The following is a 255,933-nucleotide window of genomic DNA, read 5'->3' on the forward strand; positions in this document are numbered from 1 at the left end:
GCAATTTAATCAGCGTTGATGCATGCAATACTGCATGGCCCCATGTTGCACTAGTGAGTTTAGATCTCATCAGCAAAGTACGAGCAATTATTTGGATGCGTTTAATCAAAGATTCCGCCAGTCCATTTTGAGTGTGAACGTATGCTACTGGGTGCTCGACATTTATTCCTAGTGCTTCACAGTACTCATCAAAACTTTTTGATGTAAATTCTCCGGCATTATCCATCCTTATATTTTTTATGGGATAATCAGGGAATTGTGCTCGAAGTTTAATAATTTGTGCAAGCAAACGCGCAAATGCAACATTTCGCGTAGATAATAAGCACACGTGAGACCATCTACAAGATGCGTCTACCAAAATCATAAAATATCTAAATGGTCCACTTGCAGGGTGTATTGGTCCACAAATATCACCATGAATGCGTTGTAAAAATGATGGTGATTCATAACCGACCTTTTCAATGGAAGGTTTTATAATGAGCTTTCCTTGTGAATATGATTCCCAAAGATATTCATTGGACATCAAGATTTTTGTATCTTTTAATGGATGTCCTTTAGTGTGTTGTGCAATCCTACGCATCATAATCATTCCTGGGTGACCCAGTCGATCATGCCATAACCCGTGTATATCTGGATTAACAAGTTTCCATGGCATAGTGGTGTAGGATTCGAAAGCTCTAATTTGAACACAATACAGTCCAGAAGTTGTGGCTTCAAACTTCTCATGAATAATTCTTTTGTCCATGACATATGATGTGACGCATAAACACTCCACGGTATTTTCAACTAGTGTCTCTAAATGACATCCATTGCGTCTCACATGCTTTAAACTCAGTAGATTCTTGTTTGATCTACCGGATATCAGTGCATTTTCAATATGCAAAGTGGCCGGTACCATTACGCAACACAATTGTTGCGTTCCCGGAGCCATCTATTATCTCCGCGGAACTTGCTATGGCCTTAACTTGTGCCTTGCACAAAGTCACACTCGAGAAATAGATTTTATTATTGAATATTGAGTGTGTAGTTGCACTATCGAATAGTCATATTTGTCCATGTTTTTCATGTACGCGTGATCAAAATTCAGCTCAACATCAGGTATTTATCCTCCAAGGGAGATATGTACATGTTGGTTTATTCAAAACAACTCGATCTTGGGAATCACACTATCCAAGAGAGATTATACATGGATACACTCAAAATTGCTCAATCTCGGGAATCACATCGTCCGAGAGAGATATATATACAGTGGGTACAAAATAACCCAAAAACCCCTTTAGTTTGGGCTTACTGTTTATAGCCTCTAAATTGGCTCTTGACGGGTTTTACCACGTCTTGTAACTCTACGAGCTTTAGGCTCGGAGTTATTTTCAGATATTTGGCCTTTAAATCGCCTTTTGACGGATATTACCACGTCTTGACTCAACGAGCTTCAAGCTCGGAGTTATATTTATGATTTATCTAAATCAGCTTTCTTGTCTCAACAAGTTTAGACTCGGAGTTATATTAACGATTTAGCCTATAAATCGGCTTTCTTGTCTCAATGAGTTTAGGCTCAGACCTATATTTCATTTACATGCAAATATAAATTCCAGCAGCAATTCAGCTAGTATATGAGCTATATATGTATATAGACGAATCCATCATATCCTTTGAGAAATGATAGCGTATAAAATACCGAAGTATTCGCTCATCATTCTCGTTTGTCTTTTCGACAATAGTATTGATGATCTGGATTTTCATAAAATAAAATAAAAAGGAAAATACGAAAATAGCAAATCCTTATCGAGCAAAATCTCGTGTTATAGAATAATTATTATGTTAACCTATAAGATAATATATGGATATATAGAATATAATGCTATATATACTATGAGTATGCAAAAGTAAAATATCAATGCAGAATATAAACGTAAATGAGAGAGAGTGTTTTGCTAATGAAAGCTGTGAGAAAATTAATGTATCTATTCACATTACTAGAGGGGCTATTCGGTCATACAAGAAATTATACATGCATTGTAATGCATTATTACATGGAGAGAAGGACACTCATCACCAATTGAATTTGTCATGCTTAGTCCAATTCTTAGTCAGTAAGTAATGAGAATGCTATGCTAAGTCCACATAGGCTGTCTTATCTTCATAATAAAATATATAGTTTTTCTTGTGTTTGAATAAGAGATACGACAAGAGAAAAGTAGTTTGTTGGTGCCCACTTTGCACCTAAAATCTATTCTAGACGGCATTTGCGAAAGTTTATTCAAAAACAAAAATTAGTGAATGAGTATTAAATGCTTATTTCTATAAGTTGAGGGTGAAAAATTAAGTTAAATAGAAAACGGCAAGTTTATGAGTACTTTTAAAAAATAACTTAAAACAACTTAATTTTAAGAGAAGTAAAAGTAAAAATTGATTTTACAAACACTTAAAAACAGATTATGGGCTAAAAAAACTATTTTTAAAAGCTATTTTTAAAAAACTATTTTTAAAAACTATTTTTACAATTGCTCGGGAATCAAATAACACTTCCGATTTCAAAAGTCCGATAAAAATCAAAATTGGAACAATTTTTGAAATTTGAACTTAAAATAAAAAATAAAAAATTTAATTAATATAGTTTTGCGTCAAGTAAATAAATATTATTTCTAGGTTTATTTTAGGAAGAGAGAAAAAAATTCTATTTATTTTATGGGATAATTAGCAAGAACCCCCTCATCTAGGAAAATGAGTTAAGGAAACACCCCCTTCAAAAAATAATTGGAGAAAACCCCCTTAGCTAATATCTCACCCAAATGTTATTTTAATAATTCACAAACCACCCTTATTAATATTAAATCTCATTTTCACGTTTCAAAACACTAACCCATTTCATTTGCCGTTCTTTCTTCTCCTTTTCTCATTTTCTCATCTTCTCTCTTCTCTCTTCTCTTCTCTTCTCGACTGAAATTCGGAGGAAAAGCAAAACATCGACCGGCGGTGGTGGTGGTGGTGGAAGAGTGTTTGTCGCCGCCTCCCGCCGCCGCATGAAGGGTGGTTTACTGCATTAGTTTTTGGCCTGTTCCTCTTAGGCTTTTGATATTGTTTATTAAATCGACACAGTTAACATAATTGTTAATTGTTTACTGCTGCGGTAATTAACTAACAAGCTTCAACAGATCGATCATTTTCTCCGGTTGGTAGATGACTGTAAGTTGGAGGCTCTATATCATAAAACAGGAGCATACGATGCTGTCAACGTTTATGGATCAAAATAAGACGATGAAGATGCATTAAACTCCTAAGGGTGGTGACGGATCTGTAGTTGGCAGCGGTGGTTTCCACCGAGACGTTGAAGCTGATGACTGGTGCTCGTCGTCGAGGACGCAGTGGGTTGTCAATACCTTGAATCGTTTCTGTTTTTTTTTTTTTTTTTTTTGACATTGAAATGCTAATTTGTGTTTTTTTGTATGAATTATTTATTTTATTCTTGTTAGAGATTGGTTGTGGCGGCGGTGTGGTGACGATGGGGAGGCAGATTTAGGGTTTTTTGGTGGATCGGGCGGAGGAAGGCGCGTGTAGAGAAATTCGCGCAGGCTGGAATCTTAATCGACTATGTACATGTTCAATAGTCGATTAAGGTAATCGACTATGCTCTGGTAGTCGATTAAGGTTGATCAACTCCGTTTTTTTTTTTTTTTTTTTGGATTTTTTGTTTATTGATTCCAATTGTATAAATCAATTATAATGTTGGTATATTTTTTGTTTTTGAAAAATGTAGTTGATTTTGCATTTTTTTTGCAGTTGTGATTTGTTATTTTTATTAGCAGATTCTTAATCGACTATGCTTTGGTAGTCGATTAAGGTTGATCTACACCAATTTTTTATTTTTTTTTTGGATTTTTTGTTTATTGATTCCAATTGTATAAATCAATTATAATGTTCTTATATTTTTTGTTTTTGTAAAATATAGTTGATTTTGCATTTTTTTTCAGTTTTGATTTGATATTTTTAGTAGCAGGCTCTTAATCGACTATATTTCATCATAGTCGATTAATATACCTGATATAGAAAAACAATTAAAAAACTAGGGCTGGGCATTTGGGATCGGGATTCGGGATCCCGTCCCGTCCCGATCGAAATATTACTATTTGGGACTAAAACTTCGGGAATTCGGGATTACGGGATTCGGGATTGGGATTAGGAACAAATGCGGGAGCGGTATTAGGGAATTGGTTCAATCCCGATCGGGATATTTTAATCCCGAATTAGGAAAAAAAGAAAAAAAAACTAATAAAAATACACACACACACACACATATATATATATATATATATATATATATATATATATATATATATATATATATATATATATATATATAGTTTCAACTTATTTTTACATTTTTAAAATTTTATTTGTTCCAAGTTTTGTGGTAAAAATAAATAAGGCAAGAACATTAGTATGTATATAATATATTCAAGTTAGTTTAGTGTATAAAATAATACTAAAGGAAAAATGATGCAATATTTCTTAGTTTTTAGGAAAAATATGGGATTTCCCGATCCCAATCCCGATTCCCGAAATATTTAGGGATACCGATATAACCGGGATTTAATAGTATGGGACGGGATTGGGATTTAAAATTTTCATCCCGAATTCCGAAATCCCGTCCCGAACTCACCCCTATAAAAAACAAAAAAAGTTAAAAAAAAAATTAAAAAACAAAAAAAGTTAATTTTTTTTTTTTAAAATTAAAGAATTTCCTTAATCGACTATGCTTCATAGTCGATTTACCTTAATTGATTATGCTTCATATTGATTAATAAAACTGATACAGGAAAAAAAAACGGAAAAAAAAAAAAAAAAAAAAAAAAAAAATCGTGATGACCAGCGCGTGACGTGGTGATGATGTGGCGGATGGGGACAAAACCTGGAAAAATTAATAGCTGGAAATAGATGTGGGCTTTTCTCAAATGGAGAGAAATATTTTGGACATAGGTTTCCTCAAAGAGTCCCTTATTTTATATATTTTTCCAACTCCAATAAAAAAAATTGGAAAACTAAAAACCGGAACAACAATTATTGGTCCAAATTAAAGTTGGATTATTTCAGATCATAACTAGCGAAAATTGGAAATTCCGCTCCAACTTTCACCCCTCAGTTTCATACATATATTATTTGAAATATTAAAAATTTGTTACTCTTTCATAGTTTCATTGTAACAATAATAATTTATTAATGACAATATTATACAGATACAATATGATAATACATATGTTACAGTGATCAAAATAATTACTTGGAAAGATTGGACTTAATTTCATCAACAACAGTTTTATTCACCTGAAAAGCTTTCATCAAAACCTCATCAGGAACAACATTAACACCATTATTACCCGAAGGTTTCGAAGCGAAGAGACTCTTCGAGATCTGTACCGTACCGGGAAAATGGCTATTAAACGCAGTAAAAACTAGCACGTTTCCCCGGCCAACGTTCATCTGAAAATGCACCAAACCCCTCGGAATAACGAAAACCTGGCTGGCACTCAAATTCTTGGAATAAACGACGTTGTTCGCACTCGTAATAAGGCCGACAAGCATTTTTCCCTTAACCACGACCCCGCACTCGGTAGCCCTAGGGTGGGTGTGGGGGTGGGTGACCCCTCCAACGGCTATATCGAGTCGGTTCATCGACATGCCGAGCGTGTTGAGGCCTGGAAACGCCAACACGTGTCCATGCGTGACGAAGCTCTTCATGGGGCTGTTTGTTGTGTTTCCTTCTTTGCTTAGACCGTCGAAGAAGAAATCGTCTGAGGTCACGTTTACGGTGGGCTTGCATGGGTAGCCGTTGATCGACGGCGGGGATTTTAGATCGGCGATGCAGAAGTCTTGTAGCGGATCGGGATCGGATGAATGTGAAGGCTTAATAATTGGCAGCAAAATTATCAAGAATATTATGGATTGGATTTGGATATTATTAGCCTTCATTTTTTCTGCTGCCTTGGTTTGTTTAGGTAAAGCAAATGAGAAAATTTAATGCTTGAATGATATAATTTCAAGAGAGCTGGTAGATATGTTATTTTATTAAGGGTAAATTACGGCCACCTCCCCGAACTAAGGTTAAATTACGAAAACCCCCTCACGATCATACTTTAGTAATTTCAACCAACCCTCTCAACTATGAATCTTCTTACATGTCCATCCTTATGGTGTCTAATTCAACGTAATCTTCTAGATTCCGTGGAATCTTCTCTAGTTTGTACTCGTATTGTGCAAAAAAATTTGATGCACTGCAATCTGATATTTACAAGCCACGAGACACATCTTATGATCAACTGGTTTTAAAATGTGGAGCTCGAATGGAGTAAATAAAACGGGTACAAACTGAAGAATATTCCACTAAATTTGACACCGCAAAAGTGAACGCATAAGAAGATTCATAATTGAAGGAATAATTGTAATTACCCAAAACATATAGGGTTTTTTGGTAATTTGACATTATCTCGGGTGTGACCGTAATTTACCTTATTATTTATTCTCCATAACTCAAGTTGACAATTAGTACATTAACTTGAAAAGGTTTAACTTAGGAAGGTGTGGTTCTTTATTATTATTATTATTATTTTTTTTTTTTTTTTTTTGTGGGAAAAGTCTGATCAAATATGTAGGTGAAAGAGAATTCAGAGGCAGTATTTTCAAACGTTTGAATGATTTATGGGTAGCAAGTGAACATTTTTTGTTATTTTAATTTAGGATTTGTTGAAAACCTAATTTAGTAATTAATTAGGACTGACAGAAAAAAAAACATTCATGATAATCAAGTAGAGGTTGAAATTAAGAAAGCAATCAAGAAACTAATTAAATATGAAGAACCGAATGACTTTTTCAAGAACAAACCTAATTACACTGATAAACAATGTCCATCCAACGTCAGCCAAACATAAATTACAGTAATTTTTTAGATTTATGAACTAATTGTTTTAATGACTTTTATATATTTTATTACAAGAAGGATATTGTTTTTTTTTTTTTTTTTTTTTTGGTTGAGGATTTTGTTTTCTGATTCTTGAGCAAAATAAGAAGCTTGATGAGTTGAGCTAATTAAAACTGTTAAATGCTAACTCATGTACATGCCCAAGTCAACTTAAGAGTTCAGCCGCGAGTCAATCCTTTTGATTTTGACCGTCCAGATTATTTCATTTAATCGTAGACGCCTATTCGCTCAGACTTAACTCTATTCTCTCAACCCTACTCTCAGTTTTTGAATGCAACACTTCTCTATATTCCTTTCCCCCTCTCTCTTTGAACAGTACTTACGTCAATTGTTTATAGAATATGTCTTACATGGTTGACTTTGACTTGAGAGCAATTTTGCTGTCTCCTACCGTTACTTTTGTGCGTATTTATATTGCCCTTAGAGAGATGGACAAATGTAACACTTATCTATCCGCATCTCTCAGTTTTATACTTTTAATCTCCTTCTTCTGTAAGTGATTGAGTCTTTGAGTGAGAGAAAACTGGGATTTACCGTGTAGAGTGTTTCTTTTGACTGGTTAACAGCGCATGTGTTGGTGAGTCAATTCAATGTGATTATCGGGGTAGAACTAGGGTCTCAAGTTTAAGTGGTTGGCTTGGTGCTGGTCTCCGATTGAAGTCGCAACCTTCTTGAATTCAAAGACTGAGCACTGGGCAATAGGGGATTGAGACGATCTGGAAACAATAACAGTTCCATGTGTTGTAACCATATCTGTTTGTATATCTCTTTCCCTCTATTTTTTAATGTCTTGGTATATGTATACATATGTATGAGTACCCAATATTAACTACTCGAGATTGATATGAGAACAACATTTGAATTAGATTGTTATTCTTAAAACACATTTTTGAATTGATTAGAAAATTTGAACTATAAATCAATAGAATTAGAAAATACAATTACAAAAATGAGTAAAAAGTCAACAAACAATAATAATTGAGCTCGATTTTGTGATCCGCTTGATTAAAACTCGTCCGAACTCAATTATAACGATAATAACCCTATCAAGTACAAACACTAATTTTAAGTCAAAACTCGAATCAAAAAATAATAAAAGAAAAAAAAAGTATGAACAAACTTGGATACAAACAACTCCATTTAAGAAATCCCAGGCATAAACTACTTGTATTAAATTTTCCACCAAAAAAAAGTTGTACAAATGGAAATAGATCGTTGTTTTGTTACAACTCTTAAAATTTGAAAATAATATTCGTCAAGAAAATTCAATTACCGTGTGTAACTATCTATATAGGTGCCCTCAAATAATCTCATTGGCCGCTGGAGTAATGGGAATGACACCAGAGGATAAAACGAGAGCATCGATGGGTACATCATTTGGAGTCATGGGTACAATACCATCTTCGAGTATTTGCGTTGAATACGAAAGAGCAACTACACATAGGAATCACAAAATAAATGCGTTGATGATATATATATTTTACAACAATTTTCCAAGTGTATAAAATTAAATAATATTTATCAAACAAAAAATGAATAGAATAAATATACCGAATAAAGGCTTCTTCCATTTACGATCGTTGGCAAGTTCTTGATATTTTGCGAGGAATGTGTCGTAATAACTTCAATTGGTTTATTGCAGCATCCCAAAGACGAAGACAAATAACAATCATTATGTATTTGTAAAAAAAAAAGAGGGAATATAAACGACTAACGAGCAATCGTAACGAACACTAAGAAAGAAAATATAATGCTCACAATTTATTATACATACATACATACAAACACGGAAAGATATCATTAGAGAATATAGAGTATAAGAAATTAAGTGCCTAATACAAGTTGAAACATGTATCCTTCAATTCGTTCCCTAAAGATATAACTAATAAAACCGAGTCTTCATAGAGGAATTCAACGAGCAAAAAGAAAAAAAACCCGAGTACCAACACTAGGGTGTTTGGCTAAGCTTATAAGATGTTAAAAGGAGCTTATAAGATGTTTTAGAGCTTATAAGTTCTTCCAAAGTGTTTGGTAAATTTAAAATAATATTATTTTTTTAAAATAAGCTGTTGGAGAGCAAATAAGATCTTTTTAAAAAAGTACCCCACCTTTTTATTTAAGATCTTATAATGAGTAAAAATATGAAATAAGCTCATTATTCAAATACTCGAAAAATTAATCATAAAAATAAGATGCAACAACTTATCAACTCTTAAAACATCTTATCAGACGTAAGAGACGTAATAGTTTATCAGCTGTTTAAAATAAGCTTAGCCAAACACCATCTAAACATCAAGACACATACACTGGACTTGTATGCATCATTTTCACGAATCCAAACAAACTTAAAACAAGAATCTTTTTACGTACCCTCCACCACGGCCCAATCGCCTACCGGATTTGTCAAATGCAAGCCCTGAAATAATAAACGAAGATATAATGCAATGTGACTGAAAAGGGCTTTCATTTCAATACGAGAAAAGTCGGACCGGCCATGGATAGCGCGAAGGTCTTACCGGGTAAAATGAACAAGTCAACGGGTTCGTTTGCAAACATAACTGCGAAAAAATAATTAAGGCTTAATTAGATTTCGGGTTTAATACAAAAAAAAAAAAAAAAAAGGGGAAGCTTAAATACGAAAAGTATTACCGTTTTCACGTTCGTTTCCGTCAGCATCGAAAGGGGAAGGTTCCAATATGTCCATCGAGTTTGCAATCAAATCGTCCATTCGAGAAATGTTTAGCATCCGCATGTAACTGTTCTTGTCTTCAACCCTAGGTACGTATAGCTTCTTTCTCACCTGTGCATCGTCGTCTTATTGAACAAAGTATAATCTCGTTACGGAATTTTTTTTTCACTATTCGTTAAACTATACAAAAGAATCGTATAGACAATTTCAATACATTGTTTCCAACCCCAAAATCGATCTTGTGAAAATATTCTTGCCATTATTTTTTAAGGTAGAACAGCTAATTGTTAAGAAATTTTCGAAAAACGAAATGCAATAAATTCAAGAAGCCATTCAGATCAATTCAACGCCATCTTATCGAACAAAGTATAATCTCGTTACGGAATTATTTCTTTTCACGATTCGTTAAACAATACAAAAGAATGGTATCGACAATTTCAATACATTGTTTTCAACCCCAAAATCGATCTTCTGAAAATATTCTTGCCATTTTTTTTAAAGGTAGAATAGAACAGCTAATTGCTAAGAAATTTCCGAAAAACGTAATGTAATAAATTCAAGAAGCCATTCAGATCAATTCAACGTCATCTTATCGAACAAAGTATAATCTCGTTACGGAATTATTTCTTTTCACGATTCGTTAAACAATACAAAAGAATGGTATCGACAATTTCAATACATTGTTTTCAACCCCAAAATCGATCTTCTGAAAATATTCTTGCCATTTTTTTTAAAGGTAGAATAGAACAGCTAATTGCTAAGAAATTTCCGAAAAACGTAATGTAATAAATTCAAGAAGCCATTCAGATCAATTCAACGTCATCTTATCGAACAAAGTATAATCTCGTTACGGAATTATTTCTTTTCACGATTCGTTAAACAATACAAAAGAATGGTATCGACAATTTCAATACATTGTTTTCAACCCCAAAATCGATCTTCTGAAAAGGTAGAACAGCTAATTGCTAAGAAATTTCGGAAAAACGAAATGTAGTAAATTCGAGAAGCCATTCGGATCAATTCAACCGAAAACAACGATTCTTGTATCGAAATCAGATCTATTTGAAGATTCTAGTATAACACACACACACACACACAAACACACACACACACACACACACACACACAAACACACACACAAAAGTACCTTGGCCTGAGTTACTCAAAATTGCTGACAGAATTTTAGAAGTATCAACTTCTCTTAGGGCAGGGCAGCTAATATAAGCACACAATCTCTTACAGGATTTGAACCATGGTGAATCCAATACTATTTTCTGTATCGCATCATCTGAACAAACAAACAAAAAAAACCACGTGTTCAAATTCAAGGATTAATCCAAAATTCGATGTAAAAAAAAAGATGGGTGATTTGAAGGATTCAAATTTGCCTTGTTGAGATCTGAGATTGGGGTCCATTGATCTGAGTTGCTTCTTCACTTTGGCGCGGAGGGATTTTTTCTCCTTGAAAATGAGGTCCAGAGGGGTGACGGGAGTGTTGGTGGCGCTCATGGTGGCGGCGGCAGAGGAACGTAGATTGCGGCGGAGAGAGTGTATGAAGCTGGGTAACGGTGGCGATGCGGCTGTTGGTGTAATGAAAGCAGGGGCTATCCGTACTGCCAATCTTTGTAGGAGACCCATTTTGGTCATTTCGCCCTTGGAAACATTACTATGTAATTATTTATTTTATTTTTATATGTGAAAATTGAAAAATAAAAATAAAAATAAAAATAAAAATAGGAAGTAATATGTGTTTGCATTTTAGAGGATAGTGAAATTAGGTTCTAATAATATTTGGACTAAGGAGTGAAAGAATCTGCAGCCAACGAGATACGTAAATTATACTATGGTGACTATGTGGACAAAGACAAGACAAACTCAACCTATCGATCGTCGGGATTTGAATCTGCGTCAATTGACGTATGCTCACTTATTCTAACCGTTTTTGATACTTGATAGTATTGATTTTAGTGTAGAATTCTTTTAATGCAACAGTCAAAATAGGCTCGAATTTATATTTCATTTTGGAATAGTAGAATTCACTATTCGGAGAATAATTTGAATTGTAAAACTAAGGGTGAAAATCGGAACGATCAAATTTTTAAATTCCGATAATTTTGATTCGATTTTTTGATTTTGAACAAGTTCTCCCAATACCGACTTTCTTTGGATCAAAATTGAAATACATATAAGATTTTGATTTTCAATACCATTTTAATTTTTAAAACCTCTATTTATTTTAATATTAAAGAAATTGAATTTTCGATTTCCCGCTGATTTCGTTCCGAAAAACTCCGATTTTGGAACAACCTTTCTCAATTCCAATTGCAATTCGTTTTTTATTTCCGATTTTTTTTAGTTTCGATCAGATTCGTTCGATTTCCACCGCTGCGTAAAACAACACAAGTCTTACTTCTCTTCATTTTCCAAATCAATGTGTGTGTGTGTATATATATATATATATATATATATATATATATATATATATAGTAGTAATATGAAAGCAACAACAAACTTCTCAGAAGAAGAATTAGCAATTCTACAACTGCAAGAACTCAAGAAATCACTTGTCACATACAAAAAAAAAAGAAAAAAAGAAGTGTCTTAACTCTTACATTATCAGCAACAATCAGTTGCCACGTGTGAATTTTTTTTTTTTTCCCATGTTCTATGAAAAAGAAAGAACAAGAAGAAAAAAAAATAATACAGAAGGATTACAATCTGTCCCTTGATCACTTGAAAAAGAAAACACATTCAAAACCCCTAATAAGAATAGTATTTTATCAAGGAATTTTTTTTTTAATCTTCCTATGGTATATGTACATCCTCGTACGGTAAGAGATGAATCGTAAACGACACTGCGAACACGAAAAAAAAAACAACAATTGATTATAAATATTTATACAAGCAAACTAAATATGCCGCAAGTTTCGTAAAAAAATGTTATTATTATTACCACGCACGCCTCTTCATTCGGTGTCGTCCGAGTGTACGGAGGAGGGGCGAAGCTTACGTAAATGTTGAGCGATTTCCGACAATAGCTTAGTCCCTTCGCCTCCTTTTTGAAGTGTCATTGCAGCATGTTTTAAGAAGCCACTATCGGCTTCAATAGCCCTCAATCTCTCTCTAAACATCGATACTTCTCTCGTCAGAATCGCCTTATTTTCGTTCTCTATTTTAACTGCAAAAACGGCATATTCAACTTCAAGAAACAAAAAACATAAATAAAATCAAGCAATCTTAAAAGACATTTTCGTTTAACGGTTGCGCACACGTATGAAGAAACTCAACAAACGTGGCTTGATTTTAGGGAAGGGTAAAATCGGAAATTGTATAATTAATGCAGCATTGAAATTCTAAAGCTGAAGCAGAAGACAGATTATTACGGAACAAAGGGAGTATCGAATTACCTATGCCTTCATTTTCATTCTCCTCGACAACAAGAAACTCAGGAGGCGAATTGATCTTCTCCTCGAGGTTCCTCAAAAGCCCTAGAAGAAACGATCTCTCCCCGTCGAAATCCAGAGACGAAGATTCCTCCGGAACATTCGCTCGATCCTCGGGAGTATTCTCGCTCCGATCCGACCCGCCGCAGTCCGATCTCTCACTAACCAACGACAACGCCTGCGACCTCATATCCTGATAATCCTCGTCGGCGTCCATCTCGCAAACCTCGCTCCCGATTTTCTTGATGTGCCCGTACTTCTCTCTATAACTCTCGAGCTCCGATTCCAACGCCTTCACATCCTCCTCCCTCTTAAAAAGCAAGTCCTTCATCACTTGAAGCGCCTCTTGGTCGTACTCCGCTTGTTCGTCCATCATTCTCTGATACTGCAAAGCCTCCATTTGTACGGCCGCCTTTTCGGCCTGCAAACGAGTAATCATTGCCATTGCGTTATTCGCGGCGACCGCGGAAGCGCTTCTCTCTTCGTCCAATTCCATGTACAGAGCCATGAGGGACCTTCGGTCGAGGCGGACTTGTCTCCTTAGACGAGTCACGATATCGCCGTCCACCTCATCGGTTGCGGGGTCCGCACTGGCCAAGTCTAGTTTGTCGACCGTGATTTTCCTCGTGCCCCTGTGGGCCCACCTAGGGCTCGCCTGACCGGAATCGGACAACGAGATCCCGAAGAATCTGTTCCCCCTCGTGAAACAAGGTGTTCTTGTAGCGTCCTCGTTTATATCCTCGGCGTCCGGTAATAACGGGACCGCAGCAGCTTTCGCATCCTCTCTAATACCTGATTTATATATCATATCAAATTAAACTCAAACTATGAAAAACAAATGTTCATCATATCTTTTGTTTATTACATTTAGCAACCTTTTGTTTACTCTAATTGCTAAAAAAACTCTTAAGTACTATAATTATTAGCAAAAAATCCCTCTTATGATTCAATTTTATTAGCAAACTACCCAAATGAAGGCCACATTTAAGGGGCCTTGTGCTAAAACAAATACATCATAAGGGTTTTTTTGATAATATTTATAACACGATGAGTTTTTTAACAGTTCGGTATAACATGGGAGTATTGCATTTAACACCCCTGTGTTTACTCTAATTGTCAAAAAAACTCTGCGTGCTATATATATTAGAAAAATCCCCCCTACGATTCAATTTTTTTAGCAACCTACCCCTTAGAAACGCACCATTTACGGATTGTGGGCTAAACCGAAAAGTGTATCGTAAGAGTTTTGTTTCTTTCTTTTTTTTTGCTAATATTTATAACACGAGAATATTTTTTGGCAATTTATAGTTATTAAATGCAAATAACTTAAATTATAAGCATACATATATATAACTCTACCATTTGTAACATCTTCATCCTCGTGAAGCTCCGAATCGGTATCGGACATCAACTTGAGCTCGGTGTACCTAATATGTGGCAAATCCATGTTCCCGGTTTCCTCGTTCCGGCCCGGGAAATACGGGGCCCGTGGAGAAGGGGCGGGGGCGCTCATGGACAAACTCCTATTGAATTTCAAAGCCGATCTCGATTTCAAAGGCTCCCCGCAACAAGAACAACACATTAGCACCCGACTCCTCTCGTCGAGCGCAATGTCCATTTCGTCCTTTCTGAACGATTTCATGAGAAACTTCCTCTCCTCCTCCACGAAGCAATTCGCGTCCTTGTGGAGAATCCCGACGAGTGATTTGTACTTGTCGAAATCGGAGTCCTTTTCCGTGGCGAAAGAGAGGAGGCAGTTCTGGCACATGGTGCGGATATCGGAGAGCTTCTTGTGCACGTTGCAATACGCTAGGGACGAAATGTCCCGCTTGTGGGCCTCGCATATCGAATCGTTGTAGTAGAAATTGGAGTCCCGGTGGATTAGGATGTGATCTAACCTCGTACACAACAAACACGGGATTCTTAGTTCGAAGAAACGGGCTATTTCGTTGGAGACGAAAGCCAAGAAACCGTCGACGAAGAGTAGTATGATCACGAGCCATTCGAAGATTGCGTATATTAGGAAATGCGGGAATGTTCCGAGCTTTTCCTCCACGAAGGTCCGGAATGATTCTATCGGCATATCCATACCGAAAAATATAATCCCGAAAACGAAAAAAATAAAAGAAAAAAGAAAAAATCCAATTGGAAGATGAAAGATTGAGAGGGGGATTTCAAGTGTAGAGAAAATCAAGAATGTATTTGGGGATAGATCATGATCGTAGTGGGACCCAAGATCATGATCTCTCTCGATCTCTCTCGATCTCTCTCTCTCTCTATCTCTCTGTCTCTCTCTCACTTTGTTTTTTTTTTGTTTGTTTCTCTCTCTTGTTTATCTTTGTCTGAATATGGGAAAAGAGTGTCTGAAACAACAAAAAACAGATTGTTGGATTCAAAGGTTTGCCAAAAATTAGGAAGGTGGCATTTGTTTGGCCTATGTATGGTTTCTTCACAGTTTTTACCTGAATTAACGGTCTGCCACTTTCACAAACATATGAAAGGGGATGAAACGGCGCCGTTTCTTGAGTTGAAATTACCTAATTAACCTCCTCAATGATATATATATTTCAGGTAAAAAAACACTAATATTTCTGGATTTATTGATGTCATTTATAAAAGGGTAAATTACAACCACCCTTGAGGTATGGTTAAATTACGAAAATCCCCTCATGATTGGATAATTACATATACTCCTCAACTATGAATCTTCTTATTTATTGTGTCAAATTCAACATAATCATTTAGATTCCGTAGAATGTGATCTAATTTGTACTCGTTTTGTGTAAAAATGCAGTTTCTGATGCACCACAATCTGATATATACAAGCAAAAAAACACATCGTATCATCCTGCTTCAAAATGTGGAGCTCGAATGGGATAAAACGGGTACAAAGGTGATAATATTTTATATAATCTAGAAGATTCCACTGAATTTGAAACCGCAAGGATGAACATGTAAAAGATTTATAGTTGATGGGTGGTTATAATTACCCAAATAGGAGGGGATTTTCGTAATTTAACCATACCTCAGGGGTGGTTGTAATTTATCCTTTATAAAATGTATTTTTCTTTATTAAATTATTTTAGTAATATCTAGTTTAAGTGATTATGTTTTATCACATTATACATTACATTAGTTACAAATAGCTATTCTAATCAAACAATTAAAATAATAATAATTATATAATAAAAGGCTAAAATATATATAACAAGTCATTGCGTGCGAGTAGGTAATTTTGCAGGTTTGAAACTTAGGTGTTCATCTCTATATAACATCGACTCCTACAAAAATCACCTACTCGCACGCAATCACTTACCTCGTGTCCTCATTTAATATAACCCACGTGGATGATACCATATCAATGGCGAACTTGTAAAACACTAATTATTTACAATCCGACAATTTAGTTGTGAATATCAAATGTGAAACTCAAAAATTGATTGAAATTTGGAAATTAAACTTTTGAATATGTTAAGAAAATGTGGTAGTAAATTTCTGAAAATTCATTAAAAGTTAAAAAAAAAAAAAACTTATAAGTTATTTAGAAGTATTAATAAGCTTAAAATGCAGTAGTGATGATTGATGGAATCGGCTGCTTAGATTTTCACCCAATATTCACTTAATTTTCTCGCATCTTAATTAGTAATTCACTTAATTTCACTTTGCACGGTCGAAATAAATTAATAGCACTTTATACCTTCAAAAACACAATAAATCATGCATAATGCACTGCAAATGAATTTTGAAAGCTAATATATAAAAGTAATTTAATATTTTTATTAGTATTTTTTTAGGAAGTCAAATGTCAAATCAATATTTTTAATCCATCAATAATTTTGTAACTATAAAGTGTAAAAATAAAAATACATCTCATCAATATATTTAAAAATTATATTTTTTACCACAAAAAAAAATATTATCACGGGAAAAATATCCTTCAGCTATTTCGTCATCAAAATATCTAAAAATCATATTTTCTTGCAAATATCTCTACCACCAATTACAGCTAAAAGATCCATTAATCGAATAATATAAAAAATTATTTCATTTTATTTTGTAAGAAACTATAGTTTTTTTTTGTCTTCCAATAATCCAGTGTGCTTTTTATTTTTCCTCGAAATTAGGTTCGATGTTGCAGAAAGTAACAATTTAATTTGTTAGTTTTCACCTCGGAAAAAAAAAACCAATAAAAAAGTAAAACTACCTTCATTATTCAATATACGGTGCATTTTGAATGATTCATTGTGTTTTGAGGTTTTGAGTGTTATTATTATTTTTGAAGGGTGTAAAGTGCAATCATTGTTTTTTAAGGGTGTAAAGTGGGATTAAGAAATTTATGGCAATGTAACAGAAATCCAGAACACCTTCTTCCTCCCATCCCTCATCTCTCTCTCTCTCTTCTTTCTCTCTCACACACACAGACACACACAGAGAGAAATCTCTCGCAAAAATGTAACCCATGTAAAATTCTCAGCCCGCCCACTCTGGCTGGCTTCTTCTACACCCAATTCCCATACTCTCTCTCTCACACAAACACACACACAGAGAGAGAGATTGAATTCGTGTAAAATTGGATTTCTCCATCACCATGAACGAAAACAATACTCTCTCTTCTTCTTCTGCTGCTCCGTTTCAGAAGAAGGCTTTCCATTCGATACTAGCATCGCGGCTCACCCACCTCCAAATCCCTTCCTCCGCCGCCGCCGCCGAGGATCCCTCCCAAGATTTCGAATTCTCCGACTTCTTCGGCCCCTCCGCCGCCGCCTCCTCCTCCCCATCCTCCTCCTCCTCGCTCTTCCTGAGGGACCCACCAGTTATACACAATCGCTCCCATTCATTTGTGGGCCCCTCCCCTCGTGTAACCCTCTCCAGATCCCTCCCGCCCTTCGAGCCAGATGAGCTCTACTATTCTTCCTCCGACGACGCCGCTAATAGAGACTCGAACCACGAATCCGGTGAAAAGGGCGGCGGCGGAATTGCTTGTGGTGGCGGCGGAGATTCGATTGTTGAGGAGGTGAAGAAGGTGGGCCCGGGTGATTTTGAGATTATGAGGATGATTGGTAAGGGCGCGTTTGGGAAGGTGTTTCAGGTGAGGATGAAGGCCGAGAGTGGCGGCGGCGGTGGTGGTGGTGGTGGAGATGGCGATGGGATATTTGCGATGAAAGTGATGAGGAAGGATACGATAATCAAGAACAAGCATGTTGATTACATGAGGGCCGAGAGAGATATTCTCACTAAAGTGGTGCACCCTTTCATCGTGCAGCTCCGCTACTCGTTTCAGGTAACTCCCTCTCTCTCTCTCTCTCTCTCTCTCTCTCTCTCTCTCTCTCTCTCTCTCTCTCTCTCTCTCTCTCTCGATTAGTGTGTTTTGATTTTCTGCTTAGTTTGAATTATGGTATGGATGAGAGGCGAATTCGATCGTTTAGATGATGGATATGGTGTTTAGTAGTGTTAGCACTAGTGTTAGAAAATGAATAAAAAAAACGTAAAAGTCGCCATGTAGACTAGAAAAAGCAAGTAGACGTATCGAGAGACCGAGATAAACTTTTCTCGAGCTAATAGGAACTTACAAAGAAACGTCGACCATGGCAACAAGAATCCCCCTATTGAACCTCCCAAGAGTATTTAGGCAAATTTTGATTCTTTGACAAATTATGTTGCTAAAAGTGATTATTCGCCATCCGCCTTAACTATTCCACGATTTCCGTGCACAAAGATCGATTTTTTAAGCCATAGACGAGTGTGTTTTACAGCGTAGTTATTTAGTTGTGAGCATATAATATACTTGGGCCTCGTTTGGTTGGGGAGATTAGCAACGATTAACTAAATAATAGGACTTTCTTTGATGTTTGGTATCCCCAATAACTTTCCGGGTCGACCCGCAAATATTATGTCATCATGACTTATCTAGCCTTCCAGGCATGTTTTTTTATCGGATAATCGAAATTCCAATGATATAATTGAGTTTCATTTAGATTATTTTAATCTTATTTTGACTAATCTTATCTTGGCAACCAAACGAGGTCTTGGAGACTATCATTGGTTCCTAACTAGTTTACTCTCTGTAACCCTACAGACAAAGTCGAAGCTGTATTTGATTCTCGATTTTATAAACGGGGGCCATCTGTTTTATCATCTCTACAGGCAAGGGATTTTCAGGTACCGTCTTTTTCTTCATTTTCTTTAACACCAAATACGATTTTGTTTCATCTAATTAATTCCGGGTTTTTTTTTTCGGTTATGTGTGTTTGGGTAGTGAGGAGCAGGCGAGGGTTTATACGTCGGAGATTGTATCAGCTGTTTCGCATCTCCATGAACGTGGGATTGTGCATCGAGATCTAAAACCGGAGAATATTCTCATGGATGCCGATGGTCATGTATAATTCTTTAATCCTCCTACACAAAGAGTAATTTAATTTGCTTATTTACTAATCGAAGTAGTTTTTTTTTTTTTTTCAGGTTATGCTAACTGATTTTGGACTGGCTAAGGAGATCGATGAATCGAGCAGATCGAATTCTCTGTGTGGGACGACGGAATATATGGCTCCGGAAATATTGCTGTCGAAAGGGCATAATAAAAATGCTGATTGGTGGAGTGTTGGTATTCTTTTGTATGAAATGCTCAGCGGCAAGGTAATTTTCTTGAAATTCAATAACAAATAAATTAAAAATAAAATTAAATAAAAGGAAAAAGCTTTTGCATTTTCGTACTGATGTTGGAAGCTCGCCTTTTTTTTTTGTCAAGGAGACGCATTTTTTTTGGGTGAAGTGATCTTGCAATGTGAACATGAATATTTTCGATCTTGGAACGATACTTTTTATTTCAAATTCCGAAAGTTCCGATTTTTTCGGTTATTTTTTGGAACCAAATTGGAATTGATATTCGATTCGGATTTTAATTTCCAAAAATATTTCCGGAAGTTCAATTTTTTTTTTTCTTTCTGAAAATTATACTTATAATATCAATATTATTCTATTATATAGGTGACTAAAAAAATGAAAATTTTGAATTCTGCCTATTCCGATAAAAAAATTACGAGTTTGGAACAAGTTTTTTCATTTCAATTTCCAAAATTCGGATTTCCAATTTTGTTTTAAACAGAATTGGAATTGGTTTTTTCACTTAATTTTTTCTTTCCGAAAGTGCTAATTCCAATATGATATGTCCGTTTTCCACCCCTCTAGTGCTTGCATTAAGAAGGTATTATAGTTATCGTAATTTGAAAATCTGATTTTAATTTATATATTTTTCAGCCACCATACACAAATGCAAACAGAAAGAAGCTCCAGGAGAAAATCATCAACGAAAATTTCAAGCTCCCACCTCGATTAACAAACGAGGCTCACTCTTTGCTCAAAGGAGTACGATTCGATTCCCACATTTTTCATCTGTGTGAATTTACACACTTCAAAAGGTGTAATGCTAATCTCTTTTTTTTTTTTTTTTTTTTTAATTATTTCCGTAGCTGCTGCAAAAGGACCCGTTGAAAAGGCTGGGAAGTGGGCCCAAAGGAGCAGACGAAATAAAATCGCATAAATGGTTTAAGACGGTTAATTGGAAGAGATTAGAGACAAGAGAAGCATGTCCGAAATTCAGACCAGACGTGACTGGGAAAGATTGCACGGCTAATTTCGATAAATGTTGGACGACAATGCCCCTAGACGACTCCCCTGCTTCTACGCCTACTACGGCTGAGGAACACTTCCATGGCTATACTTACGTTGCGCCTAATCCTTGGCTCTCGTCGAAATAAAAATTTGTGTTAGCCTTACAAGATTATTAAAAGTTTTTGATGTAGTAATTGAGTGTGTTGAGAATAGGGTTTTTTTTTTTTTTTTTTTTTTTATGTAATCTTGATTTCTAGCTAACTTATTAGCTATTTATTCTGGTGAATTTGAACCCAGAGACAATGAGTTGTACACAAGAAAGAAAAAGAAAATAAATTCGCAAAATGTAATTAATTGTTTGCATGCTTTTAATTAGTAACACAATTATATGATATAAATGTTTCTATTTATGATATAGACAAGTTATATTAGTCAAATGGTATAGATTATAATTAGCATTTATTGACTTCTAGCAAATAAAATCAAGAAACAATAGTATGGTGTTCCGAAGGGGATGCGTGAATTGGTCCGGGTTTGAATTCCCTTGATTAACTGTTGATGGGTCGATTTTGTCAGCTTTGTGCGGTTATGTTTCTCGTATTGTACGAGGATGTACGTCTAACCAGTGCACCTATGTAATTAACTCCGAGTTCATTTATTATAAAAAAATAAAAACAAACAATAGTATGGTTTATTAGTACTCCCACTAGTGGCAAATCAAAATCAATAGCCAATAATATGACTTTGGTCACCTGGCAAGAAAGTGATAATAAAATCTCATAATTGATTTATTTCCCAATATTAGAAAAACATTATCATAGGAGACTCTTTTGTTTAGATGTGCAAATTAAGTGGCTTGGATTAGGATTATTAGATTTTTTTTTTGAAAATTTAGAAATTGAAATGAAAAAATGCGTTAAAAAAAAATCTTTAGATCAAAATCGACGCAAAATTTTATTTTCTTTTCCATCTAGAATATAAACATACATTGTAATATTCGATATTACAATCGCCGTCTTCGAAAAGAATACTGAATTTTGGGAGTTATTTTTGAAAATTAAAATTGAATTAAAAATTAAAATCTCGTATATATATTCCAAATTCGATAAAAATCAATTTCCACTCCTACTTTTTCGGTCTAGGCTACTCGAATAATGTGAATACAAATAATTGTTTAATATGTGGATATTATATTAGATTACACCTGACATTAAAATGCTCAACGTGATGATGAATACTTGTACAACATCGCGCCACGCTACTCAGTACTCACATCAATATATATATATTATTCCCCATATTTTTAATTATATATTTATAATTAAAAAATATATTATTGAAATATGCATATATTTCAAGAATATTTAGGAATATGGCAATGAGTATTTCACCGTAAAATTTTAGGGTAAATTAGGGCCACAACTCTAATCAATTTATGAAAATTCCATTTTTTTAATAATTATAATTACAATCCTCAACTTATATTGCTTATAAAAAAACTACTCATTCAGTGGGTGGTATATATAACAACACCGTAAAAATTGATATATACAAAACATAGATGAAAAAGATAATCGTAATTATCCCAAAAAATTGGATTTTTGGTAATTTAATTTTTACCTCAGGAGAGCAGTCGTAATTTACCCTAAAATTCATTTTATCAAGGAGTATCTTGTATAAGCACATGGAATATTATGAGAATAAAATGCAAATTATATTTGTTTTCGAATAGTTAGAACATAGAAAATCCAAAAATCTCAACATAGATGTCGACACCATATATGCAAATGCACCATAAAAAATAATAAAAATAAAATAAAAAATAAATAAATAAAATAAATATTATCTGAAGATAATGCTAGATATTAATATCTACCACCCAAAGGGAACTAAAAGGCCCTACCACAACTCACCCACTACAATCAAATACTAAGAGATTAGACCTAATTTTCCATCCACATTTATATATAATATATAATATAACAACAATATAATATTTCTTCAACATTACTACATTTATTTATTTATATATAAAAATAAAATCCCACTTAAAATTGCTTAGAGTATGAATTGTTGGCTACTAGACCATGTCTTGATCATATTAATAGGTAGTCTATTTTGCCTTGCAATTGAATTTCTAGGTTTGATCCACTTTCATTTTATGAAATGATAAATACCGGACGATTTTTAGTAAATGCATATCAGTTTTTTTAATTATTAATCCCATTTCACCTATTTGTCGTCTCTTTAATTTTATTGTTGTTCTAAATAAAATTCTCACATTTCACTCCTATTTCTAAATTTATTACATTTAGTGTTGAATTTCTTTTAACCTAGGTTTTTAACTTTTAGAATAAAATTGGAGAAAAACACTAAACTCAAAACTTGTCATTGAAAAAATAGAGATTTCTACTTAGAGAGAAGAGTTTTTGGGTGATTTTTGTGCATTAAAAACAAAATAGATGGTGGGAAATTTTGACCTTGAAAAGCTTTATAAATCTGGAAAACGAGCGTCTACGTCTGCAGTAGACACTAGTCCGAGTTATGCTAAAATTTGATAAACTCATGTTTTGATGGAAAAAACGCAATATTCTGGTAACATAAAAGTTAAAAAAAAAATGGGATTGATGCTAGATTTTAATTCATTGAATAAAATGTCCTACGTTTACTAAAATCCCGATTGTTTGAAAAATAAAATAAAATTAATTAATTGCTCTACATTATGCTCAACCACACAAAAAAATAAAATAAAAAAGACAAATGTAATAAGCAAGAATCTAAAATATCAAAGCATCAAAGCAAAAGTACAAACAAACAACACCATGATATTTCTCTGGTTTTGTACAATGACAAAAGATTGAATTTCTAGCCAACTAATTTTGCCTAATCTCTATTTCTTGACATTCAATCCCTCTAATTTGATATTTTCGGTACCTTTTTTTTTACCAATTTTATTTTGTCAATACCAAGAAACCGATATCGAAACCTCAAGCAACACTTAAAACACTATCTCCACTGTTTAACATGTGGAAAGGTGAACCCATCCTTGATGGCTGATCTTGCCCTGATGAGAGTGATAGCCTCAGAGATAAAGAAGACGCCTCGTTTTTCACGTGTTGATTCGAGAACAAAACAGGGCCGAGCGAGAATCCATTCACATTCGAAGTTACAGGCAGCGGCATAGCCACCGTCGGCGGCGGCCGCGGCACCATCTGGACTGGGGTGTTGTCTTGATGGTTCTTGCTCTCTTCAGTTGCCATTGCAGTTACCTAATCAAACAAACACCATTGTTTCGATAAGAAAACACGAATCAAGAACATGGAAAATAGAGAAATTCTTCTTACTTTCGGGGTCGAAATTTTAAGAGTACTACATAACAATAAAATCGAAATAGAATCTTTAAAAATATCCACATTGGATGGCACTCAAGAAAGTTCTCTTTTTTCCTTTTTTTTCACTTTTGACCTATAAACGAAAAGTAAAGAGAAATAGTGCTCTCCACACCCATCTTAGAGAATGATTACATGTTGTATTTACTTTAGCAATCAAAATAAAACAGCCAAACAACAAAGGGGGGTTTCATATAAGATTCACCGGAGTAGATATAACTTTTATATAGGTTGTTATTACCGAATCGGTGGTGATGTCGAAGAGGCTAGAGCGGCGGCGGCGGCGGTTGAGGTTATTCCGGCGAAGGAAGTATTTTTGGGCGTGGCTAGCGACTTGCGTTGGTGTTCGGGTTTTGACGTAATTTCTGGAAATTCCTCTCCAATCACCTCTTCCAATTTTCTCCAATCCAATTAGGAATAGCTTGTGTTCTTCTTCTGTCCATGGAACTCCTGCAAACAAATCAAAATCAAAGAAATTGGATCAAATTGATTTCATAAAAACCTAGAAATCATGAAAATGAATTGATTAATGCCTTCTTCTTTATTTTAACCCAAAACCAACAAATTCAGATTTTTAATCAGGATTTTTGAGATTTTTTGTATATGAAAGTCAACATAGTTTATATCAGATGAATCCTTAAGAAATTGGATTTTCACCCCCAAAAATTGTTAATGTTAGGTTTTATTCAACCAAAAACTGGCAATAGATTTGTAAATCATAAAAAAAAAAAAAAAAAACAAAAAAAAAAAAAAAAAAAAAAACAAATTTCATCAATTAACGAAAAAATTGAAAAAAAAAATCATGATCAAAACGGTCAAAAATCATTTACAGAAATCTCAGATTCAAAAATAACAGCAGTAAATTGAAAAGTATATATATATATATATATATATATATATATATATATATATATATATATATATATATATATATAAAAGAGGTGAATCGGAGATCTGACCTCGCTTACGCTCAGGACCACCGGTGGAAGCCCGGGGCAGGGCATCGTCGGCGGAGGCGTAGGCGGCGGCGCCGCCATCCTCCGCCGCAACCTTCGGCGCTTCAGTAGTGTTGTTGACGTCGTTCGGATTGCTACAGTTGACAACAGGCTCGTATTCAGAGAGATTATTCATACTGACGCTCTTCCTCATCGGATCAACCCTGACTCTCACACCAAACAACATAATCTCGCCACCACCGGCGGCGGCGGACGGCGTCTCGCTGCACAGTGACATTATTCTCGGTAAGGATTCGAAATTTTTATTTTTTCTAAAAAAAAGAAAAAAATAAAAAAAACGGAATTTGGATTTTGACTGAAAATGAATGAATGGGAAAAGTGAGAGAGTGGGAGCGCAATTTATACGAGAGAGAGAGTAGAAAAAGCTTTGTGAAACAACGTGAGGTCCGTACAATGTAATGCTGGATATTTTAATTAATAATTAATAATTAATAAAACCCACAAATAATATTATACATACATGATGTATATAACTATATATATGTATATATAAGAGATAAGGGATAACCGGATAAGGAGTTGTTTGGTAGGAAATAATTCTTGATATAAGAAAATTTCATCGCTTGTTTGTCTAAAGTCTCCTATAGGTTTACACAAGATGATATATGTACTGCAATTTTTTATTTGTATTACAAACTATAAGATATATATGTTAACAATGGCGGAGTCAGCATAGTTTCAGAGGGGGCCGATGGCCCCCAATAATTATCGAATCCTTAATTTTTTATGTACTTTAGAAGAAAAAAAGTCATATATAATGAAATATTATCAGTCTCTCCTTATAAAAGTTTTAATGCATTTGATATGCCGGACTTAAAATCCTAGCTTCACTTGTGTATATGAACATACAATATGTAAAATATATTAATTTATAGGAAATTATGACTTGGTGAAGTCTATCGAGTGCATAATTAAACTTAAATTTAATTGTATGTATATTTTATGTTATGACTATCGTTTTTTGGTTTATTAACCAAATTAGACCTTGTTTGGTTGTATGTGCCAAATTAGTTTGGATTGATATAGCCTATTAATTTTATATGCACTAATAAATTATTCAGTTAGTAAGACATTCGATTCCTAAAACTATTATATAAAATTATTATGTTTGTATTTGGTATTTTGAATAATTTCTCAAAATCCATAATAGCACTAATTGAATCATATAATTTGTACTTTAGGGGTTATAATTGTTGTTTTTTTTTTAGCTATTCCTTACATATTTATTTTATAATGAAGGAGATCACTGCCAATCCTAAAAATATATAAGTGTACTGAGTAAACCTACACTCTCGTGTAATAGCTTGCAGACCATACGAAAGACGTAAACTATACTAGGCTGACAATTTGTGACAAACTCCACCTAGCGACAGTTGACAAAGGGGATTTGAATCTGGATAAACGAACTTTAAACACTTTGAATTTCGGCAATTAAATATGTCATTAGTCCATACTATTTACTCCACCTAATTTAATAGTATCATTTGAAAAAAGCTATAGTATATAAGTTGATTAACTATATGATAAAAATAAAATAAAATTAATTTGAAGAATTAAGGAATAGTATGTGTTTTAATTTGTTCGAAGGTCAAAGATAATTTCCCAAAGTGGAAAACGAGAAAAAAGAAAATATTTAAGATGTTGTATGGGGGTATAAGTGGAAACGGACGGCTAATGGAATTTTCGAATATCCACTTTGAGTGTTCCAACTCTTTTCACTTAATCAAAAAAAAAAATAAAAAAAAATAATAATAATAATAATAATAATCTAATTGTAATATTAGCATATTAAAGCAACAGTAGGCTAAATTTAGTCAATGTAGGCTTTCCTAATTTTTGTAAGCTTTTGGGACATCTATGAATGAATCAAATAAATTTAGTTACTTGTACAGTTGTACTCAATAAATCAATAAATAATAATAAAAAATAAACAATAAATAAAAAAAAATAGTTACTAATTATTTATGTCTATAGTTTGACAATCGACAAAATGATAAGGCCACGAGTCTTGTCATGCTAAAGAAACGGAACAAAACACTAAAGTCTCAAGCTTCATTATTATTATTATTATTATTATTATTATTATTATTATTATTATTATTATTATTATTATTATTTTTCTTAATGTTGATCAAGAAAAATATATTAGATATTTTTTTAGTTTACAAGAAGCTATTGGACTTAAATAATTGTACCTAGGTCTTCATTGATGGAAATTGTGTCGGCATTGTTTTGGTAATATAATATTCAATTATCTTAAATTTAATCAGGGGCGTAATCAGAAATTTTTTGCTTGGTGAGGCTGAGAATGTTCTAGATTTCGTAGAATGTTCTCTCGTTTGTAATTTCTGATGCGCCACAATCTGATATTAATAAGTCAAGAGACACATCTTATGATCATCTTATTACCAATTGACAAATTGCGAAGCTCGAATATGGTAAAATGTGGTACAAACTGGAAAATATTCCACATAATCTAGAATATTCCAATATATTCCAATAAATCATGTGGGTTTGTACTTGCCGAGACCTGTGTTCAGTCACGGACAACTCTATGTCGCACTCTCGAGAGTTAAGAGTCGAAGTGGCATAAATTTTTTGATTAACTTGGAATCTGGTGATACGACCAACGTTTCAAATAATATTGTATATAAGAAAGTTTTTCTACGTATATGAAGGTAATTCTATATACATAAAATTACAATATTCATTGACGATCTTTATTATCTATTATTTATATGTTTTGTTATGGACTTGCTATGGACTCCGCTCGCTATATTTCATGAATGTAATTTATTTACAATGATGTTATGCCATAAAACAGTTATATCGGTATTGTTTTGGTAACAATTTACATAGTTCGTATGTCCATTGTACAACATATGCAGGTTAGTTGCATTATTGGATTTGTTGCATGTGTTTAGGCGATTGGTATCAAACAATTCAAGTTTTCAACGCTCATGTCATTATAGTTGTACAAGTTTGGAATCAACTATATATTCGCTCTTTTGTATGCGGAAATTAAAACCTTCGATATTTAGTTTTTTCAATTATCTCGGCTTATTTCATCACTTACACCATACAAATTAATTTTCTTTGAATATTTTCTACTTCTTTCTTTTACTTATTAACAATTAATATTACTATTTCGAGAACTTTTTTTATTACTCAATATTTGTTTTACGATGAATACCCCGTGCATCGCACGGATGTAGTACTAGTTCCAATAAATTTGATACCACAAGGGTGGACGTGTAAAAAGATTCATAATTGAAGAAGTGATTTTAATTATCTAAACATGAGGGGTTTCTTTTGTAATTTGATGTTATCTCAGGGCTCAACAGTTATTTACCCTACTTTAAAAGAAAAACATAATTAGCCAATTAGGTATTATTAATATAAGATTAGTGGAAGCTAATAACATGTCTACATGAATTGATTCCAAGCACGGCAGCCAATACGGTACGATGATCCTAAAATAATTACTCTGATTAATTGCAAGTTGATATATATATATAAAAAAAATAAAAATTAAATGGTAATTATCTGAATAATTAACTGACAATTTTGTCTAAAACACCATATGGAGGATCTGTTTGGTCTCCAAGATTATTAATCAAATCATCTTCAATACTTTAAACATGATTAGCGGTGGTCCCTCCTCACTAATTAATATTTTTTAATACATGAAATATAATCTTTTAATTATTTCATAAAAATAAAAAAAATTTAAAGATTAGATTTATCTATCCTATAGCCTACAAGTTTTTTTTTTTTTTTTTTTTTTTTATAAGTTTGTAAGCAATAAGCTAGCAAATCTTAATCAACAGCTAAAGTCTAACTGCAATGCTTCGTATAATTAATACGATATCCTCTTAGGCTTCGTTTGGTTGGCGAGATTAACTATTATTATATAAATTATTGGACTTTGTTTGATGTTTGGTATCCTCAATAACTTATTCGCTCGACCCGAAAATATTATGTTATCATGATTTATCTTGTCTTTTAGGTAGTTTCTTTTTTGAATGTATCGGGATCCAATAAAACAATTTGGATTTTCATTAGATTTTCTGATCTTATCTTGATTAATTTTATTATGTCAACCAAACGAAGTCGTCTTAATTAGTTAATTCGGTAGATAATTAGAGGACGCTAGAGTATTAATAACAAGGGGCTTGACAATTTGACTAATTAAGAAGTTGGATATAATTGAATAAACACCCCAATTATTGCATAGGATATCGGTTATCTTTATTATTCAAATATATATATTTTTTTTATTTTAAATGTAACTTATAATATTTAAGAAAAGAAAAGATGTTATGCTTCTGTCAAGATTTGAAGCAAGACGTGTTTGGTGAATCTAAAAAATATTAAAATATTTAAAAGATTTTTAAGAGATTATTATTAAGGTGGTGTTTGTAAAAACTTTTTGAATTAAGAGTTTTTTTTTCATAATTTGTTTTTAGATGTTTGTAAAATTAATTTTTGTTTTTGCTCCTCTTAAAATAATCTGGGTTAAGTTATTTTTCAAAAGCAGCCCCAACCCTGCTTTTTCTATTTAAGTTCATTTTTTGGAATATTTGCAAACACCCTCTACTTTTAGAAATAATCACTTAAAACTGACTTAACTTGCAAACACTAACTTCTATTTTTAAATAATCATTTGCAAACACACCTAAGTATCATATTATTTAGTAAATAGTTTTGCACAAAATCTTAATTAATAGAAAATACTAGTGGTGAGCAAAGAAAACAAAAAAACCTAGAAACCCGAACCAAAAACCTAAAAATCGAGCCATTTCGAATTATTCGAATAGCAAATTATGGAAACATTTTTTTATGTTTGAAAAATCAAATTGGTTCATATATTATGCAAAGGGTCAATAAAACGAACCAAACCGAAGCCAAATTTCACTAGAATTATAGATAATATGGAGTAATAGACACATATTATTTATTACACACGCATACCAAATGCTTATTAATTGTTGTAACTTGTAAATCATACTCGATAATAATAATAAAATTCAATTTTTATTAATATTCGAAAAGTTTAAGCACTGTTTTTTCGACCATAAATTGCCGTATCACAACAATAATACTTACCAAAATTGACTTAGAAAGTTTAATCAACAACACCTTTGTTTTTTTCTTAGCATGCCATCTTTTACTTTGCTAGGTTTTACGTATGATAAATGAGATGGATTAAAACGTTTTCTTTGTGTCGAAGGAAATGTCGTAAGGAAAAAGTTACGGCGCACGATAAATTAATATATATTTGAGATATTAATATTAAATAATATAATTTACGAACAACTTAAACTTTTAATTAAGATATAAATACCAAACTAGCTAAACCTAATATCAATTATAGTTCATCATCTTTGGTAAAAATAAAATAAAATATATAACTTCAAAAAAAATGAAAATCCCAAAAAAGCCCACCAATACCATCTTTTTATATGTAACTTTTTGACTTTTGATTCCAATCAAATGAAGAAAGCAATATTTTTTTAATGAAAGTTAAGATTTTAGGGATTGAGTGACATTTTAAAAAAGTCTCTCTCTCTCTCTCTCTCTCTCTCTCTCATGGTGTTGCGTAAAGAGAATTATAATATTGTAATGATCCCCACGAAGGATGATAAGTATATTTAGGTCTCGTTTGATCAGGAAGTTTATACATTATTAATTAAATAATTGGACTTTATTCGATATTTGTTATCCTAATAAATTATCAGATCGACTCGTAAAAATTATGTTATTGTAATTTATCTTATCTTTTTAGGAAACATTTTCACTGAGAGTCTTGGTATCCGATAAAATAATTGAATTTTGTTAAATTATTTAATCTTATCTTGACTAATATTATTATTTTAATGAGCAAACATGGTCTTAGGATATAAAGATAAAGATAAAGATAAACCGTAGTTTATAACTTTATACAGAAGATGCAATCCACAAAATATTACACCATATTTGTCTGCCACGATGATTTTGTGTGCAAATTGCATTAGTTTTACATCTTTTTGACCATAATATATAAAATATATTTCCTTTGAACTCAACCACTGAAAAGGCAGCAAATTAACCATTATTTTATTGTCTTAAGAAATTCCAATTTGCAATAAATAATAATTAATAATAGCGTTGTAATAAATAGAATAAAGTTTGTACATAGTGGCAGATGGATGATGTGTTTTTACTTCAATATTGAGATTTTTTTTTTCTCTTTAGCTAATAGCAAGTTTCTGATCCTAGACAATAGCTGTCAATATCACATGGTTGTTGTGCTATCAATTTTAATGAAATTAAAAATTAAATTAAATTAAATTAAATTAAAATCCACATATACATTAGAAAAAAAATATATATATATACATACGAGTCTGCATGATTACGTGCAGATCATCGGTTAATTATCATCCGATGTATTTCATCGAATGTAACATCAAATAAACCTGGAATGATCAAATCAAAATACATGCATACTTTAGAAAAAAAAAAACGATCTTTTTCTGAAGTAAAAAAATTAATTCAAATTTTAATTCCGAACATTTCAGAAATTAAACATTTATTTCAATTTCAAAAAAAAACATTAGAATTTTTGGAAATCGTCCTACTTCTACATATATTTTGGGGCAAAAATGCAGTTCTGATGCACGACAACTGATATTTACAAGTCAAAAGACACATCTTTTGATCTTCTTAGCTTGTTTAAAAAATGTGGAGCTCGAATGAGGTAAAACAGGTACAAACTGGATAATATTCCACATAATGTAGAAAATTCCACTAAATTTAAATCACAATGACGTATAAGAAAATTCATGATTAAAAAGTGTGATTGCAATTACTCAAACGTGAAGGGTATTCTCATAATTTAACCTTACTTCGTGTGGGGGGCCGTAATTTACCTAACCACAAAAAAGAAAAAAAGAAAAAAAAACCCAGTATGAAACAATCATTCATTCGTCACATTCCATTTCATTATTGTTCGATCTAAGCTAGTTCCATAACTTACACAAAATATCGGTTAAGATACATACATGCATGTATGCACGTGTTTCCCACGTGCTTGTCTTTTAAGTGTTTTTTCTCTTTTTTTTCCTGCCACTACTAAACTAGACAACATAAGTGGGAAGCAAGGAGCACAAAACCTGTCCTATATCAAATGTCTGCTGCATCAGCATTATATAAGTCTCGAGCATGTAGAGACCTTCTTCCGTATCTATCTCCGATAACATAGAGTTGTGTCTTGAGATCCAACGAGCAAAAAGATTTTGTTTTCGATATTTCATACTCCGCTCGTCATAAGTTCCGTATTCGCCCTAAAACTTTTTTCCTTCGCATCAGAACTGCTGTTTTGCTTCACTTCTCTCGGGGGCGTTCTTGTCCCGGAAAAAGGAAACGGAGAATTACTCAAACCGACTGTGTTTTCGATATCGGCGTCTTTCGAAAATATCCGCTTAAGTTGAGACTTGTGACAGATAATTCGCCCCTTATTCCAACCAGGGAAACAGAATGACGACGACACGTCTTTCAGCAAAGAATAGACGGCTTTCGAAACCGGAAAATCACGTGTTATCGAGCTCCTTTCCATTTGCCCTCTTCTGCAAATAAATCCATAATCGAGATTGACTTTAGGTCAACTTTTTCGACGTCGAATATAAATACAACTTCAAGAAGGGAAAAAAAAAATCACTTACACCACAACAGCAGTTGCTAGTTGAGGAAGCTCCCCTCCGTTAATTAAGAGCTCTTGCATATCGTTCAGCCACACTGATGTTGCAGTGCACGCACCCCCAGGCCACATTCTGATTGGTCCAAAATAAATGATGTTACACATAAATAAGAAAAAAGAATATAAAGAAGCACCATAATAAATACTGAAATGTCAAATGTCGTCTCAATTTTACTAATACTGTTTTGACTTTGAATGTGAATTCGACCCTTTTCTAGTTTGATTTTGGCAAAGTTCGAATCACAGAAAACGTAGTCCTTTGAGATAGCTTTCTAATCCAAATTGAATCAGCTAGATTGGATGTCGGGTACAAAGTTATGCATGAATGAATTACGTTTTGAATTTTAGATAACTCAAAACATTAAAGTTGTGGGACGTGTTCATTGATTCATGCATATCTTTCTCACCCGACATCCAATCTTGGTGATTCGAGTTGGATTAGAAAGCTAACTCAAAGAACTACAAATTCCGTGTTCTGAGTTTTGCCAAATGCAGCCTCGAAAATGGTCAAAAATCATGATTGAAGTCGAAACGGTATTAGTAAAATTGAAACGACATCTATCACATCGACACATCCCAATAAATAACATAAAGACGGAGAGAAATGGAGAGATCATAACATACCTATGAACATCTACGGACCATATGAGTTTGTTCTTACGATATAGTTCTGGATATAGGCCTCTTTTAGTTGCTTCGGAAAGCACTTTTGCAGCTCTTTTTTTCTGGCCTAAACACCAAAGTGCTTCTAGAATTGTGTTGTAAAACCTGATTCCCAAACCACAACCCTCGGAGTTGAGTTTGTCGAATACGTACTCTACCATTTGCCAATTACCGGCATCGTCGAAATCTCCTTTAATCATCTGCCCTATGACTTGGTGAATATTGGATGTCCTGTTTGTTTGCATCTCGTTTATTAATTCATTGGCCATGTCCCACCTGAAAATAACAACATTAAATGAGTCTCGAAACATAAAATATGGATAATTTATGTTTTTCTTTACATTTTACTGTCATAAATAGTTAAATAACACATGACATTCCAGTTTTCCTACATGAAATGCATGCAAGTGTAAGAACACAGTCCGGACAAATTCCAGTTCGCAGTTTCCCATTTCCGAACTCTTAAGTTGTTGTAACGTTTAGCATGCAATCTTCTGTTCCTGTCAGCTGAGTTATCTCTTCATTCTACGATTCATAGATTTTTTCAGTAACTAGGGTTGTTTAGACAAAATAAAAACCCCCATACTCTTGATGCTTTCATTCTTTAAGATCACCTTCATTTATTCCTAGGGTAAATTACGGCCACCCCCTGAGGTAAGGTCAAATTACGAAAAAAATACGAAAAAAACCCTCAACTATGAATCTCCTTCCACGTCCACCTTTATGGTGTCAAATTCAACATAATCTTCTGGATTCCGTGGAATGTTCTCTAGTTTGTACTCGTTTTGTGTAAAAATGCAGTTTCTGATGCACCAGATATTTACATGTCGAGAGACACATCTTGTGACAATCTTGTTTCAAAATGTGGAGCTCGCATGGGGTAAAAGCATGGGGTAAAAGAGGTACAAACTGGAGAATATTCTACGTAATCTAGAAGATCCCACTAAATTTGACACCACAAGAGTGGACGTGTAAGAAAATTCATAGTTGAGGGGTGGTTGTAATTACCCAAACAGGAGGGATTTTTCGTAATTTGACTTTACCTCAAGAGGATGGCCGTAATTTACCTTTCATTCCTAAGGCCCTTACAGGCCTTCATTCTAAACCAAAATCAACAAAAAACGTACAATTCAAGACACTGATACATCGAAAATAAAAGATGCACTAGAAAACGAGATATCAGGAGAGGGAGAAATTCGTTTATTTTCATCTCGGTCCTCCCTTAAGGCCTCATTTGCTTCAGAAAATACGATGTGACAGACAAAGATCAAAATAGAAGCTTTTAACACAATAACTTGGCTTCGGTCACATTGAAATTTCAATCGTTTCTCTTGTTATTTAATCAAGTAGATCATTCTCTTTAAAAAAAAATACGTTCAGTGCTATAGTTGACGTAGTTCTACAGTTTTAACGGAGTAATAACGACAAAACATCCATATAGAAGTGAATAAATGAACAAAATAGTATACGGTTCTGACCTGTCTGCTTTTGCATATACCGCCAGCATCATACAATAGCACATGACACTCGGTTGTATACCCAACTCCTTAATCTGTCGAAACTGCTCCTCGCTCTCATCGACAAGTCCGACAAAGCAATAGACACTCAAAACCGCCTCGAGAGTATATTCATCGGGGTCACACCTCACCTTCTCCATGTTGACATAAGCCTTTATCGCCTCCTCGAATTGCCCCCCCTGCCTATACGCTTCGATGACACCATTCAACGAATCTCTATTTCGTGGAACGCCCAACTCACTCATCCTCGACAAAATAGCTTCACTCTCCTTGTAAAGCCCACCTTTTGCAAAGCTATGAATCAGAGAATTATATGTCTCGATCGTCGGCATACTTCCCACTTCGTTCATCGTGTTGAAGGCAACAAGAGCCTCTTCGTACAGAGCTGCCTGACCATACGATTCGATCACGCCCGTGTACGCTTTGCAGCTCGGCACCAAACCTTTCTCACTCATATGAAGCAAAATCCTCTTTGCATCTTCGTGGAGCCCGCCTTTCCCACAAGAGTAAATCAACCCCTCGTAAGTCTCCATATTCGGCTCCACGTTCTCCTCCACCATATCGTGGAACAACGTCACCACCTCCTTAAAATAGCCTCCTTCACCGAAAACCTCGATAAGTATATTGTACGTATCTGCATCCGGCTCCGTGTTGCTCACTTTCATTTCAAGAAAAAGCTCCCTCACTTCATCGTATCTCCCGTTTTTGCCGAACAAGCTAAGCAGAATACTGTAAGTCCCGGCATTCGGAATGCACCCCGCACCCTGCATTTGTCTGAAAACTACCATAGACTCCTTTATCTTCCCCGAATGAGCATACGCATCCAATAACACGTTGTAACTCATTATCTCGGGCAAATTACCCTCTGCCTCCATCTCCCCTAGTAGCTCCGAAACCTTCTCCAACTTTTCCAATTTCCCAAACGTATCGACTAAATAACTATACGTGGTAATATCAGGCAAAACCCCACTCTCGTTCATCGTCCTAAACACCATCTCCGCCTCATCCCCCAAACCCCTATTCGAGCAAGCGCTCAACAATGTATTATACGTAACCAAATCCGGCTGAACGCCCTCGTGTCGCATTTCCCCAAACAAACTCAACAAACCCTCCCAAGAATACCCTCCCCTCGCACAAGCATTAATAACTGTATTGTAAGTTAAGATATTCGGCAAAATTCTATCTACCTTCATCCGCTCCAGCAACTCCATCGCAACCTCGTACTGGCCGTTCCGGCCGTAGGCGTTGATAATCGCGGTGTAGGAGAGCACGGTCCTCGCGACGGAGTGCGCGGCCATCTCGTCGAAGATCTCGGCGGACTTATCGAGAAGGCCCTCGCGGCCGAGGATGCCGATGATGAGGGAGTAGATGTGCTCGTTGGGCTTGCACCAAATCTGGCGCTGCATGTACTTGAAGAGGCGGAGGGAGCGCTGCCAGTCGCCGCGGAGGGCGAATTCCTTGAATACGAGGGAGAAATCGGAGAGGGAGAGCTTGTTCTTGAATGCGTCGAGGCACCGTGCGATGCTGCCGCGCGGCGGGAGGCTGGAGAGCTTGTTGATTAGGGTTTCGACGTCGTAGCTGTACTTGCCCTTCTCGACGGTGACGCTGGGATTCCCGAGGATTAGCTCCTTCGTCTTGGCCTTCGCGGCCACGGAGAGGCTGCGGCGGAGGATTGGGAGGTGGTGGTGGTGGCGGCGGCGGTGGAGGAATTCGGAGTGGAAGGGGAGGTGGGAGTGGGTGGTGGAGGTTGGGGTGAGGATGTGGAAGAGGGTGTGGTGGTAGGATAGGGCCAATTTCGTCATTTTCTATCTTCACATGTGAAGTGAAGTGAAGCTCTGAGTGTTGAAGCGGTAATGGAGTTTTTTGGGGGTTTAAGCCTTGGGGGTAGAAGGAAGAAGATATAACACGTGGAGTTTTGGTATTTGAAGATAAACTCAAAATTAGTTATATATATATATATATATATATATATATATATATATATATATATATATATATATATATATATATAGAGTAGTATAAACTAGAAGGGGTGAAACTGTAATTACGTGTAACTACCTAGCCTACAGTAGAACCTCGATAAATTAATAACCTTGCTTAAATAATAGTTTCTTTCAGTCCCGATTCGGTAAAAATCTACTAAATAATTAGTTCGATGATTCAATATTTCGCTAAATTAATGGAATTTTGCTAGTCCAGACTGTATTAATTTATAGAGGTTTAAACTGTACTAAGCACATATACACATGAGTGTGTGTGATTATGTGTAGATTTATAGTTCAAATTCAGTCAGTGTAATTAATCAGGTGTAGCATCTAATTTCCCGTAATTTTTGTAATTAACAAGTTCCGTAATATATAAATAAGATCCTAATTAAAATCAACACAAATCGAGCTCGGACTTTTTTTTTTAATCTTTAAATATAAGTTTCATATTTTATCGAACATAAATATAGATGTTTAAAATTAGTTAATTATGTTGATGAATCGGTTTCAAACGAGCTTTTGAAAATCAATCTGAAATCGAATAATTTTATTTACTTTGTGACCTGAAATTTTTATTTACTAATTTTGACATATGCCATGTTGTTAGTTTGCTTTAGTATTAGTTCAGAAATTTACAGATTTTCGACTTTTAAACAAGTTTAAAAGAAACGAGTAATAAAAATAAATTGTGAAGATTTACCTTAAAACCCTCAATGATGGGTAGGGGTGAAAGTCAGATGGATCGGATCGGAATTAGCCTTTTCGAAATATTTCAAAAAAAAAATCGAAAGTACAAAATCAGTTCCAGTTCCAATCCCAAAATTTTCGGAATCTAAAAATTCATTTCAATTCCAAAAGGCCCGGAAATTTTGGAATTTGGAAAAAAATCGAAAATGATGTAAGCTTTAAGATTTCAAAACTTAGCGGAAATTTTCTAAAATATTCATAATATTCCCAAAATAAGAACATCCACGTCCATAAAAGTAAAACTAATAACTTATAAATTTCAGTTCAAAAAAATAAATAAAAATAAACACAACATATTATCTAATAAAACTTCTAACAACAATTTATTATATTCAAATACTAAAAAAACGTATAGGTGTATTTTTCGGAAAAGGGGTATTATATAATATATATTATTTATAGGTGTATTTTTCGGAAAAAATTGGAATTTTTCAGAATTAATTTTGTAAATTAAATTAGATCGAAAATCGAAAATTTCAAATTTATTTTATATAATTCCAATCCAAAAAATGGAAAAATTTGAAAATCGGAATTTCGGAACTCGAAATGAAAAAAGTTATTCCAATATCGAAAATTTTCGGATCGGAACCGACGAAAATTGGAATTTCCGTTCTAACTAGCACCCTTACCAATGACTCCCTTAATTAGGAGGTAAAGTGTATCGAGAAAGATTATTGTTTAACTAATTTTATATTAAAATGGACTAGCTTTGATTAATTCACGATACCAATGTCGTAAGAATCCAACTCTAACCAAATAAGTCCATGGCCGTCCATCGGCTCATCCATCCTACCTTTTGCTGCTATGCTACGTAAGGTACCTAAGCTTGATAACATACCCGGTGTCTACACATAGTGAGGTTGGTCCGACGAGCCTTCTAACTAGTTCTACACTAAGTAAGATGTTTGGTTACTTATATTAGATTTAGCATTAAAATTATTTAAAATTAGGAGTATAATATGTAAATATAACTTCTCAATAACATCACTAATTTAACAGTAAGAATATCCTAATTAGTAATATTTATGCACAAAATTGTGTTTATTCCTATTTAGTGGCTACTAAATTTTCTAGTCCACAACAAACAATCCCTTAACTAGTTAATAGAAAAGGAAAATAGAGTGAAACACTTTACGAATTGACCATACTCCATCTTTCTCATATTATTTGTGGTTTTAAGGACTTTTTCTTTTCCCAAATTATTTGTCGAATTTTAATTTAATTGAAACATTAATTGCACTTTTTTCAATTTATCCCTTATCACCTTTAATTAACTAAAAGATCGCTAATTAACAAGTAAATAATGAATGTATATTTTGTGTTCCAAATTATTGTGTTTCAAATTATTTATAGCCTTATAATTTCAATGAAGCATTAATTGTATATTTTTTCAATTCGCCCCTTATCACTCTTAATTATATTTATGCAGTGCTATTCGTCGAAGATATTTTACTGAATTTATATGTCTTTTGCTATAATTTATGCAAATTTATTGATTTTATTAATCTGAGCTCAACAACCCAAAACAACAATTAAAATGAAAAGTCGGAAATAATTCATAACCACAATTATTCACTTCAAACTAAAATTTCTCAATCATCTACCCAACCAACCTTCTTGAATGATTAGTCATTCATATACATTCGAAAATACAATTCAAAAGAGAATTCATTTGAAATAAAAGGTTCCAAACTGTGAACCATCGATTTCAAATTGTGCATACGAGAACTAATAGAAGATATTCCATCAAGTATAAAAACCATCTAAAACAACTGTAAGAACTTGAAAAAAATAAAGAAAACAAGAAAATGATTATATTATGAACCGGCAAAAAGTAGGAAATGGACTACATGCAGCGAAGATAGCAAAATAATGTTCCGAAAATTCTCCGATGTCTTATACTGAAGTGAGAGAAAAATGAAGAATCATAACTTGAAAGCATCGAGGAAAAATAAAAACAATCATATTAGACAATGTGAAAGTCTCTCTTGATGGTAGTAATTATGGTGTGGTGTGATGATAGTAATTAAAAAGTCATTAAACATTAAACATGTAATAAGATCTTAACCAAAATCAACACAAATTGAGCTCCATTGTATTTATATATATTTCCTATAGATGTGCAAAATTAATTTATTATGTTAATGAATCAATCTAAAAAAAAATCTTTAGACGTGGTTCATGATAAGCCACGTCGTAGCATGCGAACCATCCGACCTAACCGGCGCTACTTGGACTAGTTAGGATCGTGGCTTATGGGTCTCTATAATAGCTTCCTTATTAATAGCTTCTTTATTATTATAATTCCTAGTTATTATATTTTTATAGTATTTTAGTTAAGTTAGTCTTCTTTAATTATTAGGATTAGAATTATTCCTTGATTAGTTTACGTAGCTTTAGGATTGTCTTTCTTTTCTTTTCTATATATTTCAACCAACGTGATAAACTGAAGCACGTTGAATAAATAAAGTTTTCTCTAGTTTTTCTTGCAATTCTTGCGTAGAAAATCTGTCGGTACCAAAGCGATCGCATCAATTGGTATCAGAGCGAGGTTGCGATAACATCAACGCTCCGCTACGGTCATGGCAACAAATAAGGAAAGATTTGATAGATTGGAAGGCTCCGTTGATAGATTGGAAGGCTCCGTGCAAGAGATCCAGACTTCTATGCAACAGATGCAAAGGATGCTTGAACGAGGGCAAGATCGACAAAACCCATGGGGGAGAAGAAACGAGTCGTCGCCGCCACCATCGGACGACTCGTCGGGCAGCGACAGCCAAGATAGCCGCATGTCGAACAATTCGATTAGGAGTCGAGCTTCGAACAACGGCAAACATGGAAGGCGACACCACCAGGTTAGAATGGATTTTACAAAATTTGATGGTGAAGAGCCGAGGGTATGGCTCAATCGGGCGAAGCAATTTTTCTTGGCTAATGACTTACATGGCCATCGTAAAGTAGTGCTGGCTTCGTATCATCTAGAAGGAGATGCCAATCAATGGTGGCAGTGGTTCGAAAGGGCGAATCAAGGTCGTAAAATATCGTGGAGGCAATTCGAGAAAGGGATACTATTGCGTTTTGGCCACGGCAATTACGAGGACCCCAATGAGTCCATGTGTCGTTTAAGACAGAAGGGAGGATTCAAAGAATTCTTAGGAGAGTTCGAGAAGCTCATGAATTGTCTACCAGATTGGCCCGAAGAGGCACTTATGGGAGCTTTCATGGCAGGTCTCCGTGAAGATATTGCGGGGGACGTTCGTCTGTTCAAACCTAAGGATCTACAGACTGCTATGGAGCTAGCAAAACGCAAGGACGAGCAGCTGCAATTCGGGAAAAGAAGTGCAGGCCAAACAAGGACCACGAATTCCACAAACTCCAAATTCGTGAACCCGAACCCGGCAACCAACACTCGTCAATTGGTCGCTGATGGAGCAAAGCGTCTGACCTGGGAAGAATTGCAACGTCGTAGGGAACAAAACCTATGTTATCATTGTGATGAGAAGTTTGTAAGAGGGCACCAGTGTAAAAAAGCACAAGCTTTAATAATCGAAGCGGAAGATCAGGGCGACGATGAAGCAGTTGACTTTGATGAGCCGCAACAAATTTCGTTGCATGCGATTGGAGGAGAGTCGGGAAAGAAAGCCATGAGAGTAAGTGGAAAGCTTGAGAATTCACCGGTCGAAATGTTGGTGGATAACGGGTCCAGTCTCAACTTCATCAACCCGGAATTAGCTCAACGACTACGATTGGAGGTTAAACCGATTAAGCCTTTTCTGGTGCGGATGGCGAATGGTCAAAAATTGGAATGTTCGGCAAGGTGTGAAATCGTCCCAATGCATGTACAGGGATATGATTTTCGAGCCAATTTATATCCTTTGCCGATCGACGGACTAGATGTAGTACTGGGTTTACCATGGCTCGAGGACCTGAGTCCCGTGCTAACAGATTATCGAAAAAAATCAATGAAATTTAAAGTCCAAGGCCGTGAATATCACATTCAGGGACGGGAAGAGAAGGACATCGAAATTAGCGAGCTCCATGCGCTGATCGGGGACTGGAAAGCTGGAGGCGAGCTATTCGGAGTAGCGGCATCGTTCGATAGGGAGGAAACAAGCGAAGTAGTTGGTACCGGCAATGTGGAAATAAAAAAATTATTGACTGAATTTCTTGATATCCAGGCAGAGCCCGAAACCTTACCACCACAACGAGAGTTTGACCACCGTATACGTTTACACGATGAAGCAACCGTCGTCAACGTGCGACCCTACCGATACGCACACTTCCAGAAAAACGAGATCGAAAAACAAGTAGCCGCATTGCTTAAGTCGGGACTGATTCGGCCAAGTACAAGTCCTTTTTCATCGCCGGTTCTTCTCGTAAAAAAGAAGGATGGTTCGTGGCGTTTCTGCACAGATTATAGGGGATTGAATGACGTAACTATTAAAGATCGATTTCCTATACCAACCGTGGACGACATGCTTGATGAGCTACACGGGGCTAAGTATTACAGCAAGCTCGATCTACGTGCGGGCTATCATCAAATCCGGGTACATCCTGATGACATTCACAAAACTGCCTTTCGAGTTCATAATGGCCACTACGAGTATCTAGTAATGCCGTTCGGATTGTGTAATGCACCATCGACTTTCCAAGCTGCTATGAATGAGATCTTTCGGCCACACTTGCGGAAATTCATATTGGTTTTTTTTGATGATATATTAGTTTATAGTAAATCGTGGGAAGATCACCTACAACAGTTGCGGACCACTTTGCAAATATTGAGGGATGCACATTTTTTTCTAAAACCCAGTAAATGTTGTTTTGGCCAAAAGCAAGTGGAATACTTGGGCCATTGGATTTCACACGAAGGGGTAAGAGTTGATCAAGAAAAAATTAAAGCTATGGTATCATGGCCTTCTCCTAAAACTGTGCGCGCATTACGTGGATTCTTAGGGTTAACCGGTTATTATCGAAAATTTGTACACAACTATGGGAGTATAGCTCGACCACTGACAAACTTACTCAAAAAAGGAGGCTTCAAGTGGGGGGAAGAGGCACAATTAGCATTTGAAAAATTAAAAGAAGCAATGACGAAGACCCCTGTTCTAGCCTTACCAAACTTTGAGGAGGAATTTACCATTGAGACGGACGCTTCCGGTGAAGGCATAGGGGCTGTGTTGAGTCAAGGGGGAAGACCTATTGCTTTTATTAGCAAGGGGATCAGCGCAACAAAGAGGGCTTGGTCCACTTACGAAAAAGAGATGCTAGCGATTTTAGAAGCGGTTCGATGTTGGCGACCGTATCTCTTAGGGCGTAAATTCAAAATATGCACTGATCACCGAAGTCTCCGCTATCTTCTTGAGCAGCGTATTACTACGCCTGAACAACAAAAGTGGATAGCTAAGTTATTGGGATTTGATTACGAGATCATTTATAAGCCGGGAAAACAAAATAGCGCGGCTGATGCCTTATCCCGCCGCGAACATGCAAATCCGAAAATCGACGAGGGTATGGTCAGCGAGTCGGAGTTATCTGCTATTACCATACCGACTTGGGCCGTGTGGGACGAGATCGCCGCTGCCACTGCAGAGGATCCAAAGTTGAACGAGCTGAAAAAAAAAGGGGAAAATACTTCAAGTGAAGACGGGATTTCAGTCAAAAATGGGTGCGTATGGGTGAAAGGACGTGTAATGGTTCCCGAGGCGGGTCCTCTACGACAAAAGATCCTTACAGAATTTCACTCTTCACCAATTGCGGGACATTCAGGAGAGCTTCGCACATTCAAACGCATTTCACAGTTGTTTTCATGGCAAGGACTACGATCAGCGGTGCGGCAATTTGTGCGCGAGTGTGACACGTGCCAAAGAAATAAAGCTGATCATCGTCGGCCGGCGGGGCTGCTCGAACCATTGCAAATACCAGTTGTCATATGGGCCGATATAAGTATGGACTTTATTGAGGGATTGCCGAGATCGCAAGGGAAAGATACGATCTTCGTGGTAGTCGATCGATTATCAAAATATGCCCACTTTATGACATTAACCCACCCATACACGGCTAAAGATGTGGCAGCTACATTTGTGAGAGGAGTGGTCAAATTACATGGCCTTCCCACGTCAATTGTGTCTGATCGAGACAAAGTTTTTATGAGTAATTTTTGGCGGGAGCTATTTCGCTTGCAGGGGACTGCCTTGTGCACTAGTTCGGCTTACCATCCCGAATCCGACGGCCAAACCGAAGTAGTAAATCGGTGTCTTGAGCAATATTTAAGGTGCTTCGTTTACCTCAAACCAAGACAATGGGAAGAATACCTAGCATGGGCTGAATTCTGGTACAATACATCGTTCCATCAATCCATTGGAATGACACCATTTGAAGCAGTTTATGGGCGACCTCCACCACCATTGGTGCAATACATGGCTGGAACTGCTAATGTACCAGAGGTTGATCGAACCTTGAGGGCACGAGATGAGATTATTAAGGAATTGAAAATTCACTTGGCAGCCGCTCAGAATCGAATGAAGCAAGCGGCTGATAAACATCGACGTGAGGAGCAGTTTGAGATTGGCGACTGGGTGTATTTAAAACTTCAACCATATCGACAACGGTCTGTTTTCAAGAGGATTTTCCATAAGTTGGCTAGCCGTTTTTACGGTCCATTTCGCATTGTCGAGAGAATTGGCCGTGTGGCGTATAAGTTGGACCTTCCTAGCGAGTCTCGCGTACACCCGGTGTTTCACGTTTCATTGCTTCGGCGTAAGCTTGGGGATCAACAGTCTGCAGTAGCTACTTTACCACCTTACACCGTGGACGGAGAACCCGTTCTTGAGCCCACACAAGTTCTGGAGTCTAGGGTTGTTGCTGGAAATGGTGGCCGCGTGCGAGAGGTGTTGGTTAAATGGAATTCCTTGCCAGTAGAAGACGCCACTTGGGAAGCTTTGGAGGTGCTTGTCGAAAAGTTTCCCCACCTTAACCTTGAGGACAAGGTTGTATTTGAAGAGGGAGGGAATGATAAGCCACGTCGTAGCATGCGAACCATCCGACCTAACCGGCGCTACTTGGACTAGTTAGGATCGTGGCTTATGGGTCTCTATAATAGCTTCCTTATTAATAGCTTCTTTATTATTATAATTCCTAGTTATTATATTTTTATAGTATTTTAGTTAAGTTAGTCTTCTTTAATTATTAGGATTAGAATTATTCCTTGATTAGTTTACGTAGCTTTAGGATTGTCTTTCTTTTCTTTTCTATATATTTCAACCAACGTGATAAACTGAAGCACGTTGAATAAATAAAGTTTTCTCTAGTTTTTCTTGCAATTCTTGCGTAGAAAATCTGTCGGTACCAAAGCGATCGCATCAGTTCATCACTAAAATTATCTCATATAAGAATACTTTAATTTTCTAAAGATCCTTGATGAAATGGAAAAAAAAAAGGCATACCATTGTTCATATTTTTTGTATACCAAAAACCGATTATTAAAGTCTACGGGAAGAGTTAATTAGACTCTCGAATTGAATTTACATGAGAATAATTAACGGGAAATTGTAGACGCTACTTTATACATTTATTCTAATAGTGTGTGGAGTCACACCAGTTCGGCAGTGTGGAGTATATACTGAATCGACCATATTTGACAACCGGTATAGAGCGTGCAATTATCTCATCTCAGGTCTCTCAGGTCTCATTTGCTCGTTCCTATCAACTCAACACAACTGTTGCAACTCAACCAGACAACCACATTGGCTTCATAGACAACCACTGTTCAGAAGACTGAAATTGAAAAGATAGTAGAAGAGTTACTGCAATCAGAGGTAATCAGACCTAGCTCCAGCCCTTTATCTTCCCTTGTGGTGTTGGTAAAGAAGAAGGATCACACTTGGAGGATGTGTGTGGATTACAGGGAGTTGAATAAACATACTATCAAGGACAAATTTCCTATTCCAGTGATTGAGGAACTTTTGGATGAACTACGTGGAGCCAGTGTCTTCTCTGAGCTAGACTTAAGATCTGGGTACCATCAAATTAGAATGCAAAAAGAAGATGTGATGAGAACTGCCTTTAGAACACACCATGGCCATTTTGAATTCCTAGTGATGCCATTTGGGTTAACTAATGCACCATCAACTTTTCAAAGCCTGATGAACACTATTTTTCAACACTAATTGAGGAAATTTATATTAGTGTTTGTTGATGAAATTCTAGTCTACAGCAAGGATTAGAATTCCCATTTGAAATAGTTGAGAGAAACCTTGGAAATCTTGCACAGAAATCAACTATTTTTAAAGAAGAGTAAATGCTCATTTGGTACTACTTCTATTGAATATATGGGACATATCATAACACCTACTGGAGTAGCAGCAGATCCAGCCAAAACACAAGCTATGGTGGAATGGCCAGTACCAAGAACTTTGAAGGAGTTAAGGGGGTTTCTTGGTCTGACAGGTTACTACAGAAGATTTGTGAGGAATTATGGAAGGATAGCCCAACCATTGACTGCTATTTTGAGGAAAGATAACTTCAAGTGGAATGAAGCAGCTCAGCTAGCTTTCCAAGAGCTGAAGCAAGCCATGACACAAACCCCAGTTCTAGCACTGCCAGATTTTTCCAAAGAGTTTGTGGTAGAGACAGATGCTTCTGGTAGGAGCAGTACTCATGCAACAAAGAAGACCTATTTCATTTATGATTAAGGCTCTAACTATCTAGCAAGGTGGACTATCTTTACTTATGAAAATGAGCTCTTGGCATTGGTAACTGCTATCCAAAAGTGGAGACCTTATCTTATAGGCAGCCACTTTGTGGTTAGAACTGACCATCAAAGTTTGAAATACCTCATGGATCAAAGAGTATCTCTCCAGCCCAGCAAAAATGGCTAGTGAAACTGATGGGGTATGATTTTACCATTATGTACAAAAAGGGAAAGGAGAATAAAGTGGCTGATGGTCTATCTAGAGTGAAAACAGATCCTACATTGCTCACCTTAACTTTGCACCAGTGCCCATTTATAGAAGAGATTAAGGTTGTCTATAGAGTGGATCCCACACTGGAGAAAATAATCACTGCTATACAGAATGGGACCAATTAGAGGACCTCTTATACTTGGGATAACAACCTGTTATTCAGAAAAGGAAATCTCATGGTAGGAAATCAAGAGAGTTTGAAACAGCTCATCATCCACCACCACCATGCTTCCTCAATTGGGGGGCATTCTGGCATTCATATCACCTTGCATAGACTCAAACAATTATTGTATTGGAAGGGCCTCAAATCTGATGTTTATAAATTTATTCAGCACGGTGATGTCTGTCAAAGGAATAAGGGAGAGACAGTGGCTTCCCCAGGGTTGTTACAACCTTTGCCTATCCCAAACAGAATTTGGGAAGAGATCTCTATGGATTTCATCAGTGGATTACCCAGCTCAGGTGGGAAGGACTCCATTTTGGTGGTGGTAGACTGATTAAGTAAGGGAGCACATTTTATAGCACTCAAACATCCATACACAGCCAGTTTAGTGGCCCAAGTTTTTATGGATCATGTGTACAAATTACATGGAATCCCTAAGGTGATTGTAAGTGACAGAGATCCCATTTTCATGAGCAATTTCTGGCAAGAATTTTTCAAAAAGCAAAGAACTCAACTGCACACTTCTACCGCTTACCACCTTCAGACATATGGTCAAACAGAAGTAGTGAACAAGTGTCTAGAGACTTACCTTCGGTGCATGACTAGAGATAGGCCTAAGGAATGGATCAATTGGCTATCATTGACAGAGTGGTGGTATTATACCACCTACCATTCAGCTATTCACACCACACCCTATGAAGTCATGTTTGGGCAAAAACCTCCTCTACACCTACCTTATTTGCCCATGGAATCACTCAATGACATGGTGGACAGGAGCTTACAAAACAGAGAAGCTACACTTCGCATCATCAAGGATCACTTATTGAAGGCACAAAATCGAATGAAAGTGTAGGCAGAGAAGAAGAGGAGTGAGAGGTCTTTTGCAGTAGGAGATTGGGTTTTTGTGAAATTACAGCCGTATAGACAATAGTCAGTAAGGGGTCACACGTATCATAAATTGTCAGCAAGATATTTTGGTCCTTATGAGGTGATTCACACAAGGTTGGAGAGGTGGCATATACACTGGAATTGCCAGAAGGCTCTAAGATTCATCCGACATAATGTCTCTCAATTGAAGAAGAAATTAGGCACACATACCAATCAAAAACACCTCCCCACTTCAATCACTGCACACGGACACATTATACTTGAACCACAGTTTGTTATTGCTCGCATGATGGTTAAGCGCAACAACCGAACATCTACTCAACTCTTGATTAAATGGTTCAACATGGCAGAAGAGGACTCCACTAGGGAAGATTATGAAGATTTTCAGAAGCGTTATCCATCGTTTTGTCCTTGAGGCCAAAGACAGTTTGAGAAGAGGGAATTGTTACGTGCAAGAAAAACGGCATCCGGATTAAGGAAGAAGAGAGCTCAGCCATGCACTTTAATGGTGTTGATAAATGCAGAATTATAATTACTTTTGTAGGGTTAAGTCGTATTCAACTAAAACGCATTTCATGAACGCGTTTCTTTTAGTATTAGTAGTAGCGTCTATTATATTTCTTATGTCAGAAACGGCGAATGAGAGACCGACACGCGGCAACCTAGGAGCTAACTTCCAGCTCACACTCAACAACTTGGAGTCATGTTTTCATTTCACGTTTTCTATTTTTATTCAGCACTTTCTATTATTAGGGTTATATATATAGTAAGAGTGAGTATGGAGAAGGCAACTGATTTTGTGTGTCTATCTTCGTCTTCTCCGAGAGTCTGATTGTTTGCTTAACCTTCGAAGCTCTTTTTGTGTTAAGGCTTCCCGGATGGTTCTTGTATCCGTTAGTTCTTATCTATATAATTCTATCACTTTCGCAAATGTTCATTGTTACTGTCGTTATTTCCATAATTATTTTTGAGACGTTGCAGACAAAGCAACTTATTGTAATGATCCTAACTATGCACATATAAATATAAACTCTAAATTGATTAATAATTTTATAACTAATGTTTAATAAATTATTAATTTTCATATTCACGATTATTAATAACAAATGCATATATATATATATATATATATATATATATATATATATATATATATATATATATATATATATATATATATATATATATATATATATATATATATATATATATATATATATATATATATATATATATATATATATATATATATATATATATATATATATATATATATATATATATATATATATAATTTTGAAAAACATAAAAAACTACGGTCGGTTCAAACCCGTATAATTTGAAAGAAATAATGACTTTTGCATTTGTTTTAATTTTTAAATTTTGAAAAATCTCTCAATTATTATTTTCACTTAGAAATACCCCTAATCCAATATTCACCAGTTCATTTTCACAACCTTCATTTTATTTAGTTTATTTCTCAAGGTCTTAATCATTTCAATATTTCTAAAATTGTTTAGTGTTTGAATTCAACTTTTTTTTTTTGAATTTAAAGTTAATCTCATTTTTATTCAAGTTTCAATTTACTTTTTGTTTTCTTTCTTGTAATTCTCTGGAAAATAAAAAAAAATTACAAAAATATTATACCGACTTGGACCCCGACCGGATGAACCCAGGTGGTCCCTCTCCGGACCCGGATCCACCTCCCCATGGGTTGGTTTCAGATCCCCTAAAAGTTGGACCCAGATGAACTCGGGTGGACCCACTCCGGACCCGGATCCACCTCTCCATAGGTCGGTTTCAGATCCCCTAAAAGTTGGACCCGTACCTAGGCTCAACCCGACCCATGGTCATGTCTAACTATGACCATGGCCATTTGTATGTTATGTCTACATATAAGAAGACCTTTCAATATCGCTTCAGTTGACCAACGTTGACCCGTAGTTTGCGATTCAAATTTATTTGTTTTTCTTAAATTCATTTTTCATGTTTATATCTTAAAGAAGTGAATTTAAACTTTCTTTTTTGCATTTTATCTTGTGTTTATTTTAAGTCAAAGTATAGGTCTAAAAATATGAAGTTTTATAATTGTGGTGATCCTCGTCATTATGCTCATGCGTTTACAAAAGCTCAAAAGGATCAAAATATTTATCTAGTTAATCAAATTGCTGAAAATATGGATGATATCTATATGATTGCTGAAACTGAACTTGCTGCTGTGAATTTTGTGCTTGCATGCTTAAATGAAAATGAGTGCCTATTTGATTCTGCATGTTCAAATCACATGACTCCTTATAAATACATGTTTTCTTTATATGTGGATCTTAAACAAGATTATGTGACTCTTGCTGATAGTAGTGAAAGGTATGTTCTAGGAATTGAAACTGTTTGTCTTACTTTTGAAACTGGTTATGTGATAGTAGGAAAAGATGTGACTCTTGCTGATAGTAGTAAAAGGTATGTTCTAGGAATTGAAACTGTTTGTCTTACTTTTGGAACTGGTTACGTGATGGTAGGAAAAGACATGTGATAGGCATGTGAGCGAAAAATTGAGGTTTACTGAGTGTAAGAGTGTAGGAAAAGACATGTGATAGGCATGTGTTGATAAGTCAACTTAGTGTGAGTATTGGGGTAAATCTAGAATTTTCTGGGATTGTTTGGCTATGGTGCTAGTTTCTGATTGGAGTCGCCACCTTATTAGATTTCTAGACTGAACACTGGGCAATAGGAGATTGAGCCGTTCTTCAAACAATAACAGTTCCATGTGTTGGAGCTATATATTTGTGTATCTCTTTCCCTCTATTTTTAATGTCTTTTGCATATGTATACTTCGTTACGAGAACCCAATAGAAGGACTTATAGTCTTATTCTTTTCGCCGAAGTCGAGAAAACACGTACCACATGATACGGTGTTTGATAATATGTTACAAGTATTTCGGCAGGGTTTCTCGAAAGATTATTATGTTACCACATCTAATCCCCGAAACTCGAAGTCAAAAAAAAAAGTGTTCATAGTTTACATCTCTGCACATAAGTGTAATAAGTACAATACCAAAGATCATTCATTCCCTATATAGTAAATTATTCGACCTCTCTACAAATCAGTCGAATACACATTGCTAAACATATACATACATAAACATCTCTCATGGCCAAATTAAATATACATACCCAAAAAAAAAAAAAATCTCTTTTGGGGCTACTAGAAAAAATAACAAGTATCCACATAAATTTGATTCGGCTCGAATTATTGACAACCTGTTTTTTCTTTAATCAGCGGAATAAATCGGGGAAGGACCACATTATGAACCTGGCAAAGATGTCAGTCTCGAGGAACTCGATATGTGCAGCCCTTCCAATTATGGTGTTGAGGTTTTTACCTTGCAATGAAATGTCGAAATTGACGTCGCATCGCATGAAAACTCTGTGCTCAAAGGACCGTGCTCGTATTTGGTCCAAGCACTCGTTAAGCATCTCTAAGAATACTTTGCCCTTTTTCGAGTTGTCTCCTGAAGATGCTGGACACATCTCTATTCTAGCAGAATGATATGGAACATACCCGTCCTGAAAAAAAAAAAGGATAAATGCGTTGAAACTAACGAAAATTTTTAACTGCTGAAATGCAAGATTATTTGTCCTTAGGTCTTGATTGCGAATTATGATTCCCTAGAACTTGAAAAAAATAAAGAAAACAAGAAAACGATTATATTATGGAGCTGCAAAAGTAGGAGATGAACTACCTGCGGTGAAGATAGCAAAATAATGTTCCGAAAATTCTCCAATGTCTTATGCTGAAGTAAGAAGAGAAAACGGAAGTATCAGAACACGAAAGCATCGAGGAAAAATAAAAACAATCATATTTTTCAATCCTTCCGATCAAGCAAGACCACCATAAGCTCTCTCTCTCTCTCTCTCTCTCTCTCTCTCTCTCTCTCTCTCTCTCTCTCTCTCTCTCTCTCTCTCTCTCTCTCTCTCTCTCTCTCACTCACACACACACACACACACAAAACAAGAATAAGAGGAACAGATGAGTACCTTGGATAGTTTGTACAAGAATGTATTTTGGAGATCAGGGTCATCGGTAAAAGTGAGCTGATGAAGACATTGAGTGCCCTTGAGCTTCTTCAATACCCACAAACCCCCGTTAAATATAGAGTTCGAACTGTAAAGATAACCGAGATGTGGACCAGAAACCGATAGATACGTATGCAGGTATTTCATGTACGGTTCCATAATGCTATCTGCAAGATTAGACAATGAACGGTAATAATTTTTGCAAAAAATTTAACCAGGCCGCACGTAATTAAATTATAAGCTTTTAAAGAGTAAAACCTGTTAGTGCGGTTCTCAAAATTAAGTTTCCAATTGAATGTCCGACAAAGTTGAGTCTAATTGTTCTCAAGACACCAGATCTAGACACCTTATCCATTTTCTTCTTCACGAACGACACGACTTCTTGCGCAAGGCGGTGACCCATTTCTCGAAAATCTGCGGATGTTTTGTCTTCGTTGGCTTCGGACATAAGAAATTCTACCTTTGGGTCTATCAAAAGCCATTGGTTACGGATGAGACGCAAGTCCAGATGATGGCCCTGCACTTATTTAATGATGTATGAAGTTATCTTTTTCAAAGAAAAACAACCCAACTACTTCCTATTTAATTCTCATACAGGAATAAAGAAACAAACCTGGAATCCATGAACAAAGACTACGATCTTCAGGACATGACCATTGGGATGAGTGTTGACTTCAGACAACGCTTTGGTGGTGTCAGAACCCAATTCATCAAACAAACTGTTCGTGCCTTTCAGCTGGTCCAATTGGTTGAAGTAAGAATTCCCGCTGACTGAACGTAAAGGCGCATTAACAACTTGTTCTACAAGTACAACGGGAATGCGTGAAGGATCTCCGAATATATGCATGTCTTGAATAAACCGGTTGTTCATCTGCACTGAACCAATGCTTGCTCAATCTCCAACGAGTAAAAGGAGACTTACGCACCACTCTTTTTTTTTAAAGACTTACCATCATTTGTGCAATACTTCGCCTATGAAGCCCTGCTCGCATAGCAGCAGTTTGCGCAGGCTGCACAGAAAAGAAAATATAATCAAAAGAAGAAAAAAAAAAGTTATTGTAGGTAATAAAAGAAGTTATCACCCAATGGAGTAAAAGATGGCGGCACAATTACATCACCAGTTAACTTCCGCATAACGGGAGATCTACCGTGCAATCCTTGGTAAGAAGAACCGTCCACCAAACTGCTTATGTATTGGTGAGGCATCTCAACCTTTGTGTAAACCATCCAAATTGACCATTCGGATTTTCGATCTACCGCCCATTGGTTGCGGAGGAATTCAAGAATCTTCGTTATGTTAGCCCTGAAAGGCAGAGAGAATCAGTTTCTGACATTAAAAAGATACCCCTCGCAGAAATTTTTATTTCATATACTTGTTTATATGAAATTGGGAAAACCCAGAAAACAAAACTGAGAACTGCATTTATCTTGCAACAAATAGAATCAGAAAGAAATATAACTGCTCAACATAGTATAATGGCAACACAAACCTGTGAAAATTCAAGAATATACTCCACAAGTAAAACATTTGATTGCCAATCAAATCGATTAACTTGAGTAGTTTATCCTCAGATAGCATATTGAGAAAATCATTGTTACGGAAATCAACTTCACCAATTGGATTCTGTTCAAGGAATAGAAAAACTGGTTATGAAGGTTCTAAAAGCGAACACAACGATAAAATACTTTAAGAGGGACAAAGGAGAATCACAATAGGGAATTTCTTAGCCTCAAGTCATCAAAGAACCTCAGAAACATTGGGGAGTTCGTTCGAAATTTCAGCACTGACAACTTCCGGATCTGATCTTAGGGCGGCACCAAAGAGCTCGTTTGAAGTAATCTCTTTGATATCAATCGGTTGGTTGATAGCCTGGCTGAGCATTAGTAGCTCTTCCTTAAGAATGTCACTAGCACTTGATAATGCATGCACAAGCATAACCTGCTCGAAACATAGTACAAAGATTAACAGACTCTTCACTTATGATAATGTAATGGAGGAGCACGACATTGGTACAGAGTACAGACACTACAGAATATGTTGTACGTTGACGGGAAATACAAATGCATTGCCACGTGAAAATAGGTTAGTGATTGTTCTGTAATAAGAGGGTTAAAGACATACTTGCTTTGATTTGTCATGCTCACCACCAACATCATATCCACTAGCTGTAGGATCACTGGAAGAAGACGTTTACATGTATTAATTCAACAGAATATTTTATAACTATAGAGGGCCGATCCAAAAAGGGGACATGCCTTCTCTAATTTATAAAACATACATGCAAAGCAAAACATAGTGCAAAAGCAAGATTTAAACATATATATACTACAACTGTCGGAGAGTCGGGGACTATTTATCTGGTACCCGATTCTTTCCGAGAAATCTATAAACCCTTGAAAGTGCAAAAATGAAAAAATCATAATAAGTAACAACGCAAACAAAAACATTCTTTTTACTGCACGTGTTTATAGATATATAGAGACGTGGGTGCCTGACACAAATTCAATCATACAAACAAGCATTGGTAGTGAAAACCGTGATTTTGAAACTATTAGAAGCGAGATATATATCATATTTGAGAAAATCGATGTTGGAACAAACCTGGGTACCTTCACTGAGAAACTGTAAGCCGCACTCTTTAGCAGGCTGACATGTACTGTTATATCAACTAACACTGAATGGTACGAGTCAAAGTGAACCGGACAATAGGCATGCAAACCCAGCAGGGATTTAGGGGGAAGCCGAAATTCATGGACTGAAGCAGTGTTATTCAGAGAATCCTGAATATTAGACCTATAATAAACATACACTAAAAGTACTAAATCCCAAGCTTCGGTGGAATTCAATAAAATTAGAGTAGATGCCTAACGTTTCACAACAAAAAACACCACAAACATATATATTTTATCAGCCAACCTGTTATCCAACACAGGAGTGTACAGCAGCTCGAACTTCAGAATGACAGCAGATGCGGATGGAACCTGGTTATGCAAACACCAACTTAGTAACACTACATTTTAAACATATATATATATATATATATATATATATATATATATATATATATATATATATGTGTGTGTGTGTGTGTGTGTGTGTGTGTGTGTGTGTGTGTACTCAAACAATTTGAATCGATGCAAATATAACTGCTTTTCAGTTTTCACAAGTACAATTCGATCTATATCAGAGAGGAGACATATCTGAACACGACATATTTGATACTCAATTGAGTGTGCAAACACGACATAGCATATCCGGCAGGCCCATGCCCAAAGAAAAGATGAAAATAATACCTGCAAGCTACTAGGTGATAAGTTGAACGAGACCATCATTGACAAAAGAATATCCTGCTTCGCATATCTGATTCGAAAAGGTTGCGTTGAAAAGCTGTGGTCTGTGTCATCAATTCTCCAGATTCCATACACATCATCAGAACCCAAATCAGGAGCTGTTCGCATAAAGAAAACTACATCACATCACTCTCTGTGGCTCTTAAATCGGCCAAAGATAAGTCGGCAACTTAGGAATTACTACGAACAATTCTAAAATAGAAATGACATAAAACATATGCCATCTACTGGGGGAGCAATCTAAAGATATGTTTGCAAAACAGTATATCGCAGCGCAGGATAACCGAACGGCTAACAGATAAGAGATCAACCACCAACACGCACTAGGGTACTTACCCGCATATTGAGCAACTCTTGCTGGAGTACCCATAGAACCACAATCTTCATCCTCCCATTTCATCTTAATCTTAATTTGATACCATCTAAATAAACACAAAAAACTAAAACAATTAGAAAGGAGATGCAAGTGCTTGACCAACTTAGCCAACAAAATAGGGAAGAAGACAAATTTTTCTTTTTAAATGTAAGTCAAAAAATATTACACTCACCCTTGCTTAAACAAGTCAAGATTGTGAAACCGATGAATATAAATGCCAATCTCATGTACAGCTTCCAACATTGGCCGTTAAAAGATATGCTGCAAAGTTTAGGCGGGGCAAAGGCTTCGCATCGGGACTGTACGAAGTCCAAACTTAGAGTTCACTAATGCTGATTTATTAAACCGGAGACTATGACTTAAGATGCTGAAGTAAAGCTGGTATTTACGATGACATTTTCGACTGGAAATTTGCATCCTCCAATTCTTTGGCCTTTGGGCTTTCGAGGAAAAGATGTCGCAGCGTTTCAAAACAGATCAGCTCCAGGATTAATTCGGGAAATATGTGATCTGCTTCCTTGTAGGAGTAGACCCCGTTCTGAAAAGAGCACTTTTACCAGAGAGGATCTACACAATGAGATAGCTTCATCACAATCGTAATCATAGTTTTGAAAAATTAGATGAAACAAAACTAATGTTCGTTGTAAACAGTATCAAGCAGCCTACATCACTGGAAATAGATTCGCTGGATCGCTATAATTTATAATATTTACACGTTGAAATAAATTCGCTGGATTTCTTCTGTGAAAGCGAACATATGTTATGGAATGCAGTATGTGTAATGATATTATAGAATGAAATATGATATCTGATACAAGAGTGATAAATTAGGGATTCTAACCTTTTATTTATGTCACATTAATCAAATAGTGTCGGAATTTAATATCTGATTCTTTATATTTACATCCCATTAGTTTCATTGCATGTATGAGAAATCATCATTTAAATTATATTTGGCCATATTCTTAGGATATAACAAGAAATTATTTTTGAAAAACGTCTAAGCGTTGGTTCCATTTTGTGACAAAAATAGGTATATTAATCTTGAAACTGACTGCTATATATGCATTGAAAATGGAAACCCAAAAACAAAGCTCTGGATTTTTTAAGTTAATCACTAAGAAAAAAAATCCCAAAATTACCTTGTTTTCTTGACATTCATAATAATGCCTCTTAAGAAAACCCAAAGAACACATCTTGAGAAAATCAAATAAAATTACAAAATGGAATTTAATAAACCTCAATAAACATATCGAATTCACAGAAAAAAATCATGGATATCATATGATTAAACACCGCAATGAATAATTCCGCGTATATTACTCGAAATTCGAACAAAGTAAAACAATGCAGCACAATCTGAAAAAGGAATCGCTCTCCATTGTGATAAAGTATAAACCTAAATTGATTGTATTTATATTCGGCGATCGTAGCTATTGGGATTTTCATGATCAGTTAAAAAATTAAACCTGGAAACGTTGGTTTATTCCACCCCATTGTAAGCGGCGAATCAGTAGCGCAGGACGTAACGGGCGGAAATGGTCTGGTATTGGCGGCGCGTGAAGGAGGAAACGCCGGTTAGCGGCGAGAGAGAGAGAGAGAGAGAGGGAAATGACTCGGTTTAAGAATTAAAATCGTTTTTGGTATTTGAATGTAATTTCTAACATTTGAATCTTGTCAAATTGAATACTCCAAGATTTAATTCCATTAGCAATAATTAGAGACGAAATTCGGATGTAATGGATCGGAAACCGGTCTTAATTTCATTTTTATCTCAAGTACAAAATTACTTCCAATTTCAATTTCAAATTTTCGAAACTCAAAAATCAATTATTATTCCAAAAAAATTGGAAATCACGTAAGTTTTGATTCTGCAATATGGCCCATAAATTAAATATAGAGCAAATTACGGCCAACCCCCGAGGTATGACCAAATTACGGAAAAAAACCTTATTTTTTGGATAATAACAGTCACCCGTTTTTTAAAATATTTTTACATAAAAAATTATGTAATTCGGTTATTTACCGAACCTAATCGTATATTTAGTTCGGTAAACGGTCTGAAGTGTTGGCGTACCGAAATTTCTATTCGGTTTGACTGAATTAACATCTCTAAATTTACCTCTGGAGGTGTCTGAAGGAGTCTTTTCGTAAGGTAGTACATAGTTAAGGAGGGGGTTTCGTAATTTAACCATAACTCGGGTGGTCGTAATTTGCCCATGAATATATAATTAAGGATTTAATTAGTTTTGAAATAGGTAAAATAAATATTTTTTAAAGGTGTTATTTTGAAAAAAAAAAACATTATATGAAATTGAATTACTCTATAAATTAAAATCGACCGAAAATCGAAAATTTCAATTGTTTTGTATATACTTCCAATTCCTATAAGAAAGAGTCGGAAAAGTCAAGAATCCAACGAAAAAAATTATTACTAAGAACTTTTGGGATCGAACCCAATGGAAATTAAAATTATCATTCCAATTTTCACCCATAGCAATAATAATAATAATAATAATAATAATAATAATAACATTTTTCGTTAAAAAAAACATTATTTATGTGCCTTTTTTTTTTATAAAAACACCCTCATTTTTTTATTAAATGAAAGTTCATGTGAAAAATGTGGGATGAGTCTTGCGAACAACGCAAGGCGCAATTCATGAATAACGAAGACAAGCCAAATAAAACCAACTCATAATCTATTTTCAAAAGCTATCGCAAAAACCACTTTGAAAATAAAATTTTTGTTTATCATAAAAAACAAATAAGAGAGTTTTTGTTAATTTTTTTGCTATAATTATATAATAAAAAAAGTCAAAAATCACTAAACAAAGTTATATCCTAATTTTGTATGCTATTAATTGTTATTCACTTTTTATATATTATATAAATATCCAAAAAAAAGTTAGTGAAATATTAATCCTGCCATAAATACACTATTATCCCTTTTGCCCTTTTCCCTCCAAAAAGGCATCCTACATGCATCAAGCCACGTATTTATATACTATTATAAACCGCCACGTCACCTCTGGTGGGGTCCACTTTAATGGCGCGCGCCCATAGAACCCCAAACTCGACCCGACCCAATACCCAGCGCCCGGGTCTTCCCGTAATTAAACCCTTTCTCCAAGGGGCAATTCCGTACTTTCAAGTAGCAGAAGATTCAGTTCATAACAGACAGCTCTGCCGAGGAAACAAGAGTTTAATGTAAAACTCCTCAAAACCTCAAAAAAGCAAACAAAACAAAAACACACACACACACAGCTCTCTCTCTCTCTAGAATTGCTTTTGACGCATCGGAGAAAAAATGGACGCCGAAGAGGTAAATTCCTCCGCCGCCCTAAGATCGCCGCACCCACGGCGGCGCAGCCCATTTTTTTTTTAACACAGCACACCAACTACCTTGTTGAATTAATCAAACCGCTTCTTTATCCCTTTTTGTTTTTTCTATTTTATTTCATCCTGCATTTGTTTTTGTTTTTTTTGTTTTTTGTTCGTAATCGGAACTAGTTCGACTTGAATAAGTTTGTGCTTGATTTTGCCTTGTCTGAAAATAATTCAAAAAACTCTAAATCTAAATTCTCGAAAAAAAAAATGGGGGTAAAAACTTAATCTTGAAATCATTTACCATCATCGTCTGTGATTTATTTTATTTTATTTATTTTTGCGTTGTGTATGTGAAAAAAGAAAAACAAGAATTTAATTTTGGGGGAATTCTTTGATGTGCAGAAAATGTTGGGTTTGAAGAAGGCGTATGCCGATGTGTTATTCAACATATCGAAGGAGGCTGCCGCTAGGGTTATGTCGTCGGAGAAGAAGGCGGCGCAGTACCAGAACGAGCTTAAGACGTCGAAAGACGAGGCTTTGCGAATGCTGATGCGCCTCAAGCAAATGATGGATTCGAAGGTTTGAATTAACTCGAGTTTTTTAATTTTTCATTAATATGTTTCTGTTTTTCTTGATTTTGTTTCTTCGATTTGTTTGGTTCAAAAGTTTGAAACTTTACACCATGTTGAGATATCTTATGTGGGTAGGGTTTGCGATTATTTTGTGTAGCTTAGTTAGGTTTTTGTTTCGATTCTGTGTATGTTTAATGTGGTGTTCCTTTTATCTGCTGTTGTTATTCGACGAGTCTTTAGAACTCGATTTTTCGTTTCCTTCAAAGATTGTCCGAAAATGGCGGAATTGTTGATCGAAATATTACACTTCCTTTTCCGGACAATAGTTTTTAGTTCGTTTGCTTCCTTGATAAGGTTAATGATTATCTTGTAATGAGGATCATGATTTGTGTTGTTCCACGTGTGTTCGTTTCTTTTGTTTATTTATTGTCGTTGGCTGAACTAAAGTGATCCATCTCGCACGTATATCAAATAGTTTGATACGAAATTAATGTCCAAATGGGATTACATTCTAAAGTTGCCGCGTGTTTTTCGTATTTTTTTCTTTCTGTTTTTACTTTTGGCGGTTACCCAAAAATACCGACACGTTTCTCACGAGATTATGCCGATTCTCGTGTGGCTATACTGTAATAGTACCGCCACGTGTTCCTCCCATGAATCGTATTTGCTGCCACATTGAAACAAAAATCACTGCATTTGTTGTTTTGCAATTATTTATCTACGTTGTCCGATCTCGAGTTTCTTGTAACTTACGCAAACTTATTGTCCAGAATTTAATTTTAACTTGGCAAACTTTACAGACTAGTGAAGCGGAAGCTGCATCGCTGAGTCAGCAGAGCAAGATCGACGAACTCGAAGCTCAACTTCAAGAAGCTGAAGATATCGTAAAAGATCTGAGAGAAGAGCTGGAAGAAGCCCATTCTCAACTCGAGAGGGCTAAAAGGGGAAATTCGCATCATCATGCAAACGAGCCCAAAAATCTCTCGTTAAGAGAACCCGGTGCTAGAATATATGAAGCTGCGATAGCTTCATATATATCGAACCCCGATTTGCTTCCTTCAATCATATCGAGACCCAAAGATCCAGGACTGTACAGAAACGGTTGCACGCAGAGGATCCGTGCGTGTGAGAGAAATTCTGTGGAAACCGATAAAGTAATGGACAAAGATAATAATAGTAATAAAAATAACAAACGAGAGAGCGAAGAAGATGAAGAAAAAGTGCCGTCGACCAAGACTAAAACTCTGAGTGAACTCGAGGAGAAGCTAATGGCGGATAGTAACTGCCGATCGTTTCTTCAGAAAAAGAAGAGAGCGAATAGGCTAAGAAAAGTCGTGAAAATATCGAGTGTGAACGTAGATGTTTCTGTTTCAGACAAGGATGGTGGTGGTGGGGCCGGTCAATCTAGGACAGCTCGCACGATGTCCGAAGATTCTTTAGGAGACGAAAGAAAAGCCGTCAAAGCTTTTGGTGGTGGTGGTAGTACTGTACTGCAGAAAGACGAAGGTTTGAAGAGAAAAACGGTGGATGTTGAGAAAGTTGACGTGTCGGGGGCGAATTCGTCTTATACAACTGTAGGTGAAAGAGTCATCAAGTACACGTTTCAAAGGAAGCGTAAGAGAGAGGCTTTGAGTGGAGGTGAAGTGAAAACCTCTGTTGAGGCAGAAAAGGAAACGGAAGTGAAGAAAACGGGCGATCAGAAAATGGGCGATCAGGAAACGAGCGATCAGAAAACGGAGCAGTCGAAATCGAGCTTATTGTCGATGGAGTCTTCACGAGAGAGTAGGCGATTGGCGCAAGTTGCGCGTCAGGTTAGTGTTTGAATGAAAAAATCGTAAAAACTTTCATTTGATGATGCATGGATTATATTTGTGTGTCTAATAACAGAATATATGTAATTTGTGTTGCATCTTCGTTTTTTGAGTGAGAAAACACGGTAGTGTATTGTGTATAAGCACTCACCACTCATGTGCATTTATTTAATTCATCGAGCGCCATACATCTTCTACATAAACATGTCTGATGCAGTATTTTTTTCGAACGATAAATCTCGTTGACTTGGTATTGCTTGTTTTTCGATTTTGGCAGCTTATATCTTTGTCCGAGAAGAAGTGGTGGCATTGAAGGTGGCTTTTTTTCCGTATTATGAATACTTACAAAGATGAAAAGCCGAACTCGAGACGAAAATGTGCATGGAGATCTGACTTAGCAAAAGGTACTGAAGAAGAGATACAGACAGACATTCACCAGCAATATATTCAAGCAGAAAGTTATATATATATATATATATATATATATATATATATATATATATATATATATATATATATATATATATATATATATATATATATATATATATATATATATATATCTGAGAGAGTGACATTTTTAATGAATTTATTATAAATTATTAGATCATTTTCTTTTTCTAATTTATAACTCTTATAGGTAACCTTGATCCATGCATTGCAGGAATTTCTATAACATTCGAATCTATAAATTTAAATCCCGAATTCTTGAAATTACTGAGTTGAGTTTCTGGTTACCAGTTAGCTCGACTTTGAATCATCGTTCGTTGATTCCTTTGAGTTTCTGGTTACTAGCTAATTTTATTATGTATTTTACTATTATTATATACTTCATATTGTATTTGGGGGCGAAATTGAAATTATTTTTGGAGTTCCGAAAAAAAAAGATTCGTTTTTTTCCCAGAGAGAACTAATTTCGATTTGATACGTCTGATTTCCGCTACCGATAGTACATACAATTTTTCGAGTACATGTCGACTCAACGAAAAAACGAAAAGAGAATCTTTAATACACAAAAAAAGGAAAATAGAAGAAAAGCCACTCTTAGTATATATGCATCTATTCTTTAGTACTCTTCCAAGAAGAATCCAGCCAACAACAAACACAAGTACAAGCTCTTTGTATTTAGTAGTTTCACCGGGCGATATATTTCGGGTTAGTTGACTTTAAAACAGCAATGTACTAAGCAACCCCACTCGAGGAAACTTCCGGAAGAATCCGGGAGCTTCTAGAGATTTCGGCCAACGGGTTCATTACGAGGCCATGAGCACCACGAAAACGGTATCTCCTGTTATGCAACGGGAATATTCCTTCACCATCTCCACTCCTGCCGGCGATGCTTCTCACCCCAGCAGCTGATGCTTCCGTTTTTCTCCAGAGCTTCGAGCTCAAGAAATCGGTACCAGGTAACTTGCAACACAAGGCATCCTTTTGCGACATCCTTCCGTTAGAGACGGCTAAATCGAACGAGATTTCATCGAGAGCGAGTTCTAAACCGTGAACACGTGCCTCGAGAGAATGAATACCGTTTTGCGAGCTCCCAATAAATCTCTGTGATTTCAACACAATGTTACAAGTGAATGTTAGTACCCGAATAATGTTTTGTAATAAAACGAATCTACTCAGATACGTAAATGAATATTCACCTGGAGAATCTCCAACAAACTGGACTGCTGGTTTTCGATCTGAACCAGTTGATTTCGGATCAAAGATAGGTCTTGGCAGTTTCTCTGGTTCCTACATACATCTCCAGTGTCATTATTATTATATACAATACTCGCCTCGCCGCCTGGACCAACCGGAGAATCACTTCTAACCACACGGTGCTTCTGCTTATCATAGTCCTCATTGAACAGGGCCCGTTTGATTTCGGGCTTTCCGATTCTAGAAATTTTTTCATCACCATCAAAAGGTTCATCATTTTCTATATATGTGGTGCCATGAGCAGCAGTTTCGAGTTTCGAGATGTTGCGCTTTTTGGTGTCCAATTTACGAAACATTGCTGGGCTCGTTCGGTTTTCGTTACTACCAACAGAACTTCTTCTTCTAGCTGATGTGTCTTGGTTGTCAATAGGGCTAATTTTCTTTACTTGAGAAGCTGTGGCGCCAACAAAGGCTTTTCGTTCAGGGGAGTAACGCCCATCACTAGCATTTTCTGTACCCATTGGAAAAAAAAAAACGGGTATTAACAATTTGAAAATAGGAGCAGGTTTACGAAAGTGTTGGCAGAAATATCCGGGAAAATGCCAAACAGACGACTCTAATTCAAGAATTGAAATTCATACATGAAGTCAAATAGATAAAATGTGGGGAAATATTAGAGCTAGAAACAATATAAACAACTAATGATATAGAACAAATCAACAATCGATAGTCTCGTACACACCCCTTGAAATGTGGAGTCGATAGACTAAACGAGAAAAAAAATTCATAGTCCAAAATCAGAGATTGGAAGTACAATAGAATATAGTTTCCCGAGGAAGGGGGAAGAACACAACAGACAGATAAAGACACACCGACGTAACAGATTTTAGAGTTTGGGCTAAATAAAATCGAAATCATAGTCCAGAACAAGAAATTGCAAGTAAGAACGCAGATAATTTACTTAGCAATGGAGAATAAACGAAAACAAACCGATCAAATAGATTTGGCGTTTGAAGGACTTAACCACTAGAGTAAAGTAAAATCGGAATCAACCGATTCTCATTGATCCATTTATGTTCTTTTGAAGATATATGGCAAGTCTGGAAATAATTTTTCGATAGCGACTACTAACGCTTTAAACTCGAACAATCGATAAGTAGAACAACCACAGAATTAAACCACAAAGTAATGTATAAGTTAAGAAAATGTTGTATGTATCTCATATATATATATATATATATATATATATATATATATATATATATATATATATATATATATATATATATATATATACCTTTAGAAGATGGCTGTGATTCAGGTGGTGGTGGAACCTCATCAGATTCAGGTGGATCTGGAATCTGTTTCCAAGCTTCTATCATCTGATTCATCATCTCCCTCGCACCTTTCACCTGATCAAATCAATCTACATTACACCCAAAGTATAAACTACGAATTCGAAAGATTAAATTTCACCCAAATACGGATAATAATCGAACCTTGTCGAATCGCTTAGCTTCGAAGGTCTTCAGGCACGACGATTTGTATTCCGACAAAGACTCCTTTTCTACCGCCGCGATCTTCGTCAGTGCCTCGGCGGAGGCCTTTCTGGCGGCCCAATCTTCACTGCTCAGGAAATCCGTCAAGCACACGATCGAATTTTTAATCGAATTCTTCCCGCCGCTGCTCAAAACCCCCTTCACACCGACGACGCTTCCGATCAGAGCCAGCAGCGCCGGCTTCGCCTTGAAGCTGTCGCATTTCGACAGCTTTTCGAGCTTCGGCAGCATTTTTCTCAGGCTGCCGACGTCCGGATTCGCCGATCCGTCGATTATCGCCGCCAGGCACGAAGCGGCGCCGTTTTGCGTGTTGGAATCCTGCTCGATGAAGAGAGATTCGAGGAAGGGTTTGGTGATGGAGGTGAATTGAGGGGAGGTGAGCTGCGAGGAGAGGGAGAGGGAGGCGGCGACGCAGGCGGAGCGGACGGAGGAGTCCGGGTCGCGGAGGCGGCGGACGACGGCGGAGAGGACCTTGGAGAGGTGTGGGGAGAGCGCATTTTTGTGGTGCTCGGAGAGAACGGAGATGAGACGGACACACTGTCGCCGGACGGGTGATTTGTCGGAGGAGTCGGTGGCGGAGATGGACGAGAGGAACGAAGGTAGTGCGTCGGCCGACAAAGTTTTAGCTATGGATTCGAGCTCCGACGCGGCGGCGGTGTGGGTGTCCCTATCGGAGAGCTTGTGGAGGCACGTGAGCACCCGGTGCTTCAGGTCACGTGCCTGAGCCTGCTTAGTGGAGTTGGACGCCGACATTTTTTTGTTTTCGAGATTGCAAATCAACGCAACACCGCGTGGATAGACTAACTGCTGGATTGAAGAGGTGGCGCTGCCGCGATCTCCGCCAGCATTGCGGTGGTTCGGCGGTGGTGGGGAAGTGGGTTTGTCAGAGAAGCTTTGAGTATCTTTATATACAGAAATTGCGATAGGGATACTTTGGTAAAAAAGTAAATCGACGAGATCGTATTTGGATATGGTTGCAATACGGCGTCGTATTGTGGTTTATTTCTACTTAATACTTTTCTAGTTTCACTTATTTCTTTATTTTTTCATTCTTTAATTTTTACATTTAGGCCTCGGTTGCTTACCTATATTGAATTAGAGCGAATTAAATTACATTTGATTAATTTTCTACTGGTTAACTAACTAATTAGTTGATAATATGTTTCGTTCTTTAGATTACATTTTGAATCAAATTCGTTAGATTATGTTATTATATGTAAATTGTCTATAAAGTCTTTTATTTAACAAAATTAAATTATTGTTTTAAGAATAAAATTATAATTTTCTTTTTTTAGTCACCCCTATAAAATTAATCGCAGAGGAATGGATGTTACTAATTTCATGAAATAGTAGCACTTAATTGCGGGCTTCAACTTAAGTAGCGGACTTGAGTAATGTCGAATCCTATCAACCAAACATTTTACTAACTCGTATTATTTAGTCAATTTAACCTAATATAGTAACAAGCAAACGAGGCATTAGAATCATTTTGTGGAAAGAATTCACCCCTTATTGTTTGATTTGCGAGATGCAAATATTATGTTATCGTGATTTATTTTACTTTATTTTTCCTTTTAAGAATTTGTTTTTATTGGACATCTCGAGATCCGATAAAATAATATGATTTTCATGAGATTATTTAATTTTATCTTAGCAACTATTATTCTGGTCCGTTACTGGTTCACGTGGATCTAATTATGGGATATTTTTGTTTTACTCGATAATGGGGAATTAATTAAGAAATTAGAATTAATTAGCTGGACATTCTTAGTGGCAAAGTTTTGTTTAATCATATATTAATGCACAGTACATCATGTAATTATTGTAATAACCCACACTTGTGGTGAGTACTGAATACTCAATTTGGTGTACGTAAAAACGGATGATTGACAATACACGTGTATGGTGAGATCATCACATGAAACGACGAACTACGACGAAATTCACCGTATTATACATATAGGTTGGAAATAAACTGTCAAAACTTTTGGTTTTGATTCGATAATTATCGAAATACCAAGACAACAAAAATTAAGATTATTGTCAAAAATAAAAAAATACTTCTAAAACTAAATACAACATATATAAATCAATAAAAATGAATTTTGCTTATTCGGTATTACCAATCATGATAAATTAGATTTTAAGACGGTCACAAGTAATAAATGAATGAATAAATGATTTTAATTAGTTATAAATGGGGCGGTTAAAGTCGTTAAATAATAGGCTGATAGGTAGTATAATGACAATTTATTAATATTAATAATAGCGATAGTAGTTATGTTTTTTTTATTTCCTTGTATTAATTGCCTCTCTATGATTATGTCGTTAATTGGTTACGATAATGCGCAATTTGAATATTGGTTCGAATGAAAATAGTTGCGATTTGGGTGGACTAGCAAAAAAAAATTCGATGGTAAATGTATTGCTTGGTTCTTTTCTTGCTGTAATCAACGTCTAGATCCAGTTACAGCAGAGGCAATGGAACACTCAACACCCATGGAGTTCGCTCGCAACCCACGATATGCATCTGAGTTGTTTTAGAAGTCGATTTCAGCACTATCCAAAGTGAAGGTAGAGGCGTAAATGAGTCGAGCTTGCCAGATTTTTCGAGTTCGAGTTCGAGCTCGAGTCAAATTTGGTGAGCTCGAGCTCACCGAGCTTCCATTTGATGAGATCGAACCGAGCTCGAGCTCAACTCATTTTTTTTTGTTTACATGATATTAATATTAATTTTAATTATAAATTATTTATATGAAAAATTAAAAGTTATAGAATAAACATAAATCTGTAATTCTTTAAATATATATAAAAGCTCGCGAGCCGGCTCATGAAGAACAACTAGAGATGAGTTCCAGCTCGAGTTTTTTCGAGCCACCTCATGGTGAAGGACAATACGTATTTTTTCTTCTTTGGTCACCTCATCGACGATACCAAAAGACTCTCATGCGTGTCTGAAGACTTCAAAGTTTGCCACGTCAAAAGGAAAAATAACCGTGTTGCCCACGAAATCGCAAAATTGTCCCTTAGCTAGGTCGACTTTTACGGCTAATGTTCTCCCACACTCCATATAGTCGATAAACTTGTAAGCAAATTAAATAGTGGATAAACTTGTATTGCATAATAATAATTGTTTCAGTATCTTCAAATCTCTACCAATTAATATATATCAATTAGTAAAAGTTTGCTTTCAAAAAAAAAAAAAAAATTAGTAAAAGTTTTGACAATTGTAAATATAGACTTATAGTTAATTACAATAATGCATAGAAAAAACCAATAAAAACTATAAGTCCACATACTTAACTACAAGTTCTTCCTTCATAAAAAAAGATATGAGTGAAGTTTTCATTTTTTTTCTCTTTTTTTTGGTGTGAATAATACTTTGAAGTAACAAATATATACCAATAAGATGAACCATCTCACTCCATATCTCATCTATCTCAACCTCTTTTACCAATTTTCACTCATTGTATTGTATGCCCCAATATATTTTGGAGAATATTTTGCCCCTCAAATTTAATACATACTCCTAAAAATCAGAACACACATCCCAAAATATATTATTATTTTTAAATGTGTATATCTCTGAATTTATTGTGGCAAAATTAAAAAATTAGTATGCACACACAAAAAAAAAAAAAAAAAATAAAGAAAAAATAAAGAAAAACCTAATTCAAGTATAGAATGGGGGGAGGCAAATATTTGAGGTAGTTGGTTAGTTAGGTTGGAGGATCTAAATTTGGTTGGCGATTCACTAGAGGTGAAAATCGAATGCAATTAGAAAATCTCAATTTATTTCAGAAGTATAAAACTAATTTCAATTTGACTTTAATTTTTTTTTTTGGGGACAAATTGGAAATTTGAATGAAAAAACTTGTTTCAATAAACTAGATTTTTTCAGATCAAAATTGGAAAAATCATGCTATTTTTTTCATCCACTACAAGATAAATACATGATAGTATTGATATTGTAAGTTTTATTTTATGTAAAAATAAATGTATTTGTTGCGGAAATTAAAATCGAATTGAAAAACAAAATGTCATATATTCCAATTTTTGGATCCAAATTAATAAATTCAGATTAAAAAAAAAAACTGATATTCACCTCCCTACAGTGATAATTATTTATGTCCAAGAAAACAAAGTCACTAAACGTGTCCCATGCATGAATATATGGAAATGGTCAATGGTATACATGATCTAACATTTTGGTACTTGGTACATAGACATAATTCATCAAATAATTATATTTAGGGTAAATTACACCTACACCCCTGAGTTATACTAAAATAACTTTAAGGTCCCTATGGTATTTCTAATTACAGCCACACCTCTGAAAAACAATTACCGGAGCTAAGATTTCATGTCTTGAGGACTGATATACTCTATATTTGTTTATGGGGCCATTAATACTAACATAGATGCAGATTTATGAATTTTATATAAAATAATAAGAATTTAAGAAATGTTAGGAGATCAATGTCGTCTCTGTAACTTTATGTTGTCTCTACCATAGCCTGAAACTAATCGTTCGTTATAACCCTAACGGAATAACTTATTCAATGCATTATTCCGTTATGGTTTCTAACAATGTTTCAAGGGGGTGATTGCAATTACTGATACTACAGGGACCTTAAAATTAATTTAACATATCTCAGGGGTGTAGGTATAATTTACCCGAATATTTAGTATACGTGTCCACTTGATGTTATAATATATAGTCTCAATGTATATATATATATATATATATATATATATATATATATATATATATATATATATATATATATATATATATATATATATATATATATATATTACAAGTTACATGTGGGCATACTCCAAGATTCGAACACAAGCCATGTGCAATTTTCTTGCATGTAGCCAAACAAAGAACATGGAGAGGAAGAACAAATTCTTGAACCAAACTAAATAAAGCAGTTTTTGAAGACGACAAAATATCTTAGGATTAGGGTTTCAGCTATAGCTATAGGGCTACTTGTGATTCTTATCCTCTATATTATATTACATACATACAGACATTCTTTGTGTGGGCACAATATACATACACATGCATATATATGCATGCATGTGGTCCTAAATAAATAGTTTTGAGTCTGAATATTAGTCCTCTATTCTTTTTCCATGATCTTGTCTTGCATGCCTATTATATCTCTATCTTATGAATGTATGTGAACCATTGCCTCTCGGTTCGAAACAGTCGGTTTCGGTTTCGGTTTCGGTTTCAGGCCGTCGACTGTTCACGATTTTGATAATTAACCATCGACTTAATCTTTTCTCTTTGTTTGAATTTTCGGACAGTCAACTCAAACCGCCGGCTAACAATGGTCACTATATATATATCCCTAAAACGGCCATTAAGAAAATGACGGTTTAATTTCGACCTAGTTGATCACAATTTAATGACGGTAACTTTTCGAATATACAAATTTCTTACGTGTAATTATACAAATATTTCGTATAAGCAACGTGAATTTCAACTCCAAAACTAATTCAAGTCGCCGATTCGCCATAAGAGCTAATTAAGGATTTAAAAATTATTGTAAAATAAATTTCAATGAATTTATTAGTTAATTAGTATATATGATTTAATTTGAGAAATCATTCAAAATACTACTAATTAATCGAAGTAAACTAGTGTGATTTTCGTAGAGTTTATTATGACAAAAGACATGTGCAAAGTTGGAAAATAAATACTTAATTGATTGTATAAATATATGTTCATGCATTATTATGTGACACAATTCCAACATTACACATTTTATAAGATGCAATAATCCAAAACCACACTAAATTAGTTGTAAGAAAAGACACCCACATGGATTCACTATATATGTATAGTGATTAATTAGATTATATATATATTTTTTCCATGTTCTATCTTTGACTCCTAATAAATTGGAATTATGACTAGATCTAGATGTTTTCCGAAGGGAATTATTGAATAATAATAAAGGTAAATTACGGCCAACCCCTGAGGCAAGGTTAAATTACGAAAAACACCCTTATGTTTGGATAATTACAACCATCAATCAATTATAAATTTGCTTACACGTTCACCCTTATGGTGTCAAATTTAGTGGAATCTTCTAGATTATGTGGAATATTCTCAAATTTGTACCCGTTTTATCGCATTTCAGCTCCACATTTTGAATCAAGATGATCATAAGATGTGTCTCTAGACTTGTAAATATCAGATTTTTGATGCATCATGAACTGCATTTTTGCACTAAACGAGTACAAACTAGAGAACATGCACGGAATCTAGAAGTTCATGTTTAATTTGACCATAAGAGTGGACTTTTAAGAAGATTCATAGTTGAGTAGTGATTTGTAATTACCTAAATATGAGTATTTTTGTAATTTGACCTTACATCATGTAGTGAACATAATTTACCCTAATAAATCAAATTAAAAAAAAAAAAAAAAAAAAACTAACTATCGGTGCTCTTTTTTCTTTCACAAAATTTATTGATAGCAAATAATATGAGACAGGTGGCTGATACCTCATTATCACTGAACAGTGAAATAATGACTACAGCTACCGATTTCACTAAATTGAATTTTTTTTTTAATCAGCAATAATAAATTGTATTAGTTGAATTTATTGATATATAAAATAGTATAAAATATGATGATTAGATATCGTCCTTGTACCAAATAAATATTTAATGGTTAACTAATTAATTAATTAATTAATTATTTATTTATAAATTTTGTGCCTAGGGCTTGACGGCCATGTTCAAGAACCGACAGTTCCTTTAATTTTCTTTTACTTTTCTTTTAATTCCGGGATTTTATTTATTTATTTATTTATTTATTTATTTTATTTATTTTTTGTATCGGTGATTAATTGAAAGGATGAATCACATGTTCACGAGTCAATAACTTAACTCGGTTAACCAATGCGTTGATTACGGGTGGGTTACGACTTACGAGTTACTCAAATATTCTATCAAACATACGGTACATATTATGTTTGGGGTGGAAATCAGATGGAGTGGATCGGAAATGATTTTTCGAAAAATTTCCAATTTTTTTCGGAATTAAAAAATGGGTTCCAATTATCATTCAAAAAGAAATGGAATCCGAAAATTCATTCCGATTTTAGAATATCTCGGAATATCGAAAATTACATTTTTCTATATTTTTTGAATTTTTGCAGGAAAATGTAAGAAAATCTAAAAGAGAGTTCGACAAAATGCAATAAATACAAATAAATGTAGGAACAACAAATTGAAACATAGATTTTCTTATAAGGAAAAAATGCAACACAAAATTTATAATACCAATTAATCTTTTCTAAGGTTTTAATTAATTACTTGACCCTTCGGTATTTATATTTTTCATATAAAACATAACATAAGTTACTGTTATATTGTGCAATTACAAAATATATCATAAAATTATACTACATATTTTGAAAAAACATAGACATATTCAGAATTAAAATCGGATCGGAAATCAGAATTTTCGATAATTTTACATGTTATTCCAATTCCGTTCCAAATAAATTCGGAAGAATCGGATTTCGTAATGAAAAATAGAATTCCAAATTCGGATATTTTCGAATCGGAATTGACGGAATTCAGAAATTTCATTCCGATTTTACACCCCTAGTTATGTTGCATGCTTTCAATTTTATTTAATTTTTATCTATCTAAATGTTTTTGGTGTTATTATAGACAATGACATAAAAGGGCTGATTTCGCTATGTACAATATGTATACTATAAAGATTAAATTTGGCAAAGAAATAGGACACCGCCACCTGCTCAGCAAATCTATTACCTTAGATATAATATTTATTTAAATTGGACTGAAAATAATGGAACAACGCTCACGAAAGGGACAATTTACAAGACCAAAAAACAAATATAATTACAATTTAGGCAACCGATACTAGATTTATTATATGAATCATTCTTCATTACACAAGATCACTTAATTATTAAGTAATTTAATTACTTGTGATTTGTCATATTAAGGGTGGAATATGACGGAATGGATCAGAAATGGATTTTTTTTTTTGAAAAAAAATCAATTTTATTTTTCCGAAATAGAAAATGGGTTCCAATTTCAGATTCAAAGAAATTGGAATGCAAAGATTTCATTCCGATATAAATGGGATTTTCCACCATAAATCCAAAATAGAGTTCGACAAAAAGTAATAAATAAAACCACATATAGCTAGGAACAACATATTAAAATATAGATTTTCTGATCAGGAAAAATGCAACAAATAGTTTCTTATACCAAGTTAATTTTTTCTAAGATTTTCGTATAAAATATATCATAAGTTATATTTTGGAATTACAAATATATCATAAAATTATATTATATATTTCAAAAAACAGTCAAAAAATTCGGAAATAAAATCGGATCAGGAATCGGAATTTCCGATAATTTCATATACAATTCCGATTCCATTTCAAATAAATTCGGAAAAATCGAAAATCAGAACTTTGAAAATCGAAATGGAAAATACGGTTGCAAATTCGGATATTTTCGAATTGGAATTGACGGAATTTGAAAATTCCATTCCGATTTCTACTCACGGTCATACGTAAAGTGCGTCATAGGTGATATTTAAAGTGCGCGTGTGTAGCAACAAAATCTTATCTGCGATTTAGACAAACAAGAAAAACTTGCACAAAAATAATTTTATTGAATTAAAAATAAATATTGCGGGTTACAAACTCTAATTTAATCCTCTGATTCTTCTCTCAAGAACAATATATGTTGACTTTGAATTTCGGAGTCGGGTCGTTGACTTGATCTTCTCCGGATTTGATTTTGAACTTGAATAACGTTTTCCGAGGGTCTTGCGACTTGAATCTCGGATCGAACTGGGTTTTGACTTGAAGATCTTGGAGTTCTGACTTGAAGATCTTGGAGTTCTTGATGGATTTGGCCCTTCAATCTTCATTCGATCTTGATTTGTTGAAGAACGCCCTCAATTTGATGAAGATCTTGATGGATTTGGCCCTTCAATCTTCCTTCGATCTTGATTTGGCCCCTTCAATCTTCCTTCGATCTTGATTTGTTGAAGAACGCCCTCAATTTGATGAAGATCTTGATGGATTTGGCCTCCTTCGATCTTGATTTGTTGAAGAACGCCCTCGATTTGATGAAGAACGCCTTGAATTTGATGAAGATGACTTGAATGTTGTAGAGAGAATTTTCTCCTACGATTTTTATTCTTCTTGAGTTGTGTCTTGAATTGTGTAGAGAGGGTCCCTATTTATAGTGGTAGAATAAGAGTCTTACTTAAAGTCTACTTGATGACGTGGCGCGATTTGATTGGCTCTCTTTAAATTGATATTTATCTCTTATAACTTGGAAGAGAAGAAATAATCCTATTGGCCAATAATTAATTGATAATTATCTCCATAACTTATTTTGTAGGATAAATTATAATTTAATTTAGACACAATTTAATTGGCTAATTTAATTAACCAATTAATTAATTTTATGCGTCTACAGCGTGTTGTAACGATCATTTATAAGATTGATTTGTTCGTACAATTCGCACATACCCATTATCCCTTTTAGTATCTGCAACAAAACAAGTTGAATTAAGTTATTTATTTTAATACAACGACGCTAATAACGTGTTTGAATTTTGTTCGAGTTCGAATTTAGTTTAATATTTTAAAATATTTTCCGTATCATTTATGTTTTAATCGACTCAATATCAGACTACAATATTAATTCGTTTTGCTAACAAATTGAATTCAACAAAATTCTAAATTGCAAAAAATTGGATCGATGAGTGAATATGAGAAGGTTATCAATAACTCCGAACAAATAATTTGCAAACCAAGACCTAAAAATTTAAAATTTATTATAAAAATAAAATTTGAACAAATTTAATAAATTTGGTTTTACGAATATGAACTCTCGAGTTCAAGTCCTTCTCGTTATATATATATTATATATATATAGGCGCCACCTCATTCCAATAGGCGTTTGTGCTTACACCACGCAATGGCAGACACGTACAAGAAAATGCAGCCAGCGGTGCCTCCAGCGACCGTCCAAAGAAAATCGGGCATCCCAGCTTTGTTGGGGTCGAACAATTCGATTGTGATGTTCATACCGAAAACTCCGGTTAAGGCAATAAAAGCACTAAGCACAACCGTTGCGGTAGTTAGCATAACTCCCATTTGGAGAAGATGGTTCTGTTTATCGTCCAGCATTATGTTGATGTAATCTTCTGTGTCGTCTACGTACTCCCTCAGCTTCGATTCCCACCAGCAAACAAAAAAAGAGAAAAAGAAAATCAGTTCTAAAAAGATTGGTATACTAATACTGCATAATCTCTAGTTTCGTCGAGTTTTATTTTAGGGCAAATTACGGCCACTCCCTTTTCGGTAATTACAACAACCCTGTATTATCTTACACGTCCACCCTTACAATGTCCAATTTACCTAGAACGTACACCCTTACAATGTCCAATTTACCTAGAAGGAGGGTTTTTTCCGTAAGATAATACATAGTTGAGGGGAATGGTTGTAATTATTTAAAGATGAGGGATTTTTTCGTAATTTGGGTTTAACTCAGTGGGATGCCCACAATTTTTCCTTTATTTTATGTCATGTACATGATTTTTTTTTTTTTTTTTTTTGCATCCAATGGCTATGTTCTAATTGTTAAAGAACTCATCGCGTTATTAATAATAGCAAACAACCCCCTATGATTCAAGTTTTGTAGCGAATTACCCCTAAGAAATTATTAGGGGGTTGTATGCTAAAAAAAAGCATCATAGTGTTCTTATTTTGCTAATATAAATAAACACGGCTAGTTTTTAGCAATTCGATATAGCACAGGGGTACTAAATGAAATAAACTCTTATTCAAAATTATAGTCCACAAATATTTACTATTATCTTGAATACCCCTAAAACAAACACCCTCTTAGTGAGTGTTCAATTTTTCAGAACTTACGATAATGCGAAAATTCTCTAGTGGTCTCCCGATTATCGCTAAAAGTGTATGCATTTAAAAAAGAAATATAAAAAAACGGCAGGAAAAGCGAAAAATCGACGAGTTATAGTGAGAGGACATACAGTGGACAGTTTGTTCAACGTGCCATCGATCTGCACGAAATAAGCTTCTAGAATCATCTCAAGCTCCTCTACATCGAGATTCTTGTTAGTAACACTCTGCACACTCGTATGTGTCCTGCGACTGTCTCGCCTAAGACCACTCGATTCGCCTATAATATTGTCCCGGATATCGTTATCGGAAATATTATCACGTCCAGTAGTAGCGATTTCATCGGGGGTCCTGATATATATATAACGAGAATACAGTTATAATAAAAAAACTTATAAATTAAAAAAAATGGCCTAGTATTATCAAGTTTTTATAATAGTGATATTGAATACCTATTCTCCGAATCGGGCATAACGGCTTCTTCGTCTATGGCATCTAGCTCGTGTTCGGAAGAAACAGAGGAATTGTCGAGCTGCTGCTCAAATTTGTCGGTTAAATACATTTCTGCCATATCTTCATCGTCGTCAAGTAGATGCTCTAATTCATCCCTCACCTGATAAAAGTATGTCGGGTTTTCAAGCCCGTGATTTAGAAACGGGGCCAGAATTTAATCAAGCGAATGAATGATATTTAATCCACACGGAAAACGTATGATTACACAATCCTACGACGGATACAGTGATTGTATTATAAATCACAAGCATAAGTTAATCCTATCCATTGCAATCAACTTATCAGTATTCCCAAACGAGGCCTAAATGTACGCATACTCCACCTCTGGTACGATACGTACAGATGAATACAGTAATCAAAGCTTCTAAAAAACTGTAATGAATTTCCAAATTGGATAATTCACCTAGAAGTTAATCGGGCTTCGGCCACTAGACGAATTAAAAGCTAATCTCGAACATATTCAGCATAGAAAAATCTTGCATATTCAGAAAGCATTATTGAAGGGACGAAAAACAAACAAAAGAGAAAACTACCTTTTGCACACGCCCCGTTATTGCAACCAATCGACTTTTAATTTGTCGGACACGCTCCAAATTGAGAGTGCTGATCTTCGAAGTAAGCTTATCCAATGCCGGATGAGCTTCTTGCTCTAATCTTCTCGCCTATTTCAAAAATCAACGGACGTTTGAGACTAATTATTAGTTCAAGAAAAGCAAAAATATCGAGTTCAAGAAAAAAGAAAGAAAAAGTAGTACTTCATTGTCCAAGCTACTACAAGCGGCCTCGAGACACGCCTCGAGTGCAACAAATTCAAACGGCAGAAGCTTCAAACCATGTCCATTTTCTGCATTTTCCTCGTCTTTCTTGTCGGGAAATCCTCCGGTCGTATATCGTTGATGAAGACTAATAGCCGTTGATTCTTGATCTTCCAAATTGTACATATTTGCCCACTCAGCATTGTTGCCACCCAATCCAGCACCCTTTAAAATTCCATTACACAGAAATTCATTAAGGCCCCGTTTGGTTGCCAAAATAAGATTAGCCAGGATAACATAATTTGTTTTTTGAATTTATAAGATAATAAATTAATCAAAATTCGAAAGACAAATGAGCCAATTAACAAATAAATCGCAATTTAAGAAAATCACCATGCAAAAATCCCCAATTTTAATCCACTAACAAAATCAATTTAGAAAATTCATCATAACCCTAATCTCACAAAAATCATACAAGCGAATAATTCCCAGCATCCAAACAAACCCTACAAAAATTCGATTCAGCATTTACGCATGTTAATCATGAGAGAGAGAGAGAGAGAGAGAGAGAGAGAGGCACCTGCGGCGAATTGACGGATTGACGGTGGCGGAAGATTTGTTGAAGCTTCTGAACAAAAGGGGTAACCAATGGGTCCGTCGAATTCAGAAACAGCACTTCCTGCGCCGTGATTATCGCTTTTATGTGCTCCAAATTCACCACGATTGCCCGCTCCCGCCCCAAAACGGTCGAAGGGTACGACAGAACCGGGTCGAGTATCCGTAGATCTCGGGCCGGGAGCCCGGTCCGCCGCATGATGGCGTGTTTTCCGGCTTCCACCACCTGCGCTTGCCCCGCCGAGTCCACCACCAGCCATGCCCGAATCCACACGCCCTTCTTCCGTGGACCGCCGCCGCCGCCTTGCACGCCAGTTGCCGGACGAAGGAGGGGATCTCCGACGCCGCCTTCCCCTGCCTCCAGCGGCGGCGGCGCTCCGTGTTTTAGCGGCGGAGGTGGGACGCCTCTCATTCTTCTCTCTCTCTCTCTCGTTTGATTTGTTACGTAATATACGCCGTATGGAATTGGAATTATTTCCTTAACTACGCTATCTATTATATCTTTAATTTTATTTTATCGTAATATTATTATTACGATATATTCATAATTTTTTGCATGCCCGAAAAAGGTGATATTTTCCCTTTACGAAAAAGGTGATAATATTCTCAAAAAATAAATAGGGGCGGAACCAGATTTTTTCGATCGGAGAGGACGAGAATCTAAGAGAGGGTGAATAAAAATTTATCGGGGTGCCCCTGTTTATTTTAGGAATATCTATGAAAAAGACAACACAAATAAATAAATATTCAAAGACATTGATTATATAAAAATATATAAATATAATATGTTATGTGTAAAATATGATCGTTAGGTTGCCTGAAAATAAGAGATTTGCGATTAATGTAAGCGAATTAGTTGAATGAGTATTTGTATTTATAAAATACACAAGTATTTATAAAATAAAAATAAGAAAATGCGAGTATTTTCAATTAATGCAAAAAGAAAATTTGCTGGGGGGCCAAGGCCCTTCCTAGCCCGCATTTGGTTCCGCCAAAGCATATATGTATCCCTTATTTTGTAACATCAATAGGATTATTAAGTTCAATTGAACTGATTATAAATACAATAGAAGTTAGCGTGGAAATCGGACGGAATGGATTGGAAATGTCTTTTTGGAAAAAAATTCAATTATTTTTGGAAGTTAAAAATAGGTTCCAATACCTTTCCAAAAAATCGGAATTTCAAAATCTATTCCAATTTCGAATACTTCGGAATCGGCGGAATTTCGGAATTTTCGGAAATTGCATTAATTCTTATTTTGTTCCAAAATCGGAAATAATGATAATTTTTAGCATTTTTTCTTCTAATATTTTCGTAATTTTCTGGTAAAAGGCAAATATATATATACATATATATATGTATATATACATTAATTTATATTTCGGGAATAAGTCGGAAATTGGAATTTTCAACAATTTTATTTGTAATTCCAATTCCATTCCAAAAATAATCGGAAAAATCGGAAATTGGAATGAAAAAAAGTGTTCCAAATTCGGATATTTTCGGAACGGAATTGGCGGAATTCGGAAATTCCGTTCCAATTTCCACCCTTAAATAGAACCTTAATAAATTAATATCCCAACTCGAGTCGAGGACAACGTATTAAAAATTATTTCGCAAATTTAATAAAATATGGTATATCTATATTAATTTATAGAGGTTTAACCGTATATTGTTTATTCATAATAATATGCAAGAGACTATAATGTGTTGGGCATGTTGCAATATTTATGGAAATTTTGCGTTCCAATTAATGTTTTTCTTCTTAGGATTTATATTAATTTTATAATTTATGTGAAGGAATTTTCATCTTCCACCTATCTACCATTTTCTTATTTTTGTAAATCTTATTTTTTCCTACTAAATGTAGAGGTGAGAATATGTGTAATTACCACCATTTTATTAGTTAGTATATAAAATGATGAGTTTAACAAATTGCACGTGAGGACATACTTATTAGCATATTTATTGTAAATGCATTAATGTAATTTATAATTTTAAAATATAAATGCATTTTTTATTATTAATAAAAATATTAATTCTAACAAATGTAAGGGAAAATTGCACATCGCCCCCTTTAAATTTTTAAATTTGCACTTTAACCCCTCAAAATTAAAAAAAAGTGAATATCCCCTTAAAAATGTTATTCTTATTGCACATTGACGGGATAGTAAAATTTCAATCGATTTTTATGCATATTGCCCCTTTAAAATATTATATTTTGTGCACGATGCCCACCGAAATTTGGCTTCAAGGCAAAGTGCAACCAAAACAATATTTCGAAGGGGTAGTCACCTTTTTGAATTTTTAGGGAGGAAAGTGCAAAAATAGGAAATTTATAGGGGTGGAGTGCATTTTTTCCTAAATATAAATATGATTATCTTTAATTAGTTTTAAATATTTTTTTAGTATCGATGTTGATTAATTTATTTCTTATTTAACTAATACGCTAAATGATATTAATAAAATATAATAAGCAATAATAGAATGGTTAACGAAACACATTTTAATTGATGAATTACATGACATGACCATTAAATTGAAATGCACCGCTTATAAAACAACAAACAATGTAGCTTCGTTTCTCTTTGCTCTCTCTCTGGAAAGCTTTCTTTTTGGACTTTTCCTATTCTGAATATTGGTATTCATCTCCCTTGCCCTTCTCTTTTCTTCTCTATCCCCCCATCTTTCCCATGGATCAATCATCTGCAATAAATGGTCTCATTTCCCACACAGTTAACCTTCAATGCTCTGATACTACCCAAACCACTGGAAATCCCGACACATTAAACACACATTTCAAAGAAGAACACCCACCGATTGCCAAAATCCTTACACAAAAAAACATCAACTTAAATGCTTTCAAAGGGATTATGCTGAAAGCATGGAACCCTCAAGGCAGAACACTCACAAACTCGCTTAGATTTATCCAAAATCCAAAATCTGTCATGGACTTTTCGTGTTTGGTCACCGGATAAAGCCCTTACTGACCTTGATCTCTCTAAAACTCCTTTTTGGATTCAAGCTCAAAACCTCCCAGTCTGCCTCATGAACATCAACACTGCAAAACTTATTGGCAACACCATTGGAGAGTTTATCAAAATCGACACCATTACCACTAGTCACAAATGGAAGAAGGCCTTACGTATCAACATCCTTCTGGATATCACAAACCCCTGCTTGACTCTGTTGTCATTCCAAGGCCGGGAGGAGCTGATCTTCGGACATATATAAGGTATGATAGATTGGCAGAGTTCTGTTATTTTGTGGATTATTAGGGCATAAGATGGTTAATTGTTCTTCACACTTGTTGGCTGATAATAAGGAAAAATCTCAATGCATGTTTGGTCCATGGCTTAAACCAGAATACCCCCACGTTTACAAGCCTTCTTTTAACCCTCCATCAGAAAACCTTTTTTCGCCGGAAATATTCTTAGGCGGAGGAAACGCTAGCTTCCCGTCCAACCCAAAAGACCTTCCTACCCTCTCAAACCAGTCCTTTGATAGCCACGTGACTAGCTCTGAGTCGCCAATAGCCAAAACTGATACTCTGACAAAAGTTACTACGGTCACATCCCTAAAAACCATCCATTTTGTTGCAAATCCTAACCCAACATTAATGGGAGTGGACATTTCTGAGGATATAGACTACCCTATGTGTCCTATAATTATTATAAAAAAAGGCCTCAGTTTGACCTCTATTTTCAGGTCTGACCCACCTACTCTCTCTCTAAAGAAACCACCCAACGTGTCTTCACTTGGGGAATTGAGATTATACCCTAAGGGCCCTTTTGGTTCGCATGATTAGGGGTGATATACAATATAATCACCCCTAATCATGCGTTTGGTACATAAGACAAAAGTCCGGCACAGATTGAAAGCCCTGTACCCAATCACGAAAACGAGTGATAAATTGTCAGACCTGAATAGGTGAGATTGTATTATCAGTCCAAAGGTGAAAAGTGAAATGACCAAAAGGCCAGATATATAATTATTTATTATATATAAATGAAGACGGTGCACAAGCCGTCTTTCACCATCAAAATGTTGCTACTGCTCCTCTTTTGTAGCAACAACTCCCCCACCAACCCCCAAAATCTTCATCTTCACCGGTCGGCATGTGACGAGTCCTGGGCGACACAAAATTTTAGGTTAATATATTTTTTTCTTTTTTTCAATTCTTCTTTTCAGTGAGAATTATGAAAATGTTGATTGGGATGATTTGCCGAGGTTTAAAAATTCAAATTAAGTTCTCGACATATTCAAATTAATTTCTGAATATTGTTCCAATTAGATGTGTATTTGATGATGTATTAATTTATTGTGAGAAGTGCGATTGATTCTTATTTTAGAAAATGGTGATTTGATTTGATTTTTTTTTTTACATTTGTGTGGCTAAAAATTAATTCCTTACCCTTTCATTTATTATTTCATACATTTTTTGTTATTAATTTATTAGTGGGATATGAAAGAGTATTTTTTTTTTACTTTGTAATCTTGTTTCAAATTAGCATATATTTTTAAGTCTCGTTATTTTCTATTGTTTTCTTTTCATGAAGCTTAATTTTCCTAAACGACTCTTGCCCCGTCGCTTTTCCACCACTGTAAACTCGTTCAACACAATATCGTACTCCACAATTTTCATAAATAAATTTGCCATCACCATATCAATGTCTGTTTCTTTACATTTGGCTTTTAGAAGGGATATAGTTTGAGGAGGCTGGAAAGACAGTGAACTCTCGGCATCAGAATCAATAACTCCTCCAGTGGTGCATCGACTGTGGCGGTATTGGTGGTGGTTCTTGGAGATGTAGTTGTTGTACAGTTCGTTGAGTAATGATCAGAGCAGCTGAGGGTGCTCGTGGTAGTAGGAATTGGCTCATGCAGCGAAATTGTCGGCACTGCTCTGTTTAGGTATTCTTTTGTCGTCAACATTTTCATTCTCGCGTCCCAATTTGTTGAAATCGGAATATAGAACGGCATTAAATGACGTATTTGGCCTTTTCAGAAATGTGGCTATTGAGATTTGAAACTCAGAAACAGTTTCTTTGGCCCATATACAAAGATCTCATTTTGAAATTCAAATAGGATTGAGATAAGTTTTGCTGTGAACCTATCAATAATGTTATGCATTATGTGCATTCTCTGAATTTTTGTAGTTTATTTCAATTGAATATGTGAAGTACCACAATATCTCTTATTTGAGCCTTATGTATGCGCAAATGGATGCAATATAACGAAATTATTTGCAATTGAGTTGCTATAGTGAGATTAAGTTGATTTAAGGCTAATTTTCACAAATTTTGAAGTACATATAGTTTTCCCTGTTTCAATTTTGACATGGGTTTATGAAGAAAAAACATACACTGATACACATATGACAAGGGTGATTATGTCCTTTCAGGCCTTATCTATCATAATCATGCAAACAAACATCATATTTTAATTATCCTTACCAGTTAATCCTACAAACCAAATTCAAATTTTTTAGTACTATATAATTATGAACAGTATAATATTATATAATCCCTCAAATCTTATCTATCCCATACATCAAACCAAAAGATGCCTAAACATATTCATAAGAACCCATGGGCTTTTCTGGGAAGGAATTCAAATCAAACAAATGGGTCTCTCTACTCACCCAAAAAAAGAAAATCGGATTCTCCCCCCAGCCCATCTACAAAAAAGAAAAAAATTGAAACAAGCCAATTGGGAAATCAATCAGGAAACTCACAAATTAGTCCCGATGAACTAAATTCCCAAATTAACTCTACAAACTGTTTCTCTCACCTTCACCTAGAAAACCAATTGACCCAACATACCTCTAAAACCCTTGTCCCTCCTCGCTATTTGGAAGATCTTAAGTGTCCCCATCTCTTTCTATCCTTGGAAATCTCCTTATATTTCAACCAGTTCATAACTTTTCCTGCTCTAAACCTATACATGCTTCGTTAGAACCATCAACAAAGGACATCATAATAAACCCCCATACTAAAACACTAATCAATACTCAAAACGACCAAATTAGAAACACCCATCAACAAATAACAATCACTCAATTTTCAAAACAACCAAATTCTAAGTACCCATACAACATTTCGACCAAAATTAAATCTAAGAAAACCAAAAAAACCCTTATTTGAACTCGTCGATAACGGAGTCTGACAATGGTGATGATGACGGTGGTGGAGCGGTCTTAAACTCCGGCGGTGGCGTGGATGTGGCGGCGGCTAGGGTTTCGCATGATCGGTTGGTGGGGGGGGGGGGGGGGGGGGGGGGGATTGGTTGGGTTAGTGGGGACCCCTTAAGATTAAATTGTTGTACGTATAACACATAATTAAAACACGTAAATTATCAATAAAAACAATTATATATATATATATATATATATATATATATATATATATATATATATATATATATATATATATATATATATATATATATATATATATATATATATATATATATATATATATATATATATATATATATACTGCGGCTATATGCAAAACTAATTTTACTTGTGCAAAACCAAATTAAATTATTAAATAAGATGCATGCATGAATATCGATTATCGTATTTTAAATATATTAGTTTATTAGTTTATTTTATTTTATTAATTTATTTTTTTAAATTCACTAAAAGGGATTATTTAAGTTTGGTATTTAACATGTAAGGTAGGTGTGGGGCCTATCATAGAATGACCTGAAGGTGGCCAAGCATGCGTTACATATAGCCACTGGATGTGTTGACGGAAAAATACGGATATGGAATATTCTGTAGGGGGTTTGTGAAAATACATTGAGTGGACATTGTGGTGCAATTCAGTCGATTAAAAGAACTTGCGACGGAGATTTCTAGTTTCCGTTTCGGTTGATGGAATCGCTCGGGTTTTTGAGATTGCACCATTCAAATAAAGGTCTCGCGTTTTCGACTAAGGTCTCGAGTTTTTGTACAACGACTTAATTTTGTAGAGAATTAAATAGGCCTCTTACGACCAATTAAAAGAAAGGTCATAAAAAACACCATCAAATGATTAATATACGAGTCACTTAAATTTTTTTTTTCTTTTTCAAAACCAAAAAACAAGGTTTAAAATTATGGTTTGAAGATTGATGGTGCTCGAATTCCGCACCCTCAAGACCTTCTCCGAAACCCTACTTTGAGGGTTGCCGGAGAATCCACCACTAGCCGGATCGGACCGCGGTGGCTAGATGTATCAAGAATAAAATAAAGTTTGTAGAGAAAAAGTAAAGAGAGATGTTATTGATGTCTTAAAAACGTAACCCTAATGAGGGGTTTTACATGTGTTTATATAGATGAGTTAATAGAGGCGTAAAATCAGCCAATTATCTCTAAATTGCACGTTTCCTTCTTAACTTATTCAATATTATCGCCTTTCCTTGTATAAAATATCTCCTTTGCTTCTTCTTCGAGTCTTCCCATACAGTTCGCGCCTTGTTCTACGAGTTAAGGCCTAATTTGGGCCACAAATTCGTACAAACTCCTCCGGCCCAGCTTGTGTTTCCTCCGCTGGCCAATTTCCTTGGGCCCAACCCAAGCTTGCCAAAATGGGCCCCATCAAAGATATTTATACGGATTATTTTTTAGAGAGCAAAGATTCTTGAAAATATAGGATATACACATACAGAGATTTCGGATTATTTCCTCATACTATCGAACAAAGACTATTAATTAAGATAGGTGAGTTACATCGAGATTTTTAAAATTTTTGAGATTTTTTTCAAAAAAACATTACCAAACACTTTATAAGAGTTTAAAAGCTCTTAAATATTGTATAAGCTACTTTTAATAAATTATAAGCTTAGTCAAACACCATTTAAATTTGTTAAAAACAGTTGATCCTAAGTTCTTGTGAATGTAGATAACAATTTTGAAATGTTTATAAATAATTCAAAAATTAAAGAAAGTTAATTGCTTGACGAATAAATTGAATTTATACTTCTACTATAAAGTTTGACTTCATTTACTTTCTTTTGAATTTTATAAAGGTTATAAGTGTCTTTTCTCTACTCCTTTCGATAAGTAAAGTTTCAGTTAATTGATTATATAAAGGGGTGCAATTTTAATGTAACCTCAAATATAACTCAACATGGTCACCTTAAAATAAAATAAAAATGTTGTAGAAATAGTACTTTACATAAAGTCATACATACATGCGATTAATAGTTTATAAATGCATAAATGCGATTAATCATATATTTTTTGATTTTTTCACACAAAAAATATTTTACAAAAAATAAAATAAAAAAACAAAAAATATCCTTCACCTATTTAAGTATCAAGTTTGAAGTTACTTGCAAAATAATATTTTCTTCCAACGATTTCTACCAAATATTTTAACCAATTACAATAAAAAAATCATCTATCAAATAATTTATTTAGAAATATTTTTTTAAGAAAATATAGTTTTTTCAGTCATTAATTAGGTGTGATTTTTGTTTTCTCACATTTTGTAAGCTCGAAATTATGTTGGGTAAGAAAATTGTATTTAATTTGTTATTTTGCACCATGGAAATAAAAAAAATCAATAAAAACTAAAAATTTCCCTCATTAAATTTTAGATACTCAATTCAGGGTGCTTTATTATGAACAATTTATTGAGTTTCGAGAGAGCAAAATGCGAAAAAACCATATTTCAAGAGTGCAAAGTGAGATTAATCTTATTATATTCCTCCGAATGTTGAATAATTTACATAAATAAGAAATTACAATTTAAGTCCCCTCAATTTCAAGAAAGCCAAAAAAAATTGAAATCACATCTTTTAATCAAATCAATAAATAAAATAGAATTTGAATTAAAAAATAAAAATAAAAAAATTAAACGAATAAATTGTGGTAGGACCACAAATATTCTTTTTCCATCATAAACAAAAATACAAGTAATGAACTGTACTCCCAAATAAAATGCTACTAACAATAGCATGAAATCAATGCATCATCTTTCACAAGTCTACATATAAAACACCTAAAAAAATTGACTGAAGCTTTCTTTTGATCAAATACACACACACACACACACACACACACAGCTGGAAGCAAATAATTTTGAGCAACAAATAATTAGCTAATATAATTATTGTTTTCAGAAAAAAAAAGCAAAGATAAATTATTATTTTTAATCCTCCACCTTCTCCTTCTCCGCCCAGCTTCGCCGCCATTGTTGCTAAGTTGTAAGTCTTCGTCTTCTTCTTCACGTTTATATTTTATTTAACTGTATAAATTTTTTGCATGGCGTAGTGTTTTAATTGGGTAGAGGTTCAGTAACTGTAGCAATGGCAGTAAAAACAAAATAGTTCGATTAAATTATTTTCTGTAACTCGAATTCACGGCGGTAATAACTTGAAAAAAAATAGTTTAGATATGATTTGGCATGGGTAATATAAAATAATGACTTCCATTCCATGTTTATAATATTTAATTAATTAATTAATATATAACAGTCATTTTTATTTGTTTAATTATTAATTAATTAGTATAAATAGACTTGGTGGGATTACTTTATCAATTATACAATTTTGTTTTTTTTTTTTTAATTATTATTAGGGCCAATAGAATAAACCAGAGGCAACCCAATAGTTACTGATAATATTACGGAGTTTCTTCCCCCATTTTTTTTTTTTTTTTGAAATTTTAGGTTTTGAGCTGCGTAATTCTTCCCCCGAATTAAACTATTTGAAATTTTAGGTTTTGAGTTAATCGGATATGGAGTATTTGTATTTCCCCCAATTTTTTTGAAATATTAGGTTTTGAGTTGCGTAATTCTTCCCCCAAATTAAACTATTTGAAATTTTAGGTTTTGAGTTCATCGGATATGGAGTATTTGTATTTCCCCCAAATTATTGAAATTTTAGGGTTTGAGTTTATTGGATATGGAGTATTTGTATTTGTATTTCCCCCACACCATAGAAATTTTAGGTTTGAATGGAGTTCTAGGTATAGATTAAAGAGGGTGGGTTTTCAGTTATTTCCTTCCTAAATTTGATCAATTGAGCTGTTTGAAGTTCAGATTATGTCTTCACCTAGGCCAAGGTAATTTTTTATTTATTTAATATATTTTCTTTTTTGTTTAAACTGATAAATTCCTCTAAAATGGTGTAATGGAGGAAAAAAATCTCATTAATAGGAAGAAAGAAAAACAAAAAAAAAATGTTATTGCAGTTAGGGGTGTTTCTGAATATATATATACACACACACTTGTACCGTAAGCTCCGATCTTTTTCGTGGCAATGCCTTTAAAGAAAAGCTTACGATACTTTCCTCTCTTTACAGTCTCGGTTTCGGTTACTACCTGTGCGATAGGATATCGATCGAGATGCCAAAAGTCCCTTTAAACGTCAACGTCGAAGGAACTGCTACCTAGCCTAGCCGTTGGTTTCGGAAAGTCAACAGGTTGGGACGGTTGAATTCGAATTTTTTAAATCGTATTTTCTCAGTTTCGCTTCAATTTGAATATTCACTTTCCAGGGGATGATTTTGTGTTAGTTTTTTTTTTTTTTTTTTTTTTTTTCTTTTTTTTTTTCCATTCTACCTACTGTTCGTTGGACTTCTCGGAATGAAATTATAGTGATTTAAATGCCGTGTAAATTTCATTTCTATGTTCACTGAAGTGGCATTCAGAATCAATGAGAATGAGGTTGGACACATCATTTTACGCATGTGCGCTGACCATAGCAGTTTTTTTCGTCACGTTGTTCTCTCAACAGAAAACTCTACTTTCTCAGCATTCAAGAAACGGGATCGGGTATTCTCAAGCACACTGTTCTTACTTCAGGTAATTACGTCTGCCCTTGACTTTCAAAATGATGATGCTTTTTATTAGGTCTATCACTCCTTGGTATTTTTTGTTGAACTTTGAACTCATAACGAGTAAAACTTCGTATAAATTGATTTATATCATTTTCACATAAGTGGCATTTAGAACCAATGTTACAAGACTAGTTATTGTGGCTAAAGAGGGATAGTTACACTTTTGGTCCCTATATTATACACGAAAATCCATTTGAGTTCCTATATATTTTTTTGCCTCGATCATTGGCCACCTTTTTTTCAATTTCGATCTGCCATTTGATTTGGGTGTTAGTTTGGACAGAAAAATCACGTGTTTTTTCACGTGAGGATGCTGAAGGACCCCCCTGCTTACCTTCATTTTCCATTTAGCCCCAACTTTACTTTATTCCTCAATTTCATCCTAAAAAAACTTTAACCAAACCGCAACAATTCTTCGCTCGAAAACTATGCACCTCGTAGGAATATCGATGAGACCTATACCCTATCTCCCAATCCTCGATCACGTTTTCTTCTTCTTCCTCCATTTTCCTTCTCCACCAAAACAGATACAGTAAAAACAGGGCTGAGTTTTAGTTTGTAACTCTTTGCTATTCTTCATAAAGAAATCAAGCAAAATTATAGGCATTAAAAGCCGAGATGAAGAAATGGGGATTTTATTTGGGATTTATATTTTTTAGGATAAAATTGTAGGACTAAATCGAAAATAGAGGGAAAAGGAGGGTCGAGGGGGTTATTTCAGCATGCTCACGTGCTCCACACGTGACTTATTCCGTCCGAATTAACACCGATAGCAAACGGTGGACTAAAATTGTAAAAACGGTGGTTAGTTTGAGCACTAAAATTGTGGCCAAACAAATATAAGGACTGAAATCGATTTTTGTGTATAATATTGGGTCCAAAAGTGTAATTATCTTTAACTTTATACACTATGTCAACACGCGCTTGGTTCTCTCCACTGCTCAAGGCTTATTATTATGCTGTTTTGATTTATTCAAACTCTCTCACCTCCGTGAAAATTTAATTTTATCGATTACAAAATTTATAGCCATGATAGTAAATGACAATTTCGTTAATTTTAATAATTTGAACTTTTATTCTTACTCGTCAAATGTAATTTGCCATGATTTCTTTTTTTATTTGCATTTTAATATCTCAGTTTCGTCAGTTTTGCATTATGATATGCTACTGTTCATCGGACTTCTCTGAATGAAATTATAGTATTGTGTAGATTTCATTTCTATGTTCATTAAAATTGCATTTAGAATCAACGAGATTGAAGTCACACACACCATTTTACGCATGTGCACTCACCATAGCAATTTCTCTTAACATAAAACTCTATTTTCTCAGATTCAAGAAACGGGATCCTCAAGTAGACCGTTCTTCATTCAGGGATAAAACAAAAAGATTTGTTTGGGAAACGGGTCAAACACAAATCCACCATTTCCGGTAATTACTTGTGCACATCATTACCTCTTTTTTTTTTTTTTTATTTATTTATTTTTTTAGTTAATTTTTTCTTGATTTTTCCCTTTTTAAGTTTTGCTATGTCTGTTATGTGGAAAGTTTTAATGTCTTTAAAATTTAAATGTGCACCATTCGGTAGCTACGTTTGGCCTTGATTTTTTTTTTGCTGCATGATATAAGCTTCCATTTGGTATTGTTTTCTTGAACTTCAAAAAATGACAACGAGTAATTAAAATGTCGTGTAAATTGATTTATATCAATTGACAGAAATAATGTTACAAGACTAATTATTGCGGCAAACGACCAATTATTAGTTGAACTTAAAACAATTTATGATTTATTATTAAAATATATGGAACTAAAAATGTTAGGCATGTAGTCGTTTCATGCTAAGGAGTAACATGTGAACTTAATTAGTACTCATACATAATCATTTCTATTTATATGCTGATATATTGCTACTACTTGCAGATATTGTTTTCCAATCATCTGAATTGAGTTGTTGCAACCGGGGCATTCATTATTCCAGTATCTATTTATTTTACTCTCAAGGTCCGATTTCTAGTTTATTAAATTATTTCTTAGTTGAGAATTGGAGTTATACACTTAATTTTCGAGCATTTCCTTGTGTTTGTTGATTTAATCTGTACGATGTGGAATCAAATGGTTATACTCACGGTATGTAAAGTCACACCAGTGTTTTTCACATCCCCAAATTTTAGGAAACATAGCTTGCACTAATTATTACAGTATCCGTAAAGTGAAATTGGGTGTAGAAATGGTTTTTATTTCCTAGGAAGGCAATTACGGTGGGCTATATTGGCATTATGACATGCTTTAGTAATTAGATAGGGAAAATTACGGCCATCCCCCTGAGTTATGGTCAAATTACGAAAACCCCACTCCTGTTTGGGTAATTACAGCCATCCCCTCAACTATTTATTATCTTACGAAAATACCCCTCCAGAGGTAAATTTAGGGATTAAAAACGATAAAACTGAACAGAAATTTCGGTACTCCAACATTTCATGCAGTTTACCGAACTGAATATACGATTTGGTTCGGTAAATAATCGAATTACATAAATTTTATGTAAAAATATTTAAAAGGAGGGGAGTGGCTGTAATTACCCAAACAAGAGGTGTTTTTTCGTAATTTGGCCATACCTCAGGGGGTGGCTGTAATTTTCCCAATTAGATATTATAAACCCGGACCATTTAGCTTAAGTGGTTGTGAAGGTACTTTTAGCTGCCCTTTTTCTGAACTTGGAGTATTAGAATAATGATTCCTTGATGCTTTGTTTATGATAATGACTTGTTCATCAGTTGTTTTGATTGTATTCCATTTTCTTTCATTTCAGAACTTTGTGTTTAAATTGTGTGGCCAAACAAATATAAGGACTAGAGTGATTTTCGTGTATAATGTTGGGGTCAAAAGTGTAATTATCTTTACCTTTATACACTATGATCAACACGTGCTTGGTTCTCTCCACTGCTCGAGGCTTATTATTATGATGTTTTGATTTATTCAAACTCACTCATCTCCGTGAAAATTTAATTTTATCGATTACAGAATTTCTAGCCATGATAGTAAATGACAATCACGTTAAGTTTAATAATTTGAACTTTCTTACTCGTCAAATGTAATCTGCTGCCATGATTTGTTTTTGCATTATAATTTCTCAGTTTCGTCAGTAGCAATAGCTTCCATTTTGAATATTCACATTCCAGGGGATGAGGTTTTCTTTTTTTTTTTTTTAAATAGTTTTTTCTCTCCTTGGACTAATCTGCATGAAATGTCGTGTAAATTTCATTTATATGTTCACTGAAGTGGCATTCAGAATCAATGAGATTGAAGTTGCAAACACCATTTTATGCATGTGCACTGACCATAGCAGTTTTTTTCGTTTTTTTCGTCAGGTTGTTCTCTCAACAGAAAACTCTACTTTCTTAGCGTTCAAGAAACGTGATCGGGAATTCTCAAGCACAGTGTTGTTAGTTCAGGTTATTACATATGTCCTTGACTTTCAAAGGGATGATGCTTTTAATTAGGTCTATCACTCCTTAGTATTATTTGTTGAACTTCGAACTCATAACGAGTAAAATGTCGTGCAAATTGATTTGTATTATTTTGACAGAAGTGGCATTTAGAATGTTATAACAAGATCAGTTATTGTGGCCAACGACCAATTATTCGTTGATCTTGAAACAATTTGTAATTTATTAATGAAAATATCGGATTATACATTAACTTTCAACCAGACACACTTTACTCTTATACGGGAAATTAATATGCCAGGGAATTGTTACCTTAAATGTAATTTCACAAATTCAATGCGTTCTGTACAGGATGTTTTCTTGGCTATTAGCTAATGTTACTGCATAACGTTTCGATAGCTAGTGTTTATATGGATAAGACCTTAGGGTTTAGCTGTCTTTTGCCGTGTGACATATTGTACATATTTTTCTTCGTTTCATTTCAGATGTAATAAGATGATAAGACTTGTTTCTTGGTCTAATCATAACATTCTTTTCATTTCAGATGGACGACAGTGCTTTCCATGTTTCACCATCGTCGTCGTCGCCTGCAGCTGATCCGTCGGATGTCGAGTACCTAGATATTCAAGCTGCATCAGAATCCTCCGGAAACAATTCTGGATCACAGGGTAGTGTTGATTCGCTAGAAGTTGGAATGGGGTCCCCGATGTCAGTGGGCTCTATTCCCTCTTACCATGGGACCCCAGATCATATTCATGATGGCCCAAACTTCCCTCCAGCGAACCCGGTTGAAGCCGATGGGTTCAATTGGACGCGTTTTCTGAAGCTGATAGGCGCCATCGTTGTAGTTTGCGCATTTGTTCTTCTGATCGCATTGATCTTCACAAAGACCAGAAAGAAGGAAGATTTAATGCCAAGAACCGATGAAGATTGCATGATCAGGATATCCGTTTCGAAGAACGGGAAGTCCGACTATCGGACGATTTCTGAAGCGGTGGACGCATCCCCGAGCCACAGTCCGTTCAGGATTTGCATACTCATTGCGGCGGGCGAGTACGACGAGAAGGTGGTCGTCGGACGATTCAAGAGCAATTTGACCTTAATTGGAGAAGGAAGTCAAAAGACCACAATCACCTCAAATTCAACGCTGCCGTTGAAGGTTATTGGCGTCACCGCAACTTTATGTAAGTATTTTTTTTTATGTTAATCTGTTTGTTGTTCGTATCTTGTTTTATTTTCTGATTTTGACGCTTTTCAAAAATTTGTAGCGATCTCCGGGACAGCGTTTATGGCTCGAGACTTGACCGTGTTGAATAGCGCACAACACGGTGTTGCTGTCGAGAGTTGGAGCGACTACTCGGTCTTCTTCAGGGTCATATTGAAGGGAGTTAACACGACATTGATTGCGGGGGGAGGGAACCAGTTTTACCGCAGTTGTCTGTTTTACGGTAAAAGCTATCTAGTAGTAGGAAATGCGGATTCTTTTTTTCAGAAATGCGACTTTTATAGCGAGATATCACATTCCGACGAAACCGCTGTTTTCTTGGGCCAATCTCGCAACTCCTTGAATTTCCAAACTGGTTTTTTGATCCACCAATGTGGATTCTACGCCCCCGGTGTCCCCACAGATCACTCGAAGGTGTTTTTAGGTAGTGCTTTGGGAGATTATGCACTCATTGTAGTGATGCAGTCGTACTTAGATGCACCAGTAGCGAGGTACTTCGAAAACACGCCTCCGTTGATTGATAGTTCCTTTGTCACTTTCGGCAATAGTGGACGTGGTTCGACCATCGAAAGGGAATCATCAGTCGTACATCCACTAGGTCTCGAGGCAGCCGAGGCTAGATATTCTCTTAGAACTTTCATAGGCGGAATTGATTGGATACCAGATGATGTAGATCATGATATGGATTTGGCTCGGTGATGTAGTTCCTTTGTCACAAAGCAAGGTAATCTTTCGCTCGGTTCTAATTCGGATGAATTATTTCGATCAATTTCTTGCACTGTTGCTATCTTGTGTTATCATCGACTAGATTTTGGTCCGTTCTGTTGCTATCTTGGTTTTCCAGAAAAAAACTTATACTGGTTTTCTCTTTTTTTTTTTTTTTTTCCCGAAGGATAACTTATAATAAGGGCTCTGATTTTTGATCAAGATAGAGGAAATTAATTTAGAGTTGAGAACCTTGGATTGTTACCATTTTTCGTTGCGAAGCATCTTCGACATATGCTAGTGAACGATTTATTGATTCGAACTGTAGTGTTTGCTAAAGATTAGCCAATAATTTGCTAAAAGAGGGACAGCTGGCGGCTTTGCTCTCTTGTTTGACGAGCTGATGAAGTCGAATACCAGCTCCACCTTCTAGAATAATTCCCAATGCATCCTCAGGTGTTTGGATTTTCTGATTCTTTAATGGACTACACACGCCCACCGTAAGTATTTCCCCTAATATACAGATTTAAATTCAATAATCGTGTTCTTTGTTGAGTAGTTTCGTTGATTTGCAGATACGTGATGAATTGGTGGAGCGGCAAAAAGTGGATTCCCAGTGAATAAATTTTGAAGTTTCATAAATTCGAATATCAGCTCTCTTTGGATTCAAAAGATGGCTATCTAATTCTCAATTCTCTACTTTTCTTCCCCCGTTAAATTTCAATGGCTGCCGCAGATGTTGAATCCCCCTCGAGCAGGACGTTTCTTCAAAATTCTGATCGAGCTACTAAGAAATTCGAGACAAAAATCGAGGGCGAAAGTAGTATATTAAAAATGGGATTTTGTCTCGAGGTAACTTAATTTTGTTTCGTTTCTTTGTTTAACATTAGTTTGGCCAAATTTAAAAAAATAATAAAAAATAATAAAAAAAATTGTCTGAGTTGTTTTTGTGTCTATGTGTAGAAGGTGTGGTTTTGGGCTATTGATGTGTAAAAGATCTGGATGCTAGTAATTTGTATGCGTTCCCGGCAAAAAGATTTTGAAATTTAATTTTGTACCATATGTACCTTGTTGTAAATACTGGCAAAGTTAGAAACTGAATGTGTATATAAACTTTGATGCTGGTTGCTAAAATGTTTCTGACAATTCCAAATGAACACATCACAAAGGCCGTAAAAACAGAGGTATGTAGCCTTTTGTAGTTCTCTTTGACTTTTTTCTTGTTATTTTCGGGTGAACAATCAAGTTGGTGTCAAAGCTGAATTGGTCGAACGAAAACGGGAATTTAATTTAGATAGATTACTGACTATAAAATGTGATTGCCAACAAGTTGAAGAGGAATAATACGATTTTGTGCTCAGTACGCATTTTATCTGTATCTATATCTTTTATTCTACTCTTAAAAGTCGCAATCTTAGTGGGTACAAAAATACCTTTTTACGTAGGTAAATTTTGAATTATCAAATAATACAATTGTTCTATTTCTTCACTTCCCTACGTAATTAATGTGCATTTCTCGAACGATTATTAGGAGATGGTGCAGGTAGTGAGTACTGCAATGTTAGATTTCCTCCGGCTAGAAAGGCACGGCGCTAATCTCAACGATCCTCTTTGGAGCGCCTCAAGCAACGAGAAATACTTGTTGCAGCAATCTGTTGGTAGTTATGGTGCTTACCTAGCTGATGGTTCGGAATACAGTGGTGATTATGGAGATGCTATGGATTTGGAGTTCTTGAAGAATTTTCATCGTATAGCCTTTGAAACGGTATCCAACGAGCTCGAAGCTCAGGTATTTGATACGCTTCTCGAGGAAGAAGAAATTAATATTCCTTCATGGATGTCTTTTAATTCTAAGGATGGAATTAATGTGGTTAGCTAGCGGTGATTCTTTGTCCGAATGTGTTGCGATTGCTGAATCATTCGACAAAATCGTTGCGGTTGGGATCAATTGTACCCCACCGAGATTTATCAGTGATCTGATTTTATCCATCAAGAAGGCACACTCGTTTTACCCAAATAGTGGTGAAAGTTACGATGCCGATCGGAAGGAGTGGGTGCAAAATATAGGGGTTTCGGAAAGGGACTTTGTTTCGTATGTAAACAAATGGTGTGAAGTTGGATCATCTCTCGTTGGAGTTTGCTGCAGAACAACTCCCCACAAGATCGTTGGAGCATTTGATTCGATCTTGTATCACATTCATGATCGACGATGATTTCCGCCAGCTGGCAATACTGTATGCAGTATGCAATGTTGATATTCGATTACAATTTTTTTCAGGTACAAAATGTATGAGTTTTGTTATTGTAAATGTTGTGAGTAGCCACCATTTGAAACTACGTCATCTGGTTTTGTTCCAACCTTATTTCGGTGAATGAAAATCAACCTTAATAATTTTATTAATTAAATTTAAAAACTACTTATATTCGGATTTTGTTTAGCACCCTAGAAATAACATTGATTGGTGACTCAGCACCCTGAAATTCTAAATTTGGTAAGTTACACCCTCATTTCTATTTCTCGCCAGATTTTCATTTGAATAAAGGACATAATTGTCTTAAAAATCTAATATTTATCTTTCTTCATCCAGCTTATATTTTAAAGCTTCTATTCTATTTTCACTTGCTACCACTTGCAACAAAATTCTAACTTTCATCCTTTTTTTTTTTAATTACAAGAATGTTCAGAAACTATTTTATTAATACTACATATATATTAATAAGTCAATTTATTAGTAGGCAATATAAGAGGTTTAATTATATCAATATTACATGTAATGTAGAAAATAACGAAAGCATACATAGAAATTACTAGATCCCGCACATAATAAAATTTCTTTCTCTCTCTAAAATCTCAAATGTCGGTCTTATTCTCTCCCCCAAACAAGTTCTTTTCCCCTCATGTTTGCACAAAAACATCATAAAAACAGTATTATAATTCGAGATTCGAACTTGAAGAAAACCTTCTGAAATTTATTTTACAATCAAGGTAATCCTTCTATCTCAAATTAATTCTACTAATTAACAGTACAATAAATTTTTCTTCTCTCTCTCTCTCTCTCTTAAAAAAAAAAATTCAATTCAATTTTATTACTTGTCAATATATATATGGTGGTTGGTAGAGGGTGATGAAAGGCCTGCCATGAAATACGTCCATGGTAGATGTGGGATTTTGGGGGGGAGGGGGGGTGGGGTGCCTGCCATGAAATTCACGTCATGGCAGGTGTGGGGTTTTGCGAGGCGCGGCTAGGTTGAAAGCGAAGGGCTGATGCTTTCTTTCATAATTTTTTTTTTTTTTTTTTTTTAATTCATATCAATTCAATTATTTATTATTTTTTTAATAAATATTTAATGATTAATAAAATTTTAATACTTTATAAATACTGAATAAATGTTAAAAATATTTTAGAATTAAATAATTAGAAATTTAAAATATTGAATACATGATCAATAAATATTTAATAATTAAAAATTATTTAATAAATATTGAATAAATATTTAGACTTGTTTAATAAATATTAAATAACTATCAAATATTTAATAAATGCTTAATGTATGTTAAATGTTTTTTTTAAAATGTTTAATAAATATGTTTCGTAATTGTTTTTTTTACAGATGCCTCGTCGATGAGTATGACACACGGGAACAACTTCAGCATATTAGGAATTCGAGGATCAACAAACACCAAGTCAATAACCTCATTCGTCATTGAATCGGCGCGGTGTCGTTGTATATACTTGCTCTAATCAATACCCTGCATCAAATGTTGAATAACTGTCTTTCTGCCCATTAATTTAGTTTTGATTTTGAGTCTTGCATTATAAATGTATTTCAACGAAGTGGTAATATTTGAATCTTCACGTCAAAGATAGTTTCAAATCTTCTTAGGCTTCACGTGACTTCTCGTCAACATCTCGGTAACTTCATACTACTTATGCGAGAGTTGTTTATAAAGACCATGCTTCGAAGTCGGAGGATGATTATGCTTCCCGTAAACTATAGATAATTCTCATTTATCCTCTGCTTGTAGAGCCCCCTTCAGCTGGAAATCACAATTACATTTTTTCGTGTCAGTACATTTTGTACTTTCTACACCTCTATTCTTCCGTTTCACATATTTTTTTCCATACCGATCACAGGTGACGTATACTCTATCACAAAAAGTATGACCTATACTTAGCTTAATGCCATGGCTTTCAGCTGTGTCTCTCGCCCACTGTATTAAATCGGCTCTACAATTAAACAATTGTAGTCCTAAAAAATATTCAGAATAATCAACTTCCCTATTATCCTGGAAAAAAAATATAAAAAAAAAAAAAAACACAACATCGGATCGCATTTAAAGTAGAAGCGGACGCATCAAAGACAGCGCCCACCTTGGACACGAATACAGTGTACTGCGCGCCCAACATGTGCGCGCTATTTGTTTCGTCTTCCAGGTTGTCTGCCCCTGCGTATGACGATTTTTTAGCAAAAAAAATTAAAATCTTACATCAGGTTTAAGTGGATTGTCGTTAGAAGGTATTGAACTCATTAGTTGATGATAATTACGTAACAAAAAACGACTTTTGATGACTTCTTAGTATTTTGAAAACCCTAGAAAAAAGTTGGAGAGAAGTCGAAAAAATAGAGCATAAAGAGATTTTTTTTTTTTTTTGTGTAGAGAATTCTTTTTTATGTGCGGGATTTAGTAACTTTTTGTGTGGAAACCCTAAAAAAAGTTAGAGAGAAGTGAGAAAATATTTAGTAGAGAGAGAATATTTTTGGTAGAGAGAGAATATTTTTTATTTATGTGCGGAATTAAGTAACTCTTAGTGTAGGATTTAGCACCCCTCATAAGCTTTATTAAATATATATATATATATATATATATATATATATATATATATATATATATATATATATATATATATATATATATATATATATATATATATATATGGCGAATGACAAAAAGGCTCATCACATGGAACTTAAATTCATTTTGGTCCACACAAAAAACAGTCTATCAATTAAACCCATCCCCATGTCTTTAGTCTAAAATACCCTCCATAATATAATTTTTATCAATTCTACCCATTATGCTCTAACTTCTTTAATATTACACATTTACTCCGAATTTAAACAAATATATCACATTAACCCCCAAAACTTTTTTTTTCAGAAAATAATTTTTTTTTTCCGGCCAGATTCCAGCGTTGATTTTTTTTTAATCAACTCGATATCAAACTATATTAATTCGTTTTGCTAGCAAATTGAATTCAACAAAATTGTAAATTGCAAGAATTTGGATCGATGAGTGAATACGAGAAGGATATCAATAACTTCGAACAAACAATTTGCAAATTAAGACCTAACAATTTAAAATTTATTATGAAAATAAAATTTGATCAAATTCAATAAATTTGGTTTCATGAATATGAACTCTCCAGCTCAAGTCCTTCCCGAGTTGAACCTTGGAAGCTCAGCTAGGCTGGATTTGTGCAAAAATTCTCTTCAATTTCTTGAGTTTTGAAATTTAGGGTTTCAGATGGGAGTTTTTGGGGAAGACGAAAAGAGGAATATAGGGTTTCATATAACGACGTCGTTTTGAAGGCTGATATGGGTTCATTGGAAAGTGCTTTAGGAGTTGTTGGGCCTGACTTCAATATTAAATTAAAGGGGATGATCTCTAGGCTAATCTTATGAGTAAACTGCAAAATGTACTCCTGTGTAATATCTAAATAGCAAAAACCCCCATGTGATAAATAAACTAGCAAAAACCCTCCTGGTTGACTTGTGTGTGGCTCATTCGCGGGTTGCGCGACTGGGAGTTGGTTTTTGGACGTAAAATGACGAAATTGACCCTTAAAATACATTTTTATGTATATATATTATATGTATATATATTTTCTTTTTAATTTGATTGTTTTAAAATTAAAATATTGTTAAAAGTTAGTAAATAATTAAATTGAAAAATTATTAAAAATTTGTTAATCAAATTAAGTATATATTTTTTTAAATACATAATAATGAAATTTAAGTTTTCTTTTGAGGTAGGGATAATTTAAAATATATACAAAAATTATGTGATAATAAAAATAGAAATAAATTAAAGACCCCAATTGTACCTTTATAATTAGGATATAACAAAAATAAAATAATTAAAATATTTAAAAATATAAGAATTTATTAATTGAAAAATCCCGGGGGTATTTGGGTCTTTTTACATGAAGTCAACCCTCAAATGAGTAATGAGCCGAGTGTGCTATTTAAATAATTTCATAGGGGGGTTTTCTGCTAGTTTATTTATCATAGGGGGGTTTTCGCTATTTAGAGATTACACAAGGGTACATTTTGCAGTTTACTCTTATTAGCACGTATAGAACGTTTTGTGTAATCTCTAATTGTTGAAAAAAACCATATATTAAAAAAATAGCAGTAATTCTCCTAAGTTATGTTTTGCAAAGCACACGACTCCTCACATTAAAATTGGTTTTTCTTTAAATGAAATGACAAAATTACCCCTAATAATTTTTTTAAAAAATATTTCAATTTAATAAACAAAATGATTTTTTTTATATTAAATATAAAAGAAAATTATGAAACTTTTATTTTGGGTCATTCAAAAATTATCGGGTGAATTTATAATTTTCTAAATTTATGTTTGAAAGGGTATTTCAGTCTTTTCAGGTCAAAAACATACCCCGAGTCGTGAAATCCGCGTGTGCAACACACATTCAGCTCGTAGGGACCTGATTGGCTTTTGACTAATTTTTATAGGGAGGTTTTTGCTAATAATTTTAACACAAGGACTTTTTCAACAATTATAAATTACAAATGGGTGATTCTTGCAAAAAAAAAAAAAAAAACCCTAATCTTATATATGTTAAATACCAAACTTTAAATAATCCCCTTCTAGTGAATCGAAAGAAATAAACAAATAAAATAAAACAAAGTGATAAAGTCATATATTTAAAATACGATCATGATATTCGTGCATGCATGATGATGCATCTTGTTTAATAATTAATATATTTCATGGTTAAATATATAGGAAACTATTAATATATTTGGGTTTTCACCATTATTAATTTATCATTGATTTTTTCTCTCCTTAATTTAAATATAGGAAGTATAGAATTGAAGAAAGAGAGAATTATGAAACTAGAAATTAAAAGATTTACATACCAAGATTACAAGATATATTTATAATAATAATATAATAAATAATAATAACAATATAGAAACAATATACGCTAATACTAAATATGTTTGGAACGTGTGATTGACACAATAAAAAATTTCCATGATATTGAATAAAGATTTAAGGGAATTGCATGTATTATAGTAGTAGGCTATGTGCATCAATTATATATATAATACACACACAAACACAAACACAAACACAAACACACTAGCATCAAAATTCAAAACAAACGTAGAAAAATATTCATAACAATGTCAATTTCATATACTACTACTCTCTTATTGAGTTTGGTGTTGATTTGTGGTTGTTATTGTTGTTGTTTCGTAAGTGCCGCAGTCGTTGAAGATTTATGTAGCAAGACTCGCGATCCAAATTTTTGCAAGACCGTTCTCGGGAGAGATGCTCGTACTAAAGCTGCTGGCATGTTTGATCTTGCTTTGGTCGCGATAGACATGGCTTCCACGGCTGCATCGGATACGAAAGCCAAGATTCACACACTTCATTTGTCCGAGACCAATAGTAAACTGAAATATTATTACCAGTCATGCGAATCGTACTACGAAAATTCTTTGAACGGTCTTAGTATTGCAAGAGACCATCTGAAGAAACAAGATTACGTGGGCGTTAACGAAGCTGCATCCGAAGTCGAGAACGATGCGTCCTATTGTGAAGATGCTTTGAACAGTCCGCCATTCAAGTCCGCGTTCACTAAAGAGAATTCCGACCTACAACTGCTTGCCGATATCGTTATAAACGCAGCAAATTTGCTTTGAACCTCCGCTACAACTGTGACTATAGTTTAATATTTTTTTTTCATATTATCTATCACTTTAGAGTTCCATATTTTTTTGTTTTTTTTTTTTTTTTTCTTCTTGAGGTTTTACCCTTTTTAATTCAACTTTAAGTATTAATTTTCTCTTACCACATTATTAAACAATAAAGATTATTTTGGTCTTTTTTTATATGTTTATATATATATATATATATATATATATATATATATATATATATATATATATATATATATATATATATATATATTTGTTAGTTCGCGCTGTGTAGGGTGCATGTGCATGCACTGATGCACATACGGTTCACTACGGATGTTCTAGACCAAAACAAAATACGTACTGATACCGATCCAAAAATTTTGCCAAGCTCCCTATTTTTTTTAAAGATTATTAAAAAATAAATAAAGTTACTAGTAGCGAAATGTATATTTCATTAGCAGATTTTGAATTTTTGAAGGGTGCAAATTTAGACCGGATGACATGTTTTAATAGGAAAATCGGATGCCATAGAATGATTGACACATGGATAGTTTAATTAAAAATATAATTATGATTCTAATAATTGAAAAAAAAAAAAAAAAAAAAAAACCGTAGCATAACCCGTAAGTCGTAACCCCTCTATCGTAACCCCTCTCCAACCCTAATTTCGTAACCCCTTTAGCGTAACCCCTCTCTAACCCTAATTATAATCAACGTGATTTATTAAGATTTAAGAGTGTTACATGCCGATAAATTAGTGGAATCCGATTTATATTAAATATCGGCGGAATCCAATTTATATTAAATATCGGCTCATCCGCTCAGAATTTAATCTCATTTTTGAAATATAAAAACATGTCCACATAACTGGAATTTAGAAAACAATTGAAACAACACACACACACACACACACACACACACACACACACACACACACACACACACACACACACACACACACACACACACACACACACACATTATATGGGGTTATATGCCAAACACCCTTCATTGGGATTTTAATTCTTGATAAATCATTTATTTATAAATGATATTTCAGATAAATCCAATAGGCCTGGAAAACCATATATGCCCCCACTAATTATTACTTAGTATAATTATTTAATTAAAAAAAAAATTATACCCATAATCTACACCCAAATCTTCTCGAAAAATTATTCCCCACATCATGCCAATTCAGTTTTTTTCCCTTTTCTTTTTTTTTATTTTGTTTAATGGTTTTCTTTTATTTTGATTTAAAAGAAAATTTTGTAATTATTTTTTTCGGTTTTTTATTTTAAATTATTTTTTTCTTATTTATATTTTTCATATTTTTTATTTTAATTTAAAAAAATAGTTTTATTTTTATTTTCGTTTTGTCTTGGTTTTTCTTTTTTCTCAATTTCGATATTTTTTAAAATGGTATTTTTTTTTATTTTCTTTCTAGTTTTTTAAAATAAAAACCACTCTATATAAATATGAAAACCACTCTTTATAAACAACTATAAAAATATGAAAATCACTTTGTATAACAACTATATATAACATAAAAACCACTAAGTATAACAAGTATATAAACTTGAAAACCACTCTATATATATAACAACTACGTCAACATAAAAACCACTCTCTGTACATAGAGTTAGATAAAAATATGTACAAAATTATTGAAAACCACTAAAATTTTTGTACAGATTTTTATAGTGGTTTATGTAAAATATTGAAAACAACTATAAAAATATGTACATAATTATTGAAAACCACTATGTATACACAACTATATAAACATAAAACCACTATATAATTAAAGTACTTCATTGCAAACATATCAAAATTCACTATGTAAATAACGTAACCCACAAAGAAAATCCAATACAAACTATCAAAACGATAAATTCTAATAAAACCGACTCTGAAAAATACCATCTTCTCTCTTGTGAACGAGCATACTCGATGTAAGCATCTTCTTCTTATTATTACATTTCTCAATGATCACCCACCTAGTCATCTCTTCCACAATCACTCCCCCTGTTCAAGAAACAAAAAATAATATTCAAGAATTAATCACTAGATAAACCACTTTTAACTTATAAAAGATGATATGTTTGGGGTGTCATCATTTCATTGAACAATTATTTACAACGTGCAATACATTAAAAAAATCAAAATAAATTAAAAAAAAAAATAAACTGATGAATAACATGAAGAATATAAGAATGATTATATTAATTCACAAACAAAAAAGTCTAAAATCCATACACATACATAATTTAAAACGTTCAAAAATAAAAATAAAAACAACACATAATTACAAACGCAACACATGAAAGGGGAGGAATACTATACATTACTTCTCTTAGAACCCCCAAATCTTGCCCCCGTTTCTAATTACACATAAGATATTTTCCGTTTTATTCATGTAATTTATTTTTTTCATTTCAAAATGAAATAAATTTGATAATTTAACAGCATTAAATTGACATTTGCTATGCGCGTATCTGTCGTGGGTGATAGATATACTGCATTAGAAAGCTTAGTGAGGGTTGTCGTTGGATTTGGGGGGGTGGGGAGGGGGGGGGGGAGGGGGGTTGGAGGGGGGGGGTTGGAGAGAGGTGACGTGATAAATAATGGATAAAAGTCTGTAGAAATTTATGGTTAAACATAGATTACTATAAGGTTATAATAGTAAGATTTAATTAATTTTTATTAGTTAAAAATATTTTGGATCTTAAAATATAATTTTTTTTTTTGACTCATTGTAACTATACATGTGTAACTAGGGAGTTTTGGCAAATAATCAACATACATACATATATATATATATATATATATATATATATATATATATATATATATATATATATATTGGGGGGGTGGGGGGGGGGGGGGGGGGGGGGGGGGGGGGGGGGGGGGGGGGGGGGGTTGGAGAGAGGTGACGTGATAAATAATGGATAAAAGTCTGTAGAAATTTATGGTTAAACATAGATTACTATAAGATTATAATAGTAAGATTTAATTAATTTTTATTAGTTAAAAATATTTTGGATCTTAAAATATAATTTTTTATTTTGGACTCATTGTAACTGTACATGTGTAACTAGGGAGTTTTGGCAAATAATCAACATACATATATATATATATATATATATATATATATATATATATATATATATATATATATATATATATATATATATATATATATATATATATATATATATATATATATATGTATATATATATATATGGTTTGTGCATAAGTCCTTGACCAACCATCTTTACTATTTTATGGGCTAGCCTCATCCCTTTAATACGTATTATAAATATTGGAAAAATTAATGTATATCACAGATGGCAAAATTACACACAAGTCTTAATTGTAACCCCAATTTAATCAATTTTGACAACAAAAATCTAATTTTAACTTAAATTAAATGATGAAATGGGAGCATATAAAATGTGAGGGGCTATTTTGGTCTTTTACAAACCTCTGAACCGTATATATGGTTCTTGTTTTCTTTTAGTTTTAAGAGTAACGATATTCTCAACTTATATATACCCACAAATAAATAAATTACAATTCCTTTTACTTAACTAATTAAACGCAATGAAAACATAAAATAAACTTATACGAATATACGACTTAATTCACAAAATTTAGATAAATATTAAATATTGTACTCTATTTTTCACTTTCATCAACCACATAATTAATAACATGAGTTCAAATAAAGATTTAGTTACTCTATGATTCAAATACCAATACCGCAATTTTGTGAACAAAAATTGGTGCTTAGAATTAGAATAATTGTTGAAAGATAAAAGCTGACAATTGGGGTAAAATAGTGTGTGTGTGTGTGTATGTGTGTTATAGGTTTCGGTATGCACCATTGATTTGCTATAAAATCCTTAGTAGAGCCTTGCACATCTAAAATATATATCTTTAATAAATAATGACTTAATTGCACTTTTCACCTTAAAATAAAGTATTTTTACACTTTGGACCTCCAAAATAAGTTGATTAGATTTTACAACGTCGAAACATAATAAATCATCATGGTGTTGACTATGGATCAATAGAGGATTTTGCATCTCTAAGACCATCATCAGTACAAGCAAAAACACATTTTACTATATGCAATGCACCTTGTAATAAAGAGACAAGGTACTACAACCACAAGTCGTTGAATCCAATGTTTGTTAAATCCATCGGAGTTACACCGAGTAAGTAAACCTTCGATCTCGTGTTTGTATAATTTCCTATAATTTGTTTTTGGCAAGTAGCTTTAAGAAGTACTCATAAGTTTTTGGGTGATTCTTTAATTCTTCTGTGCTTGCTTTAAAAGTTTGTAGTTTATATATATATATATATATATATATATATATATATATATATATATATATATATATATATATATATATATAATTTTGTATTTAATTAATGTTATTAATATAAACTAGGGTAAATTATAACCACCATGAGTTATGGTCAAATTACAAAAAGAATCTTCATGTTTGGATAATTACATCTAACCCTCTCAAGTATGAATCTTCTAATATCTTCACCTTATGGTGTCAAATTCAACATAATCATCTAGATTTCCTAAAATGTTCTCTAATTTGTACTCATTTTGTGCAGAAATACAGTTTCTAATGCACCACAATCTGATACATACAAGCCAAAAGACACATCTTATGATCATCTTGCTTCAAAATGTGGAGCTCGAATGAGATAAAACGGGTACAAATTTGAGAATATTCCTATAATATAATCTCGAAGATTCCACTAAATTTGAAACCGTAAGGGTGGACGTGTAAGAAGATTTATAGCTGGTGGTGGTGGTTGTAATTACCCAAACATAAAGGTTTTTTCGTAATTTGACATTTACCTTAGGGGTGGCCGTAATTTACCCTATAAAATATTATATAAATAATATAAAAACAAATAAATATTAAAAATATATATATAATTACACTTTATTGATTATTTTGAATTTGTTTTATTATAATTTAAATATTTTTTATTAATTAAAAAAAACTCAAAATAATTTTGGCCTCGAGCTCGACAAAATCGACTCGAGCTTAAGCTCAAGTCAAAAAAATAAACTCGACGAGCTCATGCTCAAGCCTGCCAAAACAGGCGAGCTCGGCTCGTTCACGCTCCTAATTTAAATCAAATTTTTTTTTTTTTAAAAGTCCTATCATTTTGGTGCGAACATTGAAATTGCACGTGGTATGTGACCAAAATGAAACTGGTCAACTACTCTACTATTGAAAATGCAGCATTCATTCTTTCATAAAATTACATATCTTTTGATTTCGACCTATACATACAATTAGCGGTTATTAGTGGGAAGCTCAACTCATTTGGGTATATAAGGGTGCAGGGCCGGTCCCAGGGTTACGGAGGCCTGAGGCGAAAATCGAAAACGAGGCCCTTTTAATTACCAACCTTGTTATAATTTATCAACTCATTCCTCAACTACAAATCCATAACTTCATTTTCATCATAGTTTTTGCAAGATTTTGTTTGTTATGCATAGAGCTCTTTTTTGTGATTAATTCTATAATGCTAAAGAGCCAAATTATTAAATTCAAATATAAAGACCATAAAAAAAATCTAGGAATAAAAATGAAACATGAGAATTTTGTGTTGAAAAACTCGGTTATTTGCTTACCATTTTGGGCCCTTTTAGTTTGGCATTATGTTTTTGTATTCATGTTTTGGGCTTTATTACATAGGCCCATATAAATGAAAAAAAGAAATATGTTTTCTTATTTATGTTTTGAGCTTTATTAGATTGAGCTCGAGCCGAAAAGAAGGAACTCGACGATCTCGACAAAATAGACTTGAGCTAGAGCTTGAGCCTGCCAAAAGAGGCAAGCTCTACTAATCTCTTCTAAGGTTTTAATTTACGTTGAACCTTTGATATTTATATTTTTCATATAAAATGTAACATAAGTTATATTATCGAATTACAAAATATATCATAAAAAAATTATTATATATTTCGAAAAACCGTAGAAATATTCGGAACTAAAATCGGATCGAAAAATCGGAATATCCGGTAATTTTATATACCATTCCAATTCCGTTCCAAATAAATTCGGAAGAATCGGAAAATCGAATGAAAAATATGGTTTCAAATTCGAATATTTTCGAATCGGAATTGGTGGGATTCAGAAATTCCATTCCGATTTGGACCCCTACTTTATAGTCTTTGCAACAAAACGAATCGAGTTAGTTTATATTTTTCAATACAATGATGCTAATAAAGTGTTTGGAGTTTGTTCGAGTTCGAATAGTTTAATATTTTTATATATTTTCCTTATCATTTATGTTTTAATCAACTCGATATCAGACTATATCAATTCGTTTTGCTAGCAAATTGAATTCAACAAAATTGTAAATTGCAAAAATTTGGATCGATGAGTGAATACGAGAAGGATATCAATAACTTCGAACAAACAATTTGCAAATTAAGACCTAACAATTTAAAATTTATTATGAAAATAAAATTTGAACAAATTCAATAAATTTGGTTTCATGAATATGAACTCTCCACCTCAAGTCCTTCCCGAGTTGAACCTTGGAAGCTCAGCTAGGCAAAAATTCTCTTCAATTTCTTGAGTTTTGAAATTTAGGGTTTCAGATGGGAGTTTTGAAATTTAGGGTTTCATATAACGACGTCGTTTTTTAAGGCTGATATGGGTTCATTGGAAAGTGCTTTAGGAGTTGTTGGGCCTGACTTCAATATTAAATTAAAGGGGATGATCTCTAGGCTAATCTTATGAGTAAACTGCAAAATGTACTCCTGTGTAATATCTAAATAGCAAAAACCCCCATGTGATAAATAAACTAGCAAAAACCCTCCTGGTTGACTTGTGTGTGGCTCATTCGCGGGTTGCGCGACTGGGAGTTGGTTTTTGGACGTAAAATGACGAAATTGACCCTTAAAATACATTTTTATGTATATATATTATATGTATATATATTTTCTTTTTAATTTGATTGTTTTAAAATTAAAATATTGTTAAAAGTTAGTAAATAATAAAATTGAAAAATTATTAAAAATTTGTTAATCAAATTAAGTATACATAATAATGAAATTTAAGTTTTCTTTTGAGGTAGGGATAATTTAAAATATATACAAAAATTATGTGATAATAAAAATAGAAATAAATTAAAGACCCCAATTGTACCTTTATAATTAGGATATAACAAAACTAAAATAATTAAAATATTTAAAAATATAAGAATTTATGAATTGCAAAATCCCGGGGGTATTTGGGTCTTTTTACATGAAGTCAACCCTCAAATGAGTAATGGGCCGAGTGTGCTATTTAAATAACATAGGGGGGTTTTTGCTAGTTTATTTATCATAGGGGGGTTTTCGCTATTTAAAGATTACACAGGGGTACATTTTGCATTTTACTCTTATTAGCACATATAGAACGTTTTGTGTAATCTCTAATTGTTGAAAAAAACCATATATTTAAAAAATTAGCAGTAATTCTCCTAAGTTATGTTTTGCAAAGCACACGACTCCTCACATTCAAATTGGTTTTTCTTTAAATGAAATGACAAAATTACCCCTAATATTTTTTTTAAAAAATATTTCAATTTAATAAACAAAATGAATTTTTTTTATATTAAATATAAAAGAAAATTATGAAACTTTTATTTTGGGTCATTCAAAAATTATAGGGTGAATTTATAATCTTCTAAATTTATGTTTGAAAGGGTATTTTGGTCTTTTCAGGTAAAAAACATACCCCGAGTCGTGAAATCCGCGTGTGCAACACACATTCAGCTCGTAGGGACCTGATTGGCTTTTGACTAATTTTTATAGGGAGATTTTTGCTAATAATTTTAACACAAGGACTTTTTCAACAATTATAAATTACAAATGGGTGATTCTTGAAAAAAAAAAAAAACCCTAATCTTATATATGTTAAATACCAAACTTTAAATAATCCCCTTCTAGTGAATCGAAAGAAATAAACAAATAAAATAAAACAAAGTGATAAAGTCATATATTTAAAATACGATCATGATATTCGTGCATGCATGATGATGCATCTTGTTTAATAATTAATATATTTAGGGCTCGTTCGGTTACTGCTATAAGGTGCTACTGACTAAATAGTAGGGGCTAATAACACGTTCGGTTGACAAGATTCACACTTTTTTAAACCCGCTACTAAAATCAAAGCCCGCTATTAGATGCTACTATTACATTAAATTAGTAGCACCCCTCCCCCAGAGATTAATTTAATAGGGGGTGATTAGAAAGGAAAAAGACAATTTTATCCTTAAAATCATATCGTATTATTTTAAACTAAGTGGTTTTATAGACAATTCATATATAGTAACTAAATTTAACAAATTTAATAGAAGATCTAATCTAAGAAACCGAACATGCTATTGACTAAATAATTAATTAGTCAGTAGGGGGTTAATCCAATCTAATCCAATATAGGTAACCGAACGAGCCCTTAATGGTTAAATATATAGGAAACTATTAATATATTTGAATTTTCACCATTATTAATTTATCATCGATTTTTTCTCTCCTTAATTTAAATATAGGAAATATAGAATTGGAAAAAGAAAGAATTGTGAAACTAGAAACTAAAAGATATACATACCAAGATTACAAGATATATTTATAATAATAATATAATAAATAATAATAACAATATAGAAAACAATAAACGCTAATACTAAATATGTTTGGAACGTGTGATTGACACAATAAAAAATTTCCATGATATTGAATAAAGATTTAAGGGAATTGCATGTATTAGTAGTAGGCTATGTGCCAATCTATATATATGTATATATGTACACACACACAAACGCAAACGCACTAGTCATCAAAATCAAAAAGTCACTTAGAAGAATATTCATAACAATGTCAATTTCATATACTACTACTCTCTTACTGAGTTTGGTGATTTGTGGTTGTTGTTGTTGTTGTTTCGTAAGTGCCGCAGTCGTTGAAGATTTATGTAGCAAGACTCGCGATCCAAATTTTTGCAAGACCGTTCTCGGGAGAGATGCTCGTACTAAAGCTGCTGGCATGTTTGATCTTGCTTTGGTCGCGATAGACATGGCTTCCACGGCTGCATCGGATACGAAAGCCAAGATTCACACACTTCATTTGTCCGAGACCAATAGTAAACTGAAATATTATTACCAGTCATGCGAATCGTACTACGAAAATTCTTTGAACGGTCTTAGTATTGCAAGAGACCATCTGAAGAAACAAGATTACGTGGGCGTTAACGAAGCTGCATCCGAAGTCGAGGACGATGCGTCCTATTGTGAAGATGGTTTGAACAGTCCGCCATTCAAGTCCGCGTTCACTAAAGAGAATTCCGACCTACAACTGCTTGCCGATATCGTTATTAACGCAGCAAATTTGCTTTGAACCTCCACAACAACAGTGACTATAGTTTAATTTTTTTTTTCATATTATCTATCACTTTAGAGTTCCATGTTTATTTGTTTGATTTTTTTTTTTTTCTTCTTCAGGTTTTATCTTTTTTAATTCAACTTTAAGTATTAATTCTCTCTTACCACATTATTGAACGATAAAGATTATTTTGGTATTTTTTTATGTGTTTATATATATATATATATATATATATATATATATATATATATATATATATATATATATATATATATATATATATATATATATATATTCGCGCTTTGTAGGGTACATGTGCATGCACTGATGCACATACGGTTCACTACGGCTGTTCTAGACCAAAACAAAATACGTACTGATACCGATCCAAAAATTTTGCCAAGCTCCCTATTTTTTTTTTAAAGATTAAATAGAATTAAAGTTACTAATAGCGAAATGAGCAGATTTTGAATTTTTGAAATATAAAATCATGTCCACATAATTGGAATTTAAAACAATTGAAACAATATATATAGGGATTATTTGACAAACACCCCTCGTTAGACTCCTCCCATTACAATGAGTCCAATTTTTTTTACCATTTTTAAGATAAATCCAAAACCCTTTTAATTAATAAAAATTAATATAATTTCACAATTATACCCTTCTTCCTATTTGGCATAATTCTATTATTTAATATTAATTTATTATAATCTCCATCCAAACTCCCAAACCCTACTCTCAAACTATTTGCTCTCTCACGTATTTTTTCCAAGCCGCCATCATCCTCACCCAACTTTTCTCTCTCACATATTTTTTCCAAGCCGGCTTCAGAATATATTTCTCTTCATCGTTACAAACTTTTTGATTCTCTACTGCAATCATGGTAATCTCTCTCTCTCTCTCTCTCTCTCTCTCTCTCTCTCTCTCTCTCTCTCTCTCTCTCTCTCTCTCTCTCTCTCTCTCTCTCTCTCTCTCTCTCTCTCTCTCTTATAAGTACTCTGTTGAATTCGTTATATTGAGTTCGATTTACGGTATGAATGAATGTTCATCGTCTGTTAATTTCATAATCCAAAATGGGTAGTAATCATTCTTATATTCTTCATGTTTTTCACCAGTTTATATTTTTTAATTTATTTTGATTTTTTATGTATTGCACGTCGTAAATAATTGTTCAATAAAATGATGACACCCCAAACATATTATCTTTTTATAAATTAAAAGTGGTTTATTTAGTGATTAATTCTTGAATATTATTTTTTGTTTCTTGAACAGGGGGGGTGATTGTGGAAGGGATGACTAGGTGAGTGATCCTTGAGAAATGTAATAATAAGAAGAACATGCTAACATCTATGCTCGTTCACAAGAGAGAAGATGGTGTTTTTCAAAGTCGGTTTTATTAGAATTTATCGTTTTGATAGTTTGTATTGTTTGATATGTTTGCAATGAAGTACTTTAATTATATAGTAGTTTTCATGTTTATCTATCTGTGTATACAGAGTAGTTTTCAATAATTATACATATTTTTTATAGTGGTTTTCAATATTTTACATAAACCACTATAAAAATTTGTACAAAAATTAGTGGTTTTCAATAATTTTTGTACAGATTTGTATATAACTCTATACATATAGTGGTTTTTTTGTTGACATAGTTGTTATATAAAGTGGTTTTCAAGTTTATATAGTTGTTATGCATAGTGGTTTTCATGTTATATAGTTGTTATATATAGTGGTTTTCATGTTTATGTAGCTGTTTATAAACAGTGGTTTTCATGTTTATATAGAGTGGTTTTTACTTAAAAAAACTGGAAAAAAAAAATCATTTAAAACAAATTGAAATTAAGAAAAAAAAACCTTGAAAAAACAAAAATAAAAATAAAACCATTTTTTAAAATTAAAATAAAAAACATGAAAACTATAAATAAGAAAAATAATAATTTAAAACAAAAAACCGAAAAAAAAATAATAAATAATTACAAAATATTCTTTTAAATCGAAATAAAAGAAAACCAGTAAACAAAAAAAAAATAAAGAAAAAAAAAACTGAATTTGCGTGATGAAGGGAATAAATTTTGGAGAAGATTTGGTGTAGATTATGGAATAATTTAAAACAAAAAACCAAAAAAACAAAAAAAAAATAAAAATAACCGTGCTGTGGGGCATTGATGAGGGGCGGAGTGGTTTTTTACCGTGAATTGGGGGACGGCAATCTGATTTTGGAATTGATTAGGGTTTTGATTTATTTTTGGGAGGGATTTGGTATTAATTAATGTAATATTTAGTTTAATAATTATACTAATGAGTGAGGGTATATATGGGTTTTCAAGTACAATGGATTTATCTCAAATACCATTAATTAATTATGGATTTATCAAGAATAAAAAACCGAATGGAGGGTGTTTGGCATATTCCCCCATATATATATATGATTTTTGTTCATAAGTCAATGACCAACCATCTTTATATTCTAGGTTTAGGGGCTAGCCTCGTCCCTTTAATACGTATTATAAATACTATTTTTGTCTTTACAAACCTCTGGACAATGTGTGGATTTTTTTGTAAAAAAGTTTTTTATCTGGACCCTTTCATGAATAAGTATCAATTGATGAGTTTATTTTTAAAGTCATATATATATATATATATATATATATATATATATATATATATATATATATATATATATATATATATATATATATATATATATATATATATATATATATATATATTGCAAATATCAAAACAAAATATATGTTTCATTAGGAGATTTTGATTTTTTCTAATGTTCTCATAATTTCCATAAATTCACGCATTTTTTCAAAGGCAAAAAACGACGCCAATACCTATGGTACATGTGCATGCATGTATGGTTCGCGACAGACGGTCTATACCAAAAGCGAACACATATTGATACAACCGGTTTCTACAAAATATAAACCATTTCTTTGTTTTATTATTGGTTCGATTCATGCGGTTTCATACGGTTCTTGTTTTCTTTTCGTTTTAAGGGTAACGATATTCTCAACTTATATATACCCACAAATAAATAAATTACAATTCCTTTTACTTAACTAATTAAACGCAATGAAAACATAAAATAAACTTATTAGAATATACGACTTAATTCACAAAATTTAGATAAACATTAAATATTGTACTCTATTTTTCACTTTCATCAACCACATAACTAATAAGGTGAGTTCAAATAAAGATTTAGTTACTCTATGATTCAAATACCAATACCGCAATTTTGTGAACAAAAATTGGTGCTTAGAATTAGAATAATTGTTGAAAGATAAAAGCTGACAATTGGGGTAAAATAGTGTGTGTGTGTGTGTATGTGTGTTATAGGTTTCGGTATGCACCATTGATTTGCTATAAATTCCTTAGTAGAGCCTTGTACATCTAAAATATATATCTAATAAATAATGACTTAATTGCACTTTTCACCTTAAAATAAAGTATTTTTGCACTTTGGACCTCCAAAATAAAGTATCTTCTGTATTTGCTTTAAAAGTTTGTAGTTTAAATTAGGGGTGGCAAACGAGTTGAGCCGTTCATGATCTCGATGAGCCGGTTCGAAAAAAGTTCAAACTTGAACTCAAGTTTTTCGAGCTTGAACTCGATGTTTTTTAGTTGTTCGTGAGCTCACGCGAGCCTTGTGTGTGTGTGCGTGTGTGTGTGTATTTAATTTTTTATTTAAATAATGTTATTAATATAAAATAGGGTACATTACAATCACCCTCAGTTATGGTCTAATTACGAAAAAAATTCTCATGTTTGGATAATTACATCTAACCCCCTTGGTATGATTTTTTTAACACCTCCACCCTTATGGTGTCAAATTCAACATAATCATCTAAATTTCCAGGAATGTTCTCTAATTTGTACTAATTTTGTGCAGAAATACAGTTTAATTCTGATGCACCACAATCTGATATATACAAGCCAAAGAACACATCTTATGATCATCTTGCTTCAAAATGTGGAGCTCGAATGAGATAAAACGGGTACAAAATTGTGAATATTCCATATAATAATATAATCTAAAAGATTCCACTAAATTTGAAACCGTAACGTGTAAGAAGATTTATAGTTGAAGGGGGTGGTTGTAATTACCCAAACATGAAGATTTTTTCGTAATTTGACCTTACCTCAAGGGTGGCAGTAATTTACCCTATAAAATATTATATAAATGATATAAAAACAAATAAATATTAAAAATATAAATATAATTACACTTTATTGATTATTTTGAATTTGTTTTATTATAATTTAATTATTTTTTATTAATAAAAAAAAAACTCAAAAAAAACTTGGCCTCGAGCTCGACAAAATCCATAAATCCATAACTTGTTTCCTCAACCACAAATTCATAACTTCATTTTCATCATAGTTTTTGCAAGAATTTGTTTTTATGCATATTAGTTCTATAATACTAAAGAGCCAAATTATTAAATTCAAATATAAAGACCCAAAAAAAAATCTAGAAGTAAAAATGAAACATGAGAATTTTGTGTTGAAAAACTCAGTTATCTGTTTGTTTTACAAGGGGTTCGAACAAACAACCTCCGCCGCCCTATACAAATTCATTAGCCATCTAAGCTGAAGACAATTTTTAATACAAATGTACATTTGTTTTTATATATCGTTTACAAATATTTGAGGCCCTAATATTTTCGATTTTTTTGGAGGCCCACGGCGATGGCCTTGCTCGCCTCGGGTTGGGCCAGCCCTGTAAGGGTGGATCCATTCATTCTTGTGTTATTAATGAAACCCCTTTAGCTGTTTAATTAAATAACTATTTTACATAATTATGTAAAATATTTATTTAACTATTAAACATAATTATAAAAAAAAAAAAAACAATTTTTATAGTTGTTTTCAATAGTATGTACTAATTTGTCAATTTGGTAATTCAGCAGCAAAATAAAACCGAGAAAAAATGAAATTAAAAATTGTAGTTGATTTTGGGAATATTAATTTTTTCTTTTTTGATGATTGAAAAAAAAAATTAAAAATAAATAAAACTAAAATTTGAAAAAAAAATAAAAAAGGGATCAAGCAATGGGCAATGTGAAGTAAATAATAGTAGGGCTGTGCGTTGGTTGGTTTGGTTAAAAACCAGTCATAAAACCAACCCAACCCATCCAACTAACTTTGGTAAATATTGGAAACCATTATCGACCCAACTTACATGGGTTGGATGATGGTTGATAACCAATTTAATGGGTTGGTTGGTGGTTTGGTTGATGGGTCATCCATCTAAATATTTTTTATTTTTTTACTAATATTTTATTACTTGTTACAACGCTATATCTTTTATAAATCAAATGCGACTAGTTCAATAATATTCAAATAAAAAATTCAAAACATTACGGGCATATATATTGCAATTAAACATAAATAGTTCAACAAATAATAATCGTCCAAATATTTAGACTATATGTCTTAAAATTAAAATATTTCAAATTAGGTAATTATGTTAGATTTATTGATTTTAGGATTTTGGTAAATATTAAACAATTTAATAGATGTGATATAAAATAGAAATTTGAAATTAAAAATATTAAATATTTTAATTAAAATTAATAAATAATAAATTAATGAATAAAGTTGGTTGGCCGATATTAACCGACTAACCAACTTTTTAGCATATTAGAAACCATTATCGACCCAACTATACGTGGGTTGGTTGACATTATCGACCCAACTTAAATGGGTCGGTTGATGGTTGATTAACCATCACAAATTATGGGTCGAAAATGGGTTGGTTGGTGGTTAAAACCGATCCATGCACAACCCTAAATAATAGGGGGCAAGTAAAGTAATTTTTCCTTTTTTACCAAGCTTTACTACGGCAGGAAAAAAAACATCACAATATTGATAAGTGATAACTAATCTTGTTTACAACTCCTAATGAATGTTGAAAGAGAGCCAACTGATTTTAATCCATGCAAAAAAAATTTAAAAAATCACTGTTCTTGGATGAGCATAAGGTGTTCGACAAAATGACAAACTCGGAATTTGAAGGGTTCGCGATTGAGCGAAAGACATAATTTGGTTGATGAACCTCTGGTTGGTTAGGAAGATCTATTCGTCGGTGAAGATCGACTCGACTGATTGAAGAAGAAGAAAATTTAAGCAATGTTATAGAAAAGAAAGTTGAATCAGATACTGCCAACTATGCAGAATAATAGGTATAAAATTTTCACAACCTGCAAAACTGTATTTGCTTACTCTGCAGGATAAAGAGCAACAGATGGGAAAAAAAATAGGATGGTCTTCGAATTTTACGTAGAAAAATAATCAAATGCCAAACATAATACAAATACACGTAATACGGCAACGAACAGACATCGACTAACACAACTATTTCTCCCATTGGTGAACCAAGAACTCTAATCAACAACAGAAGCAACAAGTCTATTTATTACACATGACTGCATTGGAAGTCTACAAATTTTCTACCAACTCACCCAAAACAAACATTCAGAACAAATCCGATCGAGTTTCGGTTACGCATCAATTCTCATCCCCCAAGCATTTAGAAAAAGTCAATACGCTTCAAATCAAAGGCAAACTTACGCAAATTCATTTCTTCATCAAAATGCAACAACAAATGTATCTTCCTCAGCATTCAAGGCCATTTTATAAACCCAAGCAAAATGCAGCATTTCATAAGCCCGTGTTTTACAGTCCAAACAAACTACCGAATTCAGATTCATGTAATAAATACACCAAACAACAACCAAAATGCAGCATTACACACTTAAACATGTACATATAGCGAGCAAATTACCAGAGATCAAATAATAACAAACAGATCCGGACAGGGGATGTGTTTCCCTTTCTTCGAGTATCTAATCGCTTGATCCCCTTTCTTCAAACAGGTTACCTCTATCGGAAGCATAGTTTTTGAAGACCCCCCAACAAAATGAACGAAACCTGCGAAAAGAGCAAATAAAATTCAAAAAAAGGCCTAATAACTTTCTTGAATCTGCAAAAATAAAAAATAAAAAATAAAATAAAAAAATAAATAAAAAATAAAAAAAATAAGAAATGAGTGAAAGATTACCTTGACTTTTGTGAGTTATTCTGAACGATCATCTAGCCAAATCCAAATCACGATCCACCTCATCGGGTATCCAAGTCGTACTACCGAGAAAACTTCTAAGTGAAAATCTAGAATCTGCTTCTGTACGACTCAGTGCATCAACGACCGATGATGGTGCACTTGGAAGAGACAAACTACCTCCACTATTCCCGAAAATAGCAAAATAACTGCCATTGAAATGAGGACTGTCTACGAAGTATCCAGCTATATGTGCATCCAAATAGGACTGCATCACGACAAAAAATGCATAGTTCCCTATTGCATTGCCTAAATACACTTCATAGTTGTTTGTGGAGATATTGGTGTAGAATGCACACTGGTGAAATATGAACCCAGTCTTGTGATCTACAAAATTACGAGACTGACCAAAGAAAACGATTTTTTCATCCGACCTCTCGCTAAAAAACTCGGATTTTTGGAAAAAGGAATGATCACTTCCTAATACTAGGTGACTTCTACCGTAAAATTGACAACTACGGTAAAACTGTTTGAGCCCTAGTGCATGCAACGTCATATTCACTCCTCTAAGTGTGCACCTGAAAAAGACCGTATGATCTCCAGAAGTCTCGACAGCAACACCGTCTTTTGCGGTATTTGATATAGTCAGATCTTGAGCAAGAAAATCATGCCCTCCAACCCCTACAAATTATCGTATACGATCAGAAAATTCAGTAAAAAAATATAATAAAACACATGCAAACTCAATGAAAATAAAAATATAACATATACTTATATCGTATACAAGCAGAAAATTCAGTAAAAAATATAATAAAACACATGCAAACTCGATGAAAATAAAAATATAACATATACTTACATAAAGTTGCTGCGTAATGACCCATCAAAGATATTGGCAAACTCGCATTCGAAATGATCAGGGTCTTCTCGACCCCTTCGCCTAATAGTGTTATGTTGATCTTGTCGGGAGCAATTCTCACCTTCTCGTTGTACTCCCCAGCTCCAATGCGTATGCACACTCTAAACGAGCTATAACTAGGGGATGCTTCGACCGCTTCTGAAATGGTACGGTACTCAGACTTCCCGTCCCCTGAAACCGAGATCGATATTTTGCAGTGATCTTCTTTCTTTTTGGTCCTTCCTGTGATGACCAAGGCAATTAATAGAGCGAGTGCACAAACAAATACGATAGCTCCTATCACCTTGAAAGACCGCATCCAGTTGAAACCACCAACTTGAACCGGGTTTGGTGGAAGGGGGTCTGGACCATCTCGAAGGGGGTCTGGACCATCTCGAAGGGGGTCAGGACCATCTCGAAGGGGGTCAGGGGTCCTAGGGTTCGAAGGCACTGAGCCTACAGACATTGGGGAGCCCGCTCCAACTGCGAGTGAGTCTACACTTCGACCGGAACCGTGCGAACTAGAATTGTATCCGGACGACTCTGAAGCAGCTGGAGCCTCAAGATACTCGATATCTGATGGCTCAACTGCAAATGACGGTCGTGATGATGAAACATGAGAAGCTATGCTCACTTCGTCCATCTGAAATGAAGAGTAATAACCTTAGTTTAGACCAAGAACAAGGTTTATCACCTTATTAGAACTGTCTAGATCAGCCAAACGAAGAAAAATACGAACAATTTCATCGATTATAAATGCCACTTCAACAAACATATAAATGAAATTTACACGAAATTTAACTCTTTATAGTTTCATTCAGAGAAGTCCAACGAAGAGTAGCAATGAGTGGAAAAAGGTAACACAAAAAACTCATCCCTCGGAAAGTGATATTCAAAATGGAAGCTATTGCTACTAGCGATGCTGAGAAATTATCATGCAAAACCAAATCATGGCAGATTACATTTGACTTAACTCAAAATTATCATGCAAAACCAAATCATGGCAGATTACATTTTCATTCTCTTTGGAGAAGAATTTGAAAAGTTATTCTTCTGGAATGTGAACATTCAAATTTTCACATTATCAAGCAAGCCTGATTGATGTGACTGATTGATTTTTTTCGTCCCCCCCCCCAAAAAAAATATAAACAAACGTTACTTTCATTCTCAAATTCTACCCCCGAAACATATTTCCCAAAACCGAAGTGAAAATAAGCCCCAAAACGCTTCAAACATAACTAGAACAGCTTTCTAAACATCGCCTAAAAAAGATGACCGCACCGCAAAATGAGTAGTAGAACAAAAAACGGAGTCGCTTTGTGTAACGTAAAATATTATGGATTTTATATGAAGCTAAATTAGTCGTTTTCAACAAGTACAAAACGTCAGACAAGTAACAAATTAACCATATAAATAAACAAATGCAAACCACAATGAATTACCTGGCCTCGAGTACTCTCTTCAAACTTGTCAAAATCCTTTTGGTTTTCCCGCCTAAGATAATATGGTTTGAACACAAAGTTCTGAAATGAAAGAAAATTGAACATAATCAACAATCACTATAAGATATCATGTTACAGAAATACAATCAAAACAACTGATGAAACGAGTCAATCCAAGTTCATTATGATAAACGAAGCAGCTAAAAGCATCAAGAAATCATTATTTTAATACCAAAGCATGTCCTAATGCCAAATATAGCACACTGTAATTGCCTTTCTAGGAAATAAAATCCATTTCTACACCCAATTTCTGCATGTCACCCGTTTGCTATCGGTGTTAATTCGGACAGAATAAGTCACGTGTGGAGCATGTGAGCATGCTGAAATAACTGCCTCGACCCTCCTTTTCCTCTATTTTCGATTTAGCCACAATTTCGATTTGGTCCCACAATTTTATCCTAAAAAATATAAATCCCAACAAATATTAATCCCAATAAAATCCCAACAAATATTAATCCCAATAATCCCCATTTCTTCATCTCGGCTATTAATCCCTTTAATTTTGCTTGATTTATTTATGAAGAATAACAAAGAGTTACAAACTAAAACTCAGCCCTGTTTTCACTGTATAGGTTTTGGTGGAGAAGGTAAATGGTGGAGGAAGAAAAAGACATGATCGAGGATTGGGAGATAGGGTATAGGTCTCATCGATTACGAGGTGCATAGTTTTCGAGCGAAGAATTGTTGGGGTTTGGCGGATTCGGTGAGTCTTACTAAATAACAAATACATTAAAGTTTATTTTTTGGATGAAATTGAGGAATAAAAGTAAAGTTGGGGCTACTTCAGCATCCTCACATGCAAAACACGTGACTTTTCTGTCCAAACTAACACCAAAATCAACGGCAGACCAAAATCGGAAAAAAAGAAGTGGTTAATTCGAGGACTAAAATCGTGGCCAAAAAAAATAGGGACTCAAATCGATTTTCTGTCCTCTTTACCCACAATAATTAGTCTTGCAACGTTGGTTCTAAATGTCACGTACGTCAAAACGATGTAAAGGAATTTACACGATATTTAATTACTCGTCATGAATTCATGCAGATTTACAACAAAGTGACGAACAATAACAAGGACTAACAAAAAGCATAATAATCCCATGGAAAGTCAATAGTACTCAATTAATGGAATGTTAATGGAACCATATGAAGGAAAATAATAATAATCGAGGCCAGAGGCAGACATAGAAAAACTCGAACAGAAGTTCTGGAAAAAAGTAATTACCTGAAATGGTAAGGTTGCGGTTTAGAACACGAGGGTGGCACTCTGTGAAGGTGACATCTTTAACACTTTAATTATCCGCCCATTTCTTGAATCCTGAAAAGATAAGAATTTTCATCATCTAGGTTCTGTTTGGTTCATGGAAAATGATAAGTAAAAAGGTGAAAATATTAGGTAAATCACTTTTCATGTTTGGCTACAAGGTAAAATACTAAATAAAGTAATTTGAAGTAAAAAGTGGGAAAAAACTTGCACTAAAACTAGGAAAATGCATTTCCCTCAAAAAAATTGAGGAAAACTCCAGGTAAAATTTCTACAGTGATCTCGTATCTTTTTTTGCTGACTTATCTCTCCCTCTTCTCTCTCTTACCAGTCATTCTCTCTCCCCTCTCTCTCTTCTCCTTCCTTCTCTCTCTCCCTCTGTCCTCTCTCTCTCTCTTCTATCTCTCTCCTTTCTACAACTCTCTTTCTTGTTTTTCTTTCCTGCTGACATCTCTCTTACTCTCTCCCTCTTATCTCTTATATATCATTCCTTCTCTCTCTCTTCTCCTTTTCTTCTTCTCTCTCCCTCCTCTCTCCCCTCTCCGTCTCTTCTCTCTCCTCTCTCCACTCTGCTTTCTTATCTTGTAATTTTCACTCACTTTTTTTCCAACTACCATACAAAAGTAAGGAAATTGATTTCTAAAAAATCATTTCCATCGCCATTTTCCTAAGCAACCAAACATAATACAGAATTACAGATTCTCAAATTCCTTAATTTTCATTTGCTTTTGCATTTTCATTTTTCTCATTTCAAAACCCATGAACCAAACAAAGCCCTAGTTTCTTTATTCATCAGAAATCCGCATAGTACGTAATTCTAAATGATATTTTATGGACATGTAAAATATTAGTTACAGATTTCCAATTACCGAAAAAAAATTCCGATTAACAAAAAAAAAGGTATGATGTAATTTGAACTTTATAAAAGCTGCACGGCTATCATAAACATTGAAATTATTATTTTTAATAATGTATTTGGATTTAGAATCACGAAAGCAAACAACTCTTAGTTTATTTAATAGCAAATTGAACAATGAAGATGATGTATTATTTTCGTTATACGTGATTCAAATTATATTACAACATTTTCATTAATAATGTTAAATTTATATTTAATACTTCATCTGTTTATCTGTTTAGTAAAATGTAATCTGAAATATACACATTAGAAAAAACCTTGTCTGCAAAATAGTGACTTTTTCCTTAATGAATTTTCATTAAATTACGCGCTATTTTGTTTTTTTTTAATGTAAGAACTAATCTAAAGAAATTTTGTTATCATTTCTATAGTGTGAGGATGTCATGAACGAAAGACTAATGTATGCATGCAACCATTTCCGAGACATTTTTCATTTCGTTTTAGAGAATGAATTTTTTGGGAGAAGAATTTTGAAGAAGTGATGTGACTGATTGATTTTTTTCGTCTCCCCTCAAAATATAAACAAACGTTACTTTCATTCTCAAATTCTACCCCCGAAACATATTTCCCAAAACTGAAATGAAAATAAGCCCCAAAACGCTTCAAAAATAACTAGAACAGCTTTCTAAACATCGCCTAAAAAAGATAATCGCACCGCAAAATGAGTAGTAGAACAAAAAACGGAGTCGCTTTGTGTAACGCAAAATATTATGGATTTTATATGAAGCTAAATTAATCGTTTTCAACATGTACAAAACGTCAGACAAGTAACAAACCATATAAATAAACAAATGCAAACCACAATAAATTACCTGGCCTCGAGTCTTTTCAAACTTGTCCAAATCCTTTTGCTTTTCCCGCCTAAGATAATATGGTTTAAACACAAAGTTCTGAAATGAAAGAAAATGGAATACGATCAAAACAACTGATGAACATGTCATAATGCCAATATATCACACCGTAATTGCCTTCCTAGGATAAAATCCATTTCTACACCCAATTTCACTTTACGGATACTGTAATAACTAATGCAAGCTATGTTTCCTAAAATTTGGGGATGTGAAAAACACTGGTGTGACTTTATATACCGTGAGTATAACCATTGGATTCCACATCGTACAGATTAAATTAACAAACACTAATTAAGTTCCATATATTTTAATCATAAATCATGAATTGTTTTAAGTTCAACGAATAGTTGGTCGTTGGCCGCAATAATTAGTCTTGTAACATTAATTCTAAATGCCACTTCTGTCAAACGATATAGATCAATTTACACGACATTTTAAATACTCGTTGTCATTTTTTGAAGTTCAAGAAAACAATAATAGGCATAACAAAAAGCGTCATCCCTTTGAAAGTCAATATTCAAATGGAAGCTTATATCATGCAGCAAAAAAAAAATTCAAGGCCAAACGTAGCTGCACATTTAAAAAAATTAAACTTTCCACATAACAGACATAGCAAAACTTGAAAAGGGAAAAATAAAGAAAACAGTAAATTATATATATATATACATATATATATATATATATATATATATATATATATATATATATATATATATATATATATATATATATATATATATATATATATATATATAATTTTCATTCAGAGAAGTCCGATGAACAGTAGCATATCATAATGCAAAACTGACAAAACTGAGATATTATAATGCAAAAACAAATCATGGCAAATTACATTTGACGAGTAAGAGTACAAGTTCAAATTATTAAACTTAACGGGTTGTCATTTACTATCATGGCTAGAAATTCTGTAAATGATAAAATTAAATTTTCACGGAGGTGAGAGAGTTTGAATAAATCAAAACATCATAATAATAAGCCTTGAGCAGGGGAGAGTACCAAGCATGTGTTGATCATAGTGTATAAAGTTAAAGATAATTACACTTTTGGCCCCAATATTATACACGAATATCGATTTCAGTCCTTATATTTGTTTGGCCACGATTTTAGTCCTCAAACTAACCACATTTTTACAATTTTAGTCCGCTGTTTGCTATCGGTGTTAATTCGGACGGAAAAAGTCACACGTGGAGCAGGTGAGCATGCTGAAATAACCGCCTCGACCCCTCCTTTTTCCTCTACTTTCGATTTAGCCACAATTTCACTTTAGTCCTACAATTTTATCCTTAAAAATATAAATCCCAACAATTATTAATCCCAAAATAAAATCCCCATTTCTTCATCTCGGCTATTAATGCCTTTAATTTTGCTTCATTTCTTTATGAAGAATAGCAAAGAGTTACAAACTAAAACTCAGCCCTGTTTTTACTTTATAGGTTTTGGTGGAGAAGGAAAAGACGTGATCGAGGATTGGGAGATAGGGTATAGGTCTCATCGATATTCCTACGAGGTACATAGTTTTCGAGCGAAGATTTGTTGGGGATTGGCGGATTCGGTGAGTGTTACTAAATAGTAATAAATAAATTAAAGTTTTTTTAGGATGAAATTGAGGAATGAAGTAAAGTTGGGCTAAATGGAAAATGAAGGTAAGAAGGGGGTACTTCAGCATCCTCACGTGAAAAAACACGTGATTTTTCTGTCCAAACTAACACCCAAATCAAACCGCAGATCGAAATTGAATAAAAGGTGGTCAACTCGAGGACTAAAATCGAGGCAAAAAAATATAGTGACTCAAATGGATTTTCATGTATAATACAGGGACCAAAAGTGTAATTATCCCTCTTTAGCCACAATAATTAATCTTGTAACATTGGTTCTAAATGCCACTTATGTCAAAATGATATAAATCAATTTACACGACATTTTACTCGTTACAAGTTCGAAGTTCAACAAATAATATTAAGGAGTGATAAACCTAACAAAAAGCATCATCCCTTTGAAAGTCAAGGGCAGACGTAATTACCTGAAGTAAGAACAGTGTGCTTGAGAATACCCGATCCCGTTTCTTGAATGCTGAGAAAGTAGAGTTTTCTGTTGAGAGAACAACCTGACGAAAAAAACTGCTATGGTCAGCGCGCACATGCGTAAAATGGTGTGTCCAACTTCAAACTCATTGATTCTAAATGCCACTTCGGTGAGCATATAAATGAAATTTACACGACACTATAATTTCATTCATAGAAGTCCGACGAACAGTAGCTAGAGTGAAAAGAACTAACAAAAATCCTGGCATATATAAATTTGACTAGTAAGAATACAAGTTCCCAAAATTAAAATTAACTCGATCTAAATACAGATTTAGTGCTTTGTACCACCAATCCATCTCCTAAAATATTACCAAGTCTTTCATGTTTAATTTAGTGCTAATTCAGTTTTGTTATGTACTGGAACAAGATTTAAACGTATTAGTTTGGCACTCTTCCTAATTATGTATTATGTATATATATTATACGTTCTTGTGCACCATCTCCTGCTTCATTTGTAGGTCGAAGCATGTATTTTCTATGCTACAAGTTCACTGTCAAAAAGGACTCGTCTTTATAATTAAGAGCAAATGTGTTGCACGGAGAATATAAAATCCCATGCGAAATTTTATGGAAATATGTTCGGTTATAGCCTATAACCGAATTCAACCGTCCCAACCTGTTGATGCGGATTACGTCTTACCTTCTTATAGAGAAGGGAGAACAGGGCTGACTTTCCGAAACCAACGGCTACGCTAGGTAGCAGTTCCTTCGAGCTCCTCGTAGCAGAAGGAGGAGATATTCCCACGACTTTAAGAGGGACTTTTGGCACCTCGATCGATATCCTATCGCACAGGTAATAAACGAAACCGAGACTGCAAAGAGAGGAAAGAATTATAAGCTTTTCTTTAAAGGCATTGCCACAAAAAAGATCGGTACTTACGGTACAAGTCTGTATATATTCAGAAACACCCCTAACTGCATTAAAAAAAAATTATTTTTTGTTTCTTTCTTCCTATTAATGAGATTTTTTCCTTCATTACACCATTTTAGATAACAAAAAAGAAATAGGAAAGACAGAAATAATATTAAATAAATAAAAAATTACCTTGGCCTAGGTGAAGACATAATCTGAACTTCAAACCCACCCTATTTAATCTATACCTAGAACTCCATTCAAACCTAAAATTTCTATGGTGTGGGGGAAATACAAATACAAATACTCCATATCCAATAAACTTAAACCCTAAAATTTCAATAATTTGGGGGAAATGCAAATACTCCATATCCGATGAACTCAAAACCTAAAATTCCAACTTGTTTTTTTTTGGGGGAAGAATTACGCAGCTCAAAACCTAAAATTTCAATAATTTGGGGGAAATACAAATACTCCATATCCGATGAACTCAAAACCTAAAATTTCAAATAGTTTAATCTGGGGGGAGAATTACGCAGCTCAAAACCTAAGATTTCAAAAAAATTGGGGGAAGAAACTCCGTAATATAATAATCTAATGGTCGGAGCTTATGGTACAAGTGTGTATATAAAAATTTCAAAACCAAGTCTATTTATACTAATTAAATTAATTAAACAGTAAAAATGACTGTTATATATATATATATATTAATTAATTAATTAATTAAATATTATAAACATGGAATGGAAGTCATTATTTCATATTTACCCATTCCAAATCATTTATTCAAACTACTTTTTTCTTCAAGTTATTACCGCCGTGAATTGGAGTTACAGAAAATAATTTAATTGAATTATTTTATTTTATTCTACCATTGCTACAGTTACTGAAGCTTCTAAAAATCACCTCTACCCAATTAAAACACTACGCCATGCAAAAAATTTTATACAGTTAAATAAAATATAAACGTGAAGAAGACGACGAAGACTTACAACTTAGCAACAATGGCGGCGAAGCTGGCCGGAGAAGGAGGAGGTGGAGGATAATTTTTATTTGCTTTTTTTTTTTTTTTTTGAAAACTATATTTATTTGTTGTTCAAAATTATTTGCTTCCAGCTGTGTGTGTATGTGTGTGTGTGTGTGTGTATTTGACCAAAAGAAAGCTTCAGTCAAAATTTTCAGGTGTTTTATGTGTAGAATTGTGAAAGATGATGCATTGATGTTCATGCTATTGTTAGTAGCATTTTATTTGCAAGTACAGTTCATTACTTGTATTTTTCGTTTATGATGGAATAAGAATATTTGTGGTCCTACCACAATTTATTCGTTTAATTTTTTTATTTTTTATTTTTTTAATTCAAATTCTATTTTATTTAGTGGTCTGATTTCAATTTTTTTGGGTTTCATGAAATTGAGGTGACTTAAATTGTAATTTCTTACTTATGTAAATTAATGTAATATTCAACATTCAAATGAATAAGATAAGATTAATGATTAATCTCACTTTGCCTTTTGGCATTTTGCACCGTCAAAACCCAATTAACTTATTCATAATAATGCACCCTGAATTTAATATATAAAATTTAACGAGGGAAAATTTAGTTTTTATTGATTTTTTTTTTCCATGGTGCAAAATAACAAATTAAATACTATTTTCTTACCCAACATAATTTCGAGTATACAAAATCCGAGAAAACAAAAATCACAACGAATTACTAAAAACACTATATTTTCTTTAAAAAAATTCTAAATAAATTATTCGATAGATGATTTTTTTATTGTAACTGATGAAAATATTTGGTAGAAATTATTAGAAGAAAATATTATTTTGCAAGTACCTTGATACCTAAAATATTTTGTAAAATATTTTTTGTGTGAAAAAATCAAAAAATATATGATTAATCGCATGTATGTATGACTTTATGTAAAGTACTATTTCTACTGCAACATTTTTATTTTATTTTAAGGTGACATTGTTGAATTTGAGGTTACTTTAAAATTGCACCCCTTTATGTAACAAATTAACTGAAACTTTACACATAGAAAGGAATAGAGAAAAGACACTTATATAACATTTATAAAATTCAAAAAGAAAGTAAATGAAGTCAAACTTTATAAGAAGTATAAAGTCGATTTATTTGTCAAACAATTAACTAGATTACGGTTGGAGCGGTTCAATCGATTTCAACTTTTTTTTTTCTTTTTTCTTTTTCGAATTACTTATAAACATTTCAAAATTGTTATCTAAATTCACAAGAACTTAGAATCAACTGTTTTTAACAAATTTAGAGGGTGTTTGACTAAGCTTATAAATTATTAAAAAAGGTTAATACGTTATTTAAGAGAGCTTATAAGCTTATAAAGTGTTTGATAATGTTTTTTTTTTCTTTTTAAATTCAAAAAATCTCGATGGAACTCACCTATCTTAATTAGGTTCCTTCGATGCTACACCCGGTGAAAAACACCGGGTGGGTCTTCTGCTGCCACGTGTTCTTTTTTTATTTTTCTAAAACCCCTAAAGGTAAACCCTAGCGGGGAATCTATTATAAAATACAAAAAAAGAGACACGTGGCAGCAGAAGACCCACCCGGTGTTTTTCACCGGGTGTAGCATCGAACAAATCTCTTAATTAATATTCTTTGTTCGATAGTATGAGGAATAAATACGAAATCTCTGTATGTGTATATCCTATATTTTCAAGAATCTTTGCTCTCAAAAATATAATCCGTGTGAATCTCTTCAAACCATAATTTTAAACCTTGTTCTTTGGTCTTGAAAAAAGATAAAAATTAAGTGACTGGTATATTAATCATTTGATGGTGTTTTTTATGACCTTTCTTTTAATTGGTCATAAGAGGCCTATTTAATTCGACTATAAGAGGGCCTATTTAATTATCTACAAAATTAAGCCGTTGTACAAAAACTCGAGACCCTAGTCGAAAACGCGACACCTTATTTGAATTGTGCAATCTCAAAAACCCGAGCGGACATTGTGGTGCAATTCAGTTTCCATCAACCGAAACGCTCCGTCGCAAGTTCTTTTAATCGACTGAATTGCACTACAATGTCCACTCAATGTATTTTCACAAACCCCCGACGGAATATTCCATATCCGTATTTTTCCGTCAACACATCCAGTGGCTATATGTAACGCATGCTCTTTATATGTTAAATGCCAAACTTAAATAATCCCCTTTTAGTGAATTTAAAAAAATAAATCAATAAAAATAAAATAAAGTAATAAACTAATATATTTAAAATACGATAATCGATATTCATGCATGCATCTTATTTAATAATTAACTAGCATTTTTTTCCCCGTGCGATGCACGGGATATTATTTCAAGAGTAAAAAAAAATCAATTTAATACATAATAAGAAAATATAGTACACGCACATAGTAAAATTTAATAATGTAATATTTTTCATATTTTACATAACATTAGTTTGTTTAAATTTTACATATTAAAATTTATAATCCAAATATATAGATTTGTGTAGCAAGACTCGCGATCCAAATTTTTGCAAGACCGTTCTCGGGAGAGATACTCGTACTAAAGCCGCCGGCATGTTTGATCTTACTTTGGTCGCGATAGACTTGGCTTCCACGTCTGCATCGGGTACGTAAGCCAAGATTCACACGCTCCGTTTATCCGAGACCAATAGTAGACTGAAATATTATTACGAGGCATGCGAATCGTACTACGAAAATTCTTTGGATGGTCTTAGTATTGCAAGAGACCATCTGAAGAAACAAGTATATATATATATATATATATATATATATATATATATATATATATATATTAAATTGTTTTTATTGATAATTTTTGTTTTTTAATTATGTGTTATATGTACAATAATTTAATCTTAAGGGGTCCCTACTAACCCAACCAATACATCCCCCAACAATTTAATCGGGAGTCTGAACACCGTCTTTGTCAATTCTCCAAATGTCTTGAGATTCAAGACAATGCTTCATTAGATTACTCCACGAATTTTTCTCCATTGAAACGAGGTATAAGTGAAGCAATGTTGGTGGACATTTTTTTAAGATGGATCTGATGCCAATTTGTTGGCACCAGGATGAGATAAAATGATTAATCCCCAATTTGGATTTTAGTGATTTTGTGAATACTTGAAAAAATAATATTTTTTAGTAGAGAAAGTAAAAGACTAGTGTTTTGTAGATAGAAAAATTACTTCTCTTTTTTTTTTTTTTTTTTTTGTTTTGTTTTTTTTTTTTTTGCCTTGCTTACAATTATCTCTAGCACTCCATATTTATAGTGAGAAGTACATTAATCTTCTAATAAAATACAAGATGACTCTTAGACTAACAATTCTACTAATTCTAATTTAATACATAGGAAAATCAAAAGAATCGTCTAGATACATCTAGACAATAGTGCTTCAAATTCACATTTTTTCTAACATTCAATCCCCCACTTATTCCAACATGAATGCCTACTTCTTCCAATATTGAATTGCCATTAATTCCAATAGTGAATTCACATTAAGTCCATTTATTCCAACAACTATATGACCACTGAACTCTGCACTTGTCCAAGTAGAATCATTAAACTCTTCTTTCAGAACACATATCTCTACAATTTCACTGGCTTCGATTCCGACATCTACTATGATCCTATAATTCATCTACAATGGTTCGATTTGAGAATACATTTTTTTTCTCCTCTAATGTCCCTATGCGCGAAGATTTTTGTACAGGATAAGATTATTTGATGAATCAGGTTTTTGAACTGCAACCTCATTCTTTATTGAGAAAAGGGCACATTTCCATCTTCTATAAACCTAGAAAAAAAGAAGGTTACTCCCATGTGAATATTTAATTCAATGTATTGAACAATTCCTATTTACATCATATTTTATTTTATAAATACAATTTTACTAAAAAAATATTTATTTAATACAACAAAAAACTTACAAGTGAGTTAGATATTTACTTCATATTTTATTTGATGAATCTAATATTTTTATATATATACACACACTTGTCAACATATTTTTACACTCTCTTCTTTCTCTTATTAAAATAAAAGGTTCACGAGAATATAAGAGTTGAAAAAAATAGGACAGTATGATAACTTTACCTCAACTAAATTCACGTGCAAATCGCGTGGAAATCAAGTTGTCGCATTACATCTCGTGCATATTAAGTGGTTATACGTGCAAATTCACACTTATTTTTCCAAGCTAACATTTTCAAGAATAAGTAATGATTCAACAATAAAAGGAATATAATATTGTTTAATATTAATTCATTTATGTTATGTATATAGATAAAAGTGAAATATCTAGTATGAGCAGAATATAACATACAAAAATATTGGCGTTTTTTAAGTAATAAATATGTTGGAATATTGCATGAGATGTCATTTCTCATTGTTTAAAGTTTAAACAGTGGAATTTAATACATAATTAAGGTTATTTTTGTTTTCATTTTTCAAACATGAGTCACTTTAGATATTTTCAACCGAATATCTTATTAGCCGATGTAACTAAATTCACTATGGATAAAAAAAACCCTATATTCACTCTACATCAACAGGACCTCTTTCTCCTATACATATCTATATGTATCATGATCTAAACATATATACTTACACACCCACACACGTGCAATATAAACATCAAAATATGAATTACTCCATGCTTCTTATTTTCCTTTCGATACTCATAACTTTCGTGTCATCGTTCAACAGCAACATCACTAGCGCATCAACCTCTGTCAAGAAAAACTCTCAACAAAACCCTCTATTCGAATTCCTCCATGGACGTTCTTCGGTCCAATCCTAGGTCTCAAAACACAAACGCGTTCGATGTCGCCATATTAGCCGTTGATTTGGCATCGGCCAATGCAACAACAACGATAGCCAAGCTCTACTCTCTCCACCAATATATAAGAGGTCAATATCAGTTTGACATACTACTTTGAGGCATGTGAAGCATATTATGAAGAAAAGTTGGTTGTTCATGAAGGTGCAAGAGAATATCTTAACCAAGGGTACTACGATGGGCTAATGAAACTGCAAGTGATAATGTCGAAAACTGCGAAGATGCGTTGAACACTCCATCATTCAAATCCCCACTGACAAAAGAGAATGTCAAATTATAGATGGTTGCTCAAATCATTGTAGATGATGCAAATATGATGCCAATTAGTTCAAGACGTGTTACTAATGTCGCTTTGAAGATGTTTGATCCATTCGATGGTCATTTCCGTGTTTTAGGAGCTCATGTAATTGCATTGTTGTTGATTGTAATTTTAATTACCTAAATCTCTCGTATTGTAGAATCCATGTACGTAGTGTAACACAACTTTAGTACTTTCCGAAGTTGGTCGTTTATCTTAAATAAAGTTTGATGTTAATTGACTACGTATAATCAGTAATATTGTCTTCAATTAATTGCTATTCATGTTGCCTGATAAAGTTCATATGTTTTAGTAGATTGACTAATATAGAATAAGCTTAAGTAATCTAATTTATCACAAATCAAAACAAAATGAGTCACGTAATAGTAAATCAAATTTTGACTATAATCTTATTAATAAAAGTAAGGTTGCTCGTGGTAAATCCTAAGAAAAATATTTCGCTCATTTGATATTTATAATTGTAATTTATTTATTTAATTTTTATTGGTTTATTTCATTTAATATGATCAAGTTTAATAAATCCGTCAAGTATCCAGATTTTTTGGCCCCAAATCTACATATCTTTTTCCACTAAAATTGTCATTTTACTTAATATTATTTTTTTGGGAATATTCTTTAATAATTTAGAAAACATTTGGTACACATATATCTTTAAACAAGCTTAGATTTTTTTAAATTTTGGCTGATACATACCACCATCCTTCAAATCAACAAACTTTTAATTTAAATCATCCAAAACTTTTGAAAATGTTGGCTGATTTCATTGTCCTTAATATCGGTCAGAAATCATGGTAACAAATTCATATTTTATATCTATCTTATGTATAAAAAAAATGGTGTATTTTAGGGGTTAAAATATCATATGACACATTAGGTATGGTATTCTTCCCTTCAAAAATTTTGCAAGACCGTTCTCGGGAGAGATACTCGTATTAAAACCGCTGGCATGTTTGATCTTACTTTGGTTGCAATAGACTTAGTGTCCACGGCTGCATCGGGTACAAAAGCCAAGATTCACACGTTCCGTTTGTTCGAGACCAATAATAAACTGAAATATTATTACGAGGGATGCGAGTCGTACTACGAAAATTCTTTGGATGGTCTAGTATTGCAAGAGACCATCTGAAGAAACAAGATTACGTGGGCGTTAACGAAGTTGCATCCGAAGTCGACGACGATGCATCCTATTGTGAAGATGCTTTGAACAGTCAGCCATTCAAGTCCGCGTTCACTAAAGATAATTCCGACCTACAACTGCTTGCCGATATCATTATAAACGCAGCGAATTTGCTCTGAACCTCCACAACAACTGCGACTTTAGTTAAATATTTTTGTTTCATATTATCTATATATCACTTTAGAGTTCAATACATTTTTTTCCTTTAAATTTTTCCCTTTTAATTCAACTTTAAGTATTAATTCTCTCTTACCACTTTATTGAACGATTAAGATTATTTAGTACTTGATCAAAGGTAAAAACTACACACACGCATAAAAGTTAAATTAATAAATATGGCAAAATAGATGGCGGATTATGATCAATACATATAGCAAAACATCAAAATAAAATAAAACTTTCATGTTGTCGTTTAAATTGAACTTTACTTTGCTTTAGTTTTATTCCAGTCCCGTGCATCGCACGGACCAAATATTTAGTTAATATAATAATAGGAAATAATATATATATATATATATATATATATATATATATATATATATATATATATATATATATATATATATATATATATATATATATATATATATATATTCTCGAACTTCATGTGGAATTTTTAATTAACTCTTCTTTCTGGGTGCATTTGGATGGAGGGATTTCAAATCCATAATAAGAAATTCCTTGGACTTGTTTGGATTGAAGGATTAGGGGATGAATTTCAAATCCACACCCCTCCTTTTTAGTTGTTTCTTGAGCAATTGAGGTGGATTTCAAATGACTCCAAATTGGAGTTATTTCAAATCTATTCCCCAAATCAAATCCCTCCATCCAAACGCACTCTATGACCTTTCAACTCTTTTTAATTTTACTGAACCATGATTTCAAATATAAAAATAAATTGCACATTATAAATTTAACAATTAGAGGGCCCATAAAAATTAAGAAAATTCTATAAACAAGTAATTATATATCGGTGATTTTCTGTTCATTTAAGAATTAGAATTCCCAATAATAATATATTATAAATTCAATTAAATAAATACTAAAAATATAATGGTCACTTTAATTATAGCAACTCTAATGGGGGAATCAAATGGAGTATTAAATGATAAAACCTCCATTTTGATTCCCAAAACTCAAAATTTCTTCTCCAACAGAAGCACCTAAGAGGTAGTTTTTTTGATACTTCGTCTCCCATAGATGCAAAAATGCACCCAAAAAAACCAGATATCAAATATTCCTAGAAATTAGGAACTGCAATTTCAACGTAAAAAGAATAATTTTTTTAATAAATTCCTATGGAATAGGGACCAAATATATCTATTAATTAATGTTTAATACATTTTTAAAATTAAAATAATTTATTTGATTCCTACGGGTTGGAGCATATGCGTTTTTTCAAAGTACCAAAGTATTATTTCAAACATCAATTAAGGGTTTAGACGTCTCATTTTAATGTTTAAGATACCAAATCCACCAATTCAAACAGAAAATAAATTAATCCACACACAAAAATCCACGTAAACGTAAGCGTTGAGTTTTATTTCTACACTCCACCGTATCATTTTTTCTAGTTTTTTTGCTGTTGTTTGTTGATGCGTATTAAAGTCTTAGTATTGTAGTTCGTGTTTTTAAGATCGTTGTTGCGAATGCACTTTTGCGCGTGTTTTTTTACATTTACGTTTGTGCATGTCCATTTGAGCGAGTGTGCTTGTCCATGTTTGTTGATTTGTATTAATGTCCTAGGATTGTAGTTTGTGTTTTCATGATCCCTTTTGCGAATGCACTTTTGCGTGAGTACTTTTGTGCATGCTTTTGTACACTTACTTATGTGCGTATCTTTCTAGCGAGAGCTTTTGTGCACGTTTCTTGATGCGCATTCATGTCCTCGAACTGTAGTACGTATTTTCATGATCGCTTTTGGAATCCAATTTTGACCATGTTCGAGTCCGAATTTGGATTTTTCACGTTAGACAGGAATTGTAGCCAGCTGAAATATCTTTCTAATGCCGCTGGAACCAGTTGATTTGGAGTTCAGATGAGAAATTTGTGCTCGACTTTGTGGACGTACACTACCAAAGATGTTGAGGGATTCTCTCTTCTTATTTGATTTTACTTTTCTAATTGCAACTCGTTTCTTTCTCTTTGATCATTTTTGCTTCCTGGACACCTAATTTTCGATTTGTACCTATAAGATACCAAATCCACCAATTCAAACAGAAAATTAATTAATCCACACAAAAAAATCCACGTTAACGTAAACGTTGAGTTTTATTTCTACACTCCACTGTATCATTTTTTCTAGTGTTTTTGCTGTTGTTTGTTGATGCGTATGAAAGTCCTAGTATTGTAGTTCGTGTTTTTAAGATCGTTGTTGCGAGTGCACTTTTGCGCATGTTTTTTTACATGTACATTTGTGCATGTCCATTTGAGCGAGTGTGCTCTTAGAATTGGCTTTTTCCATAAAGCATCATTAAGATTTTAGAATAACAAAATTTATGATGAATAAAAAAAATGATGTCAAATATAAGCTTATGTGATTCAATTGAGCTATTATTCCACCTATTGCAGCTATAGTTATTATAAATAACTGTAATGTTGGTCGCACAGTCATTGTTTTACAGATAAATACTTAGGCCCCGTTTGGTTGGCAAGATAAGATTAAATAATTTAATGAAACCCAATTATTTTATTGGAGTTCGCGACGTCCAACAAAAAAACTCACTAAAAGGCCACATACGCCAAGATAAGGCAAGATAAACCATGACTATATAATTTTGACAGGTCGACCCGGCTATTTATTGGGAATACCAAACATCAAATTAAATTCAATTATTTAGTTAATAATGGTTTATCTTGGCCACCAAGCGTGGCCTTAAATGATAAAATTTGCTATCTGAGATATATTAAGCTACTGTACGAACATAGTCGAAAACTCGAGACCTTATTTGAATTGTGCAATCTCAAATACCCGGGCGGTTCCATCAACTGAAACGGAGACTAGAAAATCTCCGTCGCAAGTTCTTTTAATCGACTGAATTGCACCACATTGTCCACTCAATGTTTTTTCACAAGCCCCCGAAAGAATATTCCATATCCGTATTTTTCCGTCAACACATCCAGTAGCTATATGTCTCGAAAGCCACACCAAACACGTCACACCTTCCTGCAATAAAACTGTCGAAATATTTAGGCCTACTCGTCATTCAAATGAAATTAATAAACAAGGCAGATCTTAATCATATATTTACCATAACTAATACTTCAAAGTAATTAAAAAAAAATGATTATTGACAAAAGGTAGTAATCGAGCGTACCATATATTTCGAATTTTCTGGAATTAATTATGAATTGTTTAAAACTTTCTTAAAAGAAGCAAAAACATCGTTTTGAGGGCCTAAAAGACCCCAAAACGTCTAAACTCAATCCCGCTCGACGTTTTGGTATGGAAAAACTTGGCTCCGGACAGTTCTGCCTCCGTCTCCTCTTTATCATTCTATTTGGACTAGACCATAACAAAATATATTTTCTACATAATAAAATCCTAACACAATATGACTATTTAAAAATAAGAAACACCATAGAATCCTTAATTTAATAAGAAAAGACGAAAACCTACATTAATTAAATGGAGTACTAACTATTCCTACCCCCTAAACACACGTCAACATAAAAACTAACCCTAAACTATTCTAATTAATCATAAATTAATAAACCAAATAGTAATATATCTTAACATTTTGTTATTTTGGAAATAGTGGATGAGTGTTAACTATTAAAAGTATACCACCATGGTACATATGATGCACGGGAACATCTTCTATTTTTCATATTGCAATAGATTGTATGTGTTTGACTTAACTTGCTAAAAATAATTCAAATTTTAAATAGATAAATTATTATTGTATAAATCTACCTTATATTGAAGTAAGCATGCATCAAACCCCCTTGTCTCAAAACTTGCATGAAATTCTCTCAATAATTAGTGGTGTTAATGGTTAACATAATAGGGGATTTCATTCAAGATAAAATAAAATACATAGGGGTTGTACGCAATAAAATTAAAACATGGGGGTTTGGTGCAGGTTTTTAATAACACGGTTTTTTTGTTTTTTGTTTTTTGTTTTTTTTTTTTTTTGCAATATATATGTATATAGGGTAAATTACAAACACCCCCCTGAGGTATGGTCAATTTACGAAAAAACCCGTCTTGTTTGGATAATTACATCTACCCCTCAACTATGATTTTTTCTTACACCTCCACCCTTATGATGTTTAATTCAACATAATCATCTAGATTTCGTGGAATATGCTCTAGTTTGTTGTAGCCATTTTGTGTAAAAATTACAGTTTCTGATGCACCACAATCTGATATATACAAGCCAAAAAAACACATATTATGATCATCTTGCTTCAAAATGTAAAGTTCGAACAGGATAAAATGGGTACAAAAATGATAATATTTCATATAATCTCGAAGATTCCACTAAATTTGAGGAATTGAGGGGGTGGTTGTAATTATCCAAACAAGAGGGGGTTTCGTAATTTGACCATACCTCAGTGATGGTTGTAATTTACCGTGTATATATATATATACATATTCAGGCAAATTTAAAGCAACAAAGTCTGTACATATTGGGGGAGTTGTCGTTGTTGCTTGTCAACATGCAATAATGTTTTTTAGATATATATGATGTCAATGTTGGTTTCTATTATCATGACAAAAACTAAGTATTATATAAACGTATTGCATTCCCTTAATAACTTAGGAGAGAGAGAGAGAGTCATGCTACTAAATTCACTATAGATCAACAAGACATATTTCTCCTATATATATATCTGCATCATGATCTAAACATATATACTTGTACATCCACACAAATGCAAGATATGAATTACTCAATGCTTCTTATTTTCCTTTGGATACTCACAACTTTCGTGTCATTATCGTTCAACGTCAACACCATTAGCGCGTCAACCTCCGTCGTCGAAAAACTCTGCAACAAAACCCTCGATCCGAGTTTCTGCACGGCCGTTCTTCGGTCCAATCATACGTCCCAAAACGCAAGCGCGTTCGATCTCGCCATACTAGCTGTTGATTTGGCATCGGCCAATGCAACGGCTACGATAGCCAAGATCCACTCTCTTTACCGATCGGAGGCCAATGCCAGTTTGAAGTACTACTTTGCGGCATGTGAAGCATATTATGAAGAATCTTTGGTTTTTCTTGAAGTTGCAAGAGAACATCTCCAGCAAGGCGATTACGACGGGGCTAATGAATCTGCAAGTGCAGCCTGTGATACCGACTACTGCGAAGATGCGTTGAAGACTCCACCATTCAAATCCACACTGACAAAGGAGAATGCAAACTTACAGATGCTTGCTCAAATCATTGTAGATGCTGCAAATATGATGCCAATTAGTTCAAGGCGTGTTACTAATGCCGCTTTGAAGAAGTTTGATCCATTCGGTGGTGGTTTCCGTGTTTTAGGAGCTCGTGTGATTGCATTCTTGTTGATTGTAATTTTTATTACATAACACAACTTTGGTACTTTCCGAAGTTGGTCGTGTATCTAAAATAAAGTTTCATGTTAATATTTTGCTTTCGGTTCTCTTCAAATAAGTTGTTTTAAGTTATATATTTTTTTTTAAAAAACCCTTTAATTTTACCTATTTTAAGTTATAATTTCCAGTTAATTTACAAATACCCTCGACTTTAAGAAATAAACACTTAATCCCAACTTAACTTACAATCATTAACTTTTGCTTTTAAATAAGCTTTTGCAAACACAACCTCAATAAGGTAAATTCTCAAACGAAAACTTTAGTGGGGATTTATCAAAAATCAAAATTCTCTTGTGACTTGGCTTTAATTATGTAAGCTGGTGAGGGGCGTTATCAACTTGCCCCCCCTAACTATTTTAATTAAGCTGCCAAATAAGCAAAATTCACTCAAAATTTCAAGGGAATAGGGAAAGGACATTAAAAGTACATTTATATTAATGACGTCATAAAAATAAAAATAAAGCACATAGTTGAGGAATTTGTTGTTTGTTGCTTGTTATCATGCAAGAAAGAATTTTGTTTCTGAATATATATATATAGGAAAGTTCTAAGAACAAGCTAGTAACATTAATATATCGGTGATGGTGATTTTATGTTCATTTAAGAATTAGGGTTTTCCAATAATTATATGTTATAAATTCAATTAAATAAATATTAATGTCTAATGAGCGTTTAAAAAAAAAAATTGAGCCCTAATTGTTTCGAAAAAAACGGAGTTCTAGAAAACCGTCTCCTTCGCCTACACTAAGATTCGGTTTTGTCCATAAAACATCATTTAGAATAACATATTACATATTATTAATCCAGCTATAGTTATTATATATAACATAGTATATAACTTAGATATATTAAGATGTTGTACGGACATAGTCGAAAACTCGAGACCTTATTTGAATTGTGCAATCTCACATACCTGAGCGGTTCCATCAACCGAAACGGAGACTAGAAAATCTCCTTTGCAAGTTCTTTTAATCGACTGAATTGCACCACAGTGTCCACTCAATGTATTTTCACAAACCCCCGACAGTATCCGTATTTTTCCGTCAACACATCCGGTGGCTATATGTATATGTAACGCATGCTCGTGTTCGGCGGCTGGCCGACGGTAACCTTCAGGTCATTCTATGAATAGGCCACACCTACCTTATATGTTAAATACCAAACTTAAATAATCCCCTTTTAGTGAATTTAAAACAAAAAAATTAATAAAATAAAATAAAGTAATAAAAGTAATATATTTAAAATATGATAATCGATATTCATGCATGCATCTTATTTAATAATTAACTAGTATTTTTTCCCCGTGGATATTATTTTAAAAGTGAAAAAAAATAATCAATTTAATACAAAATAAGAAAATATAGTACACTAATATGGTAAAATTTAATAATGTAGTATTTTTCATATTTTATATAACATTAGTTTTTTAAAATTTTACATATTGAGATTTATAATTCAAATATATAGATTAAGATTTAAACGTTAGGGTATGATTCTTCATGATTTAGTTTCAATTTGATAATTGTTAAAAATTAGTAGAGAAAAAATATTAAAAATAAATATTTACAGAAATACCATTAGGGTTTTGTTAGGGTTGCCCAGCGTTTCTTTCTTTTATATATAAGATATATTTAATGGTTAAATATATAGGAAACTATCTGTACATAAGGAATCATAATTTCCTATTTATCATCGATTTTCCTCTCCTTAATCTAAATATGTTTGGAATGTGTGATTGACAAAATAAAAAAATTCCTTGATATTGAATAAAGATTTTAAGGGAATAAGAAAATTCCTCGATATTCATGATGCATGCATCTTATTTAATAATTAATATATTTAATGGTTAAATATATAGGAAACTATCTATACTTAAGGAATCATAATTTCCACAAGTTTTGAACATTGTTAATTTATCGTCGATTTTTACTCTCCATAATCTAAATATGTTTGGAACGTGTGATTGACACAATAAAAAATTTCCATGATATTGAATAAAGATTTAAGGGAATTGCATGCATTAGTAGTAGGCTATGTGCATCAATTATATATATAATACACACACAAACACAAACACAAACACAAACACAAACACACTAGCATCAAAATTCAAAACAAACGTAGAAAAATATTCATAACAATGTCAATTTCATATACTACTACTCTCTTATTGAGTTTGGTGTTGATTTGTGGTTGTTATTGTTGTTGTTTCGTAAGTGCCGCAGTCGTTGAAGATTTATGTAGCAAGACTCGCGATCCAAATTTTTGCAAGACCGTTCTCGGGAGAGATGCTCGTACTAAAGCTGCTGGCATGTTTGATCTTGCTTTGGTCGCGATAGACATGGCTTCCACGGCTGCATCGGATACGAAAGCCAAGATTCACACACTTCATTTGTCCGAGACCAATAGTAAACTGAAATATTATTACCAGGCATGCGAATCGTACTACGAAAATTCTTTGAATGGTCTTAGTATTGCAAGAGACCATCTGAAGAAACAAGATTACGTGGGCGTTAACGAAGCTGCATCCGAAGTCGAGAACGATGTGTCCTATTGTGAAGATGCTTTGAACAGTCCGCCATTCAAGTCCGCGATCACTAAAGAAAATTCCGACCTACAACTGCTTGCCGATATAGTTATAAACGCAGCAAATTTGCTTTGAACCTCCACAACAACTGCGATTTTTAGTTAAATATTTTTGTTTCATATTATCTATCACTTTAGAATTCCATGTTTTTTTCCTTTATATTTTTCCCTTTTTAATTCAACTTTAAGTATTAATTCTATGATACTACATAATTGGACGACATATGTTATTTTGGTCTTCTTTTTCATGTGTTTATGAAAACTGCACACACACACACACACACATATATATATATATATATATATATATATATATATCGCCACTACGTCGACGAGCAACAACCTTCATAAATTAAATTTATAACTATTTGTTTTCGTGTAAAGCCGTAGTTCAATTTTTTTTTTAACAATGGAACTTACATTAGCTATTATTTTTTTCTTTTTCCACTAATCTTTTTTTTCTTTTTTTAAACTTAAACCTTGTTCTTTGGTCTTGCAAAAAAAGAAAAAGGAAATTAAGTGATGGGTATATTAGTCATTTGACGATGTTTTTTTTATGGTATTTCTTTTAATTGGTCTTACACTTAATGGAACAAGTATTACGAGTAGCCGAGAACCATTTTAATTTTTAACACATAAACATCCCTCACCATTTCTAACAAAAACTTGCAAAATCTATATCCCAAAACAATGAAATAAATTTTCAAAACCGAATTCGACTCTAAGAGGGCTATTTAATTCTCTACACAATCAAGCCGTTGCACAAAAACTCGAGACCTCAGTCGAAAACACGACACCTTATTTGAATTGTGCAATCTCAAATACCCGAGCGGTTCCATCAACCGAAACGGAAACTAGAAAATCTCCGTCGCAAGTTCTTTTAATCGACTGAATTGCACCACAATGTCCACTCAATGTTTTTTCACAAACCCCGGACAGAATATTCCATATCCGTATTTTTCCGTCAACACATCCAGTGGCTATATGTCTCGAAAGCCACACCAAACACGTCACACCTTCCTGCAATAAAACTGTCGAATATTAGGTCTACTCGTCATTCAAATTAAATTAATAAACGGGGCAGATTTAATCATATAATTACCATAACTAATACTTCAAAAAAAAAAATTTATTGACAAAAGGTAGTAATCGAATGCACCGTATGATGACATGTCCAACGGGGCGATAAATCCTGATCCCAGATTATAAGCTTCTTATCCAGGCCTCCGGTTGCAGCTCTCCAACTAGTGCTTCGAGAGCTACAAATATATTCGTATAATATTAAATAATTTCTTCGGATATAATTGTTTTTTTGGGTAAGAAACGTGGCAGTTATAAACCTTGGTTGAAAAGCAGCAAACTCGACCGATCCCGAATGTTTACATTCACTCGACGAACCGAGAACCTGCAATTTCAGACATCATTAAATTAATATCATTAATTACACATTCAAGAGAAGCTGCATTTTCGAAAAAATAAATAATAATAATAATAATAAAAATCCCACCTTTCCAGTTGATATATTAACGACACGAACAAAACCATCGACCGAGCCAGTCAGCGCAAGACTAGAGTCGGAGCTAATAGTCAAGCACGTAAGTCCTTCTCGATGATAAAAATGACCTTGCAATAAATATATCGAGTATATATTTTATTTTATTTTATTAGAAAAAAAATTAAAAATAAATACAAAAAGAAAAATCGAAAGCATACCGGCAACAACGTTAACTTTCGAAGTTTCCAGATCCCAAATCCTCAGAGTTGCATCGTCAGAACCGGTACAAATTCTTCGACCTTCGTAAAGTGAAAATCACTAACATATAACAAAATTCCACAAAAACCGCAAATTTATCGTAGAATTGTGATACAAAAGTAAGTACCGTCGGGGGTAAAATCGCCACAAGTTACACTACTCGCGTGACCTGAGAAAACATGCATGTAAGAAGCCATGTCGGGATTCCACATGCAAACTGAAGAATTGTCCTCCGAACCAGCCAAGACAAAACCTCCGTTCGGATGCCACCTCACCCACTGAACAATTTACCGTTTAGTAAATATATAGCGTAAAACTAAAACGATAAACTAATCACCAAGTTTAATAAATTCTGATCAAATATTTACCGCAATGCCACCGTTTGGATATTCGAGAGTACATTTTAATTCTCCGTTAGCTATATCCCATACTTTAACTGTTCCATCCAAACTACCCGATGCAAGAAACTTTCCGTTCGGGCTAAAGGAAAGACTAGATACAGAGTCTTCGTGACCTGTATATATACATATATATATATATATATACATACACGGTATAAATTGATATAAATTACGCAACTTTTGGGAAATAATAAGTTCTTCTAATATAAAAAAAAAACATTTTACGGCATACGAAACTACAGGGTACCCCCAAAAGATTCTAAACACGGAAGACGATGAAATGCTCTGATCTTGTGAGCAAAAAATCGGGATCGAGAGTTAGAAATTTTAGTTATTTTTTTTCCCGTTTAAGAAACTACGAACAAAAGGGCCGATTTCAATACCGTGCAACTCAAAAGGCGAATCTCCGTTATTAATCTTCCATATGAATCCTTTATCGTCTCCACCACCAGTTGCCACTAATGCAGCATCTGTTGGACTACAGGCAGCAGTGTATACTTCGCCTACATGCAATAAAGCAACTTTTTAAACATATTACGTAAAATTACGTAAAATTTAATTCCAAAAATGCAAGTTAATGAAACTGGCAAAAACCGATGCCATAGGAGTAAAAACACGTCAATTCAACCAGTGCTATTCTCTCCGTTCGTTTCACAATAAAGCATTAAAATATTCAACTTTATTTTGATTTTCGGGTTTTCCGTTTTCGGGGGTTTTAGGTTTCGAGATTTTTCGGGGTTTTCGGGTTTCGGGGTTTTTCGGGTTTCGGGATTTTTCGGGGTTTCGGTTAATTGAATAAAGCTAGAACACTGGAATAAAATGGCTAACCTGTATGACCGGTAAAGATATGTATCGAATCATCAACTTCATCTGCAACCATCGAAAGATAACATGGTAAGACGAATAACTGAATAATTGTATTATACGAAGTGAAATTTCACACATTATACGACGTATCATCAAGAAAACAAAACTTGACGTCAACAACACAATTCACAATGGTACGGTAACCATTATATATTCATCCTGAAAAAAAATCGAATATTCGAAGTAGCTTTATCACCATTTCGAACATCGTGTAGGAATTTCCTAAATAAAAAAGATCGATATCGAAACAACTGATGAATATCGTGTTATCTTATTTATACTTATACACACGGACGAAATTACTAGTTATAAATACTATGTCCGAGTACGACTCGTAAACGAAAACGTATAATTCAGATGAACGCACCGGAATCATCTTCTCCATCAGAACCACCTTCTTCGTCTGCGTCTGGTAATTCTGAAGCCACAATCGGGTAAATGAATAAACAGAGCAAATACATTCTGAATATGTATTATTGCAGCAAAATAGTGCTTAAATTACAAATCAGATTGCATATAACATATGCAATATCAATAACAAGCAGACAGCAGCATAATTCTAACTAAATAAATTAACATACGATCGGTTCGTAACAACCGATATTTGCGGAATCATCAGAATAAACCAATCTTAAATAGCCAGAGTTAATAACGCTAAAAAAATAATAAATTGGAATATATGTAGCATAAACTTATTTTTACTGCATACATACGTACCTTCTGCATCGACATCGTACTCGTTAATTATATCGCTTTCGTCGAGAAAAACATCTTCGTCGTTTTCTTCATAATTATTCGAAGACAGAGCACTCATTTCTGGAACAACAATAACTTCAGTTAAGAAAATCTAGCAAGTGTGTCTTCCAAAATCCCATGTAAAAAATTAAAATAAAAATCCCAATTTTCAAAACAATCGAATAAAACTTGCCTATTTCAAAATTAGGGTTTGTAAGATGTGACTGTATGGATAGATTTTCCATGTTTTGGGATTTCACAGTCCAATTTTCATGTTTTAGGTTAAGGAAATACGGTGTAGAGTTTAAACACAAAATTAAATCAAAATACATAAACAATTCTTTAATGTCGAAAAGTAAAAATCTAAATTTTGATTTTGAAAGCAAATTTTGTTTTCAATTGAGAAATTAATTTGCTTACTGGTGAGTAGTGCCTCGGCAGTTTGATGGCGGCGAAAAGCAGTGAAAGGCGGCGGATGGCGGCTGTTCTTCTGCAGCGTTTTTCTTTAGTTCTGCATGGACGGGAGATCTTTATGCAAATAAAAAATAAAAAAATTAAATTAAATAAGGATTGAAATTCGATATATATTTAAATTTCAATTCCAATCCAAACAATTGTAAAAATTGGAAATTGCAATTTTTAAATTCTAAAATTTTCGGATCAAAATCAACGCGATTCAAATGAAATATTTTATATATTATTATTATTATTATTATTATTATTATTATTATTATTCTTCTTTTTTTTTTGGAAGTATAAATCTCAATTTTAAATGGTAGAACTTAGAAGACAATAAAATGTCAAATATTTCATCATCAATTTTTCTTTTTTCATTCACTTCTTTTAACTACCAACAAAACAAAGAAAGTGTTATTCCTTAAGCTTCCATTTCATCATATATTTTTTTATTAAGAATTAAAGTACTTAAAACTCTTAACTTCTTCCATTTCATATTTCTTTGTATTTTCATTTTCATCATTTAAAAATTAGTTACCTAATCGAAGCATTTTAAGCTAGTGAACATTGCTACAAGATAGATTTCCATACCATATTCTAGACATTTCAATTTCCAACGGAACAGCCGATGCAGCAAAGATCAAGTCGATGTTAAATCCCGAATAGGACCCTGACGAAATCCGATCACGTCTCACCGTGTGCGATGACGAAAGCTATGAAGCTATTGTCTTCTTATTGAAACGATGTGTCGACTCGTTCAAGCGAAATCTATACTGAAATTAACATGTCGGGTGGGGAAGTTGCCATTCGTGCCCACACGTGTGTGAGGATGAGTTCACTAAATCGCCGCTCCGGAAATCGCAGCTCTCGGATGAGAATTATCAATTATCTCATGGACCGGTTCTTTGATATTATCGTTGTTATTTCGTTTCACTTAAGATAAAATATATCTCAATCATCGACTACTAACTATCATTGCAATGAATTGTGGCATGAATCATTCTCTTAAGACAATGTCTTATGGCACGAATCCTATTCAGGCCAGCCGTTCTAATGCTTATACATTTACCTTTAACTATTGTGTAGTATCTACATTATTATTTTATTTTAATATATTGTATGTTTTGAATTGTTTAATATAAACTGTGTTTTCTAGAATATTCACAACACAGCCATCTTTTGAAAACTCAGTTGGAGGACAAAATTTTAAAAATACAATCACATTTAGTACTTCATTGAAGTTGCTCTTTATGTATCGTTTTTTGTTGTTGTGCATATATTAAAAAAAAATCAATAATTGTGTATAAATTATAGCAAAATATATAGGAAATCATTAAAACATCCTTGTAATTAATTGTTTTTGAGTTAATTACTTAAGAGTGATAAATGGTAAAATTGAAAATAATTCAATTATTAGAATTGTAAAGTGGCAAATAATTTGGCACATATGAAGTATATACTAAAAGTTTTAATTATCATTTCTTGGGGAAGCATTTTAACAGTTTATCCACGTAAATATAATTTTTTTCTAATTCCAACCCAAATAATTTGGAAATAAATCCGAAATCCTAATGAAAACAATTGTTCCAAAATCGATTTTTTTATGATCAGAACCGGCGGAAATTGAAAATATAAAAAAAGAATATTTTGATTATATATATTAAATATATCAAGCAAAGGAAAAAAATATAAAAACAATTATTTATTTAAATTTAATTATGATGTAACATTCCTATTTAATTTAATTTTGATTTTACACAGACCCTCGAAAATATCTTCAGTTTGTTGCGAATTCTGCCTTACATTTGTGTGTGGCCAAAGTAATCTATTTCAAGAATATTAGTATATGACGACTTTACCCTCCCAATTTCGTGTTGTTCTAACATGATATCGGATTTTACAAACGTACCCCTCAAAACCTCCGTCAAATAGGAGGAAAGGAGAGGGCAAAAATGTCACTTACATCCTATATAATGCACATGTTCAGTTGCTGCTGCCTCACTTTTTCTGAAAAGCGGAAAATAAAGATCCGAGCGAAGCAGAGGAGCCCCTCGTCTATCCACAATCTCTCCCTCTCTCTGTAACAAATCGTTTTCTCTCTCTACAAATCGAATTTAGGGTTTTTCCTGCCCGTGACCGAGTCGACTCAGCCATGATTTCCGATTCGATCCCTAACGCCTCTATCGCCATGGCCTCATCTAACCCCAAAGATTTGGCGAAGAAGAAAAAGGTATCGCCTTTTAAGCTCGTTAATTTACCCTTGATTAATAATTGCGTGCATTGTTCTGCATGTGTTTCTGTAATCGCCTTCGTTTTTTGTTTCAGTTAATTTTATTTTTTTTACAATTTAATTCAGGGAGAAATCATGTTTCGTTGAACGAATTTTGTGATTTTTCTCTGATAATGTATGTACCGGGCTTTAATTTTGATTGTTAATTTTTTTCTTTTTCTCTTACTTGAGTTACGTTTTCTAATTAGAATTTTGAATTGTTTTTTTGAAATTTAGGGTAACCGTTCGGCGAAATTGAAGCAGAGCAAGCTTGATGCTCGCCGGGAACAGTGGCTTTCTCAAGGTTTTTCCAAAGATCTATGTTTGCATATGTGTTTTAATAATATTTATTAAAAAAAAAAATTGTTGTTGGTTTTAATTTTTTCTCAGTTTTGTATTGAATATTACCTTTCTCATGACTTGTTTACTTTTAACAAAAATTAAACCCTTGTTTATCTAACTGGAGAAAGTCGTTTACACGGTTTTTTTGTTACCATTGGTTAATTGTTTATATTAATTGATGCTATGTTAATTCCTCCAGCGAAAAGTAAGGGTGGGTGTGAAGAGGAAGTGAACTGTGGAGGGGGTACGCGAGGAACGCACTCGGATAACAAGAGAGGCATGCCTATCGAGAAGCTGGAGATAAAGCCGAAAGTCGGAAATAAGATATACAAAGATGTATCATCCGTAATGCATCTGTACAGCGATTCCGATTCATCTCCCTCAAACAGTCCCACGAGCCAAAGGAGTATTAGCAATTATTCCGGTCTCAGTTTCACCGATAGTAGCAGAGGGAGTAGCAGTAGCGGCCGAAGCAGTAGCAGCAGTAGAAGCAATGGGTTCTTCTCAATTGCTACAAATGATAATAGCAACGACAGTTGCTTCGATGATTGGGAAGCCATGGCCGATGCCATGGATGCCATTGAACGCAAGAATGAAGAACGCAGTCGTAACTTGCAGAATGTTAACTCAAAGGCAGAGTTGATGGAGAAATCTCCGGTTAATTGTGGGGCTTGGAGAGTGGATGATGCTTTTAGGCCTCGGAGCTTGCCCGATTTGTCGAAGCAGTATGGTTTTCCGTTGAATACGGAGCTCCGTTTTGGGTGGGCGTGTAAGAATGTGGGGCCCGTTCCGACGTCTTGCCCCATATGCTGTGAGGATTTGGATTGTACAGACACGAGCTTTCTACCCTGTTTGTGTGGATTTATGTTGTGCCTTTTCTGTCATAAGAGGATTCTTGAGGAAGATGGAAGATGCCCTGGCTGTAGAAAACAGTACGATGAGGTAACTGTGGACGAGGGCAATTTTGGTATTTCGATTGGCTCGTTTTCGTAGAATGATTGTCTATGTTTCTCGGGTCTCTCGTTTGTGTAGGTATGTGCTGCGTTTGTGTGTGTGTTTTTACTGTTGGAATGTGTTTTTTTTTACGGCATTAGATATATTAGTATAGACGTTTTGATTTTGGACCAATGGGGAATAAATAAATCAGTTCTCTTATGGTGATATGTTTTATATGATGAGGAGACCCTTTTCTTTTATGTGAATAAATAAGATGATAAAGCAATGGTGAATACATATATAAACTCTTCTTTGATGATTTATCTTTTTTATGTTCAAGTTTTCTCTTTGGCTTCTCGTGTATTGTATTTCGTAGGCCTTCGTTTGATGAAGCTAGTTTTCGATTTGGTAGCTTAGTTTGAAAGCTCGATATTGCGGAGGGGTTCGTCTATTTTTCCAACGTTTTGGTTGACAGTGGATCTGCTTCAATATCTATATTCTGCATGATTAGTGATTTACATCTCTTCTATCAAATGACTCGTTTTAACTTGCAGATGCTTGTAGTCATGCTCGACTGCTGTGAGGATTTGGAACATTTATATTTGTGTATCGAGAAATATTTGAGGGACCCCTAAACATCACATTAAAAACAAATAAATTCGAAATCAGCATCATAGGCGTCTTTATTTATCTTTCAAATTAAACATCTCGACCATTGGTGATCGAGGATCAAGAAATCGTGACCGTATAAAAGAATAATTTAATTCGGTTAGGCCGTCATTTCGACCAAAATTTTATTTTGAAAATTGAATGAAGTGCTAGATTTTTTTACCAATAGATTCTCAAGTAGACTTTTGAGGTATATTATGTACCGGAAATGCTATTTGCGGTCACAAAATTGCTATTCGCGGTTTCTAACAAAATCCCCCAAAACTTTTAAAAATATCAAAAAACCCCCCAAAACTGCAAATAGCAAAAAAAAAAAAAAAATCGAAAATTCGAAATCAAACTTGAAGAAGGGTTGGGCTTCGATTTTTTGATGTAATTTCGACTCTTTTATGTGTAATATGCATTGGGTAGGTCGATTACGGAACCAATTTCATGTTAAAAAGCCCTACAAATCGATTTGTGGGCCTTTTTTTTTTCGCAAATAAATGTTCGAACGCCCAAGATGGGCGCCCAAGGCGTGGGCGTTCGTACACACCTTGGGCGCCCATCTTGGGCGTTCGAACATTTAAAAAAAAAAAAAAATTTTTTGCACTGGACGCCCAACTCGGGCGCCCAAATGCAGCTTGCACGCCCAACTTGGGCGTGCACTGCATAAATGGACGCCCAAGTTGGGCTTTTACGCGTTTTGGGGGGGGGGGGGGTTGGATTTTTTTAGAAAATTTCGGGGTTTTAGTGAAATAAAATATTTTTTTGGGGGGTTTTGTTAGAAACCACAAATAGCAATTTTCAAACCGCAAAAAACAATTCCCTGATATTTTCAAAACTTTGATTAATTCATAAACTAACTATATATATATATATATATATATATATATATATATATATATATATATATATATATATATATATATATATATATATATATATATATATATATATATATATAGAGAGAGAGAGAGAGAGAGAGAGAGAGAGAGAGAGAGATTAAATAGGTTGGAGATAATTTATTGTGTACATATAGTTCATAGAAAATTGGTGAAAAATTAGATCCAAGCCAATTGATACCAAAAGGGGTAGAAACAGTCGTTGAGATGCTACATCCGGTGAAATATATCGGATGATTTTTTACCATTGATTTAGTGTAAAATAACTTCCCATTAAACACACATATACATGAGTTTGTGTACGATGATGTGCACATAAGCAGTTAATAATCACTCAGTGTATTTCATCGGGTATGACATCAAATAAACCGGGTAGAAACAATGAGAAGAGAAATCATTCAACTTGGTTTGATCCAACGGTCAAGTAATCTTAGCCCTAAAGAAAAGACCCGTCCGACCCGACCCGTTGGTGAAAATAACCATTGCACATGGTCAACAAAATCCTGTCCCTTGATTTCAAAGTCACATGATCTCCAGTATCAATTTCTTTTCAGGAAAAAAAAAATAATAAATAAAATAAATAGTAAATCCCGCCAGGTTTAACCGTGAGTTCATAGTTTAGAAAAAAAAACATTGACGGCCCGATTCATTGGTCATTGACTACGGGCCGGTTCCGAGTCCGACCCGGATCCGTAACATTTTACCCAATTCAGTCGTGCAGAAGCTGAACGCGAAATTATAGAGCAGACCTCGCCCTAATAAACCCATCTATCTCCTCTCTCTCAGATTTTACTTCGAATCCTCGATGGTTCTGAAACGATTTCAAAAACCCGCAACAGGTAAATCTTTAATCTCTCTAAATTTATTCGATCCCCTTTCTATTGGTTGTTGTTATCGGAGTATGTATTTGAGATTCTTGAGAAATTTTATTGCCTGCAAACTGTTCGACAAAATGCCCCACAGAGATCAACATTTGATAAATAGTTTCTTTAGCATATTTTACCTGTGGCTACTTCGACATCATCTCTCAGTTGTGCTGTTAGCTAAAGTAATCGCCTTTATTCAATTTCAAGATTCATCACTCATCACTGTCTCCCACATTATGTGCAATGGGAAAGTTCGTAGCGCAAACGATAGCGTAAATTAACTCGAAAAGATTTCCCGTTTTCAGGGCTGGCAGCTTTGAAGGCATTCGATGCGGATAAATACCTGAAGAAAGTCGGGCTAGGCAAAGAGGACCACCATTTCTGGAAGCAAGTGGGCAAAGCCCTGCTATGCACATACACCCTATTCGGTGCAGCGTGGTTGTACAACGAGACTTCACCGCTCGGTTGGTGGACGTTGAAGCCGAGGCCTAAGGAAGAGAAAGAGCTGGCCCACCTTTACGAGCACCGCAAATTTCCATACCCGGGCGATGCTGAGGCTATGGAGGACTTCATTATTAAGGGTGGTATGATCGGTACCACCATCGGGCCGAAAGGAATTATCGAAACCGAGGGAGATACTTACAATTTTCAGAAAGAGTTGCAGGACAAGAAGTTTGACCAAGAGGCGATGAAGCTGTGGATGAGGATGCGGAATGAGGTAATATCCGAGCTTCAAGAGAAAGGGTTTGATATTGAATAGGTGTTCGACTGTTCGTCTCGTAAGTACACTGTGGAATTCGATCTTGCATCGAACCTTTTCTTTTACGGGATTTTAAATATATTGTGTGTTTTGGGGTGTGTGTAATAAATCGATACGTAATGTTTTTTTGGAGTTTCGGTTGTATCTGGTGTAGATTGACGCCTTCGTTGAACCTTTCAGCGCAGAGAAATAAGTTTCCTTTTCTGGCTTTCTTGGTTAATTTTTTTTTTCCGGGGAAGTAACTATTGTCAAGGGATGTCGATTTTTCTCGAACTTTTTTGCCTGGAGATGGTTAATCGGTGTTTTCGATTTTTCTTAGATTGGATCATCTCCGGAGTCTGGATAATGAGGAAAACATTTCATATCTTACACATACTAATATCTGGTTTATTCCATATTAAAGTTCATCTGCCGACCCATTCAATACTCAGATTCGAGATCCTTCGTTAAAAGAGTTTTTGAGCTCGGTATGTTAAGCATAACGAACTAAATTATACACATATTTTGCGTCCAATAAGCTATGAAACTCAACTCTAGCTCGATTAGAAACAAAGGATAATATGTAGTACAAAAAATCAAGCTACTCAAGTTTTATACATAATTCACAAAATTAATTTAACGGTAAATAGCACTTGACCCCCTGTGGTTATTGAGCTTGATTGAATGATCCCCTTGTGCTCGTAATATCTAGTACATAACTCCCATGAAATTTGACACATGAAGCTAAGTTTAACAAAAAAAGGGGTCATGTGCTGATATTACGAGCATAAGGGGTCATCTGCAAGAACTTGATTTTGATTGGTTTAAGAGCTACCCTTTAATTTAAATTTAACCCCTTTTCAAAGTGTCCATACAAGAAGAAGTTTCCAAGATACTTCTTGATAGACTTCCATTTTCTTACACTACCAGCCAAGTCAACCAAGACTCTTTTAAGTCAACGACAACTATTCACCCACTGAAAAACAAAACACAAAAGGTTGGAAGAATGTCCATCATTCTTATATCTATATAATTCTATATATATATATATATATATATATACATACACACACACACATACTCCACAAAGCTCAAAAAAATCAAGAAAGAAAACTATATATATAAATAAATAAATAAATAAAAAGGGGGAAGAGAAGAGAAGAAGATGATGGGAGGAAGGGTGGGGGAAAACATAGGAGTGGGAGAAGAGACAATTGAAAAAGCGTGTAAGGTGTCGATGAAAGCGCATAGTAAGCCAAATTATTATTATATCCATGACAAGAATCGTGTCACGTTTTTTGCGTTTCCTGGATCTTGGTCTGCAAATGATTGGTGCAGCAGAAAACCCTTTGGGGAAATTAAGGTTGACGTGTCCATGTTTCCTTCCATCAAGAGTATTGGCAATGAAGAAATTGGTTTGGTTAATCAAGCTTTCTTCACCAGATTTCAACATCTCTTGACCAGATCTTCATTTGTAAATGAGGTACTGTATTTTATATAACTTTTTTAATGTTTAATAATTTTTAAATCTTGCTCAATTTTAGTTTTTGGATTATATTTTATTTTTATTTTTTTTCTTCATGTAATTAATATAAATAAAGAGTTTAAGATTTTCTTTTTCCCATTTAATTAAGAGTTAAAATCTTCTTCTATTTGTATTTTTCACTCTCATCTTGCATATGTACAACAAATTGAAACAAAATACGTCTATAAATTAATACAGTCGAGACTATCAAGATTCTACTAATTTAATACGTTTTCACGAGTCTGGGACCGGGAAAAAAATATTATTTAAATGAGGTTATTAATTTATTGAGGTTCCACTGTATTATTATTTGATTAGTAGTTAAATTAAAATAGATGATCAAGAGGAAAAAGCTTCCTTTTAGACATTTGACTAGGGGTGAAAAACAGGGGAATTGGATTAGAATTAGTACTTTCGAGAAAATTAATTTTTCGTTTAGGGATTTTGTTTTTGTGTAAGTCGGATATTGAAATTGAAAAAAAAAGTCTTTCGAAATCGAATATTTTCTAACGAGATCGGCAAAATTTGAATATCGTTTCGATTTTCACCATTGAGGTAGTAAAGTAAATTTTAGTCGAATATAGATTCATTAACAAAACTGACATTATGAGTTTATTTTTGTAAAATAAAAAAGTTAGAATTTTCGGAATTAGTTTCGGAAACTAAAATTCGATCGAAAATCGGAATTTCATATGTAATGTTAATCAAGGTCCCCATCCAACTTTAAAAAAAAAATCGGGTAATCCAAATGATTTTTCCTCCAGAGTTGGAAATTTTCGAATCGAAATCAACGGAATCTGTGTATACACATAACACTAAACTCGATTTTCAGGTTGAGAAAGCTATCTCAGACAGGAAGCAAATAGTCTTCACAGGGCACTCCTCTGGTGGTCCGACAGCCATTCTTGCAACAATTTGGTTCTTCGAGAAATACACAAGACACAATTACTACAATACCCCTCCTTTCTGTCTCACTTTCGGATCCCCTCTTATTGGTAACCACATTTTCTCGCATGCTCTCAGACGGGAAAATTGGGCCCGTTATTTCATCCATTTCGTAATGAAACACGACATCGTACCTCGTATTACGCTAACCCCGTTTACACAAATCGAACAAGAGCTCCAACAAGTACTCGAGTTTCTCGATCCGAAATCCACACATAATCTGCAGGGTTCTTCCATTTTATCGAGTTTCTTGTTTTCTGTAATGAGAAATGCCCTGTCTGTTTCGAGTTATGCTGCGTCTTATCTAAAGGGGAATACGAATTTGTTGCTGGAAACTGTGGCGAGTATCGTGGAGCTTAGTCCTTATCGCCCTTTTGGGATCTTTGTTTTCTGCACGGGGAGGGGTAAAATCGTCGTTCTTGATAATCCGGACGCGGTGCTTCAGCTGATGTTTTTTTGTCTTCAGTTGAGCCCCGAGGAAGAAAACTCGGAGTTTGTTCATGGGATGTTTAAGGAACATTTGTCGTATGAAAGTGAGTTGCACGAGAGCTTAAATTACATGCAAGATGTTACGTATTTGGTGAATCTTGTGGATGTTCCCTTGTCTGCTCATTCCACCTCCACTTATGCAGCAGCCCTCAATGATCTTGGCTTGGTATCTCTCTCTCTCTCTCTCTCTCTCTCTCTCTCTCTCTCTCTCTCTCTCTCTCACACACACACACACACACACGCACAAATAGTTTGTATCAGAAGACAGTTTGCTTAAAAAAAATTGAATCATAAGAGATGTTTGATAGTACTAATAACACGAGAGTTTTTCAACGATTAGAGTAAACGCAGTAGTATCGAATGCCATAAACCCCGATTTTTTCATATATTTTGTCATCAAGATTTAAATAACTAACACTACAAAGTATTTGTCCGATTCTCAGAGCACAACAGCCCGATTGTGTCTTCGAGCAGCTGGCGAGTTGGAAAAGCAGAAGCTCGAGAACCAAAAGAGAATAGACTCCAACAAAGAAACCATCAAGGAAGCAATAACGAAAATACAAGAATACAAAACGAGCTGCGAAATCCGCAGAATCGGCTACTACGACACGTTCAAAATACAGAAAGACCAATCCGACTTCAACGCCAATATCAAGCGCCTCGAGCTCGCAGGCATATGGGACGAAATTGTCGAGATGATCAAACGCTACGAATTGCCCGATGGATTCGAGGGGAGAAAAGAGTGGATCGAATTAGGGACTTTGTTCCGGAGGCTTCTAGAACCTTTGGACATTGCGAATTATTACCGGCACTTGAAGAACGAGGACACGGGTCCTTATATGGTGAAGGCTCGACCAAAACGGTACAAATTCACGCAGAAGTGGCGCGAGCATGCGGAGAAAATGATGGTCGGTTTTAGCTCGGAGACGACTTTTTGGGCAGAGGTTGAGGAGTTGAGATTGAAGCCTTACGTTCAAGTTAAGGACAAGGTTTCGAGGTTGGAGGAACGAGCGCTGACGTGGATTAACGAAGGGTGGTTGGGGAAAGATGTTTTCTTGGGTGAGTCTACTTTTAGTAAGTGGTGGAAGACACTCCCATTTGAGCATAGGTTAGGTTCTTGTGTTGCAGGCTTCATAAGCACTTGAATTTAATTAAATAAATCAAAAATAATAATAAAATTTCAATAAATGAATAAATATTCTTGTTTTCTTGTTACATGCTACTGGGGTGGAAATTGCAACGGAATTTCCGAATTCCGCCAATTCCAATCCAAAAATATCCGAATTTGGAATCTTTTTTTTTTCATTCCGATTTCCGATTATTTTTGGAAAGGAATTAGAATTACACATAAAATTATTGGAAATTCCGATTTCTGATCTGATTTTATTTTCGATATATATATATATATATATATATATATATATATATATATATATATATATATATATATATATATATATATATATATATATATATATATATAAATGTTCGCATTGAAAAACTGATTATGTAGTTTTTACAAAGTATTTACATTACACCTTATTGACCTTTGTTTTGGATTCTTGCATTTTGCCGGATAATTATCAAAATATTTGAAACAAAATTCTAAAAATTACCATTATTTTCGATTTTGGAACAAAAAATTAAGAATTAATGCAATTTCCGAAATTCTGCGGATTACGAGGTTTTTCGAAATTGGAATGGATTTTGAAATTCCGATTTTTTTTTGGAACGGAAATTGAAACTTATTTTTAACTTCCGAAAAAAATTGGAAAATTTCCGAAAAAGGCATTTTCGATCCATTCCACCCCGATTTCCATCCCTACATGCTACTTAGTCAGGCAGTAAACAAAAGAAGCCAACAAAAGATATACTAGAATGCAAAACAGAGTCGAGGCGATGATGATTTGATCGTAACGAAAACTGCCCGTAAAATATAACGAGAGAAGAAAAAAAAATGACCGAGATCTGTCTAAATTATGAAAATGCCCCTCTTGATTTTAAATTATTTTCCCGCTGAAACGATCTAACGGGTCACAAATTTCTAACAGAAAACCACGAAATATCTAGTATCCGGCTGGAAGGCCGCCTTTTCTTTGGTCAGTAACAGCAATAAGCTGACCGGAATCCGGACCCTCTAAATTTTGAACGACGAACGAGCATATAGCCGAAGCGGTATTCTTTTTCAATACATGGCCCTTCTTTTTCAACTCTCTAAGCATCTTCGAACGATATGAGAACTGATGACCGTTTTGAGATTTGTAGTCCTCGTGGTAGAGCACATTCGGATATAGCTGCACCATAAACGGAACTTTGTTAAACATGGTGGCGATATACATACATATATATTTATGTATATATATTTGATCTCACCGTGTGATATAATCTTGGAACGGTAACAGCAACGAGTGGATTCATTTTCGAATTTAAGTGATTTATTAAGACTTGAGCCACCGCATCGGGTATTAGCAATCCTCCGGCTGCGCCTATAACTGCCTTTATTCGTCCGTCCTGAAAATTAACAAGAATTTGGAAGATCAAAACAAAGATAATATAATTAAAAATATTTAGGGTAAATTACAACCAACCTGAGATATGGTCAAATTACGAAAAAACCCATAATGTTTTGGTAATTACAACCACCCCTCAACTATAAATCTTCTTACACGTCCACCCTTGCAGTTTCAAATTTAGTAGAATCTTCTAGATTATATGGAATATTCTCAAATTTGTACCCGTTTTATCCTATTCGAGCTCCATATTTTGAAGCAAGATAATCATAAGATGTCTTTTTTGGCTTGTATACATCAGATTGTGGTGCATCAGAAACTGTATTTTTGCACAAAACGAGTACAAACTAGAGAACATTCGACAAAATCTAGATGATTATGTTGAATTTGACACCATAAGGGTGGAGATGAAGAAAATTCATAGTTGAGGAGGTATCTGTAATTATCCAAACATGAGGGGTTTTTCGTAATTTGACCATATCTCAGGGGTGGTTGTAATTTATCCAAATATTTAATGAAATTTATGGAGAAGTATATATGGGAGCTTCGAATAAAATTGCTTTACCTTAACGACAATGGTAGGTGTCATCGACGACAAAGGCCTCTTGAACGGTTGAATAAAATTTGCAGGTGATGGTGGTGGCGTGCTTGACGCGGGGATCGAGAAATCGTACATTTGACTGTTTAGAAGTATCCCGGTACTTGCTGACATCACTCGTGATCCGAGGAAATGATTCAGACTTACGGTCATCGAAACAGCATTCCGTTGACTGTCTACGGTGCACAGATGAGTCGTGCCGTGATCGTACGACTGACTCCATCTGCGTTAGTAAAACTCGCATGTCGTGAAAATAAATTAAACTCGATCATTCGAATCGAAATTCATTAAATATGGACAACTAATTGTACGAATGAAAACAAAATACGGAAGAAACGAACAAAAGCTCAAAAAAAAGCAAAGCATACTTGCTACCGTAATGCGCAGGATCGTATGTTTTCGTATCGTTTATCCGACTCTTCAACACTTTTGCGTAGCTTGTCGAGATCATGTTTTCCAAGATGTTAGTGACGTTTGCAAATTGGGGATCTCCAAGACTCGTCTTCATTGCAAGCGCGTATTTCAAAGCCTCAACAAAACGGTGCAACTCGAGCGAGTTGAACTCACCGGTTGCTTTATAGTTAGAAAGAATCTTCAGAATCTGTTGTAGCAGACGAAGCGAAAATTCCTAAACATGAAAACCCTTTCTCCGGATCCTACTATACTATCGAGAAAGACTGTATACGAATATATATATATATATATATATATATATATATATATATATATACATATATATATGTATATATATATGTATATACATATATATATGTATATATATATGTATATACATATATATGTATATATATATGTATATATACATATATCCCCTATAAATTTTCCATTTTTGTATTTTCCCCCTTAAAAATTCAAAAACTAGATAATCTCCATTCAAAATATTATTTTGGTTGCACTCTGCCCCATAAGCCAATTTTTGGTGGGCATTGTGCAACAAAAATAACCCTTTAAAGGGGCAATGTGCAAAAAGATAATGTTTTTAAGGGGTAACATGCAACAAAATAACATATAAAGGGGCAATGTGCAACAAAAATATTCAAATACCGATGAATAAACCATCGAAATTTTACTATGGGGCAATTTGCAACAAGAATAACATTTTGAAGGGGGAACATTCACGTTTTAAAATTTTGAGGGGGTAAAGTGTGAAAATTAGAAATTTTTAGGGGGTGATGTGCAATTTGTCCATATATATATAGTTGAACCTCTATAAATTAATACAGTCCGGACTAGGGAAATTCTATTAATGTAGCGAATTATTAAATTATCGAATTAATAATTTAATATATTTTTACTGAGTCCGGACCGAGAGAAACTATTATTTAAGCGAGGTTATTAATTTATCGAGGTTTTAATATATATATATATATATATATATATATATATATATATATATATATATATATATATATATATATATATATATATATATATATATATATATATATATATATATATATATATATATTATACTTACAAGAATTAACATGGCACCACCTGAAGCAGGAGGTGGTGCGGTAACTATTTCATATCCGAAAACATTCGCGAACAAAGGTTTCCTCGTAATAGCTCGATATTTCTGAAAGTCTTCCTTTTTTATTATCCCACCCGCCTTTTGAATGTCGTTGCTTAAGCTCTGCGCGATCGATCCATTATAAAAGTCGTTCATGCCGTGTTTCGATACGGACGCTAGCGTGTCGGCCAACTTTTTGAAATAAATGGTCTTCCCTTTAGACACGAGCCTTCCTTTGGGCGCAAACACGCTTCGTAGCTCCTTATTCGACATGATAGTTGACTTCACACTTGCCAGTGTCTTCGACAGAAACGACGAAACGATGAAGCCGTTACGGGCGAGATTTTCGGCCGGTTTGACGAGTGATTCCCATGGAATCTTCCCGTATTCTTTGTGGGCCGTGTAGAGACCTGCGAGTTCTCCGGGGACTGCTATTGACAGAGGACTATCTTTCTTCTTAGAAGACTCTTTATCAAACATACCCTAGGAAATTCCGAAACCATGGTGATGCTAAAATCGGACAAAATATATATATAAATAGGCATGTGTAACATAGAAATTCACCCGGTGTAACTTTCACTGGGTGTAACATAGAAATGTACATAAAATTACAGCCAACCTCCTCTTTTTAAATATTTTTACATAAAATTTATGTAATTCGGTTATTTACCGAACCAAATCGAATATTCAGTTTAATAAACAGTATGAAATGTTGGCGTACCGAAATTTCGGTACGGTTTTACCATTATAACCGTAATGGTAAAAAAGAATTACCTGATGTATAGTACTGAAAAAAAAATTGGACTAGGGTAGGGTCATCGCTTGGAATACAATGTTTACCATTCATATGCATACAAACACACCGAAATTGGTGTTTTATAGATCAGGAGTAAAATTTCACCCAGAGTGTAATCTTCAACGGTGAAGCTATTGATCAATAAAATGTACCTTGGTAGCTCGGCCAGGTGCCATTTCTCTCATGTCAAACACTTTCGAATCGCCGGTCGATGATCTGACGAGCATAAATCCTCCGCCGCCAAGACCGCTGTAAAACGGGCTAACAACTCCCAAGCAAAGCGCAGCAGCTACCGCTGCATCGACAGCGTGACCTCCTCGTTTAAGTACGTCCCTTCCAATTATAGAGCATTCCGTTTCATCAGTCGCTACGACACCATTCCGTGCTACAACTCTCTCCTGATCTCCGGCGGCATCGGTATTTGAAGCCGAAAGCAGAAGCAAGAAGACAACGGCAAAACTAAGTAGAGATGTCCGACAAACTGCAATGATGAAATCCAAAGTTCGTTAAAGCTGTGTTTGGATCAAAATATTTCCGAGCATATATCAAATTTACGTACCGTGGAGAAACATTGTGGGATGAAAAAAAAAATGCTTCACCAAATACTTACTAATAGATTAGGTGTTATTTAACTAAAGAACATAGCAATTAATCTTCACTTATCCCCCTCTTCTTATCAATAGTGTGTGGCATTAATTATTTTTGTCTCTTCATTTAGAAATGGAAAAACTAAGAAGGCATTGATTAGTAATCAACTTCTTCAATGAGAAAAACAAAAGCAAAATGTTGTGTTCAAAAGTCAAGCCATTTTCATTAGGTTACAAAAATCATTAATGATAATGCTCTAGGAACAATAAATGGAGTTTCATCAATAGAGTAAGCAATTTTCCCATGATAAATCTACATTTAATTCTAGGGAAAATTACGGCCAACTACCTGAGGTAAGCGCAAATTACGAAAAACACCTCTCATGTTTGATAATTACAACGACCCCCTCAACTCTGTGTTGTCTTACTAAAAAACACCTCTTTCAGTATGTTTGACACCATGAGGGTGGACGCGTAAGAAAATACATAAGGGGTTCCGTTGAAAATATTATACACGAAATAACTGTTTAAATAGAGATATAAGTTTTTATTAAGTAAAAATATGCAAAATAACCATATCCCGTTTATATTATTTCTAGCACATCTTCACTTGCAAGCCAAGCTTAGCAACAAAACAAGATGAAGATTGCATATAAAAGAACAAAGAGTAATTCAAAGAACAACTAGTTTCGAGAAAAAAAAATAAGGCGGGATATCAGTATCCGGCAGGAAATCCGCCTTTTCGTTGGTCGCTCACAGCAATAAGTTGACCGGAATCCGGACCCTCTAACTTCTGAACTACAAACTGGCATATAGTCCAACCATAACCCTTTTTCAATACATGGCCTTTTCTTTGCCATTGCCTCAACATGTAATCGGGAAAATAATACTCGCTACCGTTTTGAGACCTGTATTTCTCATGGTAAAGCACATTCGGATACAGCTGCATAAACAGAAGTTTTTTAAGTTACCACAACAAAGTCTAAAAATAAAAACGGGAAAATTACAACCACCCCTGAGGTATGGTTAAATTACAAAAAACCCCCTCTTGTTTGGGTAATTACAAAACCCCCCTCAACTAAGCATTTTTTTTTGTTGTCATTGATTCCCCAAAACAAAATTGTATTTATTAAACTTTTCAAATTATTTTCTCAAAACAATTTCAAAAGTTTCTCTCTCCTTTAGACATGATGTGACTGCTACACTAAAATGATTTGACTACTACAGTAAAATATGTCTTCACTAAAAAACAAATAAACATCACTTCTTCTTTCAATTTTTTTCTTCTAAAATATTTTCTTCTAACACCTTTAAACATGATTTGACTCCTACAGTGTATTTTGTCCCCTTCCAAAATATAAACAAACATTACTTTTATTCTCAAATTCTTCCCCCAAAACATATTTCCTCAAAATGAAATTAAAATGAGTTCCAAAACGAACAATGCCTAAATCTTCTTACACGTCCACCCTTGCGGTTTCAAATTAGGTGGAATCTTTGAGATTATATGGAATATTATCACTTTTGTACCCCCTTTATCCCATTCGAACTCCACATTTTAGAGCAAAATGATCATAATATGTGTTTTTTGGCTTGTATATATCAGATTGTGATGCATCAGAAACTGTATTTTTACACGAAACGAGTACAAACTAGAGCACATTTCACGAAATCTAGATGATTATGTTGAATTTAACACCATAAGGGTGGAGATGTAAGAAAAAATCATAGTTGAGGGGTAGATGTAATTATCCAAACAAGAGAATTTTTTTTTGTAAATTGACCATACCTCAGGGGGTGGTTGTAATTTACCCAAATAAAAACTAAGTAAATATTGTATAATATAGGGCAAATTGCATATCATCCCCTGTAAATTTTTTATTCTCGCACTTTATCCCCTAGAAAAATTTAAAAGTGAATGTCCCCCTTCAAAATATTATTCTTGTTGCACATTGCGCGCCCCAGTAGCAAAACTCCGATGGACTATTCATCGGAATTGAGTATTTTTCACGTTACCCCTTTAAATGTTATTTTTGTTACACATTGCCCTTTAAAAACACTAATTTTTTACACGTTGCCCCTTTAAAATGTTATTTTTGTTGCACAATGCCCTCCAAAATTGGTTTCTGGGGCAAAGTGCTAGCAAAATAATATTTCGAAGGGTAAAATATACCTTTTTCGAATTTTTAGGGGGAAGTGCAAAAATGAGAAATTTATAGGGGGTGAAGTGCATTTTATCCTTGTATATATATATGGGTCTCACCGTGTGATATAATCTTGGAACATTAACTGCAACAAGTGGATCCATATTGATGTTCAAGTGATTTATTAAGACTTGAGCGACCGCATCAGGTATTAGCAATCCTCCAGCTGCACCTATAACTGCCTTTACTCGTCCGTCCTAAAAGCAAGAGTTAAGGAAAATGAAATGGCGAGAAAAAGAACTAAAATCAGGACAAGTTACGGCCATCCCCGAGGTAAGGTCAAATTACGAAAAAACCCCTCTTGTTTGCATAATTACAACCACCACTCAACTGTGTATTATCTTATAGTCCACTCTTATGATGCCAAATTCACCTAGCGGTGTCCATCCGGTCGGTAAACCGATTGAATCAAACTGAACGAAAATTTGGTGTGATATATATATATATATATATATATATATATATATATATATATATATATATATATATATTAGTATTTAAACTAAAATTAATTTAAAAAATAAAAAAATTAAAAATCAACTTTCTTTTAAAAATTAATAAAATTTGGTAATTCGGTTATTTATCGAACCAAACGCTAAACGGTATGAAATTTTGGCGTACCGAAATTTCGGTACAATTTATGGAATGAACGCCCCTAAATTTACCAAGTTGAGGAATTTTTTCGTAAGATAATACATAGTTGAGGGGGTGTCTGTAATTATGCAAACATGAGGGTTTTTTTCGTCATTTGACCTTACCTCGGGGGTGGCCGTAATTTGCCCCTAAAATTAACCGAGTTCCAAATTTTGAATCGAATTTCTCACCTTAACAAAAATGGTAGGTGCCATTGAGGACAAAGGCCTCTTGAATGGTTGAATAAAATTCGCAGGAGATGGCGGTGGGTTGCTCGATCTGGGGATCGAGAAATCGTACATTTGATTGTTTAGAAATATCCCCGTACTTGTTGACATCATTTTCGATCCAAAGTACGAATTCAAACTCATAGTCATCGTAACAACGTTCCGTTGACTATCTACAACGCAGAGATGTGTCGTGCCGTGATCATATATCTGACTCCATCTGCACTAGTGAAATCTCACGAATCCGTTAAAATTAATTTAATTTAATAATAATTAATCACGAAAAATCGAAGAAACACGTCGCGAAGCAACAAAACAACTCCATTTATGGTGGATATTCTTTCCACAAGGAGTTAAGAGCCGTTTGACAATGAATGAAAATAAATAACATATCGAATCACTAGAAACGGTGATCGACTTACTTGCTACCGTAATGAGCAGGATCGTATGTTTTCTTGTCGTTTATCCGTTTCTTTAAGCCTCTCGCATATCTTGTTGAGATCATTTTTTTCAAGATATTTGTGACGTTTACGAATCCGGGATCTCCAAGACCTATCCTCGTTGCAAGCGCGTATTTCAATGCCTCAACAAAACGATGTCTCTCCAATGAGTTCGAAATGCCGGTTTTTTTATAGTTAGAAAGAATCTTAAGAATCTGTTACAAAGAAAGTCGAATCCTAAACACGAACCCTTCCAAATCTTACCATATAAATGAAAAAGGGTAAATTACACCCACACCCCTGGGGTATGCTAAAATAATTTTGAGGTCCCTATGGTATCGATAATTACACTCATCCCCTGAAACATAGTTAGAAACTCTAATGGGATTAATACATTTGATACATTATTCCGATAGAGTTCTAACGGACTATTAGTTTCAGGAAGCGTGGAGACAACAAAGAGTTATCGGTGATTTAAGAAATGTTGCAGGAGCCATGTCACCCCCTAACTCTATATTGTCTCCACCACTAGCTAAAAGTAATAGTCAGTTAAAACCCTAACGGAATAACGTATCCAATGCATTATCCCATTAGAGTTTCTAACTATGTTTCAGGGGTGAATGTAATTATCGATATCACAGGGACCTTAAAGTTATTTTAGTATACCTCAGGGGTGTGGGTGTAATTTACCTAGAAAAGAAAAAGAAAAATTGCTTACAAGAATTAACATGGCGCCACCCGTAGCGGGAGGAGGTGTAGTAATTATTTCATATCCGAAAACATGAGCAACCAAAGGTTTCCTCACAATAGCTCGATATTTCTGAAAGTCTTCTTTTTTTATTATTCCACCCGCCTTTCGGATGTCTTCGGTTATGTTTTCCGCTATCGGTCCGTTATAAAAAATGTCCGTGCCGTTTTTCGATATAGCTGCCAACGTATCCGCCAACTTTTTGAGATGAATGGTATTGCCTTTCGATAAGAGCTTTCCGTCGGGAGCAAATATGCTCCGAAGCTCCTTATCGGACATGATACTTGACTTTGTATATCTCATTGTCTTGAAAAGAGACGGTGAAATTTTGAAGCCTTTACGGGCGAGATTCTCGGCTGGTTTTACGAGAGATTCCCATGGAATCTTCCCGTATTGTTTGTGAGCTGTGTAGAGACCTGCTAGTTGTCCTGGAACAGCTATAGCTAGAGGACCGTCTTTCCACTCGCAAATATCCCGATCGAACATATCCTAAATTTCGGACAACGTTTAGTTGGTACAAAATCCGGGTCGATCGTCGATGTCTAAATATTAAAATTATAGGGGTACATTTATAAATTTGTAAAGATGCTATGCATAAAGTATAAACATATATAAGATTTATTTATATATAAAAGAATTTATATATTTTCATACAAATATATTCATAATAAACATATTATCAACTATCAATTTGCAATTGATCATTAAATTATGTAAATAATTAGGGAATCAACAAAAATATCTGGAAATGTGCTATTCAAACATGTTTCCAACTTTTCAGAAATTACAAAATGGCCCGTAAAGTGTCTAGCAAGTGTGCTCGAGAGTCGAACATGTTAAGAAGTAGAAGTGTCCGTGATACATTGTGTCTAAGGCATGTCGATGAACTAGTCTGGAATTAACCGTACACAATATATAGATGGGCAAATTACGGCCACCCCTGAGGTATGACCAAATTATAAAAAAATCCCCTTTTATTTGGGTAATTACAGCCACCCCCTCCTTTTAAATATGTTTACATAAAATTTATGTAATTCAGTTATTTACCAAACCGAATCGTATATTCAGTTCGGTAAACGGTATGAAATGTCGGCGTACCGAAATTTCTGTTCGGTTTTACCAATGTATTTTTTTGTAATATAATACATAGTTGAGAGGTGGCTGTAATTACCCAAACAGGAGGGCGGTTTTCATAATTTGACCACAAGTCAGGGGGTGACCGTAATTTTCCCTATAGAGATAGCAAACCGCAAGGATTACAAGCCAAACTATTTCAAGAAACTCTAAAATTTCTTTCCATAGACTTCAAGAAAATGTGAAATTTTAGGGGGAAAAAATTGGTACCTTGGAGGCTTGGCCGGGCGCCATTTCTCTCATGTCGAATACTTGTGAACTGCCGTTAGACGATCTGACGAGCATAAATCCTCCGCCGCCGAGACCACTGTAAGATGGGCCGACGACTCCCAAGCAAAGTGCAGCAGCCACCGCTGCATCAACAGCGTGCCCTCCTCGTTTAAGTACGTCCCTTCCGATTACAGAGCACTCTGTTTCATCGGTAACTACAACACCATTGCGCGCTACAACTCTCTCTTGTCCAACCGCATTGGAATTCGATGCCAAAAATATAATCAAGAAGACAACGACAAAACTAAGTAGAGGCGTCTGACAAACTGCAATGAAAACAAAATTCAAAGTTCGTTATAGCTCCATCTAGAAGTTACGGATTTCGAGTCCATAATAAAAAAATCTTGAATTTGTTTGGATGAATTTGATCGATCTACGAGACTAGAACAAACCCTTAATCTAAAAATCAAATTAAAAAGCTAAAAGATTCATCACATGAAATTAAAATTATCAAATGATCCGAAATAGTATGCCAACGACACATTCTCTTATTACGTTTCTTATTATCAACATAATTATTACGTTTCTAAAATTAAAATCCAATACATACATCAATGTACGTACCGCGGAAAAACATTGTGGGACGAAAAAGTAAGGAACTTCACTAAGATCAATAAAAGACTTAACTCGAAAATATATCATTTATCTTCAGTAATCCCTCTTCTTGATATGATAATAGCAACGCGATTAACCAAATTACCTTTCTCCTTATCGATAGTGGTTTCATTAAATTTTTTATCTATCCCTTCAGCAATGGAAAAACTAACATGTAATCTCAACTTCTTAAATCGGTGGAAAAAACAAGGAGGAAAGTGTTGTGTTCAAAAGTCGAGCCATTCTCGATAAGATCCAAAAATCATTAATGATTTTGGTCTATGAACAATAAATGGAGTTTCATCAATGGATTAAGTAATTTGCCAATAAAAAATCATCATTAAATTCTACGATTCATCAAACGATGAATGAGAATAATGGGGCCGAGTTTCTTGAAAAAATAATTATAAGTACCTCATAAATTGTTACGATTATAAGCGTAACTCCTCGCTTGAATCCAATAAAAGCTTTGGACATACATCATATCATATTATACAATTGATCTTAATTTGGAAATATTTGATAACGTTGTTAAGGCATCAACCATTTCATTTTGTCGGCCGAATCCCAAAAGTTAACTATAACAAAATAAAGATATCGTCAACGGGCATTAAGTTATGTCACCTTGCTTGTTCAATAATTTTTCTTAGCAATAATGCATATATGACAGGTAAAATTTACAATATATGCTACAGTATAGAGATTATTTACATTCAACTTATACGTGGATGTGGGTGTTTTCGTAAAAAGACAAAACTTGCCCTCCGGCTTGTCAAATAATGGTATTTTCGAGTTTCGTTGTTTTGACATAATAATCTTTGAGATTTGTGTGTATTTACAAATTAATTTCTTACATAAGTCTAACATGTGAATTGACTAGTTTGGAATTATATTATAGGACAAAAAGCACTTCACCCCCTACAAATTTCCATTTTTCGCGCTTTCCCCCTAAAAATTCAAAAAAGGAATAATCCCCTTCAAAATATTATTTTGGTTGAACTTTGCTCCGGAAGTCAATTTTTGGTGTGCATTGTGCAACAAAAATAACATTTTAAAGGGGCAATGTGCAAAAATATAATGTTTTTAAGGGGTAACGTGCAACAAAAATAATGGGCAATATGCAACAAAAATACTCAAATGCTGATGAATAATCCATCGGAATTTTGTTGCCGGAGCAATGTGCAACAAGAATAACATTTTGAAGGGGGACATTCACTTTTTTTTTTTTTTAAATTTTGAGGGGGTAAAGTGCAAAAATTAGAATTTTTTATGGGGTGATATGCAATTTTCCCTATATTATATTGTACATAATTTTGTGTTCTAATCACTTACAGTAAACCAGTTACCTCTTAATTATTTTTAGCTTCATGAAGTGCTCTTCGTCTCTCAAAAACAAGTTTATGGCAGACGACGAAAAACATTGATCAAAATAGCACTGCTTAGAAAATCAAACTTCGATATATCGGCCACTATCGCTTCAAATCTATATTAACCACATAAAAATATACGAAAAAGAAAACAAGAGAGAACAATAACCGAAGAGAAAATAAGGTGATCAATATCCAGCCGGAAATCCGCCTTTTCGTTGGTCACTAACAGCAATAAGTTGACCTGAATTCGAACCCTTTGAACTTTGAACTACGAACTGGCATACAGTCCAACCACTACTAGCCTCCCTCAAAACATGGCCCTTCTTTTCCAACTCTTTCACTATATTCGAATCGAAATAGTAGTCACTACCGTTTCGACTGTACACCTCATGGTAAAGCACATTTGGATACAGCTGCAGAAACACAACTTCGTTACATTAGCATGTCGATGTAACCCTGTAAGTGCAGGCGAATTACATTTGAAGTATTGCACTTGAAATATTTGAACTGGGTGGCGGTGGAATTCGAACTCAAGACCTTTCATTTTGGCCTGACTCTGATACCATGTTAAATGACCATCTTAACCAAAATCTTTAATGAAATGTATGGGGATAATTACACTTTTGGTCCCTATACTATACACCAAAATTAATTTTAGTCCCTATATTTTTCTTGCCACGATTTTAGTCCTCAAACAAACCATTTTTTGACACTTTCATCCCGTTGTTTATTATTGGAGTTAGTTTGGACGGAAAAAACACGTGTGGAGCACGTGACAGTGCACTTCAAGCCTCTTTTTACGTATATTATTTATTTAGCCCCAATATCACATTAATTCTTACAATTTAGTCCAAAGAAAATAAAATAGGAGTAAATTTACTAAAAAGTTTAAATTTATCTGAATATTTACAGATCAAATTGATAAATAAATAAATTAAATAAAAGAAAGAAGAGTGGCATTGGGAAGAAGGGCAGGTGAAGAAAAAACATAAAATTCAAATTAATTTACAATATTCAATTTTTGGACGAAATTGTAACAATAAAGTGAAACTTGGGCTAATTTAAAAATGGATTTAATAAAGGGGGCTAAAGGTGTTATTTCTGCGTTCTCACGTGTGAAACACGTGATATTTCTCTTAAAATTAACACCAAAATCAAACATACTAAAATTGCAAAAAAAAAAAAGGTTGTTTGAGGACTAAAATCGTGGCAAGAAAAATATGGGGACTAAAATCATTTTTAGTGTATAATATAGGGACCAAAAGTATAATTATCCCAAATGCATCAGTTAATAGGTACATAAACTCACCGTGTGGTATAATCTTGGAGCGTTAACAGCAGTAAGTGTATCCATTTTCAGGTTTAAGTTATTTATTAAGACCTGAGTGACAGCGTCAGGTATTAGCAATCCTCCAGCTGCACCTATGACTGCTTTTAGTCGTCCGCCCTAAAAGCAACATTTCAGTAGATAAAACAATGAGACAAAAAAAAAAATACAGTTAAACCTCTATAAATTAATACAGTCGAGACTATGGAAATTCTATTATTTAGCAAAATATTAAATTATCGAGTCAATAATTTAACACTTTTTCACCGAGTCGGGACCGGGAGAAACTATTATTTAATCGATGTTCTACTGTATATGAAGACGAACTTGAACCAATAGTTGTCTATTAATATCAACCAATTAATCGCAAAGCGATCGTCTAGGTATATATGTAGCTTCATTTCTAATTTTACTTTATTCTTAAGGCGAATTACTTTACCTTAACAAGAATGGTAGGTGTCATCGACGATAAAGGCCTCTTGAACGGTTGAATAAAATTTGCCGGCGATGGTGGCGGAGAGCTTAATGTGGGGATTGAAAAATCGTACATTTGATTGTTTAAATATATCCCGGTACTGTATGACATCACTCGTGATCCGAAGTAAGAATTCAGACTCATGGTCATGGAAACAGCGTTTCGTTGACTATCCACTGCGCACAAATGAGTCGTGCCATGATCGTAAATCTGACTCCATCTGCATTAGGTTAATTCGCGTAGCTATTAAAATAAATTAAGAATGAGATCATTAAGATATGATAGAAAACAACGCTTACTTGCTACCGTAGCGAACAGGTTCGTATGTTTGGTTGTCGTTTATCCGATCCTTCAACAGTTTCGCGTATTTTGTTGAGATCATGTTTTTTAAGACATTAGTGACATTCACGAATCGAGGATCTCCAAGCTTCATCCTCATTGCGAGTGCGTATTTCAATGCCTCAACGAAACGATGCTTTCCCAAAGAGTTAGAAACACCGGTTGTTTTTTGGTAGTTAGAAAGAATCTTCAGAATCTGTTGTTTCAGACGAAAGCAAACACTAATTATCACAACCTACGATTCGAGAAAGGCATAACCAAAAAAAAAAGAAAAAAAAAATACTCCCTCCGTTCTGAATTAACCGTCGTTTTTAGCTTTGCACAAGTATTAAGAATTTCAATAAATGTGTCTTGATTTTAGAAAAAATACACTAGAAGGACTAAAATAACCTTGATCATTTAATGATATGATAAGAGAGTTAATAATTAGAGTTGAATTAATAAGGTTAAAACAGGAAAAAGTGCATTTAATGCAGTATTGGAAATCTAAAGTGACGGATAATATGGAACGGAAATATTTTTAAAAAGAGACAATTATTATGGAACAGAGGGAGTATTTACTTACAAGAATTAGCATGGCACCCCCTGAAGTAGGAGGTGGTGCCGTAACAATTTCGTATCCGAATGCATGAGCAACCAAAGGTTTCCTCGTAATAACTTCATATTTCTGGAAGTCTTCCTTTTTTATTATTCCACCTGCGTTTTGAATGTCTTCGGCTAATTTTTGCGCGATCGATCCGTTATAAAAGATTTTCATGCCATTTTTCGATATAGCTGCCAGTGTATCTGCTAATTTTCTGAAGTTAACGGGCTTGCCTTCGGGCAAGAGGCTTCCGTTGGGCGCAAATATGGTTCGGAGCTCCTCATCAGCCATGATAGTTGACTTCATACTATCCATTGTCTTGAAAAGAGACGACGAAATGAGGAAGCCTTTACGCGCGAGATTTTCAGCCGGTTTCACGAGTGATTCCCATGGAATCTTCCCGTATTGTTTGTGGGCCGTGTATAGACCTGCGAGTTGTCCTGGAACTGCTATGGACAGAGGACCAGTTTGATACTCGGAAAATCTCTCGGTAAACATATCCTAGGAAATCGCGGACAACCTTTAGTGAGTAGAAAATAGTATGAAATTGAAACTGAAATTGATACCGAAATATCCTAGGAAATCGCGGACAACCTTTAGAGAGTGCAAAATAGTATGAAACTGAAACTGAAATTGATACTGAAACCTGAAACTGAAATTGAAATTGATACTGAAACTGAAATTGAAATTGATACTGAAACAAAAACTGAAACCTGAAACCAGAAACCTGAAACCTGAAACCTAACTGGAAGAGGAAAAGTGAAGTTATTGACCAACAAATGTACCTTAGAGGCTCGGCCGGGCGCCGTTTCTCTCATGTCGAATACTTTAGCATTGCCTTTAGACGACCTGACGAGCATAAATCCTCCGCCGCCAAGACCACTGTTAGCTGGGTTAACAACTCCCAAGCAAAATGCAGCTGCCACTGCAGCATCGACAGCATGGCCTCCTCGTTTAAGTACGTCTCTTCCAATTTTAGAGCACTCCGTTTCATCAGTTGCTACAACACCATTTTTCCCCACAACTCTCTCCCCTCCGGCAGCATCGGTATTTGACGCCAAAAGCAAAAGCAAGGAGAAGGCAATCGCAAAACTAAGTAGACACGTTTGACAAACTGCAATCGAAGAAATTAAAAATTAAAATAACTCATTTACTTTCCCGGTTGAAACTTTATATACAACTCAACAACCAAGAATTATTTCATATAATTTTACGGATCATTTAATTTCATATCATCGGAATCAGTACATTGTCGACAGTAGCATTCGGTACCTACAAAACAAGACATAGAACAGTAATGCACGTACCGTGGAGAAACATTGTGCGATGGAGAAAAAAGACAAGTATTTTTCTATCAATAACTCTAATAGATTAGAGCATTATTTAATATCGAGAATATATCGATTATCTTCGGTAGTCTTATCTTCTTGATATAATAGTAGCAACACGATGAACCGATTGCTTTCTTCTTTCTCAGTCTATCAGATAGAGGTGACATTAATTTTTTGTATATCTCCATTTAGAAAAGTAATTGCTAACATGCCATTGCTTAATAATGAACTTCTCAAATGAGGAAAAAAAGAGCAAAGTGTTATGTTCAAAAGTCGAGCCATTCTCATTAGGTTCCGAAAATCATTAATGATTGTGGTCTACGAACAATAAATGGAGTTTGATCGATATAGTAAGCAATTTTCCCATGACAAAATCACCATTTAATTCTAGGGTTAAATACAAAAACACCCATGTACTATGAACTTTGTATCATATATCCCTGTACTACACATAAATACAAAAAATCTCTTAATGTTACATTTTTCCATAATTTGACGAAAATACCCCTACTGAAGCCTATAAATATAAGGGTTTGTTTGAGCCATTTTCTACTATATTCTTTAACATTTTCGGGTCAATTTTACTTGGGAAATTTTGGTATTTTTATTTTTTTTCTACAAAAATCTTATTGCTTAGATTATTTTTTATATTCTGAATAAAACCTTTTATTTTTGTCATTTTGAATTTCTTCATTTTTTTCTTAAATGTCTTTCGATAGTTCAAATTCTCAACAATCATAGGATCGTAAAGATGTTTGTAATTTTAGGATGTTTGTAATATACTCTAGCAGGGGTATTTTCGTCACATTTTGGAAAAAATGTAACAATAGAGGGATTTTTATATTTATGTGTAGTACAAGGGGTATATGATACAAAGTTCATAGTACAGGGGTGTATTTGTATATAACCCTAAATTCTATGATTCATCAAATGATCTTTTTGTGCATGTTTTTACATGCGAGCTTGGTGCATGTTTGGTTATGTGTATTCACTATTCATGTCCTAGTATTATAGTTCGTGTTTTCATTAGCGTATTTGCACATGCAGTTTTGCGCGAGTACTGTTGTGTACGTATCTGTTTGTGCATGTTTTTATGTGCGAGAGTCTTAGTGCATGTTTGTTGATGTGTATTCATGTCGGAATATTCTGGTTCGTATTTTCATTATCGTTTTTTGCGTATGCACTTTAATATGAGTACTTTGAAAAATGCGTTCCAAATTCCACCCCTACGTGAAGTTAAACCTCGCCTAAAAGACACCGTAAAATGGAATTAGCAAGAGTTAATCAATAGCTACCTCAAATCCCCACACATTAAAAACATACAAAAATCAAACAACTCAAGCACATTATAATTTCCAACAACCATATCTTTTTGCATTCAACTAACATATTCCACATTACAAGTTCTATATTTTCATCTTCCAACTGTACAATCAACCCACAAAGAGAATCACTTAAAAAAAAAAAAAAAAAACCCGAAAAAACGAGATCAATAAGCTGCCGGATATCCACTCTTTCTCGGGTCACTAATAGCAACAAGCAGACCACTCTTATTACCCTTCAACCTTTGAATCACAAATTGGCAAGTAGTCATAGCAGTTACTGCACTCACCGTATGGCCCTTTCTCGACAGTTCCGATATTGTCGCCGAGGGATATATGTACTCGTCACCACTAAAGGATGTGTATTTCTCATACAGAAGTTTATTTGGATATAGCTGCATTATAAAATAATCTTATGAAAATAGCAGAATTTTTTCGTATTGAAATCAAGAACTTATTGTGGTCACGTGGATTCCATATTCGTACTGAAATTTCGTTCCGGTTTTCTTTTTTCTTTTTTTTTTTTTCTGAATTTCTTTTATTGGAATTGGAATTATGTACGAAATTTCTGATTGTCGATCCGGTTTTAATTCAAAAATAATTACAATTCTTTTTCCCAAAAACATATATTATAGGGTAAACTACAATCAATCACCCCTGATGTATGATCAAATTATGAAAACTCCCCTCTTGTTTGTGTAATTACAACCACCCCTCAACTATAAATCTTATTACATGTCCACCATTGCGGTTTCAAATTTAATGGAATCTTCTACATTATATGTAATATTATCAATATCGGACCCGTTTTATCCCATTCAAGCTCCACATTTTGAAGTTAGATGATCATAAGATGTGTTTTTTGGCTTGTATATATCAGATTGTGGTACATCAGAAACTGCATTTTTGCACAAAACGAGTACAAACTAGAGAACAATCGACGGAATCTAGATGCTTATGTTGAATTGGATACCATAAAGGTGGAGATGTACAAGATTCATAGTTGATAGGTAGATGTAATCATCCAAACAGGAGGGGTTTATTCGTAATTTGACCATACCGTACGGGTGATTGCAATTTACCCTATATAATATTAATCAAATTTCGCCGATTCTGATCAAAAAAATTCTGACTTTGGAATTTTTTTTTTCCATTTCGATTTTCCAAAACCGTTAGCAACAGAATCGGGATTAGTGTTTTTTTTTTTCGTTGGACGAAAAAAATATAAAACCTTGTAAATATTTTTTTTTTACCTTGTGATAAAACCTTGGAGCCTTGACAGAATCATAACTTAGCTTCTTTCGGATGATGAAATTAATTAAGACCTGACTGACAGCATCAGGTATTAGAATACCTCCAGCAGAACCTATGACAGCTCTTACCCTTCCCTCCTGGAAAATATATTTACGAAAAAAATCATTCGATACACGAGAAAATTCAAATAAAACAAATTTGATGCCAAAGGGATCATTCATAAAAAGTTGAAACGAAAAGAACCGTAACACTGCAACAAAAAATTCTGACCTTCTCGAGAATGATAGGAGCCATAGATGACAAAGGCCTTTTGTATGCACTAACATAATTTGCCGGTGCTCCCGGTGCACCTTTTGATGTCGGAACTGAAAAATCGTACATCTGATTGTTGAGGAATATTCCCGTACTCGGTGACATAATCCTCGACCCCCATTTAGTGTTTATACTTGTCGTCATTGTTATGACATTTCGGTCTCGATCAACGATGCATAAATGACTCGTGCCGTGATCATTTAGCTGAGCCCATCTGCAGTGTGTCAACACCAGAAACAATGGAGTTTAAACTGTTAGTGAAATATATCATTTAATATTAATATCTTCAATACGCCCCTCAAGTGAAAACGAATTACATTTGAAGTCTTGCACTTGAAATATTTGAAATGGGTGGCGCTGTGATTCAAACTCAGGACCTTTTATTTGACCTGACATGATACCACGTTGAATGACCACCTCAACCAAGAGCTGAAGCTATTAGTGAAATGTATCATTTAGTATTAATATCTCTAATAAGTTTAAGGGTAAATTAAAATCACCTCTGATGTATGATCAAATAATAAAAAAAACTCTCATGTTTGGGTAATTACAACTACCCAACAACTATAAATCTTCCTACTCGTTCACATCCCGTATCAAATTTAGTGGAATCTTCTAGATTATATGGAATATTATCAATTTTGTACCCATTTTATCCTATTCGACCTCCACATTTTGAAGCAAGATGATCATAAGATGTGTTTTTGGATTGTATATATCAGATTGTGGTGCATTAGAAACTGCATTTTTGCACAAAACGAGTACAAACTAGAGAACATTCCACAACATCTAGAAGATTATGTTGAATTTAACACCATGAGGATAAACGTGTAAGAAGATTCGTAATTGAGGATAGTTGTCAGGGGCGTACCCATGCATATGGCTGGGGTGGCCCCCGCCCCCCCAAGAAAAAAAAAATTTAAGCAATTTTTTTTTGGTTATTTATGTATTAGTTAATACACTTTCGCCCCCCAAACTTTTATTTATGTACACTTTAGTCCGTAAAAAAATCTTCTCTTAAACTACCCGATATTTCAGCCCCCAAGAAAACCCCCTTGGGTCCGCCCCTGATAGTTTTAATTATCGAAATATGGGGATTTTTCGTTTATTGACCATACCTCAGGAGTGATTGTAATTTATCCTAAAAAAACAAGAGTAATTTTCTCCAATGTACATGTAGATGTAATGAAATAGAGAAACTAAGACTACTTTATCTTCAAGTATCCATTAACATAAGAAGATCAATGAAATCATTGCTTACTTGCTGCGGTAATGAGGAGGATCAAATGTTCTGTTATCATTTATGAGGTTCTTCACTCTTTCCGCGGTGTTGTCTGAAATCATAGAATTCAAGGCACTAGAAATATTAACAAATCCAGGATCTCCTAATCGCATCCTCAACGCAAGCGCGTATTTGAGCGCTTCAATGGTCCGGTGCACCAAAAGTGATGCGGTAACACCCTTGTTATTGTACTTGGAAAGAGTCTTGAGAATCTGTTCACATCATTAAATAAAGGGTAAATTACACCAACACCCCTGAGGTTAGTTAAAATAACTTTAAGGTTCTTGTGGTATCGGAAATTACAATCACCACCTGAAACATTGTTAGAAACTCAAATAGGATAGTGCATTGGATACGTTATTTCGATAAAGTTCTAACGGACCATTAATTTCAGGAATAACATATTTAATGCATTATCCCATTAGAGTTTTAACGATGTTTCAGGAGTGATACCATAGGGACATTAAAGTTACTTTAGCATACCTGAGGGATGTAGGCGTAATTACCCTTAAATAAACACGACACCCCATTTTTTTTTCCGAAAATCATCTCAAATACCAAATTCGACATTGAGTAAAAAAATGAACTTACAGAAATCACCACTGCGCCGCCTGATGCAGGAGGCGGCACAGTGAGTATCCGATGTCCTAATACTCTAGTAACCAAAGGCTCTCTCACGATAACTCGATATCTCTGAAAGTCTTCCTTTGTTATTATTCCCTTTTTCTGTTGGATGTATGTTGCCAAGCTGTCGGCTATTGATCCGTTATAAAAGTCTTTCATGCCGTGTTTCGCTATTGCCGCCAACGTGTCCGCTAGCTTTCTGAGGCGGAGGGTTTGGCCTTCGGCGAGTATCTCTCCGTAAGGAGCAAATACGCTTCGAAGATCCTCGTCAGACATAATGGTTGACTCTGCATTGACCATTTTGTTAAAGAGAGATTGCGAAACTTTGAAACCTCGACGGGCTAGATTCTCGGCTGGCTTTACAACCAACTCCCATGGAAGCTTGCCGTATTTTTGGTGGATTGTGTATAGACCTGCCAGCTGTCCCGGAACACCTATGGCCAGAGGACTGTGTTTCCGCTCAGCTCGAGTCATTTTCGAGAACATATCCTAGAAAACGAAAAAGATACATGAATGAAGAAAACAGTGAAATGCTAATATTAAAAGTATAGGGATATATTTATAAATATGCTATATAAACATATTCAAGTTTTTATTTAAGGCAAATTGCACATCATCCCCTAAAAATTTCTAATTTTTGTACTTTATCTCCACAAAATTCTAAAAAGTGAATGTCTCCCTTCAAAAATTTATTCTTGTTGCACATTGCTCCCATGTCAAAATTTCGATGGACTATTCGTCGTAATTGAGTATTTTTGTTGCACGTAGCCGGGAAAATTACAGTTTATGTCCCTAAACTTTACCACTAAAACGATTTATGTCCTCAAACATTTCAATCCAAGAAATATGTCCTCAAACTTGCCACTTTTGATCACTTTATGTTCTGCCGTTAACGTCGGCAGCTAACTTCGACAGAAATAGCACGCGTGGCTGACGTGACGTCTATGTGGCCGTTAAATGTGACGTGGAATAATATCTTGAATATTAAATATTGACGTGGCACAAGAATATACTAACTTCCTCTAACTCACTCTCCCAAATCCCAAATCCCAAATCACGTTTCGTTCCCATACACCCTAATTTTCCCACACTTTGAAGAGTTTTTTCCTTCTCAAAGAACATCAGATTCACGTGCAAACACATGCTTGCAATCGAGAGGAAGAAGGTAAACGCGACTCCTCTTCTGGTTTCGAAAAAAATTTTAGAGGAAGCTTTAATTCTTCTCCCAACTCCGTCTCTAGAACGTTGGGGTCGTGTGATTCTTCGCCTGCTGATGCTTGTGCCCCTTGTGGTCTCAATAAAGCGAGCACAAGGATGGTGAAGATGGCACAAATCCTACCCAACTCAGATTCAGAACCTGCCCAGAAGGTGTTCGACAAAATGTCTGAACCAATTCCGGAAAAAAAAAACATGCAACACCTGTCAAAGCTGCATATAATTCTTTTTTTGCCAAGAATAGAGTGCCCAAGAACGGATTCCAACTCCCCGACTTCCCCAACGAAGTGGAATAAGACATGATATTTCAGCCCGAAGATGAAAGTGAAATCGAGGAAACATTCGGCATTTGTTTATTGGGCTATTTTGCTGGTAAAACACCACGAAAAATTGCCATGGATTCGCAGACGATTCTGTTATTTTCGAATTTCACCTCAATTGAAGGATTCGAAATGGGGTTTTAGGGATTGGATTTACGGGTTCATTGGGGATATGGAGAATTAGGGATTTTAGAATAGAAATAGGGGAGGAGAATGACGTGTCGCTCCACATCACGTTTCGTCGACCAAGTAGGCACTGGGTGTTGTACAGCTCGACATTTAACGGCCACATAGACGGCACGTGAGCCACGCGTGCTATTTCCGTCGAAGTTAGCTGCCGGCATTAACGGCAGAACATAAAGTGATCAAAAGTTGCAAATTTGAGGACATATTTTGTGGATTGAAATGTTTGAGGACATGAATCGTTTTAGTGGTAAAGTTTAGGGACATAAACTGCAATTTTCCCCACGTAGCCCCTTTATATGTTATTTTTGTTGCACGTTACCCCTTTAAAACATTATCGTTTTGCACATTGCCCCTTTAAAATGTTATTTTTGTTGCACAATGCCCACCAAAAATTGGCTTATGGGGCAGAGTGCAACCAAAATAATATTTTGAAGGGGGGTTATCTAGTTTTTTAATTTGTAGGGGGGAAAAGGCGAAAATAAGAAATTTGTAGGGGGTGAAGTGCATTTTATCCTTTTATTTATGTCTAAATTCTTTTTATATATTTCCATACAAATATATTCAAAATAAATAATATTATCAACTATTATTTGCGACTAATTATTAAATTATGTAAATAATTAGGGAAGTAACATAAATATTTGAAAATTTGTTATCCAAACATGTTTCCAACTTTTCAGAAACTGCAAAATGGCTCATAAGGTGTCCTACATGTGTCGGCCACGACACGTGTCCGAAACACAGATACGTTAAAAACTTGAAGTTTCCATGCTACATAGTTTTGCACGAAAATGAGCGATATATCTTAAACCACAAACGGAAAGAATCTCAATTTGATCGATTAATTATGATACTATATATCAGAGAGAATATATCGAGTAATGAAACGAACCTTAGATGCTCGGCCAGGTGCAATTTCTCTCATGTCAAACACTTTAGCTTCTCCGTTAGCCAGCCGGACAAGTATAAATCCACCGCCACCGAGACCGCTGTCGATTGGACTCACAACACCGACACAGAGTGTAGCCGCCACTGCAGCATCAGCGGCATGCCCTCCTTTTTTAAGTACATCCCTCCCGATTATAGAGCACTCCGTTTGATCGGTGGCTACGACACCGTTTTTTCCTGAAACCATCGGACGTATTTTTTCGGCATCAGCACTTTTGAGGACAAAAGCCAAACACGAAAGTAGTAACACGAGAACCGCGATACGATGTCGACCTCCCGATGTTGGACAAACTATAAACCAAAAGGAAATAACAAGTTCAGTAATACGAAAAGCTATCGAGAATTAGCGTAAGAAGCGAATGTGCTTACCACGTCTCGACATTGTGCGAAGAAATGAAAGAGCGCTAAGAAATGTGAAATTCGATCGTTGTATAAAAAAAAATGACACCTTTTTACCAAAGTGAGAGAAACTTGGCAGAGCAGATTAAGACATTATTTACTTCTAAATTATCCTAATCTTCTAGTTTCTTTCGGCATGAAGGCAATGACATTTATTAGAACCTATCAACCATTTTCAATTGTAAAGTGATATACTTGTGGATTTTTTCACTATTTAATGATATATCTTTTGAATTTATCTCAATCAACTTTTTCAAAATTCTAATTTAATAAAAATCTATTTTTTTCCGTCAAACTTAACCGTCTGTGTCAAAATTCAAAGTATTTTTCCTTTGAATTTACAGATGACTCTTTTGAAGTTTGACACAGACGATTAAGTTTGACGGAAAAACTAACGGAAATTAGCCCCTAAACCACAAGGAGTTATGTGCTGATATTACGAGCATAAGTGGATCATCTGCAAAAACTTGTAACCACATGGAATTATGTACTGATATTACGAGTACAAGGGATCATCTGTAAAAGCTTGTAACGACATCTACCCTCATTTGGCATTAACATGAAGAAACAATAAATTGCAAATTTAAATAATTTACAATTTCAGTTCAAGATACTCACCAGCTGCAAACTTCCTCTAATTTGACGGGTAAAGAGTATAAAACCCTTTTGTGGTAAGGAAAACATGCGCCAAATTCCCCTGTATTATTTTCTTGCGTAACACCCCCTGTGTTTCATTTTTTCTTACATAAAATCCTCTTCCATTAATAGTTAACACCGTAAACTATATAGAAGAGATTTTATTCAAGTTTTTTTTAACATAAGGGGATTCGGTGCATGGTTTTGCAACACAAGGAGGTTTAAGCAAAATTAATTTATTCATTTAAAATTCAAGTTATTTTCTTATATTAATTCGAATACATCTATTAAATTTTAAATATGAAAACTAAAATAATAATATTCGAGATGGAAGTTGGAACGACTTCTCAAATTATTTATGTCATTTTCACATAAAATTAATTCATAATAAATTATAAAAATATATAATAATTCTAATAAAATAATTACATATTTTAAATAATCAAATTTTTAATGCATTGATAAATTATATCATATAAAAATTAATTTTTTTTAAAAAAACATTCACCACACCTATTAAATTTCTATTTTTCATTGTAACTGAATAAAAGTGTTCGACTTAATTTAAGAAAATGATATAAAATTTAAACGAATAAATTAATTTTGCATTAAATCCTCTTGTATTGTAGAAAATATGCACTAAATCCCCCTTTGTTATGAATTTTTTTTTGCATAAAATCCTCTCTATAGTTAGTAACTTTTAACGGAAAAGGGAATTTCGTGCAAAGTAAAATGAGACACAAGGGAATTTTACGCAAGAAAAAAAACACAAGGTAATTTGGCGCATATTTTCTTTAACACGGGGGGTTTTATGTTGTTTACCCTGAAATATCATGAATAAACTAACCGATTCAATCAATCTTATCAATCCCACCAACATTGCAAAACGAACCCTAAGCCTCACATACAAGTCATAGTAAATCGGAATTAGGAAGAGTTAATCAGTAGCTAAGCTCAAATCCGAAATCCCCACACGAAAAACAAAAAAAAAAATGCAAACAATGCGCATATTATAACTTCCAAACAACAATGAGTTTGCATCATCGAAACACAATTACAAGCTCTAAATCTCATCTTCATCTCTCTAATAAACCCACAAGAGAAGCGCGAAAAAAAAGAGAATAGAAAATAGAATGAGATCAATAAGCTGCTGGAAATCCACCTTTTCTCGGGTCACTAATAGCAATAAGCTCACTACTCTTCAATTTTTGAACCACGAATTGGCATGTCGTCAAACCAAATGCACGGTCCGCCTTATGACCCTTTTTCTCCAGTTCCGTCCATGTCGTGGACGAATATTGGAACGTCTCACCACGATTTTTGGATGTGTAGTTCTCAAATCGAATCTCATTTGGATATAACTGCATGTAATAGTCGCTTGATTAGTACCGGAAATATTTTATATTAAATGATAAATTTCACTAAAAACTTAAACTTTTGGTTGAGATGATCATTTAACATGGTATCAGAGCCAGATCAAGTGAAAAAATGTTCTGAGTTCGAATTTTACAGCCACCCATTTCAAATATTTCAAATCTGATCCGACCTGTCTAATTTCCATCCTTAATCATGAAAAAAGGACAAAAAAAAGGGGCAGTTAGAAATCGACTTGGAGTCTTACCTTGTGATAAAACCTTGGAGCCTTGACAGCATCATAAGTATTCATTTTTAAGATGAAGAAATTAATTAAGACCTGAGTCACTGCATCAGGTATCAGCAGACCTCCAGCAGAACCTATGACAACCCTTAACCTTCCATCCTGGAAAAGAATAATATTAATGTGGTTGACAGTAATATTATTGTGTTTACAGTACATGGCATTAAAGATATGAAAAGAAGCATAAGGCAGTAAAATTCGTACCTTCTCGAGAATAATAGGGGCCATTGACGACAAAGGCCTTTTAAATGGACTGACATAATTTGCCGGTGCTCCTGGCCTAACTTGTGACGTTGGAATGGAAAAATCGTACATCTGATTGTTGAGGAATATCCCGGTACTTGGTGACATAATGAGCGACCCAAATCTAGTGTTTATACTCGTCGTCATCGTGACGACATTCCGGTGTTGGTCAACGATGCATATATGACTTGTGCCGTGATCGTCTAGCTGAGCCCATCTGCAGTCGGAAACAATGGGAATTTAATGATGGATAAAACAGAGTAGTTTTGCCCCAACGTACGTGCAGTTGTAATGAAAATAGAGCAAGTGAGCAATAGAAACCATTGCTTACTTGCTGCCGTAATGCGGAGGATCAAATGTTCTGTTATCATTTATGAGGGTCTTCAGTTTTTCCGCGACCCTGGTTGAAATCATTTTTTTCAAGGTAGTTGTAACATTAACAAATCCAGGATCTCCTAGATCCATCCTCATCGCAAGCGCGTATTTTAGTGCCTCGACGGTCCGGTGCACCAACAGTGGGACAGGAACCCTCGTGTTATTGTACATGGAAAGAGTCTTGAGAATCTGTCACGTCATTATATAAATAACGCCCAATTTAACAAATAATTTCAAAAAAAAAAGAGTAAATAACACTTAATCCTCTGAGGTTACAAGCTTTTGCAGATGAATCTTCTGTGCTCGTAATGTCAGCACATAACCCCCTTGTGGTTTATGGTTTAGCTTCCGTTAGTTTTTCCGTTAAACTTAACCGTGTGTGTCAAACTTCAAGGGAGTCATCTTCAAAAAATGAAAGAGAAAATGAAAGCACAAGGGGGTCATCTGCAAAAAAATTACTTTGACGTTTGACACCGGCGGTTAAGTTTGATGAAAAAACTAACGAAAGCTACCCGCATCAACCATGTGCTGATATGAAAAGCATAAGAAGGTCATCTGCAAAAACTTGTAACCACAAGGGGGTTAAGTGCTATTTAACAAAAAAAAAAATTATTCATGATTTAGAGGTTGTTTATAAATTAACTTACAAGAATCACCATTGCACCTCCCGATGCTGGAGGCGGTACCGTAAGCAATTTATGTCCTCCTAGTACGTGAGCAACCAAAGGCTTTCTCGTAACAACTCGATATTTTTGGAAGTCTTCCTTGGTGATTATCCCGCCTCTAGATTGGATTTCTTCTGCCAGCTTTGTTGCTATCGATCCATTATAAAACATTTTCATGCCGTGTTTGGCTATTTTCACCAGCGTGTCCGCTAGCTTTTTACGACGAAGGACGTCGTCTTCGACGAGCATCTGTCCGTTGGGAGCAAATGTGCTTCGAAGATCGTCGTCGGCCATAATGGCTGACTCTTCACTCACCATTTTGTTAAAGAGAGACTGCGAAACTCGAAAACCTCGACGAGCTAGTTTCTCGGCTGGGCTTACAATCGACTCCCACGGAAGCTTTCCGTATTTTTGGTGGATTGTGTATAGACCTGCCAGCTGTCCGGGAACGGCTATGGATGGAGCTCCGTGTTTCCACTCGGATTCAGACTTATTAGTGAACATATCCTAAAAAATAATTTAAAACTAATAACTACTAAATTTCAGTTAAAAATAAAAATAAAAATAAATAAATAAAACATATCATAATATCTAATAAAACTTCTAACAATAATTCAATATGTCAAAATGATAAAACTAAACTTAAATCAAATCAATGTTTCAAAAACAAAAAACTTAGAATAAGTATTATATAATATATATTATTTATAGGTGATTTTTTTGGAAAAAAATGGAATTTTTCGGAATTAATTTTGGAAATTAAATCGGATCGAAAATCGGAAATTCAAATTTTTTTTATATAATTTCGATTTCAATTCCAATCCAAAAAAATCGGAAAACAATTCGGAAATCGGATTTTCGGAAGTCGGAATGAAAAAAGTTGTTCCAAAAATGGAACTGGTGGAAATTGGAATTTTCGTTCCAACTTGCCCCCCTAATCACGAGAACCAAGCATCGGAGCTCTTTCAGTTTAGGACAAATTACAGTCACTCACTGAGGTAAGGTCAAATTGCGAAAAAATACCTCTTGTTTGCATAATTACAGCCACCCCCTCAACTATGTATTGTCTTACTTGTCCACCCTTACAGTGTCAAATTTATCCAGTGGTGTTCATCCAGTTTATAAACCGATCAAATTGAACCGAACGAAAATTCATTACATGCCGAATACCGAACCGCAATTCGTTGTGATATTCCGTGTTTTATATATATATATATATATATATATATATATATATATATATATATATATATATATATATATATATATATAAAAAAAAAATTAATTAAAAAATCAATTTCTTAAATATTTCTAATAAAAATTTCGGTATTTCGGTTATTTACCGAACCGAACTCTAAACGGTATGAAATTTCGGTACTATTTTTATCGAATGAACACCCCTAAATTTACCAACTGGAGGGATTTTTTCGTAAAATAATACATAGTTGAGCTGTAGTTATATAAACTGTAATTATATAAACAAGAGGTTTTTTTTTGCAATTTGACCGTATCTCATAATGTCACCGTAATTTGCCCTTTAGTTTAATTCAACAATAGCAAAATATTGTAACGCAAATACAGTCTTAATTTAAACCACAAATGGAAAATTGAATAATTGATTCTTGAGGCTTCTGATTAGTTATAGTACTAGTAATCAGAAAAATGGAAAGCATGGATGAAAGAAAAGATACCGAGAAATAAAACGAACCTTTGTCGCTAGTGCCGGTGCCATTTCTCTCATATCAAACACTTCCGCCTCTCCATTAGCTGTCCGGACGAGTATAAATCCCCCTCCGCCGAGACCACTATCAGCTGGGCTTACAACACCAATGCATAGTGTAGCAGCCACTGCAGCATCGACAGCATGCCCTCCTCGTTTAAGTACGTCTCTTCCAATTTTAGAGCATTCCGTATCATCAGTCGCTACAACACCGTGTCTCCCTTCAGCTCTCGTCTTTCTGGCAGCATCGGCACTTTTGAGGACAAAAGCCGAAGACGAAAGTAGTAACAAGAGAACCGCAAGACCGTGCCCTGTTCATTAATATTTAATATTTTGAGATTTAAAACTTATCATTGTCATTAAAAAATCACGATAGTCTTGTTGTTACTTTCGTGTCATCGGAAATATCGGCAACTAAAATGAAGTATTTTCCGTAAATGGTGAGAATTAGCGTACGAAAACGGATGTGCTTACCACATTCGGACATTGTGAGAAGAAATGAAGCTGCGATAAGTAGTGTCGAGTTCGATCATCGTATAAAAAATGAACCTCCTTACCTCAAATGATTGAAAATTGGCAGAGCTGATTAGAACATTATTTACTACTACATAATCTTTTGCTACCTTTTGCTTTCCACATGAAGAAAATGGCATTTATTAGAACCTATCAACTATTTACTAGTTGAATTGTAAAGTGATACATTTTGATTTTTCACTATTTATTGATCTCTCTTTTGCATTAATCTCAATCAAGGAGATAATGTGCATAATCAAAACAAATCTCCAAAAGTAAAAACAAATTCAACATTTACATAAATTCAAATCGTCAAGAAAGAAGAACACGTCAGGAATTGACGAGACTATCACCAAGGCACTTGAACCCCACAAACATCTCTCATTTTCAGAGTAAACTGCAAAAAGTACTCCGCTGTAATCTCAAACTAGCATAAAACCATGTGATAAATAAACTAGCAAAAATTCTCCTGTAAAAACTTTTAAATAGCATAATCGACCCATTGTGATTTCAATAGCTGACCGAATGTAAAATAACAAATATACCCTTCAATAAAAAAAATATAAATTAGAATAACATAAAATATAGGCCAAATTGAATTAAAAAAAAAACAAATTTAGAGGTTGAATTACAATTTATGCTAAATTTTTGAAACATAATTGAAGGACTTGATTGCAATTTCCCTAACCCACCACACCACCGCCAACCGCCAGCAACACCAGTTCCACCACCATGAGGTCATGACTCCACCTCCGCCAACAGTTGCACCCAAAACTCCGGCCACTCTATCCAGCCAACTACAATCACTAATACGAACCATCAATCTTGTTCTTGTTCTTCTTCCATTCATTGATTGAATTACACAGAGATCTCTTCTCGCAATTTCAAATCGCAAAACCGGAACTTAGGGATTTTCTTTCTCAATCTCATAGGCGGTGACAGCGGCGCCGCAGCTACCGAAGCCTCCGGTGGAATTAATTCCAACAAGAGAAGCGGCAAGAATTCGGAGTAGTATAAATATGCAGGTTTTTTTGAAGATTGATTTACACATGCATGGGTTCTTTTTGCAGTTTACTCCTCATTTTCGTCTCACTTACAAGTTACAATTACCTATGGAAGTAAACCTAGTACATACATTATTCAAAATACATTATTTTCTCCGAAACTTGTCCCTTCTCTTCGTCTGCAAACTTCTTCTAAATCGATACACATCGAATGCGCTCTCCATTAAGAAACAGCAGCAAACTTTTCCCCATTTCTCGTCGGCAAATTTCTCTCCCAGACGATTTCAAATTGATTCAAACCCTAATTGAGAACTTGAGGATTGTGTGTATTTATCAGGTTTGTCAATTCGAGAAGGTTTTTTGAATTTTGGGTCGTTTTTGTAAATATATTATTTTGCAAATTGAACGAGTTATTTTCAAATTTGCATCAGAATCAAAAATATTACTCCCTCCGTTCCTAAATAATTGTCACTTTTCATTTTTCACAAAGATTAAGAAACTCAATAAATATATCTTGATTCTAGAAAAATTATATAAAAATGACTAAACAACCTTAAATATTTAATGATTTATAAGAGAAAATTAATGAATAGAGTTTCATTAATAAGGTTAAAATAGGAAAAATGCATTTAATACAGTATTGGAAATGTAAAGTGACAGATAATATGGAACAAAAATATTTTAAAAAAGAGACAGGTATTGTGGAACAGATGGAGTATTTAATTAATCAATCTAATATCAATTCAAATATTTCCCTCTAAAAATTAACACTAAAAAGACGAAAAAACCCAAAAAAAAAAAAAACCACATCAGAAATCATCCTCCGAATCACTAGAACTTGCTGCACGCCGTTGTGCCCTAAAATACATCTCCAGGTTCTGAAATCTCACCGGAGACCTCGTCGCCGGCGACAATGGCGGCGACGTCGACGACGAAGCCACTTTCGTCCCACCTAATTTCCTCGTAATCTCCGAACAAACCTGATCAACGCTGTTCAGGAAATCCTTAACAATAACGAACAGCTGAAGAGGATTCCCCCCTTTCTCCTTCGAAACCCCCGCCTGATAATACGCCGTCGTCTTCCCCACAATCTCCATCACCCTTCTCTCTTCTTCTCTCACTACCTCAATCTCCGCTCCACAATCCTCCAAAAACCCCTTCATCTCTCTCAGAAACAACCCGCCCGATTCGAATTTCAATTTCTGTTCAATCTCGTCAATTCTCGCCGCGAGAGCGGCGGAAACGCCGATCAAGCCGTCGCAGTCGATCGCCGCCGCTTTCTTCACGCCGGCGAATTCAATGCTCATCGATTCCAGAACCGGCAACCCCAGCATCAGATGCTCTCGATCTCTCTCCTCTTCGGAATTTTTAGGGTTTCTGTTCGCATAGCGGCGTTTGCCCTCCGATCTGATTACTTGCTCGACCACAAAATGGAGCAGAGTTGTTTTCCCGTTCGTGCTTTTCACGTCGGATAATCGCCGGAGAGCGGTGAGGTTGAACCCCCGAGCGTTACCTCTGTTCGTGCCGGCGTTCATTCGGTTGCCTGCTTTAAGAATTGCTTCGAGGAGTTTAAGAAAGATCCCACCTTTTCTCAACTCCTTACATCCCAATTCAAGTATTTGCAGAGACTCTTTCAAATGCAGTATTTCCGGATCGTAGGTTAATCGGAAGAGCATTGCGTCGAAACGGATAAAAGCCGAAGGGACTGCTTTGAGGATGTGGTATAAAAAGGACTCCGCATCGGCTAGTTTCGTTGGATTTCCGTTGAAATCGAGGATTTTGGCGGTTTCCTCTTGTGTTGGGCTGATTTTCGACAGCTTTTCGAGTGTGTCTGAGTTTAGTCCTCGTCCGTCTGTTAAGGCGTCGAGGATTTCTTTGCGGGAAATTGCTAGTGATTTTAGGACAATGGCTGTGTTTTGCGATTTTCTTGGATCGAGAAGGAATGTTTGTGGCGATGGAAGTGAATTGGAACTTCTCTGGTGTGATAGTTTGTTGTTGTCGGTCGATTTACGGTTAGTGGTGGTGTAGCCGAAGAGGGTTTCAATTAGTTCGTCATCAAACCTGATAGAATCACACAAAATGAGATAATTTTTAACCAATTTGACTGTTGTAGTTTTCTTGAATTTTGATCGAGTTTCGAAAATTGAGTTTGAACTTGATTCGATAAGTAGTCGATAGCTTGAATCTTTATATTATCAAGTAAATCAGGTTCGAACGAGATTTTATTGGTTGATGATGTCGAATTGAGTATTGAGCAACTTGATTGAATTTTTCAACTTACCTAAAAGAGCCATCGGTGATCTCGTTCCAGACCATCGAATGGTCTGCATTAGCCGTAACTTTATCCCAGTGTAATGGCTTCAATTTCATTTGCTCTCCGTTTTCTTCGATTTTTTCCTTAGCAGTATCTTCTGTTCTGCTGCTGTACCTGTTTTCTATTGTGAGCAAGCACAAATTAAAACACACGAAAGAGGAGTCGAAACCTTCAGATTCAAGAATTTAAGACAATTTTTTTTACGTACCTCTCGGGTGAACAGGTGGTTTATGCGATGGAATCAACCCCCTTGTCTTCGCCGGAAGAGGTGGCGGTGCCGGTTTTAGTTTCGGTGGACCTGGCGGTGGTGGTGCTGGCTTGATATTTCCCTTTTGAGGAAGCGTAGGTATAGGTGGCGGTGGTGGTGGCGGCGGTGGTGGTGGTGGTGGAGTTTGATTGACCGGAAAAATCTCCGGCTGATGCAGAGGAGTAGGTGGTGGTGAAGGAAGGACTCTCCTCAGCCCAAGTGGCGGCGGTGCGGCCGATTCCGGTCTAGGCAAACTTTCCTTCACCGCATATTCATCGTTATATAAAACATTTCTCTGCTCTAAAAGCAATGGAATTTCCTGTATAGGCTCGGAAATCCTGCTCTTTTCACTACCATTATCGACTCTCTTCACCTCTTCATCGTCGTAATCATCGTCCATATTATTATTATACCAAACCTTCGAAAAACATCTCGAGATATTCCGATTCTCGACTCTCCTCAAATACACCACGTCCAATCCCTGTTCGTCCACTATAATCCCTCTTATCGCTCCTCCGCCGTTTTGTCTGAACTCCAACCGGTGGTGCACCGCCGCCTCCGCCGCTTCCTCCCGCCGAAAACTCGAGCCGAGATTCGCTCTCTTGAGCCGACGGGCGGTAATGAACCTGTACAAGATGTAGAAAACTATAGCAGCTATAATTAAGCTGATTGTGGCTGTGATTGCAATTGCCTGAACTATTACTGCCTTGTTTTTCGTAGCCATATGATGTAGTAATAATTGTAACTGTGAAGAAACTATTTGCTAGCATGGATATTTTTATTGTCTGAAAAACAAAATAAAAAAAGAAAGTTGAGAACTTTGTTTTCTTGTTGTTGAATTGGTGCAAACAAAGTATTGGAAGCTGGCTTTAGCTCTGCTGACAGTTTCAAAGAAGTAGATGATGATGGTAGTTGGCTTTTGGGGCACCTGTGAAATGACATTAATGCCCTTGCTTGTGGGGGGTTGTGATCAAGATACATGAGGGGTTTTTCCGTAAATTCCATTATTTTATATAAAAAAATTGTGGATAATTTAGTTATTATGGTCAGATGGTTGGTTTGGATGGTTAACTGTGTATTTAATTACAATTGATTGTAAGGATGACATATGTTTTTATTTTGTAATAAACAACAAAGACTTTATGGTTTGCAGTCCTTTTGTATCACATTGTCTTTGACAGTGAGAAAACCCCTCACGAATTTTTTTTTTTTTTTTATTTATTATTTTTTGGCAAAGTATTGATGAAACTTAGGAGCATCCAAAAATGTTTTACACCCTTAATTATTATTTTTAATACTAGTATTTGATTTGTTTGTTGAGTAATGTATTTTCCTAATTGTGTACTTCTCAAATTGTTATCGCATATGACTGAATATTAAACCAAACTACTCGATTCGATATCGTTCGTTACAAGCTCGTTCGATTTCGGTTTCTTAATGCAATAAACCGAACTTGAACGTCTATTTTCATTCGATAAGCTATGGAATTCAGCTCAAATTTAAGCTTGATTAGGAAAAAAATATGATAAAATATGTACAAAAAATCAAACTACTAAAGTTCGTCACAGTTGCTTATCAAATCAAAGCTCAAACAAGATTGTAAAAAGCTCGATAAAATTCAAGCAAATTTAAACAACTATGTATTCCGCTCGACTCGATTCTTTTACGCCTTGGTAGCACACATTACTACTAATAAGTAGGTAACTTACTACAATTCCTTCATTGCAATGTTATTTATTGAATCCATTATGTAAGAAATAAGTGGGGCAAGCTTTTCAATGTTATGTCAAGTATCACATTAAATTTCATTAATTTATATTGCTTTACAAAATTATAAATGCTATTAATTTTGTTTTGATGAATTTATCTTATATCAATTTCTTATTTAATGACTTCTTATAGGACCTCCAAACAGGGCTTTAAATTATTATGATAATTTTCCAGAAACAGATGGGAGCAGCTGCTTGAACCAGTCAATTTTTATTTTTTTTATTTCATTTTCCGTTATTATAATTGAATTTTCAGGGTGATTAGACTTTTTATTTGACTATTTTAAGTGTTGTGATTTGGATTTTGAATTTTTTTAGAGGTAGTTTTGGTTAATTAATAATTATTTATCTTCTTTTTGACATTTAGAATATATCATCTACGAATTAGTCTATGACATTAATATTTTATAGAATATGATAAACTTTAGTATTTTTTTATTAGATTGATTGAAGCAACATATTAATTGATCAATTGACAAATATACATTCAATCAAATTCGATTTATATTCGAACTTGAACGAGTTTTAATCGAGGTGATCACCAAATAAGCTCGAGTAATTTCATTTTTTATATATAGTTACATTTTTTTTCTTTCAAATCGATATCGCTCATAGCTTATCTAAAAAAACTATGGCAATGTTTGGGTTCGTTTCAGTTTCATTTTATTTTATCCTAGAAACGACTTTGTGTTTGTTAAGCTATTCAAAACAATTTCCACAAAATTTCAAAAGTTTCTTCTCTCTTCTCCGCATGATTTGACTGCAACATTAAACAATGTCTTTACTAAGAAACAAACAAACATTATTTTAAGGGTAAATAGCACTTAACATTCCTATGGTTACAAGCTTTTGGATATGACTCCTATGTTCTAGTAATATCAGCACATAACCCCTTTGTGGTTTACGGGGTAGCTTCTATTAGTTTTTTCCGTCAAACTTAACCACGTGTGTCAAACTTCAAGGGGTTCATCTACAAAAATGAAAGCACAAGAGGGTCATCAGCGAAAAAAATTGCTATGACATTTGCAGTTAAGTTTGACGAAAAAACTAACAGAAACTACTCGCATCAACCACGAGAGGGTTATGTGCTGATATTAAAAATATAAGGGGGTCATTTGCAAAAGCTTGTAACCAAATGGGGATTAAGTGCTATTCATCCTTACTTTTAATTTTCAAATTATTTTTCTAAAATACATTTTCCTAATACCTTTAAATATTGTTTGACTACTGCAAAATATATTTAATTTCCTCTCACGTTGTAAACAACGCTACTTTAATTCTCAAATTATTACCTCAAAACATATTTCCCAAAAACAAAATCAAAATAACTCCCAAAACCATTACAAAAACCTTATTTTTATTTTTCATTTGGCTTAAATAATACATTTAAAAATAATAAAAGAAATAGAAATACATCTCTTGTATGTGAAACTAAATGCCTAATTGTAGTTGAATGATAAATTTTTGAAGCTCATTAATCGTGGATGGACCATTTTTGGATTTTACTATATAAAAAAGAAAAGGGCTTTGATGCACCTCTCTCATGCTCTTGTCTAAAAAATATTAAATTTTGGCTATAGAAAACAAGACTAGATAATGTTTCAAACTAACATTTATTACTTAATTACTATGATTGATCGAGTCACACTATTGATGCTTAAGTTTGTCTATGGGAAGATTTGTGCCCACACTTATATTCTCTTTGTTCATTTGTATTGAAAGGGCAATATAACTTAATGGAATTTACTTTGTTAGTTGGATTGTTGGGGTGTTGTTTCTTACATTAGACTTTTGTTTGCCGACTTTTCGACTCAGGGCTACCGTTGAAGAACGGATCTTCTAACTCACTCGCTCACTCTTTTAAATTCACTAAAAAACGTACAGATGGAAACACATATTCAAGCACACAAGCTCACATACTCACCAAAATAGTCTCAGATCGTCGCACAAAAGAGGAATTATGGGGTTTAGGTTATTATCTGTGTCTTAACCGCCTCCACTTTGATCTCCTCGTATAAATAGGACTCAAGTCAATGGTAGTCGGTGAAGGTACCACCAGAAGGTCAAAGTCAGCCGTGTACAGTGCCATTAGACTGATGGTTGATAGAGTTTCAGAGCAGTACAGAGGAAAGAGACAAAAAAGGGCGGCGGAGATAAAAGATAAGAGTTTCGAATGAGATCAATTACAGATCATTCCACTAACTTAGGCTATCATAAACACACAATTAAGTTTCTTTCACTAGTTGAAAAAATAGTTTTTTACTACGATTTTTTTTTGCTACGGTAAAAATCCGTAATAAAAGGCACCTTTTACACAGAACAATATTGGAGTCGTAGTAAATGCTAGGATTTACCGTAGCAAAAAAAATATTTGCTAAGGTCATTTACCGTGGCAAAGTTTTTGTCACGCTTTATACAACAAAAGCATTTTTACTACAAAGTCGTAGTAAAAAACCAATTTTCTACGAGCAAATTTAGAGTAAATGAGCTTCACTGACCCGTAGAGTTCGCACTATCGTAGCTTACTATAGAGGGGTAGTCGTGTTGTCGCATTATCTACCGGAATATCATCAATGATGTTAAACAATTGGGTAAATTACAAACACCCCCCTGAGGTATGGTCAAATTACAAAAACACCCCTCTTGTTTGGATAATTACAACCACCCCCTCAGCTCCTCAAATTTAGTGAAATCTTCGAGATTATATGGAATATTATCACTTTTGTACCCGTTTTATCTCATTCAAACTCTACATTATGAAGCAAGATGATCATAAAATGTGATTTTTAGCTTGTATATATCAGTTTTTAGTGCATCGGAAACTGTATTTTTACACAAAACGAGTACAAACTAGAACAAATTTCACAGAATCTAGATGATTATGTTTAGTTTGGCACCATAAGGGTGGAGGTGTAAGAAAAAATCATAGTTGAGGGGTAGATATAATTATCCAAACAAGAGGGGGGTTTTTGTAATTTGATCATACCTCAGGGGGGTATTTGTAATTTACCCTAAACAATTTCATTACAAGTTCTTCCAAGTTGGCAAATTGGCAACTGCTCAATTCAGATTATACAAAAATAGAACACAACCATCTCATTCAAATTTCATATTTACACCACAAAAACAAAACATCGGTTTGCCTATTTCTAATTTTCGCCTACTCCAAAATCCCAAAAAGAAGCAATATTTAACTTGCGGCTAAATTTCTATACCACGATTTCGTAAATCGAAAATCGAAACCCAAAAAAATAACAAAAAAAAAAAATCGGTCGAAGCTAATCAACGGTGGTGATCAATCTCTGGCGCTTAGGTAGACTTTGATGCGGCGACGATTCCGAGGATTGTGGAATCAACGGACGAGACTCGTCCGATCGGTTTTTCCTCTTGCGAGTTGATGCTAATACTTCTCCTTCGTTTTTATCTTCGTCGCCTCTCAATATGAAATCCCTTAATCTCTCCACATCCGAGAGCTTTACCGGCTTCATTAGAAACTCCTCTGCCCCTTCTTCCAAACACCTAAAACATAAATCAAACATATAAACAAGGTTTCGATTTTCATCACAACGAAAAAATTTGCATTTATTTAAAAATCATTCTCTTAAAAATAAAAAAAGTAAAAAAATATATTGTCGAAAAATCAGCTCAATGTAAGGCTATATTATAAATAAAACTAGTTCAAAGATGAGATTTTTATGCAAATCTAAAAATAAAGGCTAAGATAAACTCCCACTAAACAAGAATCTTGATACAGAAAATACGAATAAATATTTAATAATTAAAATAAAATTGATGTAGGCTAATATACCTATCGATACGAGCTAAAACGTTCTCCGACGACATAACCACCACCGGGATTTCCTTCAGCTTAGACGAGCCCTGTCGAAAAAAAAGGATAAACACAATACAAATGTTAGAGGTTGTAAATAATTATCAACAATTAATTGTATGATTAACTATTTACTATATTATATTATATTACAACATGTTTAAAGAACAACAATTACCTTAATCTTTTTGAGAAGTTCATATCCTGTCATTCCAGGCATGGAATAGTCTGTCATTATCAAATTCACCTTTAATTCCTGCTAAATCAACATTTTACCATCAGATTGTATATATAATACACACACACACACACACACACATATATATATATATATATATATATATATATATATATATATATATATATATATATATATATATATATATCAACATTCCTTAAAGATCACACTGAAATTTCCTTAACATCATCAAATAGTTGAAAAAACATTTTGCCAAATTTCCAATAATTTTAGCACCAAATCAACAAAATCTTTTTGTCAATCCTAAATGAAACTTAAACACTATAACTAAAGAAAAGTAGTTATGATCCTAAGAGAGAGAGAGAGAGAGAGAGAGAGAGAGAGAGAGAGAGAGAGAGAGAGAACACTAGATCAACAAACTCTTTATTCCAATCCCAAATGAAACTTAACACTATAACTGAAGAAAAACAACTATGATCTTCAGAGATTAGAGAGAGAGAGAGAGAGAGAGAGAGAGAGAGAGAGAGGTGATTTTCTTACATCAAAATTCACAGAGCTGGTCTCCCCCCCATCTAACCCCAGATACTGAAGAGCCCTCCTCCCACTTTCAACAGCAGTAACTGCAAATCACCATTTCATTATACAACATAAATCAAGAAAAAAACACACAAAAACACACACACATAATGAAAAAGAACAAACCTTTACAGCAAGAAACTTTGAGGAGACGCTCAATAACCTTCCTATCAACAAGGCTATCGTCCACGGCAAGAACATGCAATATTTCCTCCACAGCCATTATTGGGTAGTTGGTTGCAAATTTAAAAAAAAAAAGATAGCTTTTTTATGAGAAATTTGAAGTGGGTTTCTCAGATAATGTACAGAACTACACCTACTTTTGGGTGAGAGTGTGTGTGTATATATATATGTGTGTGGGGCGGTGGGCTATGATGCTATGTTGGTTAATGTGTAGAGAGAGAGAGAGAGAGATCTTAGAGAGAGAAAAGGAAATCTAGTTTAGAGGGGGAGATGAAGAGAGAGAGACAGGGAAAATCTTTTGCATATCTATTCCGCATTATGTACGAGTTGTCGCCTTTATGTTGACAGTTTCAACTTCTTCATTAAATAAATAAATATCAATTTAATTTTAAAAAATTACTATTTCTTGAGGTGGAAATTGAAACGAAATTTCTAATTTCTGCGAATCAGTTTCGAAATCTTTCACTGTTGGATTGGTATTTCCAAAATTCCAATTTTTGATTTTTCCGAAATTATTTGGGTTGTACTTGAAACATATATGAGATTATGATGATTGAAGTTCTGGTTTTTTTTTTTTCCAAAAAATTCATTTTTTTATTTACGAATATTACAATTAAAATATCAATATTATTATGTATTTTATACTTAAGGTGAGCAAACACTGGAAAATTCTGCTAAATTCAACTGAAATTTTCCGAGTTTGGAACTTTTTTCGTTCTAATTTTCGAAACTCCGATTTTGGATTTTTTTTTTATTTTTTTTTATTTTTTGAATGAAGTGGAACTAGTTTTTCACTTCCGGAAAAAAATAGATTTTTTTCTAAAATGACTCATTATGATCTAATCCGTCCGATTTACACTGTTAACTATGCCAAATATTTGACACCAATTTTCATCCGAACTTTCCGATTTTGAAACAAATTTCATTGCAATTTCCGGAATCTCGATTTTGGAATTAGTTTTTAACTTCCGAAAAAAAAATGATTATTTTTTCTCTAAAAAATCCGAATTTACCTATGGCATTCTATAAATATTTATTTTTGGTTGTTTAATGATTTGGGTTAGCAGACAACATAGTACGGTCTACATTGTTTTTGTGTAAAAAAATATGTGGTAAGTTATTCGGATTTGATTCTGTCTGTTGCAACGTAAAATGGGAATTATTTTATAACATTTAAAAAGAAAACAACAAATGGGGAAAAGAACAGTAAAAAAATAGTGTGGTCATTTCATGAATTACTTTTAGTTGACCGTCTTGGATCTTGTGCTGATTGACTGCACACTGCATATTAGATTTTTTATCTGTTTATTTACAGTTGGTAGTAATTACTACTGTTTTTAACTTGAGGGAGACAAAAGTAATTATGAAAAAGATAAGGGGCTGTTTTGTAATTTTTGAAAATCGAAATTTTGTTGACTTTTGAAGTCAAGATTGAAGGAAATCCAGCGGTCAAAATATTGGATTGACAATACTTTTGATTTTTCATCAAATCGAAATCAGAACAGAAGCTGGCGGCTTGAACAGAATCTATGGGCTAGATATTGGGTCCCACTAAAAGATTTTGACAATCTCCCTTTCTTTTTCCTTTCTTCTCAAACATTCAATTCAATCACAATTACCTATCAAAAAAAAAAAAATTAACAAATGATATTGTACAAAAATATTTAAAAATAAAAGCTCAAATAGTTGCTCTATAGATACTTCTAATGTTGTTGTTTAAAACAATTTATTAACATTTGTCAATGCTCATAGATAAATTTTGAGCAAAAATAAAAGAACTCACATTTAGAGGTGTTTGTTGTGTAAATTTGGAGATGTGACAAATTGAAATGGTTAAATCATGTGCGACAAACTCGATTTAAATTATTATAAATATTATTATGTTCTTATTGATTCTTGATCTATAGACTGATAGGGGTTCTGGTCCAGCACAACTCCTCATCACCCTCATCGAGTTTTGCACTTTTAAAAGAAAATATTAACAACATCAATCGAATTCAGGTCGTTGAATATCGCATTATCTTTTACACAACTAACTAGAGGATACAGTCTCGCATGGGATGACCTAGCGTTTAGAGCAAGTGAGTCTGTATCAATCGACTCAGGTTAAAATTCCCGTACCAACGGTCACAAGGTGAAATTCGTCACACATAGTTAGTCTGGTGTTGTTTTTCAAATGATTTTGCAAGTTATTAAACTTGCGAACAGATTTATCCAGTGCAACTATATAATTGACTGCGTGTTACTTTATTAAAGAAAAAGAAAAAAACTAGATACAAACTACTGCACAAAAAGATAAACATTCACATAATGTAGAGCTTCAAAATTAAGTTATACAATACAAAAATCTTAAATTAATAAGAAAGTAAGATGAATCAAATCAAATCAAATTTATTTGACAGAATCAAACGGCTAAAACATATTAATAACATTTCAAGATCTACATAAAAAAATCATAAAAAAAATCATGTGGAAAAAAAATTGACAAAAGAGCCAAAGGAATGATCAAATCAGTGATAGAGAATCATCAGCCAAAATCTGATTAAAAAAATCTCCTACTTTTTCAAATATATATATTATATAAAATACTTTTTAAAATAACTTGAAGTGGGAAAAGAGGAAAAAAGTGATTCTCCAATGTTGGCAATCAAACCAAACAGATCTTAAATATTTGCCTGCCCCATACGTTTGTATTAATTTCTATATATGCTTTTTGTTTGGTTCTGAATTAATCAGATCCGCTGCAAAAATCGAATCCGATCGCACCTGATTTTTTATTTTATTTTATTTTTTTGAGTATTATTTTAATATACATATATATCTCAAAACCTCCCCCCACTTGTGGGAACTTGAGTAGTCTTTATTTTCTGATTATTATAATATATAATTTCTTTGTTAATTAATTTATTAAACAGCAAGTTGGAATTTATTAGCTTGTTAATGTGTGTCGTACTAAAAGATTTTGGAAGAATCAAAGATTTGTCAAGGATTGACTTGGACTTTTACGTAAATTGAATAAAGAGTTCTATAGAACAAGTCAAAAGTGGATGAAGGAAAAATTCATTAGGGGGAGGTTGATTTAAAATTGGATAAATTACCAATGAATAACATTATCTAATTTGAATCAACAAAAGAGATTCTTAAATAAATTTATTATGGGATAATTTGGTATGCTCCTTGTTTGGAAAATATATAGAGAACTTAACTATCAAGGAGATTTACATCATTGGTGATAGGGTGAGTTCGGGATGGTGATAGGGTGAGTTCGGGACGAGATTTCGGGAATTCAGGGGTACAAATTTTAAATCTCAATCCCATCACATACTATTAAATTCTGGTATATCGGTATCCCTAAATATTTCGGGAATTCGGGATTGGAATCGGGAAATCCCATATTTTGCCTAAAAACTAAGAAATATTACATTTTTTTTTCCATTAATATTATTTTATACACTAAACCAACATGAATATATTATATACATACTATTGTTCATGCACTATTTATTTTTACCACAAAACTTGAACAATTTAAAAAATTTAAAAATAAGTCGAAACGATATATTATATTGTATTTCTCATCTCCTTGACTATATATATATATATATATATATATATATATATGTGTGTGTGTGTGTGTGTGTGTGTGTGTGTGTGCGCGCGCGCGCGCGCTTATTAGTTTTTTTTATTTTTTTTCCTAATTCGGGATTAAAATATCCCGATCGGGATTGAACCAATTCCCAAATTCCGATCTCGTATTTGTTCCTAATCCTAATCCAAATCCCGTAATCCCGAATTCCCGAAGTTTTAGTCCCAAATAGTAAAGTTCCGATCGGGACACGACGGGATCCCGAATCCCGATCCCAAATGCCCAGCCCTAATTGGTGATATCTTCCGACTTTTGTTTTCAGACTTTGACGTATCCGTAGATGCAATACGAAGTACTTATTCTACCCTTTAGAGCTACCCTTTAGAGCCAGATTTAAACTTTAGTAAATCACAACCGTCTCTTTGTATTTCATTTTTCTCTTATATTCGAATTTTCGCCTCATAGTTTTTCGACCGACTATGGCGTTTCTCGGAGTTATAACTTTCTCTTCGATGGCCGGAATTCAATGGTTTAACAACCATTGGATTCCTCTCGTCGAGCTCTTTCTTTTGATGGTAATTTTCTACGTTTTGGAGCTCTGGATATGTCCATGTCGTCGTTTTACAGTGTACATCTATTTTACCGACGACGATTCTTCCGACCAACATTGATGTTTCATGGAATCATATCTTTCTCTTAGGCGGTTGGTGTTTGACGGGTTACCCACCGTTGGATTCTCTCTTCGAGCTCTTTCTTTTGATTGTAATTTCGTACATATTGGAGCTCTAGATTTGTTCATGTAGTTGTTTTTACAGTGTTCGTCTATTTCGACTGCGACGGCTAGGGTTTTTTGATAGGAGGCGCTTGGAGTGAAGAGTCCTAGGCGTTTTGGTCTAAAATTTTGTAACAAGCCTTTCTCTATCTCTGTTTGAAATTTCGTTTTGAAGTGTTGTGAAGCTGCTCATTTTTGCTAACTTGCTCTAAAATTTAAATTGAATTACATAACATTGTATGCAATGTTACTAGCTTTGTCTCCCCAAATAACACAACTAAATAATTTTTGTTTGATTATGCAATTGCAGTTTAATGGAATCCAATAATCTTCTCCTTGAAGATGTAAAAAAATTGGTTGAAGCTATAGACGAATTTTACGAATTTAAAATATGTTTCAAGCTATAGTCGAATACATACTACACATTACTATAGTTATATGAAGTATCCTATAGTATCACACGCATGTGTTTATATTTTTCGATCTGTCTTTTTTTGGTCACGAGTTGATTTATAATATAAATTTTAAATTATTAATTTTGTTGTTGAATTACTTTTGTATAAATAAAGAATGATAGTTGTGTAGTTACGTAATTGGCCTCGTTTTCAGTACAGTAAAAATATCGATGTTTAAAAAAAATGTAATAAAACATTTAAAAATTAAAGGATTTATTAGGGATAACCCCTTTGTTCATATTTTCTAATGAGGTAGATCCAATTTTTTTTCCCCTTTTTGAGATACACCCAATTTTGCCAACTTGGCAAAATATATTATATAATTTTCCTTTAACACCCCTGTTTTATTTTTAATCGGCATTTATTTCCTTTACTACGTGATTTGAGATTTGCTGATACGTTGCCTAAAATCACGGAATAAAATTACGTAAGATCATTGGTCGTTATATCAAATCGTGTAGAATTTTTTTTGAAGATTTATCCAGCGTTCCATTGTTTTATTTTCGCTGTATGTACAGGATTGTCGTGTACGGTGGTTAGACATTTTTAAGAGTTGTGTTGATACTTGATTCTATTAAGTAGAACGTTTTTTAACAAAATTACGTCGTCATATATACATCGTTATTTTTGGCGGATGATGTTTGTTTGGAAGAGGATTGACAGAGTTAGAAGAGGATGGTTCACGCTGATCAGACCAGAGTTGTTTTATATGAGCTTCGTAGTTGGTTTATGCAATAATCGGAATAATTGTCCGCTGTGGTCGAGTTCATGTTTTTGATCCCGATCGATAGTTGGTTTATTTGTTTACAACAGCCGATTTAAGTGTGCTGGGTAGTACATTAAAATATAGTTCGTAGTCTTTTTTAATTCAGTTTCCATATATATTATTATTTTTCCAATAGTCAATTAACTAAACCCATAGTCGAATTAGATACATGGGATAGTCTATTAAAAGATATGAGATAGTCTATTAATTTTAAAACACCAATCCGCCGCCGTCACTTCTCAAATCTAGGGTTTTGATGATTCTTCGGTCCATAGTCGATTAACGAGATCCATAATAAAATAATACCAGTGGAATAGTCTATTAACTGATATTGGATAGTCTATTAAAAAAAATGCATAGTCCCAAAACATAAAAACCCGAAACCCCTAAAACCCTCCTCTCTTCTCGCGACAACTCTGCCTCAATCGGCGTTCAGTCCATCCCGATGACAATGTTAGCTATTCGGAGAATGTTTGGAATCTCGTCTCCCTACATCCGTCATTACTCCGCCAAGATCTCCCCCGAAGCTCCGATCTCCTCCGGCAACCCTCCGATCCACCCTTCCGAGCCCGCCCCCAAGGTTCTCTTTTTATGTATTCATCCCCACCACATTTCATCAGCTCATGTTTTGATTTGTTTATTCATTTTTATTTTGAATAAAAATTGAAATTAAAATTTTTATGTTTCTATTCTTGTTATTGGGTCTCAAGTGGGAAGCCCCACCGATGGGAAACTCAAAATATCGATGGATTATTCAGCTAAGTTTGTGGAGATTAAGGATAACTACATCCGTCATTACTCCGCCAAGATCTCCCCCGAAGCTCCGATCTCCTCCGGCAACCCTCCGATCCACCCTTCCGAGCCCGCCCCCAAGGTTCTCTTTTTATGTATTCATCCCCACCGCATTTCATCAGCTCATGTTTTGATTTGTTTATTCATTTTTATTTTGAATAAAAATTGAAATTAAAATTTTTAAATTTTTATTCTTGTTATTGGGTCTCAAGTGGGAAGCCCCACCGATGGGAAAACTCAAAATATCGATGGATTATTCAGCTAAGTTTGTGGAGATTAAGGATAAATCAAATTCTACAAGTCAGGGCCGCATTGTAAAAAAAACAATTCTTACGGGTGAGGGCGGTGGTGCCGTAATCAGAAACCACCTCGGGGAGGTGCTTCGTAAACAAGTTTGGAAAAACACATCAGGCAAAACCAATGTAGGAGAGCTAGAGGCCTTTTCGAATAGTTTGGTGTGGTGCTTAAAACTTTTTCCGAAGAAAGAAGACAGAGAGAAATTAATTTTTGAGACAGATTCAAAAAACTTGGCTTATGTAAATAACAATGGGAGAGGCTACAGGGATGCGGATGCTCAAGAGATATTAGACAAAGTGCGAATTGATATGAGAGAGTTCAATGTTACTAGTATTCTCCACGTCGTAAGGGAGAAAAATCAAACAGCAGACGCTTTGGCCAATCTAGGCCGACTTGGTGCAGATATCACAGATAGCACGAACATGGAGGTCGATGAGAACTCTAAATTTGAATTTGATGAGATATATCACTATAAAAAAAATATACCAAACAGGTTGAAGAAGACAAAAAGGGCTTGTCGATTCTCTTTTGAAATTATGAGATTATTGATGTACTATTTTATTGGTTATGTTGGAATACTTTACTAAAATAGTACATTAATAATCTCATAATTTCAAAAGAGAAGCGATAAGCCCTTTTTGTCTTCTTCAACCTGTTTGGTATATTTTTTTTATAGTGATATATCTCATCAAATTCAAATTTAGAGTTCTCATCGACCTCCATGTTCGTGCTATCTGTGATATCTGCACCAAGTCGGCCTAGATTGGCCAAAGCGTCTGCTGTTTGATTTTTCTCCCTTACGACGTGGAGAATACTAGTAACATTGAACTCTGTCATATCAATTCGCACTTTGTCTAATATCTCTTGAGCATCCGCATCCCTGTAGCCTCTCCCATTGTTGATTACATAAGCCAAGTTTTTGGAATCTGTCTCAAAAAATAATTTCTCTCTGTCTTCTTTCTTCGAAAAAAGTTTTAAGCACCACACCAAACTATTCGAAAAGGCCTCTAGCTCTCCTACATTGGTTTTGCCCGATGTGTTTTTCCAAACTTGTTTACGAAGCACCTCCCCGAGGTGGTTTCTGATTACGGCACCACCGCCCTCACCCGTAAGAATTGTTTTTTTTACGATGCGGCCCTGACTTGTAGAATTTGATTTATCCTTAATCTCCACAAACTTAGCTGAATAATCCATCGATATTTTGAGTTTTCCCATCGGTGGGGCTTCCCACTTGAGACCCAATAACAAGAATAAAAATTTAAAAATTTTAATTTCAATTTTTATTCAAAATAAAAATGAATAAACAAATCAAAACATGAGCTGATGAAATGCGGTGGGGATGAATACATAAAAAGAGAACCTTGGGGGCGGGCTCGGAAGGGTGGATCGGAGGGTTGCCGGAGGAGATCGGAGCTTCGGGGGAGATCTTGGCGGAGTAATGACGGGTGTAGGGAGACGAGATTCCAAACATTCTCCGAATAGCTAACATTGTCATCGGGATGGACTGAACGCCGATTGAGGCAGAGTTGTCGCGAGAAGAGAGGAGGGTTTTAGGGGTTTCGGGGTTTTATGTTTTGGGACTATGCATTTTTTTTAATAGACTATCCAATATCAGTTAATAGACTATCCCACTGGTATTATTTTACTATGGATCTCGTTAATCGACTATGGGCCGAAAAATCATCAAAACCCTAGATTTGAGAAGTGACGGCGGCGGATTGGTGTTTTAAAATTAATAAACTATCTCATATCTTTTAATAGACTATCCGATGTATCTAATTCGACTATGGGTTTAGTTAATTGACTATTGAAAAAATAATAATATATATGGAAACTGAATTAAAAAAGACTACGAACTATATTTTAATGTACTACCCAGCACACTTAAATCGGCTGTTATAAACAAATAAACCAACTATCAATCGGGATCAAAAACATGAACTCGACCACAGCGGACAATTATTCCGATTATTGCATAAACCAACTACGAAGCTCATATAAAACAACTCTGGTCCGATCTGCGTGAACCATCCTCTTCTAACTCTGTCAATCCTCTTCCAAACAAACATCATCCACCAAAAATAACGATGTATATATGACGACGTAATTTTGTTAAAAAACGTTCTACTTAATAGAATCAAGTATCAACACAACTCTTAAAAATGTCTAACCACCGTATACGACAATCCTGTACATACAGCGAAAATAAAACGATGGAACGCTGGATAAATCTTCAAAAAAAAATTCTACACGATTTGATATAACGGCCAATGATCTCACATAATTTTATTCCGTGATTTTAGGCAACGTATCAGCAAATCTCAAATCACGTAGTAAAGGAAATAAATGCCGATTAAAAATAAAACAGGGGTGTTAAAGGAAAATTATATAATATATTTTGCCAAGTTGGCAAAGTTGGGTGTATCTCAAAAAAGGGAAAAAAAATTGGATCTACCTCATTAGAAAATATGAAAAGGGGGTTATCCCTAATAAATCCAAAAATAAAATATATATATACAAAATTAACAACTCTATCCCAACCCAAGCCCTTTTTCGAGTGAATTAATATTGGGCCAGTTCACAACTATATGAATTTTTTGTCTAAATTTTAATCTGATTTGTAAATTTGTTTTCACCAACAAATTAATCTGCATTTTCTTCCTCCGGCCACATATCTTCGCCGGATAATTTCTGCCGCCACCGCCAATGGAGGATGAGAAATTGGCCGCGTACTACGACGACCTGTCTCGTAGAGGCGGCGGCGCCGCCCGATTCAAACAAGGTCTCGGCTTTTCGTCCAGCAATTCCTCCGCAAACGACGCCGTTCCAGCCAGAGGCTCGGCGCTTCCGACCACCTCGTCTTTGCTTAGTAGCTTCGTCAGAGCATCAAGTCCTTCCAAAACCTCCGAATTCGAAAGGCAAGCTCAGGTTCAATCCATCCAAAACAAGCTAAGCAAAAAACCTAAAGGAAAAACCCGAAGCCGAAGCCCTAGCCGAAATTCAAGCCGGCAGAGTCCAAGCCGGGATACAATTAGAGATAAGCCCTCAAGGCGCCGTAGCCGGAGCCGGAGCCGTGATAGGCGGTCGAGGAGAAGGAGTAGGAGCCGAGATTATGAATCGAGAAGTAAATATCGATCTAGGAGTAGGAGTAGAGAAAATAATAGAAAGACAATTAAAAGGCGAGATTCGCCGGAAGACCGGAGGCGGTCGGAGAAGGGTAAAAACCGGGTGGAGGTTCGGAGTGGTAGTGCGATTGATTTCGCTACGTCGATCGAAGGTTACGGCAATATGGTGAGTTTTTATTCTCTCTTTTCGTGAATTTAGATCTTTTCGAATTGTTGTTCCTTCAATAAATCACATTGGAATTCGATTTATGAGTGTGTACATTTTGGATTTTAGGATACCTGACGAGAAATTTGAGCTCTTTATTGGATTCAATGATGATAACTGGATGAAGTTTAGATGCGTGTTTACGATTGGTTAATCCTATTATTCGATAGTACATTCAAGTTTAGAAGAATTATTCAGAAGTACCTTCGCAACATTTAATTCACTAAATATATTGCTCGAGGGTATATTCTTATTCCGATGTGTATTATGCGAATGCTGAAAACGAGGGATTTAATTGGTACAGTTTAGAATTATTTAAGTTCGATTGATTTAAGCAGGGAATTTTCGGCATCTGTTACTTCTAGTTTACTTTCACGAGCTGCATTTCCTTTGCAACACGCATTTTTTTTATATTTGGAACTTCAACCACTACTAGCCTAGATTTTAGTTTTGTCCGGAACTTCCCGATTAGACAGTCTAAATCTTACTTGTAAAATGCGTGTATTGTTGCGGTTCCATATATCTATGTAGCTTTGGTTACGGTGAATTAAGTATCTGTAAAATATGATTCTAAAGTTAATCGGTGATGGCAAGTTCTAATTTTGTCTGTCTGGCTAAGTAAGACTGTAATGGTTTTGTCTGTCTGACTAAGTGGATTTCTCGTAATAGTGCTTTTTTTTTTTTTTTTTTTTATAATAGACACCGGCTGAAAGAGTCAAAGCCAAGATGAAACTCCAGCTCTCAAAAACTGGTAATTTATCTTCATTCAATACACACACACACACACATACAGTTGTGGTAACTGAGCATTTCTTTCTACTGTAGTATTGTGAAATTTGCTTCTGATATTGATACATCTGCCTACCTTCCAATAATTCGGGGTTTAGGGTTTTCGGTTTTCGGTTTCGGTTTTGATTCGGTTTCGGTTTGCCTACCTTCCAATAAATCGGGTGCTTAGTATTGTTAACTCCACTTTTTTCCCAGCCTGAATGTATTTGAAATATTAAGAGGCATCTGCCCCTTAGCTTCCAATTTTTCCTTGCTTGTTTATTGAGAGCTTAATGATCGTAACATAAATTCTAACACCACCATAAATTCTACAATGTGTTGATAGATGAGCTTTCTAGAAGTGTTTCTTTTATTTTGTGCCTATAATTATCCGATTTTTCAAATGATTTCCTGAGAAATGAGTGTTTAAAGTGAAGTGAAAAACCTCGATTTTCAGGGGAGGGGCTTTTAGAAATTTCTGTGGCATAACAAATGACGAGTAATGGAGCTGAAGATCAAATAGCATCTAACGTGACTTTTGCTTATCTAAGCTGTAGATGTTCGAAATATGTAGTTATTGGTTTTCTTTGTTTTTTTTTAATATGTCCTTGTTTGGATATTCAATGGGAACATAAAGTATTGCTGTTGTAGCTGAAAACGACGAAACAATTGGAAAAGGCTCCGGGTGGGAGCGTTTCGACTTCAACAAGGATGCCCCTCTTGATGATGAGGAAGTTGAAGGTTCGATTTTTCTGCTTTTCCTTCTTAGTCATTATATTATATTAGTTAAGTTTCCATCCGGATTTCTTTCGTTTTTTAGTCATTACAAATGATATTTGTCATTACCAAATGCAATAGAAAGATCCAAGTTGGACATGCGCAAGGTAATTTGGCTTAGTATCAGTTTCGTTTTGTCACGGGTGAAAATATTATTCGGGATGACTGGATACTTGGTATGTAACCATCGCGTAACAGTAATTCTCAATCGACTCGTTTACATGGATGCCTGAAAATGAGGTCTCTTCCATTACAAGAGGATGCATTAAATATTTTGAAACTCCAATCTAAAAAGAATGATAAAATAATATTTTCGTTTCCATCGGCAGCTGTGGAGGATGACGGAGCATTAGTGAAGCGCATGGGTCAAAGCTTCCGTTTCTCTGCCGTTCAGGTAATATATAATACTCAGCCTTTATTGTGTTCTCCACATTTTTTTATGTTTGAGAATATTAATTTTTTGTATTATATTTTGTTTCTACATTATTGAAAAAGGCGAGGAAGGAGGAAGAAATTAGGGCGGCTCATGACGAAGCAATGTTTGGAGGGTCTTCTTATCCGCTACCTCCACAAGTAGATAATGAAAAGGAAGAAGAGGAAAACCACATAGTAAACGAAAGCATCGAAACTACTTCTGCTGTAACAAGTCTTCTTAGTGATCAGGTGATAATCGAAATTGCACATTCGTATTTGAAATTTTCGCAAGAATTCAAATACGTAATAAATTGCCGGTATTTATAATATCTCTCTCTCTAGGTTCTTGCTATGCAGAAAAGAGGCTCTTGGCGTGATCGTGTCCGTGATATTGCCCGTAAACCATGAAGTTGTGGGCCCAATTTTGCCGCCGCCACCACCACCACCACCACCACCGTTGTTAGAGTTCCGGCCAATTTTTAAGGGTTTTCGATGGTGTTTAGAGTTGTGAATGATTAGAAATTTGTGGGAGTAGAATTCCTAGTGGTGTAATTGAAATTTCTAAGAGAAATATTGTCGGCAAATGTTGGTATTGCAAACAGTTCAAAAGCAATTCGGAAAGCTCAAAATCACTTTTCAAAAGCTTTTGCAGACACCACCTAAATAATTAATAATAAATATACATATAGGTAAAAACACGTGTTTTTGCTAACAATACACAATATATATTGATCACAAATACATAAATATGCTAAAAATCAAAGGGTCAAACTAAAATAATATAAGTGGAATGGCTTTTTCCAGATTATTTTCTGCTAAGTACACACTAGTCAGTTCAGTCATGTAGCTCTTTCGAAGCCACTTCCAACTTGCATGTGAAGCCACTCCGCCTGCGATCTCTCGCCGTATTCTGCCGGTGTTTGCGGCCCGTATATCATCCCGTTTGCGTCAAATGCTGGCGGTGCTAACTGCAGGCAATTCAATATTTTTTTAATTTTTTTTAAATTTTTTAAATTTTTTAAATTGGAATAAATTGATATAATAGGTTGTCGAAAGATAATAAAAAATAATTAATCATATTCACCGCAAGTCTATAATATTTTTTTCTGAACTGGTGGCTCTGATACTATATTGAATGATGTGACATATAACCGCAAATAAAACATTATACGAAGGTAAATTAAATTAAAAACTTACATCTTTGGACGAAAACACTTCTATCGAAGGATTCAACCTCGAATTCACCGCTTCAAGCTTCATCGACAAAAACTGGATCGCGCAATCCACGAGTTGAAAGTAGTAAGCGTACAAAAGCCGGAAATATAATTTTACGCAAAAAAAAAAAAAAAAAAAAAACAAAAAAAAAAACGCAATTATAAAACCAGATCTACCTCGACTTGGTGCTGCAGTGACTGGATGTAATTAATTATTTCATCAAGAACAAGAGCTTTCCCAATTACCTAAAAAAAAAACCGAAAAATTATATTTTATCCATCGTGTTCCGTAAAATCTAACGAGAAAAGCTAAAGAAAACCTTGTTACAACCCGGGACCAAGTCTTGCAGAATTTTCATCCGCTCGCTGATTTTTTCTCTTCGAGCCTAAAAAAACAAACAAGACGAATCAGAAAAACCGAAACTACCGACGAAGATGTGCTTATATATATATGTATATGTGCGTGTATATATATATCGAATGAGGTGTATGAATAGAAGAAGTACTCGTTCAGCAAGACTGTGGCTATCGGTGGCTTGACCCCTTCGTGCTCTAACATGAATGTAGTCTTTCGGGGGTTCCGGTTTATTTTTGTCTTCGATCGGTTTTATACTGCTCCCTGAGTATGCTGCCGCCTCTGCTTCGGCTTTTGAGTTGCTATTGTTTTCGTCACTAGATCCGAATGCTTTCGTCCGTTTCGCGTTCGACTCATTCTGTCACGTGCGGAAAAAAAAATCAAAAGTTAATTATATATCATCTCATATTAAAGATCATTTTTTCGTCGCCTGAATAAATGAATCAATTAACGAAATTATCGATCGAATTTGAAGTGAGAAATCATTTGAATCGTCGAACACTCTTTTTAACTCCGGCGAAAAAATATCCACACAAGTGCTTATGAATTGTGTATTTTTTAGCATTGTTAATAAGGAAAAGGGCAAATTACGGACACCCCTTGAGGTATGGTTAAATTACGAAAAACCCCCTTATGTTTGGGTAATTACAGCCACCGCTCAACTATGTATTATCTTACGAAAATACCCCTCCAGAGGTAAATTTAGGGATGTTAAATTTGTAAAACCAAACCGAAATTTCGGTACGCCAACATTTCATACCGTTTACCGAACTAAATATACAATTTGGTTCGGTAAATAACCGAATTACATAAATTTTATGTAAAAATATTTAAAAGGAGGGTGTGTCTGTAATTACACAAGTAAGAGGAGTTTTTTCATAATTTGGTCATAGCTCGGGGTGGCCGTAATTTGCTCCCAGGAAAACCACACACACACACACACATACAGCTTCAATAAAAATGGGCTCAGCAAAGAAAAATAAAAATTGCAGATAAAAAAATGCAAATTTAGAAAAAAGAAGGGGGCGGGGGGTGGGGGTGGGGGTGAGGGGGCAAACAGCAGTAACAGAGGGTATGAATTACCAAATCTTGATTGGGGCAACTGGTAGAAACATCCCTTCTCCTCTTGGCACCGCCATTTCCGCCGCTGTGCTCTGTCACCGTCGACGCCGCCTCGAGGGACCGGTCTCCACCGAAGCTGCCAATTCTCAGTCCTAGTCCTCCTCCTCCGCCGTCGCCGCCGCCGCTCGTCGGAAACGACAGCAGCCCAGCCAAACTATAAGAAGAAGGGTTGGCTGCAGCGGTGAATGATGCCTCGTTCACTAATGGCGGATCCATTTCTCGAATTCTTTCCACCCCACACAAAATCCCAAGTTCATATATATATGTATATATATATATATACGTATAGCTGTGTCAAAAAAAATAAAATCAGAGTAATATATGTGTACAGCGACTGAGTGTGAAAGTGTGTAATGCTGCAACTAAGAGAGAGAGAGAGGATGTAAGGTAGAGGAAGGACCAAGGAGATAGAGGGAGTTCAAATTGCGCCTTACGCGCACGTTAGCAACGGCCAATGTATTTTGTTACTTTGTGTGCCAATTTTCTTGGAGTAGGTTGAGTTCTGTATTTATATGGGGGTAATTGGCATTTTGCACCCTTAAATTAAAAAAATAACACTTTGCACCCTCTAAGAGCATCTCCCACCCATCACCAAATCCTATAATTATCACCTAATTTAGGTGTTTTTAGTCTCCCAACCTAAATCTCTAAATCACCATTACACCTAAGATTATAGTGATTTAGTTTAGTCTCCCACCCTGGTCAAACTCTATATCACCATATACCTAAATCCTATATTTTCAGCAAATTTTTTGGTGAAGAAATTTTCGTCTCCCACCCGTCCACCATTTTACCAGTTTTTCCACCTAATCCTATTTTTTCTATCAAATATAGAAGTGAAAATAGGATTTGGTGTAATTGCCCGCATGGGTGTAGCTCAACTGGTTCCGGAGGTGGTAAGTTGGTGCAAGGTCCTAGGATCGAATCCTGGCAGCCGTAGTGTGGGAATTTCAACTCCAATGAGATTGGTTCCTTGTGGGCACCAGGTCCGGGTCCGCTACCTTAACGGGCCGTTGAGTTACCATGATTTACATTCCTCCATCAATCCTTGTCGGGCCAAGGGATGGGGCCCTGGGGGCGAGGGATTTCGCCTTTTGGTGCAAGGATTTGGTGTAATTAACACCATTTTATAATTAGCATATACAATTATTATATTAACTAATTTCATGTGATTATCAACTTATAAATGTATTTATAGTAAATATATTAGTGTTAATTAGTGAATTAGTTTTCAAAATTTAAGATATTATTATTATTATTATTATTATTATTATTATTATTATTATTATTATTATTATTATTATTATTATTATTATTATTATTATTATTATTATTATTATTATTATTATTATTATTATTATTATTATTATTATTATTATTATTATTATTATCCACTCTCCCGCCTTCTAAGCTTTCAAGAGATTTAGATAATACAAAATATGTTAATTTTCTTAGTCGACGTCGAAATCTGATAAATCGAGGAGAGCATAATGAACTAAGGAGAAGATTGGTAGCACATTTGTGGGATAAACGTGATCAAATAGATAATGTTGAAGATGATAACGATAATAATGGTGAATGAGACTCATCTGCTAATAAGGGGTACTCTTTCCTTGTTAGGCCAAACAAGGTTTTAACGAGGCCCCTGTTATCAATGAAATAATTTTTTTGGCCAAAAGAAATGCTGTAATGTTTTTATAATTAACTTATGTTGTAATGTTTTTATGATTAATTTATGTTGTAAGGTTTTTAGGAAATAATTAATAAAATTATTGTTTATTCGTGGTTTTATTATATGTATAATAATCTAAGTAGATTTTCATTCATGTTTCAATAAATTTTTGATATTTATCATAATTTTAAATTATATACTTAATAAAATCATTGTTTAATATCAAATTCATAATAAATATTTTGGTAATAAAATAGACTAAGTTTACAATTAACATTAAAATTATAATTTTGTAATATATTTGGTGAAATGGCATGGGAGACCAAACCAAATCATATTCATAATAAATGGTAAAATGGTGAAATATTAATATTTTATTATTTGGTGTAAAATTTGATGGAATTGGTGGGAGACCAAATACACTATTTTGTCACTAATAATAGAGAAATTATAGAATGGTGTGCTATGGGTGGGAGATAACACTATTTTTTCACCACAAAAAATAGGATTTGGTGAAAAAATGGTGTTAAGGGTGGGAGATGCTCTAATTAGAGCATCTCCCACCCTTAACACCATTTTTCCACCAAATCCTATTTTTGGTGGTGGAAAAATGGTGTTATCTCCCACCCGTAGTACATCATTCTATAATTTCTCTATTTTTAATGACAAAATAGTGTATTTTGTCTCCCATCAATTCCATCAAATTTTACACCAAATAATAAAATATTAATATTTCACCATTTTACCATTTATAGAGAATAAGATTTGGTTTGATCTCCCATGGCATTTCACCAAATATATTACAAAATTATAAGTTTAATGTTAATTGTAAATTTATTCTATTTTATCACCAAAATATTGACTATGGATTTGATCTTAAATAATGATTTTATTAAGTATATAATTTAAAAATTATGATAAATATCAAAAATTTATTGAAACATGAATGAAAATCGACTCAGATTATTATACATATAATAAAACCACAAAAAAAAAAATTCATTAATTATTGCCTAAAACCCTTACAAGATAAATTAATCATAAAAACATTACAACATAAATTAATCATAAAAACATTACTACATTTTTCTTGGCCAAAAAAATTATTTCACAGGTAACAGGGGCCTCGTTAAAACCTTGTTTGAAAACTAATTCACTAATTAACACAAATATATTTACTATAAGCATATTTATAAGTTGGTAATTACATGAAATTAGTTAATATAATAATTTTATATGCTAATTATAAAATGGTGTTAATTACACCAAATCCTATTTTCACTTCTATATTTGATAGAAAAAATAGGATTTGGTGGAAAAAATGGTAAAATGGTGGATGGGTGGGAGATGAATATTTCTTCACCAAAACATTTGGTGAAAATATAGGATTTAGGGATATAGTGATATAGAGTTTGACCAGGATGGGAGGCTAAACTAAATCACTATTATTTTAGGTGTAATGGAGATTTAGAGATTTAGGTTGGGAGACTAAAAACACCTAAATTAGATGATAAATATGGGATTTGGTGATGGGTGGGAGATGCTCTTAGTATTTGCTTGGCACTTTGCACCCTACTACATAGAAACTTTGGCACTTTGCAACCTACTATTATCTTATATGGTGTCATTCAAAATAAAAACATATAATATATAAAAAAAAAAAAATTAAAATATGATAATATTTGTTTGTTTCGTCGAATTAGATTAAATTTATGTATTCTATATTTAATTTGTGAATCAAATTTTTAATTAACTTGTTTGCACTTTGATACATTTTCCAATTTTAATGTTTTTATGCTTTACAATTTGACAATGGAGAATTAGATACTTTCATCTATTATTTGTGTTATTTTTCTCAAACACAAATGAATAATATTGTAAAGTATGCAAATAAAATAACATGAAACAAAAGAATGTAGCATAAAAAAAATATATAATAGTATTAGTGGATGATTTCCAAAAAGAATGGAAGAAAGAGAATTTTAGAAGGGTAAATTACGGAAAAAAACCCCTGAACTTAGGATAAATTATGAAAAATACCCCGGTCTATGTGTAATTATTAAAATTCCTCAGACGTTTGCTTCCGTCTTACACCAATCCTCTTACGTTGTGATTTTTCACAGAATTTCTATGATTCAAGGGAATAATCCCTGAAAAATCTCGATTCTATCCTACAGACGTGGAACATATTGAAGGTAGCCATGCACAGATGTTTAAAAAATTGCCAATGTATACTATGATGATTCATATTAGCAATACAGGAAGTGTAGTGACACTGCAATAATGTGATGTTGAAGAAAATCAAGTTACTGTAGAAGTTTTAACAAGACCACCTACTTTTGAGAGACTGTTTTTAGGGATAGAGTCAACATTTTCTGGGGAATATCCCGTGAAAGAAAGAAGATTCCGTGAAAAACCTCACCATAAGAGGGTCGGTGTAAAACGAAAAGAAACATTGCAGAAATTTTGATAATTACAAATAAGTGAGAGTGTTTTTTGTAATTTAGTCTATGTTCACAAGAGTTCATAATTTACCAATAAGTAGTGGGACTAATTAATACTGAAAAATAAGACCATTCAAGTTTATTAATTTAAAAATATATAGGCCAATGTTGTTACATTAAATAAATTATTTCCAAAAATGTGTAGGTGATTAAATATGGGATAGAAAGTATATAATTAATGAGAGAACTTATCAAAGATTCATACAAACCTAATCTTCTTTAATATTATCTCAAGTCACAAATACCCTTTTTTCCCCACATTGCCTAATTAGTTGCCTCAATCAACATAGTTGTAATCAACCTATTTTAGTAATTAGAGAAAGTCTATGTTTAATCATCCCCAAAATGGAAGTTCTATGAGAGGTAGTCAATCTTCACCAAAACTCTCCTATATAACTCTATTTTTTTTGGAAATTAAACCGACAAATATATTAAATAGAGCTTGAAATGGAACTTCAAAACTCGATATTCGTAATTAGTTATGATAATCGTTGATAAGATTTAGCATCCACGATTTGTTTTTTAGCTCGTATATGCGACATTATTGGTTATAAGCTAAATCATTTAAAGTAGAAATTTAATAAAAAAAAATGATTCATTTAAAAATAAATCGTTCACAATGCACCTGCCAGCATTTCAATTCAGACAATTAATTTTATTTAAGCAATATGGGTAAAAAAAAATTAATAGCATCTCTCTTCATATTCTTCATATTGTAAAGTATTAAACTAAAATTTTAACTCCTCACTATGAAGCCAAATTTAAGGATGCACATTACTTATAATATTTTTAAATATAAATTAGATTTTATTTCATAAAATCATGAGGAGATTTAATTAGACCTCGATACCAAAGTGCGTCTTTCTTATATTTATGTCAAATTGTTGGCTTTTCCGCTTCTGTGATAGCCGAAATGTGTTCACATCTACGAAGTGCACTGTAAATGATTTATTATCTTTGTAAGACGCATAATACTAACAAATATTTTAGGATGAAAAGAGTGGGATTGAACTCATCAATCAATTAATAAAAGAAAAAAAAATTAATAGTTTGACAAGTATGAATTTTCTTCTTCAATCCCCACTAGTTATAAACTGTGAGTGATGGTGGCTGCTAGGAGAGTGACCAAAACCATATTTTTAGGTATTATGCTTTCTTAGGAATTTGGCACATGTCCTAAACTTTAGGGGTTTGGTAATAGTGTTTTTGTGAACTATTCTATTAATATTCTCAATTTTATGTCAATTTACATATATATCCAATTAAGGTCATATGAAATACGATTCCCCTACAAAATTGTTTCATTGTTACATAAAAATGGCAACTAAGAATATTAATGTGGTAGACAACACTCTACAACGATTCATATTTGGTGGTTGCCATTTTTCAATGTACCTTCTACCTTTTCTTTTTCTTTTTTTTTCAATCTTGAATGTATGTCAAGTTCTTATTGGTTGTTTTTTTAGATTCTTAACCATGGTTAAAGTGCCTTTTTAGTTTGTTGCATAATTGTTAAGTGCATCTATTCCCTCATATCATTCTTGCATGTTGTTAATTATGTAGATGTTCGAACTTCGTCTGACTAATTCTGTGAGTAAGCGACGACGTTCTTCTGATTTATGTGCCGAGTACATTTCAACCTTCCAATTCACCATGATCGGCCTTCTTCGGTTACCTAGAGGGTTCGACCCCGATGATTCATTTCATATAGGAATTATGTTTAAGATTTATTGATGTATTTTGGATTGGAGAGAAAATTTGCTCATGAGGAACAATTACAAAAGTGGGCTTGAGATCGAACTTTTAGGGGTCGAGTTGATTTTTTTTTTTTTTTTTTTTATATCAATATCGAGTACCACGTTAAAATACCAAAGTAGTAGTTACCATTTCATTCGATACTATCAGTATCGTACTGTAAATAGTTGGAATGGTATCGGTATCGTATCGTTAATACCATGGTAATACCGTAGTGTGCCATACTTAATACTATAGTATGATTTATTCTATTTTATTTTCGCCTTTTTTTTATAGCATAGTATTTACCCAAAAAAAAAAAAAAAATTGTTTCTAATACTTTGCCTTATTATGTTGAAGTTTTATTATATTTTTCGAATTAAATGTATACTTTTGTTCATTTTTTCATTATACGAATAAATTTGCGCTAAATAACATCATAAAATAAATGTGTAATTTCTTATTTAGATCAATAAATAATAAAACACACCCAAATAATATAAATTTATAAACTACAAAATTCGTTGATGGAAAAAATGACAATAACATTTTTACAATTTTAATTTAATATAAATAATGGTAGACTACCATGTATCTAGCACATGTAACTATATACCAAAAACCAGTATGCCGCATTAATTGGTACGATAATTGTTTGAAATTTTCCAGTACTATAAATTACGGCTAGTGCACAGTAACGATCATAAACTCCCAATTCCACCCCTACAAGCTTTTGGACAACCGCCTCATCAGGTTCACGAGCGGGCTCGACTCATTTACGCGCCTACTTGTACCTGACCAAAGTATCTTAACAAACATAAATCAATAACATTAAGAAAAATGGGAAAAATAATTAACATTAAGAAAACCAGATAACTCTATTATTGCCTTTTCCCTACAGCCCAATTATTTGGGCCACCTAATTCTTAAATAAATAGGCCTCAACAAATTAAAAGGTACTAATGAAGTGGTATGTTAAGTTTGGGCTTCTTGAATTTTTTTACATGTATGATAAGTGGAATTGTACTTCATCATACAAGCAAGTTGAAATTGCAACCGCAAAGCTTGTGTAGAGTGATTCCCGTATTCTCGATCAACTATCCAGCTCGACTCCCGATTTATCTTTCTCAAGTGATCCTACATCGAGATTCCTCAACCGGTTTTCGGTTGTAAGTAGGAACTATTCAAAGACAACAACCTATTATTCAACTCTCTCATCACTGTCAGAGATATTAATATTCAATGATACATCTCACTAACAACTTTAATTTTTGACTGATGTAATAATTCAACAATTAGTGCATAGTGATTAATACTTGTAGCTGTAAATAAAGTTTCCGCTGTCTAAACGCGCATCTAATAATTTCACAACTCAATCGTGTAATTTCACTGAAAAAATGATTTTTTTGAATTATTATTTATGAATTAAATGATTATGGAATATAAAAATAAAATCTCATGCTTGTACAAACAATTTTACAATCCTCACTTTGTAAGAGACAAATCGAAGGATTATTTTTTTAGGGTAAATTACACCTACACCTCTGAGGTATGTTAAAATAGCTTTAAGGTCCTTGTGGATCGGTAATTACAATAAGCCCCTGAAACTTTTAGAATCCCTAACGGAATAATGCATTAGATAAGCTATTCCGTTAGGTTTCTAACGGATAATTAGTTTCAAGTGGTGAGACAACATCGAGTTAGGGGGTGATATGGCTCCCCAACATTTCTTAAATCCTTATTATTTTATATAAAATTTATATATTTTCGTCTAGGGTAGCATTAACGGCCCGCATAAAACAAATATAGTATATATCGGTTCCCACGGCATGAAATTTTGGCTCCGGCAATCGTTTTAGGGGTATGGTTGCAATCACCTTAAAATTATTATAGCATACCTCAAGATTGTAGGTGTAATTTACACTTTTTTATTTTATATTTATTAGGGCAAATTACGACCACCCCTGAGTTATGGTCAAATTACGAAAACCCCCCTCATGTTTGGGTAATTACAGCCACCCCTCAATTATGTATTATCTTACGAAAAAAACAGATGTAAATTTAGGGATGTTAAATCGGTAAAACCGAACCGAAATTTCGGTACGCCAACATTTCATGCCGTTTACCGAACTGAATATACGATTTGGTTCGGTAAATAACCGAGTTACATAAATTTTATGTTAAAATATTTAAAAGGAGGGGCTGGCTGTAATTACCCAAACAATAGGGTTTTTTCGTAATTTAGTCATACCTCAGGGATAGCCCCTATTTATTATGTATTTTATTTATTTTTGCCTAGGCCACCTATAAATCAAGATCGGCCATGATGTATAGAGGGTCTCTTAATTATTGCCGAAGGCCCTTTAAGTTTAGGACTGGCCCTATTTATATTTATGTATGGCCAATTAATTAAGATTTAATTGCATTATTTATTTAGGTCAACTATGACTACTTTGAATTATTTATCTGTCCCACTAATGTCATGAATTGTAGTTACAATACTTTGAAATAGTGACAAAAAGGTATATGTATTGTCCTCCATATCATATAAACAAACCAAGTTTAATTTAATTTCCATGCTTTGTTAATTAGTGGCAACAAAGTGGGTAGCTCTAGATTTGTTCATTAAGTGGGTCATTATTAATATTATTATTTTATACTAATTGATGTTGCATTGATAGTTTTAAAATAATAAATAAAATAATTTAAAATAAGTAAATTCCTGCCTCCCCTCCCCCATATACTAAAAAATAAAAAAGGTAGGAAAAAGTTGTTGATTAATTATATTTTAAGCACAAACTAAGCTTTACTTCTTCTCATTCACAAGATTTTAATTTCAAGAATTCAACCCTTTTGCTTCTCTTGGAAAGAAGGTGAATACCTTTTTTTTTTCACCCAAGAATTATTTATTTATTTAGTAATAATGTTGTAATTGCAGTATTGTTTTCATGTGTTATGTGCACTTTCTTTTTCTATTACTATTCAGAATAGGAGTTAAGTTCAGTGGCGGAGCCAGCATGCGACCAGGAGGCCACGACTCTTTAACATATCCGAAGTCTCCGTTGATCTATATAAAAATATTTTTAAAAAATGTGTAAACTAGTATTAATAGCCCATTTTCGGTATTTCTTTTAATGTATTCGATTCCTCTAGACTTAAAATTCTGGTTCCGCTAATAGTTAAGTTATCGAGTGAGTCTACTTGGAGAGTTCAAAATTAATTATCTTATTAGTTATATAACTTGTACACTTATGGCATAAACGAGTATTCAATTTATGGATTTTTGAATAGTCAAATATATTGGGTAAATTACAACCAAATTCCTGAGATATGGTCAAATTACGAAAACCCCCCTCTTGTTTGGATGATTACAACCACCCTCATCAACTATAAATCTTCTTACACGTCCACCATCAGTTTCAAATTTAGTGGAATCTTCGAGATTGTATGTAATATTATCAATTTTGTACCCGCTTTATCCCATTTGAACTCCACATTTTGAAACAAGATAATCATGATATGTGTTTTTTTGGCTTGTATGTATCAGATTGTGATGCATCGAAAACTGTGTTTTTACACAAAACGAGTACAAAATAGAGCACATTCCACGAAATCTAGATGATTATGCTGAATTTGATATCATAAGGGTGGAAGTGTAAGAAAAAATCATAGTTGAAGGGGTAGATGTAATTATCCAAATAAAATGATTTTTTTTGTAATTTAACCATGACTTAGGGGTGGTTGTAATTTAGCCCAAATATATATTAGCTCAAAGCTTGAGCACTTGAATCTCAATTCGAACTTCTATTGAGCCATCGAATCCCTTATTTACACAAATACTACTAGGAGTCTTATTTGCTTGGGCTTGACAACAACTGTCCACGTGGGAAGGCTCGTGTATAGACGGCCCACAATGGAATACCATGGGCGCTCTAGCATACTAATGCAATATAAGACCTAAAGTTAGCAATTTTCTCAACACCAACCAATTTTAGAACAACTTGTTGCGCCCGAAGTCCTATAAATTAGGGTTGTGCATGGATCGGTTTTAACCACCAACTAACCCATTTTCGACCCATAATTTATGATGGATAATCAACCATCAACCGACCCATTTAAGTTGGGTCGATAATATCAACCAACTCATGTATAGTTGGGTCGATAATGGTTTCTAATATGCTAAAAAGTTGGTTAGTCGGATAATATCGGCCAACCAACTTTATTTATTAATTTATTATTTATTAATTTTAATTAAAATGTTTAATATTTTTTATTTCAAATTTCTATTTTATATCACATTTATTAAATTGTCTAATATTGACCAAAATCCTAAAAGCAATAAATCTAACATAATTATCTAATTTGAACTATTTTAATTTTAAAACATAGCCTAAATATTTGGACGATTATTATTTGTTGAAATATTTATGTTTAATTGCAATATATATGCCCGTAATGTTTTGAATCTTTTATTTGAATATTGTTGAACTAGTCACATTTAATTTATAAAAGATATAGCGTTGTAACAACTAATAAAATATTAAAAAAAAAATATTTAGATGGATGACCCATCCACCAAACCACACCAACCGACCCACCAAATTGGTTTTCAACTATCACCCAACCCATGTAAAATGGGTCGATAACAGTTTCTAATATTTACCAAAGTTGGTTAGATGGGTTGGATTGATTTTCTGCCTGGTTTTTGATTCCCTACTATAAATAATATCATAAAAAGTAATATATGGTCACTTAAACACTCAAAGGCACAAAAGCAATTCATAATAACAATAGGAAGTCAAATAGGTGTCTCTATATGAACTGACACAACCATCAATTTTCTTGTATTTCCAATAATTTACTGCAACAAATTAAAAGGGGCCAAATTTTGATAGAATCTATAGCAAAAGACATATTATTATTACATCATGTGATCTAACTTTAACTACACAACACTTCTCTTGCCCCCCACACTTCTTCCATAAAGGGCCTTTTGACAATTTCTTCAAAATGGAAGGACCATACAGCAAAAGAGCAAACATTTTCTTGGTATAGCCATTCATTAATGATGTACAAACTACAAAGGGGGAGACAAGCAAAATGTCCTTTCTTTCCAATTACAAAAAACACTGTCTATTATGAAATTAGTGTTGATGAAATTTAAATATAAATTTAATTTAATTCTTGGGCTCTTTGTACAGTGGTCTTGAAGAGGAGGATGTAAATCTTGTGATCCATAGAAAAGTACATAAATCCACCTACTGAATGTGTGACAAATGATCCAAAACTTGTCCCTACTATGCAGTGCCAAGCTGGTCCATATACACCATCAAACTCCTGCACCCAAAATTAAATAAAATTAAAATAAAAACTAACATCAATCACTTGTAACTATCTTGTGACTAATCAAGAACATGACTATCTTATGAGTTATATAACTCCAATCAACGTAGTATGACTAATCAAGAACATAAAACCTCGTTTTGGTTGCCAAGATAAGATTAAATAATCTGATAAAACACAATTACACTATTGGACTTTCGATGAACCAATAAACAACTTGTCTGGCTCGTTTGGCTCATTTGGTGGTCAAGATAAGATTATTTTTAAATAATCTGATAAAACACAACTACATTATTGGACCTTCGATGAACCAATAAAAGATAAGGCATGAAAACATAATATTTGCGAGTCGACCTGGCAAATAATTATTGGGATACCAAAAATCAAATAAAGTTCAATTATTTAGTTACTCATGGATAATCTACACAACCGAACAAGGACTAACTATCTTATGAGCTACGACTAATCAAGAACAATAGTATGACTAATCAAGAAACACAAGGGCCACCTAATTGATGGATCAAGAAGTACGAATTTGACCCGAATTGAGTTTCCAACTACTTTCTAGGTCGAACTCGTAACACATCGTTAGTTAGTCTGGTGTAGTTTACATTTCTCGTGCGATTTGCGGAATAAAAAGACAATAATCATACAAAATAATAGAAAAAAGGGTATGAGAAATCATCAAAAAAAATGAATAATTTATTAATGATTAAAAAAAAAAACCTTTTTGAGTGTGAAAGCAAGAGTCTTGGAGGTGAACTTCTCGAGGCTATCGTGCGCCTTCCTGGCACAATCGACGGCGTGAATCTGCATGAACGGCGGCATATCGACGGCGACAACCCTGACACCAGTGGCGGAGAAGAAGTCAGCCAGCTCAACCTGCGAGCTGCAAAATGACCTCCTCCTCCCTCCTCCTCCGTTCGCCATTGGAGGAGGGATTGAAGAAACAGAGCTCCTCCCCACCATTTTCACATCTTCATTCATCAATTGTGCATCAAAAGACGATCTTTTTTGTGGGTCTTTCTTGGGAACCGTTTTCTTCGGACCGTCTTTTTCATTCGCCGCCTTGGTCTTCGTGCCCAAGTAGTAGTGGTCTTTTTCCGCCGCCGCCGTGGTGGTGGTGTTCCTCCTCTCGTGGTGGCTGCTTGATTTTGTCAGGGTGGTGGTGGTGGTGGTGTGTGTTTCGGGCTCGGGGTGGGGGTGTTGGGGTTTGGTGACGAGTTTCTTGTGGTTTGAGTATAGTTTGGAGAAGCGGTGGGATATGTTCTGGATGGTGGAAGGAGGAGGAGGAGCGGCGGCGGTGGGATCTGGGATAGGGTGGTGGTAGCGGCGGCGGTGGTTGTTGTTGTTGTTGGCGGCGGCGGTGGTGGTGGGATCCATTGGTGTATGATGGGGGTGTGGAGCTGCTAAGTTGCGCCTGTGGCTGGTGTTGTGCGCCATTTTAAAAAGGATAAAATGAAAGGGGAGAGAAAGAAAGTGTGGAGAAATCTTGAACTGGTTAGTGTGTGTTGTGTGTGTTTTCTAGGGGGTAGGGTTAGGGGGGTGGGGGTGGGGGTGGGGGGTGGTACATTTGGATGTGGACTGGACTTTGTAAAATTACTGATTAGATCTGTTTGGGGGAGGGGGGGTGGTGGTGCTAAAATGCGCCGGGGGTGGGGGGGGGGGGTTTTGGGGAGTGGTCAAAGTGTTGACTTGATCTGGTTCTAACATTACAACAAACAAAGCACATGTGGTACTGACTGCATTGATGGGAGTACCCTGAAATTTAATGTCATAAATAACATTATATTTTTTGTGTTTTTGCTCTAGTAACTACTTGTGACCATTCTTCTTATGTAAAATGGATTAATGGAAATGTAATTAAGATGTGGAGATTAAGTTAAAGTTTCCAAATACATAATTACATTGTTTTTTTTTGTTAAGAGAGTTCCTAATGAACATGAAATGCGCAATTAGTGGTTGAGTTAACCCATTTTTACCTGAGATGGCCGCCTAAAAACAAATTGCCCAATTGCACACTTAACTCGTCCGAATTATGAAACTCTCTTGAACTTTGATTGGGATCTATCATTTGATCGCGTTCGTCCATTTAAGAAACAAAAGGTTGTTCCTTCTCATTCATCAAACACTAATCTGCTTTTTGGTTGGTCTCTTCTTGCCATTCATCGTCCGTTTCAACAATACCCTCTTCGACTATGACGATGGTTGTACTAAAAGAGGTCTCCCCACTGGAGATCAGCTTATTTTTTCGTCTTTATATTCATACATTAGAGAGGACAAGAGACCAACACACATACATTGAGTCTTTTAACTGTTTCAGTCCTTTATCGTTTTTCTGTGACTGCCGAGTTAGTCTAACATTGTGAGTTATCGAGTGTGATTAAATAAGGGAGATATTGAGAGAGAGTGTGTGTCATATCTATGAGTTCCGGTCAGATCTAGGATTTCGATGAACTGGAGTGTGTGTAATGGTTCAATTGGTGTTACCGCAGTGAATTCTGAATGAGATTGTAACAGAATGAGACTGAGCAGAAGTAAATTTATTGAACTTTCTGAAAAAAATTCAATCTAATTACAAAAAATTGAGTGTAAATTATTTATCCCTTTAATATGAAGAATATTATCTTTTAAAACAATAAATAAATATTAGCAACTCCAATGGATAAATTATATTTTGATTTTCAAGTATTAACCCTCAAAGCCAATCGTGCAGAACTTGGAAGGCCAACAATGGCCGCTTCGCCATTACTAAATTCCATGTTGTGGGCCTTTGAACAAAGTATACTTCTTAGTATTAACATAGGAAGAAATTTCGAATGTTTATTTAATTATAAAATTTAATTAATTAATTAAGAAGCATTTAACGACAGTGACAACTTTTCTTGTTGGTCAACAAATTAATTAGGTGGGACTTTTAAAAATTGGAGAATTAAATTATAAACGATATTACATGTCGGCGCTAGTAATAAACATAAGCTAGCTAGGGGAATTAATTTAATAGATTAATCCGCATTTAATCATTGTAAGTGTTGTATTATTGAAATTAAAAATGTGATTATTCAATAATAGCTGGAGACAGGGGTTTACTATTTTTGCCAACTTTTTGTTGCTGTTATTAAATCGGCATTTTACTATTATATATGATGTAATTTTGATGTTTGGTAAAAAAATAAAATAATAATAATAATATACAATTGAACTATTGGAACTAAAAATACCATCTTTTAAGTATTACAACTAGATGATTAATTTTGGTGCATTTCATGCTCAAACGGGCGAAGCACAAATTATATAAGATAGGGTATATTTCTTAAAATATATATATATATAATCTATGGTAAATTATAAAAACCTCCAAAATTTAGGTTAAATTACGAAAAATTTCCCTACATATCGGTAATTATCAAAATTTCTCAACGTTTATTTATGTCTACACCGACTCCCTTACTATTTGATTTTTCATGGAATCTTTTTAGGTTCATGGAATATTTTTCAAAAAATGTCGATTCTACCCCTCATAGCACAGAGTGGCGCACATACATATATGTATACAAACACATTATATATGTGTATATATGTGTGTACATGTGTGTGCGCGTGTGTGTGTGTATATGTGTGTGCGTGTGTGTGTGAAGATTAGGTAGACCACAGTGTTGGTTTCTTTACAAGAACATTGAAATGACACAAGTATGAAGCATGGACTTTCTGTCTCCAATAAAATTTTATTTTGTATTATTATTGTTATATTATTATATATCTTCACCCTATTGTTTTATTTAAATAACGACGAATGTTTAAAGAAAAATAAAATAGGAAAATGGATCCAATGTAGGGAAGTGGGGTTTCAATCCTTAATTCAACGTGAAATTTTTGTCTTAAAATTAAACAAGTGACAAAATGTAGGATCAAACTACAATTACATTTTAGGATGACAAAATGAGTCGGGTCTAACAAATTCAATAATTGACCCATTTAAGATATAGGTCTACAAAAAGGTCAACAACTATCTTACCGGTAATGAGTTTAGGTTCTTAACTATACAACAATAATGTGGGGTATGCCCGTAAACGATGATGTAGTCGTTTGAGCAAGTGTGTTTGTATCAATTGACCAAAGTTCGAATTCACATGTCAACCGTCGTTAGGTCGAGCTTGTCGTATAAAGTAAACCTAATGTGGTTTACTTCTCTCGTATAGTTTGCTAGTTACTATACTAGAGTATAGATTTACCTTATGTACTTATATATGGCTACGGCTTCGTTCATTAAAAAAATAATAATAATAATGTGGGGCATGAAATTATGTATACAACAATCAAATTATTATCATCATATTTAGCAAAAAAATACAAAAAAGAAAAAAAACAATAATGTCCCCCTATCCTACAATGCAAAATTAAATAGGAGCATATATTATAAGTTAGAGTGAAATTGGACGAAAATGACTTCTTTTGGACAATTTCAATTTTTTCGAAAAGTTAAAAATGGGTTGCAATTTCAGTTCAAAAAAAAAATCTCAATAAAAAAAAATAGTTCAAAGTTGATTTTTTTTCATATAAGAATTGGCATAATTCAAAAATTTCATTCCAATTTTCACTCATAATTACAAGCTAACATATTCCAATTTTCACTCATAATTACAAGCTAACATAATCAGGCTATCCGCTATTGAATTATCACCCCAACCAAAAGCTTAAGTTGTTAGTCTATTAGTGAAATACATTATTTAATATTAATATCTTCAATATGTGTGTGCACAAATTATTATTCCCAAAAAAAAAAAAAACATGATTCATACAATAATCTCCAACTTAAGAACTTGCGTTGTCACATCTCACTGCCATCATACTATATTTATTATACCGACTTAAATAAGAGTCTCAACCACCATATAACTACAACAAATCAAAAAACAGCTAATGTGTCCCCAAATTTAAAACCGATAATTATTAAAATTTAAAAAAAAAAAAAAAAAAGCTATATACAAATTAGTAAGTTGATGATTGATCATGATAAGTACTTCCACATCATACAATACAATACATTTCATGCATGCGTTCACTCGTCGAGTAACAATAACAAATCAACTTAATCGATGTAAAAACCTAAATCCCTTTTCTAACTATGCATACGAGCTGCTTCTAGAAACTTCCGGAACTAGTTCCAAGGACTGGGGAGCCTGCTATCTCTAAAGACGGAAGTGCCGCCTGATGCTGCTGGAGAAGGAGAAGATGCTATAAAACTTGCTCCCGATACTGTAACAGAGTGGCCTTGTCCAGCTGGCGCAAAACGTGATGGACTACCTACAACTCCCAATGTTGTTCGATAAGAGTGAGGTACCTAGTACCACCATCAAAGAGTTCAAAGTTAGACGGTTTTTTTTTTTTTGTTTCCAAACCAAACCAAGAATTCAAAATTAATAGTCCACATTTCACAACACTACATCAAATAGAGGAATTATCGTGGAATATCGATCCAATAAAATGGACGTCACAGTGGTCTGAAGAATTAATAGATGATAATTTGCACTTATCATTAAAAATTGTCAAAGTTTTGGCACCATGACTAAACTCTCATCATTTCATTCGCCACATTGAAGATTTCTTTAAATTAAGTGCTTATTTTCTTTTTTTCTATGAATTGTTCACAAAAATCAAATCGAATTACTAATTATAACTAAAAAAAGATACGGATTTACTTGTATAGTCTACTTAAAAGATCCTACGTGTAACTATTTGTGCCTTTTAGTTTTTGATATGTTCTTAACTTTCAAAAGAAAACGGAATATTAATTTTTTTTTACCATATTAGAGGCTGGCTTTCGTTGTTGAGAGTCGGAAGATGGTGAAGTACTGCTCATACGTGGCAAATTACGAGAATGCATATTATGATTTGACACGTCATCGGCTTCTCCTCCTCCCTCCGTTTCACCGGAAGGATTTCCATCGGACCCCACCCTAGGAGTGTTAATCCTAGTCATCGAACCAGAATCATTTGTGGTATCAACTTGTAGTGGAAGAGGGGGGCGGCCAGATATCCCTTGCGTGCTATTTTGTCTCTTTAACTGCTCTTCTGCTTTCAATATCTGTCAAGATTTATGTACAACATTAATATGACCGTTCATTCAAGAATCGAGAGAGTTAATTTTTGGGCTAAACTTTGAAGAAGCATCCGAAAGTCTCTACTCTAGAAAAGATCCAAAATGATACCTGTTTCAGTACTTGTACTAAACCATGTTTTTTATCGTTCAAAGTTTCCAACTTCTCCTGAACCTCCTTTTTCCTCTTCTCCACTTCACTTGAAGAATTTTCTTCGTTGCTCTTCTGCCAAGAAAGAAAAACAAACGTATAAGAAATCAGTGGAGAGTTGAGAAGAAAAATAGAAAGACATCGGTATTAAGATCCTTGTATTCTAACTCGTGTTAGCATTTGCAACTATATTGTATTCTACATCAGATTCCTTCATACAATTTATGATACAAAAGGGTTCGAGAAACCCACCAGAAAATTGAAAAAGTTGAGCTTGCACTTCCAACAGAGGAACATTTACAAATAAAGCTAACCAGCAAAACAGCAATTAAATCTTGTTTATTTTTATTGTTGCAGTTCTTTTCATGCTAACATGTTTGCAGACAGTGTTCTAGATAAATGCATGGTGTTTGCAGACCACATTATACCATACATTGAATTTTGTTGGTTTTCTCACCGGAAGTAAGAGAAAGCAAAATAATTTTTATCACAAATCAAGAAAGCAGCAGGTGATGACAACGGATGTAATGTAGCAAAGGCGGGATAAAACTACTTACTTTTGAACAATAAAATTGAAAAAATAGTACCGACATATACAAACATGTCAAGCCTCAATATCTCGATAAAAATATTTAGAGTAAGACGATACTCCCAACTTCCAAGGATGCTAAATGGCAGACACAAATATATAGGTTCAATTCAATGTAGAACTCGTTAGGTATAAAAAAGGCAAGGACAACCACGACTAACAGATTACCACGTGAAGGGGGAATCTAGACGAGTTAGAAAAAAAGGCAATATACACAACTGCAATTCGATAAGCAAATTCAATTACAGAAAGAAATGGAGAAACTCATATAGAAGCTTCATATTAGTTTGCTATACATATTGCTTAGTGGATTCTCCTTGTTATCATAATCAAACCATCATTAGCTTAAACTTATAGCTATTTACACTCATAATTCAATCTGCTGAGCCCCAAAGTCAGAAAAAGAAGTAGAAAAAACAAATATTATAAAAACATTCAGAATTTATTTTGCTTTAGTCGAAACTAGCCACATTGAGGACGAACATTCATATTCTCAACCCTGTTCCCGAATTCATATTCGGAAACCAGAATGCCAAACATCTTCTGCACAATTACCTTTACCACATCAAAAAATGCTGATTTACTACAAGATATTATTTGTAACTGCAAGTACGAACAACTTCGCAAAGAAACACAATCGTGAAGGATAAATGAATTTTAAAATTTGAACTTTCACGACGAAATTCAGTTTCTTCGTATCAAACACAGTAACCAGCAAATTAATTCACATGATATATCAGAAAAAATTCCAAATCCTCCACATCACTTAAAAAATTGAAAAAGTTCTACGAATCCGCGTAAAATGTTATAAAATCTCAAAGGAAAGTACCTGTACCACCGGATTTTCCACCTCCACCATAGCATCAGTTCTGTCCATCATTTTCCTCACAGAATCTTTTCCCTCATCCGCCATTTTCCCCTCTTCTCTAACTTCCTCCTCCTCCTTTTCCCCTTCTCCATCCTTCAAATCCCCCGCCGGCAGCAATTCAGCTTCAGAGCAGGGATTATCGGCGATAACACCACCATCGCTATCACTCACAGCATTATCCGGGAGAATCGGAGCAGAATTAGCAGGTTCTGGTATGGAATTAGGGGCAGGGGCGGGATTAGGGTTTGAAATCGCGGCTACGTCGTCGTCGGAGGAGTGGAGGCGGGAGAGGGCTCTGGCGCGGCGCCGAAGGAGATTTTTGAAGTCCTTGGGTGAAATCGTCGGAGATGGGCACGGCCAACTGCGGGGAACATCCGGCACCTTGTGGAGGTTGCCTTTGTACAGTGAAATAGCCACCATTTTTTCTCTTTCTTTTTTCTTCTTCCCTCTTTCTGTTTTCCCCTTTTCCGGTGAATTTAATTTTTATTTATAGCTTTTGGATATTATCGGCTTTATTAAATGACTAGTTTGCCCCTCTATAAAAATGTAAATTACAACCACCCCTGAGGTATGGTAAAATTACAACAATTCCTCTCTTGTTTGGGTAATTACACCAACCCATCAACTATAAATTTTCTTACACGTCTACCATTGTGGTTTCAAATTTAGTGGAATCTTCTTGATTATATGGAATATTATCACTTTTTGTATCCGTTTTATCCCATTCGAGCTCCACATTTTGAAGCAAGATGATCATAAGATGTGTTTTTTGGCTTGTATATATCAGATTGTGGTGCATCAAAAACTGTAAATTTACACAAAACGAGTACAAACTAAAGCACATTCCACGGAATCTAGATGATTATGTTGAATTTGACACCATAAGGGTAGATAAACAAGAAGATTCATAGTTGAGGATAGATGTAATTATCCAAACAAGATGGGTTTTTTTCGTAATTTAACCATACCTCGTGGGTGGTTGTAATTTATCATAACGTTTTTAGCTAGCTTCTCATTTTAACTTTAAATATTTACCCAACAATTGGTGCATTACTAATTCATATTTTAAAGTCCGATAAATAATTGGGTAAATTATGGCAACTACCTGATGAAATGTCAAATTACAAAAAAATCCTTCTTGTTTCGGTAATTATAACAACCCCTCAACTTTTAATCTTCTTACACATTCATTTTTGCGGTATCAAATTTAGTGGAATCTTCTAAATTATGTGGCATATTCTCTAGTTTGTACCCATTTTATTCCATTTGAGCTCCACATTTTTGAAACAAGATGATCATAAAAATGTGTTTCTTGGCTTGTAAATATGAGATTGTAGTGCATTGAAAACTGCATTTTTGCACAAAATGGGAAGAAACTAGAGAAGATTTCAGGGGATCTAAAAGATTATGTTGAATTCGACACTATACAGATGGACGTGTAAGAAGATTCATAGTTGAGAGAGGTGATTTTGATTACCTCAGGGATGGCCGTAATTTACCGTTAAAAGAAATAAGGATTTTTGCAAACTTAACTTTTTCTTCAAAAAACGAAAAAAGTAAAAAAAAATCGCGTAGGTTATAAGGTAAGGGAAGGCCCAACTATAAACGAGGCCCGCTTAAGATTGTAATCGGGCCTGCTCGAGCCTGCCTTAGGGTACTTGTAAAAGTCGACTTCTTTACATGAACTAACTTCAATCTTCCCAAAGATCAGTAGTTTCAAATATTATTTCACATCGTATTAATTTTGAATGAGTTTGTAGTATAATTTTGAATAAATTGTAAATATTTCAATATTAAATTTCATACCACATCACAATTGACAAATTTATTATTACATCATATTTTGAAATTCTTAATTGATCAATCTTTAATATGATGATCTTCATGAAAACCTATAATAAGAAACAAAAAAGAAAAATATTGTATATATATATATATATATATATATATATATATATATATATATATATATACACAATTAGTAGATCAAGTGTGGCTCCAAGAACCTAAGAACATTATAGTTCTCATGGGATCTTCGGCCCCACATCTCTTGTTTCGTCTTTGGATCTCTCTAGAAACCGAGATGCTCCGATATGCTTGTCTGAATTTCTCTCTCAAACATCGCTTCGACTCTTTAATTGAAGAGCTTTCTCCGGTACTAATGCTTTGAGGCTTCATTTTGATCAAGTGAGAATGTACCTCTTTGCTATCTATACATACAACTTAAGAATGTATTGTATAGAGTAAACTTTGATAGTGTTTTAAGGAAGATTTATAGGAGCATTTATTGGCACAAGAGAATAAAGTTGTGATAAGTGTGTGTGTGTGTGTGTGTGTGTGTGTGTGTGTGTGTGTGAGAGAGAGAGAGAGAGAGAGAGAGAGAGAGAGAGAGAGAGAGAGAGAGAGAGAGAGAGAGAGAGAGAGAGAGAGAGAGAGAGAGAGAGAGAGAGAGAGAGAGAGAGAGAGAGAGAGAGAGAGAGAGAGAGATGTCAATGGATATATTGAACTTAATGGGATTATAAGAGCATCAGATTCTTTTGCAATTTGTGATCTGCTTATTGCTTATTCTGATTTGAGTTGAGTTGAGTTGAGTTGATATATATTCCTCTTGTCTTTCTTTGGAACCATTATACATAATGTGATCATGTACTTGTATTAAATGTTTTTCATGGTAGATTCTCCTAGGGGTGGAGATCGGAATTAACACTTTTGAGAAAAAAATCGATTTTTTATTTCAAAAGTGAAAAACTAAGTACAATTCCGTTTCAAAAGAATCGGAGAAATCGAAAATTAGAATTTCGGAAATTGGAGTGAAAACAAAAAATATTCTAAAATAGGAAATTTGCGGATCGAAATCGGCGTAATTCAAAAAAAATCAATTAAATCATCTAATATATAAAATTCATAATAATGTTTATATTGTTGGAACCACGGCTGCAATTTGACGATTGATCACGAAACTTTGTGGATGAGGCTTGGACTCCATTTATTCTCTAATTTTATAGGTAACAAGTTGCTGCAATAAAAACCACGATAATATGGAGATAGGCAAGGTGAGGCGCGGACTAGGTCGCTCTCTTAAGACGAATTTCACGACCCCTTCTCTAATGAGGTGCAAAAAGGTTCCGATTGTGTCGTCTATGGGATACAACAGCCCAGCCTATCTCTCCGTTGTAACTTCACCGAAATTGCACGTTCAAGTGAAGCAGAAGCTTACACCCGACACACAACAAGAGCTCAATATATGTATATAATATATGATCTTTTGAAAGACATTTTTCTTTCACTCTTTATATTCTCTCATCCATTTTTTTCAAGCCACAAAGCCACCATTTTATAGTGTAAAATAAGGTCATCATAAAACCTATATTTAATATAGAATTAAAGGAAATTATGGATGTTTTATGAGGCAAAATAAAATCTTTGTAGGTTTCAAAATGTTGGTCCAAATGACCTCATAAATTGGTCAAAGAAAATATTTATTAAAATATTATTTTTATTAAAAAAACCCAACATATATTATAAGTTTAATTTTCAAATTTCTTTTTTGGAGTTTTGGAAAGTTAAATTGATATGGGAAATTGATGTATATATATATATATATATATATATATATATATATATATATATATATATATATATATATATATATATATATATATATATATATATATATATATATATATATATATATATATACATCCCAGTTCACATCCAAAAAAAATAGGAAAAACTCAAAATTTATATTTGAATTTGAAATGAAAAATATTGTTCTATAATTAGAAAATTCCCGATCAAAATCGGCGAAACTAGAAAATTTCGATCCAATTTTCACCCATAGATTTCAAGTATAATTAATCTTGTATTACAAAACATCAGTAATCATATAGGTGCATTGAGTAAATCTATTTTTACTATGTGTTTAATAATTTGGAGGTTGTGATTGAGAAATTTGGAGAATAATAGATCAAATCATACAAAGGAATATTGCTTGTCCCAAATCGAATATGATTTCAATTATAGCATATTCTAATTTCTTTCCACACACCAAATTGGAATAAAACAATTAATACATTAAAAAAAAGTATTGCAAAACTAATCATATGACAAATGACCAATACTTATGTTTTTTAAAGTAAAAAAAATGGGTAAATAGCACTTTACCCCCTTGTGGTTTCAACTTGTTGTACTTTACCCCCCTGTCATATCAATATAGGCCTTTGACCTCCCTGTGGTTTGCACAATGTAGCGCCCGTCAGTATATCCGTTAAATGTTAACGGAGAGTGCATCTCACTCGCTCGAAAATGACTTGGTTGAGTTTTTTTTACCATAAATTAATATTTTTACACATTTCAACCACTTTCCATTCAATATTTACCATTTCTTCTTCAATAAATACCCCCACCATCTTTTCCAAATTAAACCCTAATTCTCATTTTTTTTTTGCTGCTGAACAACACCCCCCACCCCCCTTTTTTTTGTGATGTCTTCTTCTTCAAACAACTATGAAACTGTCGATCTACAATACCACGGGAAGATATGTTCTTGTGGAAGAAAAGCTGTCATAAAAATTGTTGAAACTGAGAAGCCATCAAAGGGTCGATTATATTTTGGGTGCTCCGATTCAAATTGTGGCTTTCAAGGATGGTGCACTCCCTACTCAATCAATGGCATATCAACTGGAACAACATCAGCTAGAGCTGGAGAGGGAATTGAGCAAATGGTTGTAGGCATAAAGACTAGGGTTCAAGTACTTGAAGCTAAACAAGAAATGGTGAAGCAAATGGTGGTTGGATGTCTTTTTCTGTGTTTAATTTCAGTTGCAATTCTTGTTTGTAAGTTTTGAAATCTAAAGCTATTACTAATCACTACTAATGTCTCTGTTTCCATAAACTGCATATATCAATTGCCAAATAATTTGCAAAATTAACAAAATATAATCTGCAAAATATAATCTGCAAAATTAACATTCACCAACAAAAAAACATTTTCCAACTGTTTCAACAAACAAACACATTGTTTTGCATAAGTGGCCAAAATAAATAACCAAACAAACAACTTGTTCATTGTTCAACAGACAACAAAAGATCCACTGAGCCAACTAACAAAAAAATGATCAGTTTAGATTAACTAACAAAAACATGGATCTCAATGGAAAAAGTAAAAATCATAAAATTACTTCAACTCAGTTTGGAATCAAGGCATCAAAACTGGTTTTTTCTTCCATTTCACTTGCCTTTTTCCCTGCTTTTTACTACCAACTAGAGCTGTTTTTGATCTCTGGAACAATGTTCCATTAGGCCCATGCAGTAATGTTGGTTGAGAAGAGGTAGTTTGGGAAAATAAATTCTAAACCAAAAAACATAAAAGGTGGTTAAATATTTACAAATCAGGTCTGAAAAATGAAATAAATGTGAAATGCAAACTAACCTCAAAAGTGGACTGTGATAAAGGTGGTTGGGAGGAGAGACTTGAATGCAGTGCTGCAGGTACTTGAATTGCAGGACTTTGTGCAAATGAATTCTGCAGAAACAATAAATCTAGTTAGATATATAAATTTAAAAATATTCAATGATAAATATTGAGACAAAACAAATACTCAATGATAAAATATTGAAACAAAACAAATACCTCAAAGGGAATAGGTTGAGAAATGCCTTCACTGTTTGCAGGTACTTCAGTAGGAACTGATGCCCTCTTAACTCTGGGAGGTTGGGGATTTTTTGCCTGCAATAAATGAATAGATAAAAAATTAGTATTATCCAAATAATATGAAAATGAAAAGTACAAATTAAGTAAATAAATTACCTTCAACAACTTAGAATTAGGATGCATTTGTCCCTTGCATCCTCTTTTATTATGTCCAGTTTGGAGGCACTTGGCACATGTCACTGCCAATTTCTTTCTTGAAACCTTAGAAGGATTTCTGCTGCCTTGTTCATCAGCTGTTTTGTTTCTTTTCTTTTTTGGTCTTCCTGGTTGTTTCTGAAATGACTTGATCTGAAATGTTGATGTATTGCCAATAGGTGATGCATGAATCCTCCAGCCACAGTCTTGCTTGCACTTGGCAGTTATTTTCTTGTTCTCATTCTTTATGTAGGTGATAGCATGACCTCTGAATACATTCCATCTGACCATAGCTTTTCTAAAAAGTTGTGGTGTGGAGAACTTCAACCCTACAGACAAAACAGGATTCTTCATGCCAGTAGCCTCATTGAATTCCTCATACTGTTCACCTTCAGCATCACTATTCAAGATGTCTTCAGCTTCCATAGGATCTCCACAATCAGACCACCATTCTTCCACTTGCACATCAGGACCTTTACTTGCCTCTTTTCCAATAGTTTCAGTCATAAAAATATCATCATGTGGGACCTCCAGGCCTTCTTCAAACCAGCTAGGATGACTACTGACTTCAGATGGTGGTATATCTTCATCTTCTTCATAATCTTCATCATCACTATCATCATCTTCTTATTCTTGCTGATTTTCTTCTTGTTGTTCTTCTTGATGGTTTGTTTCTTGTTCATTAGCTTCTGGAAACATCTCTGCAAACACTTCATTAATAGCTTTATCAATATCTTCATCTTCTGGATCAATATTTCTCCCATCTTCTTCTTCAACATTTTCTGCATACATGCAAATGACATCTAGGCCTTCATAAGTTGTAACCATCTGAATTACATCCTCATCCCCCTTCAATTTTTTCAAACCTCTATCTAAAGTTTCACCAGCCACTCTATAGTAGATCAAACATCCCTCATTGATTCCCAACTGAGAGTGATACAACTGCTCAAAGTACATATAAGACAGTGTGGCTCTATCTTCAATTTCTAAAAACTCCACCATTCCTCCAACATACTTGATCATAGGTTTCCACATAAAATTTCCTCCATAATGGAATTCTATAGTCACAGGGTTCCTATAATAAGAAAAAATTAAATAATGCATAAGATTAAGTACATAATTACAGCTGAAAGAATATAAAAAAAAGTTCCAGATAATGGCTAATTATGTACTGCAAGTGGATAAAATTGGTCCAAAATTGGGAAATTACATAATACATAATATTCAGTACATAATTAGAGCTGAAAGAATATAAAAAAAGTTCCAGATAATAGCTAATTATGTACTGCAAGTGGATAAAAATTGGTCCAAAATTGGGACCATTCTTCCAAAGAATAAAAAAATCGAACAGGGACCACAATACACATTGAAAGCAGACAAAGTGACATAAAAGAGACAATTCGAACAATATAATAAGGGCAAAATCTGAGACCAATAAAAAATTTCAATATTTCGCTCAGATAAATTAGGGATTCGAGCCATATCATAAAAAAAAAAATATTGTGGACAAAAAACCTGGGTATCTCTATTTAACGAAATAAAAACAAAAATCAGCATAAATATTGCATAAATATTGACGAAGAAGAAATTAAAATGAATAACTTACTTGGGAACTTCCATGACTCCTTCGCAATTCGATGTATTGTGCAAGCACCTTCTTCCACCTAGTTCATCTATTGTCGTAATCACATTCTTTGAGCACTAACTCCCTAATCTTGCGAAGAACTGGTTGAATACTATTGAAGCTTGTGAAATCCAGAAGAGTTAATTCGGGAATTTAGGGTGAGTTGTGTGAATTTGGGGGAAACGATTTACCACCTGTATGAGGGTCGTGGTTAGGGCGTGTAAATTGTAAGAAATTAGAAGGGTATTTTAGACATTAACCATCCTCTGTTAACATTTAACGGATATACTGACGGGCGCTACATTGTGCAAACCACAGGGAGGTAAAAGGCCTATATTGATATGACAGGGGGTAAAGTGCAACAAGTTGAAACCACAGGGGGGTAAAGTGCTATTTACCCTAAAAAAATTAACAAATAAAATGGCTAAAACGAGGTTTTTTTTGTTTTGTTTTTTTTTTTTACTTACTTTTTACTGCTTTTACTGCTTAGTTGAAAAAAAAAATTGAAATTGGAAGGCATGCTAGTTTTTATTATAGTTTCTATAATATTTGAAATGATTGTGTTGATATGTGTGTTGATATGTTTTGTGTTGATATATTGCATGTGATGGATATGTTTTGTGTTGATATATTGCGTGTAAAAGAAAAATAATTTTGATTTACGTTTTAATTAAAAATGAGCAATGAGTTTATGTGTGAAGAAAATATGTTTTTTTCACTATAGAAATTAAGGTAAATTACGGCCATCCCTTGAGTTATGTTAAATTACGAAAATTCCTCTTCTGTTTGGGTAATTATAGCCACCCCTTTAACTATGGATTATTTTACGAAAAGACCCATACGTAGGTAAATTCAAGGATGTTAATTCGGTAAAATCGAACCGAAATTTCGGTACGCCAACATTTCATACCGTTTACCGAACTAAATATACGATTTGGTTCGGTAAATACGAATTACATAAATTTTATGTAAAAATATTTAAAAGGAGGGGTGACTGTAATTACCCAAACAATATGGAATTTTTTTGTAACTTGGCCATACACCTCAGGGGTGGCTGTAATTTCCCCTACAAATTAAGTATAAATAATTATAAAATCAAAAATAAAAAAACCGGTTGAATCTGTCCAACCATGACCCAGTATTTTGTTCGGGTCAATGTCGTGATAGTAATACTGATACTGATACTTAGTATGCTATTTTTTTAATAAATAAATAAAATAAATAATACAACAAACTAAAAGGGCTTTAATATAAATACTACTAATAGGAGTCCAGACCCTAAATAAAACTTGCATATCTTCTCCATTTCACTGGCAACTGTCCTTGTGATTCATAATTTTTCCCTACCATGACCACGATCCGACCCGACCGACCACCACCATCAAATACTGTCCATCGGCCAACCATCACCACGACCCGACCCGACCCACCACCACCATCAATGATTGTCCATCGCCCACTCAAGCCAAGCCCAGCAAACCAGATATGTTTTCTCCCCTTTTTTGCTCGGATCGATTTTTTCAGTTTGTGTGTCACATCGGACCGTGTCCAGGTCCGGTTCGAGGTCGAACCGGTCGGTCCGGTCCGAGTTGGTCCAAACCACTGAACCAAAAAGGCCCCTTTTACTTTCCTCAACAAATGAACGGGATGTCACGGCCCGCCAGTTTTGGCCCAACCATTTGCCAGTTTCCATTGGGTTGGGAGGTTAAGAAGCCCAAGATTTAGCCCAAATAGGGTTAGGCCCAAGTGGCCCAAATGTATAGAAAAGTAGAAATTCTTGGAGGATTCTAGAAAATATTCTAGAACCCTCTCATTGTAGATATTTTGTAGGAATTCTTTGGAGTGTTCTAGTGAACAACTCCCAGCCGTTAGATCAAATAGATCTCCACCGTCCATTAAGGATGTGGACTAGTATAAATAGGGGTAGGGTCCTCATTTGTAATCATCCAACAAAAATCCAAGAAATCCAACAAGCACTTAAGCAATAAAAGTACTTTCTTACCAACTCTCTTATCTTCTTAAGTTCTTCTTTTATTTTCCATCACTTAGCATTCCCAACACTTTCGGGAGAGGCTGACTTAGCTATCGCGAGGGGCGAGAAGAAGCTAAGGCCGCACGGTTCGTTGTTAAGGGAACAAGTCCGTGACAAGTGGTATCAAAGCCCGACTAGGGCTTAGTGTTGATCGAATTCTCAAGCGATGACGAACGTAGAAGACATTTCGTACGTAACCGAGGGACGGGGCAGGGAGGCCCAAGTAAACAACAAGAAGAAGAGGGACCACAACAAGGCTCGTGGGGAGAGTACCATCAACGATGTCGTCTTAACGGATCATGGAGAAAGACTCGAGAGGCTCGAGAATAATGTGGCCATAGCGGAGCTTAGCGAAAGATTCGAGAAACTCGAGCATGATGCGGAAGTCTTGGAGAATCACATCGCCGAGCAACTCGATTTGTTTAGGAACAATGAGACGTTGCGGGAGGAACGGTTGGATCGATTGGAGGCCATCATCCAATCCCTCCAAGAGAGCATCGAGGGGATGCGCGACGACTTGGCCTTGTGCAAAAAGGCCACCGCTAACGGGAGCGTTAGCGTTACTTCAAGTCCAAGGGTGGACTGCCCGAAGCCAACGGGATTCAACGGCGTAAGGGATGAAACAATGAAGGTAAGAACTGATTCCCTTTATCTTTCTGATACGGCTATGTTATGGTGGCGTAGAAGGCACGCCGATATCGAGAAAGGCACTTGCCGGATCGATACATGGGAAGAGTTCAAAAGGGAACTCAAACGACACTTCTACCGGGAGAACGTCGTTTATGAGGTTCGAAGGAAGTTGAGGGAACTCAAGCAACGAAGTTCAATCCGCGAGTACGTGAAGGAGTTCACCACCCTCACCCTTCAAATTCCAAACCTCTCCGAGGAGGACCTTCTTTTCCACTTCACCGATGGGTTATAAGGCTGGCCCAAGCAAGAACTCCACTGACGAGACATCAAATCCGTCGATGAAGCCATTGCCGCCGACGAGTCTTTAACCGAGTACTAACCGAGAGATTCGTTGCGAAAGGAGAAGTGGAACCCGACTAAAGGCGGGGGAGAGAGACAGGACATCGAGACAATCGAGACCCACGGCGAGCGTCAACCTCGAGGGGAGGAGACAAGCCATCCTCACGCCAACAACTTGAAGAGAAGAAAAAGTCGTTTGTGCCCAAGGGAGGATGCTTCATGTGCAAGGGTCCCCACGCGATGAGTCAATGTCCCAAGATGGGGTCATTGTCGGCACTCTTACAACAACAAGAGGCTGAGCAAGGCACAAACGAAGCACTGAACAACATGGGATCGCTCCAAATTCTGAACGCCTTAAAGGCTAATCCAATGCCGACAACATCAAGCAAGGGGCTGATGTACGTGGAGGCCCGCATCAACGGTACCCCAGCAAAGGTGATGGTGGACACGGGAGCGACCCACAACTTCATCACCGAGGACGAGGCCAAGAGGGTTGGCCTACGGTGGATCAAACGGGACGATTGGCTCAAAGCCGTCATCGCTAAGGCACAACCGCTCAACGGTGTAGCGCGAGACGCTGAGCTACACTTAGGCACTTGGAAGGGCCAAGTGGATTTCTCGGTAGCACCAATGGATGACTTCAAGGTGGTGCTAGGCATGGATTTCTTCCGCAAGGTAATGGCTATCCCGAGTTTCAATTCAGTTTGCATCTTAGAGAAGGGGACACCTTGCATGGTGCCGGCCACCAACGGCACCACTAAGGAAGAAAGCACACAACCAAGGCAACTATCGGCCATGCAGTTTCCAAGGGAGTTTGACCAGGCGAGCCAACGTTTCTAGCCACTTTAAAAGAGGACAGCCCGCCCGTCAACAAAGAGGAGGACGTGCCACCAATCATCCAAACCGTCTTGGAAGCCAACCAAGACGTGATGCCGCTGACTTTACCCAACAAACTTCCACCTAGGAGGGAGGTGGACCACGCCCATTGAGTTAGAACCGGGAGCCAAGCCACCCGCCGTGGCACCCTATCGCATGTCACCGCCGGAGCTTGAGGAACTCCGAAAGCAACCTAACGAGTTGGTCGAGACGGGGAAGATCCGACCATCGAAGGCACCTTACGGCGCACCGGTCTTATTCCAGAAGAAGCACGATGGCTCATTGAGAATGTGTGTGGACTACCGGGCGTTAAACAATGTAACCGTGAAGAACAAGTACCCCATTCCCTTGATAGCCGATTTATTCGATAGGCTTGGTAAGGCCAAGATATACACAAAGATGGACTTACAAAAAGGCTATTACCAAGTCCGCATTGCCGAAGGGGACGAGCCAAAGACAACGTGTATCACTCGATACGGCTCTTACGAGTGGATAGTCATGCCGTTCGGGTTAACCAACGCCCCGGCAACATTTTGCACCCTCATGAACAAGATCTTCCATCCATACTTGGATCGGTTCATGGTGGTTTACTTGGACGACATTGTCGTTTATAACGACACTATGGAGGAGCATGCCAACTACCTTCGCACCGTCTTCCAAGTACTTCGGGAGAACGAGCTCTTTGTGAAGAATGAGAAGTGCGAGTTTGCCAAGGAGGAGGTCCAATTCTTGGGGCATATCATTGGGCACGGGCGACTCCAAATGGATGGAGCGAAAGTCAAGGCTATCACCGAGTGGGAACCGCCAACGAAGGTAACCGAGTTACGTTCTTTCCTTGGTTTAATCAATTACTACCGGCGGTTCATAAAAGGGTACTCGGCAAGAGCGGCGCCACTAACCGACTTGCTCAAGAAGAACAAGACATGGGAGTGGTCCAACTCATGCCAATGGGCGTTCAAGGACTTAAAGACAGCGGTGAGCCAAGAGCCGGTCCTCGCCTTACCGGATTTTGGGAAGTCGTTCGAACTTCACACGGACGCTTCCAACTTTGCAATTGGAGGGGTCTTGATGCAAGAGGGGCATCCGATCGCCTTCGAGAGCCGAAAGCTCAACGAGACGGAACAGCGCTACACGGTCTAAGAGAAAGAGATGACCGCCATTATCCATTGCCTTCGAGTATGGCGACATTATTTATTAGGAGCACCGTTCATGGTCAAGACGGACAACGTTGCCACAAGCTACTTCCAAACGCAGAAGAAACTCTCGCCAAAGCAAACACGGTGGCAAGACTTTCTAGCGGAGTTCGACTACGTCTTGGAGTATAAACCGGGGAAGGCAAACGTTGTGGCCGACGCATTGAGTAGAAAGGCCGAACTCGCAGCAATTAGCTCAACAAGGGGAAACTTGGCCGACATGATCCGAGAAGGGCTCGAACATGATCCAATGGCCAAGGAGCTAATCCGACTCGTCAAGGAGGGCAAGACGAGGCAATTTTGGGTAGAAGATGGCCTACTCTACACGAAGGGACAGCGACTCTTCGTTCCGAAGTGAGGCAGCTTGAGGAAAAACCTCATAAAGGAATGCCACGACACCAAGTGGGCGGGGCATCCGGGCCAAAGACGGACAATGACGTTGCTCGAGACGGCCTATTTTTGGCCTCACATGCGGGACAGTGTCGATACATATGTGAAGACTTGTCTTGTTTGCCAACAAGACAAGGTGGAGAATAAACAACCGGCAGGGTTACTTGAGCCACTCCCGATCCCCGAGCGACCATGGGAATCGATCTCAATGGAATTCATTAGTGCCTTGTCGACGTCCGAGGGGGCTGGATCTATCATGGTGGTGATAGATCGCTTTTCAAAGTACGGGACGTTCATAGCTTGCCCGAGGGATTGCACCACGGAGGAGGCAGCCCGGTTCTTTTTCAAGAACGTCGTCAAGTATTGGGGATTACCAAGAGCATTATAATCGATCGAGACCCACGCTTCACGAGGCGATTATGGACGGAGCTTTTCAAACTTTTGGGGTCCGAGCTTTGCTTCTCGACAAGTTTTCACCCCCAAACCGACGGGCAAACGGAGAGGGTGAACGCCCTACTCGAGTGCTACTTACGGCACTTTGTGGGAGCCAATCAAAAAGATTGGGCAAAGCTCCTCGACGTGGCTCATTTTTTTTACAACTTGCAGCGGAGCGAAGCCACGGGGAGGAGCCCATTGGAGCTTGCAACGGGACAACAACCACTTACACCACACACTTTGGCTACGGCAATAGTGTTGCTATAAACGACAATGAAATGAACTAGCAAGTAGACCATAACTTTGGGAGACTAAGGAAGACTTATGGCAATTTCAAGATCGTCTCCACTTGTTCGAGGCAACGAGGACGTCGCGAGATTAGGCGGGGGAGGATGTCACGGCCCACCAGTTTTGGCCCAACCCTTTGCTAGTTTCCCTTGGGTTGGGAGGTTAAGAAGCCCCAAGATTTAGCCCAAATAGGGTTAGACCCAAGTGGCCCAAATGTATAGAGAAGTAGAAATTCTTGGAGGATTCTAGAAAATATTCTAGAACCCTCCCATTGTAGATATTTTGTAGGAATTCTTTGGAGTGTTCTAATGAACAACTCCGAACCGTTAGATCAAATAGATCTCCACCGTCCATTAATGAGGTGGACTAGTATAAATAGGGGTAGGTTCCTCAATTGTAATCATCCAACAAAAATCCAAGAAACCCAACAAGCACTTAAGCAATAAAAGTACTTTCCTACCAACTCTCTTATCTTCTTAAGTTCTCCTTTCGTTTTCCATCACTTAGCATTCGCAACACTTTCGGGAGAGGCTGATTTAGCTATCGCGAGGGCGAGAAGGAGCTAAGGCCGCACGGTTCGTTGTTAAGGGAACAAGTCCGTGACAGGGGGGTTGTTTTGTAATTTCACGATTCCAATTTCCTCAACAAATGAGCGGGGGTTGTTTTGTAATTTCATTATTCCAATTTGCGCGGGGCGCTACCTCTTTCCATTTCAAATCGCACAGTAGCACCGAATACACACACCAAAATGAAAAGAAAAAACCAGTAACCGTTTTTTACACCCAAAACACGCACACCGCCATAACCAGCCGATTCTCATACACCAGGCAGGCAGAAGAACAATCAACGAAAAATCCACCAGGAAGAAGAAGCAACGAAAAACTATGGCGAAGAAAAACAAGACCTTTGATGCGGTCGTGGACAAGGGTGGAGTCGATTTATTAGCTGTGCGTGACAACGGGTTTCTATCATCTGGGGTTTTGTATGTAAATAAGGTGTGTGTATTATTTCGAAATTGATACCCGATCATTGGATCTTGTTTCTTTTTAAAGTGTCATGTTCTATTGTGTGCATTAATTACAAGGTAAATGAGATTTTAAAACCTGGCGGAAAATATATCTGTATCACTTCAGCAGAAATCGAGTTGTTAGGTATTGTTTATTCCTCATATATTCATTTTCTTTTAATTCTTTTTCGGTGAATGCACTTTCTCAGTTCTGATTCTCTTTATATTCTACTCAGACTTAGTGTTCCGCAATTTCCAGTGTGGATGGAAAACGAGTCTTTACGCCATTCCTACTCAATATGACAGAGTGCAGACATTTATGATGGTTTTCGAGAAAGATATTTGTGCTACTATTTGTCAGATATCATCGTTCTTGAATGATTACTCTCGTGACTTTCATCTTGAATCTCATGGTACAGATGAGGTAATTAAAAGCACTGTCACTTCACCCTCTCTATGAATGTAAATGAAAAACCCCAAAACCCGAAACTCAGATGCTTTAAGCTGAGTGGTTTTGATGCTCTTTGCTAGTTAAATTCAACATAGTGTTAAAGGTAATTAACCTTTTGAATGTGTTTTCGGTTAAATACTTAGAGAATGCGCTTGCAAGAGAACGAAAGTTCCTATCAAAGTATTCAGAGTTACGCACACTCAAAGAACTGAATCTTGAAAGCCTTAAAGAGTTTGAACCAGGTCGTACGATAAAGCTTGTCTTAGGCGATCCTTGTAGATGTTATTACTATAAGGCTGTATTTGTTGATGCTGAGCAACATCCAGAAATGCCTTTCTTACATCAGTTTGCCGCGTACGTCGTTCCACAAGTAAGTGGTATGACTTTTTTTCGGTTGTTTAAATTCTTTCAAAAAGCAAACCGTAACGTGACTAAATTTTCAATTCCAGGCCCGAGTTAAGGAAAGGTGCTTCTCGTCAGAAGGAGGACAAATGCAGTTTGCCTCGAAATTGAGGGTGAAAGAATTTATGGTCCCGAATTCGTTTAATACCGAGGTGTTATATTAAGTGTTATGACATTTGTATAAACATGCAGCGGAAATATAAAAAACAATACTCAGATTTATAAATGTTCACAAGTAAAACTTGTGAACTTGCCCTTTAAAGGACGTAAAACTTATATTAAAATAGTATTACAAAAATACAAAGAGAAGAAGTACAAGAACTTCTTCCTTATGAATGAATCACTATCTTGATCATTCTTACAATCAAATCTAGAAACATAAAAACTATATACTAAAAATCTAGACTACAAAGAATGTACTCATGAGGAGTACGTACAACAGATTCTAAAAACACACTAATACTCTCATGTATTCTTTTCATCTCTCTGTTTTTTTCTTAGAATCCTTAAATTTCCTTGAGTCTTGAAGCCGGTATTTATAGACATTCCAAGCTTCCACTCCTCAGCCCATGATCTGCAAGAAAAAACCGACCACAAGAACACTTAAGAACATGGGTTAGTGGGTTAGTTTAGTAATTAAGATAATATCCTCAATTTAACCCATTAAGCATTATACTTAGCCCACTAAGCATTATACTTAATCCACTAAGCACTACTTATTCGATAACTAAAATTTAGTTAGAAAATAAGAGAGTTAAAAATAAATTGTGGAAATCCACGTGTTTCAAACTCACCATTTTTAACTTTCTAATCAATACTAAATTTTAGCATGACTTCCCCTGAATCATTGCTTGAACTCCCCCTGAATTTGATAACCAATATAGCAAATAACAAAATATTGAAAATCAATTCAAAAGCAAATTCAGCGAAAATAATCCAACCCAATTCAACAATCATAAACCAACAAAAGTGCAATCCTAACATAAAAGTTCAGAGGGAAAATAGCAAACTGAACAAAAACAAATATTGTTCATAAAAACAACTTTAAAGCAGAATATCCAAAGTCTACTCAGTATCAGCTGTTGTTTCTCCATCACTAGCACTGGATCCACTGCTTTCCTCTGCTCCTTCAGCTTCACCCTCAATCTTTTATTCTTCTTCATTAACTCCATGCGCTCTGCCTCTGGCATCCGAAGGATGAGAAGTCCCTGCTTCAACTTCATGACCAACTTGTTCTCCCCCTTTTTTATCATAAAGAGCTCTCTGGAGCATTTCCACCATGGACTGATGATAGGTGATCTGAGCTAGGGAGTGAGTAAGCTGTCTTAACAAAAGATCTCGAGGGACAGAAACAAGGATGTCAGGGGTGTTGTCAACATGAGGAGCAACACCTTCAGTACCAAGATTATTTTGACATGATTCAGTTGGGAGAAAATTATCTCCATTCCAGGGAAGATCTTGGACATGAGGGGCTTTGAGAAAATTGGGAGAGACTGTTATCATGTCAAGTGGAGTGTGAAGATATTCTGATTCATCTTGGCCCAAATTTTGAGAAATGGAGTAGATGAGCAAAGGAAGAAATTTTATGTGCAAGATTAAAATTTTTACAAAATTTCATGAGTACTGCATGCAGTACTCATGAAATTAATCTTCCCACAATTTTAGGAAGAAAAGTTTTCCAAAATCAACAGGTAACCCCACCCCCGATTTGTACATGAGTACTGCATGAGGTTTAGTAATCACAGAGACATTTTTGGATGGACAGAGTAAAATTCAGTAAGTTGAGAAATTTTGAATTTTTTGGGATGAGCAGGCCAAGATTTGAGACGATTTCCAGAAAGAGTTTTACTAAAATCACCATAATTATCCTCATCAATCATAGTAGGAGTTTGTTGGTGAGAGTTGATAATTTTTGGAGAAAAAGAAAAAAATAGAGTTTCGCACAAAAACTTTTCCAAAGTTTGGAGAATTTTCTTTAGAAAAGAGGTTTGTAAATCGGCATAAAATTCCTTCACAACAGAGAGATCATAAGGACAGGCAATCTCAACTAGACTAAGGATGTTTCTTTGATCAAGAAAAGCAGTGATCCTATATCAAACTCATCCTTGGAGATTTTCTTTTCCTCAATAAATTGGCAATTCATGATTTGATGACCTATGCTTGAATCAGATTCAAAATAAAAAGTTGAACTGAAAGCATTGTTTACCTCAAAAGGGGTTGACAGATCCTTCCCATCTAAGTCTAGTTCTTCATCCTCTGAGGGTTCCTCTTATTCTGAGTCTTCAAGCTCATCTGGGATGTATGCTGGCTCAAGTGATGCAACAGGTGGAGCAGCATCTTCTTCCATCTGGGATGAGACCTTAGAAGAGTCAATGTCTGACTCTGGGGGTGGCAGATTCTTGCGGAAAGAGGCAAGGGGCACTTCCCAGCTGTCATCACTTTTCTCTTCCTCTTAAACCTGGGAAGATGGTGCATCCACTTGAACAGCTGCCTCTGCCAGAGTTTCCAGAGGATCTTCATTTAGAGCTGAGGGTGTAGGTAGTGAGGTTTCTTCTGTGGTGGCAAAGTCCCGGACATCAACAGTGGGGATATCTACATGCTCAGCAGAGGACATCCCAGAAAAATCTGGCATTTCTTCATCTTGATAAGGAGCAACATCCTCAGCAACATTCTGAGGGGCATTGTCTGAGACAGTAGATGCAACAGCATTTTCAGGAACATGTGCAGCAACATCTTCGGAAGCAGGATGTTGAGAAGAGGCTGCTGCCATGTTAGTCTGAAGTGTCTCCCCCTGAGTTGATGCTGGAGGAGTCGAGTCTTTAGAAGATGACTCAGTGGAGCTTGAGGAGAGAGCTTGGGCTTCTAGTTCTGCAAAGGTAGGATCTCCTTCTTCATCATATGTTTCTTCATCAACCAAATGGAGACCTCTTGGTGGGTTTGGTCTAACTGGAGTACGACCGCCTTTGCTGCCTCTTCTTCCATCTATGCCGCCTCTGTTAGGAGAGTTTGCTCCCCTCCGGTGTTGTGACCCAGTAGCATTCAGATATGGGAAGGGATTCATGCGCTTAGACCGGCGAGTAGGAAACCTTCCTGCAGTGGAAGAGGGACCCAGGTTCTGGAAAATGTCTGGGTCAATCGAATTCAGCTCGTCGCCGGGCTCAATGAAGCTGATCGGCATGGCTTCAAGGTTGACAGGATGAACGATGATGGCTAGATTAGGGTCTGCTGGTTTAGGTGCTGCAGCATCGTTGTGGACATCATCAACGGCTGGAAGAGGATTTCTAGGAGGAGATGCCATGGTACAGTAGAAAGAAAAAATGAATTGATTCTTGTGCTTTTGATTTTTGAGGGTTAATTTTCGGAGAGAGAAGCAAGAAATTTATAAGCCCAAATTTTTGCAGAAAAATTGAAGTGAAGTAGGTGAAAAAATGGTGTGCGTTTTTCTTGGAGAGAGTGTGATTAAGGAGAATAAAAGTTATGTGGCAGTTTAAAACAAAACGTGACACATGCCACAATAATGAGTGAACTTAGTGGAAGAAAAAAGACTAACCCATGTACCCCATGACCCATATAAATAGTGATAATTCAATAATAATAATAATAATTATAATAATAATAATAATAATAATAATAATAATAATAATAATAATAATAATAATAATAATAATAATAATAATAATAATAATAATAATAATAATAATAATAATAATAATAATAATAATAATAATAATAATAATAATAATAATAATAATAATAATAATAATAATAATAATAATAATAATAATAATAATAATAATAATAATAATAATAATAATAATAATAATAATAATAATAATAATAATAATAATAATAATAATAATAATAATAATAATAATAATAATAATAATAATAATAATAATAATAATAATAATAATAATAATAATAATAATAATAATAATAATAATAATAATAATAATAATAATAATAATAATAATAATAATAATAATAATAATAATAATAATAATAATAATAATAATAATAATAATAATAATAATAATAATAATAATAATAATAATAATAATAATAATAATAATAATAATAATAATAATAATAATAATACTCACGAAAAATTTACACATAAATAATAAACATATCTTTTAATGATTAATGGTATGAGAATAAAATTGGCTAACAGGCATATATATATATACTTTAAATGAACTCTTATTTTCAGGTCAAACATTTCACATGAAACATGATCAAGTATTCAGTTTGAAAGTTCATCAGTTACTAAGATATGACTATTCAAGATAGAGGAGTTTGGCTTATGTGATTATGATTGTTCTCAGAATGTTTACATGAAGCATGATCACGTTTCAAGGTGAAAGAATTCCAGTTACTTATTTAGAGAATAATATATCATAGTGAAGTCATTATTCAAGGAAGCTAAGCTTCAGTAAAGTATGTTGCAGCTTAAGATGTTTGATGAGTTGCTGCAACATGCTTCAGGACATGTTTATTGAGTACACATCCCGAGAGATTTTCTAAGTTAAGAGAACCTTTCATAATCTAATGCCTTTGTAAAGATGTCAGCCAGCTGATCTTCTGTAGGAATGTACTTTAAGCACACTATATTTTTCTCAACTATATCACGAATAAATGATGTTTAATATCTATGTGTTTAGTTCGTGAGTATTGAACATGATTTTTTGAAATATCAATAGCACTTGAATTATCACAATATATGGTCAAGGTGTCACTAGTTAACCCGTAATCCCCCAACATTTGTTTCATTCAAATTAGTTGGCCACAACATCCTCCAACAGCTACATATTCTGATTCAGCTGTTGAAAGTGATGCATAATTTTGTTTTCTACTAAACCATGAAACCAGGTTATTCCCCAAAAAGAAACATGCACCTGATGTGCTTTTTCTGTCACTAATATCCCCAGCCCAATCAGAATCACTAAAACCTATCAAATTGGTATTAGTGTCTTTTAAAAACTGAATATCTAAGTCTACTGTACCTGCAACATACCTAATCATCCTCTTCACAACTTTTAGATGAGTGACTTTGGGATTAGCTTGGTACCTGGCACACACACAAACACTAAACATAATGTCAGGTCTGCTTGCAGTTAGATATAGAACGCTTCCAATCATGCTTCTGTATAGGGTGATGTCAACATCCTCAGCAACATCGTCCTTGGACAGTTTTTGACTTGATCCCATTGGAGTTTTCATGTGTTTGGCTGACTCTAACTCAAACCTTTTGACCAGATTGAGAGCACACTTCTTTTGATTTACAAAAATTCCTTCACCTGTCTGTTTAATTTGGAGTCCTATGAAGTAATTCAACTCTCCTACCATGCTCATTTCAAAAGTGCGAGACATAGAATCTACAAAAGACTGTAATAGGTTAGCACAAGTATAACCAAAAACAATATCATCCACATATATCTGTACAATAATGATATGGTTATTTGTTCTTCTAACCAATAGAGTTTTGTCTGCCTCTCCTCTAGTAAATTGTATTTCAAGTAAGAAGTCAGTTAGTCTTTGATACCAAGCTCTAGAAGCTTGTTTGCACTACAAGAAAAAGACCCTTTGACAACATGCAACACGCGTTGTTAAACTATATAGACAACACGCATGTGAATTTTGTAGACCAACATGTGGTTAAAGCTTTCGGAATTTAACAACATGCATTTCGGGTGGCGATGCAAGTTGTCGTTCACATTCTAGCAACAAGCACATTATGTTGTGGTAAGCTATTCACAAGCTGCAGTTGTATGTTGTTACAGACCTTATAACAAGCCACAGTGGTATCTTGCGGTAGAGTTTTGACAACATTCAAATGCACCTTGTCGAATAATTTATTATTAGAAAAAAAAATTATTTTCGTACAATCATAATCAAAATACTACATAGAAGTCAGACTTCAATTCCAATAATTTTTTATCCAATACAATTTTAAATAAACAAAAAATCATGAAATATAAAACTATCAAACAGTACTATAATTTCATATCATTCAGTCAACAAATAAAACTAATTAATTTTATGTCTAACCAATTCTCAAGTCTCCCGTAGTCGAAAATCATCAACGTTTCTCAACCGTGTATAACTCAATTTGGTTCTTCGATGCCAAGTGTTCCAATAGTTCACCAAAATAAGCTGAAAATAACAACAAGTGTTGTTAATTGGTGTCCAAATAAAGAAAAGAATAAAGAAATCAATTATGAAAACGTTCACACTACTAGACACTTATCAATATCCATTGCTTGTAAGCTAAAACAAAAATGTAGGTATTTGGTTAAACTTCTATGCTACAATGTAAGTATGATAAATCTATAATAATATTCTGCTATGAAGGTGAAAACATAAAGCGTGAATTTCACTAGGTGTAAAAACATATTACCTGAGACACACACTAACTTATTATATGTGAATTGTCCCGGTTACAAGAAACCATAGAAAACTCAACTATAGAAAACTCACCAGATGAATCTTATCTGCAGAGATTGCTTAGCGAAATTAGAGTCTCAGTTTAAGTTCATTCTATCATGGTAAAGTACTTTTCAAGTGTTTTTCTATTGATTTATCTGCATTAACAAAATGCTTACCTTCAAGTGTTTTTCTATTGATTTATCTGCATTAACAAAATCCATAAAACCTATCATTATACGCAATTAGAATATTATAAATACTAAATGGAAGAAAGAGTATCGGTAGACATAGTACTTGAGAATGTCATAAATAATTACCGAAGCAAAGAAGGAAATGTGAAAGAATAGAATCCTCAACCTCAAAACCCTTCTCACTACAATGTGCCATCAATTTCATCATAGCCTGTCATAATAAAAAGATAAAATAAAGTAAATATGTCAAGTGGTAGCCTCACAAGATCATGTAAGAAACATGGCAGATTGTTTTCTTTGAAATAAATAATAATATGTTGCTTTTATAGCTACAAGTACAATCACTTGGAATTAAAAAAAGGTAGATTAACTGCCTTACTACACAAACCCTACGCAAGAAATCCAATGTCCCCAAATAGTCCCAATCACACAAGTAATACAATAATACCTCATTCTTTAAACACAATCCAAGTATGAAGTTACTCAATTTCCTGAAAAGTTAAAATAACACACATTAGACAAAAGCTAGAAGAATTACTCTTCATTTCCTGGAGTATAAAAATTCATTGCATAGATTACCACACTGAGAAGCAAGACATATACACAAAATTTATAGATGGAGATTGATTAATTTCTTTTATAAATTTAAATTCCTAAATTTACAAAATCAAACTTTATAAACCATTCACTGAACCAAATGAAAAGGAGCAAAGTCAATAGTCTAACAATAAATTAGGCAACTATAAAGTTTAGATTTTTTATGGACCCTAACACTTCTGTCAACTCTTTAGGCATAGAAAAGTAAAAATATTGTGCACATAAGTAATACTTAAGTTTGCAGAGAGAGTACCGTGAAAACCAAATGGTACCCCATTTCAAGAAAAAAAATGTAGGAAATCAATTTGTCTCTACACATGTGTCAAGAATAAGAGACTCGTTCCTTTTCATAGTCTACAAAAAGAAGCAGCAACTTGTATGTTGTAGTACAAAATTTTAACAACAGGAAAACAACGCATGTTGTAAAATAGATATATTTAAGATTAACAACAACATGCATTTAAAGTATGTTGTGAAATATGTAATATCACAATATGCTTTGCCAGCACGTTGTTGAATCCAAGTTGTTAAAAGTCACTTTTCTTGTAGTGTTAAGACCATACAAAGCCTTCTTAAACTTGAACACATGATTAGGCTTGGCAGAATCTTCAAAACCTTTGGGCTGCTCTACATATGCTTCTTCATTTAATACACCATTCAGAAATGCACTTTCGATATCCATTTGATAAAATTTGATTTTAAGAAAACAGGCTATAGCAAGAAGTAACCTAATAGATTCAATTCTAGCTACTGGAGCAAAGGTCTCATCAAAATCTATACCTTCTATCTGAGTGTAACCTTGTGCTACTAACCTAGCCTTATTTCTAACAACTGTACCTTTTCATCAGTTTTATTTTTGAAAATCCACTTAGTTCATATCACATTAACATGACTTGGTCTAGGAACTAAGTACCAAACATCATTCATGATGAACTGATTCAGTTCTTCATGCATTGCATTGATCCAAAACTCATCCTTCAGTGCTTCTGCAATATTCTTTGGTTCAACTGAAGATACAAAGCAAGTAGTTCCAGTTAGTGCACATTCAGAAGATAAATTTGCAAATCTTACCATATCTCTATAATTCACCCTCTCTTTTCTTCTGGTCCTTATCCCATCAAAGATATCTCCCACAACTTGAGTAGAGGGGTGATTTTTCTGGATTCTACTTGATGATTCCTTTCTGTAGACATCATGAGTTGGCTGCGTTTCAGCTTCTGTGTTCTCCGTAGGAAGTATTGAGTCAGATGTGGTAACACTTGGCTCAACACTCTCTTCTCTTGACACTGGACTGTTTATATCTGGAGCACCTGTGGTAGTAGTGTCTCCACTGATTGTTTCTCCTTCAGCAATCAGGTCATCAACTTCATCTTCAGCTGTTTTACTGCGGAGATCAGCAAAATCATCAAATACCACATTTACAGATTCAATAATGGTTCGAGTTCTTAAGTTATATACTCTATAGGCTTGACTATTATTAGAGTATCCAACAAATAAACTCAAATCACTTTTCGAATCAAATTTAGTTAGATGTTCTCTATCATTTAGGACATAGCAAACACATCCAAACACATGCATGTATCCTAGATTAGGTTTCCTACCATAAAGAATTTCATATGAAGTCATCATAGATCCTAATCTTAGATACACACGATTTGAGATGTGACAAGCTGTGTTGACAGCCTCAGCCCAAAATCTTTTAGACAGATTTTTTGCACTCATCATTACCCTAGCCATCTCCTGGATTGTTCTGTTTTTCCTTTCAGCAATACCATTTTGCTGAGGAGTTTTTGGAGCAGAAAATTCATGCTTTATGCCCTTTTTATTACAAAAAGTATGAAATAAAGCATTCTCAAATTCTTTTCCATGATCAGACCTTATTCTTCGAATAGAAACTTGAAATTGAGTTCTAACAAACCTATACAAATTTCTGAAAACTTGAAAAGTATCATATTTTTCTCTTAAAAAATACACCCAAGTATATCTCGAAAAATCATCAACACACACAAATACATATTTTTTACCACCTAGACTTTCTACCTCTATAGGACCCATAAGGTCCATATGTACAAGTTCAAAACAAGTGGTGGTTCCAACGTGTTGTAACACTTTGTGTGGCACTTTAGTTTGCTTCCCCTTCTGGCACATTCCGCATATGGGGATGTCCTTGATCTTGAGATCTGGAATTCCTCTTGTGGCATTGTACTTCACTTACTCTTGAGCTCTTGCATGAGATGGTGTCACCTGTTTGATAACAATTATCCATTGACCTGGAACCTGTCAGTACACAATGATTTTGATTATCAAACACATAACAACAGTACTTAT

The 255,933-nt window shown here is 34.5% G+C and overlaps 31 protein-coding genes and 2 long non-coding RNA genes across 42 annotated transcripts; 12 read left to right on the forward strand and 21 right to left on the reverse strand.

The window, feature by feature from the left end:
* The first annotated feature begins 2,791 nt into the window (after window positions 1-2,791).
* On the forward strand, window positions 2,792-3,779 carry LOC148767854 (uncharacterized). Its single transcript, XR_016033541.1, has 2 exons — window positions 2,792-3,369; window positions 3,474-3,779. It is a non-coding gene; the product is annotated as an uncharacterized LOC148767854 (long non-coding RNA).
* A 1,411-nt stretch (window positions 3,780-5,190) lies between these two features.
* On the reverse strand, window positions 5,191-6,030 carry LOC105952185 (germin-like protein subfamily T member 2). The gene has a single exon (XM_012975708.2). It carries the CDS (start codon window positions 5,965-5,967, stop codon window positions 5,275-5,277), a length of 693 nt encoding a protein of 230 aa, XP_012831162.2. The 5' UTR covers window positions 5,968-6,030; the 3' UTR covers window positions 5,191-5,274.
* Window positions 6,031-8,112: 2,082 nt separating this feature from the next.
* On the reverse strand, window positions 8,113-11,467 carry 5-FCL (5-formyltetrahydrofolate cycloligase). The gene is made up of 7 exons (XM_012975706.2): window positions 11,051-11,467; window positions 10,810-10,950; window positions 9,623-9,787; window positions 9,490-9,531; window positions 9,344-9,389; window positions 8,525-8,595; window positions 8,113-8,407 (listed from the first exon to the last, which is right to left on the reverse strand). The coding sequence occupies exons 1-7, from the start codon at window positions 11,307-11,309 to the stop codon at window positions 8,274-8,276; spliced, it is 858 nt and encodes a 285-aa protein (XP_012831160.2). The 5' UTR covers window positions 11,310-11,467; the 3' UTR covers window positions 8,113-8,273.
* Window positions 11,468-12,214: 747 nt separating this feature from the next.
* On the reverse strand, window positions 12,215-15,558 carry LOC105952156 (putative myosin-binding protein 5). Its single transcript, XM_088823488.1, has 4 exons — window positions 14,465-15,558; window positions 13,070-13,897; window positions 12,616-12,840; window positions 12,215-12,517 (listed from the first exon to the last, which is right to left on the reverse strand). Exons 1-3 carry the CDS (start codon window positions 15,192-15,194, stop codon window positions 12,629-12,631), a joined length of 1,770 nt encoding a protein of 589 aa, XP_088679614.1. The 5' UTR covers window positions 15,195-15,558; the 3' UTR covers window positions 12,215-12,517; window positions 12,616-12,628.
* Window positions 15,559-17,403: 1,845 nt separating this feature from the next.
* LOC105952183 (serine/threonine-protein kinase AtPK2/AtPK19) lies at window positions 17,404-21,085 on the forward strand. The gene is made up of 6 exons (XM_012975705.2): window positions 17,404-18,386; window positions 19,182-19,264; window positions 19,362-19,482; window positions 19,565-19,738; window positions 20,360-20,467; window positions 20,572-21,085. Exons 1-6 carry the CDS (start codon window positions 17,694-17,696, stop codon window positions 20,857-20,859), a joined length of 1,467 nt encoding a protein of 488 aa, XP_012831159.1. The 5' UTR covers window positions 17,404-17,693; the 3' UTR covers window positions 20,860-21,085.
* A 2,391-nt stretch (window positions 21,086-23,476) lies between these two features.
* On the reverse strand, window positions 23,477-25,578 carry LOC105952131 (transcription factor MYB1R1). Its single transcript, XM_088823489.1, has 3 exons — window positions 25,062-25,578; window positions 24,344-24,552; window positions 23,477-23,982 (listed from the first exon to the last, which is right to left on the reverse strand). Exons 1-3 carry the CDS (start codon window positions 25,333-25,335, stop codon window positions 23,701-23,703), a joined length of 765 nt encoding a protein of 254 aa, XP_088679615.1. The 5' UTR covers window positions 25,336-25,578; the 3' UTR covers window positions 23,477-23,700.
* Window positions 25,579-32,071: 6,493 nt separating this feature from the next.
* PTAC2 (plastid transcriptionally active 2) lies at window positions 32,072-36,996 on the reverse strand. Its single transcript, XM_012975704.2, has 4 exons — window positions 35,001-36,996; window positions 33,484-33,798; window positions 32,825-32,932; window positions 32,072-32,728 (listed from the first exon to the last, which is right to left on the reverse strand). The coding sequence occupies exons 1-4, from the start codon at window positions 36,839-36,841 to the stop codon at window positions 32,413-32,415; spliced, it is 2,580 nt and encodes an 859-aa protein (XP_012831158.2). The 5' UTR covers window positions 36,842-36,996; the 3' UTR covers window positions 32,072-32,412.
* Window positions 36,997-50,777: 13,781 nt separating this feature from the next.
* LOC105952181 (uncharacterized) lies at window positions 50,778-57,410 on the reverse strand. The gene is made up of 16 exons (XM_012975702.2): window positions 57,053-57,410; window positions 55,756-56,150; window positions 55,544-55,629; window positions 55,151-55,305; window positions 54,774-54,838; window positions 54,459-54,650; window positions 53,979-54,033; window positions 53,604-53,795; window positions 53,347-53,480; window positions 52,970-53,159; window positions 52,807-52,866; window positions 52,470-52,727; window positions 52,115-52,373; window positions 51,818-52,023; window positions 51,523-51,573; window positions 50,778-51,346 (listed from the first exon to the last, which is right to left on the reverse strand). The coding sequence occupies exons 2-16, from the start codon at window positions 55,824-55,826 to the stop codon at window positions 51,056-51,058; spliced, it is 2,265 nt and encodes a 754-aa protein (XP_012831156.2). The 5' UTR covers window positions 55,827-56,150; window positions 57,053-57,410; the 3' UTR covers window positions 50,778-51,055.
* A 1,334-nt stretch (window positions 57,411-58,744) lies between these two features.
* On the forward strand, window positions 58,745-61,704 carry LOC105952180 (uncharacterized). Its single transcript, XM_012975700.2, has 4 exons — window positions 58,745-58,908; window positions 59,316-59,492; window positions 60,286-61,296; window positions 61,574-61,704. Exons 1-4 carry the CDS (start codon window positions 58,894-58,896, stop codon window positions 61,607-61,609), a joined length of 1,239 nt encoding a protein of 412 aa, XP_012831154.2. The 5' UTR covers window positions 58,745-58,893; the 3' UTR covers window positions 61,610-61,704.
* A 506-nt stretch (window positions 61,705-62,210) lies between these two features.
* LOC105952178 (TORTIFOLIA1-like protein 3) lies at window positions 62,211-65,539 on the reverse strand. 2 transcript variants are annotated; one of them, XM_088823491.1, is made up of 4 exons: window positions 64,440-65,539; window positions 64,238-64,352; window positions 62,943-63,451; window positions 62,211-62,847 (listed from the first exon to the last, which is right to left on the reverse strand). In XM_088823491.1, exons 1-4 carry the CDS (start codon window positions 65,250-65,252, stop codon window positions 62,479-62,481), a joined length of 1,806 nt encoding a protein of 601 aa, XP_088679617.1. In that variant the 5' UTR covers window positions 65,253-65,539; the 3' UTR covers window positions 62,211-62,478. The 2 variants fall into 2 exon arrangements, with proteins under 2 accessions (XP_088679617.1, XP_088679618.1); XM_088823492.1 differs by having other exon boundaries at window positions 62,943-63,394; window positions 64,440-65,399.
* An 8,756-nt stretch (window positions 65,540-74,295) lies between these two features.
* Window positions 74,296-78,062, reverse strand: LOC105952177 (magnesium transporter MRS2-3). Its single transcript, XM_012975697.2, has 6 exons — window positions 77,308-78,062; window positions 76,728-76,952; window positions 76,506-76,634; window positions 75,912-76,072; window positions 75,591-75,810; window positions 74,296-74,763 (listed from the first exon to the last, which is right to left on the reverse strand). The coding sequence occupies exons 1-6, from the start codon at window positions 77,752-77,754 to the stop codon at window positions 74,476-74,478; spliced, it is 1,470 nt and encodes a 489-aa protein (XP_012831151.2). The 5' UTR covers window positions 77,755-78,062; the 3' UTR covers window positions 74,296-74,475.
* A 3,311-nt stretch (window positions 78,063-81,373) lies between these two features.
* LOC148767855 (uncharacterized) lies at window positions 81,374-82,257 on the forward strand. The gene is made up of 2 exons (XR_016033622.1): window positions 81,374-81,494; window positions 82,054-82,257. It is a non-coding gene; the product is annotated as an uncharacterized LOC148767855 (long non-coding RNA).
* Window positions 82,258-86,276: 4,019 nt separating this feature from the next.
* LOC105952176 (putative pectinesterase 56) lies at window positions 86,277-94,618 on the forward strand. 5 transcript variants are annotated; one of them, XM_088823495.1, is made up of 10 exons: window positions 86,277-86,544; window positions 87,644-87,763; window positions 88,078-88,145; window positions 89,513-89,611; window positions 90,101-90,181; window positions 91,549-91,632; window positions 92,171-92,810; window positions 92,895-93,575; window positions 93,744-94,056; window positions 94,132-94,618. In XM_088823495.1, exons 7-8 carry the CDS (start codon window positions 92,171-92,173, stop codon window positions 93,548-93,550), a joined length of 1,296 nt encoding a protein of 431 aa, XP_088679621.1. In that variant the 5' UTR covers window positions 86,277-86,544; window positions 87,644-87,763; window positions 88,078-88,145; window positions 89,513-89,611; window positions 90,101-90,181; window positions 91,549-91,632; the 3' UTR covers window positions 93,551-93,575; window positions 93,744-94,056; window positions 94,132-94,618. The 5 variants fall into 5 exon arrangements, with proteins under 5 accessions (XP_088679621.1, XP_088679623.1, XP_088679620.1 ...); XM_088823497.1 differs by having other exon boundaries at window positions 86,300-86,544; window positions 88,096-88,145; XM_088823494.1 differs by lacking the exon at window positions 86,277-86,544 and adding an exon at window positions 86,878-87,403.
* Window positions 94,604-95,962, forward strand: LOC105952130 (homocysteine S-methyltransferase 2). The gene is given in 3 exon segments (XM_088823499.1): window positions 94,604-94,740; window positions 95,088-95,429; window positions 95,431-95,962. Coding segments are annotated over 3 exon segments (747 nt in total). The 5' UTR covers window positions 94,604-94,674; the 3' UTR covers window positions 95,770-95,962.
* A 5,031-nt stretch (window positions 95,963-100,993) lies between these two features.
* LOC148767856 (pectinesterase inhibitor-like) lies at window positions 100,994-101,515 on the forward strand. The gene has a single exon (XM_088823358.1). The coding sequence runs from the start codon at window positions 100,994-100,996 to the stop codon at window positions 101,513-101,515; it is 522 nt and encodes a 173-aa protein (XP_088679484.1).
* Window positions 101,516-110,628: 9,113 nt separating this feature from the next.
* On the forward strand, window positions 110,629-110,949 carry LOC148767857 (pectinesterase inhibitor-like). Its single transcript, XM_088823359.1, has one exon. The coding sequence runs from the start codon at window positions 110,629-110,631 to the stop codon at window positions 110,947-110,949; it is 321 nt and encodes a 106-aa protein (XP_088679485.1).
* Window positions 110,950-117,338: 6,389 nt separating this feature from the next.
* On the reverse strand, window positions 117,339-134,411 carry LOC105952175 (putative pectinesterase 56). 4 transcript variants are annotated; one of them, XM_088823501.1, is made up of 10 exons: window positions 126,840-127,001; window positions 126,593-126,730; window positions 126,188-126,359; window positions 125,389-125,567; window positions 123,404-123,516; window positions 121,634-121,726; window positions 120,352-120,432; window positions 118,871-119,552; window positions 118,015-118,692; window positions 117,339-117,884 (listed from the first exon to the last, which is right to left on the reverse strand). In XM_088823501.1, exons 8-9 carry the CDS (start codon window positions 119,550-119,552, stop codon window positions 118,043-118,045), a joined length of 1,332 nt encoding a protein of 443 aa, XP_088679627.1. In that variant the 5' UTR covers window positions 120,352-120,432; window positions 121,634-121,726; window positions 123,404-123,516; window positions 125,389-125,567; window positions 126,188-126,359; window positions 126,593-126,730; window positions 126,840-127,001; the 3' UTR covers window positions 117,339-117,884; window positions 118,015-118,042. The 4 variants fall into 4 exon arrangements, with proteins under 4 accessions (XP_088679627.1, XP_088679628.1, XP_012831148.2 ...); XM_088823502.1 differs by lacking the exons at window positions 126,593-126,730; window positions 126,840-127,001 and adding an exon at window positions 127,393-127,535; XM_012975694.2 differs by lacking the exons at window positions 125,389-125,567; window positions 126,188-126,359; window positions 126,593-126,730; window positions 126,840-127,001 and adding exons at window positions 124,296-124,368; window positions 134,378-134,411 and having other exon boundaries at window positions 123,404-123,481.
* Window positions 134,412-142,561: 8,150 nt separating this feature from the next.
* Window positions 142,562-146,198, reverse strand: LOC105952127 (uncharacterized). Its single transcript, XM_088823258.1, has 12 exons — window positions 146,080-146,198; window positions 145,642-145,740; window positions 145,292-145,342; window positions 144,886-144,927; window positions 144,441-144,560; window positions 144,025-144,170; window positions 143,784-143,934; window positions 143,617-143,697; window positions 143,411-143,526; window positions 143,244-143,308; window positions 143,063-143,162; window positions 142,562-142,923 (listed from the first exon to the last, which is right to left on the reverse strand). Exons 2-12 carry the CDS (start codon window positions 145,736-145,738, stop codon window positions 142,702-142,704), a joined length of 1,191 nt encoding a protein of 396 aa, XP_088679384.1. The 5' UTR covers window positions 145,739-145,740; window positions 146,080-146,198; the 3' UTR covers window positions 142,562-142,701.
* Window positions 146,199-148,074: 1,876 nt separating this feature from the next.
* Window positions 148,075-149,983, forward strand: LOC105952174 (uncharacterized). The gene is made up of 3 exons (XM_012975691.2): window positions 148,075-148,345; window positions 148,622-148,688; window positions 148,926-149,983. The coding sequence occupies exons 1-3, from the start codon at window positions 148,268-148,270 to the stop codon at window positions 149,717-149,719; spliced, it is 939 nt and encodes a 312-aa protein (XP_012831145.2). The 5' UTR covers window positions 148,075-148,267; the 3' UTR covers window positions 149,720-149,983.
* A 1,838-nt stretch (window positions 149,984-151,821) lies between these two features.
* Window positions 151,822-153,052, forward strand: LOC105952155 (homeobox prospero protein). The gene is made up of 2 exons (XM_012975670.2): window positions 151,822-152,054; window positions 152,387-153,052. The coding sequence occupies exons 1-2, from the start codon at window positions 152,021-152,023 to the stop codon at window positions 152,839-152,841; spliced, it is 489 nt and encodes a 162-aa protein (XP_012831124.1). The 5' UTR covers window positions 151,822-152,020; the 3' UTR covers window positions 152,842-153,052.
* Window positions 153,053-153,841: 789 nt separating this feature from the next.
* LOC105952172 (protein EDS1B) lies at window positions 153,842-156,994 on the forward strand. The gene is made up of 3 exons (XM_012975690.2): window positions 153,842-154,303; window positions 155,178-155,945; window positions 156,223-156,994. The coding sequence occupies exons 1-3, from the start codon at window positions 153,986-153,988 to the stop codon at window positions 156,922-156,924; spliced, it is 1,788 nt and encodes a 595-aa protein (XP_012831144.2). The 5' UTR covers window positions 153,842-153,985; the 3' UTR covers window positions 156,925-156,994.
* Window positions 156,995-157,466: 472 nt separating this feature from the next.
* On the reverse strand, window positions 157,467-161,742 carry LOC105952126 (glutathione hydrolase 2-like). Its single transcript, XM_012975640.2, has 6 exons — window positions 161,367-161,742; window positions 160,383-160,901; window positions 159,256-159,488; window positions 158,855-159,110; window positions 158,153-158,290; window positions 157,467-158,073 (listed from the first exon to the last, which is right to left on the reverse strand). The coding sequence occupies exons 1-6, from the start codon at window positions 161,439-161,441 to the stop codon at window positions 157,846-157,848; spliced, it is 1,449 nt and encodes a 482-aa protein (XP_012831094.2). The 5' UTR covers window positions 161,442-161,742; the 3' UTR covers window positions 157,467-157,845.
* A 774-nt stretch (window positions 161,743-162,516) lies between these two features.
* Window positions 162,517-168,034, reverse strand: LOC148767858 (glutathione hydrolase 1-like). The gene is made up of 7 exons (XM_088823361.1): window positions 168,022-168,034; window positions 167,398-167,723; window positions 166,024-166,542; window positions 165,288-165,520; window positions 164,830-165,085; window positions 164,065-164,202; window positions 162,517-162,744 (listed from the first exon to the last, which is right to left on the reverse strand). The coding sequence occupies exons 1-7, from the start codon at window positions 168,032-168,034 to the stop codon at window positions 162,517-162,519; spliced, it is 1,713 nt and encodes a 570-aa protein (XP_088679487.1).
* A 1,430-nt stretch (window positions 168,035-169,464) lies between these two features.
* LOC148767859 (glutathione hydrolase 2-like) lies at window positions 169,465-173,573 on the reverse strand. The gene is made up of 7 exons (XM_088823266.1): window positions 173,453-173,573; window positions 172,931-173,259; window positions 172,128-172,646; window positions 171,523-171,758; window positions 171,188-171,443; window positions 170,731-170,868; window positions 169,465-169,834 (listed from the first exon to the last, which is right to left on the reverse strand). The coding sequence occupies exons 1-7, from the start codon at window positions 173,463-173,465 to the stop codon at window positions 169,607-169,609; spliced, it is 1,719 nt and encodes a 572-aa protein (XP_088679392.1). The 5' UTR covers window positions 173,466-173,573; the 3' UTR covers window positions 169,465-169,606.
* Window positions 173,574-174,965: 1,392 nt separating this feature from the next.
* LOC105952123 (glutathione hydrolase 2) lies at window positions 174,966-178,744 on the reverse strand. The gene is made up of 5 exons (XM_088823362.1): window positions 178,238-178,744; window positions 177,626-177,858; window positions 176,323-176,578; window positions 176,124-176,189; window positions 174,966-175,193 (listed from the first exon to the last, which is right to left on the reverse strand). The coding sequence occupies exons 1-5, from the start codon at window positions 178,742-178,744 to the stop codon at window positions 174,966-174,968; spliced, it is 1,290 nt and encodes a 429-aa protein (XP_088679488.1).
* Window positions 178,745-183,113: 4,369 nt separating this feature from the next.
* On the reverse strand, window positions 183,114-187,121 carry LOC105952122 (glutathione hydrolase 2). Its single transcript, XM_012975637.2, has 7 exons — window positions 187,109-187,121; window positions 186,623-186,945; window positions 184,897-185,421; window positions 184,206-184,438; window positions 183,836-184,091; window positions 183,596-183,733; window positions 183,114-183,335 (listed from the first exon to the last, which is right to left on the reverse strand). Exons 1-7 carry the CDS (start codon window positions 187,119-187,121, stop codon window positions 183,114-183,116), a joined length of 1,710 nt encoding a protein of 569 aa, XP_012831091.2.
* Window positions 187,122-188,716: 1,595 nt separating this feature from the next.
* On the reverse strand, window positions 188,717-191,578 carry LOC105952171 (formin-like protein 8). The gene is made up of 3 exons (XM_012975689.2): window positions 190,674-191,578; window positions 190,433-190,586; window positions 188,717-190,212 (listed from the first exon to the last, which is right to left on the reverse strand). The coding sequence occupies exons 1-3, from the start codon at window positions 191,434-191,436 to the stop codon at window positions 188,961-188,963; spliced, it is 2,169 nt and encodes a 722-aa protein (XP_012831143.2). The 5' UTR covers window positions 191,437-191,578; the 3' UTR covers window positions 188,717-188,960.
* Window positions 191,579-195,551: 3,973 nt separating this feature from the next.
* Window positions 195,552-197,576, reverse strand: LOC105952170 (two-component response regulator ARR5). The gene is made up of 5 exons (XM_012975688.2): window positions 197,212-197,576; window positions 197,050-197,129; window positions 196,489-196,566; window positions 196,290-196,360; window positions 195,552-196,000 (listed from the first exon to the last, which is right to left on the reverse strand). The coding sequence occupies exons 1-5, from the start codon at window positions 197,306-197,308 to the stop codon at window positions 195,760-195,762; spliced, it is 567 nt and encodes a 188-aa protein (XP_012831142.2). The 5' UTR covers window positions 197,309-197,576; the 3' UTR covers window positions 195,552-195,759.
* Window positions 197,577-206,474: 8,898 nt separating this feature from the next.
* LOC105959825 (serine/arginine-rich splicing factor) lies at window positions 206,475-209,867 on the forward strand. 2 transcript variants are annotated; one of them, XM_012983985.2, is made up of 6 exons: window positions 206,475-207,227; window positions 207,966-208,017; window positions 208,686-208,775; window positions 209,141-209,205; window positions 209,307-209,474; window positions 209,568-209,867. In XM_012983985.2, the coding sequence occupies exons 1-6, from the start codon at window positions 206,643-206,645 to the stop codon at window positions 209,631-209,633; spliced, it is 1,026 nt and encodes a 341-aa protein (XP_012839439.2). In that variant the 5' UTR covers window positions 206,475-206,642; the 3' UTR covers window positions 209,634-209,867. The 2 variants fall into 2 exon arrangements, 1 of the variants encoding a protein (XP_012839439.2); XR_016033625.1 differs by lacking the exon at window positions 209,568-209,867 and adding an exon at window positions 208,893-209,051 and having other exon boundaries at window positions 206,492-207,227; window positions 209,307-209,389.
* Window positions 209,855-212,432, reverse strand: LOC105959826 (basic helix-loop-helix (bHLH) DNA-binding superfamily protein). The gene is made up of 6 exons (XM_012983986.2): window positions 211,878-212,432; window positions 210,946-211,152; window positions 210,760-210,825; window positions 210,617-210,685; window positions 210,423-210,494; window positions 209,855-210,193 (listed from the first exon to the last, which is right to left on the reverse strand). The coding sequence occupies exons 1-6, from the start codon at window positions 212,130-212,132 to the stop codon at window positions 210,065-210,067; spliced, it is 798 nt and encodes a 265-aa protein (XP_012839440.2). The 5' UTR covers window positions 212,133-212,432; the 3' UTR covers window positions 209,855-210,064.
* Window positions 212,433-222,697: 10,265 nt separating this feature from the next.
* LOC105959824 (uncharacterized) lies at window positions 222,698-224,750 on the reverse strand. Its single transcript, XM_012983984.2, has 2 exons — window positions 223,896-224,750; window positions 222,698-223,163 (listed from the first exon to the last, which is right to left on the reverse strand). The coding sequence occupies exons 1-2, from the start codon at window positions 224,610-224,612 to the stop codon at window positions 222,999-223,001; spliced, it is 882 nt and encodes a 293-aa protein (XP_012839438.2). The 5' UTR covers window positions 224,613-224,750; the 3' UTR covers window positions 222,698-222,998.
* A 3,244-nt stretch (window positions 224,751-227,994) lies between these two features.
* On the reverse strand, window positions 227,995-231,337 carry LOC105959823 (uncharacterized). The gene is made up of 4 exons (XM_012983980.2): window positions 230,836-231,337; window positions 229,379-229,492; window positions 228,973-229,254; window positions 227,995-228,510 (listed from the first exon to the last, which is right to left on the reverse strand). Exons 1-4 carry the CDS (start codon window positions 231,292-231,294, stop codon window positions 228,328-228,330), a joined length of 1,038 nt encoding a protein of 345 aa, XP_012839434.2. The 5' UTR covers window positions 231,295-231,337; the 3' UTR covers window positions 227,995-228,327.
* Window positions 231,338-236,474: 5,137 nt separating this feature from the next.
* On the reverse strand, window positions 236,475-237,286 carry LOC148767860 (uncharacterized). Its single transcript, XM_088823391.1, has 3 exons — window positions 236,684-237,286; window positions 236,539-236,602; window positions 236,475-236,506 (listed from the first exon to the last, which is right to left on the reverse strand). Exons 1-3 carry the CDS (start codon window positions 237,227-237,229, stop codon window positions 236,475-236,477), a joined length of 642 nt encoding a protein of 213 aa, XP_088679517.1. The 5' UTR covers window positions 237,230-237,286.
* Between the last annotated feature and the right edge of the window lie 18,647 nt (window positions 237,287-255,933).

Source organism: Erythranthe guttata, chromosome 9, assembly GCF_056151865.1.
Source record: "Erythranthe guttata isolate IM_541 chromosome 9, IM_541, whole genome shotgun sequence".
Taxonomy (NCBI): Eukaryota; Viridiplantae; Streptophyta; class Magnoliopsida; order Lamiales; family Phrymaceae; genus Erythranthe; species Erythranthe guttata.

Bases quoted from the DNA above. Each gene is read 5' to 3' on its own strand.
- LOC105952185 (XM_012975708.2), bottom strand. From the start codon at position 5,967: ATGAAGGCTAATAATATCCAAATCCAATCCATAATATTCTTGATAATT.
- 5-FCL (XM_012975706.2), bottom strand. From the start codon at position 11,309: ATGACCAAAATGGGTCTCCTACAAAGATTGGCAGTACGGATAGCCCCT. The intron at 10,951-11,050 runs GCAAATTTGAAT...TTGTTTGTTCAG, and splicing joins CAATCTCAGATCTCAACAAG to ATGATGCGATACAGAAAATA. The intron at 9,788-10,809 runs GTACTTTTGTGT...TTGTTCAATAAG, and splicing joins TTTGAGTAACTCAGGCCAAG to ACGACGATGCACAGGTGAGA.
- LOC105952156 (XM_088823488.1), bottom strand. From the start codon at position 15,194: ATGGATATGCCGATAGAATCATTCCGGACCTTCGTGGAGGAAAAGCTC. The intron at 13,898-14,464 runs GTAGAGTTATAT...TATATAAATCAG, and splicing joins GGATGAAGATGTTACAAATG to GTATTAGAGAGGATGCGAAA. The intron at 12,841-13,069 runs GTAATTCGATAC...CCGTTTTTGCAG, and splicing joins GAATGAAAATGAAGGCATAG to TTAAAATAGAGAACGAAAAT.
- LOC105952183 (XM_012975705.2), top strand. From the start codon at position 17,694: ATGAACGAAAACAATACTCTCTCTTCTTCTTCTGCTGCTCCGTTTCAG. The intron at 18,387-19,181 runs GTAACTCCCTCT...GTAACCCTACAG, and splicing joins AGCTCCGCTACTCGTTTCAG to ACAAAGTCGAAGCTGTATTT. The intron at 20,468-20,571 runs GTACGATTCGAT...TTATTTCCGTAG, and splicing joins CTCACTCTTTGCTCAAAGGA to CTGCTGCAAAAGGACCCGTT.
- LOC105952131 (XM_088823489.1), bottom strand. From the start codon at position 25,335: ATGTCACTGTGCAGCGAGACGCCGTCCGCCGCCGCCGGTGGTGGCGAG. The intron at 24,553-25,061 runs GTCAGATCTCCG...ATTTGTTTGCAG, and splicing joins TGGTCCTGAGCGTAAGCGAG to GAGTTCCATGGACAGAAGAA. The intron at 23,983-24,343 runs GTAATAACAACC...TTGTTTGATTAG, and splicing joins TCGACATCACCACCGATTCG to GTAACTGCAATGGCAACTGA.
- PTAC2 (XM_012975704.2), bottom strand. From the start codon at position 36,841: ATGACGAAATTGGCCCTATCCTACCACCACACCCTCTTCCACATCCTC. The intron at 32,933-33,483 runs GTATGTTATGAT...TGGACCAATCAG, and splicing joins TGGTCCGTAGATGTTCATAG to AATGTGGCCTGGGGGTGCGT. The intron at 32,729-32,824 runs GTAAGTGATTTT...ATTTATTTGCAG, and splicing joins CTAGCAACTGCTGTTGTGGT to AAGAGGGCAAATGGAAAGGA.
- LOC105952181 (XM_012975702.2), bottom strand. From the start codon at position 55,826: ATGTTGGAAGCTGTACATGAGATTGGCATTTATATTCATCGGTTTCAC. The intron at 55,306-55,543 runs GTAAGTACCCTA...TTATGCGAACAG, and splicing joins AAGAGTTGCTCAATATGCGG to CTCCTGATTTGGGTTCTGAT. The intron at 52,867-52,969 runs GTAATTGTGCCG...TTTTCTGTGCAG, and splicing joins TGCGGAAGTTAACTGGTGAT to CCTGCGCAAACTGCTGCTAT.
- LOC105952180 (XM_012975700.2), top strand. The intron at 59,493-60,285 runs GTTTGAATTAAC...CAAACTTTACAG, and splicing joins AGCAAATGATGGATTCGAAG to ACTAGTGAAGCGGAAGCTGC. The intron at 61,297-61,573 runs GTTAGTGTTTGA...CGATTTTGGCAG, and splicing joins TGGCGCAAGTTGCGCGTCAG to CTTATATCTTTGTCCGAGAA.
- LOC105952178 (XM_088823491.1), bottom strand. From the start codon at position 65,252: ATGTCGGCGTCCAACTCCACTAAGCAGGCTCAGGCACGTGACCTGAAG. The intron at 64,353-64,439 runs GTTCGATTATTA...TGATTTGATCAG, and splicing joins AAGCTAAGCGATTCGACAAG to GTGAAAGGTGCGAGGGAGAT. The intron at 63,452-64,237 runs GTATATATATAT...CAATGGGTACAG, and splicing joins ATCACAGCCATCTTCTAAAG to AAAATGCTAGTGATGGGCGT.
- LOC105952177 (XM_012975697.2), bottom strand. From the start codon at position 77,754: ATGAGAGGCGTCCCACCTCCGCCGCTAAAACACGGAGCGCCGCCGCCG. The intron at 76,635-76,727 runs GTACTACTTTTT...TTTTTGAAATAG, and splicing joins GTAGTAGCTTGGACAATGAA to GCGAGAAGATTAGAGCAAGA. The intron at 74,764-75,590 runs GTATGTCCTCTC...TGGGAATCGAAG, and splicing joins CGTTGAACAAACTGTCCACT to CTGAGGGAGTACGTAGACGA.
- LOC105952176 (XM_088823495.1), top strand. From the start codon at position 92,171: ATGGACGACAGTGCTTTCCATGTTTCACCATCGTCGTCGTCGCCTGCA. The intron at 92,811-92,894 runs GTAAGTATTTTT...AAAAATTTGTAG, and splicing joins TGGCGTCACCGCAACTTTAT to CGATCTCCGGGACAGCGTTT.
- LOC148767856 (XM_088823358.1), top strand. From the start codon at position 100,994: ATGTCAATTTCATATACTACTACTCTCTTATTGAGTTTGGTGTTGATT.
- LOC148767857 (XM_088823359.1), top strand. From the start codon at position 110,629: ATGGCTTCCACGGCTGCATCGGATACGAAAGCCAAGATTCACACACTT.
- LOC105952175 (XM_012975694.2), bottom strand. From the start codon at position 119,552: ATGGACGAAGTGAGCATAGCTTCTCATGTTTCATCATCACGACCGTCA. The intron at 118,693-118,870 runs GTAAGTATATGT...GATAATTTGTAG, and splicing joins TCATTACGCAGCAACTTTAT to GGGTTGGAGGGCATGATTTT.
- LOC105952127 (XM_088823258.1), bottom strand. From the start codon at position 145,738: ATGAGTGCTCTGTCTTCGAATAATTATGAAGAAAACGACGAAGATGTT. The intron at 143,935-144,024 runs GTAAATATTTGA...TAAATTGTTCAG, and splicing joins ATCCAAACGGTGGCATTGCG to TGGGTGAGGTGGCATCCGAA. The intron at 143,698-143,783 runs GTACTTACTTTT...CACTTTACGAAG, and splicing joins TGGCGATTTTACCCCCGACG to GTCGAAGAATTTGTACCGGT.
- LOC105952174 (XM_012975691.2), top strand. From the start codon at position 148,268: ATGATTTCCGATTCGATCCCTAACGCCTCTATCGCCATGGCCTCATCT. The intron at 148,346-148,621 runs GTATCGCCTTTT...TTTGAAATTTAG, and splicing joins ATTTGGCGAAGAAGAAAAAG to GGTAACCGTTCGGCGAAATT. The intron at 148,689-148,925 runs GTTTTTCCAAAG...TAATTCCTCCAG, and splicing joins GGAACAGTGGCTTTCTCAAG to CGAAAAGTAAGGGTGGGTGT.
- LOC105952155 (XM_012975670.2), top strand. From the start codon at position 152,021: ATGGTTCTGAAACGATTTCAAAAACCCGCAACAG. The intron at 152,055-152,386 runs GTAAATCTTTAA...TCCCGTTTTCAG, and splicing joins ATTTCAAAAACCCGCAACAG to GGCTGGCAGCTTTGAAGGCA.
- LOC105952172 (XM_012975690.2), top strand. From the start codon at position 153,986: ATGATGGGAGGAAGGGTGGGGGAAAACATAGGAGTGGGAGAAGAGACA. The intron at 154,304-155,177 runs GTACTGTATTTT...CTCGATTTTCAG, and splicing joins GATCTTCATTTGTAAATGAG to GTTGAGAAAGCTATCTCAGA. The intron at 155,946-156,222 runs GTATCTCTCTCT...TCCGATTCTCAG, and splicing joins CCCTCAATGATCTTGGCTTG to AGCACAACAGCCCGATTGTG.
- LOC105952126 (XM_012975640.2), bottom strand. From the start codon at position 161,441: ATGCTCGTCAGATCATCGACCGGCGATTCGAAAGTGTTTGACATGAGA. The intron at 159,111-159,255 runs GTATGCTTTGCT...TTACTAACGCAG, and splicing joins CCTGCGCATTACGGTAGCAA to ATGGAGTCAGTCGTACGATC. The intron at 158,074-158,152 runs GTGAGATCAAAT...TTTATGGTGCAG, and splicing joins TTCCAAGATTATATCACACG to CTATATCCGAATGTGCTCTA.
- LOC148767858 (XM_088823361.1), bottom strand. The intron at 165,521-166,023 runs GTAAGCAATTTT...TCTTTGTAACAG, and splicing joins GTGGCGCCATGTTAATTCTT to ATTCTTAAGATTCTTTCTAA. The intron at 165,086-165,287 runs GTAAGTCGATCA...TCACTAGTGCAG, and splicing joins CCTGCTCATTACGGTAGCAA to ATGGAGTCAGATATATGATC.
- LOC148767859 (XM_088823266.1), bottom strand. The intron at 172,647-172,930 runs GTACATTTGTTG...GCGATTTCCTAG, and splicing joins CGCCCGGCCGAGCCTCTAAG to GATATGTTTACCGAGAGATT. The intron at 169,835-170,730 runs GTGAGTTTATGT...GTGTTTCTGCAG, and splicing joins CTCCAAGATTATACCACACG to CTGTATCCAAATGTGCTTTA.
- LOC105952123 (XM_088823362.1), bottom strand. From the start codon at position 178,744: ATGACTCGAGCTGAGCGGAAACACAGTCCTCTGGCCATAGGTGTTCCG. The intron at 177,859-178,237 runs GTAAGTTCATTT...TGATGTGAACAG, and splicing joins GCGGCGCAGTGGTGATTTCT to ATTCTCAAGACTCTTTCCAA. The intron at 176,579-177,625 runs GTAAGCAATGAT...GACACACTGCAG, and splicing joins CCTCCTCATTACCGCAGCAA to ATGGGCTCAGCTAAATGATC.
- LOC105952122 (XM_012975637.2), bottom strand. The intron at 184,092-184,205 runs GTAAGCAATGGT...TTCCGACTGCAG, and splicing joins CCTCCGCATTACGGCAGCAA to ATGGGCTCAGCTAGACGATC. The intron at 183,336-183,595 runs GTAAGACTCCAA...TATTACATGCAG, and splicing joins CTCCAAGGTTTTATCACAAG to TTATATCCAAATGAGATTCG.
- LOC105952171 (XM_012975689.2), bottom strand. From the start codon at position 191,436: ATGGCTACGAAAAACAAGGCAGTAATAGTTCAGGCAATTGCAATCACA. The intron at 190,587-190,673 runs GTACGTAAAAAA...TGCTCACAATAG, and splicing joins ACCACCTGTTCACCCGAGAG to AAAACAGGTACAGCAGCAGA. The intron at 190,213-190,432 runs GTAAGTTGAAAA...TGATTCTATCAG, and splicing joins ATCACCGATGGCTCTTTTAG to GTTTGATGACGAACTAATTG.
- LOC105952170 (XM_012975688.2), bottom strand. From the start codon at position 197,308: ATGGCTGTGGAGGAAATATTGCATGTTCTTGCCGTGGACGATAGCCTT. The intron at 196,567-197,049 runs GTAAGAAAATCA...TTGATTTAGCAG, and splicing joins CCAGCTCTGTGAATTTTGAT to GAATTAAAGGTGAATTTGAT. The intron at 196,001-196,289 runs GTATATTAGCCT...TTTATGTTTTAG, and splicing joins GTTTTAGCTCGTATCGATAG to GTGTTTGGAAGAAGGGGCAG.
- LOC105959825 (XM_012983985.2), top strand. From the start codon at position 206,643: ATGGAGGATGAGAAATTGGCCGCGTACTACGACGACCTGTCTCGTAGA. The intron at 207,228-207,965 runs GTGAGTTTTTAT...TTTTTATAATAG, and splicing joins TCGAAGGTTACGGCAATATG to ACACCGGCTGAAAGAGTCAA. The intron at 208,776-209,140 runs GTTCGATTTTTC...TTCCATCGGCAG, and splicing joins TGATGATGAGGAAGTTGAAG to CTGTGGAGGATGACGGAGCA.
- LOC105959826 (XM_012983986.2), bottom strand. From the start codon at position 212,132: ATGGATCCGCCATTAGTGAACGAGGCATCATTCACCGCTGCAGCCAAC. The intron at 210,686-210,759 runs GTTTTCTTTAGC...TTTTTTTTTTAG, and splicing joins TGGTCCCGGGTTGTAACAAG to GTAATTGGGAAAGCTCTTGT. The intron at 210,194-210,422 runs GTAAGTTTTTAA...AATTGCCTGCAG, and splicing joins AAGTGTTTTCGTCCAAAGAT to TTAGCACCGCCAGCATTTGA.
- LOC105959824 (XM_012983984.2), bottom strand. From the start codon at position 224,612: ATGGCGCACAACACCAGCCACAGGCGCAACTTAGCAGCTCCACACCCC. The intron at 223,164-223,895 runs GTTTTTTTTTTT...TTTTGGGTGCAG, and splicing joins TTGCTTTCACACTCAAAAAG to GAGTTTGATGGTGTATATGG.
- LOC105959823 (XM_012983980.2), bottom strand. From the start codon at position 231,294: ATGGTGGCTATTTCACTGTACAAAGGCAACCTCCACAAGGTGCCGGAT. The intron at 229,493-230,835 runs GTACTTTCCTTT...CTTTCTTGGCAG, and splicing joins TGGAAAATCCGGTGGTACAG to AAGAGCAACGAAGAAAATTC. The intron at 228,511-228,972 runs GTAAAAAAAAAT...TGGTGGTACTAG, and splicing joins GAAAGCCAGCCTCTAATATG to GTACCTCACTCTTATCGAAC.
- LOC148767860 (XM_088823391.1), bottom strand. From the start codon at position 237,229: ATGACTGAAACTATTGGAAAAGAGGCAAGTAAAGGTCCTGATGTGCAA. The intron at 236,603-236,683 runs GTAATTTATTTA...CATTTATTGCAG, and splicing joins CTAATTCTAAGTTGTTGAAG to GCAAAAAATCCCCAACCTCC. The intron at 236,507-236,538 runs GTGAAGGCATTT...ATTCCCTTTGAG, and splicing joins TACTGAAGTACCTGCAAACA to GTATTTGTTTTGTTTCAATA.